Source organism: Neofelis nebulosa, chromosome 10 (assembly GCF_028018385.1).
Source record: "Neofelis nebulosa isolate mNeoNeb1 chromosome 10, mNeoNeb1.pri, whole genome shotgun sequence".
Classification (NCBI taxonomy): domain Eukaryota; kingdom Metazoa; phylum Chordata; class Mammalia; order Carnivora; family Felidae; genus Neofelis; species Neofelis nebulosa.
This window is the reverse complement of record NC_080791.1, coordinates 68,521,462-68,773,609: the sequence shown is the minus strand read 5'-3', so window position 1 is coordinate 68,773,609 and position 252,148 is coordinate 68,521,462. Positions and strand designations below refer to the sequence as shown.

Here is a 252,148-nt window from a genome sequence, read left to right as displayed (position 1 = left end):
AAGAAGTCTAATGTGGCCTAATGAAAACCCATGGGGAGCAGTTACCTGGACCTTGAATCTCTTCCCAGTGCCCACTGTAGCTCCCCAGAGGGCCAGCCCATGCTGCCTCCCTAGGACATGTTCCTAAAGCTTTAAATAACATATCCGCCTTCACATGAGCTAATCAGCAAACTGATAAGCAATCATTCCTGGGAACAGAAATTTAGCAAACAAGATGGCCAACAGATTCTCAGCAGAGTATGTGTTCATTTTATCTCTGTGTAAAAGCCAAAAATTTTACCTCTTGGAAAACTATACTTTTGCTGATGCCTCGTACCTAACAAAATGCAGAGAAGTCATGATGACTGCTAAAATTTTCACCTGGGAACAAGGAAAGATTACATACAACACCCTTCCAATGCCAACCACCACCCTGATAAATCTTAAGATGTGGAGGAGACAAAAGTAGATTCAGTTTCACATCATTACTAATTCTTTTTTTTTTTTTAATTAAAAAAAATTTTTTTTTTTTTCCCCAACGTTTTTTATGTATTTTTGGGACAGAGAGAGACAGAGCATGAACGGGGGAGGGGCAGAGAGAGAGGGAGACACAGAGTCGGAACAGGCTCCGGGCTCCGAGCCATCAGCCCAGAGCCCGACGCGGGGCTGGAACTCACGGACTGCGAGATGGTGACCTGGCTGAAGTCGGACGCTTAACCGACTGCACCACCCAGGCGCCCCGACATCATTACTAATTCTTGTTCGGGATATTGGGTGGATAAAAACATCTCCAATCTGATCTCCAGCCCTGGGAACTCTTGTCAGGGAATCATGAGACACACAGCTCAATAGCTATGTGATTGTGGGCAACTTTACTCCCTTATCTGAGTCTCCATTTCTTCATCTACAAAAAGAAATGGTAGAACAGAATTGTGGTTCCCAAAGCTGATTGTGCAACACGATCCTTTGGGGAGTTTGTAATAAACACTGACTAGCCCCATCTCTAGAATTTCTGATTCAGTACATCTGAGGGGAAACCAAGGAATAGGTCTTTTTTTAGAGTTTATTTATTTATTTTGAGAGAAAGAGAGAGTGCAGAAGCATGAGCAGGGGAGGGGCAGAGAGAGAGAGAGAGAGAGAGAGAGAGAGAATCCCACGTAGGCTCCATGCTGCAGCACATCCATAAACTGTGGGGTCATGACCTGAGCAGAAACCAAGAGTCGGATGCTTGACCAACAGAGCCACCCAGGCACCCTAAGGAATAGGTATTTTAAGTAGGGATTACATCAGGTGACTTGATGGGGCTGATCTGTGCACTGATATTTGGGCACCTAGAACCCCTTCCAGCCCCCACATCCTGCGGTTCTCTTTTCTCACCAAGTGCTGGGCTCAGGTCCTACGGCATGATCAAAATTATACATGGAAACCTCTTAAATTTTGCTCATGCATGCTTTTGAATACACAAGTCTTTCTGGCCTTTTTTTGCATATCAACTTTGAAAGTAGCTTGAGCAAGACTAAAAAGAAGAACAAAGTCTTGATTGTTGAAAGCTGGCTCCCAGAAAATACCAGCAAAATAAACTGTATAGAAGACAAAGATTGAATTTATTGTACACCACAGTAAGGAGAGGCCTGCCGTGGCAGAGTCTTGTAGCATCTTGGACTGGGGAGGACAAAGTGGGGGATATTTATAAGGTTTGGGAATCTGGTTTAAGACAAGTCTTTCAATGAGATGGTGCTTGTTTAATTTTGGCTAAGGATCATACTAGTTTCAGAGTGGTGGATAAAAGGCAAGTCTTCTAAAGAGTCTTGGAGTGGGGCACCTGGGTGGCTCAGTCAGTTAAGCGACCTACTCTTGATTTTGGCTCAGGTCAGTATCTTGTAGTTTGTGAAGTCTAGCCCTTCATCAAGCCCCCCACGTTGGGGGTCCAGGCTGACAGTGCAGAGCCTGCTTGGGATTCTCTCTCTCCCTCTCTCTCTCTGCCCCTCCTTTTCTCTCTCTCTCTCTCTCAAATAATAAATACACTTTAAAAAAAAAGAGTCTTGGAGAGTTAATAGTCTTTTCAATGCTATTGAAAAGCTTAAGGGTTTTACATTCAGTTCAGTAAAGTTTTGGGAAAAGTTCTTAAAAAGCACAATAAAGTTATTTGTAACTAGTATCTTTCTATGAAATATATTTTTGGAATAGTTATGTTGATAAAGACAGTGAAATGGTGAAGTCCCATTAATATAAACAGTAACCTGTATGGGTGTGAATGGTTTCCAGGGTCTCAATATTTTGCCGATGTTGTTTTCAAACCTATCTGCCTCTAAGAAAATTATCAATCTCTCTTTTAAGAGCGATTCCCATTGGGAAATTAAGAGTGAATCATCAATCAGTGCCCCTCCTTGTTGGGATGAGCGCTGGGTGTTGTATGTAAGCAATGAACCATGGGAATCCACTCCCAAAACCAAAATCCACTCCCAAAGGTAATACTGTACACACTGCATGTTAGCCAATTTGCCAATAAATTATATTAAAAAATAATCATAAAAAATAAAAAAAGTCAAGACTTTAAAAAATAACTAACTAGCTAAATAAACAAACAAACAAATAAATAAATCAGTGCCCTTCAAAGTGTATTCTGAAAACCAGTACTAATCCACAAACTGCTACTGAGTCCCAAAGACATAAATACAGAAATTGAAAGCGTTTAGACATTTTTATAGAATTTTAGCAATGCAATTTTATATCAGTTTAATATAATAATAAAAACTGGAAGCTTGTATTTGAACTACCTTTTCATTGTACTTTTCTGGTATTTCTTTTCATTGCATTTGCCAAACAAACTGGTCTAGGGTGGATTGGTCCTTCACTACAGATCCTTTGGGAAGCACTGTTCTAAACGGCTCCATTTTTAGAGTTCATATGCTCTCTTTTAATATTTTGCCTCTGTGGTCCTTATGGATATGAATTGATCTAGTTTTCACTCGGAAGATTAAATGATTTAATGCACAGAAAAGCATCACACACAAGGTCTGGCACTGAAGTAGACTGAATTTAAATCCTGCTTAATCAAGGACACGCATCTCATGCTGTTCTTTGACAGGACACATAGAAGAACCTGTACCAGCTCCCTCCGAAGCAAATCGGTATCTATAATCATGGCCCCACTGAGGAGCTTTCCCTCTCATGCTTCATCACTGGTCTCATCTTACCTGAGGGTTGATGATAAGGACAGCTCATAAATGAAATGTGTGTTGCTGTGAGACTCTGCTGATTCTCTAGGTCAGTCTCTCCTTGAAATCTGGACCTAGACATACTGCCCTAGGAGAGAACAGACCCGTATTCCCGCCCTGGCTCAGTAGCTGGGTGACCCTGGACCAATTGCCACCCTTTCTGTCCTTCCATTTCCAGCGTCAGGAGAGTGAAGGCAGTACCTACTAAAGCCGAACATCCCACATACCTGATGATGATCAGCAATTCTAATCTATTCTATATTCTATATTCTAATTCTAATTTAGATTATACCCAAGAGGAATGAGTACATTTGTGCACTCTGATACATCTTCTAGAAAGTTCATGGCAGTACCCTTCAAATGTCTATTGAGAGTTGAATCCATAACTGAATTGTGAGAGTCACACAGTGGAATATTACACAACAAGGAGAATGAACAATTTACAAGGAGCAACAGAAATGTAGCTCACAATATTGAGGGGGAAAAAATTAGACGCAAGTAGAGAATATACTCTACCAGTCTATTCATAGAAAGTTCAAAAATAGGCAAAACTAATCTCTGATGTTAGAAGTCAGGATAATGATGAGCCTTGAGAGGGGTTGTGACTAGAACCGGGCAGGGTGGGTGGGAAGGCGTGACGGAGGCTACTGGACTGGTAATGTTCTTTTTCATGATCTGGGTACTGTTTACGTGAGTGTGCTCACTTTGAAAACTCCCGGAGTATACACTTAATAATTTCAACAATTTTCTGTATGTATGTGGTACTTCAACATAAAATGAAGCCATAGGACTGCATCCCCTTTAGGGTCCCTTTTAGCTCCATGGTCTCCTTCTCCAATTCCCTGGGTAACCCACATCACTCACAAATCCATAGGACTCAAACTAGGTCACTTCTGTCTCCAGACCTTTCCTTAGGAGATCATTTTTGTAGCTAAGCATGTTCTACCCTCAGCCCCCCAGGATTGTTCTTGTCCTGGCCCTTACATCTTCCCTCAGCAATTCCAACAGGCAGGGCCTTGTAATTTACAAGGCAGGAGCAGGTAGTGGGGAAGGCTTGGGGTTCCGATTGCCATTCTGCAGGCAAGTATCCGTGTCATCTTGTGCAAGTGATTTAACTTCTCTGTGTCTCAGGTTTATTATCTCATTGTAAATTCATAAATGGTATCATTATCTCTATTTTACAGGTGAATAACTTGAAACTCAGAGAGTTTAAATAACTTCCTTCAGATCATATAGCCAATAACTGAGAGACAGATACTATAGCCCTTAGAATCTGTTCTCCCAAATATCTACACACAATTTTCAGCTAAGATATGTTCCCTCAGAATAAAGATTATATATTTAGCTAGGTGCATTCACATGACTAAACTTTACCCAATGGGATGTAACCAAACATGTTGTGTAACACCTTCCAGGAATCCTCCTAACAAAGAGATGGAACAAGAGTATTCAGTTTCTCATATCATCAGACTACATAACAGGCCACACCTCCCGCTGAGGACAACTGGAAAAGTTAAACGAAGTGAAAAATAAATCTTGAGAGTGTTGGAAAGCTAACAAAACTCACAGGCCACAATCTCAGAAAAAAAGGAACCCCAAGAGGTGAGCCCATCACTTGGGACTGCTTTCCCCCAGGGCACCTGCCAATTTCAGAAGAAGCAGCTGAGAAGCTAGGAGGTTGAGCAGGGCAGGTGCCAAACCTCACGAGGATAAGCAGACAGATGTTCAGGGGCCCCCAAGCCAGGGGCCCCCAGGAACCTCCCCATCCCACCTTGCTAAAAGACTGCCTTCTAGTAAACAAAGAGAAAACAAAGACATTTAAACTAAAAAGCACAACTGGGAAAAATGGTTAACCGCAGATCCAAACAGAACTAACGTGCATGACAGAAAGACAATCATTCTAGTTGGAAACTTGGTGACACAGGGAGGCAGAAAAAACAAAAGGGTAAACACATGGGTAAATTCAAAAGGATATTAACTAAATAAAATAACAATCATGTTGTCTTATAGGGTTTAAGAACATAGAAATCATATGAAAATACACAAAAGCCAAAGGATTTCAATTGGGTAGTGAGTAAATGGAGTTATTGTTCTAAGGTCCAGGCACCCTCTGGGAAGAAGTAAAGGTAACAATTTACATTGGACTTTGATAAATCAAGGAATCATGTTGTAACCTCTAGGGTAACCATTAAAGAATAGTAAAAGAGTAACTATAACTAGTAAGATAATGGAGAGAAAATTGCAGTCTGTGTGTGCCATTCAGAAAGATCTCATAAATTGTGTTTATAATTTATATGTCATATTTAAGCAACTTGTCTTTTTTTTTTTGAGAGAGAGAGAGAGAGAGCAGGGGAGGGACAGAGACAGGGAGACACAGAATCCAAAGCAGGCTCCAGGCTCTGAGCTGTCAGCACAGAGCCCTACACAGGGCTCAAACCCACAAACCGTGAGATCATGACCTGAGCTGAAGTCGGATGCTCAACTGACTGAGCCACCCAGGCACCCCAAAGCAACTCGTCTTTCGCATTCTGTTTTCTTTTTATTTTGTTGTGTTACTTTTTTTTGTTGTATAGGTTAAAAGCCCAGGACGTAGGGGAAAACCAAGCGTCTCAAATTAAGGTAAAAGTCAAACTGGAGGAAGTTTTCACTGGGGAAACTTTTACATTTCCCAAACGTGAATACCATCTGTTATGGGTTGAACAGTGTCCCCTAAATATATATTGAAATCCTATCCCCAGAACCTCAAAATGTGACCTTACTTGGCAATAGAGTCATTGCAGATGGACTTAGTTACGTTAAAATAGGATGTCAGGCAAATTGGACTGGGATAGGCTCCCAATCAAGTAAGACCATTGTCCTTAAAAGAGGAAGGTTTGAGCACCGACGTGCACAGAGGAAAGATGGCTTGAAGACACACAGGAGAGAGACAGCGGCTGGAATTATGCTGCCGTAAGCCACGGAGTGCTTGGGGAGGCTTAGGAGGAAGCATTGCAGGGGCACGCCTTCATTTGGGACTTGTACCCTCCACAACTGTGAGAGAACACATTTCTGTTGTTTTCAGCCATCCAGCTCGTGGTCCGTTGTGGATGGCCTACAAAATTAGTATACCATCCGAGGGACAAAATGGGAGGCCCCTGCAGATCATGAAGAGGGTTCTACAAAGGGTCTGGATCTTAATCAATCATCAGAGGTTGTTTGACCACATCAAAGCATTGTGGGCTGGGTGGGGAGAGGGTGGGGGTTGCTCTGGGTAAAGAGAAGCCAGCCAGAGCTTCCTGGGGACTTCTTTGATCACTGAAAGTAAAGTGTGCTCTTGGGATGAAAAGAATGTGTGAGATAGAATGGCTCTGGAGTGGGACTGTTAAGTGAGACCTCTTAAGTGAGAGTCCCTCTTGGGAACCCTGGGGTATTAGCAGTGGCCTTTGAAGGCCAGGCTGCCTCGAGCGGGCACGTCCTTCAAGAGTCCTGCCTGCCTGGAGCAAGGCAGCAGATGGTAGGGTGGGGGTGGGGCATGAGGAAAAGCGTCAGGGCAGGGAAAGCTGGAAGACCTCAGCCTTGGTTTGCGGCATGGGGGACTGAGGGTGGGGTGTTGTCGAGGATCACACAGGACGATGCCGTTCAGATGGCCTCCGACCCAGCCGTGGTGGAATGCGTCCCAAGATCTTTGAGGCAGGCAGCCCACTTACCTACCCTTTAAGAGTCTAATAACGAACTGTAGACATTTAAGGGGGAATCCCTCGCCTGAGCATGACAGCTCAGTGCCAACTACATGTACAGAGGGAGCTCGAAAATTCGTGGCTCTTATCTGAGTGGTCTAACAAAGGAACGGAGAACACTCCAGAAGAAGAAGAGCAGGGGCAAAGCCTTTAAGGATAGCGAGAAGCAGTCATCAGACACTTCAGACCCAGTCAGGCAAGAATACCTGGCATCCCAGTGATTCTATTTGTATAATAGAATCTGTGCCTGTGTCACAGGCCACGATATTACTCCCATGGTCTCCCCTACCCTTCCCCAGGCCAGTGTCATTGGAGGAGCAAGGTCTTCTTTGTCACGGTTATAATCCACCTGCCTCCCACACCTGCCTCCTGATTCTGTGGCCTGGAGGAACGAGAGTCTGCACGTCCATCTTTACTAGGGAAGCTATTAAGGCTATTCATATTTTAATGTTTCCTTTTAGGGAGGAAGGTAAGCAATATTACATCTAACCACGAGCTGGAACCCAGTCACCATGGCCAGATGGTGTCTTCAGGGCGTACTTTGAGAACCTTGGCCAAATTCGTCAGCAGAGGCCAGCTCAGAGACAGAGCATCCCAAAAGGGAGGTGGCAGTGCTCTGAGAAGTGCCGTCCCTGGCCTGGTTCAGAGCTTCTATCTCCTCTCCTGGGAACTGCCCATTCTTACCTGTTCTGCTGAGATTTGAGGTATCATTTTCTGTTTCTGCTGTTGGGATTAGAACGGTTCAAGATTCACCATGGCCATTCCAATTACAAAGTCATAGTCTGGCCATTCCCGTTTTAAAATTGGTACCTAGGTAGAGCAGACTGACTCTTGCAAGGAACCTGGGAGGGAGGGAAGAAGGGAAGGAGGGTCAGCTCCATTTCACAGATGAAGACACCGAGGCACAATCAAATTGTCCAGCGAGCAGTGGTGGAACTAGAAATTGGGCCCTGAATTAGTGACTTTTAACTCAGATTACCGTGTTTAGAATGATCATACTTGTTTTTCCTGAGCTAGATCAATTTCCTGAACAGATCAATGATCTGTTTTCAAATCCCACACTTACGGTGTTGAGACTGCTACACACAAACACACATGCATTTCTCCCACATTCTTTTGTTTTTGGTGGTTGTTTTGTTTTGTTTTGTTTTGTTTTTTTGGCATACCCTGTTTTGTTCCAAGTTGATATTTAGGTTCCAGTTAGTTAACATATATGGCAACATTGGTTTCAGGTGTAGAATTTAGTGGCTCATCACATATGCAACACCCAATGCTCATGACAACAAGTGCCCTCCTTAATTAATACCCATCAACTATTTAGCCCATCCCTCACCCACCTCCCTCCATCACCCCTCAGTTTGTTCTCTATCACTAAGGGTCTCTTATGGTTTGCTTCCCTCTCTCTCTCTTTTTTCCCCCTTCTCCTATGTTCATCTGTTTTGTTTCTCAAATTCCACAGAGAACGAATTCATATGCTATTTGTCTTTCTCTGACTTATTTCACTTAGCATAATATATACTCTAGCTCCATTCACATTGTTGCAGAAGATTTCATAGTTTTTGATGGCTGAGTAATATTTCATTGTATGTATGTAGATAACATCTTTATCCATTCATCAGTTGATGGACGTTTAGGCTCTTTCCATAATTTGGCTACTGTTGATAGCGCTGCTATAAACATTGGGGTGCATGTACCCCTTTGAGTCAGCATTTTTGTACCTTTGGATAAGTACCTAGTAGTGCAACTGCTGGGTCACAGGGTAGTTCTATTTTTAACTTTTTGAGAAACCTCCATACCGTTTTCCAGAGCGGCTGCACCAATTTGCATTCCCACCAACAGTGCAAGAGGGTTCCCGTTTCTCCACATCCTCTAGTCTCCTGATTTATTCATTTTGGCCGCTCTGCCTGGCGTGAGGTGGTATCTCAGTGTGGTTCTGGTTTGCATTTCCTTGATGATGAGTGATATTCAGCATCTTTTCATGTGTCTATTAGCCCTTTGGATGTCTTCTTTGGAAAAATGTCTATTTGTGTCTTCTGGTCATTTTTTTTTTTTTACTGGATTACTTGTCAGGTGTTGAGTTTGAGAAGTTCTTTACAGATTTTGGATATTAACCCTTTAGCGAACGTATCATTTGCAAATATCTTCTCCCATTCCACATGACGCCTTTTAGTTTTGTTGATTGTTTCTTTTGCTGTGTAGCAGTTGTTTTGTTTTGTTTTGTTTTGTTTTAATCTCAATGAGGTCTCAATAGTTCATTCTTGCTTTTGTTGCCCTTTCCTCCAGAGATGTGTCTAGTAAGAAGTTGCTGTGGCCAAGGTCAAAGAGATTGCTGCCGGTATTTGCCTCTAGGATTTTGATGGCTTCCTGTCTCACATTTAGATCTTTTAAATTTATAAATTTATTTTTGTGTGTGGTGTAAGAAAGTGATCTAGTTTCATTCTTCTGCATGTTGCTGTCCAGTGTTCCCAGCACTATCTGTTGAAGAGACTGTCCTTTTTCCATTGGATATTCTTTCCTGCTTTGTCGAAGATTATTTGGCCATACATTTGTGGGTCCATTTCTGGGTTCTTATTCTGTTCCATTGATCTATGTGTCTGTTTTTGTGCCAGTACCATACTGTCTTGATGACCACAGGTTTGTTATACCTTGAAGTCCAGAATTATGATGCCTCCAGCTTTGCTTTTCTTTTTCAAGATTGCTTTGGCTATTTGGGGCTTTTGCGGTTCCATAACACGTTTAGAATTGTTTGTTCTAGCTCTGTGAAAAACTGCTGGTAGTATTTTGACAGGGATTGCACTGAATGTGTACATTGCTTTGGGTAGTATAGACATTTAACAATATTTGCTCTTCTAATCCATGAGCACGAAATGTTTTTGCATTTGTGTATGTGTCTTCTTCAATTTCTTTCATAAGTGTTCTATAGTTTTCAAAGTACAGATATTTTACCTCTTTGGTTAGTTTTATTCCTGGGTATCTTAGGGTTTTTGGTGCAATTGTAAATGGGATCGATTCCTCAATTTCTCTTCCTGCTGCTTCATTATTGGTACATAGACATAAGACAGATTTTTCTGTACATTGATTTTATACCCTGAAACTTTTCTCAATTCATGTATCAGTCCTAGTAATTTTCTGGTGGAGTCTTTTTGGGTTTTCTACATAGAGTATCATGCCGTCTGCAAACAGCGAAAGTTTGACCTCTTTCCTGCTGATTTGGATGCTTTTGTTTCTCTTTATTTGATCACTGAAGCTAGGACTTCCACTGCTAGGTGAAATAACAATGGTGAAAGTGAACATCCTTGTCTTGTTCTGATCATAGAGGAAAAGCTCTCAGTTTTTCCCCATTGAGGATGATATTGGCTGTGGGTTTTTCATAGATGGCCTTTATGATGTTGAGGTATGCTCCATCTATCCTCTCTTGAGGGTTTTTATTAAGAATGGATGCTGTATTTTGTCAATTGCTTTTTCTGCATCTATCAAGAGGATCATATGGTTCTTATCCTGTCTTCTATTAATGTGGTGTATCACATTGATTTGTGAATATCGAACCTCTCAAGCCCAAGAGTAAATCTCACTTGATGGCAGTGAATAATTCTAATGTACTGTTGGATTCAATTTGCTAGTATCTTGTTGAGGATTTTTGCATCCATGTTCACCAGGGATATTGGACTGTAATCCTCCTTTTCAGTGGAGTCTTTTTCTGGTTTTGGAATCAAGGTAATGTTGGCCTCGTAGAACAAGTTTGGAAACTTCCCTTCCATTTCTATTTTTTGGAATAGTTTGGGAAGAATGGGTATCAACTCTTCTTTAAATGTCTGGTAGGATTCCCCTGGGAAGCCGTGTGGCCCTGGACTTTTCTTTGCTGGGAGATTTTTGATTACTGATTCAATTTCTTTGCTGGTTATGGGCCTGTTCAAATTTTCTATTTCTTGAGGCCCCTGGGTGGTTCAGTCAATTAAGCGTCTGACTTCGGCTTAGGTCATGATCTCACAGTTCCTGAGCTTGAGCCCTATGTCAGGCTGTCTCCTATCAGCACAGAGCCTGCTTTGGATCCTCTGCCCCTCTCTGACTCTGCCCATCCCCCACTTGCACTCTTTTTCTGTCTCTCTCAAAATAAATAAACTTAAAAATCCCTGAGTTAAAAAAATTTTTTTTCTATTTCTTCCTGTTTCAGTTTTGGTAGTTGTACGTTTCTAGGAATGCGTCCATTTCCTCCAGATTGCCCAGTTTCTTGGCATATAATTTTTCATAATATTCTAATTGTATTTCTGCGGTATTGGTTGTGATCTCTCCTCCTACATTTGTGATTCTATTTATTTGGGTCCTTTCTCTTTCCGTTTTGATAAGTCTGGCTAGGGGGTTATCAATTCTGTTAATTCTTTCAGAGAACCAGCTTCTGGTTTCATTGATCTGTCCTCCTGTTTTATTTCCTTCTATGTCATTTATTCCTGCTCTCATCTTTATTACTTCCCTTCTTCTGGCTCCAGGCTTCAGTTGCCGTTCCTTTTCTATCTCTTTTAGGTATAAAGTGAGGCTGTGTATTTGAGACTTTTCTTGCTCCCCACCGCCTCTGCATGGTCTCTCCAAGGGTCTGCAAAAACCAGCTTACTCCCAGTTGGTCTCCAAGACACTCCCTCCATGCACACCTTCTCCCATCCCTCCACCCCTGTGCTCTTGCTTCCCTACCCTTGGGAACTGAGATTTCATTAGGTAGTGCCATGCTTCTCAATTTGGGGCACAAAAGTGCCCTGTAGGTCCATGGCAGTGTGTCCCAGGTACTTGATCTCCCAGTGTAAACAAGATGCATCTTCCTAGAGTGTCATGTTTACTCAAAGATTTTTGTGAGGGGTGGTGGAGGTTAGATAACCATTCTAGATCATTGTTTTCATGTTAGAGTATATATATAGATGCAGTATAGAAGGAAACACAAGGCACTTTAAAGGGAAAGCTTTGGCTTCCATTCCCTTATTTTCCCTGATCAGGGCAGGGCAGTGAGGTGCTGGGGGACTATGGCAATGGGAACTGATTTAGGAAAGCAAGGGAAGGAACAGGTAAACAGAAGATACAGGTCTGGGTGGGGACACAGGGTAAGGCTGTATAGCCTGGCGGTCAAGGGCCCAGGTTCCGGACGCTGACATCTGGATCTAGCCCCAGTTCCACTACTTTGTACCTGGAACAGCAGGTAAGCTGAGCCTCTGTGTCTCAGTCTTATCTTAAAAATGGAGTATAAGGATTTTGCTTTCAGGATCAAATGAAACAATACATTTATAGAGCTTATTACGGCACCTGGCAGGTGACACGAGCTGAATTCACAGTATCCAGTACCCTGATCAGAGTCGGAGGGGCTCCTCAGGGGATTCCTGACAACATTGGTTGTGCTTGTCGTTTTTGCAGAAACAAGCTGCGAGAGGGAGTGAGTGTGAAACTACCACACATGCCCCGAAGGCTGAGTGATGGTGAGCTGCAGCTAATAGGCCAGCTAATGGCTGAGAGTCCGTGACTCTGAGAGCCAGAGGAGGGCAGATGAGCCCCAGCATGGGCACAAAGAAAACTTGCAAAGTGCCATCAAAAATGGCTGGCCTTCCTTGGGGCTTTCCCTGCTGCCACAATGCTTGCAAAACAGGGGCTCTTATCTGCAGTTATGTTTACTTTTTGTTGATTTTAGATGGGAACAAATGGATCGTTGCAAATATTCCAACAGCAGACAAAAGCTTTCAAACAAAGGGGGAACTCCGTGTGAAATGCTGGGGACTGACCACTTGGTTAACCTGATGTGGCAATTCTGAGGCATTATGCCCTCACATATCAGGAACGCTTGCATGCACTGGGATTAAGAACAGAAACAAACAAGCCCGGTCCTCAAAGTGTGCATTGATGAAAGAGGCCAGTTCAGGGCAGATGGGAGCATTTCTGCAGAGGAACTGAAATATAAAACCAGGCCATGCCAGGTAAGAAGGTGAGAGGAATGAGGAGGTAAACCAGGACTGGCTCCACCTTTCTGCCTCCCCATCCCTGAGGGTAACTTTCTTTGTTGAAAGAATACACCCAAGGCAAAACTTCTTCACTCCTCTTCCCAATCAAGTCCAATGTGCTAGTCAGGTAAGTCCTTCCAGGTGCCCCTGTGGGAATAAAGCATCCAACTGTTAATTCACAGACTCCCACACGAAATCAAAGCTTTGCCCCGCTCCTTTCACTAGAAAGGAAGAAATGAAATGGACACTGCCCTTGGAGGTGCCAGACCAAGCCCACACGAAAATGTTTTGATTCCTTCAACAGGAAACCATTTATTTTTGGTTCATTTCAGTATTTATAGCAGTGCCCATGTAACGCATTTCAGCCCACATGAATAGTTCCCAATTGTCGGAGCAAATTAATCTTTTACAAGCTACTCAGCAGTGAGGTTAGAAGATAAACAGTAGGCGAAACAGTACACGCTCCCCTGTACGTGAACCTTCCTATTACAATAAATTACATTTGAGCTCACCACATCCAATGACTGCGACTCTCTCTGTTCGTGTGGCAGCCCCGGCTGCCCCCTGCCACCTCTGCCCTGCTGAGGTAGTTCTCTGATCAGCCACCTGGCTGGGACATGCTGCCATTTTCAGTTTGGAAGGAAAAGCCTGTAAGTCTGCTTCCTGGGAAGACAGACACTGCTGAATTGCCATTTGCCTCCAGAATGCAGAAAACATCAATTTCATTGCAGCTCATCAGAGTTGGAAACACCTGCCACTTCCTTTCTCAGTCGCAATTAACATGCTGCATCTCAGCATTGATTGAGTCCAAGCAGCCTCACACTGCCAAAGTCAAGGTCTAAATGAAACAGTACAACCTGATAGTATTTTTCACAGTTTTAGAAACGAACTTATTTTCATTGCCAAAGAAGCACTACAAGAGTTGGGGATAAATGTCTTTAGACTTGAGATAAACGTGACTAGAATAGACTGATGCTTATAATGAAAAATAGTTCTTTACCTTTGTATTTATTTGTGAGTGGTACTTGTTTATTTTTGCAGTTATTTGGGGGTAGAGTGGAGGACTGATATTCTCCCCTAATGGAAGCTGCACAACCCCACAGGCATTCAGAGAATGTTTGTTACACAAATAGATCAACAAATGAATGCTTTGCGAGAGCAAGCTTCAGACATGTCCTCTTGGTTCAACTTATGTAAAATCCTAAACTAGCAACTAACATGAGCCCTTTAGTTTAACTTAGAAGCTGTGTGAGACTGGCTATAAAATACGACCCGGAGCTGGGGCTTTATGTCTCGTTCAGAGCCCTAACTTGTTCAGTTTTGATCACAAGTATACTTTTATGGGACAGAAGAAGCTGTTTTCGCCATAATCCTACCCGTACTGCATAAAGAAACTGTCTTTAAAATGTACAATATTTTACACTTTGACGGTCTTAGAACATTCTTTATTGTGAATAGGAATGGAATTGTTCAAAATAATTCAACAGCTACAATATTTGTGTCATTTTGGAAATGTCCATTGAAATGGTTTTACATACTGATAAAACTAAAAGCTGGCGTAAGTAAAAGGCTGTTAGGTATGAGCATGTGTTTCAACCTGGCCACGTAAGACTCAGCCTTCCACTCCAGAACATAGTCTTTGAAAGAGAAAATGAACAAATTGCCTTTCTCATCTATTAACAGAAAGAAGGTGTTTCTTGGCCCCCCTCAGGAGGATCTTTCTTTTAGATGAAAATAGAACAAATCAAAATAAATGGCAATAAATTCTTTTGTATCAAAACAATCCAGACACCACACAGGTAAGCATCACGTTAAACATATGCAAGTCGCAAGCAGCATGCTTTCATAGAACTGACAGAAAACACTGGGTTTGAATACTTCTAAATATTCTAGAATAAAAACAGAAGTTCTAGATCTTTTTCTTTAAATGAATTAAAATTCCTGAGTATCCAGAGTCTTATTTTAAATGCCTGAAGGCCGAAAATATTATTTTAACTATCTCCATAAATCTTTAATACTATACAACTAGCTCACTGCCCCAAACATCTGGGTTACTTATATGTTAAATAGCTTATATACCGATACACCCTAGTGCCAATAGACCTTCTCCAAGTTATAATACAGGAAAATCAGAATTGTGAGGAAACTGTATTAGCAATTTCCACCAAATATATAAATAAATAAGAAGAGGTAAATAGCCATAAATGGCATAGTTTTGACAGCTAGATAGATGCCTGCACATATTCCCCAATAGAATTCAGGCACTAGAAGATTTGACTCTTTTTTTAAAAAAGGGGAAAGGAAGAAGAAGGAAGGAAAAAAGAATTACAACCTTCGGAATTTGGTCTGCCATGGAAAGGTTGCATTTTAATACCACCCAAAACATTGGCGCACTTGAGAAATCCAGTTACATTTCTGATTTCTGGCTTATCAGCTGGCCAGACTGGTGCACATAGACAGCATCTCACACAGCAGTAGTTCATGGTCAACATGAACTGAGGAGAGTTAGGTCTCAAGAGCCAACTGTTGCAAAGCACCTTTTGTTCAATGACACATTTACACACTTGCAGAAATGAGAGAGGCCAAACATATAACAAAGAGTTCCTCAGTCTGTCTCTTGTCAGCAACAGGCTGACTCTTCAAAGAATCCCATTGACTGTAAACAATCAAATACTTTATGACAACAGATCACTATTTAAAATCTTTTCTTTGGTTCCCATATGAACCATCAAAACGACCCAGGAATCTCCTGTCAGTGCACAAATTCCATCTCCTGGCTTTCTTTTCACATTGAAAATGTCACTTAAAAAAAAAAAAAAATCCATGACCCAGTTTGGGATTTGATCACTGCCTTTGGTAAATGGGGTCGCTGCACTCAGCTCTAGGGTGAAGTCAGAAGTGGTTTTGTCCTTGTCCTGCGGAGTTCCCAGGGAGTCCCTGGAGAGAGCGCTGGAGACACTTCTCTTTGGACCTGAGAAGGCTGTCACCGGGAAGCCTTCTTCACCTTGGATCACGAGTGTGTGTGTTTTCAGTGCCATTACCAACGGTTATAAAAATGCACTGGAAAATGATTCATTTTCGAGAAACACTTTTCACTGTGTTCCAGGGCCAGTAAGGAGAGGACTCTGAGAACAAAAGCTTTTCTAAGCCTGCAGTATTTGGTGAACACTGATAGTCTTGCCAGTATGAAGTTAAAGTTTGATTTCCTTCTCTCTCTCTTTTTTTTAAATGAAATTAAGGCTCAAATGTTGTATTAAACTCTCATTTCTTATGTATATTATATTAAGGCTTATAAATACAACTGGTAAATTAAATTCACCCTGGATTGAATTAACACCTGCTATATGAGTTATTTGCTTTATGTAATCAGTAATCTCAAGGTTTCTCCTCTTTCTCTGGAAACACAATTTTTAAATATTAACCTAATCTTTAAACTGTGGCTGCTTCTTTCTGACATTTGGAAACTGGTCATCCATGAAAAAAAAAAAAAGGGCAAATATGGATATATTAATGAAAAGGCAGCTTTGTAAAAATCTTAAGATGTGTAACTCAATGAATTGGGGAGATAAATGATAAAAACAGCAGGAAAGTCGATCCCTGTGTCACTTTCCAGAGAAAACAATGCTGGTCATCTGCCAAGGTCACTTCCAATGTGAGACATGCCAAAGTGACTGCCAATTCCCTAACCATCTTTGTATATTCGTCATTATAATCTCTGGAAGGGTCTTGGGCAGCTGTACTCCATATGGGAGAATTTTAAGAAGAAATTGCAATAGGGCATCACTTAAGTTCCACGTATGGCAAATCCTGCCAAAGGAACCGTGAGTGAGTGAGTGAGTGAGGTGTGCCCGGCCTGATCCTCAGCCAGCATCCAGGGCCAGCGCCTTGGGCTGCTCACGTCCTACTCAGCTGACAGCCCCTGGAGAATATGAAGCTTTCAAAGTGCTGGTCTTCAGCCTTTTCTTTTATGCGCTGTTCCTCTAAGGAGTCCACGAGTCTGTCCCTTTGTTCAATTACTTGCATCATCTCGCTGAGTATTTCTTGCTCCTCGTTCAGATCGCTCTCATCTTTCTGGCTCTCTAAAAAACAAAAAAACGGCAAGCATTGGGCCTCAGGTAACATTCAGGCCGAGGAAGAGATCTTGGCACGGGCATTCTTGATTGTTTCGGACTTGTTCTGCCTTCTAATTTCCATGGAGAAAACAAGGAAATGAATTTAACACCAGGGAACTCTCTCGCAGCCACAGATTAGCAAGGAGGGTGCTTTGTGCTGCAGTCAGCTCAGTTTTCATCTTGAGAGTATATACAAAGCAAACAGGGGGAAATCCCTTTGTAAGGAAAAGAATATCAGCCAGGCCCCACAGAGTTCTCCAGCCTCCCCTCCCCTGCAAGAAAAAAAAGAAACCAACGGAACAACAAGAAGGCTGTTTTCCCTAAACATGTCTGAACTACAACAAAGGAATCTATGAGAAAAGTTTCTAAACAAACCATTTGCATCAGGGGCTAGGACTTCAAAGATGAGGATCCTTTTTTTCTTTCTTTCTTTTTTTTTTTTTTTGTAGTTAATGACAAATTGCAGCCCTTTGAGGAGAGACCAGGCAGAAGCAAAATAAGGCTCTGATTGGCCAATGGGATGGTGTCTCCAGACTGTGAACATGTTTTCTCTTTTGTCTTAAGAGTACAAGAACTTCTTCCTAATTGGCCTGACACATCCCATTGCCCCGGGGGACATAAGATTGCTATAAAAGGAAGGGAAGGGATAAGAAACAGGTAGTAATGATTTTCTGACAATCAAAATAGATTTTAAGGCAGATTTAAGTCTTGTCAACCAGATTGTTGCCTTGGGAGACGACTTGATAAATACCTGAGCCCGTTCCCTTTAACATGCCAGGGACTAGGTGGTGAGCCTGATCCTGGAGCAAAGAAGGGCCACTGTTTCTCACATGAGTCTTAGTTCAGAGGATGGGGTCAGGAAGAAGGCATATATGACAAAAGGGAAATAGAGAAACACCATTCCCTCGGTACTTCGTGTTTTATGGGCAAGAGACGATTAGAAGCAGAGGGTTAGCTCTAGCCTCTCTGTTCTGGGCCAGGAAACGTCATACCATTTGATGGGAACACCAGGGGCTCAAGGATTCTTACCCAGCCCCTTGTTTGGAATTCTGGGAAGAAGCCAGCTGGAAGGGTGCCTTCTGCATAAACATAGGGCAGTATATGGTGGCTGGGCAGAGAAGGGTCTGAGTGTGGCTCCCCAGATCTCAATCTGCTGTGTGTGGCAGCCGTGGGGCTTAAGAGTGCCCACCAGCCCTAGAGCTACCAAAGGTAGCTGGCCAGTGAGCCTCCCAGAGGGCTCCCCCGCGATGAGGAGTGACGTGGTCCCACGGTGGAGTCTGTCTGGACAAGCTGAATGGAGGATGTGCCGAGGTGTGCCTGAGAAAGCCAGAGACTGCCACCAGGCTCCAGGCATGCTGAGGAGTGGCCAGGCTATGGACGATGCCAGCCATACACCTCAGCTTGCAAATGCCAGCAGAGAGAGTGGCAGCCGGATGATGGGACACAGCTGGGTGGGGACTCAGTGAATCAGAGCAACCAACCCAGATACCTACTGCTGCGAAGTCACAAAACCTGCCTCTCCCTACTACCCGTCCTTAGGGAGGAAAGCAGAAGGAAAAGCTGGCCATCTCCAAGGCTGAACATTTTCATCCCAAAGAGACTAAGCATTTCTACAGGGATTGTTAAACTCATTGCATCAGACCGAGTCTACTAGAGAGGGATAAATAAAGTTCTTTTTTCTTTTTTTTTCCTCTCTTGCTAACTAGTGGGCTAGAGCTTTTATGGAAGATCGGCTAAGGGGAATGAAGAAATGTATGATCCTCACTCCTTAGTAAAACTTAAAAAAAAAAAAAGGTTCAAAGGTGGCTAATGGGGACTGTTGGTGGTTTTTATTTTACCATCCAGAAACAGAGCAAACTGAAATTTTTATTTGATGTATAAATCAGATATTATGCTCTATGGTTTTTTCTTTTTAATTAATTAATTTTTTAATGAACTTATTTAAATCCAGGTTAGTGTAGTATTGGTTTCAGAAGTAGAATATAGTGGTTCGTCACTTACATATAATACCCAGTGCTCATCCCAACAGGTGCCCTCCTTAATGCCCATCACCCATTTAGCCCATCCCCCCGACCTCCCCTCCAGCAACTCTCAGTTTGTTCTCTGTATTTAAGAGTCTCTTATGGTTTTTATCTGTTTTTATCTTATTTTGCCTTCCCTTCCCCTATGTTCATCTGTTGCATTTCTTAAATTCCACCTATTAGTGAAATCATATGATTTCTGTCTTTCTCTGACTGACCTATTTTGCTTAGCATAAATAATACACTCCAGTTCCATCCACGTTGTTGGGCTAGATGGGTGATGGGCATTAAGGAGGGCACTTGCTGGGATGAGCACTGGGTATTATATGTAAGTGACGAATCACCACATTCTACTCCTGAACTATTTTTACACTATATGTTAACTAACTTGGATTTAAATAAAATTTAAAAAAAAAAACCAAAACCCTGCTATACTTAGTACTTCTTGTTCCCCAGTCCCTGGTCCAGAGCGGTTTTCCTCCTGTGCAAACCTGATGCCGCACTCTCTCAACCCCTCTCTCTTTCTTTCCCTTTGTCTCTCCATGGAAAGGGTTCCCTCTCTTCTGTGGCACTGCTGTTTCTCTCTCCCCAAGTTCGTGTCCATGCACCTTGTACCTGGCACGCTGTCTCCCTCCAGTCATGGAGATCCTTCTGACACTCCATAGATCAATTTCCTGGTTGTTCCAAATCATCTGACCTCAACATAGCTGTGTTTGAGGGAGGAAGAAAACCCAGAGCATCCTGACTTCTCACCCATCTTACTCCTACTCCTTCTATGATCTGTTAATCTGGGTATATTCCAGTGTCGTTGCTCCTTATTTGATAATCAACACAGAAAAATAAAACATTCCTCCCTCAATGTTGGCTTGTCATCAACGGACTCATGCGAGCCCTCTGACAAATAAAAATGACTTTTATCTGTTCTATACAGTGCAGCCCTAGAAAGATTTTGCTAGAAATAGAATTTTTTGTTGCTATAAAGAAAGTCCACAAATCATTACTACGTGGGAAGGAATAGGAGACCCTCTTTGGTAGTCTGTGCCTGAATCTTATTCCTCTCACTACTTCCCTCGAACATACTTTTTAAGTTCCGAGACTCAGTTTTCTAAACTGTAAAATGGGGATAAAATGCCTAAGTAAAAACAATCATAAAGATGACGTCTAATATTTGTCAGGTGCTTGCCCTGTACCAGGCAACCCCATAGGTAAGTATGTTTGGTCCATGAGGTGTAAAGAAATTGTTGAACTTGTCCTTTTAGACCTAGGCCTAAGTGTAGGAAAGCCATGCGTGGATCTGGTCCCATGAACACACAGCCACAAAACGATGTCTTACTGGGCTGGAACCAATGAATGCATAAATCAGTATAGCATGTGAATTGAATTTATGTCAGCTTTCCCTCCTTTATGGTGGAAATTATTTTCTCATTTGTGTTGACCTGGTCCGGCCTGTGCTGGGAAGGGTGTTTCCTGTACATCTATGGTGCCTGGCAGAACTAGGCCCGCCTTCCTTGGTGTTCCCAAAGCATCTCTGTCCTGGCCTTCATCTCATTGTACTACAAACACCAGTTTGCATGTTGGCCTCCCCGGTGAGACCACAAGGCAGGGGTGCTCTTCTTCTATTGCCAGGGCCCCCCTAGACTCTCAGCAAATACTCCTTAACTGAATAAATGGGAAAGCGAATGAGTGATTTTGCTCTGTTAGCTCATGGGATGGAGTAAACTGCTGCCCTCATAGCCCAGGTGAACGAAGCCAGAAGCGACTTGCTGGGCGGGTGGTGAGTTTCTACCCGTCCAGCCTCCCGTTCTGCCTCCAGGCTGCTTGCACAAGACAGGAAGAGCGTCCCACTCTGGGATTTGCAGGGTGCTCTGTGCAAGTGCCTCTCGGGGGAAAAAATGTCTTTAACAAGGGCCCCCAAACATGTCATCGTACTCACCCTCCTTGAGCATTTTTTCTCTTAATGTCTGTTCCAGTCTGCTTTGATGATCTTCCAGTTCTAATTCTTGGGCCCTGGAGATGAGAAAATGTTCAGACCTTGTAAAAACTGACGATCTGCCTAGAAACAGAAGCTCACTGACTACAGCTACTGCCTTCTTTTTTTTTTTTTTTTCTCATTAAAACTGAGGTCTTGGAATATCTCTAAACGGAAAGTTCTGCTACTGCTGGGGTCGCTGAAGGAGCCCAGAAGGACTGCTGAGATATGCTGAACTGGAAAGACCATGGAGCCGCTGAAGGTTGTGATGTGATCTCAGTGGGTGTTTGGAAGGCCACTCAGGCCGCCCTTTGGGGATGCATCATCAAGAAACGACTAGTATAATCCAGGAGAGAAGCAATGACAATCTGAAAATCTTTTCTCTTTTAGGGGCAAAGGGACTTCAAGTATCACCTCTAACAACTCCCAAATCCCTGATTGTGATAAAGAGCAAAACAAGGAAGAGGAGGCAGGAGAGAGCCATTGTGTCCATGTGGAGGCAATAAAATTCAGACGCTGTCCATTTGGTTGTAGGAGATGTGGAAAGAGGGATCAGGGACGCTTGGGGTCTCTGTGTTTCCACCAATAGGAGCAGCAAAGTCAAGAAGAGAAGTTAGTTCTTGGTAAAGGTCAGTTTGGAACTTCTCAACCTTTCAACGCCTGGGGCTATTCCATGTGTATCCCTCGTGTATGCAAGGCGCCCACATGCTAGGCCATGTGTAATGTGGAGGTTCCCCAGAGCTTTGGGAACCCAACTCTGGAGTTCTCAGGAGAATGAGGACCACAAACAGAGGTCACAGGGATCAGAGAGGGTGGGTGAAGTCATGTGATCCCTCAGAGGAAGACTACAGAGAAAGAAAAATTTGAAGACAACGAGGTTGGAAATGCCCACATTTGGAAGTCAAACAAAACAGATGTCACCAGGGAGGAAGCAATCAAAACTTTGAGAAGCAATTAAAACAAGAAATTCAGCATCACAGAAACCAGGAGGAGAAAGTTTTGAGAGAGAAGAGAGAGGTCGAGGGGATTCATTGCTACAGAGACATTGAAGAGGGTGAGGGCTGAGAATAGGCCCCTGGGTTTGACATCATGGGGCCTTCACTTGTACCCTACCCACGGCGTGCATGGGTATCTGCTACACTTTGCTATGCCCTGTCGTTGCTGCCTTTATTTTTACTACTACTTGGGTCAAGGTCCCTGCCATGTTCAATATTCTGCCTTTTGTTATTGACCCTGAACTTCTCTTGGCCCGCTCTGATAGCCAATGGAAGTGTACCACTCAAGCCTTCCTTTAAGAGAGAACTTTCTGGGCAGAGTACAGCAAGCTGACTGCTGAGGCAGAATCCACTCAGTGTCATGTTGTGGCCACACTGTCCCCAGGCAGCTCCCAGCCAATGTCAGAGCACAGCGGTGGTACTGGAGTTGGACTCCTCTGATGGCATCTCAGCTCTGGTTCTCCCTGTGGCCTGGCTAAGATGTTCTCAGGGCTACAGGGCCATCTCAGGTTCCTCTGTTCAATTCCCTTTCCTCCCCTTCTCCTTTCACAGGTATCAGGACCAAAGAGGGTCTGTAGACTTGCCTCTTACTCCCCCTCCTATTTCCCTTTATCCCAGTACATTTCTTGGACTTCCAATCTTGTCTTGGTATCTGCTTTCCCAAAGCACCCAAGTCAGTTACCCAAGATGGTTCTCTCTGTTCAACCAGGTCTTTTCTCTAAACTAAAACCTATCCTTTAGCAGCTTAAACCATTCCTGCTTTTGTCTAGCTCACCTGCCTGAGCTTCCCTCTGGCCTCTTTTGGAGCCGAAGGTTCCCCCTGGCAGCAGACTAACTAGGGAAGCTGGTCACTAAGCAGTAACAGCAGCCGTCATTGACTTTCAGACTCTCACAGGTAGAGCCCATGCACCGAATGCTCCTTCTACAAACTTCCATGGAGCTTTTGCCATGTTTTCTTATTGCTAGCATGCTATGTGTTAGCACGTCTTTCTCCCCTAAAATCATGAGATCCTCGAAAATAGGGACTGTGGCGTCACTCATTTTTATTTCCATATTACCCAGCAGTTCCTGGCACACAGAATGTGTTGGATACATTTTTGTTGAATGAACTTTGTACTTCAGATCTGGTCTACAGGCAGACGGTATGATTGGGGAAAAAAGGCTTTGCAGTCAGGCGGGCATGGATAAGTGTTGCTCTGAGTCTCAGCATGTGTATCAACTTAAAAAATAGTGACAGAAAAAATAGTTACTAAGGAGGATGCTTTCTTCCCGGACTTTCCTTCCATGTCCCTGAAGCTCAATGAGTAGAACTTTTAGTCTCCTTCCCCAGTCACCACTCCTACTCACTCTCAACCTGGGAGAGGTAAATCTGGGAAGAGACTAGGTGAACTTAGCTCACACCCTTTTTCTCCTGGACTAGCCTGCCTGCAGCAGACCTGTGTTCTTGATTACTCTGAGCCTTGCCATAGGTCTATGGCAAGATTTCCCAATCTTGATGCTATGGGCATTTTACTTCAATAGTTGGTGGGGGGAGACAGGGCATCCTGTGCATTGTGGGATGTTAGGATTGGCCTCTACTCCTGGCCTCTACTCACTAGACACAGGTAGCACCTCCTAGGTATGACAACCAAAAAATGCCTCCAGACATTGTTGAATATCCTCGGGGGGGGGGGCAAAATTGCCCCCAGTTGAGATACATTGGTCTAGGGTAAAAGTCTTGCCCCCAAGAAGCAAGTGGGTCCATTACTTTCTGTAACTACATAGATGAGTATGTCTAATTCTGGGGTCTGGTTAGTGCAGTGGGTTGAATGGTTACCCCCAAAAGATATGTCTACACGCTGAGTGACCTTCAACTCTTTCAGAGTACGATGACATCCACCTCTACTTTCTGGTTCTCCCACCAGGCTGCTCTCTTATTCAGAGAGGACAGCCAGGGAGGTCTCAGTCCTTGTATGTTAAAGCCACAAGGAAGTGGCCAGGCAGATCTCCCCAGCCTCTTCCCAGACATAAGCTTCCCTATTGCAGGTGTGTGACTGCAGGTGGCCCCCCCTCCCCCACTGGTCTCGGGGAACAAGGATGGATTGAAAATACCTTATCCAAATGCCCTCTAGCTCCAGACCCATCACTTGAGGTCTGTTTTAGCCATAGGACTCCACAGAGGGAACAGACAACTGAAGATTCTCTGCACTAATGCCAGCATGATATGCAAGGCACCAAATATCAATTTGCCTCAATCACGATTCTGTATGCACAAGGAGAAAAATTCCTGGGACTTCAACCTGGGAGGGTGAGCCACCCCACTCCCACCCCCTTTGCTTTTAGGACTCGCTGTTATCTGTGTTGCCTTACTTACATGATCAGTAGCTCTGACTCATATCGCATTAATTTATTCTTCTCCAGAACCAGCTTAAACCATTCCTGCAAAAGCTGTGCTTCATCTTGTGTGCCTGAATCTGTTTAAGAAATCAGTGGCAAATGGGTTAGATTGGCATTTTTCTCCCCATGATCAACCTGCTTAGGAGCTACTTTGGTGGGCCATGTTTGTAGCAGAAAAAGTCTCAACAGGCAGCAGCCCCCCTGATGGCCTGTTGATGCCTCAGGTTGCAGGCGTGAAAAATAAAACCCACCTGTGCATGCTCTGGAGGCCGTCCTCTTGGACATTTAGGGCATGAATACTTCAGCTCCAAGGTTCATATAATCTCGATAATGTCCTGCCATAAATGAAACTTCTCCTGTCTACTGGTAAAACTTCTGTATGTTTTAACAAAAATTGTTTTAATATTTATTTCTTTTTGAGCAGGGGAGGGGCAAAGAGAGAGAGGACCCAGAATCTGAAGCAGGCTCCAGGCTCTGAGCTGTCAGCCCAGGGCCTGACGCAGGGCTCGAACTCACAGACCGTGAGATCATGACCTGAGCTGAAGTTGGACGCTTAACCTACTAAGCCACCCAGGTGCCCCAAACTTCTGTATGTTGATGCATCAAAATCTCCACCAAAGAAAACCCTAGTAACTCTGCTGGTTACTATCTCTTCCTCCTTCTCCTTCCCCAAATCCAATGATTACTGGGTGCTCAGGTGAGGTGTGGCTCCCTTCACCCTCACACCACATTTAATTATAGAGGAGTGGTGACTGGCATCTTAATTTTTTACACAAAGAAAAGCCAAATGATGGGGAAAAAAGTTACTAGTTTTGAGTCTCACTGGGAAAGTTCTATTCATATCTTCTTATAACTTAGGTTATGACCTTTATTTTATTTTTTTTAATGTCGATTTTAGAGAGAGAGAGAGAGGGAGGGAGAAAGAGAGGGGGGGAGGGAGGGAGAGAGAATGAGTAGGGGAGGGGCAGAGAGGAAGGAGAAACAGAATCTGAAGCAGGATCCAGGCTCTGAGCTGTCAGCACAGAGCCCGATGTGGGGCTCAAACCCACGAACCGCGAGATCATGACCTGAGCCAAAGTCGGTCGCTTAACCAACTGAGCCACCCAGGCACCCCTAGATTATGACCTTTATTAAACATAAGAATTACCATGAGAAAAACTGATGCTGCTTTTGGATGCACAATGTTAGATGTCAAATGTTTACATAATAAAATGCTAAAAATCTAAGCATATTTGAGAAGCAGGAACATGGAGATGGTTTTTTAGTATTTCACCCTGAAATGAGAACACAGGCTGTATTGTGGCTCATGGCCATTCTAGAAGGATTTATACTGGAGTATCCCATAGGCAGAGGGGAAAATAGTGCAGACAAAACATACGTGTGACCTTGAGCCTTTGCTTCTTAATTGGTTAAAATGAACAATAAGACACACAAGGAGGGGCGCCTGGGTGGCTCAATCGGTTCAGCGTCCAACTTTGGCTCAAGTCATGATCTCCCGATTTGTGGGCTCAAGCCCTGTGTCAGGCTCTGTGCTGACTGCTCAGAGCCTGGAGCCTGCTTCGGATTCTGTGTCTTTCTCTCTCTCTGCCCCTCTTCCACTGTCTCTCTCTCTCTCTCTCCCTCTCTCTCTCAAGAATAAACATTTAAAAAAATATTTTAAAAAGACACACAAATAATAGAGTAGTGAGAAGCTACTATTTATTATGCCATATTATGACTGATGATTACATGCCAGTCAGTGGGCTCTGTGCATTATATGGGACATCTCATTTATTTTTTTTATTTTTTTAATGTTTTTAAATTTATTTTTGAGAGAGAGACAGAAAGGAAGCAGAGGAGGGGCAGAGAGAGAGAGAGAGAGAGAGAGAGAGAGAGAGAGAGAGAAGACACAGAATCCAAAGCAGGCTCCAGGCTCTGAGCTGTCAGCACGGCGCCCAACGTGGGGCTCAAACCCACAAACTGCGAGATCACGACCTGAGCTGAAGCCAGATACCCAACTGACTGAGCCACCCAGGAACCTCAATATATGGGACATCTCATTTAAACCTCATAAGAAACTCACCAGTAGATTCTTTTATAATCACCGCTTGATAGCTGGAGAAAACAGAGGTCTAAAAGCTCAATTTTCCCAAGCTCACAGTTATTACGTGGCAGAACCAGGGCTTGAACCCTAGTGAGCTTTGTCCTGAGCTTTTCACTTCTTTGTATCACTCCCCACTTCCCCTCACTCCTTCCCTCCTTCTCATAGGCTTGTAGGGCAAGTAACACGCCTGACACGTTGCCCTGCTTGTAACAAGTCATTCATAAAAATGAGTTCCCTTTCCTCCCTGTCTTCTTAACCACCTTTTTGTTGATATGGACATTTGGGTCCAGAGAGATTCATGTGTAATGCACCAAATTACACAATTTAGGGGAAATTGGTACCACAAGGCAGATCTGGACTTCTGATGAATGCATCCATTTGTCCCTTCATGCATAAATTCATTTGCTCATCCAATAACACCTACTTATTGAATAGGTATTGGGTAGTGCTTTGGGTAATGGGGATACAGTGACAGACAATGCTACATGTGATGAGAAATTTGGAGATAGTAAAGCATAAGGCCTGCCATCTCTCTTTATTATTTTTTCTAGAGAATCTTCTGGAGCAGATGGATTTAAAGAGCCAGAATAAAATAGAACATTAGAAAACTCTTAACCACAACTAAGCAGCATAAAAGCACTCTGGGAATATAGAGAGGGGAGGGTTTTCCCGGTCAGGATGTGAGGTTGGCTTTCCAAGAAGTGTGGTGCTTGAACCAGGGTGTTGAAGAATGGATAACACTTGGAGAGGAACTAATGAGGATGGGAGAGGACATTTCCAAGAAGACACAATGTCAGCAAAGACAAGGGGATGGAACAGAAAGTGGTAGAGACAGAGATCAGGCAGGACTAAAGGGGCATGGTGGGGCGGAGGGTGAGGTCTGGGAGTGTATGAGGATCTTGTCCTAGAGGTCCCTGAACGTCATGCTAAGACTCTTGTACTTTATGCTGTAGAACACAAAAGGACACTAAAAGTGGTTGAGTAGGATGATCTAAGTGAAGTTTTAATCAGGAAGGATTAAAAGGGGGGGGGAGAGAAATAGCCAAACGTTATTCTTCCTTAGGTTTCTTGGATGACAGGCAACTGGAACCTTGCAGTTCAGTGGGGAAGGCCAACACCGCACAGCCAAATAGAAGATAATGTGCCCCTTGCTATGGTCACACAGACAGGAATGAAAGAATAAGGTATATAGACCAGAGATCATCTATAGCATAAAAGTTACTTTACACTTGGGATCAAACTTCCACTCTTGCACCTCCTACCATGTGGGCTAAGAACACATACTGTAGCCTCCCTGAGCCTCAGTCTCCTCATCTGTTATGAAGATACAGTGGGATTGACTGTGTACACAATAGACCTTAACCCAGCCCTGGTACGCAGTTTAAGTTCAATAAATGGTAATGGTCATTATTCAAATCATATGACATAAGTGATGAAAGAACCTTCACGGGTAATCTGTTCCGGGGATTCCCTCTACCTCCTTCCCTCTCCAGCCTCTGTGATAACTCTCCATGTGATGGTGGAAATCCCTGCGGGGCTCTGTACTCCAAGTATAGAAAACTTCTTTCCATTGGCCTTTGATGGGCTGGCCGTCAGCTGCCAAGTCCAGTTTTGCCTCCATGGGAAAACAGAGAACACTTAACACTCAGAAGGCATTCAGAGTGTTCTTTTGTCAGAGTCAACACCCCTAGGTCATTTGTCATTGTGTCACAAGAGGGCTGCCCACCTCCACTTGCCCTCTGGTGTTCCAGGATGCAACCTGAAGACAGTCCAGAATCAAACAAAATACCAACAGTTCAGAGGGGAGAGATCTTCTTGCACCTTTGTCTGAGCCCTGGGGTTGCTGAGGTCTTTTGGCAGCTGTGTCTTCACCGGGCTCTTCCTACCTTGCAAACGAGCGTGGCCTTTCCACACGAGTGTTGGTGAAGTCTGACGACTTCATGCTCTGTTTGTGCAACTCAGCCTTTCCTTAACCTAATGCAAGACTGTATATGTATCTTGTTAATGATCATCTTGTTTATTTTGTTCCATCATGGGGAAATCTTTCGAATATTTCCTCCAGCGACACAGTTCTAGCTTTGGGTTTCTGCAGTATTGATAAATGGGCATCCTGGACCTTTATGCAATATTGAAAACCAAAATGTCAGATGGGACTGGACCAAGAACAGAGCCATCTGGCCCATCATTAGGGACCCTGCTCAGGCTTTGGGTGAGGCTGTTCTACAGACTCTAAATGCACTCTATCACCCAGCACACATTTCTATATTTTGTCCATGAGGCTGTTACAGGAAGCCTCGGTAAAATAATTTCCTGAAATCAAGCTTCACAACGTCTGCCGTGTCCACTGGCACTACAAACCTCACAGCTCCACCCAGAAAAGAAAATGACATTTGTTGTTCACAGCTTCTCAGTAAACACCAGTGGTTTCTCATAATCACTAAATTTCTTTCTAAATATTCACAGTTTCTTTAATAATCCTTCCTAGAATCTTGACAAGGATCAGAATTCCTCTTTCTTTCCTGTGTGAAGTGAAACACAGAAAATAGACTGGCCTTTAGTCTTTGGTTCTGGAATTCGCCATGAGTTTTCAAAGACCGAGGTTATATCTAGCCATGTTGAAATAACTGGTTAATTTGGTTCATTCAACAAATTCTGGTTGAGGAACGCCACACCCAACAAGACTAGTATACGTGCCATCGTTCTCCGTGAAAGAAAGCTAAATTCATTGCTCTCTCATTTTTCTCACCTAGATTTCTCTTTCAGATTCAACTCCCTCTTCTAGATGTGTTTAACATTTCTAGATGGAGGACTATTTTCCTTGATAAAGAAAACATAAATGCTGAGAGTTGGAAAAGAGTTGTCTTTTTTCATCCTGTAACATTACACCATCTGCCTGGGTCTCTCCTTTCCTTGTTCTCAATCCAAAAGAAACAGCTTTAAAGGCACTATTTTGCTGTCTTTAGAGTATTCTTTTTTTTTTTTCAGAGTGAGCCTCTTTGCTGCATGATACCCACTTTAATCCTACATTACATGCCCCCTTTTTAATCTCTTTTATGTGCCCTTCTAAAATGTGGTCCATGAGAGAGTAACCTGTGCAGCCACACTGACTTCTATTGGCACAATACTCAATAAACATGAGTTGAATGGAATCATTCCATTCAATTTCCTTTCTTTTAATGGAATAATTTACAACAATTTTTTTTTTTAGAATCTGCCTTTCCTCAAGAGTCAAAATCACTTTGGGGGATCTTTGAACATACCGTAATTGACCCATTTTCCTGTTGATTGCTGTCTAAGTCCCTCTCCATGTTTTGCTCTGGAATACACACTGACGAATAAAATTCCTTAGTATGGTATGCAAATGGTCAGTTTCACAGAAAACAGAAAGCCAAAGCATTTTCCAAAGAGCTATGACTGTTTACACTCCCACTAACATTGAATAAAAAGTACCCCTTGTTTCTTAACCTTGCCACATACTTAGTATTATCAAGTTTTATAAATTTTGGTAATTTAATAGTTTGAAAGAGTTTCTCATTATATTTGCATTTTCCTGATTACTAATGAGCATGATATGTTTTTATTATTTGCCTATTTTTATAAAGGCAAACATTTGCTTGCCTATTTCTTATTGATTTTTAAGGGTTCTTCACATATTCTGGAATACTGATTCTTTTTTGGTTATATTTGTTGCAAATGTATTTTCTGAATTAGTGGCTTATCTTTTCCCTTATAGTGTCTACAGACTACCAGCTTGAGGTCAAAAAGATTCTTCTTAACTTTTCAAGTTTCATTTTTCATATTAAAATCTTTGGGGGCACCTGGGTGGCTCAGTCGGCTCAGGTCACTATCTCACAGTTTGTGGGTTCGAGCCCTGTGTCAGGCTCTGTGCTGACTACTCAGAGCCTGGAGCCTGCTTCAGATTCTGTGTCTCCCTCTCTCTCTGCCCCTCCCCCACTTTCTCTCTCTCTCTCTCTCTCTCTCTCTCTCTCTAAAATAAACACTAAAAAATTAACTAAAATTAATTTTAAAAACTTTAATCTTTATGAAATTGGTTTGTTTGGATGATGTAAGGCTCAATTTAATTTTTTTCCTCTGTTGAAAATCACTTGTCTGAGAATCACTTATTTCCTATATATCTGCATGCTACTGTAGGCTTAAATCAGGTTTTTGTATATGTGAAATTATGTTTGAGTCTCTTGGTCGTTTTCAGTGAAGGATTAAAATTGGCTCCATAAAGGTTGTATACATTTTTTGTTTGATTTACTCCTAGGTGCCATATGTTTTTATGCTAATGTAAGGGCATCTTTTTTCTTTCATTTTTTAATTGCTTTATGCTGAGATCTAGGAATGCAATTGCTTTTTCTATTTTAAGCTTATACCCAATCACTGTCATATAGGCTCTTCTTATTTTTAATAATTTATTTGTGCAATTTGGGGTGCTTTTCACATGGATGATTCTATCATCGAGAAACAACACAAATTTGTTTCTTCCTTTCCAAACCTTATGCCATTTTTTCCTTGTCTTACTGCACTGGCTAGGGTTCCCTGTACAATGTTGAATATAAGAGGTAATGGTAGGCCTTCTTCTGTTATTTCTGATTTTTAAAGAAATGCTACTAATATTTTACCATCCGACAGTGACATTTGCTGCAGCATCTTGGAAGATATTCTTCAAACTAAGAACATTCTATCCTGTTCTAATCCTTTTTTGTTGAAAGTTTTTGTCCCAAGTGTTGAATTTTGTCAAATGATATTTTCTTCTTATACTGAAAAGACCATATGGTTTCCCTCTTTCATTTCTTAATGTGGTGATTGTTAAATCACCCTTAGATTGCCAAATTTTAAAATTAATTGCATTGCATTAAATATTCATTATATTCTTTTATTTTTTGGGGAATCTGCTATATCTGTGGTTCTGTTTGCCCTTCTCATTCCTAATTTATTTATTTCTATCTTCTGTTTTATTTTATGTTTTCAAGAGCAAGCAAGGGGGGGGAGGGGCAGAGGGAGAGGGAGAAGCCCAAGCAGGCTCTGCGTTGTCAGCACGGAACCCAGTGTGGGGCTTGATGTCACCACCCTGGGATCATGACCTGAGCTGAAATCAAGAGTTGGATGCTCAACGGACCGAGCCTGCCAGGCACCCCTATTTTATTTTTAAAAATCAATTTAATATCATTGCTTCTAGTTTTTCATTAGTCTTTTCAAAGAACCAACATTTGGCTTGCTTGATCCTCTCCATGTTGTTATGACTCTCTATTTCATTTACTTCTGCTTATTATCTTCTTTATTAGGCTTCCTTTTCTTTTTTTAAATTAAGTTGGACACTTAACTCATTAATTTTCAGCCTTTCTTCTTTTCTAAAAGGAGTATTTAGGGCAGTACCTCTCCACACCACTTTCACTGCACCTCTGAGTTTTGATCTACTGGTTTTCCTTTTCATATTTAGTACATTTTAAATTTCCACATATTTTTAGAAATGTCCATTTGATTTTTTTCTTTGATCCATGAGAAATTTATCTTTTAACTTCCTAGATGCATGGTTTAAAAAAAAATATTTGTTGGCTATTGACTTATAAATTAAGTACATTGTACTTTAGAATGTGGTCTGTATAGGGGCATCTGGGTGGCTTAGTTGGTTGGGAGTTCGACTTCAGCTCAGGTCATGATCTCGGGGTTCATGAGTTAGAGCCCTGCGTCGGGCTCTGTACTGACAACTCAGAGCCTGAAGCCTGCCTGGGATTCTGTGTCTCCTTTCCATTTATCTCTTCCCCACTTGCAATCTCTCTCTCAAAAATAAACATTAAAAAAAAATTTTTTTTAAAGAAAGAGGTCTGTATAATTTAGGTTCTCTGAGATTTATCAACTAATAGAGTTAATTTTTATAAATCACATGTGAGCTTGAGAAGAATATACTATTCTCTAATATGGAGGTACAGGGTTTTATAAATGTCTTTTAAATTAAGGTTATTAGTTACATTGTTCACATTTGTACTAATATTTTGTCTGCTTGACAATCATTAAAAGATATACTAAAATCTCCTGCCACGGTAGCAGAAATTACTCCCTGTAGTTTATAATTTTTTGTTTTATATATTTTGAGTCTGCTAGAGTCAGCACATACACATTTAAAACTGTGATATCTTCGGGGCGCCTGGGTGGCTCAGTCGGTTAAGCGTCTGACTTCAGCTCAGGTCATGATCTCACAGTCTGTGGGTTCAAGCCCCACGTCGGGCTCTGTGCTGGCAGCTCAGAGCCTGGATCCTGTTTCGGATTCGGTGTCTCCCTCTCCCTGTGCCTCTCCCCTGCTCATGCTCTGTCTCTCTCTGTCTCAAAAATAAATAAAAACATTTAAAAAAAACAAAAAAAAAAACTGTGATATCTTCTTAGTAAGTTGATCATTTAAAAATTATGCTGTAACCCTTTTATTCCTAATCATCATTGTGGTATTAAAGGCTATTTTATCTGCTTTTAATATAATTACCTCCAGTTTTTTTCTCATTTCTTAAATATTTTTTTATGGAGGATTTTAAACACAATGCATTACCTCCAGCTTCATTTAATTAGCGTATATTTTGCCATCCTTTTACTTTAAAACTTTTTGTGTATTAATGTTTTATGCAGATTTGCTAAACAGCATGTCACTGTCTTGTTCATTAACTTTCATGATGATTACTGACATATTTGACTTGTGTCTATGTCTTACTTTGTGCTTTTTATCCTTTTAGAATACTCTTTTATTTTTATTTAGAATTGAGTTGGGATTTTTGTTTGGCTGATTATTATTTATTATAAATAATATTAATATACATTTATATATAATTATATTATATATAATTAATATAAATAATATTAATATTAATATTAATATTATTTGTTTCCTCCACAGATTTGGATGTTATACATTTTACTTCCATTGTTTTGGGTGACTACATTTAAAACATAAATAGGTGTTTTTAATACCTTAACAGCCTAAACTTAATATCTTAGCCTTCTTTTAAACAACATAAGGGCCCTGGAACTCTTGACTTCCAATCATTCAACTCCAAACTTAACCTCTATTTTAGTCCAGTGCTTCAGTTCTATGTTTTAAAAATCCATATTATGTGGGGGTGCCTGCGTGGCTCAGTCGGTTACGCATACCACTCAGTTTCCACTCAGGTCATGATCTTGCGGTTCATGAATTCGAGCCTTTGCTTCAGGCTTCATGCTGACAATACAGGGCCTGCTTGGGATTCTCTCTATTTGTCTCTCTTTCCCTCCCCTACTTGTGCTCTCTCTCTCAAAATAAATAAACTTTAAAAATAAATACATGAAAATAAAAATCCACATTATTTTATATTGACAATGATTTACTCTCATGTTTATATTATTTTTTTATTCACCATTTCTTCTTTCATATTATAGATTGTCCTTCTGTGTATCTTTTCCCCCCATAGGAATTTGTTTATACATAGTTAACTCTATTCGAGAAAAAATTAATACGTCTTTATTGTGCACTTATTCTTGAAATACCTTTTTTTCCTCTGTACACTATTCTAGCTTGAGAGTTATTTTTTTCAGCTGTTTGACACTATTACTTCCCTGTTTTGTAACATCCATTACTGCTTTTGAGAACAGGGCTGTTAGTAAAAATTTTGTTCCCTTTTAAGGTGACTCTGTCACCTCTGTCCTCAATGTTCTACATTTTCACTCATTGTGCCAAGTAAGGGTGGACATATTTCAAATTTATCCTGATTTCTGTATCCTGGAATCTCTTTAGATTCACATCTTTCACTCATTTGGGAAAAAAGAAAGCTAACACTTATAAACCACTCGTTGGGCCCCAGACCCTTTCTAAATGCTTTGCTATCATGTCTCATCCATTACCTCTCCAAATGATACACAACTTCAATTTTCTCTGTTCTCTCCTTCCAGGACTCCAATTGAACATATACCAGATCTTCTCATTTTATTTTCTATGGCTACAAACTGCGCCTTTATATTTTCCATCTCTTTCTCTCTCTGTGCTGCATTCTGGTTCATTTCCTCAGATATATTGTCCAATTCACTAATTCTCTCTACTGCTGTGTCCAAACTGCTATTTAGTACATTCATCGAGTTTTTAATTTCAATGAATGCATTTTTCATTTCCAGGCTCTTCATTTCATTATTAAAAAAAAAAAAAAAGCCTAGCCATTTTCCCCTCAACTTTTTATTTGACAAAAATTAAACCTAAAGGATTAAGCATATTTAGTTGTTATGTTCCTTTAGTCTCCTTTTATCTAGAACAGTTCCTAGATTCCACCCCTCCCCTTTTTTATGACATTGATATTTGCCAGTTATTTTGCAGATTGTCTCTTACTCTGCAATCGTCGGATTTTATTCTTATTATTAAATTCAAGTTGAGCATTTCTGCTGCATAAGTGATGATGCGTCTTTCTTGGTACATCACAGCAGGAAGCTTATGATGTTAAGTTTGACTGCGCTTACGGTTGGTCAGGCTGAAGGTGGTGTTGTCTGTTCACTTTGGTAGTGTTTTTTGGTTTTGCTTGCTCATTTTTATGTGTAGTCTATTTCTGTAAATGTTCGACATATAGACATAGTATATTCTGTATGTAATAATTAATATAGTGGAAGTTCTTGACCATTGAAACTTGTTTTTGCCATTCTTAGTGGCTTACTTCCTTGTGTTTTGGACGATTACTTATTTTTATCATTTAATGATTTGTTGAACTTAATTTGTCTGAAGCCTGAGAGCATCAACTGAAGCATGGTTTCTTTCATAGAGCATCTATACTTGTTTTCCAGGGAGTTAAAAGAACTGGCACAATGCAGGATACTTTGAGGTTAGCTTCCCTACTTTTCTTTAGTCCCAAGGCTTAGCCATTAAAACCACTGATATTTATCCTCAAGGCAACCCTGGATTTATTTTTGATGCTTCCTCCCTTCCTGGCACATGGAAGTTTCAGCATACTTTTCTTCTTCTCATCCTTGTCCTTCTTGGCCCTGAGAGGTTTACCTCACTTACTTGAGAGAGCCTAGCAATGTTTTCGAAAGTATACTTGTTGTAGTGAACGGGCTTTTGTAGTATCTAGTCCACAGTTCTGCTGCTCCGTGCTTCTTGGGAACTGCATTCTGCATCTGGCCGAGTCGGCCATTTGGTAATCTAGTTTCAAATGTTTTTCCAGGTAAAATCATTATGACCGTGATTTTTTTAAATCCGAGGGTTGCAAAATTAACTTTATGGGTCAGAATAAGCACTAAAAGTAAAATAGAATGGAAAGTACTAGTCTTTTATATATAGCAAAATTCAGTATTATTTCCTGATGAATTTTTCAGTTATATATTTATATGTACTAATTTGTGATATAAAATGCATTTCTTATTGCTCTCATGGTAATTTTTGTGTGTAAGGCAATGCTCGAGGGCACATAACACTGAGACCTCCATGCCCCTGGAATCCATGCAGTGGAGAGGGCCCAAGGCTTCTTCAGGAAGAGAATCTCAGTCTCACCCTCAGTGGGCCCATCTTTGTTGTAAGGCCACTCACTTTCTATAGAGTGGCCACGGAGGCCAGAAGCAGAGATAAACACCATAATAAGTGGATGATTTTTATTTGCTGAGTAAGGCAATATGCAGTCGACCCCGAGCATCCCGGCATGTCTTTGCTGGGAGTGCCATACTGCAAGGCCTAACCATCCTCCAGCCCTGAGACATTCCTGGAACCAGCCAAGTAGGCGATTCTGAGAAGTAGGTCAGGCTACCACAGCATGACTGCTATACAACTTCTTGCTTCCAGGGAAAGGGGCTGGAGTGCTCAGTGCTTTCTGTAAAGGCTGCCATGTACCTTGCCCTGAGCTCCTGAGCCGTGGCACAGTCCACTGGGTACACAGCTACCATCTAGGCCTAGCAGGTCACTCGGTGACACTTGGGTCCGGGGCAACTTGTACCATGCTGCCTTCCTGCCGTTTGCTGTGCTGTGAGAGCAAAACACTCCCGTGCTCTGATGGACTGGATTTCACTGTTCACTTGCGGCACATAGACTTGTGGCAAACCCATCCAAATTCCTTGCTTGCTTAGCCGTCGGCTTTGGATTCTTGTTAACTCTTGGCCATTTTCTATGAATGGCATCGGGCTTCAAACTCCCAAGTGTCTGATTCCAGTGTCTGTGTTCTTTTAAGGACACCTCATTGTTATATTTTCTTTTTTTATATTATTTTTTTTATTTTTATTTTTATTATTATTTTTTTTAATGTTTTTTATTTATTTTTGGGACAGAGAGAGACAGAGCATGAACGGGGGAGGGGCAGAGAGAGAGGGAGACACAGAATCGGAAACAGGCTCCAGGCTCCGAGCCATCAGCCCAGAGCCTGACGCGGGGCTCGAACTCACGGACCGCGAGATCGTGACCTGGCTGAAGTCGGACGCTTAACCGACTGCGCCACCCAGGCGCCCCCCTCATTGTTATATTTTCAAGGAAAGTATTATTCCTTCTGTTCCTCAGCAGCAGCCAAGATAAAAACCACAGAGTGCAAGCCAAACTACTTCCCTCTTCCTGGCTAGGTTTTCATTGCAATTTCTCTTGTCATAACATGTGCTCCTGCTGCCACCTACTGGCAGCCTCACACATCCGGCTATTTCTTTGTAAACTCCATCTTTGTGAAGGGAAGCCATCTGGCTCTTAAAAAAAAAAAAAAAAAAAAAAAGCAAGAAGCTCAATGAAGACAACCAGCTGGTAAACCTTCCCCAAAAGTTGGTAACACTGTGAGGGCAAAGTTAATTCCCATATACCTCCCTTAGGGACAAATCTTTTCTCCCTCCAAGCTGCTCTCAAGTTTTCATCAGATTTCACCTGCCTCCAGGCGTTGAAAGCACAGATTCTGATATCCACACCATCTTAATCTGAATGGTGGTCTCCTGCAAAATTGGGAAATTCCATTGCCTTAGCACTTAACATGGACCACCTCATTGATAACAAATCAGTAGGTAACAGTGCCTTGACCAAGAAGAACCTAAGGGGCTGGCAATGCTTGGCTTGTTTTCCTCATGGGGGTGGAGCCCAGGGCAATCAGGCCCCTGCATATCCTGGTCCTTTACTCTGGGACCTAGGACCACCAGGGGAATCCATGCCTCAAGGACATCCATCCATAACACTTCTCCCCACCTCCCAACACACACCCTACAGGACATCATGACTTGCCATCTAGGGTGGATTGTTGGATTTTCGTTTTTCTTTGTTTCCCCTTCCTTGAAAACAAAATGGGGAACAACCCTTCCCGCGGGTGGGGGAGCTTATTTCTGACTGTTGGGAAGAAAGAAAGAAGGAATTGTTGTCACGACAATTAGGAGCTCATCAAAGCTTCATTTTGCTCATCAGCCATCATTGCCCTCCGTCCTGCACCCCCGCATGTTCCTCTAATTCAATGCCCGCCTAATGAATAACTCCTAGGAACAAAAGAGCCTTTCAGGCTGGCGCACGTAATTATTAGAGGAGCCTTGCATTACTGTCACAGACTACTCATGTTTTCAGGCCTGTCTCTAAATTTGGTTATTCACAACCTTCATAGCTCAATATTATTGCCTAACTGTGATCATTTTCTAATTATCCTAATAATACCTATTAAATAATTCCCATTAAATCACTTGAACCAGAGCAGCACAGGCCAGCTCAAATACAACTTAACCTAATAAGCATTGGTCATTCATTAAGCACCAGGGCAATCTTTTAAAGGGGCTGAATAGAATATTAAACTGCAAAGGAATATTATTACTGCACAAATGTTATTACAAGTTAGAGTGTATTAATTTCGATGCCTGGTTTGCACATCTTCTGTTTGGTTTCCTTTGGGGCCACTCTCCTCAACTTAACTCTTCCAGCCTCCAGCCCCGTGTTGATCTGTATCTGTCACCCACACAAGGACAATCAAGGGGGAAAAGGCCCATAAACTGAACAGGGGAATTCAATTACTAAGGATGTAAAGGGAATGAAGGGAATCTATCTTCTGGCTGGGCTGACACACCTTTGAAAACACCACAAGTTGACTTTCTTCGGCTGATAGTTCAAAATAGCCTCTCTTTAAGCTTGAGGGAGAGGGAGATTTTCAGAAGCCATGAAAATTTGGTTTCTAGAATTTAAATCTCAAGCAGTAAGATGAGTCAATTCTTTTTTGTTGTTGTTTTAATAATTAAAAAAAAATTTTTTAATGTTTATTCATTTTTCAGAGACAGAGAGATAGAGTGTGAGTGGGGGAGGGGCAGGGACAGAGGGAGACACAGAATCTGAAGCAGGCTCCAGGCTCTGAGCTGTCAGCACAGAGCTTGACGTGGGGCCTGAACTCACAGACCACCGTGAGATTATGACCAGAGCTGAAGTCGGATGCTTAACCAGATTGAGACACTCAGGTATCCCGAGTGAGTCAATTCTTTAACAGTGTATGTGTGTAGATGGATACTTAAGAATACTTTGTAAAAATGACATCGGGTCGGGTCGCATCCGTTGAATGCCTGCAGTGTGGTAGAAACTCTCAGAGGCAATTTGCCCACCGATGCCCTGAATGACCTGGGAGTGTGAGGATTATTAGCTCCATTTTTGGCATAAGGAATCTGCAGCATGAAAGGTTAAGTGATTCTCCCAAGGCCACACAGCATAAATGCAACAGAGCAGAATTTGAACACGGGCTTTTTGATGCCTATAATTCTCTTTTCCCCACCATGCCACCCTGCCTCCCTAGCAAACTGAAACATGCTCTAGCTTTCTTGGTTTATCCTTTTCATTTCTAAGGCTCTTGCTGAAATCTGTGGATTCCCAAAGAGTGGTGCAGAGCCTTCTTGACGGGGAATGTGGCGGTATGTCAAACAAGGGCAATTCATTTTACTCCAAGTCCCCAAAACAGCTGTAGATGGGGCGCCTGGGTGGCTTGGTCGGTTAAGCGTCCGACTTTGGCTCAGGTCACGATCTCGCGGTCCGTGAGTTCGAGCCCCGCGTCGGGCTCTGTGCGGACAGCTCAGAGCCTGGAGCCTGTTTCAGATTCTGTGTCTCTCTCTCTCTGTGACCCTCCCCCATTCATGCTCTGTCTCTCTCTGTCTCAAAAATAAATAAACGTTAAAAAAAAAATTAAAAAAAAAAAAAAACAGCTGTAGAGACAGGCAGTGTCTCTCACTGCAAGCAAGAAACAGTTATTATTTGTGTCATGAAGTCTATTCCTCATGGGTGGATGTGTGCATTGCAAGGAAGTGCACAGTGTGTTTTAGAAAGAAAAGGAACAAATACTTACTGATCATCTGTCCTGTGCTAGGATTTCCTCATAAACTGTTTTAGCCCGTCCTTACCACAAATCCAAGAAACAGGTCTGATGATCACTCCCACTTCGTAAACCGGGCTCAGAGGGATAAAGTCAGACTCCAGCATTTCCCTGTGACTCAGAAACAAGCTGACCACGCACGCAAGTGCTAACGCTTGCACTGCAGGGACCCTCACTTGGCTGAGTCCTTGCAAAGCTGTAGGAGCAGCCCTCATAATTTTGCCTGCGTGACTGTGCACAAACTTCAGGCCTCACAAAATCTGGGTCTGCCCCTGCCGATACCATCGCTCTCAAACAGCTGAACTTTTAAGAGAACTGAAAGCCTAAACTTCCACCATGTTGTTTAACAAGTAAGATGTTTACACGACTGTACGCAGAGATATGTTTTCAGTGTCTGGCTATACCCGAAATGCAGAAGGCTAAAGACATCATACCCCCAAACGAAGGAGACAATATCACCCCCCACCCACTAACTCTAAGGGCCTCTCCAATTCACTAGCTGAAAACTAGTGCTGGGGTGGCTTCCAAAAAATGTAGGGGTCTTATGTCCTGCCTCACCTTGGACTCCTTCGCTGTCTCCTTATTCATTGAGGCACTTCACATCTCCTGGAGCAATGTCCCTCTTCTAGAACAATCTCCTCACCTCACTGGTTAACTCTTATTCCTCCTCTGGGTCTCATCGTAATGGATTGCCCCTTCCAGGTGATTGGCCTGAATGCCCTTCTCCCCAAGATCAGTTAGGAAGCCTGTGATCGTGTCCCCATGCCTCCCTCCCCGAACGCTTGTTCCTATCACAGGACTTGTCCTCCTGTATTGCTGTTTATTTATTTACATGTCTGCATCCTTCAATGGACCATGAACTTCTCAAAGGCAGAAACTGTGCTATACTCATCGTTATAGACCCACTGTCTTCATGTCTCCCCCAGGGTAGGACTTCACCAGATGAATTCTGTTTGAATCTAAGGGCCTGAAGCTATTGGTGGGAGAGTTACCATTTCTTGTATCAGGCAACATGTTAGTTTATCATCTTTATATATGTAATTTTTTAAACTTTTTTTTTTTTTGAGAGAGAGAGAGAGAGAGAGAAAATGCAAGCAGGGGATGGACAGAGAGAGAAGGGGGGGAGAGAGAATCCCAAGCAGGCTCTGTACGGTCAGCCTGGAGCCTGATGTGGGGCTCGATCTCACAAACTGTGAGATCATGTCCTGAACCGAAATTAAAGTACAACGCTTAACTGACTGAGCCACCCAGGTGCCCCTCTTCATATATATTTTTTATATATATAATTTCTTCTTTAATCCTTATATCAGTTCTAAAGGAAACCGCAAATATCCCTATTCTAGAGGAGAAAATGAAAGTTCATAAAAGTTTAGAACGTGACCAGCCCAAGGTACACAGCTAGAAAAGGGAGGGATGAGGACTTTGAGTCCAAGCCCGGCCTTTGAATCGCTCCCCGCTTTGCTTGAACACCCAAATAGCTCTCATGACTATCTCAGAACAGTTTCTCATAACCCCCGGGTTGCAAAGAACATTCACACTTGCATAAGGGAGGCCGGACGGGCCAGAAACCCAGGGACAAGGCCCATGGGCTGACCAGTGCCCTAGGAATTTCAAATTGGACCATGAGTTTGTTTTTGGAAATGTGGAGCAGCTGTGACCTCAGCGCCACCTGCCCACGTTAACAGTGCCGTTAACAGTGACGAGGTCTCAGTGTTTGGCCGGCTCGGTTAGACCGGCACCATTCTCGGCCCAGGCCCGCCTCTGCGATCGGCGGGGCCACCTACCTGCTTCCCCCCTCAGCGCCTTCTCCAGCCTCACGCCTTGGATCTCAGAAGCCCTCTGCCGCTCCTCCACCTCCTCCAGCTGCCTCTGGATGGCCTGCAATGTCAGGATTGCACGTCACATGGGGACTCTTGAGGTGCAGCGTCGCATGAGGGGGCTGACTCTACCGCTTAGTTTTCAAGCAGAAGAGGCCCTATCCCTTGCAATGTCCCTCCTTGGGTAACGACCTCTCAATTCCCAAATCGTAGATCTTGATGTTTCCCTCGCTTAGAGTGAACACATAAAGCAAGGAGGCCGGACGTAAGCTCAATCCGCCCCCGAGTAGACATTAGAACGGTCCTCTTCAGGCCAACCACACAAATGTGCTCTCAGGCAGAGGATGCTGGGGTAGGTGGGCGGTTCTCACTGTCCCGGACTCTCCAAGCCTTGAACTCTGACTATGGTCGTGGCATACACAGAGCGGCAGCTACTACTCAGAGTAGGACGAGGCTCTGGGAGCAAATGGAGGGCATGGTCGCTTTCCATGTTCTCAAGAACCAGCAGAAACCTCCCAAGAAGCCTGTCTGGAGCAGGAGACGCTGAGCTCGGTTTGTCCAACTCCTGTCCTTGGCTATCGATTGTACTCCTTCTTTCACCGCACCGCAGGGCTGACACCCGGGGGCCTCTTACCGTGGGAGCATATGGAGGCTTACTAGCAGCTGATTAAGACAAGACCCAAGATGTTTATCCCACTAGGGGACAACCTCACATCCTCCCTAGTTAATGTCTGGAGTCACGGCTGGGTTTGCTTTTACCCGTTTATTTTCCCTACCAGCTATTTCTCTCCTGTCTGTATTAGGAAGGAAAATCAAGGGACAGCCTCTGCCCATATACATTTTCCCCCCATCAATTTTCTCTGCTTTCCAGCAGCATGCTGCCGAGACGGCACAGCCCTTGGCAGAACCGACTTCACACCTGGCAGAACAGGTAAATGAAAGGAACTGGCAGCTGTCTGGGCGGGCAGAAGGTGTGTGTCCCTCTTCCTCCACCCCATTGCAGCTCTGTCTCACCCCCACTCCTCCTGAGCTCCACATTTTCTCAGTCTCCCCTGCATTCAGACTACAATTGCTGAAGGGCCTCTGAGCCTGTGAAGAGGTGTGAGCAGGGGTCAGGCCTGAGTACCCACCTGGTTCCTCTTGCCGGGGACTAAGAGTGTTTAAGTCCCGGGGTGTAACCTAAAATCTGAAATAGACGGGGACTCTCTGAAATACTCCTGTGATTTTGTGCCCTCTGCCGCTCTTTTAAAGACAATTATATTTTTATAAATCCGTCTCTCAATGGCGTGGCGTAGAATCGCTAACGGAAGGGCAGCATTTCAATGACTTTATGACTGACTCTAGTGCATTTCTGGCTTTGTGGTTGTTACGGTCTGAATTGTGTCCCCCCACATTCATGTCCTGAAGCCCAAACCCCAATGCGACTGTATTCCTTTAAAGAAGGAATTAAGGTTAAATGAGATCATAAGACCCCTAATGCCGTTGGCACTGGTGACCTTCTGTGAACAGGCAGTGACACCAGAGACATCTCCCTCTCTGCCTGGGCACAGAAGGAAGGCAGCTGTCTCCGGGCCAGGAAGAGAGGCTACGATAAAACAAAACAAAACAAAACAAACAAACAAACAAAAAACCAATCCTGAAGGCCCTCCATCTTGGGCTTCTGGCCTTCAGAACTATGAGTAATAAATTCCTGTTTTTCAGGCCACGTATTTTGTGTGATGTTATGGCCGCCTGAACAGACTATGGCAGCGGTTGTTGTTTGGAAACCAAGGGTGAAAATCTTGGAGACTAACAAGGGCTGCTGTGAGCTTTAACAGATGGGGACTCCAGAGGCATCATGGTTCTTATCACCACCTACCGTCTGGAGGGAGAACACGAGGAGGGGGTTGCTGGGTCGGCCAATCCATATCATAGAGACTTACCTTGTTTTCACAAGGGAAAGGTACAATGTTTCAAGGAAACCTGTTTCAGAAGTTGGGAGTGGACAGAGACTTTGTAGGGACTTTCCCTGTCCGCTAGGTGACAGGAGTGGCTCCCTTGTCAGTCACTCTGAAGGGTGAAGGAATGTGACTTCCTTCCTTGACAGAACTATATGGCCAGAGGGAATAACTGCAGAAAGGAATATAAGGGTACACTGCATGAATACGAATGGTCATTCTAAGTCCTTCTGTCCTAAAACCCCACTGTTCTTCAAGGCTAAGTCTGGGGTCCTCAGGGAGATGGAGAATGCTTGACTTCCTGCTTCCTTTGGCTGTCTGTGACAGAAGTGGGCAGACCAATTTGGGCAGGAATGTTTAGAACTAACAATCAAATGAGGAAATCTATATTGGAATGTTGGATGCTCATGTTTTTGACGAACCTTGGAGTAAAGACAGCTCCTAATAGTGGTCAGTTCAGCAGGGACACAGTCAGGAAGTCAGGGGAAGGTTGTATCCTCCCAGGGGACAAAACTAAGTCCCTGCAATGTGGTAGTCAGGGCTTGGGATGGTTCCCAAGGCCATGGGTCGCCTGTCATTCCAGGCTCACTTTGCAGGACACATGTTTGCAGATAGAAAGGCAGCTGGGAGGGGCCAGCTCAACTCCTGGGCTCTCCAGGCCTCAGAATCCAACCAAGCATTGAGTTAGGATTTTTAGAATGGCCACAAATCTGGTCATTTACAGAAGAGAGACTGACCTTTTTCCCAGCCCATCTCCCCCAATACAATACAGACTCCCAAAGGGCTTCCCAATCCAATTACCAGGTCCCAGTCCCCAGGCTCACTCACTCATGTTAAGTTTGTATTCTGACCTGAGCTTCATGAAGTCTTTTCAATTCTTCTTGCTTAACCATTTGTTTTATTGCGTTCTCCAGCTTCCTTCTTCTAAGTGTCTCCCTCTCCTGAAAAAACAAAATAGAGAAGAAAAAATATATTCAAGAAAAATGGGGTTGAAATTTTCAAAATAATGACACAGGCTTCTACTTTTTCCAACAGAACCCCTGCTTAGCTTCTAGAACAACAATGTTCTGATAGAATTTCCAGCAATGGTGGACTATCTATGTCTGTGCTGTCTAAAATATGGAAGCCACTAGCCACATGTGGCTATTGGATATCTGAAATGAGGCTAGCATGAATAAGAAGCTGAATTTTAAATTTCACTTCATTTTAATAATTTTAAAATTATTAAAGGCTAGGAGGTGCCAGATTGGAAAACTGGTGTGTGTGTGTGTGTGTGTGTGTGTGTGTGTGTGTGTGTGTTGGAGGGGGTGTATATGTACATATGTAGGTGGGAGTGGCTTTATAGAGAATTGACTTGGCTCCCTTGAGGAAAAGAATAACAGAAAAATTATACTCTATACAGGTGCTACCACAGGCCCAAGAAGGATGAGCCTGAGAGGGAAACACACACACACACACACACACACACACACACACACCATGAAAAGCATTTAATAATTTTAAACAGTCCTTAGGTTGGGTCTACATTGCCCAGTTGAGCCTGGGAATAGAGGAAGGTATCTAAATAATCCAAATGCGAGTGTTTCTTGGATTGAGGCAGGCATATGATTGCTTCCCTTCCCCACTTCACTTTGCTTGTGCAAATATGTCATTAACGTCACTGGGTTTTGTGTGTGCCTAGGCTTGTAAAATCAAGAGCACTCAAAATCCATGTATGGAAAATAGATGTCTGGATTTTGATGGTGTCACTCTTAGGTTTTAAACACCAGCGGAAGGAGAAGTAATGGTGTGGCCAGCTCCACATACTGGAAAGCAGAGGAGACACTTTCGGTTGGGAAAAAAGCAGAATGCTGGCTGAGCGCTGGGCCCAGGCACCCTACAAAGCTGGCATCAAATCCCAGCTGAGCTGTGTAAGTTTCAGCATGGCACACAACTTTCTGAACTTCAGTGCCCTCTTCAGAACGAAGGAAATGATTTAGTGCCCACCTGGTGGGGACGTTATAAGAATTAATGGAGGGAGGTGCCTGGCTGGCTCAGTCAGTTGAGTATCTGACTCTTGATTTTGGTTCAGGTCATGATCTCACAGTTCATGGGCTCGAGCCCTGTGTTAGGCTCCGTGATGATGGAATGGAGCCTGCTCTCTCCCTCTCTCTCTCTGCCCCTCCCCGACTCACGCCCTCTTCAAAAATAAATGAACAAACAAAAAAGAATTAATTGAGAGAATGTCTTTAAAAAGATATGGGATAAGTACTCAGTAAATACCATGATTTTTATTTTGTTTTATTTTATTTTATTAATTTATTTTATATGTAATTTATTGTCAAATTGGTTTCCATACAACACCCAGTGCTCATCCCAACCATGATTTTTATTATTCAGTGGCATGGCTATTAGATTATCATCTTATAAATTAGCATGATTATAATTTACTAAAATCAATGCATTTTTCATACATGTGTGCCTGTATATATAACACACACACATATATGTATATGGATATACATACATACATATCCTATACACACAAAGTAAATGTTTAAACTGGACTAGTTTCACTATGAGTTCGTCTTCTCTGAGCATACTCATCTACTTTCTACATATTAGGATAAAGGTTAGAGCATGCTAACGATTTCTTTTTAATGCTGGCAGAAACAAATATGGAATTAAAAATTTATTACAGCTAGCCTGGTGCCTGGGCATTCAGGTTGAACTGAATGTTTGCTCCTTAAAGGGATTATAAATCCACAAGGGAAGAATAGACCTAACAGGCCTAACCCAGAAACTGCCAGAGGAATCCAGTTCCACGACAGAGGTCAGGGATTATGCCTAAAATGTGTGTGTGCTTCCAGGGCCACGTGCATCCTGGTTATTCAGTCACCCATTCTATGGACATGGAACATCACACTCCTCAGGACCACCAGCTTTGAGGCTTCAGAGTGTCTACAGATCATCAGTGAAAACATTTATGATGAAATTTCCTTTTTCTAGAATTCTCCTTAGGATCTAGAGTCCTTTTCTAGAATCTCCTTAGGATCTTCCTCTTCATCCTTGGAAGGAAATTTTAGCTCTCAGAACTCAAACTTATTCCATATCAGATCATCTCTATTTCCATGAGATAGCTTCCAGATTTACTGTCCATCAGTCTGAACAGAGGGTCTGGGCCACTGGGCTGGGGGAACCTCACCATTAAGCAGCCAGGACCTTTCTGGAAAGGGTAGGGTGGAGGGGCAAGGTAGAGATCGCTGGTAGGTGTTATCCAGAGATTGTCTAACTCAACCTATACAAAGACTCACAAGTATCTCTGGAGCTTCCATTATATTAATTTACATAATAAATCCCAGCACGTCCTAAGTGCTATGTGGCAGGTATTATACTAACTACTTCACACATCTCTTATTCCTCAAATTACACTTACATTATGGATAAGGCAATCAAATCTTGGAGTTAAGTAACTTGCCCAAGATGGCACAATTAGTAATTGGTAGAGCCAGGAGTTAAGCCCAGGGAGCCTGAATCCAATATCCACATTTTCATCTGGTCTATACTGCTTTTCCTGTGCCCAGTAATGTGCAGGGACATCAAAGACCCCTGCCTTAGAGAAATGTCAAAGCTCCCCCCAATAAATTAAGATCATTTAATATAATTTCAGGGTGGGGGGGGGGGATGCCTTGACAGCTTCTTAACACTTTTCCAAGCAGCAGAGCCAAACCCTTACTGCTTTATCAAGAGTTAGCAAAACAGAGCCTGGAGAAGGAAAGAAAGCCATTACTGCCTTTTATTAAAAGATGTTGACATAGAAAAGAAGGATGATTTATTAACAAATGCTCATATAGCCATCTGATGTGCCAGGCACAGTCCTTATATCCTCAATAGTGGCAATGACAGCACAGAGAGAAAAGGAAAAAGAAGCTTGGGGCAGGGTGCTTGGGTGACTCAGTCGGTTGAGTGTCTGACTCTTGATTTCAGCTCAGGTCATGGTCTTGTGGGTTTGTGGGATCGAGCCTCGCATTGGGCTCTGTGCTGATGGTGTGGGGTCTGGTTGGGATTCTGTCTCTCGCTCCCCCTCTGTCTGCTCCTCCCCTGTTCTCTCTCTCAAAATAAATAAACTTTAAAAATATTTTTTAAAAAGGCGAGGAAGGAAAAGACAAAGGACAGAGAAAGGGAGAGGTCTGGCAGGACCAAGGTCCGGCTGCCTGCCCCACTCTCCCAGGTCCAGGCATGGGTCTGGGAGGACAGGGGGAGGGGAGGGCCGAAGGAAAGAGAAGGGGTGGAGTGTGCACATCCCGTGTCCAGTTTCCTGTGCAAAGTTTCATTTGAGCTGACGTGGGCTCTGTGCCAAGTGGCCAGGGACACACCTGTATGGGAGAGAAGAGATAAAGAAACCAGAGCGGAGGGGGAAACCCTTGTTCCTTCAGAGTGAGCCCTTGGGAAGTAGTAAAGAACCTTTTGGCCGCCTTCCCTCCCTGTAAGAGTGGTCAGAACCCAGGTGAAGCAGGCAAGCTTTTCCACAGTGTGGGCTTAAGTGCTGACAGGCTCTGTTCTGGGCCAGCAGGAGGACAAGGAGCTACTTGCAAGGCTTGTCCGGGATCTCATGGTCTTGCTATTCGATGTGTTTGGACCATTCCATTCTTCTATTCTCCGTGAGTGCTGCAATGGCTGTTAGAACGGCTGATGAATGTCTATTTTCACTTGAATACAGACTTAACTCAGGGCTGCTTAAAGGGATGAGAGAGGGACAGTAAAGAAACCACAGGAATCAACATAACACCAAATTCATTTGTGTTGAGTACTGAACTAATCAGAGATGCCCCGAGTTAGAAAGGAGAAAGCCCTACATATTCTCTCTCCTTTGCATTCCCTCCCCCACTCCCTCTCACCTTCTTCCCCTCTGTCTCTCCCTCTCTTCCCCTCACCCCACTCATGCCCTGTCCTGGCTCCCCTCCTGACTTGCTCTAAGCTGGGCCATGGAGGGGCTGGAACCCCTGAGTGACTTCAGATGATGCCAAAGCTCCTAATGCCAGATATGGAAAAGTTGAGTCTAAGTAAATAAATGTGGTTCTCTCCCTTTCTCCTCAGATCCCCACTGCTCCAAAAAATAAACACTGTTAGTACAGTGAACTGCTTCTCTGTTCTCCTGGAAAGCATCTTAGGTCCAACCATTCATGCGCCAGCCCCAGGGAGAAGGCGCCAGCCCCAGTGGATAAAGCAAAGAACAGTGAGATTTGGTTGTGGGATGTGTCTTCACGTATGTGACATACAGACACATTTAAGGACCTATAGCCACGCTTGTACTTCTAAATCTATGAGTATGGGAATTGTTTAAAGTGTTTGCCAGAAATCTGTTCATTAAGCAAAGAGAAGGACGGCCATGTCCCCAGCCGGCACGCAGCTAGCCCCTTCCACAGCAGGGACCCTTGGAGATCCATGTCTACATGCAACTGCATGGTCCATTTCATATTTCTGATTAGAATCAACATAACATTTTCCATGCAATCTGCCTCTAGTGCTTCTTAAATGAAGCTGTGTTTCCCCCAGGGAAATATGCATCTGCTTGTTGTAATTTTTTCGATGGTTTGCTTGTTGGGCCACATATTAAACCCACTTTAAGAGCTGCAGTCACCAAATGATTTTAAGTAAATATGTCTGGTTTTTTTTTTTCTTTCTGCCAGCTGGAGTCTCTAAGAAAGGCAAGCTCCTAAAAGTTAAAATTAAAAAAAGAAAAGATAATTCTTGGGGTGTTCCAGGTAAAAAGCGGTTGCTGTCAGATGCAAGGAAACGCGATCCTCTAACGAAACCACTGCAGCTGGAGACCACATTGGGTCTGGAATCGAGATGGTGAGTGGCCCCCATAAGCCAAAAGCCCTTCTTAGTTTGCCAAGTCTTGTTACCTTTGACTGCCACGAAGGCTGGGGATGAAACTCTTCATCTCCAGAGGAGGAGCCGGTGGAAGAGGTAGAAGAGGCGGCCCCTGTCACCTGCACTCGGATAGGGATGTGTTTGGGACCTGAAATGGGAACAGAAGAACTCACTGAACTCTCAGCTTCTTTGCTGCTTCCCAACCCAAAGCTGCTTCTCCCTCCTCCCTTCTTCCCCTCACCCCTTTCCTCCCTGCCCTTCCCTCACTGCACCTGCCGTGAGCAGGAGGAGGCAGTACCTAAGGGCAACTGGAAATTTGGCCCTCCACGTTAATTACATTTCTGGGTCCCTGCCAAGAGCTTTGCAGCTCTTTCATATTAAAAAAAAAAAGGTATTATGCAGAAATCAATTAATTCCTTAAACACCATTTATATGGTGTGTTGCTTAGAATGCATTCAGAGATGAAATCTATTATTAAAATCCTTGTCTGAAGTTAGCTGAGTTACCTAAATGCTCGTGTAAGGTTCGTTCTGCAGAGTAATTGAATGCAAAAAAGTCGGAGCCAGCTCTTAAACAAATCGCCCTTCTGTGGCTCACAGCATCTGGCACCCATTTTTACTACATGACATCTGCTCAGTGTAAAAGAGCTGGCGTCAGAATGTCTGGTCATAGAAAAAAAAAAATCCCAAATGTAATCAGAAGCAAAAGGACTCTAAGCCTAAGGTTTTATCACATAGTCTCATGCAACATAAATATTTCATTAATTATGGCTAAACAAATGCCACTTTTATTTTCCCAACTTGCAGATATTATCACATCATCGAAGTGATGATTCAAATGCCAGGAAAGGCACTGTAAGATAGGGAGGGCTCAACAATGCAGGGCCCACGGGAGAGCTGAAGGCGAGGAGATATGCGAATCTCTGAACAAGAGGTGGATGGTGAGAGGCGCCAAAGGGCCCGTGTTCACTAATCTCTTTGTGATCTGGCTGGGGACCGTGTGTGGTGAAGTCTTCCAGGTGCCACAGGAGGCTTTTATTCTTCTCAGTGAGAACATCTGCCCTTGCACACCATCCTGATGCAGAGTTGATAGTAATGTCTGTCTGCATGCACCCACTCTGGACACTGACTCTCAGAACCAGCGAGGACTCCGTGCTGGGAAATGTAGGAATCTTTACTCTGCCGTGGCAGCTTCTATCTGAATAGAAGTATGTGTTGGGTGAGGAGGGGGAAGGAGAAGCAATTCCATGTGACTAGCATTCTCTCCAGCCTGTCTTTTCCTCCCCATAATTTTCAACTATTTACCCCAGTGGAAGAGGCCACATTTAAAAACAAACAAACAAACAAAAAAAACACAAAAAAACAAGGGTAATTTTAACCACCAGGAGCACATTTACATATGCTGTTATTCAAAGCAAAATAATGCAAACCATCTATATAACAGCACAGACTCTCTGGGGAAGGAGTTCACTGTTTTCCATTTCAGTTTGCCAGATGCGAGAGCTCAGGTAAAGAGAGCTTCAGAGGACATCATAGTAACGGAAGGAGGCACCCTTAGTGGTGAGCTCAGATTGTCCTCCAGTTCCAGCCACTCAATTACCACTGAGTAAAGTAGTCACGGAGTATTCACTTCTGAGTGTGTGAGCCTGAGGACCTAACTTCACCTCCCTGAGCTTCTGGAACTCACAACTTCTAACCTGCAGCACTGTGGTGGATGAGTAAAGGTAATCAATGAAAAGAGCCTGACCCAGTGCCTGGTTCATTAGTGGTGCCTAAATAAATCTTGTCGTCATCGTCAGCAGTGGCAGCAACTCTGCCTCATCATGATCGTCGATCCAAATCAACAATACTGCAATATTAACAAACTGCCTGATTAGCCTGCATTTTATAGAACTCTTGTAGCCTAAAGTAGAAACTTTCAAAACTAAATGTTATAGGGCCATTGGATTTTCTCTTGAAATTGAGAGGAAAATATTTCTCAATGTAACGCATTTCTTAAACTTCTGGCAAATGTTATGTAAAGTTCTATGGTCACCTCTGCTACCTCCAAACTTTGCACAACCCTCCACACAGGGCTAGGTTCCTCCTTGTGTGCCGTCAGAGTCCTCTGGACATATGCCTATCAAAGCATTCATCATCCTGTACTACAAATGCCTGTCTGCTTCACTGACTCCACTCGGCTGAGCTCCCAAAGCCAGGAACTGGGACTCAATCTTCTGGACGACTCTATTCCTACCATAGGATCTGGGTCATAATAGGTGCCCAATGTATGTTTATTACGTGAGGAGGAGTGAGCCACATGTTATCCATGACATTCAACTCGACAGCTGAGCTTGACAAAACCAACAAGCATGGTACTATGCAGGAACAGCGCTAAACTACACTGCTGGAAATACCAAGACTAAAGACATGGGCTTCTTCCTCTCCAGGGATTTACATGCTCATAATGACTGTCAAGAATGTGGGTCTCACTCACTCTCTCTCTCTCAAAATAAACAAACATTTAAAAAAAATGTTATATAGTTGCCTCTAAATCTCTTCCCCTTTCCCCGCTTCTACCACAGAACCATTGACTCCAGGAGTTAACTTTTCCAGGGCAAAGTTAACAAAACCTGGCAGCATTGCTCACTCTGTAATGGAGGGGCTGATTCTGGGATTGATCTCCAACTGCAAAGCACTGAAAGTCGGGTCAAGATATATGAGGCAGCTATTTCCAGACATTGGACAACAGACAGCGCAGGACTGTGATAAAGGTAAGAACAGAAGCAAATGAAGCCGTACAATCACAGTACCTCCCTGCCTAGAGGCACTTTCCAGACCACAGTGCAGGTAGGAAGAGCCTAAACAGCGCATAGCAGGTTCACTGAGTTGAAAAGACAGAGACCAGAGTTTGAGTGAGTCGAGGCAGCTGGAATGTGTGGGGGAGACAACCGTAGAGAGCTATGCAGAAAAGGCACTTCAGGAACAAGCACAGAAGTCTCCTTGAGTCTATTGCTTAATAATAAACTTTAGATCCATAGAGAGAAACTGCATGAGGCTGGGCCAATAACTGCTGGGAATTATAGGCTAAATAATCTCTAAAGCTTTTTACAGGATTGGGAAATACTCAAGTTCCACCCAGCAAGGGTAGAAAAAACTTTAGTGGCATTAGAGTAGAGGCCACAGAAGAGTCATACTTTAGTAACAGGGATAAATTAGCCCTAGAGTAAAGGTTATTATAAACTCACCCAAACAAGCTTACAAAAAACAACCTTGAAAGAAACAACTTGATCTTCAAGTTACACTACCGCCTACCAAATATTTTTACTGCCTATTTAACATTCTTTAAGTGAAGAAACAAAGTCTAGACACTCTACAATGTAATAGTCACAATATCTAGCAGCCAGGAAGTATATGTAAAAGAGCAGGACAATAAGCTGATCATCAAGAGAAAAATTAGTTAACAAAAGCAGACTCAGAAATAAATGGAATTAGCAGACAAGGATTTAAAAACAGCTATTATAAATGCGCTCAAGAATTTAAAAAGACAGCATGAGGGGTGCCTGGGTGGCGCAGTCGGTTAAGCGTCCGACTTCAGCCAGGTCACGATCTCGCGGTCCGTGAGTTCGAGCCCCGCGTCAGGCTCTGGGCTGATGGCTCGGAGCCTGGAGCCTGTTTCCGATTCTGTGTCTCCCTCTCTCTCTGCCCCTCCCCCGTTCATGCTCTGTCTCTCTCTGTCCCAAAAATAAATAAAAAAAAAAAAATAAAAAATAAAAAATAAAAAAAAAATAAAAAAATAAAAAAATAAAAAGACAGCATGAGTAGAATGAGGAAGTAAAAAATATAGAAAAACGAACCAAATGGAACCTACAACGATGAAAAATACAGGGGTGCCCGGGTGGCTCAGTTGGTTAAGCGTCTGATCTTGGCTGAGGTCACAATCTCATGGTTTGTGAGTTTGAGCCCCACATTGGGCTCTCTGCTGTCAGCACAGAGCCTGGTTCAGATCCTCCGTCCCCCTCTCTTTCTGCCCCTCCCCAACTTGTGTTCTCTCTCAAAATAAATAAACTGTTTTTAAAAAGATGAAAAATATAAAATCTAAAATGAAACTTTCACTGGATTAGCTTAATAGTAGGTTAAATATTGCAGAGGAAAATGGTGAAATTAAATTACAGCAGTAGAAACCATCCAAAATGAAACACAGAGGAAAAGACAGACTGAAAAACTTAACCTCAGTGATCTGTGAGATAATATTAAGGGGTCTAAAATACACATGGATGGAGTGCCAGAAGGAGATAGCGGGAGATAGAAATGGAAAAAGTCATTGACGTAATATTGTTGAAAACCACACAAATTTAATGCAAGTTATAAATCCACAGTTCCAAGAAGCTCAATAAACCATAAGCAAGGTCAACATAAAGAAAATCATAGCAAGGCTCATGCTAATAAAATTGCTGAAAACCAGAGATACAGATAAAGTCTTAAAAGCAGACAAAGAAAACTGATAGATTACCCACAGAGAAACTAAGTTAAGAATGTCCATGGGCATCTCATTGGAATCTAAATAGACTAAGAGACAATGAAACATCATCAAAATGTTGAAAGAAAAGTCTGTCAATTTGTAATTTTATATCCAGTGAAATGATCCATTCAAAATGAAGAAAAAATAAAGGCTTTTTTTTTCCAGAAAAAGAAAAGCTAGGATAATTTGTTGTTAGAAGATATACAATTAAAAAATGTTAAAAGAAGTTCTGTAGCAGAAGGAATATAGCACATGGCATGAAGACCCATGAATGGCTTAGAATGGCTCTATGAAGAGCCATTTCTGGAATGGTAAATTTAATTTCTTTAAAAGATAATTGGCTATTTAATATAGGATAGTGTGAGCTAAGAAGAAATACATAATTTGGTCTCTGTCCCCCATTCCCACCCATATCTGGTCTTTGACTCCAGTTCCTGACACAGAGCTCCCGAAACTGTTGTCATTCCTGAGTAGTTTCTAAGTCCCTTGAAACTTCTGGTGATAGGAGCACCTTTTGTTCTAATGAGGTGACTCTTGGTGAGCTCCTGGAGGATGGCTGGTCATTAGAGAGACCAAGCTGTGACCAGAGCCTGGAACTTACAGTTCTACCCCTGATCCTCCAGAGACAGGGAAGGGACTGGAAAATAAATTAATAATCAATCATGCCTATGTGAAAAAGCCTCCATAAAAATCTCTAAAGTACAGGATCCAGGAGCTCCTGGGTTGGTGAACATAGAAAGTATCAACAAATTTCAAAGGACTAAGGTCATCAAAGTATGTCTTCCGACATAGTGAGATTAAGCTAAAAATCAATAATATAAAATATAACTATAAAATCTCAACATGATTAGAACTTTTCTGAGAACCTCCAGACCAAAGAAGAAATAAACATAAATTTAAGCTGATGGGATAAGAATATGGCATAACAACATAAACTAGGATGTAGCTAAAGTAGTGATTTAAGGGAAATTTAGAGCTTTAAATGCACACACTGTGCAAAAGAAAAGTTGAGAGTTAATGCCCTATGATCTATTTCAAGAAGTTAGAAAAAGAACCACTGACTGAACCTAAAGAAACTAAAAGGAAGAAAATAATCAAGATAAGAATAGATTACGAGAGACAATAAAAATAAAGCAGAAATAAAATAGAAAATTAATGAAGCAAAAATTTGGTTGTTTTAAAAGACATAACATTGATGATTTCTAAGAAGAATGATTAACAGAAAAGAGACAGAAAACACAAATAACCAATATTGAGGATGAAAAGCCCTACAGAGTATTCAAGGAAGCTATTATACAAATGATCTTATGACAATAAGTTTGAAAATTTAGATAAAATGGAAAAATCATTGAAAAACATGACTCACCCAGCAATAGCACTGCTAGGAATTTACCCAAGGGATACAGGAGTGCTGATGCATAGGGGCACTTGTACCCCAATGTTTATAGCAGCACTCTCAACAATAGCCAAATTGTGGAAAGAGCCTAAATGTCCATCAACTGATGAATGGATAAAGAGATTGTGGTTTATATACACAATGGAGTACTACATGGCAATGAGAAAGAATGAAATATGGCCCTTTGTAGCAACGTGGATGGAACTGGAGAGTGTTATGCTAAGTGAAATAAGCCACACACAGAAAGACAGATACCATATGTTTTCACTCTTATGTGGATCCTGAGAAACTTAACAGAAACCCATGGGGGAGAGGAAGGAAAAAAAAAAAAAGAGGTTAGAGTGGGAGAGAGCCAAAGCATACGAGACTCTTAAAAACTGAGAACAAACTGAGGGTTGATGGGGGGGTGGGAGGGAGGGGAGGGCACCTTTTGGGATGAGCACTGGGTGTTGTATGGAAACCAATTTGACAATAAATTTCATATATTGATAAATAAATAAATAAATAAAAATAAAAATAAAAATAAAGAAAAACATGACTTACCAGAACTGACATAAGAAGAAATAGAAAATCTGAATACTTACATATCTATTAAAGAAACTAACTCCACAGTTAAAAACCACCCTACAGAGAAAGTGCTAGGCTAGATGACTTCATTTGTGCTCAAATGTTTAAAGAGCAAATAACACCAGTGTTGAAAAAAAAATACAAACCCTCTTCCAGAGAACAGAAAAAGATGGAACACTTCCCAACTTGTGTTACAAGGCTAGGATAAAATCCAAAACCTGACAAGGATATTGCAAGAAAGGGAAACTTCAGACCAATAACTCTCAGGAGCATGGCTGCAAAACTTCTAAAAATAGTTAGCAAATCCAATACAGTGATACATAAAAATACACAATACATTATGACCACGTTGAGTTTACTCCAAGAACACAATAATGGTGTGACATTTTCAAATCTCTATAACAAAGTCAATCAATGGGACACCTGGGTAGTTTAGTCAGTTAAGTGTTCGACTTTTGATTTTAGTTCAGGTCATGATCTCACAGGTTCATGAGATCTAGCACTGAGCCAGGCTCTGTGCTGACAGTGCAGAACCTTCTTGGGATTCTCTCCCTCTCTCCATGCCCCCACCCCTCAAAATAAAGAAACATTAAAAAAAATCAGTCAATGTAATTCAGCACATTATTCATTAAAGTAAAAAAAAAAATTTATCTCCATAGATGTAAAAAAGCATTTGATTACATTTATCCATTATTCATGATAAAAAGTCATAGTAAGCTAAGGAAAGATGGAATTTTCTTTAATATAAAGTACCTGCCTTAAAAATCTACAGCAAACAATATATTCAGCAGTGAAATATAATCCTTCCGTTATGGGGGGGTGGGGGGAGACAATGATGTACATTCTTAACAATTGCATAGGCAGTCCCAGGCAGAAAAATAAGGCAAGAAATTTAAATAAAAGGTATAAAAACTGGAAAGGAAGATGTCAAACTGTATTTATAGACAACATGATTATCTGTATAGAAAATCCTATTAAAAAGCTCCTCGAATAATAAGTGAGTTTAGCAAGGACAATATAAAAAGTCCATTGTGTTTCTATATATCAACGATGACCAACAGAAAATAAAAATTAAGAAAGCCATTCCATTTATAATAGCAACAACAAAAAAATGAAACACTGAAGGGACACATTCAATAAAAAATATGCAGAACTACACACTGCACACTAACAGCCTTTTCTAGGAAAAATTAAGGAAAACCTAGATAAACTGAGAGAGATCCCATTTTCACAGACAGAAACTCAGTTGTCAATTCTTCCCAAACTGATTTATAAACGAAAAACAATATCAATCAAAATTCTAACGGGCTTATTTGGTAGAAACTGACAAGCTCATTCTAAAGTTTATATGGAAACACAAAAGACCTAGAGTGGCCAAAATAATATTTAAGAACAAAACTGCAGGACTCCCACTACCTGTTTTCAGGTGAAGCCACAGTTACCAAGAGCACATGTTATTAGTGTAAGGCTAAACATGTAGATCAACGGACAGATTAAAGAGGACAGAGTGATACCTACACATGTATAGTCAACAGATTATCTGTAGAGGTGCCAGAATAACTCGATGAGGGAAAGAATAGACTTTTTAACAAGTGGTGCTGACAATTGGATATCTACAGGCCAAAAAACTTGACTTCAATTCACTATAAAAAATTAATTAGAATTGGATTGTAGATCCAAGCCTGAAAGCTAAAAACTGTAAAGCTTCTGGGAGAAAACCCAGGAGAAATTCTCAGTGACTTTAGGTGTAGCAGAGATTTCTTAATTACGCAAATTATAAAAGAATTGATAAAGGTGACTTCATCAAACTAAAAACTTCCATTCTTTGGAAGATGCTGTGATGATAATAAAAAGATAATCCATCAACTAGGAGAAAATATTTGCAAACACATGTCTGATGAAGGATTTATATCTAGAATTTTAGGAACTCTGGCTAAATAGAGGACTATTGTATATTCTTAGATCAGAAGACTCAATATTCTAAAGTTACCAAATATCTGTAAATTAATCGATTAAAGACTGTATCATTTATAACTGCACCAAAAAATCGAATACTAGGGAATATATCTAATGAAAATTGTGCAAGATCTCTACAATCACAAAACACGGGAAGAAATTGAAGAACACCTCAGGGATATGTCATGTCCGTGGCTTTGAAGACTCAACATGCAAAGATGTTAATTGTCTCCAAATTGATCTATAGATTCAATGTGATCCCAATCGAATGTTCAGAAAATATTTTTGTGGAAAATGATTGATTGATTCAGTAAGTCACATGGAAATACAAAACGCCAAGAAGAACAAAGTGGAGGGTCTATTCCAGGCTATGAAGACTTATTATAAAACCACTTCCTGACTGAGGTGCAAGGACAAATCAACCAGTGGAACAGGATAGAAGGCCAAAAACAGACCTGCCTAATTTATGACAGAAGTCACAGCAATGAAATGGAGGAGAAGGATGGCCTTTTAAAAATAAATGCTGCTGAATCAAGAAAAACAAGAAGAAAAAAACCAACCAATAAACCTTCACTCTACCTCACAGAATACACAAATATCTATCCTACTTTTGTACTAGACTAAATTGCAAAAGGTAGAAGAATAAAACTTTTATAACTGTTGTCCAAAAGAAATATGAGCCATACATGTATCTCAAAATTTTCCATTAGCCACATTAAAAAATGTGAAAAGGAACAGATGCAATTAGTCTTAATCATGTATTTTATGTAGCCCCAAATGTCAAAAATATTATCATTTCAACATGTGGTCAATATAGAAATTACTGAGATATTTTACATTATTGCATTCATACTAAGTCTTCAGAATCTGGCACATGTTTTATACTTACAGAACACTCCTGGCTAGGGGTGCCTGTGTGGCTCAGTCGGTTAAGGGCCCGACTTTGGCTCAGGTCATGATCTCATGGTTTGTGAGTTCAAGCCCCACATTGGGCTCTGTGCTGACAGCTCAGAGCCTGGAGCCTGCTTTAGATTTTCTGTCTCCCTCTCTCTCTGTGCCTCCCCTGCTTGCACTCTGTCTCTCTCTCTCTCAAAAATAAATAAACATTAAAAAAAATTTCTGTAAAAAAAGAATATTCCTGTTTAGGTGATAAAATTTTAATGGTTAAAGTAAAATGTAATTCAAAAAGCAAAACGTTGTGTTTACTAGAAGAATATTTTGCATTGCTTCAGTTTTTAAATTTAAATTTATTATAACATGAAATAAAATTAAAAATGCAGTCCTCACTCATAATAACCATATCTGAAGTGTGCAGTAGTGGCTGCCATATTGGACGGCACAGTTCTAGAAAGTAAAATAGAACATCTTTATGACTTCAGAATAGGGAAAGATTTCATCAACAGGATGCAGAAACCAACAACAATAAAGGAAACTATTGATAAATTTGGCTTCATTAGAATAAATACTTCTGTTTATTAATAGACACCTTTAAGGGTGAAAAAGTGAGGGGTGCCTGGGTGGCTCAGTCGGTTGAGCGTCCAATTTCGGCTCAGGTCATGATCTCATGGTCCGTGAGTTCGAGCCCCGCGTCTGGCTCTGTGCTGACAGCTCAGAGCCTGGAGCCTGTTTCAGATTCTGTGTCTCCCTCTCTCTCTCTGACCCTCCCCCATTTTTTTTTTAAAGAGTGAAAAAGTGAGCCTAAGAGGGAGAGAAGATACTCATAACACATGTATCTGACAGAGGACTTGTATCCAGAATCTACACAGATTACAACTTAATAAGGAAAGGACCATCTATGCAAGAGGTCTGGGCAAAAAGGTCTGAATAGAGATTTCATACAAGAGAATATCTGAATAGAGGATGCCTGGGTGGCTCAGTTGGTTAAGCACCTGACTCTTGATTTCTGCTCAGGTCATGATCCCACAGTTTGTGAGATCGAGCCCCATGTCGGGTTCAGCGCGGAGCCTGTTTGGGATTCTCTCTCCCTCTCTCTCTGCTCCTCCCCTGCTCATGTGCTCTTTCTTGCTCTCTCTCAAAATAAATAAATGAACTTTAAAAAAGAGGGAGAGAAAATGTCAAAAGTAGTGCAACATCATTATCAGGTAAATGCAAATTCAAACAATGAGATACCTTTCATAAACATGGTGAGAGCAAAACATAAAACAAAACTGAGACTGTCAAGTGTTGGCAAGGATGTAGGTCAAGGGTAGCTCTCATTTCCTACTGGAATGTATAAACACTCGTACAACCACTTTGGAAAACTGTCTGACGGTATCTTCTAACGCAAACCACGTACATGCCTACCCTACCACGCATCAGATCCACTCCCAGGCGTTCCCTGATAAAGCTTCTCTCTTTGAACAAACTCTGGGCAAGCTTCTTCTTGGCTAGGCCTCAACTTTTTATAGTCTATAAAAACTATAGACTCTCAACATAAATTATTTAGCCCACCCACTTCTTCCTATGCGAAAAGACTTGAACACTAACAGTTTCTAACAACTCAAGGTCACATCCCTAAGATAACCCTAGCCCTCCTTAAAGTACCTACCTGAGAAAACTCAAGGCTGACAACAAAGCAATTTAGTGTTTGTTCTAGTCAACACCTGCTGATAGGGCTCTGACTGCCCTTTCTTACAGTCCTTGGTCCCCTTGAGATGTATATGAATCTCCTACCACTCAAGAATGTCTTTCTCAAGAACCTGAAAGCCAGTCCTTTGAAAGGTAATCATCAGGAAGGATAGGACCTCTGTCTCCCAGTCTCTATGGGAAGATAGAATCCTAACTTCAATAATTGTCAGCTAACACACACAACTAGCCTATTCAGCATTTATGCCGACCAAACCTTTATAATTCTTCACTTCCTTGACTCTACTGAGCCTTTGCTCAGCCCCTCCCTATTCCCTCAATCACCCTGTAGAACACCCAGCCACCTCTGTAAAGTTCAAAGGTGAGTTCACTTCATGTTGGACTCTCTCTTCTGCTGCAATAGTGTATTATCAGTTAAAATCTGTCCTTAACACCTTTCATGGCATCTGGCTTTATCTTTGACAATAGCCAACACAAGTGATAGGTATAAGAATGCTCAAAGCAGCATTATTCACAATAAAAGCAACTGAGAACACCTAAATGCCCAGCTTCAGAATGCACGATCGTGGCATATTCACAAAAGGGAATAGAAGGTAACAATGTAAAGAATGAACCACTGCTGCCTACAACAATATTGAACCCTGCCCACATCCCCCCCCGCCCCGCCCCCGCCAATAATGTTTAACAGAAGAAGCCAGGCACAATACATACTTGTATTTTCTGTTGTTGTGGAAGCAATGAACTCAGATTCGGCACCTATGATGATACCCATTTATTATGTCACAGTCGTATAGGTCAAAAGTGGAGGCAGGCACGGCTCAACCAGATGCTCTTGTTGGGTGTCTCACAAAGCCAAGATTGATGTGTCTGCCACGCTGGGGTCTCATCTGCAGCTCAGAGTTCTCTCCCGGCTCATTCAGGTTGTTGGCAGCATCCAGTTCCTGGTGGTCATAGGAGATGGGGCCCATTTTCTCGCTGGCTGTCTGCTGGAGGCCCATCTTCACTCTCAGAGGCCCGCTGTCCGTAGGGCCTCCCATAGTATGACAGTTGACTTTTTCCAGGCCAGCAGGATCCTATCTTTCTCACCCAGTGAGTTTCAGGAAGGGCCCCCTCCTTATTAAGGGCTCCTCCAATTAGGTTAGGGCTACCCAGGATAATCTCCCTTTTGATTAACCCAAAGTCAATTGGTTTAGAACTTAATTACATTCACAAACTCTGGTAACCTAATCACAGGAGTGAGATCCATCATGTTCACGTTCCCACCATACTCAGGAAGATGAGATCTGCAGGGCAGAAAGCATGGGGCCCTCTGAGAATCCTGCCTACCACAATACTGAATGATTCAACGTTTATAAAGTCAAAAAACTGCAGAAGCAATCCGAGATGATGGAAGTCAGATGGTAAGCACTTTTGTTGGGTGTCACATGTATGTGGGAAGAAGCATGACTGAGGCTTCTGAGTGCTGGTGATTTTCTAGATCTTAATCTCAGGCGTATTTAAGCAAATGTGCACTTTGCAAAAATTCATTAGTTGTGTACTTCAATGTGTATATTTTATATTACAATAAAGATTTAATGCAAAAAGAAAAAGGAGGTTCTCGGGGTGCTTTAATTATATACGAGAATGATACCTCGCATTCAAAATTGTTTGTATAAAATCAGCACTGGGAAGTGCTTGAAATCAGTTTATGCCCCTAAGTAATTCAAGGACCCTGAGAAGTTTATGTATACTATCAATGAACCCAGGAAGTTTTGTGGAAAAGAGAAAAATTAAATTTCAGCCGATTTATTCAAGTGACCGTAAGTTTGAGGTATGTCCATTTGAATACGTTTTGAAAGTTTCTCATTTTCAGTTATGATATGGTTCTTTTTCTCCATTGCATGGGAGCGTACCCACAGGTTAACTGTGGAGAGAGCAATGTCAGTGTGTATGTGTGTGATTGGTGGGCTGGACAGGGAAATGAAAGGAATAATAAATTCCTTTATTAAGAAATAAATAAATTTAAAAAGTAGTAAAAGGAAACTAATCTGAGCCTAATCTCATAGGGTAGGGAAAATCTTTGCATTCTTAGGATATTGACCTGAGAACACCTGAGAGAAAGACAAACTCTTCCATGAGATGGGCCCAGGCACTATTTCTAAGGCTGGTCAGCCTTAACCTAATTCCATTCTCTACCTTCTCATTCTGTTCCAAGCCAAGGAAGTCATACCATTTCTCAGTGAATGTAAATGAAAGAGCTCTCCGTGATAAATAAATCAGGAAAACACACTGGCCCCCACTTATTGTAATCAGCATATACAAAAGTCATCTAAATGTGAAATAAATGAAGACCAATCTTCTGAATGAATTTAATGCAAAAATCTTAAATAAAATACTAACAAACAGAACAGTTATATTAAAATAATAAGATGTCATGACCAAGTGGTATTCATTTTAGCAATATAAGGATGGTTCAATATCAGTGAATCTATTACATAATTCATAGTATTAATCAAACTATGGAGAAAATAAAATCATACAATTATCTTGAAGGGTGCCGAGTATCATTTGATAAAATTCAACAACCATTCACGATTTAAAATACTTTCAGTAAAGTAGGGTTAGATGGCAATTTCCTTGAAGTGTTTAAATATATCCCAGTCAACCCAGAAGCAAGCATCATGCTTAGATGGGAAAACATTCTCCTTAATGAGGTGCGTTCTCATTAAGGTTAGGAATGTCATAAGGAAACCATCATCACCACTTTTAGTTAATACTGTTCTGGAGATTCTAGAAACCAAAGAAACTAAGGAAACAAAATAAATTAGAGGTATACGTCTTGTAAACAAGAGGTAAGATTATCATTATTTACAGATGTTGGGATTGCATATTCAGGGAGGACCCAGGAGAAGCCACTGGAAAGCTTTCACAAGCAAGTAGAAGGCAGCACAATGGATGGGCAAAAAGTATTTATACAGAAGTCAATACATTTCAGATATACAAACAATAGTAGAAAGATATATCAAAAGATCTTATTTACACTAGCAATAATAAAAATGAATACATTATAATAAACTTAATAAATATGCAAGACCTGTATGATGTAAGGTTTAAAATATTCTGGGGGCGGTGTCATAAAACAGAGAGCAAATGGAAAGGCAATTTATATCATAAGGTTGTGAATTCTTGCCAACTTAGTTTGTAAACTTAATGCCATGAAAATACTCATAGGATCTTTTTTTTGTACATAAACAAGCTGAGGCTAAGTTCAGATAGAATATCAAACAAGGAAGAAGAGCCAGGAAATTTTGAAAGAGAGGATCAATCATGGAATACTGTTCCTATCTGACAGTACATACATAAATTTAAAAGGGTATAAATATATAAAGCAAAATAATTAAAACAGTGTGGTACTGACACATAGGGAAATCCATCCAAGTACAGGAATTTGATACATGACAAATATGTCATTTCACATAAGAGAAAAGATGGATTAGTCACTAAATTATTTTAGAATAACCAGGGAGACAGCTTAAGACAAAACAAAACCAAAACAGGGCTGGATCCACACCTCACATTTTATATTAGGACTGTTTCTTGATATAAATATTTAAATGTAAAAAATTAAAAACAAACAAGAAAACCTAAAAGATACTGTAAGAAAATTCTTTTCTAAAACTTGGAAGAAGTACTTTCTGAACTATTATATAAAGGCTAGGAGCCATAAAATGAAAAACTGCTTATAACAACGATATAAAAATAAAACTTTTATGTGACAAAATCCACCATAAACAAACAAGAGGCTGGAAAAAATATTTGTAATTCCTGTCACAACTAAAGGGCTACATTTCCTTTTAATAGAGTCCCTTCACATCATTAAGAAAAATACCAACAGTACAACAGAAAACTGGATAGAAGAGATAATAGGTCATAGAAAAGGAAATACAAATGACTTTTTAAATTGAAAAGGTACTCAGTCACCTGTCACAATGGTAAAGATAAAAAAAAAATTGGATAGCCCATTGGTTAGTGCAAGTGTTGAAACACCACGTTCATATTTTGCTGAACCGGCACCATTTTGATGGCGGATTTGGCAATCTCGATTAAAATCCCTGATTCACATATCCTTCGTTCCAGTATTTCTACCTCTACTACTCCACATATGCCAAATGGCCTAAGTTCTCAGTTAATTACAACAGCACTGTTTGCAGTAGCAAAAGATCTGCAATTGACTTTCCATCCTGGGGGCCTGGCTACCTAAATCCACATCTACACCTGTGCAGAGATCCTGTGCAGCTAGAAAACAAAGGAGAAAGGTCTTTATGTGCCCACAAGCAATGATCTCTAAAATAAAATTAAAAGCATAATACAAAGTGTGTACGATATGCTAGCATACTACCTTAATGTAAAAAAAGAAACAAATATTGTTATTTATAAAATTACTCTTATATGCATGAATTCTGTCTGCAAGAATGCCTAAGAGGTTGATGATAACATCTGTCATCAAGGATAGGACCTGGATGGCACAGGGACAGGGAAGGGAGATAGGACTATTTATTTTGTTCATTTTACACCCTTTTATTTTAAACTACACGAATGGGTTGATGGGGGGTGGGAGGGAGGGCAGGGTCGGTGATGGGTATTGAGGAGGGCACCTTTTGGGATGAGCACTGGGTGTTGTATGGAAACCAATTTGACAGTAAATTTCATATATTAAAAAATAAAAAAATAATAAACTACACGAATGTACTATCTATCAAAAAATGCACAACACATTAAAGTTTACGATGTGATATAAAGGGTATAATTAAACTCCAGCCTGTTTGTGCCTATCCTCAGCTTGGCTGAAAATAAAGTCTCTTGTTAATCTGTACAGCTTTCTGATTAAGGCACCAAAGAAGGAAATTAATTTTTTGCTTGAAAACTTAAGTTCCAAAATAAAAGTTAAAAAAAGAAAAAAGTTAAAAATAAATAAATAAAAACAAAGTTGCTCAAGAATAGGGACAGGAGAGTCACAGTTTATTTAAAGCCATCAACCAAATATCAACAATTAAAAAAAAATAAATCATGTGTTTAAACTGTCTCTAAAGATACATACCAAAACTTTGGCAAGGAGGAGTGGGACAGAGAATATATGTTACTTTCTAAAAAATATATTTTCACATTGTCAGATTCTTCCAATTTATTAATTCAATCATTTAAAAATTATAATCAGATTTAAATATAAAAAGCCTAGGTTTCCATTGTTAACCACATACATAACTGTTTTTAAATAGTAATAAAAAACCTAAGTTTAAAAGAGGCACCATTTTTTGACTAGTAAAACAGCAATATTTTTAAAATATGAGACAATACAGATGACGGTATGGCGGAAAAGGTACTTCATACATTAGTGGTGGAATATAAACTGTTACCTTTCTCTCGGTTTAATTGAAACTGACAACATGCAGTTATAAGAAATAACACAGAGAGGCCCCATGTATCCTTTATCCATACCGTTAAGAAACAATGTTAGTGTAAGAAAAAAAAAATTTGCATCTTTAATCCAGTAATCTCATTTCTTGGAACCTATCCTAAAAAAATAATTCAAAGGAAAGAAAAACCTATATGCATAAAAAATGTTCGTTCAATACCACATATATAAAATATAAATATATTCATAGGCATAATTTAAACAATAAACGGTTTGGGGACACCTGTAGGGCTCAGTTGGTTAAGGGTCTGACTTCGGCTCAGGTCACGATCGCATGGTTCATGAGTTCGAGCCCCGCGTCGGGCTCTGTGCTGACAGCTCAGAGCCCAGAGCCTGCTTCAGATTCTGTGTTTCCCTCTCTCTGCCCTTCCCCTGCTCACACTCTGTCTCTCTCTCCCTCTCAAAAATAAATAAACATCTAAAAATTGAAAAAATTTAAAAAATAGTTTTATTATTTTCTAGATAAAAATAATTTATTTAATGAAGTAACATATCCACTAGTGTTAATAACATTCTACTGCCATTAAATCGCATTTATGTAGACTACGTGTGACTGTCATAATAGTTATGCTATATTGTTGATTAAAAAAATACAATTTGGGGGCACCTGGGTGGCACCTGGGCATCTGACTCTTGATTTAGGCTCGGGTCATGATCTCACAGTTCATGGGATTGGGCCCCACATTGGGCTGTGCTGAGCATGGAGCCTGCTTAAGATTCTCTCCCTCTGCCCCTCTCCCCTGCTCATGCGTACATTCTCTCTCTCTCTCAATCTCTCTCTCTCTCCCTCTCTCTCTCTCTCTCTCTCAAAATGAATAAATAAACTTTAAAAAATGAAAAATACAATTTTGGGGGTAAAACTTAGTAAAAGTTGCCATACATGGATAATGAGTGAGAAAGTGGTGAGATTATGGTCGATTCTTTGTCTCTTTCAAAACTTTCTGTAATGTAATTTCAAATTCAATTTTTTCCCCCAATTTTTCACGTTTTTCAAATTCAAGTTTTCCTACTTTTGTCAGAATTTAATTTGGGAAGCAAAAGAAAGGGAAAGATGCCCGTTGTTAGTCCAGTAAGAATGGTTAACTGCCCAGCACGAACTGCAGACTTTCGTTAGGAAAGAGCCACTTACTTGTATCTTTGTCTGGAGAAGGATGGACCCTCTGCTCCAGGCAGGTGCTAGTGAAAGGCTGTGCCAGCTTCTCCAGGGGCTGGGCACTGTCCACGGGCTCCCCTTTGCCCCTGTGGATGCTAAAGAGGTCCTGGAGGTCCTTTCTTTGTTTGGATTCTTGGAAGAAACTCTCAAAAGATTTGTCTTTGAGTCTGAGTGAGGAGAAGAGAGAGATCTTCCTCTTTGGAACCCTGGAAGCATCTGGGAAGGTCTCCTGCAAACTCACTTTCTCAAGGAGTGTGGGGACATCTTCCATCTTGTGGCAGGATGGGGACACTAATGCAGGAAACACCTTGGACGGTCGGTTGGGCAAACTGTGGGTACGGAAGGCAGGGTCAGGAAGGCGAGGGTGCGGAGGCTGGGCAGCCCTGGCAGGTGGGGAGCCCCAGGAGAAGAAGGCTGAGGTCCTGCGTGCCATGTCTCTCCCTGGGGACTGCTGGCTGCAGTCTTTACTGGAGTTGGTTTTTCGAAGGCTGAACGAGCGAGTGCAGGAGTGTGGCTGGGTGGTGGGCAAGGGCTTTGATTCTGGCTTGGTGGAGTTGGGGAGGAGGGGCTCCAGGGACCTTCGGATGGCATTTGCTATGAGCCGAAGTGGGGACTTGGGTGGAGGGATGCTTGGCTCCCCTGGAGCCCGTTCCACTGGGGTCCCCGTCTTCTCCTGAGCCTTTCCCTGGGCTGGCGGGGTCTCTCGCACTCTCCAGGGGAGCAGCAAGGAGCTGACTGGTTTCAGCACATGGCCTCGTCGACCACTGTCAGCACTTTTCTGGGCAGGTTGTGCCCCAGCTTCCAGGCTCACACTCTCAGGGAGGGAGTCATTCCAGTCCAGCAGCTTTGTCTTCTGCTCCGGGGTGAGGACTAACTTCTTCAAGCCCAGCCTCTTCCCCTCTGTCAGCTGTGACCCACCCTCCTCTCTCCTTCCGGATTCTGTTTTCCTTTCTCCTGGGTCCTCTCCAGCCCCGGGGGATAGCTCTTGGTCTGGCAAGCACCTGTCCTTCCCTCTAGCGGGGTGTGGGCCTCCGTGGATGCTTCTGGCATCCCCAAGAAGGGACTCTGTTTCCTGACACCCATCAGAAGCCGTCTCTGCAGGGCTGGGTGTCTGGGGCCTCACCATGCAGTACTCTGCCCGCTCCAGCACTTGGTCATGAGGCAGATACAGGTGCATGTCCTTGGGTGCTGCCTGGGCTCTGGCGCGCCTCAGAAAGATTGGGGTAGAAGGGCTGAAGTGACCTCTTGAGACCTGTGAGGGCAGGTTGTAATCTATCACCTAGAGGAGATGGGCAAAATTAATGGGTATTTAGGGATTCCCAGCATTTATTTATATGGGGAGGCATTTCTCAGCCCATGTCCCCCTCCCTGCCTCGCTTCAGATCTCCAAACCCCAAAGTAAAAAAGAATTCTGCCTAGGATGATTTCAAAGGGCCACTCTTCATTCTAAGTGGCTGCCTTGGGACCTGCTGGGATCTGCCTAGAACCCTGTATCAGCAGTGATCAAAGGCTTTGCTGGGTGCTGGATTAGGTGGGTTGGAAGCCAGAATGGAAGGTGACTGCACTGACCAGCTCCTGGGCCAGCCAGCCAGCCAGGTAGAGCTGGCCTGGCCTCTATGTGTGGCCAGACCAGATGCCCCAAGGCGAACTTAGCCACAGTTCCTACTAAGGGAACATTCCACCCGTAGATAGGTGTGTTCCTCCAACAACCGAGAGGCCAAGGCTTCTTCCTTGGAGACTATTAAGCGAAGGAGAGACAGTTACCCTTCTGGGCTGGAGCTGTGGTGGCAGAAAGATGGCCGTCGGGACTTTCCACTGACCCTTCTAGAACTGACTCATGCCTTGCTCCACTGAGAAAGTAGCCATTTGTAGCGAGCAGGGACTTGGCCCCTTGGCAAAGGAAGAACATAGGGACATTCTAGAAGTGGCTGTGCCCTGCTAAAAGCTCTGGTGCCTAAGGGCAGGTCATAGGACAGGGGCTTGACAAGAGCACGTACCTTGATTTGTCTCGTGCACCCTATTTCCCAGAGCCCAGACCAGGGTCTGGCAGGTAACAGAGGCTTGATAAACTCATACTGGAGGATACAGTTCAAACCTGAGTATCTCAGGGATGTCATTTTCTGTTCAAGAGGGATGGACCTCCAAGAGTCTCAGCTGCTGTCAAAGGCAGCCTCAGTTCCGTGTCTGCCATCCGTCAGCTGTGAGCTCCTCAACGTTCTCTGCCAGGCCCTCAAGGGCAGAGCAGATGTCCTAGCATCTCCGCATGCCACAGTCCTGCCCAGAGTCCATGCCCCACAGAGTCTGCTGAGTGAGTGGCTGTGCCCTGGGGCTGGCTGAGAAGGAGCAGGATGGATGAGCTTTCATGAAGGGCACAAGTGAAAAAGGCCTGGGTGGGCATTTCTTGGCCCTGGCTTTGCACTTGGGGGACCTCAGACTGCTAAGAATCCAGAGTTAAGGGCGGGGGTAGGAGGGGCACAGGCAGCTCACCTTCCTAACACGGGGGCAGGGCCCCAAGGGGCATTTACCTGAGGTGGGGAGAAGCCATCCAGGACATTCCCTGGGACACCGCCTGAAGACAAAGATGGAGGAGAAGATGAAGGAGAAAACAATGAGGAAGAAGAAAGAGGGGCAGCTTCCTCTGAAGGTGACATGGTTCTTCTGTTGTTCACTGGTGTCGAACCTGCCAAGGAAAGAACATACTCTCCATTACAGAGCTGTTTTTTTACGTTATTTTATCATGAAAAGGTGGAGGTTTGAAGAGAAGCTCCAACTCGATAAACACAGCCAGAGGGTGGAAGGTGCTGGAGACTGATTCTGAGACTGCAGTGCCCAGAGTTTGACCTTGGAGGAATGGATGCAGGAATGACAGCCTGTGGGGGAGAAGAGGTCCTAGGATGAAAAGTCTAAGAACCATTGCACTTCTCACTCCCATGAGAACGTTCCTGAGATATCTCCAGGGCGTTTCTTGGAAATGGACGGCTACCTCTGAAGTTTCCCCCAAAGCCATTGTGGTTGGCATCTGGACTGCGTTAACTCACTTGGTCAATAAACCATCTGAGGCCTCTTCCCACAAGATGCCTGGCCATTAGCTGTGGGCACGGACAGTGTAGGTAGTCACTGCTAATGAATCAGGCTCTTCCTTCTCACATGGGCACCAAGGGGCTTTCAGGATGGTTAGCTTGAGATTTTGAGAGAACACTAGGGAGGGAGGTTATAATGAGTACCAAATCATTTGAAGCATATGGAATGGGGTTCATGCCAAGTTCCTGTTGGTCAGGGAACAAATGAGATGCAGTGTATGTGCTCAGACCAACATGAGAAAGGAGTGTGGCCAGGACCCTGGGGATCAATGAGTCAATGAGTCTGGTAACAGCAGAATTGTGACAGTTGTAGCCTATAAGATCCATGTCTCCCTCTCCCGAGTGCACACACGTGTGTACGTGTGCACAAATATGCCCTCTGGTAACCTTAAATCTAAAATCTCTAGGGCTTTGCTTCCACGTGGGACCATTCCAATAATATGTCCTGAGAGGGATTCAGAAAATGCCATGCTCCTTTTCATATTTGTCCACTCTGTGTCTGACCCTTCAGCCCAGCCAGCTCTCCTGTGAACCCTTCCAGCACGTAGAGTCTATCCCCCAGAGACCTCCCAGGACCAACGTCTCTCAACCACTCCTGTCAGATTCCCTGCTTCTGGCTGCTCAGCTGACCCGTTCCTATTTCCCTCCGAGGTGTCCAGCCTTCAGATGTTAGCTCACTTCCTAACTCAATACAACCCCCTGGCCTCAGTTTCCCCATAGCATTGGGTGAGACACTCCTGCTCTGGAGCCCACACAGGCCAGGCCAAACCCAAGCCCCACCCCCAGAAGAGTTCTTTCCAGACCCATCCGCATGGGGGAACCACACGGGGGCGGGGGGTTCTTCAGGATTCTGTCCTGCTTTCCTTGTACACAAATGTGTGTCAGAGTGCGTATCCCAGTCCTGGGCTCTGACAAGACAGTCACTACACACACAAGTTCAGCAGGCTTCCAAAGCGAAGCCCTCCGGAATGATTCTGAGGGAGAGGAGAACTCAGGGGAATAGATCCGAGGGCGGCAGGAAGGAGCTGCTGGGAGAAGGCCCCAGGCTGCCAGGAGCCCATGCGGGGGAGGCGGCTGGACAGCTTGTCACCCAAACCCTCAGCCCCCGTTGCGGCCCACAATGAGATGTTTCGAGCCTAAAAAGGCAAACGCTGTGAGTCAGTTGTTGCCTTGCTTCCTGTCCTCGGCTTGCCAAATTCCTGCCAAATTCCTTCTCCTCCTCTCCCTTGCCCCCTCATTCTCTTCCCTCAGCTACCTCCCAAATCAAACTCCTGAGCTTGTCTCAAAGTCCCCTCAGCTCAACAGACTGACTCTTTGTTCCCCTGAGGAGCTCTCTGGAACCTTCTGACACAGTGCCAGGGACACCTAGGGAACCAAACTTGACAGGAAAGCCTTGGGGTTCACAAGGTCGTGACCCGGAGGCTGCTCCCTCTCTCCTTTCTTTAACCCCTGCCCCCACCCCTGCCAGTGAGGCCTCTTTGCACTCATGTTCCTCACACACCCACTTCAGGACAACTTGGGCAGGGCTTGAAGGGATGCCTGCCCGTCAAGCTGCCACCTGGGAGGGGAAGACCAGAGGTAAGCTGAGAGGTGACAGGAAATCTCACCTGCCTGAGGTGGCTGAGGTTTTGGGGTTCCCTCAGAGGATGGCAAAGGGGGAGCCTGGAAGCCCGCCTCCTTCACACCCACACCAGCTGCCTGACACTGAGCAAGTTACTTAGACTCTCACTTTCCTCATGTGAAAGACGGGAAGTCTAGCGTTGCTTCATGGGGAGGCTGAGGGGATAAAATGGGGTAAAAAGTGGTGCCCGGTGTAGGATGCCAAGTAAATGCTGCACGCGAGCTAAATATTAACTCTAATCCTTCTCTTCTGCCCATGCACATGAGTTGTGCCCAATAAAGACACTGCTGAACTGCTGACCTGTTCCAGAGGGGGCTATGGACCCCAACTATGGCCAAGAGTTCTCTAACTTGTAAGCCCAGGGACTCCCCACTCACCACCTCAGATCCTTCTCTGCGGGTTCTTTCTTGTTTTCCTTGAAGGCTTGGCATGGTCCAGCCAGGCTGCTGTGCCCTCTGCCAGGGCCTCAGTCCTGGGTGCTGCTGGCCCTTCTGGTCCCATCATGCAAAGGGGTTGATAAGCAGACCAGGGCCCATATTACAGCCCCCCAAGCCTCCTCTGGCTCAACTGTCTCTTCGCTGGGCCCTCCGGCAGTGACCTTTCCCTTCGATTCTAGAGGCCATTCTGGTGACTATGGTCAGCTGGGGGAGGGTGACAGCTCCCTCTGTCCTCCCACCTGGGGTTGGGGCCAGAACCAGCTTTGACAGGGCAGTGAGTGGACCAAGGAGATGGTGCCCCAGGTTCTGCTCACTACTACAGGACCAGTGTTGCCCACTGGGGTTTCGTCTTGGGCAAAATGAAGAGGACGAAAAAGATGGCCGTGAGGATTTTTACAAAGACTGGGATTCCAGGGTGCAGCTTCCCAGAATTTGGTGTTTAGGCAATACTCAAATTTCCTGAGGTCTCAGAGTGCCCTCTAGGGGCAGGAGGCTTGTTCCTTGGTTCATATGTTTGTTCACTCATTTTCTCTTTCATTCAGCAAGCTAGAACTGAGTGCCTCCTCTGGGCCAGGCCCACAGATACGATCCCAACTCAAGGCCGGCCCTCAGAGGCCCGAGAACTAACACCTAGGAAAACTAAAGACACATTGAGGTCGTCAGGTCCATCCCAGAAACCATGCTTCTGGTTAGCAGTCCTCTCTCTCCCGCGCCTTCTCCAGCACCCTCTAACCTGCTGGGGGAGGGGCCCCCAGACTCGCTGCTCACAGCCCAGACCGAGAACTTCTTAAAAGCAGGGCAGAGCCCCTTGTGCTCGTGGCACTCCTTAAAGTCAGCTGGAAGCACTGGATGGCACCTACCCAAATGGACCCACCGGTGGAAGCAGAATTCTTGTGATTTGGGGAGGGGCTAGGAGGCTGAGGAAATGAAGTGACTCAGGCCTTCAGTAAACATTCCCTATTCTCGTGGCCCTCACTGCCTGGGACTGCAAGATGATTCAAGAGCCATTTCAGGGTGCCCCCAGGTGAAATGGCCTGCAGGTGTGCAGCTGTGGTACAGCTCCAGAGGCACCCATTATCCCAGCCTGACCCAAGGAAGGTGGGGGGTGGGGGGGGCTCGAGTCTGAGGGCTGCTGGGAGAATGACTCATGGGCCAGGAGTCAGGACTGACTCACAAGGAAGGAGCCAACTAACTAGTGCTCTGTTCCAACTTCAACAATGGTTCTTTTTAGAAACCCCTGTCTAACCCAAGGCTTTCCTGGGTCCACCTCTTCCAGAGCAAGGCCCAGGAGGGAGTGTGGGAGCAGGGGGAGGCCAAAGGTGGACTTGGAAATGGACTGAGAGTCCCTGTCCCTCTCTCATGACCGGGGAGGGAATGCATGCCTGCTCCTTAAGGGCTGCAGAGCAGCACAGAATGTGGCCAGCCCCAGGATGCTGTGCAACCGTGCGTGTGGTTAGTGCGCCCCCTAGTGGGAGTCTAATGCATCCGCGGCAGCCCTTGGCCCTCACCCAGCCCTGCTCTTCTCTGGGACGCTGGGGTCAAAGCCTGCTCAGATAAAGCAGCAGGTGTGTGTGCCTGGGCGGGCGGGTATGTGAGTGGGTGTGGGTGTGGCTTCCTTCACTGCTTTGCCCATGACTGCATGAGATCATTCGGCTGATGCCCCCAGTCGAACTCCAGTGCCTGGAATGAAAACACATAGAGGCTCTGGGCCTCAGTTTCCCCACCTGTGTTTCAAAAATCTTGGAGCCAGTGATTGCTAAGACCTCTTCCAGGTGCAACCGTAGAGCTGTAAGGCTCCATGATTCCAGACTGAGGAGCTGAAGAGGCAGGGAAGGTCCCAAATCCTTGGAAAATGCTTCCCCGAGTCAGTAGTGGAAACAAAGCCAAACTACTATTTCTTTCCTTGCTGCTCGCATCCAGGAGCCCAGGTCAGAGAGGACACGCATGGAATGAGAACAGCTGCCCCTGAGAATGAACCAGAGGACACTGCCCCTGTCTCTCCCCACCCACTCCCAGAGAGCTCATGACTCACTGGACTGGAATTTTCTTCTGCAGCTCTGGTATTTGTTGGGAGTTACAGACTGGAAGCTATTGGCCCGGAGCAGAGCTGTGGTGGAAAAAAGAAAGGGGCAGGGGAGATGGAGAGGGAGGGAGAGTCTGTTAAACTCGCAGAATAACCACAGGGTTTTTCTCTTGTGGCACATTTTGTAGACCAATAATTATAACCTACCTTTCTCAGACCACATCTCCCTGTCCCTACGACGCACACCTCCAGCTTTTCATTCAGTCATTCATCGAATATGTATTGAGACCCTGCTATGCGACAGGTACTGCCATCATTCAGAAAATGCCTCAGATTATGAGCCATCATTCTAAGTCACCCATAATTAACATACGTGTGTACCTGTTTGTGTGCACACATGCATACCCGTGTACATACATGCATGTGTGCACATGCTTGCTTGTTAACAGAGCAGTTCTTCAAAGCTGGAGTCTCACATCAATGTCCCATTTATGTAGTAGAGAAACCGGAGTTGCGCTCATTGAAGCCTGCCTGGAAGCTGCGGAGTGTTCTACCTCCTCTCCTCCTTCCCTTCCAGAGCCTTCCAGACCCTTTGGGAACCAGGATTCTGTGGACTGTGTACTCAAGACCCTCCACCCAGCTGGGTCTTGAGAATTAGCTGAGCAATACGAACATCCCAAGACATCCCATGGTCTTGGCCATTTAGGGTGTGAGAAATGCAGATGTACCTCCTTCCTACACTGGGCCCTCAGATTTGGCCTCAGGCTCCGGGTCCCTGTGGTGGACCTTCATACTGGAGATGTAGAACGGGGTGCCACATGTACACCCGAATGCACACCCTGGTGGGACTGGGTGGTACGGAAGGAAAGGACGCTCTGAGAGTGATGTAGGTGTGGGAGAATGGCGTAGGGAAGGTTTGGAGCCAAAGCCCAGCTCTCTCTCTCCCTCTGCCCTGCCCCCATCTCGGGGGGAAGGCCCAAGTCCCACGTCCTGCCAGGGCTCAGAGCTGGGCGTCGGTGCTCGTCAGCCGGGCTGCAAGGTGCGGGCGGCAGCCACTTCCGGGGCTTCTTTTCCTGGGGACGAGATCCTCCAGCTCCTTAGACCCCTGGCTCCCCTCTTTCCCTGACTCCACCTGGAGACAATTTGAGCCCGTTCTCTCCTGTGGCTTCCCTGTCCCACAGGCCTGCTGTCATATCAAGCCCTGCCATGTGGACAGGTACAGCGTGCGGCCTCCGCATCTCACATCCTACGGATCTGGCCCGCTCCTCCCGCAGGCGCAGGTCGGGGTTGGCCAGGCTGGACAGTGTACGTCAGGGGCGAGCAGGGCTCCAGGGCAGCCGCGTCCCGCTGACCTGCGCTGTCCTTTCAATCACCGAGTGGCGAAATTTCTCAAGAAACACAGAAGACTGCTTAAAGCTCTTGTTGCTTCTCCTCGGCTTTTCTCTTTGTGGAATGAAACTTACTAGAAGTAGCTACAATTCACAAGCGATTTTTCCATCCCTGGTGTTTACAGGACACGCGTGCACACACTCCCAAAGGGTTTGGGAGGCTCTGGGAGGGAAGGGGGAGAAGAGGTAGAACTTTCTGCAGCTTCCAGGCTTCGGTGAGAGCAGCTCTGGTTTCTCTACCACATGCACACCTATTTTACCACAGCAGGAACAGCAGGGTGGGTGGCAATGATTTGATCCAGTCGTTTTGAGCAGCACAAAGCAAGCCTGGTTCCCTTATTTTCAGCTTATATTTTATTTTTTATTATTTTTTTAATGTTTCATTTTAGTTTTGAGAGGGAGGGAGGGAGGGAGAGAGAGAGAGGCAGAGAGAGAGGGAGACAGGATCGGAAGCAGGCTCTTTGCTGACAGCAGAGAGGCTGATTCGGGGCTCGAACTCACAAACGTTGAGATCATGACCAGAGGGGGGCGCCTGGGTGGCGCAGTCGGTTAAGCGTCCGACTTCAGCCAGGTGACGATCTCGTGGTCCGTGAGTTCGAGCCCCGCGTCAGGCTCTGGGCCGATGGCTCAGAGCCTGGAGCCTGTTTCCGATTCTGTGTCTCCCTCTCTCTCTTCCCCTCCCCCGTTCATGCTCTGTCTCTCTCTGTCCCAAAAATAAATTTAAAAAAACGTTGAAAAAAAAAAAAAGAGATCATGACCAGAGGCAGAGTCAGACGCTTAACCGACTGAGCCACCCAGGCGCCCCCAGTTTATATTTTATTTATATTTATTTTAAGGGAGCACTTTTGGAGATCTTAGTGCCTGAGTTGCTACAAAAGGAATAAGGGTAAGTATTTTGTCATATGGTGTGAATGGTATCATTTTATTGTTACAAACGAGTAGTATCTTCCATAGGTCACTGGGCCATCCTGTCGTCAAATTATTGTCAGAAAAAAATGGATAAATACCAACTTTTCTAAGCCAGAGTAATTTGGGGCAGTCTGCCGCCCCCCCCCCCACCCCATTTCCAATTAGCTCGTGCCCAAAACCTAATACATTTGATTGATTCATTTAATTGTCTAGGTGTGCATTTTACAACACACTTATGCAGACAGGCTCTCTCGAGCTGCTCCTCTGTGATTCCCCAACGTGTAGGTCGTGGCCTTCCTGCATGGAAGCAGCTGGGGCACTTACATAAAATGCAGACACTTGGCTCTACTCCACTGAATCTGAATCTCTTGATTCACTGAGATCCACTGAATCTGAATCTCTTGAAGGTGGTGACCTAGGTATCTGCCTTTCAAACAAGATTTTTAAGAACCACTGAACTAGGTGTCTTAGGGGAGCGTTACTGCACATTTTCCACTGAACCTCGATAACACAGGGCTTAAATTTTTTTTTAATGTTTTATTATTTATTTTTGAGAGAGAGGCAGAGCATGAACAGGGAGGGGCAGAGAGAGAGACACACACACAGAATCTGAAGCAGGCTCCAGGCTCTGAGCTGTCAGCGCAGAGCCCGACATGGGGCTCGAACTCACAAACCGCAAGATCATGACCTGAGCTGAAGTCAGATGCTTAACCGACTGAGCCACCCAGGCACCCCCACAGGGCTTAAATTCTATATCAGGTCATCATCTTGGTCAGGCTCTATGCTGAAGAACTTTGAAGATACAATAGGTTCCTTGATGAGCCAAGGTAGTCCCAGAAGTCTTTCTCTAAATTGTGGTAGAATATATGTAACATAAAGTTACCACTTTAACCATTTTAAAGTCTACAGCTCAGGGGCCTTAGGGACATTCACAGTGTGTAACCATCGCCACCATCCATTTCCAGAAGTTTTTCTACATCCCAAACTGACACTCATTAAGCCGTCACTCCCCACACTCCTATCCGCCCCACCCCCTCCAGTCATCACCATTCTGCTTTCTCTCTCTATGAATCTGGCTATTCTAGGGACCTCGTAGAAGTGGAATCATACAATGCTTGTCCTTTTGTGTCTGGCTTAGGTTCATCCATGTGGCAGTGTGTCAGAATTTCATTCCTTTTTAACACTGAATAACATTCCATTATATGAATATCGCACACTTTGTTTATCTGGTCACCTGTTGTTGAACTTGGGGGCATTTCCCCCTTTGCCAATTGTAAATAACGCCGGATTGGCATAGGTGTGCAAACCAGAAGTCTTCTTAAAGCAGTATCTCGGCTTTGTTTGGCATTCCCTCAGCTCAGCTCTGAGCCATTTATCCAAGGGAACATTGTGATTCATGAAGCTCCATTAACATGCACAACATAACAACCCTATATTATCTCGCAAAATAACAGACTCACCATAACTAGCAACACAAAACACCACACTTCGATGGTACCAGAGATCTTAACCTTACAATGTGGTCCGCCTAGCAACGATCAAAAACATGATGCATGGAGGCGAAATCAGTAAAAGATTGCCTGGACGTCATGCCGTCTATCCACTTCTCTGTCTACTCTGTATTTCATTCTGGAATCAAACTAGACTGTCAGGAACAAAATGCGTTGGCCACACTGCCTTGTTGACTTGACGCAGCCCTGTCCCCTTGGAAGAAGTGTTCCTGCTGAGCCATGTTTTGTCACCATGCCCTCACCTGCCAGCCAGGGCTGTTGCACGAGACAGCCTCGCTCAAGACAGGGACTCCTGAATCCCTCAATGCCATCTATTTAACATGAGCTGGACAATTTCTACAGAGTGAAGCACTAGGAAAAGTGGTACCAGATCTGAAACTTGCTACAAGCCAATACATTGTTTTGAATTATGAATATTATTATGAATAATAATTGTGTTTCCTTTCAAACTCTGGCTGCCAGAAAACTCAGAATGAAATTCATGATCCCACTAGAGCAACCATTTAGGACTACAGCCTGCCTCGCTGGAGTCTAACTCCTAAACTGGTTTTGTTAACCTTGACCTTGGGGATTTATCTTTTATAGAGAGTGACATGTAATTTTGTATTATGTCTTTTTTATAACTTGCCTAAAATCCCCTGGCAACTGAGGAGAGAGGAGAAAATGGAGGGAGGGGATGAAAGGCAGGCAGGCTTCATATCTATAAAGGAGGAGGCCGGAGCCCAGGGAGAGGAGACAGAGGCCACACATAACCAGACAGAGGCAGTCTGCACTCAGCTGGGCACAGCACAGCTAGCGCTCTGTCCCCTGCATATGCTTAGCCTTTTGGACGGCACCACAGTGGTTTTTAACAAGTACGTCCTGATGACAATTTGTCTTATTGTATTTAAAAATAACTTTTAAGTTTTTTTTAAATGTTTATTTTGGGGGGAGAGAGGGAGGGAGGGAGGGAGGGAGAGAGAGAGAGAGAGAGAGAGAAACAGAGCATAAGTGGGGGAGGGGCAGAGAGAGAGAAGGAGACACAGAATCTGAAGCAGGCTCCAGGTTCTGAGCTGTCAGCCCGGAGTCAGACGCAGGGCTTGAACTCACAAACTGCGAGATCACGACCTGAGCTGAAGTTGGACACTTAACCCACTGAGCCACCCAGGCGCCCCAATGTGCCCTTTTTTAAAAAGGCTCACAGGGGAGGGTAAATCCAGAACTTCCAGGAGGCCGGCCCCGCTAGGGTTTTCCTGTGAAACCAAGCCTTGGGAGATTGTTTCTCTGTTCAGGCGGAAGTTCTGCTCTCGGCCACCAGAGGGGTGTGCAGGACAAGCTGAGTACCCGCTCTCCCAGGGCAGTGAAGCTGTTGGTGCCTCAGGTGGGAAGTTTCTGTGAGCCTGCTTCTTCCCAGCCCCGAGGTCACAAGTTACTGTTGACTGAATCAAAACATTCAATTCAAGGCCACCTTTATTAACACAAGCTGGGCTGCTAAAGGCAACGACTTTTTAGGGTGCGGAGGGCCCCAGCACGGAGCCACACCGATTACCAGCCGTGAGACCTAGGGAAAACAGTGTGTTTGCTCACTGGTAAAATGGTGAGCTTACCGACCCCAGCGGGGTTGTCCTGAGGATGCCATGGGCCCATGTTTGGGAAAACCAAACAGGTACTTAGTGAGAGTGTATTTATTCCTGCGCAGGTCAAGTTTTAGTGCATGACACGTGTCCCAAGCATGGCTGATGGCCCTGTGCTGTCCCCAGGGGGCCCCAGGGAAGCTGTGCCACCCAGATGGCTGTGGTCCATGCACTGAGCCATATCTTTCTCTAGTGGGGCTATGGAATGCCCTAAAGAGATATCAAAGAGGAGACTGCTCCAGGCGAGAGGGTGCCGGGGCCCCCCTTATCTCTGCCAGCCCGGGACACACCACAGCCAGTCAGTCAGGCCCCTCTGCCATACACCCCACTTGACATTCCAAAGCTTCTTATGGAGCAAGAGGCTGGGCCTGGGTCCAGTCCCCTCACCCCCATATACACCCTGGCCTCACTGCCTCTGAGCCTGGGGGCTGGGCCTACTGGCCCCTCATTCTCCGTGAGGAAACAGTGGCCGGGGGGGGGGGGGCAGTCTCCGCTCCCTCCCTGTGCCCCAGGATCAAGCAAGCCTGGCTCCCACCCAGGCGGGCTGTCTGCTCACCTTGCACAGCTTGGGGCTCCTCAGGGCAGTGTGGAGAGACTTCTCTGGTCGGGGCCTCCCTCAGGGAGCTGTGCCTAGTGAGGGGCTGCGGGAGGGGTGGGGGCTCTGGCCGCCGGGGTCTTTCCTCACGGGGCTCTGCACTGGAGGCCTCGCTGCCGCTGCAGTCTGGCTCTGCCTCAGAGCTGGAGGAACAAGGGGAGACAGTGGGTAAGCGGAGGGCCCAGTAGTTCACCCCCCAGGCCCACAGCGTGTCCTGCCCATCAGTGCGGCCAGCAGACCACGGGGCTCTGGGGGAAGACAGTGGTGTAGTTACCTCAGGCGTTGTTATCGCCCCCCCTCCCACCTTCATATGAAGTCCCAACCCCTCATGCCTCAGAATGTGACTGCATGTAGATATAGGGTCTATAAAGAGGCAATTAAGTTCAAATGAGGTCATTAGGGTGGACCCTCACCCACTATGACTGATGTCGCTCAAGAAGAGGAGATTTGGACACAGACAGGCATAGATGGGAAACACCAAGTGCACGTGAAGCCAGCCATCCTCAAACTGAGGAGAGGGCCCTGGAACAGACCATTCCCCCTCACGGCTCTCGGAAGGAACCAACAAGCCTGCCAACGCGTTGATCTTGGACCTCCAGCATCCAGAACTACAAGAGAGTACATCTCTGTTGTTTAAGCTGCCCTGGCTCTGATACTTTCTGGGGCCCTAGCCAACAAATATAAGCACGGACCCAAGCAGGACGAAGCCCAGCAAATATATGCCGATGTGCTTGCACGAAGGTGGGTCCTCCTACGTTCAGGTCCTTGAGCAGGATTCCTTGGCTCTCCGGGGTAAGATGAGCTTATCATTTAGGACCTGGGCCTAAACCTTCAGGCATTTCAATGCTGCTTGTGTCCTGTGGGAATTGATGGGGGAAAGAGAGGACTAGTGGGTTGGAGGGAGAGTATTTTTCTGGGTCTTGGATGACTGGCAGGAATTCAAGTGGCAGAAAAGTAGAAGCAGTGTATCCTTAGGCAGCAGGGATAGCAAAAACACAGTCCCTTCCCCCCACCCCCGCCCCCCGCCCGGGGCTTGGGGGAGGCGCAAACCTGTAGGGCTGTGAATTTAATGACCACTTGTATTTATTCTCTATGTATATAAGTCCAGCCTGTGTGTGTCCATTGGGGCACTGCTCCTTCTCCATCTGTGTACCCTGGTGGACTCTCCATCCATGCTGGTGCCCAAGCATGCCGGTCATGGCAGCTCAGCGCTCTTCACTGATTAGTCCCACAGGTGCAATGCAAAGTGAACTGTACCCATTGGAGGTCTACCTTGAGATCTTGGTACATGGGCACGGACTGACGGATGTGGGCTGAGGCCCTTAGCAGCTGAGAGTTCCACATGTGGATACAGCCTCTCTGGGGATGGTTGTAAATCTGCTGTAAGAGGGGCCGCAGTGGAGAGTGGTTGTTTGAGTTTCTGGTTCCAACCTTGCCTGGAGAGAGAACTACCTTTGGACTTCCCAGTGAAAGGAACCGAAGTATTTGCTTTGTTAATTAGGCTGGGTTGAGTTGGGTTTCTGCCTCTTACGATGGACATGGTCCAGTCTAATTGAGGCCCAGAAGGCTGTGAGAACTGGGGCAGGACCTTCCTTCTCACCTCAGTGATCACCAAGGGCACTCCAAGGCAGTGGCTCTCATGCAGACATGTGTCACAATCACCTGTGGGACTTACTAAAATGTATCTTCCTAGGCCCCCTTTCAAGAGTCAGAAGACACCAGACCTCATGAATAGTTATCTACACTGCAGTATCCATTTTCTCTCCTCACATCCCTCCCACATCTACTCCAATCAGGTTTCTGATCCTCTTGTTGGAAAATCCAGAGGCCAATTCTCCATTCTCATCCGAAACAGTGAGCCACCCCCTCCTTCTCGAAACTTCTCCTTTCTCCTCTCAGCTTCCACAACGCAGCCTCCGTTAGTTTCTCTCCTTCCTGTGGGTTTTGCCAGCCCCTTCTCTGCTTGCCCAGTGATTGTTCAAATGTCCTGGCTCAGCTCTTCTTTATCTGTGAGAAGATATTCTTACTCCACAGGTAACTCATCGGCATCCTTGATTTCATAGGCTCCATATGCCACTGGCCCCGAAATCATGGTCTTCAGCCCTGCCTCCCAGACACTTCTCTGTTCTCCTGCTTGCTTGACATCTGCATGAAGACTTCTGATATACATCTCAACCCCCCCACTCCCCAACCAGGTCCAAAACAGAACTCTTTTCTCCACAAACCTGCATCTTCCCTGATATCTTCTCCTCCTCAAGGCTACTCTAGAAACAATGGCACCTTTCATCCAGTCCCTCAGATCAAAGTCTGGGAGCCACCCTTCAACTCTCTCTTACCTTCACATTCAGTCCATCAGCATATCTTCTCCTCTGCTCCTGACTGTGGCCCAAGTTTCTCATCTCTTACTGGAGCCACAGCCTCCCACCTGGCCTCCCTACATCTGCTCCTACCTATCTCTGCTCCATGCATTTTCCATACCAAGGCCTGCTGGTCTTTGGATATTGGAAATGAGATGTCTCTTTCTGACTTAAGAGTTACCTAATGGCTTTCAATTAGACCTAGAACAAAATTTGAACTCCGTGCCCTGTCTTACTAAACCTTACTCCTGCCTTACTTTCGGGTATCGTACTCTCCTTCCCCTCATTGTATGCCAGCCACATCAGAAGACACTGGGCCACACTCACCCAGGGGCCTATGTACTAGCATCCCACTGCTTGGATGACACTTCTCTCAGTCTTCACATGGTGGTCCCTTCTTGTCAACAATTCTCAGCTTGAAAGTCACCTCCTCATGGAGGCTGTGGTAGATTGTTGGCAAAAAACAGTTGCAATCATCCCCCTCCTGGATCCACACCCGTTTTCAATGGACCTTTGTAGCTCCTCCCATAATGGTGGAGCCAATTTCCCTACCCCTTGAATCCTGGCTGGCCTTGTGACTTGCTGTGGCCATTCTAATGTGATAGGGGTAGCCAAGACCTCAAGAGACTTTGCACATTCTGCTTTCTCATGGGACAATGTGAATAAGCTTGGGCTGCCTGTTGGAGGAGGAAAGACCCATGGCCAACAGCCCCCTGGAACCCCAGCTGACAGTTAGCCATGCTCCAGAAGCAAGTGGGACCCTGCTGGCCCAAATTCACAAGGGAGCTCACTGAGACCAGAAGAATTGCAGGGCTGAGCCTGCTAGCCCACAAAATCCTAAGTGTAATAAACAGTGGTTGTTTGACACCCCAACCTTTGGAGTGTTTCGTTACTCAGCATGATTGTGAGAATAGATAACTGATACAAGAGACCTTTTCTGGCCACCTATTCTAAAGTAGCTGACAAGTCACTTTCTATCATACATTCTTATTTTATCCTTCTAGCAGGAACATATGAGATATTTTTCCTGTTAACTATTTGCTTGTTTGCTGGCTGTCTACCCAGTTTGAAAGAAAGCCCTGTGAGAGCAAGGTCTTTGTCTTATGTTGGTGACTGCCATGCCCTCAGAGTCTAGAACATAATGAACAATCAGTACATATTGCTGGTTGACCTCCTGAATGAATTCAGCATCCCGGGGAGGCCTGGAGTCTGCACTCCTAACAACCACTCTGCGTGGTTCTGGTATTGGTGGGAAGGATGGCATTCTGAGAAATACTCCTCTACGGCAGCAGAGATTCACTTCTCATGCCTCTTCCAGTCCCCAGCCTAGCCTCCCCATCACCATGCATTGCCATCTTACATTTTACTGTGATAGTGATACCCACTCGGCACCCCGTGATGCAGCCATCATGACAATTGCCTTTTGGAGAGAAGACAGTGGGGCCAGAGCCTGTCCCTTCTCTGAGAAAATAGCAACTGCTAACACTTAACAGTGTTTATGATGTGCCAGGCATTGTTCCATACACTTTCCATATATTAATTGTTAGATTCTTACAACTGTCCATGAGACAGGTGTTACGATTGTCCCCATTTTAGGGATGAGCACATAGAGGTATAGAGAGGCCACACTGCCAGTGAATGGAGAGAAGGCCAGCCTCTAAATGCTGTCCTCCTTGTCCAGTCCCTCTTCTGTCCCCAGCCTGCAGCAGCCTGAGCATACCTGCTGTCATCACTGTTGACCAGCACACACACAGCCATCATGTCTTGTCCAACTACGTCCTCCCCAGGGCTGATCCTCACTGAGGTCCACTCAGAAGGCAGGAGAGAGATGGCTCCACCTTCCACATCACTGGGCTCTGGCTCCAGAACACTCTTGGGCTTCTTGGGGGAGGTTGGCTCATCTGCTGGGAGGAGAAGAGGGTCTAGAGAGATGGTGTGAATAAACAGGCCCTGCAGGGTACCTGCTCCCCTGTCCAGAAGCTTGGGAAGCCTGCTGGGGGCAGGGGGTAGGCAGGGCAGCAGGACTTACATCTACTTGGACACTCCAAGACTGACTTTCTCGTCCTCTGTACCATCGTGCGATTCCCACCACTTAGCCCAGCAGGTGCCCCGGCATTTAGAGCACACCTTTGTGTATAGAGCATGAATGCACATATCTATCTTGCTTAATCCCACAGGAGGGTCCTGAAATGTTTTGAAGGGCCTACCTCAGGCCCACCAGCCTCTGCACTGCTATTGTCAAAATCACAGTGTCCAACATGCTGTTGATCCCAGTAGCAACTTCTTAATTCTTGTCTTGACATATTGGCAGCATTTGACCCAGCAAATCATTCCCTCCTTCTAGAAGCAGCTCTCCTTTCAGCTTCCAGGATAGCACAGCCTCGTTCCCTTCCCCTCACTGGCTGTCTCCTTCTCTCCTTATTTCTGTGCTAGTTCCACCTTTTCCCCCTGACCTGGGGGATACTGGAAGTCTCCAGGGCTGTTTTTGAATCTCTTCTTTTACCTAGACTCATGCCAGTGATAATCTCATCTGGTCTCCTGGGTTCAAATAACCCCAGATAACAATGACTCACACCTCCATTTATATTTCCAGCCTAGTCATTTCTCCTGAATCTAGACTTATATATCCCACTGCTTACTTGGCACCTCCATGTAGATGTCTAGCAGACACATCAAGCTCATGTCCAAGTGGAGCTCTTCATCCCCACTGCTCCCCAGTCCTGCTTTCCCCCACAGCCCTCCCCATCTCGGTAGATGGCAACCTTGGCCTTCCAGCTGCTCAAGTCAAATGTTTTCGTGGCATCCTTGATGTCTCTTGTTCTTTCATTCTTCACTCAAGCTATCAGTGAATCCGGTTGGCTCTACCTTCAAAATATGTCAGGAATCCAGTCACCCATCACCACCTCCTCTGCTACCACCCTGGCCCTAGCCACCATTATCTCTTACCTGGATTATAGAAACAGCCTCTGCAGGTCTCCCCACTTTCCCTCTCACCATGCACCCCCCTTCAGTTTTCTTAATACAGCCACCCAACTCACTGTTAAATATAAGATCATGTTCCCCTGTTCAATACCCTCCAGTGGACCCTGTGACCTCACCTCCCACTACTGCCCCACTGTCTCTGCTCTGACCATGTCCCCCCATCTTGGCCCCTTGCACCGATCTTGCCTCTTCCCAGGAGATGCTGTCCCTGGACAGCTTCCTGCAAGGCTCGCTCACTCACTGCCTCAAGTCTTTGGTCAGATGGCACCTTCTCCATGAGGCCTACCCTGTCATCCTATTTTAACTGCAAACATGCCCTGAGCGTTCTCCATTCCTCTTTATTTTTATTTGCAACACGTCTCACCTTCTAATGATCTCTACAACGTTCTCATTCATTTTGCTTTATTATCTCTCTCTCATGACTAGAATATAAGCAGTGATCTTTGTCTGTTTGGTTTCTTGCTAGAATTGTACCTGGTAAGGAGTAGATGCTCTATGAATACCTGTTGAATGATCAGTGAACCAATGACCAAAACAGGCAGCCTGAGGCCCAGCTCCATCTTGGCCATGAACTAGCTGGGCAACCCCTTCTCTGGTCTCAGTGGGGCAGATGTGCTTTCTCCCTTCTAAGGCTGACACCGCACTTGCACTTGGCTTCCTCCCCGCCCACCCCCTCCAGCGGTCATTACCTTCTGTTCCCTGTGTCCCAGACTTCTGTCTCAATTGGACCTTTTCCATCAGTATTTGCATGTGCTGGAGGCTCTCCCATTTTAAGAAAACTATTTTTAACCCAATTCCCATGCCTGCCCCCCCTTGCCAACTCTTCTTCCTCTTCTCCCTTTCTAGCCAATCTTGGGAGAATTGGCTACACTCGCTTCTCTACTTGTTCACCTACTATCACCCAGCTTCTCAATCCCTGTAATCCTGCCCATGCCTCTGCCACTTCCCAAACTGCTTCAAAGTCCCCCATGCCCTCCCTAGTGCTAAGTCCAATTCACAAGGCTTTGGGGTCCTCCTGCAGCCGCTGCCGCCCTCACCCCTCCCTGCTCTGGGGACACGTTCTCTCACTGCCTCCCAGGCTGCATCCAACCCTTAAGTGCTGGGTTCTTCATGCCTCCACCTGGGAGAGGTTAGCCACTCCATAACTGTGTTTACCATCTATGAGGATAACTCAACACATTTTTTATTTTTATGTTTTGAAATACTATATAGGCCAAACAAAAACACGTGTGAAAACACGTGTGCAGGCAGATGCGGTCAATGGGTTGTCAGTTGGCCACTCCTGCCATATGGGCACGCTTGCCTGTGCACACACATGGGCACACCTCTGCACAGGTGTGGCCGTGGATGGGAGGCACAGGGGGAGTAGGAGTGAAATTGGATGCTTGGCTGTATCGTAGTAGCAGCAGTAATAATAGAGGCAGCTTACTTTTACTGAGACTTTTATGGAGAACTATTTAAGTGTTTAACATGTATCAAGTCTATTAAACTTCACAGAGCCCTCTAAGACAAGTATTATTATCCCCATTTTGCTGCTGAAAAAAAAAGCAGGTGCACAGAGAGGTTAAGACACCACCACATGGTCATGTATTTCATCAGAGGACAGGGACTAGTCTGCATGGCTGTGAGCAGAACAGAACCATGGACGCCAATGTGCGTGACCTTTATTCTGGGAGTTTGGGCTGGAGTATGTTCCCAGTTTTTTTCCCCTTCCTCGCAACAGAGCCATGCTTTGTCCTGTGATTTTGCAGCCCTTCCTACTAGGGCAGGTAGGTGTGCTTCCCTGCCCAACTGACATGAGGCTTGGCTGGGACACTTGCTTTGGCCAGTGCAAATGAGCAGATGTGACGTGAGCAGTGGCTTCAAATGGCCTTGCTGTTTGGCTAGCCCACTCACATTCTTGCTAGTTTGCCATGAGAAGAGTTTGTCCCAGATGGCCACTGTCCCTTCGGCTTAGGTCCCTGGCTGTGGGCACATGGAACGAGTCTGGAGCCTGGCCCGACCGATCCCATGGGAGCTCAGGCCACCCTTAAACCTGCAGCCTGAAGCAGAGCCACTCAGCCAACCCACAGACCTGTGAGCAGGAAAAATGGATGCTACAAGCCCTTAAGATTTGGAAGTCTTGTTACACAGAATGACCGTAGCAGAGACCTGACTGTCTACCTGGTTTCTATCTGAGTATAGGTGCGTGTGCCAGAGCCAGAACCACAACCACAAATATTGTGGTTGGCTATACATAGTCAACAGGTGCTACTTGGCCACCTCTGATCCAGGCCTGTGCTCGGGGTTTGGAAACCAATCAGCCATGCTCTCTCTGCCTTCATGGTTCTCTTCCTGTCCCACAGGGGAGATAAGGCATATTCATACATAGTTGCATTACCAGGTAGACGGTCTGAGAGCAAGGCGGGACAAGGTGGAAGGGGAGGGAGATCGGACTTCCGTACAATAAACACTGGGTTTAAGGCACCATTTTGCTGGGTTAAGGACAAGTCGGTTCTGATCAGAGAAGAGAGAGGTGGTGCTCCATGGGATGGACGTCTGTGAACAAAAGCCATGTGGGAAAGCATTGCCATCTGCGTGGGAACAGAAAATAACCCTGTTTGGCTGGAGGGCAGGAGAGTATATAAAAGAAGCCAGTGGGAATGACTGCATGGACACTGAACCAGAAAGGGCCCTGAATGGCAAAGTGAAGAGTAGATGTCACTCCAAGAGCAACCATTGAAGGGTCGGAAGCTGAGGGCTAGTATCACCAGACTGGCCTCAGAGAAAGATCGCTCTAATTACTGAGTGGAAGGCGGACTGGAGGACCCAACAGGAGGGGAGAGGGAGACTAGGAAAGGGGCTATGATAACCTGGGGGAGAACGAAAGGCTGAGCATGCGCAGCCAGAAAAGAGGGGAGTGAGGTTGCTGAGAGCAGCCTGGGGGGGATCAGGTATCTGCAGGCAGTGGAGGCAAGCTGTGCCAGGCTGTGGTAGCATCGCCTTGGGGACCAGCCCAGACCTACAAGGAACGCTCTGGGGGTCTGCTTTTCTCCTTCCTCCTTCTAGAGAGTTTTGGCCTGGCCAGCAGGGCTTAGGGGTGGAACGGCGTAAGGCCTTAGGCTAGGTCCCTGAGCTTCTAGAGGGCTGGGGACATGGCTGACTGACGAGCCCTCAGGACAGCAGGGCTAGCATCTTTCACCACGGAGTCCAGATAACAGTGGAGGGGCTGGGAGCACTGGGAGGTGAGGATTTTGAAAAAAGGAAGCTGGAGCTTCCTCTGATTACCACCTTATCCAGGTAAAAAGCCCCAAAGGTGGACATACTCTTCCCCTCCTTCTGCCCTCCAAGGCCTGGGCCAAAGGCTCCAGCTGGGTCTCTGGGGTTCAGTGCTATGCCCAGGAGGAAACTGCTTCACTCAAGCTTCTACTTCTAGACCCCTCTCTCATTCCCTGACAACACCCATCTGCATGCACATACCAGTAGTCCTAGCTCGAGCCGTCCTGGTACCAGCAATGGAAGTCATCAGCAATGGAAGGCAACAACGAAAGTAACACCAACTTATTATTGAGTGCCATTATCAACATCCATCATCTCTAACATCCTGACGACTTGCAAGGATGGTGCTGTCACCTTCACTGCATGAGTGCAAGAACGTGGCACCCAGAAAAGAACTCAGCCAGGGCCCCCCAGTGAGTCAGCTGGATCAGTCGCCACGGGGACACGCAACGGCTGTGTCAGTGGCCAGCCCCAGGTGAGGGTCCAGCTGTGCTCACCTGCTGCCTCCCCCAGGCCTGTCTGCAACTTGTCGTACGTTTTGCCTGAAGTTATGTATTTCCATAGGGAGAATCCAGGACTCCGGTGGGGCTGGGGGCTGCCAAGGAAGGAGGTGCACAGGGTGGGGGGTGAGAATGATCCAGCAGCTCCCAGAGCAACTGTACCTGGCCTCTTGGAGGAAAGCAGCTCTGCTCAGAGCCGAGCACTTCAGTCTCCTCCCAGCACTCCAGCCAGACACCTGCTGCCTGGTGATAGAGGACACTCCAGCAGCGGAGCCAAGCTGTGTCTGTCCTCACACACCACCCCCAGCAGCCAAGTCCCAAGGCCTTTATCTGGCCAGACCCCAGCTACAGTGTCAGGGTGAGGACCCTTGGTTCTGCTGCTGAAATTGTTCCTGTTTTCTCCCCAAGACTAGAGACCCTTCCACGCTCCCCCAGAACCCAGGGAGACAGCAAAGCAACACGTTCTCCTGTGTATTGTTATTAAGTCCATTTTACAGATTAGGAAACTGAGGCTCACAGGCGTTATCTTCTTTGTCCAAAGTCACACAGCTCCTAACTGCCAGAGCTACTTCTGGCTCGGGGCTTGGCAAGACTCCCTCTGCTGTCTTGCGCACTGTTCTCTCTGAAGAACCAAGTTTAAAAAGAGCAACGAAACTAAGTTTATCAGGATCCAGTCAGGAAAATACAACTCAAGCCAGAAAGTTCAACAGAGGAAAGTTACTACAGGAAACTAATGACGATGGTGTTGGATGAGCCGAAAAGCCAAGTGCAGATCAGGAGACAACCCAGAGACGAGCAATAGCAGGAAGCCACCTGCTGACGGGGCGGTGGGAGGAGACGGTGAGTCCAAAGGCCAGGGCTGCCAGGCAGGAGTAAGTACCACGGGGAAGACACAGTCACTGCCCGGGATGCAGAGAATTGGAGAAATACCCTGGCCTCTCCCTTCATCCCGCCCTCCACCTTCCCACTAGTGCACCCAATGGTCAGGCCTAACAGGAAGCCAGTTGCCAGGGAGCCTGGGAAATGTAGTTTGCAGGGATTCCACCTGTTCACTACAGAGCAGAGCAGGGGAAGGGCGGGGAGGATGTCTCAGAGCGAACAGGCAAATGTCCAGGACACTAAGCATAGAGCGGTCTCCCCACCATCTCGTAAGGTGGACAGCGACGACTGAGGGGACACTGACAAGCCCCCAGCAGGATGGGGGAGGGGCTTGGGAAGGGGCTTGTGTCAGGCATTCCCTCCACTCACTGCCAGGGGATGGCACAGTTGTCTATGCCAGTACCAGGGTCCCTCACAGTGCATGTACCCTTAAAGGATAAAGGCACAGGTGCCTAAAGACGGTACAGCTGCCATCCAGGCTTCTGAGAGTGACACCTCAGGTAGACTCCCAGGAATGCCAGTTCCCAAGGGTCTTCAGGGAATGGCAAAACTGATGGTGAGCCCTGGGCCTTGGGCGTGGCTGTCCCGCCCTCCAGTACTCTGGCCAGGCATCCCCAGGCCAAGTGTCTAAGCCTGTTTGTACGCAGACGTGTGTACTCACAGGCCCACGCTCTGCTGCCCTCAACCAGGGTGGGGAGCACTACTCAAAGGGCCCCGCCTGGCCTTGGGAGCAGCCTCTGTGCAGAGACCAGCCCGAGTAAACTAAAAGCCAGCTAGGGGGAGGGCTCAGGACTCCCCAGCTGTGGGTTCCATCCTCACGGTTCAGCAGAGCCGAACTGCTCCTGCGGTGGGGCCCTCTGCCTGCACACGAGGTCAGACAGCAGGGGAGTGCCGCCTACGGACAGACCCGGAACCTGGTGTGAGCAGCGGGGTCTCCTCCATCAGGACCAGGAGGGGAGGGGGCCCATGGTAACTTCCCAGCAGATCAGTGGGCCCCCACACAGCCAGCTTTTTCTCCTTTTCTTTTGCTAATAGCAGCAGATTTAGGGCCTTAGTCCTCAGACCCCCATTCTCTTCTTCCTCCTCCTCAAGCCACAATGGGTGCCGTGTCAGGCCAGCTCTGCGCCTCCAACTTTGGGCACAGCCAGTACCCTATATGCAAGTTTTTCTGAATGACGTTGGGGGTGGAGAACTCTAAGTTTCTGGGTAGGAATCCTAACAGCAGCCCAGGGAAGCAGGAAGGGAAACAGCCTTGGGGCCCACAGGCCTTCCGTCCTGCACACGCCCCTTGGCCGGGTGGCAGGCCATCCCAGTGTGCCACAGCTCACCTCAGGGCAGATGGGAATGGCAGGCATGGCTGCCAGGCCCGGATGAAGTCCTCACAGCCCCAGGGACGTGCCAGGCCTGGCTGGGCCTCATGCGGGTGGGAATGGGAGGAGAGAGAACTGATCTTCTGGCACTGCTAGGTCCCCCAAGATTGAGAAGTTGGCTTCTTTGTCTGGGTGAGGTGTGTGTGAGGGGGGGTTACCCCTCTTCCTTGGTCCCCCTGCTGCCTGCCCTCTTGTGGTCTCAATGAGAGACACTTGCAGGATGACTCGACTCAGGAGGTCAAAGGCACGTTGAGCAAACCACATGCCAGGCACGGGGGCAGAGCCTTCCCCACCCCACCTCTTGTCTCAGACCTGCCACCTGGATTCCTGTATCAGAATGCCAGGAGAGGGAGACGATGTGTGTGGCTCCGTGGCCTGGGCCTTGACACCCAAGGGGATCTCGCTGGAGCCGCTTTCTGCTGCCAAACTCACACTGGCTCCCACCGGTCACCCAGTTCTGCAAGAGATGCTGTGTGAAGATCACCACCCCGCCTCCGAAAGGCAAGAATGCAAGTCGAACCTCCCCTCTCCCAATCAAAAGGCTCTGTGGACACAGCAGGACACACAATGTCACATGTCATTCTGAGCCATGAATCGATGCCAGCAAGACCTTCTCAAGCCCAAGACAGCAGCAGACTCTGCGGTCTGAGGTCCAGCCCAGAAGGTAGGGCTTTTATCTGTTCTGCAAAAACTTATCAAGGGTCCAGTATGTGTCAAGCACTGTTCTACCAGTGGGAATTATAGGATTGTCCGAAAGGGACAGAGATCTCTGCCCTCCAGGAGCTTATGTTCTGGCAAGGAGGGATATATAAGCAATAACCAGAATCAGTAAGTGAATTACATGACATGGTCAGGGGTGATCATTTCTATGAACACCTGACTAGTAAGTGGGGTAGGGGGGATCAGGACAGCTGGGGGTATGGATTGCAGTATTAACGGGAGACCTCCCTGGGAGGGAGACAAGGGAACAGAGAGCTAAATGAAGGGTGGGGTCAGCTGTACAGATACTAAAGAAGGGTGTTCCGGGCAGAGGGAACAGCCAGTGCAAATGCTCTAAGACAGAACGTGCCTGGTGTTCAAGGAGGCCAGTGTGGCTGGGACACAGTATATGAGAGAGAGCAGGAGTAGAGTAGGTCAGAAAACAGGGGCCAGACCATCCAGAGCCATCTGAGTCCATTACATGTACTGGTTTTTGCTCCGAGTGAGCTGGGAAGCCGCTGGAAAGTTCTGAGCAGAGGACAGATCTAAGCTCTGGAAGGATTACTCTAGGATTGTGTTGAAAATAGGTTGAGCAGAGCGAGGTAGAACCCAGGAGGCTGTGTTGGAGGCCACTGCAGTAACTCCAGAAGAGAGAACAGTGGCTGAGGCTGGGGAGGTAGCATGGGGATGTCGACAAGGGAACAGATTCTGGCTGGATGTGAGGCCAAGTGAAAGAGCCATCAAGAATGATTCCAAGCCTTTGAGCTAAGCAAGGGGAAAGATGGAATTGCTGTGCCCAGAGACTGAAGGCCAAGGGTCAAGTCTGTTCAGGGGAATATTATGAGCGGGAGGTGGATATTTAGGTTGGAGACTCTTGGTAGAATCTAAGTAGAGATGTCAAGTAGGCAGCCAGAGGCAGGGCTAGAGCCCAGCTCCCTTTGTGCGGAGACTCAGGAATTCACTAAGCCAAACCACAGTCTTGCTGCCAGGTGGCAGGGGAAAGAAGGGGGCTCCAGAGCAGAGGCTGGGTTGTCTGAGGGAGGTGACCAGTTGCCTTCAAGAAGGCTGGGAGATCAGAACACTGGAGAAAACCAGAGGGTGCTGCCCAGTGTGAATGGAGACCTCTGTTGAATCTCCAACCTGAAGATGCCCTGTCCGGCACACTCTGAGCTCCAGCTGACACAGAATGCTCAAGAAAGTCTCTTGACTTCCTTGGGAAGTCTCGGGCCTTCCCTGCTGCACAAAACCAGGAAGGTGCTTATCTAGAGCTCAGCCAGAGAGTTCTTGCTGCCCTGAGAGCCCTGTTGGGCATGTTCACCGATTCTACCGCCACAAAACCCTAAGCCAGGGGCATCAGTTCACAGGAGGGGCTTGCCCAATACCACTAGTCCATACAAAGCGCTAGAGTCAAGGCTGGGTCTTTGACCAGCTCCAGGACCTCCCCAAGGGCCAAGGCTCCCCTGAGAGCAGCATCTAATTCCTGGCCGGGGCCTGGTGACTCTCTGTTCCTTCACAGTTGAAGATGTTGCTCTAGCTCACCTGCCTAGCATCAGAGAGCTCCTTTAATGTCAAGGTTACCTTCAAGGTGGCCACAAGGAGGTGAAGAGCTAATGAGGGACTGCCCATGAGCTGCTTGGCCCCAAGCCCAGCAGGGAGGAAACGCTCAATCAATAACAGCTGGCCCTGGAGCAGTAAAAGCAGCAGTCACTTCTACTTATTTAAGGGATTAAAGAAAAAGCTGTAAAAGTGAATGAGTTCACAGAAATAAAGGAGAACAGCCCACCCACTCTGCCTGACCCACTTGCTCTACTTAATATTCAGGTTACGGGGAGATTGGTTTCTTTGGCTGGATCATTTCTTTAGGATAAATTCCCTGGGGTAGGATTACTGCGCCAAAAGGTCAGAGTTCTTTTATGGATCATAATAATTGTTGCCATATTGCTTTCTAGAAAAGACGGTCCTCGTTTACTTTTTACCCAAGACTATTTTTTTTGCTTACAATCTACACCACTTTCTTCTTTAGTAATTCAGTGGGAACGAGATAATTTACATTCCTTTGAATGTAATTTTTATAAATGCTTGCTCTTTCTTTTTTAGCATTTACCTTTTAAGTTTCCTGGAGTGAGAATTGTCTATTCATGGCCTTTGCACATTTATCATCGGTCTTTTATCAACAAATATTAACTGATCACCTACACTGTGCAAGGTACTTGGGAACACCTCCTTTGCATGAACTTTTTAAATGCCACAGCAATGAACTCCTTCATGATAGCACCTAATTCACATTTTCCCTCAGTCTGACTGCCTATTAAATATTTCCATTTTTACTGTTAAGTTTTTTAAATGTTTATGGTCAAATTTGTGTCGTGTTTCTCAAGGTTCTAAAGCTTAGAAAGTCACCATTAAAAAATTAAAAAGAAAAAAAACTAAAATTTAAGGGGTACCTGGGTGGCTCAGTCAGTTGGGCGTCTGACTTTGGCTCAGGTCATGATCTCGCGGTTTTGAGTTCGAGCCCCATGTCAGGATCTGTGCTGACAGCTCAGAGCCTGGAGCCTGCTTCGGGTTCTGTGTCTCCCTCTCTCTGTTCCTCCCCCGCTCACAATCTGTCTCTCTCTCTCTCATAGATAAATATTAAAAATTTAAAAAAAAACAAAATAAAGCTTAGAAAGTTATCACTCCACGATCTAATCAATTCTTGATTCTAACATTTAATTCTATTATTTTACCTTTTTTAAATTTTAAGTCTTTAATCCAGTGTTTCTGGATTAAGAATATTCTACCCAACGTGTATGTAGAATGTATCATGCAAAACAAAAAACCTATCCCAGACAAACAAAAACTCATTTCAAATAGGTATGGGAAAGCCCACTTCAACAAAGTTAATTAAGCTTCTTTACTGGAGGACCCCTCAGACACTTTACCATGTTAGTAAGTCTCATGGATCTCCAAGGTTTGGGAGGACCAGCATGACTGCTATAAACCATTTCTCAAACTGTGTGACTATGGAGCTCCTGATTCACAAAGCCCCTCTTGGAACTAGTGTTCCCTTGACACACTTTGGAAAATGTTGCTTTAACCCCACTTTAAGTTAAAAAAAAAAAAAAGTCAAAACTGTAAAGTTCCATGAGAATGAGGACTTTTGTCTACCTCACCCCTTGTGATATTTCCAGCACACCGTAGATACTCAGTAAATGTTAGTTAAGTAAACAAGTGAGTGTATGTACAAATAAAACAAATCAAATCTAGTGCACGAGACCGAGATACATATAATCCACGATACAGGGAGGGGCAGGGACTTTGTGTGGCTCACTGTCGCCTCCCTAGGACCTAGAATATGTCTAGGGTATGATGCGCGTTCAACAAATACTTGCATGGATGAATACATAAAGGAATGAGTCACTTGCCCACCCTAGCTCCTGACCTGAGTCCCTGACACCCTTTCTTCCATGGAAGAGAAAGAATATCTCACCTGGGTAAGAGTACATAACCCTGGGCAGCGCAGAAGGCAGTTCCAGGAGCCAGCAGCTGAGCTCAGAGGCCCAGAGCCCCAGAAATGCCCCTTCGGCGGAGGCTCATACCAGCGTCAGAAGCCCAGCTACATCCAGCCTGGTGACGGCTGGCATCCCAACCTCGGGAGGTTGAGGACCAGACTTCCTTGGCACGGTCCAGACTAGCCAAGTGAGACTCTGAATCCTTCCCGTACGGGGAGGCCAGCCTGGAATTGGGTCAGAGCCTGCCACGGGTTCTGTCCTCGGAATGGATCTGCGGGCAGAGCTTTGCAGCCTAAGACACTGAGGGACCTGAGCCTCTGGGGACAGGGGAGGTCTCTTGGGATCACAAAACGGCTCTCCATCTGGATAAGCATACTTGCCATGTTCGCTGCTGTTCTGAAACCAGTGTCTGCTCCTTCCTCCTTACCTCTCACCTCTCACTCAGCTGGGCCAGCATAAGACTTGCAAGGGTGACCTTTGTCACATAGGAGCCTCACTTAGAGAAAGTTTCCTAAGGAAAGCTCTCCTACTGGTCCATGGTTTGGATGGGGGGACAGGGGCGCGAAGAGCTGTTAAGACAGTCTGTTTCCAACGGCTGATGTGACACCGACCCTCACCCAGCTGTGCCCAGCATCTGCACAGAAAAGTACCATGAGCTTTCAAGAAAGAGACCCCAAAGCCTGGCCCAGGAGCATTGGTGACATTTTCCAAATATTACCCCTGGGTAATATTTCCTTTGAGAGTGCCCAGCGCAGCCCCAGAGAGTCCCGTGTCACCACAGATGCAGGTCCCGCCAGCGGTTTAGGGAAGACGGATCCCCCTAAACCAGCCCCGTGTTTGAGGTTGGAGCAGCTTCCACGGCAAAGAAGAGAGGAAACAATGAGCTTTATAAAGAACCATATTTATTTTTCATTTACAGCATCAAATACCATAAATAAAGCTAAACAATGTTTGCCGTGTGCAAAATACAGGGTTCCGTGTGGCACTGTAAATGACTACCAAAGGTCACAAACATGCGCTGCGATGAGATGGGGGGGTGGGGGTGGGGGTGGCTAGCTAAAGAGAAGGCCGAGAGGGAAGAAGGGCCCCCTCTGGTTGACATTTTATAAAGGGAGGGAGACTCTGCAAGAGAAGACAAGACAAGAGCAATGACTTCGTACTGGCTGGAATCTGCACCGATGCGGTGAGCAGCGCAGCATGCGGGGCTGTGCAGACAGGCCGAGAGGTCAGCGTGGCTCGGGGCCGCATGCAGGACAGACACCACCTGCAGCCTGAGCCCCTGAGGCCTGGCCCACAACAGCTCCACCGTACTTGGCACGGTGTTTCTCTATAAAAGCACTTCGAATGTCCTGCTGCTGCAGGCAGTGAGGCGGCAGGGGTGGGGGAGGGGTGGGAAATGTGTTTTGAGCAGAGCCCCGGGGGCGTGGACACGGGCTGCTTCAGGCTTGGGCTGAACGGAGTCATTCCTCAAAGCCACCCCTGGCCTGTGACAATGATTGCTCTAAGTGAAGCTTCTGCATCATCTGGGGCTTTCTGAGCCAAGGACAATAAGAGGAGCCACAGCAAAGCCCTTGTGTCTGAAGCACAGGCTGTAGCAGGGAAGGGATTTGCTAGGAAAATTGTGATTGTGTGTTCGAAACACAGAGCATGGGTCAGGCTTGCGATGAAGCCTGGGAGCGTTTTTTTTTGTTTGTTTGTTTTTTCTCTCCTTCTTTTTCTTTTCTTTTCTTTTCTTTTTTTTTTTTTACATCCTTCCAGAAAGGGTCACCCATGGTTTTGATCAATAATCTTTATACTAGAATCAATTTAAGACACTTGTACGCATGTACTTTTTCAGAGGCTGCTAGATAAAAGAGTTCTTTTCAAAGGTGAAGAGCCCTCTCTGCTGTGTGGTGTCACAGTTGGGGTCACTGTCCCAGGGAGGTAAGTGGCTTCGCAATGGGAAAGGCACGCATGCAGGCCGTACAGGGAGCCGGAGGGAGGCGGGGTATGTCCCAGGTGTAGACCGGGCAGCCGGCTCAGAGGTGAAAAGAATGAAGAATGGCTTCCGAGCGGAGCACCACCCCACGCTGTTAACCCACCATGCCACGGAATGAGTCCATTAGTATGCGAGACATTCACAGTTAGCACAACCAGTAAGTACCACGGCGGGGAGGACGGGGCGCAGAAAGCGGGTTAGGCATTAGTACCACTCTCTGAAAATCGGCAAGAAAACCAGTCACCTCAGAGCAGAAGTGTGTCAGCCAAGAAGTGGGTGTAGCACTGGAAGGCTGAAACGAACTGATGGCCACAGTGTAAGGTTGGAAAGAGAGAGACAGAAAGGAGAATTTAGTCTGGGGGACAAAGGAAAAAGGCTGATAACACGAAAGGCACAGAAATTGAAGATGAGGCAACCATTAATAAAAGGGGGACGTGCCCGAACAAATCGTTGCTTGCTTTGGTCAGGTGAACCTTTCTGGTAGTGACCACCTCTTTCTCTGCAAGAGAGGATCCGTGCCCCTCTGTTCTCCACTCAGGGCTACGCGCATCCTCGGGAACCCCCTCCCCCCCATATCTCTTGGCCCCAATTTTACTCCAGTGTCTCATACTCATTCTCGAATATGCTGGGGAGGCCGAGAGGCATGTGCCTCCTGGGATCCACCATGGGTCTCGGTGCTGCCCACCAGGAAGGTTCAAAGCCTCAGAACGTACAAACATCTCAGGTTTCTGACAGGCACACCCTGTATCACCAGAGTAATTCAAACCAGTCTCTTCATGGCCGTAAAGGACACTCTGAGAGATGCTCACTCGGGCTTCGTGGAGCATTCCGCAAAGCGTCTCGGCCCAGCCTGAGCCGAAGACAATAGCAATGACACGGCTGCGCATGTGTTCACATCACAACCTCAAGAATTTCCTTTCGGAAACAAAGAATGAAGCAAAAGTTCCTCCCACCACGCGGAATAGTAAAACCCCAGCAAAAATTTGGAAAAACACAACACGAGTCATCAGACTGAGAACAGTTCCAACAAGGACAGAGGTGCCAGTGCCTGTGGACTTGGTCACAGCCATATCCCTGTGTTATCCAAGAACTTCAGGGAAGTGTTTGTAGAAATGCCTCGCCCTCTCTTCCTGCCGTATAGAAACCTATCATCGCAAAGCACTCAAGAGCCCTGGCTCCTAACCCACGACAGGTTCCGTACTTACTTCATCGAGAGGAGACCTCTAGTGTAACAAGGGCACAGAGCCAGCTCCAGCCTGGCAAATGTACACATCCTGAGCACGCTGGTGGGCCTCTCCCGGCAGCCTCTCCATTGTTCCACTAGACCTAGCAGTGGTCATGTCTAGGCAGAGTGGAGGCGGGGGGAGCAGAGGCCTCCTCCGGAAGCCCAGAGTGAAGACCACAGGTAGGCCCCATGCCTGTGTTTGCCCTTAATAGGGCATATTTCCTTTGTATCAGTCAACAAACAGCTTCCACCCCCAGCCTCCCCTGCTAGTCAAGACACAGGAGGTCAGACACATTCCTTTGCTAGGACAGTGTGAAAACAAATGGTGTCGGGCTGTTGTGACCAAATATGCACGGCAGCCGAGCGGCTAAGCAGCCAGGATGTCTGTAAGTAGTGCTCATGGGGCAGATCTCGTGTCCCAGAAATAATACCCTGAGGTGCTAACAAACGCCCTCAGTCCCAAAGGACATGATAGGAGAGGGCGGATTCCTTCCTCAGCCTGACCATTATAGACCCTGAGTGGCCTTGGCTCAGTCTGCAGCCTGGGCTGAGGACCTGACAGGGAGTCCCAGGGGTCATGACCCCAGGCGTCAATGCCACCAACTGACATAGCTCCTCTTCGACATTGCATCAGCTTGATGGAGCTCCGCATGGTCAGGGGCCAAGGGGCTTCCCGTGCAGTGCTCGTTAGTGGGAAGGGATGATGGAGGTTTGTCGCAATCTGCTTGAAACCCCATGGCTCTAAGGCATTTGGCTGTGATTTGGTAGGAGGGGAAAAACCCTTCAGCTCTTATCGTACATCAAAATAAGGCAGCAAAAACACTTTCCGTCCCTCCGGGAGGACAGATAACAGCCAATGACACACTGCCACGTGCTTTTGCAGGCCGTAGGCTCAATTCCACTCTGATCTACTCCTTGCTTCTAAACTGATCATGCTTTCGTGTTGCAAGACACTGTCCCCTGTTGACAAGTGGCATTAGGGGACGTACATCTAAAAGCACTGGTCAGGAGGCAGCATACTCACTTCTGCTTCTATAAAAGCCCAAATCGTTAATGTTGCAGGCAGTGACTATGGCAGCTGACTGCAAGGTAGAAAGGGTTTGTAATATCAGTTAAAAACTTCAAACCGTGTTTAGAAAAATTGACACTCATAGCAAAAAAAAAAAAAAAAAAAGCTTTTTCTTGGCTTATTAAAAGTTAAAAATTGAAATGTAAACCTAGAAATGTGGCTCGCTTTGGTATAAAAGGAGGACAAAGCTATAAAAAACATCCTTCATGTCGTGCTGGCCCCAGCACCAGGAGCAGATGCTCGCCCTGACAAAGTCAGGCGCAGGTGGCCAGCGGGAAACTCTTTGGCTTTGAGTGAACTGGTTATAAAGAATGCTAGGCTTCCTGGCCAGGGCCTTGCTAACTGCAAACACACTGCCGTCTAAGGTGGAAATGTTAGGGCCCTTCGGGGGTGGCTGGCATTTCAGTGGAGCTTGACCGGGAAGCATCTGAGCACCCAGTTGCGGATGGTCTCGAGGGACTCCTCAGACTCCCGGTACATGGAAGCCAGGACCTCGGAGAACACCCAGAGGAGCGGGAGCCCGACGCTCAGGAGCTCGTAAGTGTAGCAGTAGTTGTAAGCATTGTCCCTGAAATGAAGGCCGGCTGCACGCAGGAGTCCCCGAATCCAGTTAAGCAGGCTCTGGGGAATGTGAAGCAGGCCCCATGGCAGCCTGAGAGGCCAGCTTAGCGCCTTCCTAAAGAAGGAATTGGTGATACCTGGAGGGCTGCCTTCAGGCGTGCCAATGGCGGCGGCCGCGCAAGAACTTTCCACAGGAGTGTCCCGCCGAGGGGCCTCTTGCTCTCTCCACGTTCCCTCCTCCTGAGAGGGAGCAAAGGGAGGGCATTTAGGCCATGATTCTCACCGAGGCCCCCTCCCATGAAGCAGACGAAGAGAGCCAACACAAACTGACGATGGCAGACCCTGCATTTTGCAACCAGCCCCCTCTCCCCCGCCAATAACCTCAGCCCCCATGCATGGCTGAAGGGGGGCTAAATATGGGCATCACTTTCCTGGGGCCAAGGTGACCAAGAGGTTCACAGTCCTTCAAAACACACATGTTCTTTACTTTTTAAAAAAAGTTTATTTATTTGAGAGAGAGCGAGGGAGCAAGCAGAGGAGGGGCAGAAAGAGAGGGAGAGAGAGAATCCCAAGCAGGCTCCGCACTGTCAGCGCAGAGCCCGACTTGGGGCTTGATCTCACGAACCATGAAATCATGACCTGACCTGAGCTGAAATCAAGAGTCAGTTGCTTAACTGACTGAGCCACCTGGGTGCCTTAAAACACACGTGTCCTTTGAAAACAACAACAACAACAACTGTTGGGCGCCTGGGTGGCTCCAGTCAGTTAAGCGTCCGGCTTCAGCTCAGGTCATGATTTCACAGTTCGTGAGTTCAAGTCCCACATCGGGCTCCGTGCTGACAGCTCGGAGCCTGGAGCCTGCTTTGGATTCTGTGTCTGCCTCTCTCTCTCTGTCCCTCTCCACTCGTACTCTGTCTCTCTCTCAAAAATAAACATTAAAAAAAAAACAAAAAACAATGTACACATGTCCTTTGACTCAGAAATCCTATTTGTCACGATCTATTCTAAGTAAATAATTTGAAATAGGGACAAAGACATGCATACAAAGATGCCTGTTATAAAAATATTTATAAGGTAAAAATATGACACAGGATAAACCTCATTAAATAAATTATCAACCATCTTTTACAGGCATCCAGAATGAGGCTTCAGAAGAATTTTTAATGTTTGGGGAATGGCTCTCAATATACTGCGAATATATAAAAAGAAGGATATAAAAGCGTAGTGATAGGATTCCAGCTAGGTTAAAATACATTCACAGAGGGAAAAGTCTGGGAGGAAATGTCACAAAATGTTAGTTATGGGTTTCTCAGGACAGGGTGGTGATGAATGATTTAATTTTCCTTGTCTGCATACGTTCATTTATTTCCCCATTTTTCTACACTGAGCCTACAGTACTTGTGTAATCAGAACAGGGCTGTTAAGTTGTGGGTCCTTGCTGGAGGTGGGTGGCCAATCAGGCGGTAGAGAAGGTATTTGCTAAGAGCTGCCAAAGGGGGCGCTATCACAAACTGTCCAAATATGTAGCAGGCTGTCACTTCGCGGACTTCTGAGAGCCTGGGGGGAAAACTTAGGGAAAGGTAGTCTCCACAGAAGGCATCCCTGCATAGAACACTCTGAGGTCCCGAGGGACCCAGGCCAGGGGTGGGGGCAGGGGGACCCTGTAGTCTTCGCATGGCTGGGCATATAGTCTCAGCCCAGTACCTGGGAAGGCTCTTCCAAGCTCCTCGGGGGAAGCTGGCACCACCGCTCACCTGGGAGCTGGCCTCTAGAATGGGGTAAGCCCAGAGGCCTGCTGAACAGGCTAAGGAAGAGGGACCCTCCACACTGCACAGCACAGACTCTCGTGTTTACCTGTGGGTCTCAGTTCCTCCAAAGCCAGAAACGTTGGCCTAACTTGGAAGAGCCCTCGCAAATGAGTTCCTGTCCAGGGGCCTGCCCTGTTTCACCAGCGCTTTCAAGACAAAACATACCTCTCTTTGTTGCTTCAACTCTGCCCGTCTCTTCCTCTGCTGACTGTTGGCTTTACAGTGAATGAAATGAGATTTGCAGAAAAACTTGCCTGTAAAAGAAACACACACAGGCACACACAGGTTTTCTCCTGTAAATGAGAGCTGCAGCAGACACAAGCCAAGGTCAGAAAATACCAATAATGGGAGCAAGCCTAGGAAACCTTAAACTTGGGAAGCAGTTTCTATCACTTGTCTTAAAGCAGCAGCACTGAGATGAGAACCCTTTGCTGCCTCAGAGGCAGGCTGTAGCAAGGCGGGGGGAGGGGTGCAGGGATGCTGGGGACGGGGCCGAAACCCTCAAACACTCCCCAAACCAAACTGAGGCCAAGTCCCTTCCCAAGGGTGGTTGCAAGACTGCAAAACGGACAGCTTTGAATATCAGTACTGTTTCCAGTTCCTGGTCCTTCCTGGGGCCCCCTGGAAGTGGGAAAGGCTTGGAGCAGATAGCGGCAGTGATGGGGAGGAAAAGACCCAGGTGAGACACACACTGGGTCCCTGGCCACAGCCCAGGACCATTGGGCACCTGCCAGAAAAGCCTGCTTTGTTCACCATTCATTACAAGAGTAATAATAGGGACAGTTAATGATGGTAACAACAAGGAAAACTTCTCCAGGACTCACAATATACCAGACACTATTCTGAATGCTTCCCATGAACGAACTCGTGTGAACCATCTTGCAACAAACTTTTGAGCTAAGAACTATGATTACCTTCATTTTACAGATGAAACGACTGAGGGACCCAGAGGTAACCGGATTCCTAAATCCAGGGTATATGGCTAGTAAATGGTACATTCTGGCAGGCCGCTTCTCAGAGGGGAGGTTGCTATTATGATTACTTCCATAATACACACTTTATAAATCACAGCATTGATATGCCATCATTTGTTGGACCCTTGCCACAAGCCAGGTGCGGTGCCGAGCACGTGACTAGGTTTCCAGGTTTGATTCCCCAACCACACGGGGTGGGGGGCGGGGGGATGGAAGGTGGTGAGACTGGCTGAGAACGCATATGTAAAGCACTCGGCACCCAGCAGGTGCCGCCTGGTGCAGGACCGCTCCCGCTCCCGCTCCCGGGTGTCCCTGGCCTGCCCACAGAAGACCTGTCTCTCTAGCAGGATCCCCCGGCTCTCTGACCAGCTCTCCTGAGGACGCTGCATTCCTTGGCAAGTGTTGGGCGTCCCGGAGCCTCCAGAGCACAGAAGCCCAGGCCGCAGAGCAGTGCCGTCCCGGGCCCCCGGGGGGTTACCTTCGTCGCTGTCGAAGGCGTAGGCGGCCAGGCGCAAGGTAGAGGCACAGACACTGCAGCGGAAACACTCGCGGTGGAAGAAGTGGCCCTCTGCGCTCAGCCTCTCCATCACATACACACGCTTCTTACAGAAGTGGCAGGTGTCGCTGCCGCCCAGGTTCAGGGGAAACACCTTCCGCATAGACTCCTAGGGGCACAGGGCAGCGGGAGAGAAGCACTGTGCGTTAGGACGGACACCGTGTCTTGCAATGTGAGGCTGACGCTCTTGGAATTGCCGACCTCAATCGCGGGGATCTCGTGGGCTCCCGTCTGCTGCTCATGTCTCTGCAGCAAAGGGTGAGGTGGGGGAGGAAATGCTCCCAACATAGACCCCAACCCTCCAGGGACTGTGGTCCATTTTGCTACCAGGCTGGCCAGCCGGCAGCAAGGGAGGCCCGGGAGGGGCTCTTCCCAAGGCCGGCTGCTCTGGTTTGGGGGCAGGAGCAGGCAGCCCTCACAAACATGCCTGCCAGGAGATGCGGTCTCCAGGAATCTGTCCTGGGGGTTAAGGGCTGCCCAGGTCTAGAGAGAGGTCCCTGAAAGAATGTTTTCCACATTTGTCCTCCTGCAGTGACTTAGGTCAGGTGAGGAAAGCCTGTGGCATCAGAACTGTTCCAGAGAACTGCAGGGAAGGGAGAGGCTGTGTCCTCTAGCCCCCAGACTGCCAGTCAAATCCCTAAATGCAAGGGGGCAGGAGGAGGAGGAGGGCCAGGCAGCGGTGCACCTGGGGGGTTCTGGATTCCAGGCGGGACGCGCTCAAAGGAAACCAGAACTGTACGGTCCGATGGCTGCCATTGGCAGCAGGCAGCCTTGTTTGGAGAAGGGAGAATTCGAAGGGAGGAGGGTTTCTCCATTACTGGATTCTCAGTCCAGTGCAAAAGGGCTACTCGGACTGGATGCCCAACACTGATGGTAAGGGGTGCCTGGCTACACGGTTGGCCTGCCTGGCCTTTTCACAGAGCTCTCCAGAGCCCTGGACAGCAGGAGAGAGACCCTGCCTTGTGAAATGACTCCTTGGGGAGCCGAGTGAGGTTCGTCTGTCAGAAAATGCAGCCCCCTCAAACCCCGGCTCTGGTCCAGCCCCTTCTCAGGCCTCCCGTCTACGAGAAGAGGGCCTTGGGTGGGCCAGGCCATCCTCTCTGGGAGGTCAGAGCTGGTGTCTGCGGGTGAAGGCTGAGGGGTGCGCATCCTTACCAGGTCTGGAGAGGTGGCCTGGGTCTTAGGTCTGTGATCATTCATGTACAGATTGATCAGGACTTCAGCCGCAGCCCCTATTCCGCTGGACACTTTCCCTACCGTCAGCTACCCAAGAGCAGAGGCAGAGGAGACAGAGACAAAGGTAGAGGCCAGTTAGCACCGAGCAGGAAAGCACGAACAGGCTGGATGTGGGAGAGGGCTCCACACCCACATGCAAATAGCACCCAACATCCCAAGATAGGCAAAACCAGCCTGGAGCGGGCAGCGGGCACTCTGGAGATGGAGAGAAGCACAGAAATGGAACCCCGTGGCCCGGGTGAGCCAGGTGACCTGGAAAACTACCACCATGGGGAGGTGCAAGGCCTCCAGGATTCATTAAGTTCCTTGGTTCACAGATGGGGTAAATGAATCCCGGAGACAGGGAGGGATCTATCCAAGGCCACGGAGCACATACATGCAAGATTTGGAACACTTTCCAGGTCTCCTGACCGCCAGCCCGGTGCCCTCACGCACTAAGGAACCACGACCTCACAGACAGACAGCTGGATGGCAGCCGCCCTTCCCCAGAGACCGCCCCTCTTTGGAGGGCTGTGAGCTGTTGCTTCATGAGCAGTGGGCTTTCCCTGCCCCAGACCACACTTGGGGGGAAGGGTTAAGTCCCCAACTCCACCATGAACCAGTTCTGAGACTGAGCACAAAACTCTCAACTTCTGAGCTCAGTTTCTTTTGTTCAGTAAAACGGGGAAAATGGTGTCTGTCTCACGGATGTGGGGTAAGAACTGAGGGAGAGAATGTATATCCAAGCGCCTGGTGCTTTGAGGGCGGAGCCAGGATGAGCTAGATGAGCTAGACTCCTCCCTCCCTGCTTCCTGAGTTCAGCAGGTCCCAGCCTGCCTTGCAGCCTCCACACACCTAGGGAGCAAGGGTGGTGTCTGACCTGAGTCTCCCTGGGCCTACAGAGCGGTGACTGAAACAGGAGTGAGGAGGCAACAAGAGCGTACTCTTGTTGCCTGCGGGCGCAGGACAACAAGCCTTTGTTCGTCTGTTGTTGCACCCCCTACTGGGAACCCCCAACATGGGTCCCTCAGACAAAGGCTGTAGAATACCAACTACTTCTTGGGGTTATATCAAGACAAAGAGGGGAGGGAAGACAGTGGAGGTGAGATTTACCTGCCTGCCCACACTGCCCTTGTGGGGCTGCCTCCAATGGCCCAGCGTGTGAACTGGCTCTGAGGCACTCTCCCAGAAAGACTCCACGGCGATGCCATGATACCCACGCGCAATTATTGCCTCCCTTGAGTTAGCAGAGACTGAGACTGTACTTTCCAAGGCTTTAAATACAAGCCCCTAATGGGACCTTATTAACCACTTAGCTAATAGGCACTTTGTGCTGCTGAGCTTTTGTGCAATCCTGACTTAAGGAGCAATTACAGAAGCCTGCCGAGGGCTGTAAGGTTGCTGGTGGGTGTCGCCAAACACATCTGTGTCGTCATGGGCCTGCGTGGTTCTTCTACCAGGACAGGGCACCATCCAGGGTCACCTGGCCAGGTAATCCGGGATAAAGACAAAACTGGTCTTTCAGTATGGGCCATAAAGGCTCCTTTCTCCCAGTTGCAATCACAGACCCCACCCCATTTCAGAGGCTTTGCCAAGAATAAGGAAAGCACCCTTAAGAAAGCGGCATTGGGTCTGCATGTGCCCCTCCTAACCTGATAGAAACCATCCCAGGGTCACCACTGGCCAATACCAAGAAGTGGACTGGACTTTCTGGAGAGGTCACAAGGAGACTAGGAGATGGAGAACTAATCTCAAGAGGTGAGGGGGGGGGTCCCCAGAAGCCTACCCTCGATGACCAGTGTGGAGGCAAACATTGCCCTGGGGATTATGGGTTCTCTTCTCTATGTTTCTTGTTAACAGGATACCTTATTGGCTCTAGAAGATTGAGGACATGATCGACAGACATGTGCTAGCTCACTGCTCCTCAAACAATCAGTGGTAAATAACCAGGTTTTACTTTAAAAAAAAAAATCTCTAATCTATTGTGACCTGGTATTTCTGGACACAACACAAGGGAATTGCTAGAGATATGATTGTGCACTTGGTTGTATGGCAATGCCACACTGCTCTACAGGTGTCTAATGCTCACTTTCACTTGCCGTGCTCACTGGGTCACAGACCAGTGCCTGCCCAGGGACCACACTTGGAGTAGCACTGCCCCAGCCAACCAAGGAATTACTAGGCTCTTGGGATGCTGAGAAATAGAGAGATCAATTTGTAGAGAAACTTCCAGAAAACTCATCCTGATATTGACCTCAGAGCGAGATCCAGGGGTTCTCAACAAGGAGATACACCCACTGAAAGACCTGCAGAGGACTAGTCATGAGGACAGCTGACAATTCAGGAGAGTTTGGCCAAATAAAAAGATTTAGCCAAAAATGATCACATCCCAGTCACTAGTTTTTAAAGAACTGGTCATTTCAGAGGGCTGTGGGGCTGCTTTTGCAAACCTTTATGTATCTTTCAATATTCTTGTAATTTTGAAGAATCGGAGTATTTCTTACTACCCTCTTTCCTCTTTTGAATTCTCATTATTTTTTGGTTAATTGACTAGAACAAGCTGGAATGGCTGGACACTTCCAGCAGGCCAACATCTCACATTCCATTAGAATAATCTCACATACACCATTTCCCTTCTGTGAGCCTCAGCTGCCCCATCTATAAAATGGAGAGACCACCTCCATCCTTGCAAGACTGCAAAAAAGGGTCCCCATAGAACCTGGGCCACACCTCACATGGCACTGGGCTCCCAAGAAGCACTTGGCAGATAGTTCAAAGCACTGCCGTTGGGGTGGCTTTACACTTCCATGTTCTGGAACTTCTCTCCTTTCTTATATGGCCTTCACTCTGAAAACCTCTAGGTTGCTTGGGTTCCCTCCTCTGTATGAGTAAGACCAATACAGCCCAGCAGGGTGAGTGCACCGGCTTCTCTTCGATGAGTCAAACATGGTGACAGGACTCTTGTCACCAGCACGATCCCAGAGGCTGCAGCAGATGGCTGGACACCCCCCCCCCCCCCCCCCCCGCCACAAAAGGAGGCAACCCTGGCAGCCTGAGCTCAGAACAGGACAAGCCTTTCTCACCCTGCTCTCCACTCCCTTCTGGTTTGCACTCGCTAATGTCATCACTGTGTTTTACTCATGTCTACACTCCGGGCACAGGGCATGTGCTCTGAAGGAAGGAGGAAACAGGTTCCTGGGCCCATCTGTGGCCAAACAATGCTAACGTCCCCTTCCGCCTCCCCCCCCACCCCCCACCACCTCGGGCCTGGAACTCAGCCAAGAATACCAGGTGTCTGGGCCGGGCTTCTCCACAGAGCTGGGTCCCCATGACCACCTGGCCTGCTGTGAACATCATGAGGCCCACACGGCTCAGGCAGGGTGAGGAGGTGTTTCCAGGGCCTCCAAGCTGAGGGCTCACCGGAAGAGGAAGTTTTGACAGGCAGGGCCAGAGAAGGTCTCCTGGGCATATTTGGGCTGACACTCCTCTCTGAGGAGTCCCTGCGTGAGGAACATCATAGGACAGGCGGTGGGCCTGCATGCCCAGGGATACGCTCAGGGCATGGGGGAGAGAGGACAAGGATCGAAACCACCTTGTTTTGAGGAGGTCCAGAAATTATACCCTTGGAATTGAGACTCAGGCAGGCCTTTGTGGCTGTGACCTCCCAGTGGGCACCCACATCTGCACCTGTGTCCACTGGTGCCAGGCACCGTGCTGTGCCCATCCGTGTGCAATGCTCATGGCCTTGCGAGGTGGGTCTCATAATCCCCCTTCGCAGATGGGAGAGCTGAGATTCAGGGAGGCTCTAACTCACCTGAGGCCGCACTGTTCTTAAGTGGCTGGGATGGAAATGGAAACCTGAAGGTGACTTCTTTGCCTTTAGAAAGAGAGGAATCAACATGCATTTCAGGTAAATGAGCTTTCTTCTGGAATTCTCCTCCACTGGGGAAAGAGTATGTTTACTGGATCCTTCAGGCATGTTACATTGGTCAGTTTATGGCAATATTCCTGTCACCCTCAGGGCTAGCTGCCGTCACCTCCATTCTATAGGTTGGGAAACTGAGGCGCTGAGAGGCCCACCAACTCATTCAAGGTCACACAGTGAGTACTTGGTGTTCTGAACCCAAGTGCGACCCTAAGCTCATATTCTTCTCCCTGCAGCGCCCTGCCTCCCTGAGACACAACAGCACTCTGCTAACTAAAATTCCCCATGTTGGGATACACATAGTACACTTCCAAAGGCACTCTTATCCCAGGAAAAAAGAGAAAGACGATGAGGTTGAGGGAGGCCTTGAGATCTAGGCTTGTCTCAAATGAAACAAAGACATAGCAACCAGCCAAGACTCACCTAGCTTTGCTCCAATGTACAAATCTCTGCAACAAACCCTGCAAATCGAGTTTTGGAACAAATAGCCCCATGTAGAGAAAGCTCCTTTTGCGATGCGCATTGCTCTTCTGACCCAGGAAGACTGACCCACAGTCCCCTCTTGCCCCGCTGCACAAACACTCAGCCGCCATCTTGTTCTCACAAGAGCTCACCAGCCTTGGCAAAGGACTGGCAGTCATGCCCCCCTGCTTGAAAAGAGAGGTTAACTAATGGTTGATTGGGGGCCAGTACCACCACAGGAGGGCCGGTCTGATGGGATGGATGAGTCGAATGGTGCTGGGAACATACGAGTGGACATGATCCCTAGTCCAATCCTTGGAAGACAAAACTCTGGTAAGGATCTAGATCCTAAATGAGAGGACCTAAGGAAGCCATGTGACACCATTCAGGCCAAACTCCCAGTGGCATCACTGAATCTTAGAGCAAAATATCCACCTGAGAAGGCAGGCAAGTGGAATCTGAAGGCAGAGCCCTGGCCACATATCTAGGGACTGGTGATCCAAGTTTGTGTCCCTGTGAGGAACACGTGGTCCTCATACGAGTTTGGCTAGGTCTGCTCCCAGGTGGAGGTGGCTATCCCTGGATCCTCAGAATTGGAGTGTAGGGCTCTAGGGCAGGAATAGAGACACGGTGCCTGCCTGAAGTTTGCCAGGGACCAAACATCAGTCTCTAAGTGCATTTTCCTTCCTCTGGCTTCCCTGAATGGAGGCCAGCTTGCAGCCCTGGGCAGTGAGAACAGCCCATAATCTGCTGGAAAGAAGCACTGAGGCCTCAGGCTCTCTCCAGGGGAGAGGCTCCCGGAGCTCCTTCAGGACTGAATGAAGTAGTTTGTCACCAGGCTGTCACTTACTTTAAGGGGCAGCCAACCCTCTCTTCAGAGGAGGCCATCACCCTGCCAGATTCTGTACATGCACAAAGTCCAGTGTTGAATCAGTGGTAGGGTGGGGCCCAGGAGAGGGAGGGATATTGGTGGTGTGTGTGGGGGGGAGTGCAGGGCCACTGGCCATATCCTCTCCAAGAATGCTTGAAACTTGGAATTCACCACTCATTCCTAACTGTCTACAAGGGCTTCACAGTGAGATCTGAAGGGTATTGTGAATGCTGAGTCCAAACTGGGTCCTTTTTACAAATGGAGAAACCAAGGCACAAAGAAGGTGAGTGGCTTGCCCAATGTCCCAGGGTGGCCCTTTCTAAGAGCTCTCCACTCACTGCCAGCCACCCTATGACAGGCACATCAGCCTGTAATTAATAAGCTCAATTATACTATCGCCTGATGGTCAAGGCTGGCTAGAGAAATGGAATAAGAATAAGAAATAGGGGTGACTCTTCTACCACAACCTGGTAGAAACAAGGAACAGAGCTGTAGGGGGGAGCAGAGGGCCTGAGATTGGCCATCTCAAAGCCCACTCTACTTGCGGTTCTCCATGCTCCATGTGGAGCTCTATGCGGTCACAGCCTCTGGGCTGGTGCCTCTGACAAGGACTCCATTCACACTGGGCTGGGGTCAGGAGCGCTGGGTACCAGTCGCCTCTCTGCACCTTTGTTTTCCTATCTGTGGCTCTACTCTCGCTCAGTTCTCTTTCCCAGGAAGAGCCCTCCTACCACTCCATTTTAAATTCCTACCCGTCCCCAGCCTGCCAGGTCCCTGCTACCTGCTATAATTTTTCCATAGGATGTACTGTCTTGTCTTCTGATGTACTGTACAGTTTATTCACATATTATATTATCATTGACCATTTATTTCAACCTACAAGGATATAAGCCTCACTGGGGAAGGAATGTAACTCCATTGAGGCCTATCCCAAGAGCGTGAAGTGCCTAACACTGAGCTGTCTGTTGTTTAATAGATGTTTGTTGAATGGCTGAATGTTCACTAACTGCCTTGCTTGATGGGTGACATTGGTTTAAAGCTCCTTGAAGAGCCCAATGGAGAAGCAGCCGAGGGCTCCAGTGGAGCATGATGAAGATGTGACGGGGAACGTGCCTATTGACGTTGACAGACGTGACAGAAGTGCCTCTGTCAGACCCTGGTGGCCTCGCCAGCACTTAGAGATCAAACACCTACTAGAAATCAAGTCGGGGAACTTGGGAAGGGTGGTAGCTTTTCTTGTCCCAGCTCTGCCCTCAGGCCAGGCCACCATGAGCATGAAAGAAAAGCAGAGACAAGAAGGGACCTTGACCAGGGCTAACTGAAGAGCGGCTGAGCGGGAGAGAAGCACGGTGTGGGCCTGGCTGCCCAGCCAGGAGCACCAGCCACTGCCTGCTTGTGCCCAGGCAACCTCGCCCCTTCTCGTCCTGTCATGGCTGCCACAGCAGCAAGTACCATCCCCACCAGGGGAGGCTCCTCTCCCAAGCTGGGCAAAATGGCTGCTCCGCAGCCTTGGTGATGGTGATGACAAAACTGCCAGTCTCCACCCAGAGAGCTCACTATCACATGAGCCAGGAACCACTCTCTTGTTGATGACAAAATACAGAAGCCCAGATAGGTCAGGAGACTTAAGGTCAAACAGCCGACCAGTGGCTGACCTGGAACAAGACGCTAGGTGTCTTGGCTATGGCTATCTTCCATGGAGCTGGAGGTGTTTGTGTTTCTCCATGTCACCTCTCGCTGCCCTTCCAGGGGGTCATTCACACCCACGACTGGGACTGTGGAGGAGTGGGGGGCTGATAATATTCCTTGCTCCTTTCTTAGTGATGTTCCCTGTACTCTTCTCCCCACAGCAGTGGGAAGTCACTGGGGGTGGGACTCCCAACTACAAACCGAGAGACAGCTCCTCTTGTACACTCAGGTAACATCAGGTGTTTGAGCTTTAGCTTAAAGCACGGGAGCAAAAGAGCAGTAACTGTGATGGGGGACATTCAGCCTTGCACGCCCAGACGAGCCTGGGGAGCTAGATGGACCAGATGTGTTCAGAGGAGCACAGTTTGCAAGGAAGGGACCAAGCTTCCTCATGAGCAACAGCTAGACAAAGTGGGCTTCACATCCATTTTCAGGCTCATCTACTCTAGGGGCCAAGCTTCCCAGAGACCACCCCTCTCCCACCCCCACCTAGAAGTGTTCTCAGCACACTCAGTGACAGGAGGACAAGGGGGAAACCAGAAATTCCTCCACAACCACAATCTAAAAATTGTTCAAGGGCGCATTTCATTATCTACCTAAAGTTCGCTCCCTTACCCCCGCTCCAAGCCGACCTCTGCACTGCTACCTGAGTCAGCCTTCTAGAACACAGAGCAGTGGCTTCTGTGGCTATAAGAGGACAGAATGAAACCCCTTAATACCAAGAGTGGACTGACTCTCACCCTCATCCTCCACACTCCCATAAATACTTTTATTCCCAAAGCAAGTTACACCAGAATTCTCTTTCCGTTCACGCAAGCCCTGCCTGCCTTCCTCTGCACATGCTAGACCTTTCTGAAATGCCCTTCCCTTTCTGTGTAACCTTCGACACTTGTTTCCCATATTGCCTACTCTGTGAATCCTTTCCAGACTTCTCCCCCTCCCTGGGTTCGTATAAACTTGCCCTTTCTGTGCCTGGGAATTAATGGATAGTGTTGACAAGTAGTAGGTTCGCCGTGTGAAGCTGCCATTTTGCTAGGTCAAAAACAACCAAATACTGGCCATCTCCTATGTAAAATGTTACTCATTTCTATGCTGCTGTGCTGTTCGTCATCAAAACTGGAGTAAAAGGACCGTGCTGCCCTCCCCCTGTCTCGCCATCCGGCACGCGGTGGCATATGGTGGGTGCCAAGATGCACAGCACTGTCCGGCAAGTTTTTGTGCGCTGCCTGTTCTGCTTTGGGGCTTGCTCCAACACAAAAACAAACGAATCCGGGACTGCTGTAAAGCATCTTACAAACCCTCATCGCCTCCAAAGCAAGCTCCTGGCATTTGTCTGCACAGGGTGGGCAGAGGAGAAGATCTCAGAACATGCAGAGGGTGGGGGAAGCTAATGGCACGGGACGACTACCTTTCTGGCAGGAGAAACAGAGTCAACAGTCGATGGAGAGGAAGTAGCAGCAGGATCAGGAGATGGAAGGCAGGAGGGAGAAGCCGGAGGGTGCTCGGGAGACAGATCTTTAGAAAGTAGTTTATTCTGCACAGAACAGAAACAGAGGAAGCTGTGATTATCCCTGGGGCGTGCACCGTGATGCTCGCCTCCACAGTGCAGCCCCATGCCTATGCATTCAAGGACGGGAAAAGAAATCCAGGCCTGGGTCTCAGGACAAAAAAGAAGCCTCGATCTTTGGAGCCCAGCAGGACCGCCTGGCTCCCGGGTATACGGCATTCTGCTACAACTATTCCGGTTCCCTCGTCACACCAAAAGAGCTGCAGCCGCTCCGTCCTAGTCCTGCGTCCGTCTGCTCCAGATACCATCGCTAACACCTGACGCTCTCACTCTGGAGTTTGGGGTCACGTAGCAGCTGCAAACTTAGGAAAGGAGAACCCTGGGCTACTGTGGAGGCTGGCCCCTGGGCCCCAGAAGTGAACTAGATGCAAAGCATCCCTCCACTGTCAGTGACTCTGACAAGAAGCAGAGGACACAGGTCTGGAGGAGATGGAGTGAAAACAGCAGAGGGGTTATGTCCTAGGGACCAGGCTGCCTGCGAGCGGTGGGGGCGGGGGGGCGCCTTATGCACACATCCACTGTGGGGACCTCACTATCAGCTCTTCCCGCTCCTCGCCAGCCCTCGCTCTTCTCTTCAGTGAGTTTCGAAAGGAGTACCTGGCCTGCAGGGGGCTGCGCTTCCCATTCTCAGGCAAAGCCATTCTTCTTGGCTGATGCCGCCGTTTGGGAAAGCAGAGCACAGGTTACAGCCTGTGGTTGGCCCCATCACTCAGAATCTCCCCGGTTGGGGCCACGGGGAGATTCCCCCATCATGCCTCCCAACGTCATGAGCAACTTGTCCTTCACGGTCAAGTCACTGTGATGTGATTCCTGACAGGCCAGCTCTCCTTCTCCGTGTTGACTCTCAGGACGCTCAGAGCCTACTTGGACCCCTCTAGGATCTAAAAGCATTTGGTTCTGTTTCCTTTGACCTGAGCCCACTTTACTACCTCGCTTTTCCCTTTGTCATGATTTATCTACATATTTTTGCATCTTCTCATGTGGGCCTTTTTTAGATGCCGGTCCAAGTTCTTGCAAAGTCAATAGCTCCTCATGCCATGGAAGGAGGAGGGGGAGGGTCTGAAGCTGCACAGACTGAGTCGTGGTCACTTTGCTGGATGTCCAACATGTGGTCACTTTGCTAGATGTCCAACATGTGGATCCCTGGGTGGGGGAGGGGGCTCTGAAAGCCCCTTGTTTACCTGTGGGAAATCCCCATGTCCAAACATGGAGGCGAGGTGAGCCGCCTTCTCCTTAATGTTCTTTTTGTGAAATTCCCTGTTGGCCAAGTTCTGAGCCCTCTTCTGCAGGCCAGGTGAGAAAGAGGAAAGAAAAAGAGACAGCAACAGAGACCGTGAGGGTCAGGAGAGAGGTTGGGGGTTTGGGGGGTAGGGGCAGGCTTGTCTCGGCGGGACAGAGGGGACAGGGAGTGAAGAGGAAGAGGAGGAACCCACTGTGGGCAGAGGGAGGAAGGGAGGGAAGGAAGGCACCCCCAAACACAGGCAGAGGAGGGGCACGGAGCAAAGCTTTCACCTGGAGAATCCTGTCCTCCACTTGCTGCAGCCGCCGCAGCACCCCGGAAAGGGCCATTGCTCCCTGGCAGGCAGAGGGCAGAGCAGGAGAGCTTCCTGGCCCACCCAGCTGCAGGTCAGACTTGGCTCTGGCTCTCCAGGGTCTGCTCGGGCACTCGCAATCAGCAGACACTTGCTTTAGCTCTCGGAGCACGTGCCCCGTCACAACCACCGAGGGGAACTGGGAGAGAAGGAAAATCAAGCTTCCTTCCCGACTGTGGCCCATTCACACCCACCCCACCATAAGCCATCCCCAAGCTGACCAGGGACAGAGGGCACGGCAGGTGCCACCATCAGTCAGATTCCCTGTTAACCCGGGGTCCCGACTCTCCACCGTCCGACATCCTCAGTAACGATACACAGTCTCAGGCCTCCCCCCCCCAACTCACCGGAACAAGACCTGTACGAGGCTGGTCTCAGTCCCAGCTGCACCGAGGTCACCTCAGACACTTAGAAAAAGTAACCCAAGTTTGGCCCCACCCCCTGGGGGTCTGGTTTAATTGGTCTGAGGTGGGTTCCAGATATTTCTGAAAAACTCTCTAGGGGCGCCTGGGTGGCTCAGTCGGTTGAGCGTCCAACTTCGGCTCAGGTCATGATCTCACGGTCCTTAGGTTCGAGCCCCGCGTCGGGCTCTGTGCCGACAGCTCGGAGCCTGGAGCCTGCTTTGGATTCTGTGTCTCCCTCTCTGTCTGATCCTCCCCTGCTCGTTCTCTCTCTAAAATTGGTAAACACTAAATTACGAAAAAGAAAGCTCTAGGTGATCGTGATGCTCACAGACAGAAAGCCGCTGGAATACACCCACACGGGCCTCGCTCGGCCTCCACCACCTGGAGCGACACAAAACTCCTGGTGCTGATGAGCCGCTTCTGAGTACTGTGGTCACAACAGTGTTTCTGTTCCAATTCCAAACCCAGAGATGCTAGCTGGAAAAAGCCTCAGCCCGCGGCTGCCAGTCGCCGCCCCGGCCGGTCCTGGTCTGCTCGGGCACCGAGGGAGGCCTTCGCCACATCCCAGCCTCACCCCTCCAATGGTGCGCAGCCAACCGGTCACCTGAGCTCGGCCCAACACCACTGCCGCTTATCCATCCGTTTTGAAATCTGCCTATTCAAGTGGTCTGCAAATAAAGCTACGTATTCCGGAGCTTCACACAAAATCCCCCACGCGGTACAGCCGGTTCTCGCCCGAGCAGATGCAGCATTGAGGGTGTAGTCGTTGGGCAGATGTTACTCCTGACTGGCAGGTATTTCCAGATGCTGCATGCCTGGTTAGTCTTACCTATAAGGGCGGTCACCCCAAGTTGTGTCTGCCTTCCCAGAGATTCTACAGTCAGCCCTACATGGGCTGCACAGCCAGCCACTGACCCCGCCCCTCGGGGTAAAAGTCCCCTCTGACTTCAGCACAACAGCGTCCACTGGAAGGAGCCCTACCTGCCTTTTCAGAGGAGGTGATGGGCCGGGTGTGGGCTCCTCTGGCCGGGGGCAGCGAGAGTTAACAGGTGGGTCAGAGGAAGAGCGCAGGACAGGCTTACCTATCCCTGAGATGCGGCATTCCTGGGAGGAGGAAGGGAAGTCCAAAAAAGCAGCCACGGGAAACATGAAGGAAAAGGTGAGTCAGACTGAGAACGTGGAGGGAGGAGAAGAGAGGTGGGCAGAGACAGCACCCCTGCAAGCTGGGCCTTGCTGGGAAACCTGAACCCTGGCTCTCCGTCCATGTGAACAAGTCCTGGAGTCCCCTTCTCTTGGACAACGTGTAAATCCCAGGGAGGCCTTGCTCTTGGCTTAGACCCGGGGCACTGGGCCTGTGCCGCCAGGCCATGCCAAGCCAGGGTGGCCAGCCCTCGAGTCCTCCTGGAACTGGCAAAGCTCCCGGAACACTAGATGCTACATTCCTTCTGATGGAAGAGAACCCTCAATGACACTTGGGGACTTCTAGGGGCAAAGCCTCTAGGGGCAATTGAGAGAAAAAAAAAAATTCAGAGAATTGTAAGTCTCGGGAAAACGGCCCCCTTATAGCAACAAAACTTGGCTCCCTGGGGAAGGTCGGTTTGTCCCGGAGGGGGCGTGGTCCACCATCAAGGCCAGACAGACATTTATGATTGCCTGTAAACCCAATCAACCAGGTGTTCTCTAAAAGGGAACCAATCCCCTCATCCCAAGCTCTTGTAATTTGACGGCGGCATCCCAAAGGAATTCAGGGGAGCAAAATGAACCTCATGCAGCTCAGACCCTGGAGTCAGAGTCTGGAGAGCAGTCAGCGCAGTGTGCAGCCTGGCCCACGGCATTCTGCCTCTTTCGGCCTCACAGCCACCCCTGCTCAGACACAATGGCCCTGCTAGCCTGACCTCAGTGAACATGGGAGAGGGGATGCCAGAGAACCCTTGGGGAGGGCTGGTCCCCCGGAGCTTAGACCCGTGACTCAGTTTCCCTTGGTTTGCACATGTCTTCTCACTCTGGCCTTAGGCTCCTCGGCAGCCGGCATCTCAAAGATGGCTGCAGACCAAGTCATGGTTACAAGGTGGAACCAAATTCTGGATTTCTCCTCCAGTGCAGAAGAGGCATCAGCAAACTATGGGCCCCGGGCCAAATCTGGCCTGCTGCCCGTTTTTGTAAATTCAGGTTTGTTTGCACACAGCCACGCACATTCGTTTAGGTATTGCCCCTGGCTGCTGTCATACTACTGGGACAGAAATGAACCGTTGTGAGAAAGATAGCATGGTTCCCGAAGCCTAAAATATTTGCTAGAGCCTAAACTTGCTATCTGGTTCTTCTTGGAAAAGTGTGCCGACTTCTGATCTAGAAGGAGCGCCAGTCTCACCCGAGCCAGGCCTGGCTGGCCTACCTGAAAATCCACCACTAGCCTCAACTGGCTTCTGCTTCTGGTTTCTGCTGGCTTCTCAGCAGGTTCTGGTCACCAGGAAGGCAGGTCCAGCGAGCATCTGACAGGACTCACCTGCTTCATGAGCGAGGGGTTCCGAGAGTTCTCCTCAAACTTGGCCAGCAGCTGACTTGCCATGGACTTGACTTTGTTCTGATTTCCACCTTCTTTATTGCTGCCGCACTCTTGACTGGAGCGCAGGCTCCGGGTGGAAAAGGTTGAAGGCTGCAAAGGCCAAATTGAGTACATTGGTTGTTGGATCCTGGCACCCAGATATCAGGAAGGGGCCTGGGGACTCAAGACGGGGGACTAGTTTCCTGAAGAAGGAAACCATGGTCCGAGGAAGTGAAGCAGAAGCAGGAGGTGATGCCCATTGAGACAATGCTCATATCTTCCCAAAGGACAGGCGCACCCACCTGGGAGCCAGACAGGGTTTGAAAATGGACTCACTTCCTAGCCCCGTGACCTTGGCAATTTACTTAACTTCTCTGAAGTGTCCTCATCTGTCAAATGGGAGCATAACCCACTTCCTCTGGTTGTTGGAGAACTCCAATACAATAATGAAGTGACAAGCAGAACAGTTTTCTAAATACACCATGTGGCATCAGAGGTGAAGGGTCGGGGGGGATGGGGGTGAGGAAGCAAGAGGCAGTATCAGTCAGGCAAGGCACGGGCCTTGGACTTCTTTCTCCTCTCTCCTCTGCACCCCAATCCCAACTTCAACCAGCCCTTCTCTGTTGTTGCTATCTTTAAAAAAATACCTTTTAATCTGGAAGTAATTTTATTTTTTTTAAGTTTATTTACTTATTTTGAGAGAGAGAGAGCAGGGGAGGGGTGGAGAGAAGGAAGAAAATCCCAAGCAGGCTCTGCACTGACCTCACGGAACCCGATGAGGGCCTCGATCCCATGAACCCTGAGATCGTGACCTGAGAGCCAAAACCGAGGGTCAGACACATAACTGACTGAGCCACCTAGGCACCCCTAGAATAATTTTAGATTTACAGAAAAGCTACAAAGATAGCACAGGTAGTTCCTATATACCCTCACCCAGATGCTTCTAATGTTAGCATCTGGAATAACCATACTACCAATCCCAAAACTCAGAAATTAACCTGGCACAATTCTATTAGGTAAGCTAGAGACTTGATTCAGACTACTCTAGTTTGCCACCAATGTCCGTGAGGTTCTAGGGTACCGGTCAAGGTCCCACATGGCATGTGGTTTATCACGTCTCTTCAATCACCCTCATCTGTAAGAGTTTCCCCATCTTTCTTTGTCTTTCATGACCTTGACAGTCTTGAAGGAGACTGATCAGCTATTTTGTACAGGGTCCCTCAAGCTGGGTTGGTCTGCATGTCTCCTCATGATCAGAGTAAGGTTGTGGGTTTTGGAGAAGATGCCACAAAGTTCAGAAGTGTCCTCCTTGCTTTATATCAGGGTAGGTGCTATCAGTGTGACCATTACTTGGTTATGCTGTTTTATCAAAAGGTATTCCATGTAAGACTTCTTCGGCTCATCCTCTAAATACTAGAACCTGGAAAATAACTGGTGTTCATGGAAAGTCTTCTCTCCTTACCACAGAATCTGCTCCCATAGGCCTCAGAAGTAAATACCATCATATCTGGTGGGCAGTCTGCTTTCCCAAGGGGGCAATGAACCTCCTTCAAAGGAACAGATGTTCTCAAGACGACTAAGAAATGTTCATTTAGCAGAAAGTCATGGGAAGAAGCAAGCTAAGGTCTAATGATTTTTTTTTTTCTTCTGAAGAGTCCCTAAGAGCCCCAGGGGAAACCTTGTAGGCATATAGCCACTCTGAAGTGTTAGACAAACACAGAGTCACTCCGACTTCAAAGTACGGAATGTAACTGTGCATATCAATACAGGCTTGAGAAGAAGAGGGTAGGTTTACTGGAGTGGTCACTGTTTGCACAAGGCCAAAGTGGGCCAAGACACTGGGTCACAGACTGGCGCTTCTCAGAGGTTAATGGGCATACGAATCACCAGCGGCTCTCTTTCAAATGCAGATTCAGATTCTGGGGGCGTCTGGGGGAAGGGACACTGCATTCCTAACCAGCTGCTAGGTGATCCTGCTGCTGTTGGCTCCTGGCTTACATTTTGAGCAGCGAGTATTTGGAAAGAATTATTCCTTAGTTAAATCTGACTTTAACAAAATGGCTGGCTCCAATCACAGTCCAGCAACATCTCAGATGGGGCAGGAGTAACCAGATTTCTTCCCACACTCTGACTCCTGTGTTGCCATCTACAGAAAGAGCACAAACACTCCCTCAAATGAGCCACGGATGAAAGGCAGGAGCAGACTTCCACGTGAGACATGCATCACAGGCAAGCCTCTAGGGAGGAGGGAGGGGCAGATCACAGGCACTGTAAGTGAGAGCCAACACCCCATACTGGGGAAAGTGGGAGGTCTCTCCTACCCAGCCTCTGCTTCCTCTGCTCAACCACCTCCCTATTCACTGGCTTCTTGCGCACGCAAGAGCCAAGAGACAGAGAAACAAACTCTCTTGAAGGGATCAAAGAAGTTCTAGAAACGGTTTGGAAAAGGGTGATGTGAACTCATTGGATAAAATGTATTTGTACACATTTTAAGACATGAGCTGAACTCCAGGCTTCCTTGAACAGAGCTCATCTTTGCCCCTTCCAGAAAATGCAATGAACAATAGGCAATTCCCCCACCCCCCCAGGTTGGGCCTCGTAGCTTTCTTTGTTATAAAGGTCACTATGTTGAGAACCAGTGTCTGGATCCCGGTCAAGGCTTCCACATGAAGTAAGTCACAGACATGAACAACAGTGTCCTAAAAATATACAGCAATAATGCACCTTCATCCACATAAGGTAAAGTCTTTTCTAAGTCCTGTAACTCAGGTATAAATGTATTATACAAACTGTCCCGCATGCCTTTGGGGCCTAATTATGACATCTGCCGATACGCTAGCTAAAGCCGGCATCCTACAGTTCGCTGACAACATCTATGCTTGTTTTTGTGGGGTTAGGACAGCTTTTTCAGATGGTATGAGTACCTCCGGTCTCTTTAAAGAGCTTCCTGGGGAAGCAGGAACGGATACTCTCTTTTTGGCCAGATCGATTTTTCAGCAGGAGGCAGACTGGTGCTTGGTTTGGACAAAGTAGCTTGTAATTTTCCACTTTGACCAGAAGGTGGCACTTGTGGGCCCTGGGACATCTGCCTTAAGGACTAGAAATGCGTAAAACAAAAGGTAGAAACAATGACTGGGAGACAAGAGGGGCTGCTGGTGCCCTGTTCCTACTTGCTGTTAATAGCGATGATATATTGATTAACACAGGTGCCAGATATCATGCTCGGCATATTATATACACTCTCTTATTTAATCTTTAAAAATCCTGCAAAAGTTCCATACATTTCAAATCTATCGCCTGCATTTCACAGACGTGAACCACAGCCGGAGAGGCTCTGTTTCCCCAGGTTACACACCTCGTAAGTAGTGGAGGGAGGACCAGAACCCGATGGTTTATCCATCAAGCCAAGCTTAGAACCAAGTGGTTCACGAGAGAGGAAAGAAGGAAGGGCCAGCACTGTGGCCACTGGCCGTCAGGCAACCAGCCTTTGCTTAAACTGACACACGAACCTCATCCAGGTTGTTGAAGCCTCTCCGCCTCCGTTTGTTCATGTCGCTCTCTTCAGTTTGGACGTCCACCTGCAGCGGCCAAGAAAGCATGGTGAGTTCAGGGCCATCGAAGTCTGCGGTTCCACTAACAGCCCGACGCCACGGAGCTGGCCCTGAGCTGTTGCCCGCAAACAGTCGCCAGCCCAGGAGACAAACGGACATAAATTACCCTGCGCTGTAACACACACTATCACAGAGTTCCCTTCAGACGCACGGGAGGGAGCCTTCCTGAACCTAGAGGGGGCTCTGTCGGCAGGGGTGGGAATCACATGGCAAAAGATCATCCTGAAACCTCCCAAAGCACAAAGAATCTCTGTTCTGGGGGCAAGGCGGGGACTGTCTCTGTTGTCAGAGTGACCCTGGGCTCAGAGCAGTCCCAGCCAGGTCTGCTAATGCCTGTCCACATGTTCCAACATGGAGACCACCTCCCACAAGCAGTGGTACTGCCCACCTCACAGGTGGGGATTCCCAGGGTTCCGATCAGCCGTCCAGGGATTTGATGGCAAATTAATCCGCCGTTCATTCGCCATTGCAAATACCAATAAATGGTATTCTATCAACTTCAAAGTAGCATCAGGTATGGTCTGAAAACTGTGGTGACCATACAGCCCTATTTGCCCAGGACAGTTTCGATGTATCGTTTTCCCCAGCCGAATTATGCAGTGTTCCCTTTCCCTCTCAAAAGTACCCTGGTTAGACAGTAAATCACATGGCTGCCCTACCAATAAGCCCTGACGGCCTCCTTTCTGCTGCCTGAACCTGAACATTTAAATCTGGGAACCCCCCTCTATACACGCCCATTGCAGTAACCCTGCAAGGGCCACCAAAGGCCACACTCACGGTCAGCCTCCTGACCTCGAGGGAATGGGCGGGACTGCACCGATGGAGCTGAGTCTGGGGGTTGGGCTGGATTGGGTGCCTTCACTGCACCCTGCCAGCTAAGTCTATCCTGACCCTGGGGTTACACCACTCTCCCTCCCCATGCCCAGCACGTTAGCCATAAGCATCTTTGCAGCAGACATCCTTGCTTCAAGCACTTTTGCCACGAGCATTTTTACCATGCAACTAATTGGATATAAAGCAATGTTGCTGTAACAGATTTACAAAAATAACCGGGGGACAGTTTGGTTTCACCAACTGATTGACAGCTTGGTTTCATTTCTCCATTGGCACAGTGCTCCCATTTTCACATTCTACAAATCTTAGCCCTGGCAATGGTCTCTGCAGCCGTGCAGAGTTTTGAACCCACATTTCCCACAGAGCTTTGGGATGTCTATCAATGGACATGTGACAATATGCCAAGAGTAAATAGGGTGCTTGCAAAGCAACATAAAGCGAGTAGGTTTCCTAGGATTTGGAAATGGATACCTCTCTCACTAAAGGAAGAACGTTTAGCGAAAAAAGAAAACATGCCATGTCCAACAAGGAGACCAATCAGTAAGCAACAAATATGTAACAGGATGAACCAAAGACCGAAGACCAGTGTTTAAGTCCAGTCCACAAAATGAAACCAGTTATTTGCACAAGGTCACGATGAATCTATGCCATGCTAGCTACATACTCTGAACGTATCCAAACGTTTTGTATTTCACAATAAAGTCTTTTGAATTTGGTTATTTGTTTTTCATGTTTCATTATGTCCTTTTCAATGAATGCCCATCTTTTATTTTTTGTGCTTTTCTCTTTTAGAGTAAAATTGCCTCTTGACGCTTATGGTGAGACTACCCAGAATCCTGCCATCAGTCTCTAGCTGGGGTCTTCTCCAAATGGCCGGGCCCCCGAGGGCCATGGATGTTCCCTTCCCTGGGAAGCCTCCACCCACAGACAGGCTTTCAATAGCATGCCAGCTGAAATCCCAGGCTTTCTTCCACTTGCAGTGGAAGGATGCAGTGGGAGGGCTGCTGGCCACTCTCTCCCCTCAAACCCAGGAGTACAGCCCCTTCACCCCATGCTTGTGCTGCACCAGGAACTCCTGGAGCCCCCAGTACACACACTGCTGTGTACCCACTTGCTCCCAGCAGAAGCACCTGCTTCCCCTGCTTTTATACTCCCGTCTCCTCTGCTCCCTTTCCACATTCACCAGCACCTTTAATATTTTGAAAGATAAGATCAACCACTGTTTAGTCATTGATATTTGTTCAGAAATCTGACCCTTCCCTTGTTCAGGCACCACAAAAGAGCAGATCTGAGGGCCCTGCCTTCCCTTCAACATTTCCTTCAGCTTTTAATAAATCATTATTCTGTGAATGGAAATGATTTCAACCCAAACGCTTGGGCAAACACCAAGAGAAACAGATGACCTTATTCGCAACAATGTTGGGTCTTAGAGGTGCAGGCTGTCTGGGCCCCCGGCTCTAGCGCCTATGAATGGTTTGCTGGGGGAGACCGGAGCGCAAGAAAGTACAGGATGTCCTATCCAACAAGAACTCTCCATGCATAATCTTAGGGTTTTCTGTTGCGTTTTTTTGTTTTGTGTTGTGTTGTTTCCACCTTAAATGAAGACTTGGCTTTTCTCTCAAAGAGCAACACATCTTACTCTCGTTTGACAGCTTAGGGCTTGACTGTTCCAACATCAGAGCCTGTAGAGATCCAAACCCAGTATGTTAGCCACAGGCTCACAAAAAGCGCTTCTAGGACAGAATGTGCCCAGTAGCACCACCTAAGACGACCGCAAATCCTTTGGGGGAAATAAAGGAAGTGGATGGGGTAACCTCCACTCCTCTGATTCAGCCTGAGTATGGGACAATAACATTCGGTCTATATGGAAAGGTTACCTACATACATACCCGAACAGTCTCTACTCTTACTTATGAATTGATCTTGGAAGCACTGATTCTCAACTAAAGAGCTAGGTTAAGACAGAAAGGCAGAAAAAAACTCAAACTTAGGGATTTACCTAATTTTTTCTTATCTCTTTATCTCTATCTGGAAGCCAACGCTGCATTACTACCCCATCTCCTTGGACTCTATTTTGCTCTACGAAGAATGGAGTACAGGGGCGCCTGGGTGGCTCAGTCGGTTGAGCGCCGACTTCGGCTCAGGTCACGATCTCGCGGTGCGTGAGTTCGAGCCCCGCATCGGGCCCCTGTGCTGACAGCTCAGAGCCCGGAGCCTGTTTCAATTCTGTGTCTCCCTCTCTCTGACCCTCCCCCGTTCATGCTCTGTCTCTCTCTGTCTCAAAAATAAATAAACGTTAAAAAAAAAAAAAAATTAAAAAAAAAAAAAAAAAAAAAAAAAAGAATGGAGTACAAGAAGGGAAAAAAAGTATTTATTGTGCCCAGTGAGAGACAGCGTGAGAATATACGAATAGCTCACTTTCTTTCGCTTTTTTTTTGCCTTTCTCCCAAGAACACATTTCTTTTTAAAAAATTTTTTTTTAGCGTTTATTTATTTTTGGGACAGAGAGAGACAGAGCATGAACAGGGGAGGGGCAGAGAGAGAGGGAGACACAGAATCGGAAGCAGGCTCCAGGCTCTGAGCCATCAGCCCAGAGCCTGACGCGGGGCTCGAACTCACGGACCGCGAGATCGTGACCTGAGCTGAAGTCGGACGCTTAACTGACTGAGCCATCCGGGCGCCCCAAGAACACATTTCTTATGATGATTTCCCAAAGATTTGAAAAAGTCCATATACTACGGGGCATTTGTTAAACTAATTGGTGTCTCCATTTAAACAAATAATCAAAGACATATACCTGCTAAACTGATTATTTATTTGATCAGTGCAAGATAATCATGTTCCCATAAAGCCCAACTTCACGTGATGTTAGTTCAAAGGAAACCGCCTTTATATTTAGCTAGCTAATGTAGGCTAACCCTGGAGAGATTTAGATCTGGGGCACGAGAGACTAGCCATTGCAGGCAATGCCCGGATGTGTAGAGGCAGCCATGATATTTAGAAAGATGGCCAGTGACACTGGCAAGGGAGCTCTTCTCTTCTTCAGTAACAGAGTCATGACTTACTTCCCAGCTGTGTGACCTTAGGAAAATCACCTAACGTCTCTGACATCAGCTTCTTCATCTCTTATTTCCTCACCTAGATGTACTATCTAGCTCATAAGTTGTTGTAAGGATTAATGAAGTCACGTACACACAACACTTATCAGGTTGGCTGTGGAAGTGTGGCACACTGTTAATTAGGATCGTGCTAGTTAAGAGACTTAGAAAATCTGAATTCTAGTTCTGACCTTGACTTTCACCACCACTATGGGACATCGCAGTTTAATCCCCCCATGTGCAAGATTGTCCTTCTCTAAAGCTGGGAGGAGATGCCCCACCTTCCTCAAAAGGTAACACAAGGAGCAAACGAGATACACATGAAACTGCTTCGTACGCTGTAAGGTGCAGCATCGATCACGGCTGCGATGCAGAACCAAGCGTTCAGTCCAACTAGTTTGCCTCATCTCGGAAAACAGGCGTCTCCGTTTACTCACAACTCCTCAGGGACAGGAGCTACCATTTGTGGAGCCCTTCTCACACGGCAGGCAGAGCGGGGGCTCGCACCTGCATTGGTTCGTACTGTCTTTGCACTGGAGCAGTGCCGTGTTGAGGTTGGTGCCATCGTTTTGCAGACAAGCAAAGGGAGGTTCAAATGTGTGCCAAATCCCCAGCAGGCCTAAATATGGTTTTGTCTACCTGGCTTCAAACGTATTCCCATTCTGTAGGTTAGCTCAGAATCCCCTGCTGCGTTGCACAGAGAACAGGAGAGAGATCAGCCTTCAAACCGCAGGTGCCACAGCGGCAGCTCGAAGGCCTGGTGCTTGCTCGGCCGGGCAGCATCTGCACCCGGTGCTCTCGACCCTCCTGGGCTTTCTTCACATCTCTGGATTGAGAAGTACTAGAAAGCTGGTGGGGAGCCCTGGCTGCTGGGTGGAGGTTCTGTGAGAGCAGCTGGGGAAGGGGAGAGGAATTCAGATGGTGCCCCTGGAAAGTCAGCATCCTCGGGCAGCCTCCTTGCCTGTCTTGTTCTCTGCTCTACCCTCAGCGCCGACAGGAGAACCCCACATAATATAGACGCTCAGTAAATATGGATGGAAGAAAGACTTCCTTACCTAATGCCCCTGGCTCTTTGGAAAGTGTTTGTATGGGAGGAGTGAGGAGAGGAGAGCTGGGCGGGCACCCTCACTGATGAGACCAGACACCCACGCGAGCCATGCTCTGTGAACTCCACTCTCCCGGGATCAGCGCTGATGGAGAACGCCCGCCGCCTGGGTCACAGTCAGCCAGCTGAGCAGGATGAACACCCTGGGGCTGCCAACGTGGCTTCTGGGATGGGCTTGTCATGAATAAGGGACACCTCTGTGTTGTGTTGTCCTCCAAGGAGTGGGCTCAGAATGGGGAAACAAAGATCAGGCGCCCCGAGTGTGTTGTAACATACTGTATGCAGTGACTGGAGTGGCCATAAATGCAGGCATTACCCACAAGCAGTAGGTCTAGGAGCACATACCCAGGAGGACAGGGACCATGTATGTGTGTTCAGGCGTGACTTGTGGTGCATGGTGACAGGAGCTCTGGAGTCCCCGGGAATTTTCCTATGCCACAGGACCAGAGGCAGATCTTCAGAAGCAGACTGAGAGCTTTTAAAGAGGAAAATATAATCCCCAAGCTCTTCTTCTTTCCCCAGGCATGGCCATTCAGTCTCCGGAAGTGATCAGTCAACCTCAGTCGTTTACCACTCACCAGAGGGACGATCCTCCTGGCGGACTGAGGGGAAAGTTATATTCTCTAAAAGCAAACAAGGTCCTTGGAGGTAAAAAGTCTTTTATTTTGCCTGGAGTTGATCAGCCTGGTTGGGATTTGGATGCTGTCAGGCTTAGGGATGAGACAACAATTTAACACCAGCAGTGAAAACCAGGAGAGAGGGAGAGAAATTTTTAAGACTGGCTCCACAGAGAAAAACGGACCCTCTCCAGATTAAGATGCCGCATTGTGAACAAATATGGGCTCCTCGATCCCCATATCAAGATGCTCCTCTGGAAGTTAGTGAGGGCATCGACAGGGCCAGGGAGGGATGGGGAAAGGGGGTGAGGTTGAATACAGATGCCCCTATGTGTACAGATCCTGGCTGTGTGCTGTGGCGTAGTCATGTGGGCAAGGTCTAGCCTGCACGGCTGGTCCACAGGGGCGCCTGAGCTGGGGCGCTGAGGACTGTGTGTCTAACTGCACCGACACCTTCTGGGTGTGACCATGGTGGAGCCTCTGGGTGTGTGCAGTCTTCAGAGTCTCCTGTGCAGACGTCCTCCGTGCCCATCCTGCGGGAAGCTGGAGCGTATTGAGTACGCTGCTTGTGGGAAATGCCAAGGCCAAGGAGGATTGCAGGTAGGTTCCCCAAACCAAATAGTGTGCGGGTACAAGAAGACACATGGTCAGATGGGGAGGGGGTACCTTGTGTGTGGTCTGATCACTGCACTGGCACTGAGCGGTGGACCGTCTCTTAGTCAGTGATGACTAAGGCAGAATGTGATCCAGGGGCCTAACTCACCAGCCCACCCAGAGGAAGCATTCGATCAATCTGAGGTGCAACAGGACACATAATGCCCATGCCAAGCACTTACTTCAATGACCTACTCTTTCTACCTATCCAAACAGCGTGGCAATCCTAGGCATAAATGGGGCAGGGGGAGGGACCGGACCCCTCGCAGGATGGGCAGTCCATTTAGCACACTTTGGGGGTGACTGGACATGGTTCAAACTTAGCCGGGGCGGGGCCAGGCAGAGCCCACCCACTCCCCCTGCATTTTGTAGCAAAGCCAGCAAGAAGTGGGGTGAGGACCTAGCAGCCCTTGGAGGGCCTGGCTGGCCTTGCTGACCATTCCTACCACGTGACCCAGAGCTGGCCAGGCTGGTTCAATTCCGTCACTCTGTAAACAGAGGCGGGGTGAGTGATAGGTGTAAACACTCCTTTCCAGTTCCCCCTGCTGTTCCCAGTTGTGGGCTGAGTGGTGGGAGAAAGCTGGTGAATGGAGAAAGGGGTTAAATATTTGCCTCTGTTTCCAGAAAGGCTGCATTGGCTTGCTTGGAATGGGGAAGCCCAAAGTGGGGATCCTTGGAGGAAAGCTAGCTGGGCTGGGGTGAAATAAGCCTATGACTGGGCTCCAGAAGGTAGCTTGCACTCAGTAGGACGTGCGGTAGGCCACGGTGCCTTCGCACAGAGCCTGTGTATGGGCGAGGCGTGGCCCCTTAGCTGTGGTGTGCCGACCCACACACCTTCCTGCCTCAGCCCTCGCCTTGCTGGCCCGTTCCGTCCCGTAGACAGGGTGTGGCAGAACATTACGTGCCCACTCCTGGAGTTAGCTCAAAGGCTACGACGTTCCTGGGAGCCTAGACCTCAGTGGAAAAACTGACCACTGCTCACACAACTGAGGGAAAGAAAGGAGGCTACGTGGCCCCAGCCCCACCCTGGGTGGAGGGCTGACAGGACCGGGCACGACTGACCACGAGTAGGAGACTGTCGGCAACCTAGAGAGACTGAGACACACGCAAAGGCCCTCTCGGCTGTCCCGCCGCTCTGTGGAGGGAGGCGAGCTTTGTGTGAGTACTTGCCACCTGATATCTCTGGGCCTCTAATTTTTTGATCTGTAAAATAAGCACGTTGAGCAAGATAACTTGTATCCTGTCTAGCATGGCGATGCCATCATTCAAATAAAATGACAATTTCTCATTAGGCTCCTAATTCCCAAACTGTCTACCAGGGCAGCCCGTGGCCCCATAGTGTACTTGCAGAAGAGTCATAGGATACTTTAAATTTTCTAGGGAAACACGGTGAGGTCTGTTATACACCTTGCAAAATACCCCTACCAAGTTACTTGGACTTATACCTACTTAGCAAACAGAACTTTTAGGGGTTTCTTTTGAGCCAGGGGCACTGTGATAAAAATTACTGAGGGACCGATGGTGCTGTAAGTCAGGCAAGTTTGGGAAGCTTTTTAGGCTCTGAGCTCCTCAAAGGCATACCTTACCTTCTTCACCTCTGTATACTTGCTACTTGTCAAAAAGAATTCAGCACTAACGTTGGCAAACAGTAGGGCCCAATAAACATTTGCGGAAGGGAGGGAGGGAGGGAGGAAAGAAGGAAGTGAAATTAACCGAACAGACTGTGTCAGTGTAGTATTCCCACACACCTCTGCCACGAACGGCCATTGTGATCCTGATCTAAACTGTTTTACAAGGGAGAAATCGTCTCCTCCTTCCCCTCCCCCCTTAGCAGCCAGGGCTAATCTGATTTACTTTATTATTTTTTTTCAAATTTTTATTTACATTCTAGTTAGTTAACATATAGCGTAATATTGATTTACTTTAAAAAACGCTCCAGCCGCGTGAACTCTCAGCTCTCTGCCACGCCCTTCCTAGAACCACTTTCAGGTCACTGAAGCCAGCTACACGGTGCCGGGGCGACTTCCAAAAGCGGTCAGTCACTAAACTGAGCTTTGCTCTTGTCTTCCGTGAGCACCTTATCTGTGTAATTCATCAGCATTAACAGACGGAGAGCAGGACATTGCCCTCCCCCTTGCCCCATCCATGAGCAAAGAGACACCAAACAGAAGCAGGTCGACACTTACTCGCGGGGTCCTCTTCCTCGGAAACGTGAGGTTGAGATAGTTGTGAGAAATGAAGGATTTGGCCAAGCTGAGGTCAGCATTTTCTCCATAGTTTTTGCCCCAAGAATCTATTCATAAATAAAAATATGACAGAGGTTAGACCCCACCACCGCGACTCCAGGACTCGGGGCGGTGGGGGAGGGGGTCATTGCTACAGGTCCCTCCAAATAACTCCCTTACCCGTAACGAAAGATACAAGTGAGCTGGGTAGGGGCTGTGTATCTCCATCCATGACCTCCCAGCCACAGGGGTAGACCTTCAACCTTTCGTGGCACCTGCCACACACACCCACTTACACACACAGGTCTGGGTGGGTGGGGTCCACTCCCATTTGGCCTCAAAGTGAGAGGAAAGGAAGGGGCCAGCCCCAGAACAGATGACACCAGAGAGCAGAGCAGCCAGACATGGGCATGGGGCAGAGATGGCCCAAGGGTGCAGCAAAGTCTCGCCCCAAAGCAGGGCCTTACCCACAGGCCTCAGCGGGGTGCCCCGGAAGAGCTCGTAGAACTTGGAGAGGTACATGACCATGCTGAGCTTGTCGGGCTCCTGGGCTGACGCCATCTCCTTGCCTGTGGTCACCGGGGGGATACCAAACTCACGCTCAGCCACGTCAAATGCCAGCTGGTTGTTCTCCACGGCATCGTCTTCATTCAGAGAGTCAAAGTTGCTGGAGAATCAAAACAAAGTGAAGTTCAAGGACAGGAGACATGGGTGTGAAGAGCTGAACAAACTTACCCACAAGGAGCATTATGAGTGACACTCTGCCGGGTCTCAGTGGCAGGGGTGTGGTGAGGGAGGTGTGGCCCCAGCCCCTGCCCCCATCATCCCCTTCCTGCTTCCTGCTGCCCTCACCAGCACCACCCCCCCCCCACTGCCCCTTCCCCCCCCCCCCCCCCCCACACACACACACCCGCTGCTTCTCCAGGGAAGCTCCTTCTCACTCAGGGTGGGACCAAATCAGATTTAGGCATCACTACCTGGGCTGGAACAATGGGAAGATAATTTACACCCGTTTGCTACTTTATTTTTAAGTAGTTCCTTTATGTTCTTGTGCTTTTAATTCTAAAAGTAACATGAATATCTCATAAGAAAAAGAATCAAGGTGTATATGACATATAAAGTGACAAGTGAGCGTGAGCGTCCCATCCCCTTTTTGAAGCAACCTCACTTCCTAAAGGTATTGACTGCTAACCCTTTGGTGGGTTTCCTTTCCTCCTTTTGGATGAATGTACTCGTGGGCCTGCAGTTACTCTGCAGTTGATTTGAATCCAGCATCAATAGATGTATTATTGGGCCTTCAACATCACAAAGTGTGTCCAGCATTCCTAATGATGCTGCCATTATTGCCAATATGTGGACGAAGAAACAAACTCAGAGAAGGCAAGTGACCTGCCTCGTGCCACACAGCTGATTGGTCTACATCTCGGTTCGAATTCTTTTGGCTGTAAAACTCAAACTGGTTCCCAGAATGAGGTCTTGCCCGGAATTCTTCTCTTGTGGGTAGAGTGCCCAGGGGCAGAGGCTCCATTTCCCCAGTGACAGAGGAGACGTGGGGACAAGAACGCCCAAGAGCAGAGGCTCGATTTCCCCAGTGACAGAGAGGACATGCGGGGACAGGCACACGCATGCGGCCTGAGCTGCTCTTCCTCCTCACAGATTAGGAACTCAGGTCACGCAAGCTGCTTACAGAGTAATCAGTGCAAATGGAAAAGAACTTAAGAAAACCTCCAATAGAAGATACGTTTCGAGCCAAGATTCTGCATCTCGCAGAACAGCTCTCATCCCCCTTGTCCCTGGGTCCCTTTGGGCCATGAAGGGCTTGGCAGGTTCAACCAGAGCCCCCGACTCACATCAGCTCAGGCCGGAAGCGGTGGATGATGGCACACAGGGCCAGGCCACTGCGCCAGGATGTGGTCAGGTCGGTGACATTGACGTGCTGGTAGCCCTCGGTTTGCTGCTGACACCAGGTTAAGAGCTTGCTGGGCCGGATGTCGGACTCTGCAGCCAGGGGAGACACACAGTGGTGACGGGCTCTGGGGAAGTCTCAGCAGCCTCCCTGGGGACCAGGAAGAACAGCACCAAGGCAAGGGCCAAGGGCATGGGTGCAGCCCCGAGGCACCCTGCCAACAGCGTGGTGGGAGGGAGGGCAGGATACTGGGACAGGACACATGTTCTCCTGCAGCAGAATCCCTGAGACCCCCTGTGGCCAGGCGCCAGTCAGAGGCTACATACGAACACAGCGGGGAGCACTGTGTGGACAGACCCTGCCAATATCTCATCTGGTGGGGCAGGCAGACATGGCAGCAGGTGACGATGACACCATGCTGTGATGGCAGAGATGTGGGTACAGGGGGCACGCGAGCAGGTCTGCTCCTCGTCTGCCAGGGCAGCGGAACTCGCCAAAGTGAGAGTCATGGAGCAGGTGTACTTGCTGCTTGAGGAGTGTCTAGGGATTCATCAGACAAAAGAAGGCATTCTGGGAAGACAGAAGAGGGTTGTGCCATGGCAAGAATCTACAAAGGCCGGCCAGGCTACGTGCAACAGCTTGTTACAGGGGTGGCAGCAGTGGGGCGTGGGGTATGAAGGGAAGGAGGGGTGGCCAGTAAGGCTGTGTGCACCCAGAGACTGGGAGGATGTGGGGTCCAGGCAAGCAACAGAAGCCAGAGAGCTCTTTCAGCAGGACGGGGACCTGAGCGAGGCCAATGGATCGTGTAACTATCCCTTTCCTCCATCAGGAAAAGAGGGTAGCATGTGGAGCTTCTTATCTAGCTGGGGAGACAAGATCCCCACACTAGAAACAACAGGGAAAGAAAAGCAAGGCCCCAATAAAGTAGTTCCCCAGTTCACTTTCATGTCCTAAGTTCTTCATGCATATTAATTCCTCTCCAACCCATCTACAGTTGGCGTTGTTGCTGTCCTGGTTTTAGAGAAGAGGACGCTGCAGGACAGAGGAGAAGTCCCTGGCCAAGGTCACACAGCTCATAGCAGAATAGCCTAGTGGACTGCAGGGTCTGTGCCCCCACGGCCACCCCACCCCCACGCCAGCAGCTTGGCCGAGGACCCGGGTCGGCTGCTTACCCCTCCTGGAGAGGCCCACGGATCTCCTCACTGAGCCCAGCCTCTCGAGAGGCCACTGGTCCAGCTCCTTAGTGATGTATAAATGCTTCACCTGCAAGCAAGCACTTTGGTTAGTGCTGACTTTAAAGAGACCACATAGCTGCCCACCAGTATTTCCCCCAAAGCCAGTCTCAGGGTTGACCCAGCCTCTACCCAGTGTCCACCATCTATCTTTTCCTCTCTCCCTGGAGGGCATGGCCTTCAGCAAGAGAACCAGGGAACCTGAGACACAGAGCAACGGGTCCCACCCAGTTGTCCACCCAAATGTGGGGGACTCAGGCGTGAGAAAATGTAATTGGCTAACTTTAAGAACATCACACCATTCTTCGTACCATTGCCTGAAGAAGTTGGCAGTTGTGTGTTTCTGAGTCAACGGGAGCAAAAGGGACTGTTGGACTGCGAACTGAAAGGACTTGATGGCTGGCTGAGGAGACTATTTGAGGGAGGCATGCTCAGCCACGCATATGCGCGGTGACAATAAACACATAAGCACATGTGCAGATGTGGACACCACAAATGTTCTAGTTCTTTCTGTGGGCTAGACACACACTGACTCTAGTTTTCTCCTGCAGCTCTCCTGGAGACAGGAAGTGGTCCCACACCCAAGCCAAGAGGCATTGGTGGCCTCAGTCCCAGGGATGTGGCAAAGTTTCTTGTTTTTTTTTTCTTTTTAAATTAATTATTTATTTTTAAATTTATATCCAAGTTAGTTAGCATACAGTGTCACAACGATCTCAGGAGTAGATTCCAGTGATTCATCTGGAATGTGGCAAGGTTTTACATGACCCCCACCCACTGCTCAGTGACGGGTGGCCCCGATAGGGCCCAGGGAAGGACTTACCTGATGGGGCCTGACACAGTTAGAGTTGAGATTTGGGTACCGTGTCCCTGGGTCCAACGTGTACTGCTCAAAGTTCTTGTTGATGTTCTCTGGGGTAGTCTGAGGTAACAGCCGATAGAGACTTTCTCTAGGATGAGGCAAAGCCCAGGGGTCAGGGGTTGCTAGGGCAGCCTCAGGCCCTTGTCTGCGCGCCCCCCCCCCCACCCCTTGCTCTGCTCTTAAAGGCTCCTTGGATATGTCTGTATACTCCTCCCCTCAAAGCCTGGCCCTCATGGTTCCTCATGGATCCACAAAGTGGGGGAGATTCGAAGGGCTGGAGAGGAGGTGGGAGGGGGGTCCACAGGCAGTGGCGCTGGCCTTCTTCCCCCAAGAAGAGGGCAGGGACACACAGCTGGCAGCAGAGGGACCTGTGGTTTTGCTATAACCACCACTCAGCTAAGCTGCGTCCTATGGCCTGCCCCCCATGACCACTGGCCTCCACACCCAAGACCAGCAGAGGCCTGTCCCATTCACCAGCCCTGGTTTCCCCCAGTCCACCAGCTGTTACAGCCACGTGGCCAGCAGCAGGAGTCTGGGCAGAAGCCCCAGAGGATCTCAGCAGCAGAAGACGCCTGGGAGGTCAGAAATCCAGCCCCCACAGGAGGACACTCAGTGCTGCAGTGAAGGCTTCCCCCTAAACCTCTTCTGGCTCTGCAGTGACCGGGCAGTGCTGGGAACCCCAGCTTCAGGGCCACTCCAGGTCAAGATTTCCCTGTTGCATTCAGGTCGTAAGGTCCTGGCCCCAAGAAAGAAGTCACTGAAGAGGGCAGAGCATGACAGAGAAAGTTTTCCTGGGGATGCTGGGGATCAAATCAGGGCCCGTGTGGGAAGGCAAATGAAAGAGTCATCCCAGGTTCATCCGGGAGTCGCCTAAGGGCCAGCCTTGCTCTCTTTCCTGTCTGATTTTGGAACTAGCCCTGCCCCCAGCCCGAAACCCTGCCACCGATACTCACCTTTCGGCCAGCAGCTCCAGGGGAGGGGTGCCCTGGTCCCAGCTTTTCACCATCCATGCCGTGTCAAAGGCTGCCAGGAAGCCTCGTGCACAGCCTGTGCCCATGGGCCAAAACGGCTGGAGAAGAAAGTGTGGAACATTCCCGTTAATTCTAAAGGCCCCCACTTTGCCTTCCCATTCTATCCAGCACTTGGGGCTTGCCAGGCCCTTGCGAGGCACTGGAGCAGGTGAGGGGTGACAGGACAGACCCTAGGATTCACCACAAACACAATTAGCTATAGCACAAAGTCCCGTGTAAAGGGTGCTGTATCACAGGAACAGCAAAACTGCTTTGGGGCTTACAAAAGGCACAGGCAAATCCCCACCCTGGGGAAGGCGATGGAAATCAGGGAATACTTCGCAAAAGAGTTGCATTTGTGAGGATTTTAAAGAATGGGTAGGATTCTCCTCTTGATCCGTTCAGGAATAGCATGGGCAAAGTCATGGTGGCTGGAAAATGACGGTGCCCGGTAGAGGAGCAGAGGAGGGTGGCAAGAGAGAATGCTGAGAAGGGAGACGGGGGGGGGGGGCAGGTCACAGCCCACACACCACGGGGAGCAAGGGCTGGTTCACCAAATAAAGTTCTTTTTAATTTTTTTAACGTTTATTTTTAAGAGAGAGAGAGAGAGAGACAGGGCGCAAGTGGGGGAAGGACAGAGAGAGAGGGAGACACAGAATCCAAAGCAGGCTCCAGGCTCTGAGCTGTCAGCACAGAGCCTAACGCTGGGCTCGAACCCATGAACCCTAAGATCATGACCTGAGCCAAAGTCGGACGCTTAACTGACTGAGCCACCCAGGTGCCCCTGACCGAGCTAAGTTCTAACTGAACTGTCCCATGGGCACCCAAAGCATAGTCTGGAATTTGACTCTTACTTGGAATAAACACACATTTTTTTTTTGGTTAGTGCTGACTTTAAAGATAAAAATGTAACCCTTCTGAAAACATTCTATCTAAGGATCCTTGCATTTGCTGATTCTCTGGGAAGCACTTTGAGCAGGGAGGCCATGGACAGAAACTGGACTTGGGGCCCCATATGCCTTCTTATACCCTCTACAATCTCCATGTTGCAAGGCCCCAGAGAGAGCTCCCCAAGCGAGGAAGAAGTTATGGTCCAGCTGAGGGCGTGCATGTTCTCAGGAGGCCAGCCTGTGAAGTCCAGAGCGGGGCTGACCGATTTTGTACTTTGACAAAGAGGTCGGCCCGAAGAGCCCAGAGGTAGGAGAGGAAGATAGAATGAGCTTCTCTGTATTTGGTCAAAGGACAGGTGCAAGCTGGAGACCAGCACGGGCTTGGCAGAGTCCAGCACACTGGCAGGGCACCCGTCCGTCCCCTGGCTGAACGACAGCACAGGCTGCTGGCCACACCATAAATGCAGGGATCGGTCTTTTACCGGGAATGGGGGGCACTACCTCAAGCAGGCTGTCGCCCACCAGGGCCACGAGTAGCTGGTGTGACTGGCGCTCGCGCACCAAGGCCGCGTTCTCGGAGGCGTACATGGAGGTGAAGTCGAACATGGCCACATCGGGCTGCCCATAATGGTTCATAGCATAGTCTAACGATGGCAGCTGGTAATTGGTGGCGAAATCTGCAGCCTCACGGGCATAGGAAAGCAGGTTGTCCTGGTTCACATTCTCCGCACACAGCAGCATCTCTGTGTCGATGTAGTCCTGGGGGGGAGAACAGGAGCAAAATGTTGCAATCTGCCCCTGGAAAGGGCAAGTGTTCATACCCATATCTTTGCAAAAGGACTTGGAATGGGTTTGGACAGCGAGGCTGATCAAAACAGAAAATCAGGGCCAAAGGAATCAAGAGGAACCAAATCAGCCCTCTGTATGGGCCAACAGAGCTGTGATTAAGCATCGCACTTGACTTTGAGCTTCCTGGCATCCGAAGCAAAAGGGAAATGTGATGTATGGCAAGGCTTTCCTTATCAGAAAGAAGGAAGCATAGAAATTCCTAGGGGAGGCAATTTTTTCCTGGCACTAAATTCTAAAAGAACTGTCTCACGTAGGAATTTTGACAGAGAACACAGTGTTGCAATGAACAGTTTACTCAGTAATGGTCTTGTGGTAAACACGGAAGTAAATTTCATATGGCCGGTTCTTGTGATAACTTTCAGCAAAAATGAAAAGACAAAAGAGCAAGTAAGTAACAGTGATTTTATAGCGGACTAAGCTGAGCTAATAATATGGTCCAGACATACTGTGTTTAGTGGGCAAACAGGACCAGAAAAGAAATGGGTAACTGGCATAACTCTTGAAATGTCTCTGCAGAATCAGTTATCTCTTCTCTGGCCAGGCTGAGGGTTGCTCAGGGCCCTGTTCTGCTCTCACAGTGTTAACTGCTACAGCCCTGGAGGGCACTGGCTCCCAGCACCAGGATACCCATCCTGGAGGGACTCCGGCAGTGCCCCATAGCATGTCCCCCCGAGTCTAATCTGCTCCTCGTGTGGTTAAGGAACCAGAAGACTATCTTTCCCGAAAGGTGGCAGAGAAGTGCAGATCCTGAGGAGGGTGGAGTGCGGGCGGGAACTGGTGGGACCATCCAGAGCATCAGGTCACAGTCCACCCCTGCTACGCAGTGAGTAAATTTGGGCAAGTTATCAAAGTTTTCTGAGTTTCCGTTTTCTTGTTTGTAAAACAGGAATGACAAAATCCACCTCATACCGTGAGGACCGAGGGAAGTCGCAGACATAAAAATCCCCAGCCTGACGCCTGGCATGTGAGAAGAGCAAAGTGAGTGGGAATTTCCATTCCCTATAATTCACGATGGCACAAACATAGCATGTGGGGAAGCGCGTCCCTGGACCTCTGCTCCCCACCCCGAGGCACCAACAGGAGTATTTATAAAGGTCTTGGAAGGCACAGCCACATCTACAAACAGAGCGACCTACTGTGTCCATTTTCCTCATAGCCGTGATTTCAAATACCTCATCGCAGAAATTCTCATATGTTCACACCATAGTGCATCACCCAGTTTGCACCCAGCAGTGGCCCAAGGGTGCTTTGCCGGGTCACGGCGTTCAGGCTGGAGCTCCTGTCATTCACCTTTCCTTTCTCCTACCTGCTCCTCCAGTCACATGACCAATTTCCTCCCTTACAAGCGTGGGGATGAGATGGGGAAGGGTGAATGGAGAGGTCTTGAAAATACTCCCTCTTCAAAGCAGGCCCACAAACGCCTATGAGGTGGGCTGGGTGATGGGGGAGTGTGGTCACACCTGGTGCTGGTGTCCCGAACAGGGGTGTGGGGACCTGCAGGGCTGGGCTGGGGTAACAGCCCACCCGGCCCAGGGCTGCTGGAAGGAGCCACGGGACCTCGTATGGCAGGAGGTCCCAGGTGAGGGGACGGTACAGAAGCAGGACAGGGAGCAGCGGGGAGGGGGTGAAAACAAAGACAATGGAGAGAAAGGTGGGAAGGGACCCTAAGCGAAATGGGCAGGCCTGGAGAAGTAGTTTTAAATTAAGACAGATGCAGGAGGATGAAGGTGGGCCCCGTTTGCCACACGCATAGGTACTGAAGACAGGCTGCGTCCTCAGCAGAGAGGAGGGACAGTAGAGAGAGACGCGGCAAGAATAGTACAGGGCAGGGAACCTGATGGGAAGAGCAGTCACCCCTACCTCCCCACCCCTGTGCTGAGCTCAAAGGAAGGCTGGAGATCAGAAGAGAAGGTCAGGCAATGGCTTCGAATGAGGTTGGGCTCAGCACTGGGAGACCAGCTATGATGTACGTTCGCCTCACCCACCTGGAAACAAGGCTCCCTCCCCCCATGGCGAGACCAAGCCTGCTATATCCAGGAGCCTTCGCCTATATGAATGTGGGCCAACCCAGAGAGGGCGCCAGGATGACAGGCCACCCTCCTTGTGAGGGAGAGCAAGATGGGCAGAGTTGGGAGCCCAAAGCCATCGTTTCCTGAGGAGGAACTTCACTCTCCCTTCAGTAGCCATGGAAGACCAGAGGTCAGTAGGAATAGGTGGGGAAGCAGGTCAGTCAGTCATTCAACACACATTCACTCAGCACCTCTGTGTGCCTCCAGAAAGATGCTGACCCATGCAGGGAGAGGAAATGAGAGAGGACTTGCCATTCCTCTGGGAGCATGACAAGAATGTTAATTTGAGTGGCTCGGGGTAGATGGACCAGCTCCCAGCTATGCAAATGCTACAGAGCTTGGCCAGGCACATGGAGACTCCTGGCCAGAGCTCCTGAACCAAAGAACTTTCCAGCCCTCTCACATCCAGCCTGTGGGCTAGAACTTCTAGAGGAGAGTTCCTGTCTTATCTTAAAAGCCCCTCAGCACCAGCTCAGAAGATGCCCCTGGACTCTCTGAGGGGAAAAAAAGCCCCAGTGAGGACACCCACGAGCCTGGGATCTGCTCCCAGATCTTCCACGGTCATTATGGGGTTAGAGTGAGTCACGCTTGCCCACCTGTGTGATGACAGGGACGTGGGGGTATGGAGGGGCTTTGACAACTGCCAAAGAGTTGAATCACCATGAGCAACATGCCGTGGCCTGGACAAATGCCCTGGGATGCCCTGAGGGAACCTTAGTGTCCCACAGGCTGGAGTACTCAGCCAGTGAAATAAGAAACCCATGTCAAATTCTGCCTGACTTCCCATGGTGAGAGGTGGGTGCTGACAAAAGCCTCCTCAGCCCCTCCTTTGCAAAGGTTTCCACTGTTCCTCAAGCCCCAGACCCCAAATAGTCCTTCACTACCTGCCATTGGCCTCTCGATGGAGGAGGCAACTTTGGGAGGGATGCCCGTGGAATAAAGGAAAGAAGGGGACACCACCCCACCTCCCCCAGACCGGGTCAGCCGTGGGGCACCAGATGCCAAAACCCACTGCTCACACATCTGCTGGCTGTGTTCAGTCGGTTCCTTTCAACTCCCATCCACCCCATTCACAGCCTCCTGTCTGCAACTCAGGCTCTCAGCAAGCCCTGAGCCACGCAGAGGAGGCCCAGGGGAGGGCTGGGTTACTAATGCCACCCGGCCGGCTGCCAGCACAAAGTGGTCAGAGGACAGGCACATTCTTCTTCGACAAGCGACACTGAATAGTCACCATGCCGCCTGAGCTGCAGGCCACCACCCGGAGAGCAGGCTGACCTCGGACTGCATGATCGTGATCTTGAGGCTACAGCAGGGGCAGCAGGAACAGAGGCTCTGGACCTGCCCAAAGCAGCTTCCAGCCCAGGGCCCACCACTCTGTGTGCTCCTTTCTTCTAGCCTCGTACTCGGTTTAAACATGAAGATGCACAGGCAGGAAGCAGAGGCCAGGAAGCCAGCAGGACCAAAAAGCAGGTGTCCAAACCAGACAGAAATGATAGAGGGAATCTACAAACCCCCTATATGCTCTAGGCATGGGGCCCGTTGCTCTGTATACCTTTTAAAATTTACTCCTGCAAACAACCCTTTCGGACAGAAACCATTATTCCTGTTCTACAGATAAGACCGAAGTTCAGGAAAAGTTAAGCAGCGTTTAGTCACAGTCCTGAGTTAATCCGTGGCAGAGCCAAGATTCAAGTTGAGCCTTTGTGCCTGTGAGAAGAGAGAGTTCCACCGGACATTACGACAAGAGGGCCACATGTGAAATTCACCAGTGAATGTTGTCTCCATGTTCCACTCGGACAAGGAGCCCACAGCTGCCTCCGAATGACATGAGACCTCCCAGGAAAGGGAGCAGGGTTGAATGAGACATGGAGAAGGAGAAGACTCAGCCCATCTCCCGGTGGCAAAGGCTCACACCAACAAGCGGGGGAGGGTCTCAGCCCCCACCGCCACCCCCCAGCGTTCTGCAGAAACACCTCTGCCTGTATCGGCTCCTTCACTCAACACTCACACGACACCACGCAGAAGGAAAATGCTGGTCCTTTTCTTGCCTCCCGCTTTGCTCGGTTTCTGGCAGGACGGCATCTTGCTCCCACACTTGCTGGGTCACAAAGGGAAAGACAGGACACCCCAGCCAAGAGATACGTACGTTAATGATGACACCTTTGTCGAGCAGGCTCTGCTTCTTGGCAGTCATGACGAAATAGTGGGTGCAGTCCTTGTAGTAAACAATGTTCTCCAGATCAATCCCTGCAGAGAGAAGTATGTGTGGACTCAGTTTGATTCCCTCAGTGATCGCTGTATGCCAAGAGCTCTACTTTGCTGCATTACAGGTGCCGTTGTTTCCCTGCATATACTCATGTTGGGCAAGTTTTTAAAACACACAAGGCTGGGAAAGAGAAAACGGAGTGCTAGAATTTACCTAACTCCACACAGCTAGCTTTTACAGCCCCACTAAGACCCTATGTGCTTTTTCAATTGAGATATAACGGACATGTAACATGTTATAAGTTTAAGGTGTACGATACATTGATTTGGTATATTTATATATTGCGATATGATTAAAGCGCTTTAAAAAAAAAAAAAAAAACCTCAAAGTCCTTAGGGGCTGTGGACCAGCACTTCCAAGTTAGAGCTAAGCGCTGCAGAAAGGCCAAGAGTTGTCCACAGCATAGCAGCAAAGCAACAGTAGTCCCGGGATTTGAACCCCAGACGGTCTGATTCCCAATTGCCACCGTGCCCTCCATGTGACCACAGAGTCAGAGAGTGGTGTCAATTCTCCCAAGGCTGTGCTAAGCCATGTTTCTCCCGTTCTCCTGTGTGTGGGAAAACCCAGGTGTCCTGGCAGGAACAAGTCAGGTTGGAGGGCTGGGTTGTATCTTTTTGTACTTTCCAGCAAATGCAAAAACACTCGAGAGACTAGGTTTCTGCTTTTAAAACAAAGCCGTAGTGCCTGGCCGAAGCATCACCTGAGAACTTGGAAGTGTGCATGATCAGAACCCCACATAGGACCTACTAAATCAGAAACTCTGTTGGTAGGGCCAGCAATCTGCACTTTGACAAGCCCGAGAAGGGATTCTGATGCACGTGCAAATTTGAGAACTGGCTTAGCTTCTTTGGAGAGAAAGGAACAGACACGTAACAACTTTAACAGCAGCTGACATAGAGGTGTGCTGGGTAACCAGAGGAACCCCTTTATTACCGTTAAATAGGAAACAGCCATCAATGCAGAGGGCTCCCCTGAGAATCAGAGGAAATTCATCCGTGTCACTGTGAAAGGGGCACTGTGAAACAATGGCCAAAGGTGACCGTCCCAGCGAAATGTAAAGGAAACTCACTGAGACATTTGGAAAAACACACTCAATGTCCTGTCATAATTCATATTTGGTGGTTTATTGAAGTATTTATCTTCTTGGTTTTTGAGAGGAAGGGAGGGTTGGACAATTCTTAAATCATTCAGAAGAACATAATACGCTGAATGAAAACATTCTACAGAGAACTGTGGGCTGATGGGGGCTGGGGCGGGGAGGGGAAAATGGGTGATGGGCATTGAGGAAGGCACTTGTTGGGATGAGCACTGGGTGTTGTATGTAAGTGATGAATCATGGAAATCTATTCCCGAAGCCAGGAGTATACTATATACACTATATGTTAGCTAACTTGACAATAAATTATATTTAGGAAAAAAAAAAAAAACAAGAAATAAAACATAAAATCCTAAAAAAAAAAAGAAAAAGAAAAGAAATGAAAAGAAAAAAAAGAAAAAGAAAAGAAAAGAAAAGAAAAGAAAAGAAAAGAAAAGAAAAGAAAAGAAAAGAAAAGAAAAGAAAAGAACAGGAAGAGAAAAGAAAGAAAAGAAACCAAAAAACCCCGCTCTAATAAAATCATGCCACTGTGGTGAAACTCAGAGGATCACCCAACGGGCACACATCATAATGGCCAGTGAGTGGCACAGTCTGGCTCAATAAGGAATACCATTCCTAGAAACTAACTTGAAATATTCCCGGGGAGCAGTTTGACCTGTAACAGTGCACAACTGGAAGGTCTATACCAGAGGCCAGCAGACTTTTTTCTGTAACAGGCAGATAGTAAGTAGTTGGGGCTTTGTGGGCCATCAGGGTCCACAACCACTCACGGCTACAGGTAGCAACGTCAACAAGTGGGTGTGACTGTGTCCCAAGAAACTTTCATTTATGGGCACTGAAACTGGAATTTCATGTAACTTTCGATTTGTTGCAAAATAGTCTTCTTTTGCTTTTTTTTCAGCCATTCAAAAACGTTAAAACCATTCTTAGCTCGAAGGCAACACAAACATGTGGCCGCCCATAGTTTGCCGGCTTCCAATTTAAATGCTTAGGCGGTGACAGTGCATCTACTTAATGAGCTATTCTATGGCTGCAAAACTGACCATCAGGAGGACCTGGCTGCAGTGTGGACAATATTTCAAATGTGATGCTGGAGGAGAAAATCAGATTCACAAAGAGTATTGACACCCCGAGAAGAGCCAGAGCCCTGTGAAAAGTGGGGCTACGGGCAGACGATTATTGAAAAGAAGTATGTGAACATGAGAACTCTTTCTGTGCTAGGTGATACTCGGTGTGGATGACTGACTTCTGGTATGAAAATTTTGTCCAACATTGTTGTTACACTGCCTTTCGAGGAGAAATACCTATCTTAAAATCAGGTGAAAAGAAAAATCTGGGATTTCCGTAATTGGCAGGAGCGTTTCCCCCCTCTTTCCCCTCCCTGGGCTGGATTTCTCTGCACCATCTTTCTGACTGCCTGACGTACTAGTTGTCTGTTTATTAATGGTCTCCCCCAGCAGAATATATAAGCTCCAAGAGAGGGGTCTCGTTTTGCCCACCGCTCTTTCTCAGGCCCTTGAACAACAGCTGGCACACAGTAGGCAGTCAATAAATATTTGTTGAGTAACGGAATGAGGATCTTCTTTCCTCAAGGCCCACAGCTGGGGGACACTGATGCGCTGGGGTGAGTACACGTTCCCTGGGCATCCCTGGATGTCCCTGGTGGGGAAGGGCGGCTGGCACACTGCACAGAAGTACCTACACTTCTTCAGGGGCTAACCTCAGGTTACTGGCTCCCTCCTCAGAGGGCTCTCTGAAGCTCACGGTGACGTGGGCATAGACCAACCTCCCTGCATTAGGATGGTTGTCCCTCACTGGACAAGGATCCACTTGGGGAAGGGACCATGTCAACCTCAACTCTGTATCCCATTATACTGATACTGGCACGTAATGAGCACTGAGTAAACGTTGACTGAGTAAATCCATCTTTAGCCATTTTCATGTACAACAGCCAGAACTTTTTCTCAAGAATTGCCCTTGTCCTTGAAGGAATCCTACCCATTTCTCTCCTAAGGAGAAGTCTGGGCTTCCGCTTTATCAGAGTGAGGCTCCCAATCCCCAAAACTGGGACAGCCCAGCATGGACATGGCCTGGTTTGGAGAAAGGTGAGGGTCCCACCTGTTTCTTCTTTAAGGTCCTGAAAAAACTTCTGGTTGAAGATGAAAGCCACCCCGCTAATCTCTTCCACCTTGGCCTCAGCTGTGCTGTTTCTGTTTATGAAGTTGGCAGTGATCGCAATAGCCAGCTTCCCACGGAATTCTTTTCTTCGGAACCCTGCATGAGGCGAAGAGAAAAAGGGAGTCTTTCTTCTGGATTTGGTGGGAAAAATGAAAAAGATTACTGAGGAAGCTATTCTCAGATGCCTCACGGGCCCCTGAAACCAGAATTCTGCATCTGTAGAGAATAAGGGCAGGTGGAAATGTCAAGGTTTGTACCTGAGGAAGAAACACATCACCAGAGGCCTAAGTCAGTGGGACTTTTTCTTTTCCTGAAATCTATAGGACCAATTATTCTGGTTAGGCTTCTACAAACAAAAGGCCAAAGTGATCTTCCTAAAGGCAATCCGAGAGCTCATCCTTTTAAAGATTTGTTAGGGGGTTGCCTGGGTGGCTCAGTTGGTTAAGTGCCTGACTTCGGATCAGGTCATGATCTCACGGTTCGTGGGTTCGAGCCCTGCATCAGGCTCTGTGCTGACTCTCAGAGCCTGGAGCCTGCTTTGGATTCTGTGTCTCCCTCTCCCTCTGCCCCTCCCCTGCTCATTCTCTGTCTCTGTCTCTCAAAAATAAATAAATGTTAAAAAAATTTTTTTTAATGAAAAAGATAAAGATTTGTTAGGCGCTGTTGCTAGGTACATTCATGACACATGCACTTTGAACTTGACGATTAAGACTATATTGTTAGCATTCTTCATGTTTTCCCCCCTTTGAAAAGGATTATGAGACTCAATTCCTGTGGGATGGGGATTTTAAACTTAAAAAAATTTTTTTAAATGTTTATTTATTTTTGAGAGAGCGCGAGTGAGCGGTGGAGGGGAAGAGAGAGAGGAAGACGCAGAATCTGAAGCAGGCTCCAGGCTCCAAGCTGTCAGTACAGAGCCCAATGTGGGGCCCGAACCCACACACTGTGAGATCATGACCTGAGCCGAAGTCGGACGCTTAACTGACTGAGACACCCAGGCGCTCCCGTGGGATGGGGATTTTAACAAATTTTCTATTTCTAGTCTCCAGTGACGGGCACACGGTCCATGCTCAATAAATATAGAATGAGTAGACAAAATTTTAACTTGCAATTGATTTGGTACGATGATTCCTTGGGGTGCTTGTGTCAGTGGTTTAGCTTTTTAATGGCGGTGACAGAGAGGACCCCAAGCAGCTGGTCAGACTTCATTCTTCTGCCAACCCCCTTTCTTTCTAGCAGCTGGCTAGCCCACAGTCCCCAGTTTTCCCTCTGCCCCAGATGCCGTGCACTTTGCTTAACTCAAGGCGCTCATCACATGAGCAGGCTTGGCGGACATGCCTCTATCTTCAGCCTCCCCTGATAACTCCCCCCACATTTGCTCGCAGTATACGCAAACCTCATGCGCATTCCCAAACTTCGGTCAAAAATCCCTTGGACTGGAAACCTTGGGTTTTTATCTCAGTTCCTCCTCTTTTAAGTCATCCTTCATTAGACTTTTATCGACATGATCAGAAATGGCCATGATGGTCTAGTCTGGTATTTCTTAACCGGGAGTGACCTTGGCCCCCAGTTAGGCAAAGTGTGGAGACATTTCCAGTGGCTACAACTTGGGGGTGCTACTGGTGTCTAGCAGGGAGAGGCCAGGGATGCTAAGCATCCTACTGTGCACGGGACAAAAAATGATGTGGCTCCAAATGCCAACGGTGTCAATATGGAAAAACCCGGCTGCAGGTCTACTTATTTGGTGCTAGGCTGCCTAAGTGGCTCTTCTCCTTCTTACCTTTCTTTTCCTGTCCACGAAATGCCAAACTATACTCAGACAGGGTGTGGATTTTGGATTTGCAAATATTCAGACTTAACAGTTTTACCAAACCACCAAAATATCCCCATAAATGCTAATGGCACAATATCCAGGTTAGCAGCTTAAAAGGTCTTTGTCAGGTATTGGTTATTGATTGCAGGGATGGGGCACGTGTAGGGATGGAGGAGAAGAGAGAGGCAGGGGAGTGGGGAAGGGCTCTCATGGTCCAGCAAGTGGTAGGGCCCAGCTAGGCAGACCACACCTCTGGAAGGCTCCAACATCGACCGTCTTTCAGGGAGTGAGTTCTGCCCTCAGAGGAGATGCCCTCCCGGTCAGACCTCTGCAGCCTGCAGCCTTTAAGCAGGGCAAGCTTGAAGAGCAGATGTAGCCACAGTCTAAGAGATGCCATGTGAGGCCATTTTGTCCACCATCTGTGGTCTCACGCGGATACAGTTAGTGCAAATCCATACAACCTACGCACCAATTAATCTCGGCAGGGGGCGGGTGGAGGGGGAGGTGACTGAAGGCATTTCTGGCAGTGGTGCTCCTCTCCCAACCTGATTAGCCCTTACTCCAAGAAAACGTGTTATGCTTCCAACTTCAGAACTCAGGGAAGCATGGTTTTGCACTTTGACAGTCTGGGGAAAACAGATCTTACTGCCCAGCAGTGAGTGTGCTGAAAAGTTACAAAAAGAGATGGGCTCCTTCTTCTGGAGCATTACACGTGACGGTGAAAGAACACACTCATAGTAGAAGAACGGCTGTCTTAGAGGAGGTATGAAAGTTCTTAGTGCCATGGATTGCACATTGACACGTGCTCAGTAATTGTATGCTGACTTTGAACTTCCCTGGCACTTTATCTTTATAAAACACTTTTACATGTGAGTCCTTTCTTAGCCCTCAAAACGATGCTCTGAGAAGATTCTGTTATCTACATCTTCCAGGTGGGAAAAGTGAGGTTCAGAGACAATGAAATGCTCAGCCTCAGGCACAGCAGGACAATCTGCCCTTCTGTGAAGGCCCCACCCAGCTTTAGCACGTGCCATCTCGCTTTTCTGCACTGCCCCCTCCCTCACTCCCATACCCCCTTCCTCAGCTCCAGGAACAGTCTTCACCTTCCAGCGTGTTCCTGCGGCCATCAGCGCCAATGATGACGTCAAACTCAAAGTCCGACAGAGCGTGGTCCGCAGGGAGAAATTCTGCCCGCCAGCCGATTTCTGCCAGAACAGAAAAATGATTTGAGTTGGCAGAGAAAGGTGGGAGGCCTCTTGGTGTCGGCCAGGAAAAATGGATAATACCCCTAGGTGTAGGCACCCCAGACAGAGCTGCCAGAGGAAAGACCCAGAGTCATCCCAACTCATACTCTCATCTGGACTCCTTCTGGCTTTAATATCAATTCAATCCGGGACAAAGTAAACCAGCAGCGTCAACCCTATGCTTGATGTAACTGGTTTCTGTGCAGGTTGGGAGACTATCCTCAGTGATTCTTAAACTAGTCTTACTTGAACCTTATTTTTCCCAGTGTTTTCTACCTTGCTCTCTTCATCTTCCCCTATATTCCTCCTTGCCCTCCCATTACTGACCAGACCCAGACTGATGTGCAGGGTGTAGAAACCAGTTTGAATTGCCACTTCATTATGGTCAGAATGTTCTGTACACAGTACAGAAGGCAGTACACAGCCTTCTATGATAACATTTTCAGGTAAAATCTTGCTGGTCACCCATAACTGGGAGTTAACATCCACCAGAGGTTTGAGAGAGGCTACCAAAGCCACCTAAAGCCTCTTCTAAATTTTCAAATATCCTGGGCTGAGGACAGGAGAAGTCAGAACTGAATAAGCACATGGAGCTCTGAGGTCTCTGACATTAAGTTGCCCAAACTGAAGGTCCTGCCTCAGCAGAAGATTTTGATAATAAGATGCAGAGGCATCAGGAACAAAGTCTCTGTCCGTGGTGTGTGAGAGATCAGCATTTACATAAACATATTAAAGGAGAAAGGGAAGCATTACTAAATAATAAGACACCCACAATGGGCGAAGTCTGTGGTTTGTAAATTATACTTTAGTAAGGCTTAAAAATATTATATGCCAAATTATATCATGAGCACTTATTTCATATTTTCTCTAGAAGCTTCACATTTCTCACTGGATTTTAAAATATTATATGGGCGGGGCGCCTGGGTGGCGCAGTCGGTTAAGCGTCCGACTTCAGCCAGGTCGCGGTCTCGCGGTCCGTGGGTTCGAGCCCCGCGTCAGGCTCTGGGCTGACGGCTCTGGGCTGACGGCTCTGGGCTGATGGCTCGGAGCCTGGAGCCTGTTTCCGATTCTGTGTCTCCCTCTCTCTCTGCCCCTCCCCCGTTCATGCTCTGTCTCTCTCTGTCTCAAAAATAAATAAACGTTAAAAAAATAAAAATAAAAATAAAAAAAATAAAAAATAAAAAAATAAAATATTATATGGGTACAAAATATCCAAGTAACTGTGTGTTTTCCCACATAGCTGGAAGAGCATAGGAATGAACTTTTTCAAACAACCAAATGTAGGTCTTCTATCCTAATTACTTATTACTTCATTTGTCAAATTACTTCCCCCTAGTGACAGGGTAGCAAAATTACAGGTTTAATGGCATAACCAATCCCCCGGGGGGAAGAAGAGAAAAACTAAAGTGGTAGGTAGCCCTGGTCCAAAAAGGTAAAATATCCTTGACGGAATTATACCAAACAGTCCCCAACAAGAATAACTCTTACAGAAACATCCTCTGAGAACTACAAATGTGATTTCCATTTTGTGATATCTGATTTCTAGATATGAAAGGAAAAGTATACTGTACTTTGATTTTCTTGATCTTCAGGAGGTTCTAGAACCTTCACAAACTCCACATTCACATGGATTTCAACGCCCAGCATCAGGGCCACCTTGAATAGGATGAGCTGCAACTGACGAATACCTATTAGAAAGGAAAGGGGAAAGAGAAGACGTGTCAGCAGTAGTGCTTGAGTGCCTCCTGCATACAGGGTACTATATAATCACTCCTTGATGATCTCTGCGCATAGTCATGTACCAACCATGATCACTACCGAGAACTAATTATGTGACAGCCACTTGGTGTTTTCTCACTTAACCCTTATTGTGACCCTTTGGGATAATTATTCCCATTTAATGGATAAGAAATTGAGGCTCAGTGAGGTGAAGTGATTTGCTCAAGGTGACACAGCAGCAAAACTACAATGTGGACCCAGATCTGTCTGATTCCTACACTGTGCTCTAGCTTTTAGATAATGCCATAATAATGGAGGCTCTCTCTTTCCTGCCTCCTTCCTGAGATAGGCTGTAAGTTTGACAAGGTAGAGATGGAAAGGGGAGTAGACAAAGAGAGTAAATGGTCACAAGTAAAGTCAGTGATAAAATGGTTCATCTCATGGCAGACTGAGCCTAAGCTCTTAGCCACCCACGGTCAGGGGCGGCTGGGGAATTCTCCCTATGGAACTGGGCTCGTGATAATTCACCTCCCACCCACTCTTCTAAACTTTCCCAGTAAGTGTCACCTCCTATCTCTCCCTTGGCCCTGCCATTCAGCACACGTGGGGATGTCTCCAAATATTTTTCTATAGAGCAAGAAACTTTCTGTGGGTCCCTCTGTATTTATTGGGCTTTGTTCATTTAACATTTACTGAGCATCTGCAATGGGCCAGGTGCCATGGGAGGCACAAGAGATATGGAACTCACTCTAGTGGAGGAAACACATGTAAACAGACTGGGTCAGAGCATGGTGATTGGGGGCAGGGGAGCGGCAGAACAGCGTCTGAGCTGCAGTCCCGGAAACCAGGAGAATACCAGATCCCCAAAGACAGATTAAGGATTACAAAGAGGCGCTTGGGAGTTAGGAGGCTTCCTGGGGGTGGAAATCTCTGTGGAAATCTCTTTGGCAGGGTGGTGGGGGAGAAGTCAGATTACAAAGGAAGGAGGCATGAACAGGAGAGGCACAGACAAAGTCTATATCCTCCCTTTCTAGAATAAATGTTTTGAAATAGAAAACGGTAAAGGAAATAACAGAGGGCTTGGGGGAGCAGGAAGCCAGGAGGGAGAGAGGGGACCTGAGCGGCCAGCTCTGCCTCCTACATGGGGCAAGAGGAAGGAATGGGTACTGGGGTGGAAGCGAGTGCAGGAGGAAGGAGGGGGCTGGGACTGAGGAGTACCCGCCAGTGGCTTCTCTCCCCCAGAGCACAGGAGGAAGGCCATCTGCTCAGAAGGAGGCGGCTGTGGTGGAGGTTCAGAGCAGCCGCCTGGGGACTGGAGGAGGATGCTGACACAGGACCATGGAGAATTGCTGAGCAGTGCTGAGGGCTGGGGCGCCACTGGGACCGGAGGCCACGGTTGGTCTGGAAAGAAGCCAATCAGCTGGGGCTCAAAGAATCCAATCCCCCTTCCTGCCTGGAAACAGGCCAGGTCTCTCCTCATCATTTCAAGGTTGCTAATCTATCCTGTTCCAGCACACATTAGGTGTTCAAAAAATTCTCCCTGCCTCCCTTCTCACAGGCACTGGAATTGCTCTTGGCAATGAGCGCCCTGAATGCCAGAAGCTGGGATCCAGAGTCCTGCCAGTGTTTCTGCATACTGGGACTTTTCCAAGAACTAGGGGTTAAATTGGAGCCCCACCAATGGGGCACAGAGGGGCTCCTGGCCCACAGGGAAGGCAGCCCAACAGACTGGGGCCCTCACAAGGACCCAGCTCTGCCTCTCAGGAAGCCTTGATGAGAGAGTGGCACTCAATGTTGTCATCCTGGGTTGGTAACCAACAAAAATTCTTCTGTGGGTGGTAGGGAATACCCTGAAAGCTGACAATGCAGCCTTATGAGCAAATCCAAATTTCTTTCCAATGGACTCCTGGAATTTTCTCATCCCAGAGTGGGAATAAAGTGTGGGGCCACTGCTGATAGGTTCTCTTTACTTGTGACTAAATTACACCCTATGTGGTTGACCATTGTCTCCAGTCATTCCTCTGAGCCCCACGCCCTTTCCCGTCGGCTCCTGTCCTCATGAGAACGTGGCTCTCAGGGTTCTCCTCCCGCCCACTGGTTGAGAGACTGAACCCTCAAGTTGGGGACCCCGGCCGCTTCTTGCTCACTGCACACCAGCGGATGCAAAGCACTTCCCAAGTACCTACTACTTGCCAGGCACAGTGAGAAGCACATCACAAACTTGACCTCACTTAATCCTGGTCCTGGTAGGCAGGCATTAATCACATGTGCGGGAGACAAAACTTGGGGCTTGAGGAAGGTTAAGGAATTTGACCCAAGTTACACAGCAAATGGGCAAGACCAATTTGGGGCCCAGATCTGTTCAAACCCTTGAACTCTCCCCATAGTGTTAATCTCCCTGACTTTTATGGGTCACAGTCTTATATACAAGGTGGCTAAAGACCTCCTCCCTGTTAAGCATTAGGGGAAGTCTGTCCTATAGCTGGTCTGCACAGATCTTGCCTGGAGAGACCCAGGCCTGAGGAATGCAGAGCCAAAGGGCCTCAGTGCTCACCTTGCCCTACCCGAGCATGCTAAGCTTACAGGGCTGGCCCAGGGCCTGGAATAACTCAAGGAAACTTGGTACGGGATCTGCCGATTGTGTCATTCCTCTCTTCTAAAACCTGCCGTGGCTTCCCCCAGCACCACAACATAACATCTAAGAGGCCCACTTAATGGTTTTGTGTGCCTCCCTCTTCTGAACTCCTCCAGCAAGTCTGGCTACTCTATTAAAGTGCAGTTTATTGTTGACAAGATCGGTGAGCTCTCTGAGAGTGCAGACCATGTCACTTGCCTCTGTTTCGGTTTCCCACACTTCATTCACTCAACAGAAGTTTACCAGACATCTACTATGTGCCAAGAACTCTTTTACACCCTGGAGATACTCTGGTGAACAAGACGTGCTTACTGCTCTGTGGGGCATACCCAGCATAGATCCAGCACGAGGCACAAAGCAAGCCCTTCGTGAAATGTTGCCAGTTGAATGCATGGATCCCCCAGGGACTTGTAAGCTGGAACATCCTGGAGACTCCTTAGTGTGGAGAGATGTGCCCCACCCAGGGTCAGACCCCTCCCTGAATGGGGTGCCACCATTGGCTCTACTCACTGATGTGGTCAATGGAGCCAGCGCAGAACTTCCCGTAGAATTTCTTGGCTCCCAGTCCCCGTAGGTCATGGATGGTGAAAGGCCAGAGGTGCAGCACATTGTTCCTGGAGAAGGTGTCCCTCTTCTCCACCACAACCACTTTGGCCCCTAGGTAGGCAAGTTCAATGGCAGTGCGCAAACCACATGGTCCTCCCCCAACAATGAGACACTGCAGAGGTAAGAGAGAAACACTCAGTGATCTCTAGCATTGTGGACACAAACTCCTAGTCAACACCTAACTGGTCCACGCAAATCAACCAGCAAGTACAAACCAAGCACCTTTTTGGGACCTGCCATTCATCCACCCGAGGTACATTATCTGTGGGCCTAACCAGGCACTGTGCCACACCCTACAAAGGACACAGAAGTAAAAGGACTTGGGAGCACAGATACACTTGAGGTTCCGAGTCAGACTGAACTGGGCTTAAATCCCAGCTCTGGCATTTGATACCTTAGCTTCCTCATCTGTGAATGGGTCTACTGCTCTTTCCTTGGGGAATTATTGAAAAGAAGATTCCATTAAAAAAGCTTATGGTGCATCTCTGTGACCTTGGATTAGGCAATGATTTCTTTGATGTGACACCAAAAGCACAAGCAACAAATGAAGAGATAAATTGGACTTTATTCCTAAAAGATTTTGTGTTTCAAAGGCCATAATAAAAAAAAAAGTGAAAAGACAACCCCCAGATGGGAGAAAATATCTGTAGATCGTCTATCTTGTAAGGGACTGGTATCCAAAATATATAAAGAATTTTATAACTCGCCAATAAAAAAAAAAAAAAAGACAAACAACCCAATTAAGGAACAGGGGATAATCTGAATAGACGCTTTCTCAAAGAAGATATACAAATGGCCAACAAGCACGTGAAAAGATCCTCAATATCCTTATCCATCAAGGAAATGCAAATCAAAGCCACACGAGATACCACCTCATACCTGCTAGGATGACTATAATCAAAAAGTTCAGACAAAAACAAGTGTTGGTGAAGAAGTGGAGAAATTGAAACCCACATACGTTACTGGCAGGCAGATGCTTTGCAAGATGGTACAGATGCTTTGGAACAGTCTGGCAGCTCCTCAAAAAGTTAAACATAGAGCTGCCATATGAGCCAGCAATTCTATTCCCATGTTTATACCCAAGAGAAGTAAAAACATATGTTCACACAAAAACGTGCCCATGAATGTTCACGGCAGCATGACTCATTAGAGCCAAAAAATAGAAACCGAAATGTCTATCAGTTGATGAATAAACAAAATGTGGTCTATTGATACAATGGCTTATTCAACTATGAAAAGGAACAAAGTACTGATATATGGATGAACCTTGAAAACGTCATGCCAAACAAACGACATCAGACCCAAGGGGATACATATCGTATGATTCCATTTATGTAAAATGTCCAGAGTAGGCAAATCCAGGGAGGCAGACAGTAGATTAGGGGTTGCCTGGGAACGGGGGTGGGGTGGGGAATGACCCATAATGGGCATGCGGTTTCTTTTTATGGTGGTAAGACATTCAAGAATTCGATAGTTGTGGTGCTTGCACAGCTTTGTGACTACATTAAAACCATTGAATTACATACTTTAAAAAGGGTGACTGATATGGTGTGCGAGTCATATCTTAAGAAAATGCTTGCATGAGAAGAAAAAGCATATGGTATGGAATTTGGTACACACTAGTGTAGACTCTGTTATTCGCTGAGCCCCAGTCCCTGTCTTCAAGGGAGCCTGAGCCTAGTGGCAAACTCAGACTTCTGGAGTAAGTAACCAGAGCCCTCTGTGGTTAGTGATTCCTCCTCACCACAGACACGAGAGGAAGAAACTATTGTCATCCTCATTTCACAGATGGGAAAACTGAGGCACAACGCAGCGAGGGAACTGGCTCCTGGCTTCCCAGATCCGAAGGGATAGAATCAGGATGCAAACCCAGGTGGTCTCACTCCAGAGCCCATCAGGCTGAGCTCCTATTGCTGTACGACTTCTACCAGGAATAAAAAGAAGAAAGAACGTTGCAGCAGAGGGGAGCATCCATTCAAAAAGAAAGAAGTTCTTTAAGGTGGGTAGAGAAGGGTACTTTGAGGGAAGGGAAAGGAAGGAGGGAGAAGAGATGAGAGTCAGTCTGGAGCCAGATGCTAAGGGTCTGAAACAGTAAGTGAAGGAGTATGGCCTTGGTCCTGCAGGCCGTGGTGAGCGGAGGTGACAGGACGGGATTCTATACGAGTCCCACACTAGGTTTCAATGGACGCTGCAGTGTTGAACAGGACAAGGGCCCTTCCCCAAGGAAGCTACAGCCTGTTACGAGAGAAGGGACAACATGTAATGACCTCATTGGTTACACTGGGCAAAAGCCCTTCCATTTAAACAAAATCACGAGGGAGTGCCAGAACCATCCAGACAGGAAAACGACAGTGTTTTGGCTGAAAGAGTCAGAGACCCCGGGGCAGCACCCCGCCCTGCCCTTGGGCGGTCCCTGAAGCACCTTCAAGAGGCAAGAGTGCACCTGGGGCGGATACCCCAGCAAGGCAACAGGGAAAGAGATCTGTACCCACCCACACCTCACTGCTCAACATGTCAGAGGCATCTGGAAGCTTCCCTTCTGCTCAGGATCAAACCTTATCTTTGAAAAATGCACGTCCCTTCCCCTAGCAAATATTCCATCATCCAGTTATCACTCATCTGGGGCCTCTGGGGTCTCAAAGAGCAAGTGCAAACAAGCATATCACAAACTCCCACACCACAATCAGCGTGGCTTACCAGCTGGAACCTTCCAGAGAGTTTGCAGAAACCCCATTAGGGGAAATGAAGTCACCACTGAGATACGACTCACTCCAGAGATGTCGGGGAACAGGCGTGCAAATCCATTTGCTTCCTTTCTGGTTAGAGCACACTGGGGAGAGCCACCACCCCCACTCCTTATCTCACATCCCAAACAGCTCCTCTGGCTTGCCTTGGCCAGACCATGACGGGCATTTCAAAGTAAGATTCCGAACCCTGACACTCTGAGGTTGGCTTTGGGGTTAAGCCTGGATTCACTGCATTTCTTTACCATTAGTGCATCTTCTTCTGTTTGCTGAGTGCTGTCACTCCAAAGCCAGGGATGGTGTGGGGGTGGGAGGATGTGGGGGAAGATGGGGAGGAGGAGGAGGAGGAGGAGGAGGAGCCCACCTGCACCCTTCTATCCACCAGGCCTGACCCAGCACCACTCCCAGAGCAAGGCAGGAGATCCCTTTCCCACCAGTGGGGTGAGGCGGGGGGTGGGGCAGGGGCTGCTGTGCATTTTTCATGCAACCAGTAGCCAGGGTATTGTTTCTTACCCTCCCAGCTAAACCTGAAATCCCACCGGCAAAAGGTCAGTTTTCCCACCACTCTGGGCCCCAGCACATACTTTGGGCCTGAAATTTCAGAGACACCAGGCATACTGTAATCTAAAGTCAAAGCAAATGCCAACGGGCCCAATTATATAAAGGGAGCAAATTTGGTGCAGATGTTATCAAGACAGGAGAGAAGGCTTGCCGGCAGGGGCCGGGCCGGTTCCTCTCGGAACACACTTGTTATGATTAACATGGGAACTTGGGAGTTCTGACTAGAGGCCACAAAGTGCAACTGCCCCGGGCCTGGGCAGAGGACAGGAGAGAAGGAGGCTTCCCCAGCGTGCCCACAGGTGATGCTCCGGATGTTGGGTGTAGTGCAAACAGACCCCAGACGCAAAGGCTCATGATAACTCAATGTGAAAAACTCTCCACATTTCCCAGATCCGTCTGGGCTCTCGCTGCTGAGGACCGGGTGCCAAGGAAAGAAAACTTTTCATTAGGACTCAGCCCCGAGGCCTTCCTCGAGTCCCAAGTGACACGGTACATTCTGTCCACAGGGTCCATGCTAAATGTTACCCCAGAGCTAGGCTCTGACGTTATAATGATCTGCATGTTTCCCAGGCCAGCGTGGGTGCTCCTCAAACTCTCTCCCTGTGTCCCCTGCATTTCTGTTATGCTCAGAGCCCAGTACATGGCCTGGCACACAGGCGGCCTCGATAAACAGTTGGTAGATGCACACGAACTTCTCACACCCACCCCGCCCACCCAGTTCTGGCTCTCTATCAGTAACTGGGATCTGCGGTTCATGTCAGCCAGGGTTTATGTCTGCCTTTCCCACCCAGGCGGGGGTTAGCTGGGGTCTGCCAAGGCCACCAGCATTACGGACGTCAGCAGATCTGCGTGCTCAGGCGACATCGATTTATTACCCAGTGGGGAGTGGGGCAGACCCAACACCAGCAGGAAATCCATTGTATAGATAAGCTTGGCAGTGCATTCGTGGAGAGACAAACACCACATGGAAAAATCAGCTCTTACTTATCAAGGGGTGGGAACGGGGGACGAGCAGACTAGCCCACAGTCGAGGCACCGATCATGCTTCGGGCACAGGGCTGGGGCAGCCTCAGCCACACAAGACTCTCTCACGATCCAAGAGGAGCCGAGCAGGCAGTACCCACTTCTTGATGGCATGATGCATGCTCCGATCCACAAGCGGGTGGGTGTATTGGGACCATGCCAAGAATGCTAAAGGTATTCAGTCCCCCAAGGGAAGTGCCGAGGGGACCAGGGGCTAAGCCAGGGGTTAGCAGTCTGGAGGTTTGATTTCCGCTTCTGAACTCTGCCTCCAGTTTCCCTGGGGGCTCTGTGTGCAGACGTTCCAGTGAGGAGGGGCACGGAAAGCCAGCACCCGGAGGCGGCAGGAAGGCCGGGGCCTGCGTTTCCCCAGCGCTCTGCACCTTGTTGAAAAGGAGGAGTACGGCATCTAAACTCTATGGGCCCAGGACTTTCTACTTGCCAGGCACTGTCCTGATCACTTTATGTATTTTGTCGTTCCCACGGCCCTGTGTGGTCAGTGTCCTCATCATCTCAGCTCGGTGAGTGAGCAAACTGGGGAACAGAAAAAGTGAAGTCGCTTGGTCCAGGTGCCCTTAGTATCACCATTTTTGAGCTAAGAAATGGGAGCAAAAGACAGGAAGAAAGTCCCTCGGGTCGGTCACGGGATGAGTAAGTGGTCAAGTTTGGATACAAACGGAGGCAACGGGGGTCCAAGACCTGTGCTCAGAACCACGTATCTGACATGACAGTAAAGCAGACCTCAGGGGTGCGGTAAGGGGTGTGGTCAGGACGAAGGAAGGTGGCTTTTCACCGTTTCCCTGTGTGGGGCACACCTCGGCCTGCTGAACGGAGCTGGGGTTCAGGCTGGGTGCCCAGAAGGCCTACAGGCCTGGGTCTGGGCTGAGCCTCCTATGCTTCCCTGGGGTGGGAGTTTACGGGCCGGATGGACCTTGAGCTCGTGCAAGTCCAGGAAGCCAACTTGGCAGGTGCCTTGGCAGTGAGGGGTTTGGCCACGGACAATGCAAGCCTTCTCCAGTGCACCTGGGGGGCTGGCAACCCTGGCAGAGAGCCGAGCGATGGGAGGTGAGGCATGGTGCCATCTTCCTGGGGGGAGCCGGTTCTCTGGGGCAGCGCTCTGGTTCCAGGGACATACCGCCCCACTTCCTCATGTGGCTTCCCAGCTTCACTGGCCCTTAGGAAAAGCGCTTATCTGAACCCAGGCAGGAAGGCCCTGTTACTGGGTTACCATGGGTGAAAACAGCTCATCTCAGAATCACAGGACAGAGACTTTGCCATCCCAAGTGCCACCCACACGCTAATATGGGGGGGCTTGCGGCAGGGGCCTGGCCTCACACCCCCATTCCGCAGGGCAGCACTAAGTGGAGAGACGTAGCCACTTCAGTTTCTAGCCATGGAGGAGTCTCCGTGGGTTGGGTGGTCAGACAGGGGCTCTTGCCGGGGATTTCAAGGGGCACTCTGGGCAGGGAGCTAAATCTCATCTGACTTGACAGGCCCCGCCCCGGTCTGGCTCTCCTGTATCTGGGTCACACCCAGTTATTCCTGAGTAACAATGAACACCACTCACTAACCTCAGAAATTCACAGAAAGGAAAAGGAAAAAGATATCCTGCTCTCCCTGCCTGCTCTGAAAAAAATAAAAATAAAAATAAAAATAATAATACAAATGCCTCTGAGAAACATTCCATTCCTCCCGGTCCTTCCTTTCTAGCTCGAGCCAGCGCTGTGAGGTGCACCTGCGACCAACCACCACAGGGTCTACAAACATTTGCAAACATTCTGCCCCTTGGCCTTGTGAGTCCGCTTGTATCGGGGCTTTGGTCTCAAGGTGGTGCCGCCTGCCTCTGGGTGCTGGTCATACGTCACAGTCTTTCCCCGCTTGGGCACAAGCACCCTGAAGTCAGGGCATGCGTGCCAGGCCCCATCCAGCCCCCGCTGGCAGGACAGCACAGGACCCTTCCTCTGCAGATGTTGAAGTGCCTAATCAACAGTGCCAACTCTGTCCCACCTTTGTTGGTGCCTGTACCTCCCATGTTGGGAAAAGCAACAGTAATCACAGGCTTCCCAACAGCAACAATAAAAACTAGAGCCCGCACTTGCTGCCTGCTTACAACGTGCAGGAACAGTGCTAAGCCCTTTGTAAGAAATGTGTCTCATTTCATTCCTACCGAAACCCTGAGTTAGGCATATTCATTACTATCTGGCACTGGGAAACTGGAGTTTGGGAAGCTTATAGGACGTGACCAGGGTCCCAGAACTAGAGCAGGAGCTGACCTGGGACTCCAGAGTCCATGCTTGAAGTCATAAGCTTATATATTACCTCTTCCAGGTTTCCGGGAGGTGCTCAGTGGTCTATTGTTAACATGTCCCCTCCTCCACTAAAACATGTGAGGATCGCTGAGCACCCTGTGGGATTGCAGAGGATACGAGAGAAACCTCAGAGACCAGCTGGCTGGGACCAGAGAAAAAATAAAACGGAGATCATGAATGCTGCATTGTTTGGGGATTACCTGTGAAGACTGCAGAACCTTGCTGGAGGGACAGACGGGTGACTTTCATAAAAGAAGTCCCTCTAGGAGAGGGTCCATGAGTGTCCACCCGAGGATGTGGACACTGGAGAAATGGCACACCGAGGTTTGGGCCAGAAAATGGGAGGGTTTGGAGGGAGTGGGCAGCCCAGCTTCCACCCTTGTTCCCTTACAGTCCCTCCCCCGAAGGAGTGGAAAGGGCCTTCTGAAGTCAGATCATTCACTCCCAGCTCACAACCTCGAGGTCTTCCCGTGGCACAAAGAGCTCAAAATCAGACCTTATCATGGCCTTGAGGCCCTGTAAGACCTTGCCCTCTAATTTCTCCTGTCTTCTGCTCCTACCACACTTCCTTCCTTCTCTGCACTCCAGCCATAATGGCCTCACTATGTACACACAGGGCCTTTTTCATTTGCTTTGCCCCCTGTCTGGAACATTCTTCCCTTAAAAAAAAAAATTATATATAAAACATATAAGATACATAAACATATAAAGTAGAAAATATATTTTTTTCTAATATAAAAAAGGGCATCTATTGCAAAACAATATGTAGGCCTAGTTTTATTTTTCTTCATATTAACATCCAACTTTCCAAACAGCATTTAAAAATTTTTTTAACATTTATTTTTGAGAGAGAGACAGTGTGAACAGGGAAGGGCACAGAGAGGAGACAGAGAATTCAAAATAGGCTCCGGGCTCTGAATTGTCAGCACAGAGCCTGACGCAGAGCTCAAATGCACAAACTGTGAGATCATGACCTGAGCTGAAGTCGGACGCTTAACCAACTGAGCCACCCAGGCACTGAGTCAAACAGCATTTTAAATGTTGGTAAATATTTCCAGATGTACATGTATATTGTTCTATTGTAGGCTCTTTTTTTTTTCCTGTTTGTAATCTTATAGCTTTATAGTATTTTCTTTACAACATTTTCCCAAAGGTTTTCAAATACACAGAAAAGCTGAAGGAATTTTAGTGAACAAACAAGTACCAACCACCTAGATTCTATAATTACATTTTGCTCTCCTTGCTTTATCACACATTTATTCATCCGTCCGTCCCTCTACCCATTCATCAACTTATTTTTTTGGTGCATTCCAACTAAATTGCAGAATCAGTACATTTCCTTCCAAATACTTGAGGATGTCACTGATTGGAGTTTGAGATGTGTTCAATGCTCCCCCCCACTTTCTTTTTTTAATGTTTATTTTTGGGAGAGAGGGGCAGAGAGAGAGAGATAAACAGAATCAGAAGCAGGCTCCAGGCTCTGAGCTATCAGCACAGAGCCCGATGTGGGGCTCAAACCCATGAACTGTGAGATCATGACCTGAGCCGAAGTCAGATGCTCATCCAACTGAGCCACCCAGGTGCCCCCAAACCCTTTTTGTTTTTTAAGATACAATTCACAGACAAAGAAATGCACATATCTTAAATATATTTGATGTGACAAATTACACGATTTTTGTTCCTTGTAGCCTATCAGTCTGCTCTCCCTCACTGGTCTTTCTTCTAGTTGACCCGTGCATTTTCGTCCCCTGGGCTCTGGTGCCAGCATCTTGGTGTGTGCAGTGAGCAGCCAGGAGTTTCTAGTCAAGGTGCGGGTCTGGGGCCGAGCAGGCGGCTGTCTTGGCTCCCTCTTCTCCCTAAGAACAGAAGTCCCAGGCCCTTCCATGACCCCCCCCCCCAAAAAGGGTGTGGAGGAATCTCACATTCCTTGAGGAAGAACAGGGGAAGGAGCCTTCTCCAATGGGCTGAGGCCAGATATACTCAAAGCTAAGAAATCTCAGGCGGGTTATAATCCACGTGTGGGGGAAAAGTAGGGCTAAGATACACAAACCATCCGGGATCCAGAAATAGACATGCTAGGTCACTGTTACCACTTTCTCTTTTTGCTAAGGCTTTTAGAACCTGTAAGTCCAGTCAGGTAGGGGTCCCCACATTACACAACAATAGTCAGCACTCACCGTCCTTCATTCAGGGACACCTGTACCTGTCTTGGCAATGTCACAGCTGTAGCTAGTAAGAGGCAGAGCCGGGACTTGAAGCCAGGCACTCGGCTCCGGAGACCATGCGTTTGGTCACTGGGCCACAGAGACCACCGCAGGTGACAGGGGCATGGAGAGAGCAGACTGGGAATCCACAACAGCCCTCCCTTGCTCCGGTTCTCAGTGAATTTTAATTTGTGATCTCCTCAAAGGCAGGGTCATACCTGGCTTGCCTCTGCGTCCCATGCCACTAGCCTGGCACAGGGCTAGTGCTCGGTGAGGATTAGAAAAAAGAGAGGTGAGCATACATAGCAGGCCCTGGGTGGACCAGTACCCTTTGGGGGCCTAACTGGTGAGGTGGCTGGGAGAAGAGCAGGCACTGGCAGGATCCAGCGGGAAAACTACAGCAATGGCAGGACACCCCTTCCAGCCAGGATTTGGGGACTTCTGGAAGGGGCCAACATCATGGTAACTCAATCCAACGAGAAAGGCAGAACACAGTCTGAGCATCCACCAACCTATACTTTCCCAGCCCAGAGAACCCAGCCCGGGCCGTGCCCAGCAGTCATCAGTCTTCCTGGTGACACACATTTCCGCTCAACAGGTGCCATGACTGGGGCCACCTGAGGTCAGGAGAAGAACGTACTTTGTATCTCCCACATGCCGACCTACAGCCGGCGTGTTAGGTGCAGGCATTCATTTCCATTGTGAAAGCCGCATTGCTTTGCCCAGCGTACAGCTGAGGAACTGAGCCTCAGGTGACATGAATGAATGGAGCTGGCATTTACTGAACTCTAATTCTGTGTCAAGCACTGATCCAAGGGCATCTCACACGTTAACTCATGCAAACCTCACAACCACCCCAAATTTGGAAATGACGGCACAGAATGGCTAAGTGGAGTGCCCAAGGTTGTACACCGTTAGGAAGGAAGAACTGACATTCGGACCCAGGCTTCCAGTTCCAAAGCACAAACTCACGTCCATCGTGTCACGCCTGCCTAAGATGACGGAGCTAACAAAGCACAGAGCCAGGAGTCTCTACTAGGTCCCCGTGACTCTACCATCGAGCTCTTCTTCTTTTTTTAAATTTTTTAAAATGTTTAGTTTTGAGGAGGGGGGGGGCACACTAGCGGGACAGGGGTAGAGAGAGAAGGAGACACAGAATCCGAAGCAGGCTCTAGGCTCTGAGCTGTCAGCACAGAGCCCCACGCGGGGCTCGAACCCATGAACTGCAAGATCATGACCTGAGCCAAAGGTGGGCACTTAATCAACGGAGCCACCTGGGTGCCTTGGCTCTTTCTTCTCATATCGCCCTCCCTGACACCTCTCTCCCACATGTTTGGGTTCACTATCCCTTTCTGGCCCATTTTTTTTCTCCATCCTGGGTACTCTGACTCCTTCACTGGGGCCGCCTCATCCTGTGACCACGCACGGCGCTAAGCAAGGCTGACCCAATCAGTGGGCAGCAGCCTTGTCCTGGGCTGCCCTCTACAGAAAGGCCACTATGGACATGGTAATGCATGTGCATGAGAAAAGGCCACGTGTTCCTTCCGTGTTCACAGACTCCTATTGCTCTGAGGTTAGCAAAGGAGAGATTACTTACCTGAGCCCAGCGGCTGTTTCTGCAGCCAGCCCAGAGCCGGGCCGAGGGCCCAAGGAGAACAAGGCCACCCCTGCCTCTCCACAGGCATATGTGGACCAGCAAACACTCGGCCAAGAGCCCTAGAGTGTTTCCCAAGGAGGACACAGCAGGTCAGAATATGCCAGAAGAACACGCTGTTAAGAACACACTGGTTTCCTTCATCTTCCTCTTTTATAGGGTCTACAGCCACACAGGCAGGTGGCTGGGTGCATGTGGCTTAGGGTCTAAGCAGGACGTAATTCACACATGCAAACAGGTGAACCCCCCCCTCCCCCCACAGCCCTCCAAGGAACTCCACAGGGAAACAATGCACATGGCCTGGAGGGAGGGGCCCGGGCTGGGAGGCAGGAAGGCCATTTCCCAGCTGTGTGACTTCCAGCACAGCAGCACATTAGGCTCCAGTGGGTTGACCTCTGTTTCCTCCACCATAAACAAGGAATTAGGGTTGTTGCGGGGATGGAGTCAATAGACCGCAGAACTCAGCCGAGCACGCGGTAAGCGTTCGCTACGTGACAGCAATGACCGACAGCTCGCCTCCCTGCTCCCCTCCTCCTGAGCAGAAGTTCTCTCAGTGAAAGCAGCAGGGCTCCGCCTCCAAGACCTCTCGGGCCAGCTCACCCAGGGACATGGATGCGGTGATCCTGCCAGATTGAAGGCTGGGGGTGTTTCACATTCCTTGGGGGCAGATGTATTGGCCTTTATCAGGGTGCTTTAGCAGGGTAGATGTGCCATGCCTGGAGTCTGGGCACCCAGAAGGCTGCCGGGCCGTGGACCCCCACACCCGCGAGCTGCCCTGTGTCCAAGGCCATAGGTGTGCGTACTGTCCGGTCTGTCAGGGGTCAGCACACTCTTTCTGCAGAGAACCAGGCAGTAAATATTTTAGACTTTTTGCCAACTGCTGGGTTGGATCATCCTGTCTGGTGCTTCCTTCCTCGGCGTCCCCTTTATCTTAGGGGGTCCAAGGAGGTACTCACGAAAGCCCAGATGCCATTGTCAGTATCTCCTGAATTCTGATGAACTTCTCTTGCTGCTCCTGCTGCCCAGAAGCCCTGTTGCACATCGTATAGAGGCTTCTCTCGCCATTCAGGTCTTGCCCCAAACATCGCATTCCTCAGACGTATCTTCCCCACCCCACCCCATTTACTCTCACGTTTCCTTGTTTTCCCAGGGTGCTGACCACAACCCAGAATGTCTTTTTTATTTGTTCACTAGTCCACTGTGCCTCCCTCCACCTGCAGTGCAGTGTAACCTCCAACAAAGCAGGTAACTAACGTGTCTCCCTTAGTCACGCTGTATCCCCAGAGGCCAGAAGAGCCACTGACCCAGAAGACCTGCATCGCCCAATAAATCAATGAATCAAGTCCAATCGTACGTTTCCCCCAAACCAGGATGTTTGCAGCACTAACCAAAATATCATAGTCAATATATTCTTTTAATTTTTTTAACGTTTTTATTCATTTTTGAGTGAAAGATAGAGTAGGGGGAGGGGCAGAGAGTGAGAGCAAGACAGAGAGACAGAATCCGAAGCAGGCTCTAGGTTCTCAGCTGCCAGCACGGAGCCTGATGCGGGGCTCAAACCCGTGAACTGTGAGATCATGACCTGAGCCAAGATCGGACGCTCAACTGACTGAGCCACCGAGGCGAGGCGCCCCGTGTCATAGTCGATATTCACTGAGACACTATCTTGGGGGCTGTGCACATACTATCTTATCAAATGAGATGGAAAGTAACTCATGGGATACACTGACATTAAGGTCCCACTACTGAAAAATTTATCTGGGAAGAGGCAGAGCTAAGTTTCAAACCCAGGTCCGTCCAACTTGGCCCCAAGTGACTAACCACCCTCTTGCTTAATTTTGCAGGGTTTTTTTTTTTGTGTTGTTGTTGTTGTTGTTGTTGTTGTTGTTGTTTTATCAATTTCATGGGAACACAGATTATCTGTGGCTGATTAGAAATGCTGGTAAGCAATGATGTGCCTTGGGACTTTTCAAACAATGGAGGGAAGACATTATCTAAAATGTGTGGCCTATTAAACAACTTGTTTCAAAGCACAGGTTTGGGGGAGAAGGAAAGAAATGAAGTCGCCAAGAAGTATGGGGTTTTTCATCTTTCACCAGAGAAACGGTTAGGGTCAGGTAGGGGAAACAACTTCAGGTATCACAAAGCCAGTTAGGAATGACAGCAAATCCTGACACATCCCAAGGGAACATCCATATGGTCCCCGTACCTTGACCCACCTCCCAGGATTGGGCTATATATCCCATACCCAACCCACCGAAGGTTAAATGGGGAAATCCCAAATCCAGATGTGCACAAGACACAGCCCAGTCTATTTCCAGAGAGACTCCTTCCCCAGTGAAGAGGCCTCACAGCTTGCAGATAACAGCAGATACCAGCATCTGACACATGCCTTCTGGGCCATTCTCACCCAATGCAGTTCTGACTCCACATGCAGCTGACACAAAAGAAATGAGCAAGCTCGCCCAGAAGCTCCCCGTAACTTCCAGGTGGGTTAACCTGACACTATAAAGTGGCTTGTAATTAAAATGTTTTCAAAACTGGGAGTAGATCACAGTGTCTAGACATTGGGAGACTCCAACCCTACACCATCCTGCCCACCCAGGATTACAACCTGCCAAAGAACATGTTGTGTTTTCTTTATCAGAGGATCTCGAAGGGCACATCCCTGGAAAGCCTCTCCTCACCGCCTGCTGGGGGCTGCTGGGGAATTCTCTCTGCCACCAAGAAGGAGGCATGCCTGGGCATCTTGGACTCCCACTCTCTGGAAGTGGCCATGCCTGGGCCACTGGCATGGCTGGGGGCATCCCCTCTTAGGCTGGCTGACGAAGTCCACATACACAAGGCAGGACTTCTGGGATCCAGGCGTATTGCACCATAGCTGCGAGCCTGCACGGGAAGAATTACCGTAACCCTTCAGATAGAACAAACAAACTGCTGGCCCCAACGCAAACACAGGTGCGGGTGGAAGGGGGAGTGCTGAGGTAGGCAAGGACAAGGTTTAAGCTGTCCCACCCAGGAGCCAAGAAGAAAGGATATTTATCATTCATTTGCCCATGCATTCATTCAAATAACGCTCAACACAGTTTTTTTCTAGGCATCATGTTGAGGGCTGGGGAGACAGATGGACAGGCCACATTTTCTGCCCACAGCTACTCCCACTTGAGCACAGGAAAGAAAAAAAAAAGACACTAAAGTTTCTGGAATTGGGTGGACTTCACCAAGCACATCATGCATAGAGGGATTGGGAAAGAGCAGAGGCAGAAACCTGGAAGGAAGCCACTCTCAGGCTGGGTGAAGAGGTCCTGAAGCTGGGAATAGAAAGGGTTATACGAGACACCCTTAGCCCATAAAGGTTAAGAGATTTAGTTTCCAAGTTGTTGTGTGAGTGTCAGGTACTCAGAAAAATCTGGAAGGCAGGTAGAAATCCCTGTAGTTGATCCACAGAGCCAACAGAGTAAAAGATTCTGATTTTTAACAGTAACAGTAACTTCTATTTAGCGGAAGTCTGCTACGTATTACGCGTGATGTATGCCGATTTCATTTACTATTAGAAACACGCCATTTTGCAGATGAGGAAATGGAGGCTGTGAAATGTTACATAACCTGCCTGCCCATAGTTGCAGGTTATCCGGTGATGGCCATTATGCGATTTCTATGATGCCCTAGGACCTCTGATCTTGAAGTCATTGCCCATAAGACCACGTGACCCAAAGTGAGAGTGTCCAATAGAACACAGTTTCTCAGCTTTGGCACGATGGACATTGGGGGCTGGATCATTTGTTGTTGTCAGGGGGCTAACCTATGAACTGTAGGATGTTTAATAGCATCCTTGGCCTCTACCAGCTAGATGCTAATAGCAACCCCCTTCTGCCCTGAGCATGACAATAGAAAATATCTCCATTGCCAAATGTCCCTGGGGGGGCAAAATCACCACCAGTTAACAGCCACTGCAACAGAAATATAATGTGAGCCACACATGTAATTTTTAATTTTCTAGCAGCCACATTTTTTTTGGAAAAACTGGAAAAAAAGAGAGAAAATTAATTTTAATACATTTATTTAACACATCAAAAATATCCTTTCAACATGCAGTCAATATAAGAAGTACCAAAGGGGTATCATACAATCTTTTTTTCATACTAACTCCTTGCAATCTGGTATGTATCTTACACTTACAGCACATCTCAATTTGGACTCACCACACTTCAAGTGCCCTAACCATGTGGCTAGCGGCTCCCATAACGAACAACACAGATCTAGAAGAAAAAAGGAGTTTACCCATTTTTAAGAATGGGTGGAGGCAGAAGAGCCCAAGACGCTGCTGAAATCAATGGTCAGAGAGTATAACAGGCAACTTCTGGGAATGTTCACAGTTCAAGTTTTTCCTTTCCCCTCTGAGAAGTATCTCTCCCTACCAGCAACCTACTTACCCCGTGGGCTGGGGTGGGACAAGTGAGGAGTGAAAAAAAAGGTATCTGGTAAGGAGGGGTGGAGGGAAACCCAAGAGAGAGCGAGAGAGAAAGAAAGAGAGAGAGAGCATCCATGGGAGGGGGCCTTGGGAAGCCCACCCACGCAGAAAACAGGGAGTTACTGGAGGCTTTCAGGGAGGCAGCAAGCAGACCAGGCGAGGCAGAGTCCAGGAGTAAGACAGATACAGACAACTCATCCACACTTGGGAAACGCCCAGAGTCACCTCCACCAGCAGCGCTGACTCAGGGCTGATCCCAGTCCAAGTAACCGCTGAAACAAAGCCCCTAAAACCACAGTCTTAGTCAATCTAGAGCCAGATCCAGAGAAATCGAGGCCCTTGCCTGGGACCACTCAGCAACGATCAACACATCTTTGCAATGACAGATGGTAGGGCTGGGGCTTGCCACTGTCTGGACTTCATTTATTCACCCATTTGGCCACTGCTACCCTGGCAGGAGTCTCACTCGCCCCACTGTGCAGATGGGGACAGAGGACCACACTGCTGGAAAGGGCCATGACGCTTCACTAATTATTTAAGGGAAAAAACCTTAACTGAAGCACACAATTCAAGTTAAAACATAGCAATGTCCTCCCTTGCATATGAAATCCATTAACTAATTGATGTTTTATAGAAGGAACAATAAACAGAAAACCTTTTGCAGTTAAAAAGAAAGCAGCTCTGGGGTACCTGGGAGGCTCAGTTGATGAAGCGTCCGACTTCGGCTCAGTCATGATCTCACAGTTTGTGAGTGTGAGCCCCACAACAGGCTCTGTGCTGACAGCTCAGAGCCTGGAGCCTGCTTCGGATTCTGTGTCTCCCTCTCTGTCTGCCCCTCCCCTGCTTGCACTCTGTCTCTCTCTCTCTCTCAAAAATAAATAAGAAACATTAAAAAAATATTTTTTAAAGGAAAAAAAAAATAAAACAGCTCTGTGTACTGAAGAAGGAAGAAGGCACGGGAAAGGCCAGCGGGCAGAGGGAGGACAGAGAAGACAAACAGAAAGGGACAAGGGGAGAGGCAGATTCCTGCAGGGGAAGAGAGCAGAGAGGGGATGGCCAGAGCTCATAGAGAAGGGAGGACCAGCACCGGGCCTCCGGCGGGGAGCAGGATGATGCTGTCTACCCCAGCTCTGCCGAGACTGGGTCACTGCTCTCTCGTACTCTCTGGGGAGAAACACACCTTCCCACTCAGAGGCCCCACTTGACAAGAAGTATGGTGATGGCCAGAGGCCTGGTCACATATCCCTGAGAACTAGGTTTGGAGGGTAGCCTGCAGTTTGGCTGTCCGTGGGTCCTCGGGGCCTGCAAATCTCCTGCCTGCCTCCAAGAAGAGGCCCATCCCACCCTCTGAGCAGGTAGTTCCAGAAGAGCACCTCCCCTTAGCTGATGTCTGGGTTCCACCAGCTGTGCTGGGCACCCCTGAACTGCTCACCACTCTCAGAGTTAACTCCACTCCTGCTCCCCACGCTCCCACCAGGCCCCTGAACCAGGGAGAGGCACATTCTCTCGCACCATGTCCCCTAATAGAACCTGTCATCCCCATTGTGCAGATGGGGAAAGCTGAGGCCCAGAGACTGAAAACCAACCTGTGCTGTTTCCACTATAGAGTATGTGTATTATTAATATAATAGCCTTAAAGGGGAAGGTTACATAGGGTATTTACACACACACACACACACACACACACACACACACACACACACACAATACATGTGAAAAGGGCTCTGTAAGTTATAAAGTTTTATAAACAGTTACTAAGTTGACTCTTAATACAGAGAGTATAACATCCTGTCGACAAACATATGGCCCTCTTTCCAAGGGACTGGGGCCGGCTTACAGAGTTCCTTCTAGTATGTTATTCAACTAAGCCAAAAAAAAAAAAAAAAAAAAAAAAAGGCTGTATCTAACCTCTGCTTCGTCCCTGCGTGGGCAAGGTCTTGTTTGTTTTTCAAAACCCACTTTTTAAGCACTTGGAGAGCTCTCTGTTGCTTCCCACAGTTTCCAGCAAAAGTGCCGGCTCCAATTAAGCCCATGAGGGATCGCCTCCCCCTGCAGCTGGCTCCAGAGCTTCCAACCCCCAAGTAAGGAAGAAAACCCCAGCCAGCGCCAGGAACCAACCCCCCCCCCCCCCCCCCCCCCGTCAAAGCAACTCAGCCCACCTTCTAGTTCTGGGACTCCTTTGCGAAGCACCTACTATGTGCTGGGAGGCATATGCTCCAGGCTGAAGAAGATATAGGATTTCAAGGTCTCTGGCCACAGTTTGGAAACATGATTGCAGGTGGGGGTGGGGCTCGCTGTGAAGCACTTTAGGGGAAGCATGCCAGGGTACAGGGTGTCACCCTGGTATCCTCCAGGCCTCTAGAGGGTCCAGAACTTCTCCTTTTCCACATCTGGACATCCTTGCAGCCTACCTCCCTGGAGACAGCCGAGCAGTGCGGTGTAGTCAAAGAACACTAACCTGACCTGAACCAAGAACTGAAGTCCTCCTCCATTTTGGGATCCCGGCTCCCCTAGCCTCAGTCTGCTCATCCATGAAATGGTACCAGAAATATCTACCCACATCACAGAACTGCCAAGAGGCTCACATTCCAGCCCCAGCCAACACAGCAGGGGACGGCTCAGAGATGGCCAGATTCTGTCATTTGGACTGGAAGTATGAGAGGCTTAGAACAAGAAAGGATGCAGACAAGGAAGGTCTTCTGTATGGGAAAGTGCTCTAGAACTGATAAAATGTGGAATATTTCTGGAATATTCCCTCCAGCACCAAATAATGGTTTTATTCCAGCAGCAACCATTTACTAAGAGCTCACTGCTTTCTCTCCAGCATCTAGAACACTGGCATCATGACCCTAAGTATACGTGTGTGTGTGTGTGTGTGTGTGTGTGTGTGTGTGTGTGTGTGTTGAGTAAAGCTAATTATTGCTCTAGGTCCTTTATAAACACCTCATGAAACAGGAGGAATCTTGGGGGAGACAGGTGAGGAATCCCTCCTTTGGCCAATGACCTTATTTATAACTTTCCAGGCCACATGAAACCTTGCTTCCTCCCCTCCTGCTTTGTAAACATGTAAGGCAGAGAGATTCAAAAGACCTAGTTGATTGGACAGATTCTGGGCACCTAGAGGCTGAGCACTTAAGGTAGCTTTACCAGCCCCCCGGGCTTGACAAAAATTAAAAACCATAGGACCTACTGTGCACTGGTTACCATTGCTGCTATTAACCCCCTAAATTAAGCTCTGCCCAACCCGCTTCTCCTAACAGCCTGAAGGGAGGGATCCCTAAAGCCATTCCCTGAAGCTCATTCTTGCATCAGTAAAAATGCGGAAAGGCCTAGGGGTGGGTTTGGCTTCCTATAATGTCCGGAACCTCTCTCGGAGAGCCTAGACGATTTCATCACGAAACGCGAGTGTCATTTTCTGGGACAGACAGAACGGGACATTCAGGAGCTCAGTGCCCCACGGAGAGACTGTAGACTGGCCCTTTCTCCAGTTTACCTCTCCTGGGCTGGGACTGCAGAGCGGCGGCTGAGCTCCAACGCACAGCCTCCACGGGCAGGTGCGTGGGTATGGCCCTCCCCTGGGACACGGACACCACTAGGAGGAAGGTGGACAGGGAAGTGGCTCACAGGCCACAGGGCCAGCCGAGGTCTCAAGAGCCCCGCTGTTCAGATTTCTTTTGCTCTGGCAGCTGGTCATCATGACCAAGGCAGTGACCTTACTCTGTGCAGGCACTATTCTAAGTGCTTTACTGTATGAATTTCTTCAGGTCTCCTACTCACCCGATTCTCTGGATAACCACTGCCTTCTCTATTTTACAGTTGAGAAAACTGAGGCTAAGCACCATGCTTAAGGTCACACAGCCCTGACAGTCCCAGCCTGCATCCCACCGGTGATATCGAAGACAGAGGACACAACACCAACCCCTTTTGGCTCAGCTCAGTTTCAGAAAGTTGCTTCCTCACACTCCGCTCTCTTGTAGGCCTGGACGGAGCAGAGGTGGTGAGATTCTGGGCTCTGAGCTGGAGTAGGGAGGAGGATATGCAGGGTATGGACAGTGATTCTCCCCTGCTGATGCCATCAGGCCGAGGCTCCAGCAATCATTTTAACAAAGAGTGTCACGTTCAAGCTGGCACACCGGACATTTTCACCTACTCTGAAGACTGGGCTGAAACAGAGTATGGTTCCAAGGCCCAGGATAGTGAAACGACAGAAAACAAAACTATAACACATGTCATCTGAACTCAGTGACCACAAAGCCTTTTTTGATTCAGTGCTTAACGAAGGCAAACAAAAAAGGAGCAGGATGTGGAGTCATGATGGCATCTGGCTACGTTCCCCCCCCCCCCATACTCCTACTTCCTGTATAATGAAGCATTCTGTCACTTTAGCATCTTCTCACCAAGATAACAATAGGCTACGTTTTTCCACCTCAGGACAGTTGGCTTGAGGCTGCAGATGGAGAAGCCGGGAGAGGGGAGCCACCGAGGACACTGATTAATGGGTTTCCCAGGTCTGCTATCAGCTGTTCCAGACACGAAGTGTCGGCACTGATCTCAGAACATGCTACGCCAAAGGCCCTATCGCAGGCACTCCGGGCAGATCGGCCCACGCATTCCCAACCCATGAGGCAGCCTGGAGGGGAGCCAGAGAACACCAAGGTGGACAGAGGAAGGGCCAGAAAAGGTCTGAGAGCCCGCGGTTCTCACTGCTGCTCTGGGAAAGGAGGCTGGCAATCCCATGGGGCATGAGGACACCAGCTCTGACTGGAACAACAATGGACCGCCTGGTCTGGCCTTAATTAAAAGAAAGACGCAGGATCATACCACATTTAGAAGAGGCCTTGAAGAGGCCATCTGCTAGAACCTTGCATGTCACAGAAGAGGACACAGAAGAGAACAGGGAGGAAGGGAAAGAGGAATTGTACTTTTGAGGACTTCCTTCGTGCTAGCAAGGGTGCTTGATGTGCATGCCGAAGCGAATAAGGTATGTTTTAATTTTAACATCGCTGTTTTACAGAAGAGGAAATTGCGACTCACGCCACTGATGTGATTGGCCCCGGGTCACAAACTAGTAAGTGAAAGAGCTGAGATTTGACCTGAGTCACTCCCAGGCTCTTCCTAGCATGCCCCGCTGCCACCGTGCACAGGCAAGCCCCACACAGCTCCTGATCCCCAGTTCCTAAGGGTCATCAGACCAGGGGTCCTTAACCTTGTATGAGCCAGGGGTCACTGTGGCAACCCGGTGAAACCTAATGACCCCTTCTTAGAATAGTATCTTTAAATGCACAAAGCAAAATGTTAACACACGTAACATATCTAATAATATATTAAATAATAAGATCTAGCCCCAAGTCTAACACCTTACATGATTTCCAAACAGCCTTAAGTGTAAACCAGAGACTAAGGAACCTGCGACAGTTATGAGGACAATTGGAAACATCTGTGATTTATTTTGGTGATAAAGGCACAGGCACCCTTAATACAGGTGTGCTGCCTACATTCATGACTGGGGACGATGCTACAGTTCAGTTTAGAGGTGGGTGAAAATAAAAACTGGAGAAAGGGCCAGTCTACAGTCTCTCCATGGGACGCTAAGCTCCTGAATGTCCCGTTCTGTCTGTCCCAGAAAATGACACCCCAGTTCAGAGACTCCTGAGAATAAAACAAACAAACAAAACAAAACCTCATAACAGAACAGGTGGCAAATAAGCATATGAAAAGATGCTCCCCACCACTTGTCATCAGGAAATGCAAATTAAAAACAATAATGAGATACCACAAAGTGGCTATCAGAGTGGCCAAAACCGATCACCGCCAACACCGAGCGCTGGCAAGGATGTGGAGGAACAGGAAGTCTCATCCGTTGCTGGTGGGGATGCAAACTGGTACAGCCACTTTGGAGGACAGTTTGTCAGATTCTTACAAAACTAAACCTATTCTTACCATATGACCCAGCAATCGGCCCCTTGGTATTTGCCCAATGAAGTTGAAAACTTATGTCCATACAAAGACCTGCCCAGCAATGTTTATAGTGACCTCATTCATAATTGCCAAAACTTGGAAGCAACCAAAATGTCCATTCGCTAGGTGAATGGATAAAATTGTGCTATCTTCAGACAATGGATTATTGTTCAGCCCTAAAAAGAAACAAGCTGCCAAGCCATGAAAAGACATGGAGGAAATGTAAATACATATTGCTGAGTGAAAGAAACCAGTCTGAAAATGCTACCTACTATGTGATGGCAACTATGTGATGTTTTGGAAAAGAAGGTCAAACAACTGTGGAGACTGTAAGAAGACCGTGGTCGCTAGTGGCCGGGAAGGTTCAGGAAGAGGGATAAACAGGTAGAGCACAGAGGATTTTTAGGACATGAAAACACTCTGTCTGATACCATAATGACAGACACAGGACACTATACATTTTTTTAAACCCCTAGAATGAACACCACCAAGAGTGAACCCTAAGGTAAATGTGGACTTTGGGTGACGATGTGTGCCAGTGTGGGTTCATCAATCGTAATAAATATACCACTCTGGGGCAGGATGTTGATAATGGGAGAGGCTGTGCATGCGTATGGGTAGGGAGTATATGGGAAATCTCTGTACCTTCCCCTCAATTTTGCCGTGAACCTAAAACTGCTCTGAAAAAAAAAAAGAAAGAAAAAACAACCCCCCAACCCAAAAAACCACAGACCAGAGCAGCACTGCCATGAATCCCCAGCACAGGGGGCACTTGTAAACCTTTTCCCCAAAGCTGTGGGGCAAAATACGAAGTTACCATTTACTGAATGCTTACAACATTGTGGGCTCTCATCTAAGTGGATGCATTTTCTACTTACAACAGCTCCTTGAAAGGGGGTAATATTACCTTCATTTTGCAGATCAGAAACTTTGGGTTTCAAAGTTGAATCCTAAAACAAGTTAGATAGATCTACCTAACGGACTATTTGAAATAATGAATTATTGCATCAGAAAGATTGCAACGCGAGCTGTTAAAAACTCTTACTTGAAACTCCTCCTTTTTACATTTGTGTAAATAAAATTAAATAAATTATTTGATGAAGCTGATATAAGGCTGAAAATGCCATCTTTAACCCCAAATCTCAAACTGCCACATCCATCTAAAGGGCTTCATGTACCAGGACATTAGCTGAGAACATCTAATAAGCCAACAGTCAAATGTGAAATTCTAAAATCATGAATTCATAAATACAAAGTAATGCTGTTGTCCACCTTAAATATTTCAGACAGGATTTCTTTTGAAAATAAAGTAAGAATGACATCTGAGTCCCCCCTCCCCGCCCTATCTTTGACACTCAGTACTAAGTGCTGAAGAAACAGTGTGGTTGGAGGTACGATGGACATCGTATTTCTGACAGTCACTGCCTACAGTGAGGTCCTCACACAAAGGTCAATTAACTGGGCACCGCAGTCTGGGACCCCTGGTTTTGAACATTCTTGCATTCTTCCATTTATCCCCATGAAATTCCAGGCAAGTCCCTTAATCTGGCTGAGCCTCAGTTTCCCCATCTAGAAAGTAGGGATGGTAACCCCAGCCCTTTTTACCTCACCGAGTTGGTACGAGAATCAAGTGAGATGCTAGAGGCAAAATTGTTTCACAAGCAGAAAAGCTTTATGCCATTGTGATGCATCAGTAAGTTCTAATAAAGGAGAAGTCATTCAGTACAGTCTGGAGCCCTGGAGTAAATCTGAGAGGGGAGAATACAAAAGGCTCCGGCAGCACTCGCAGGGCTCGTAAATCCACACCACCCACACCTGTCACTGAGTTCAGCAGCAGCAGCACAAAGGCCAGTGATGTGCTTTTCATGGCAACCCCTCCTGCCAAGAAAGCATGGAAACACTGGAAGAATTTAAACCTGGTGATAATCAGGTTTACAGTTCCTTGCAAGGGAGCATCACCTACATTCTCCCCTCCCCCAAGGGCCAGGGCTCATGGACCTCACCCAGGCACCTCTCTCCGGGGAAAAGACTTTCAAGGAGATGGTGACTCCGCCACGTCCAACGTCCGCAAGGTGCCGAGTAGGCAAGGATACACCAGGCGTCATGGTCTGCAGGGCCCCCAGTGACCCTGAAAAAAATCGTCTCTACTGGTGTGATAGGAAGGAAGCTAGAACAAGAGGGAGGTGAAGCCATGGAGGAAAGGGTACAGAGGTCATCTTCCCTGAGAATTCGGTTGAGAAGAGAAGAAACAGATCTGATGCCATCAGTTTCATGAGAAGCGACGGCTGCTTAAAGGAAGGGGGCAGAGGGATGGATAGGGAGCCAGAGGAAGGGAGCGGGTTAGAAAACTGGCTGGGCTTTCTTACAAGGCTGCACCAGGACGCTTAGCACAGGGTGGTCCTGAGACCACCCGTCCACTCTGCTACCTTCTCCACCAGGGTGAGTTCAGGGCAGACCTCCCAAGGCAGGGTCAGCCTGCAGTCAGGGCACTGAGAAGCTGCCCAACACAACCGCGGGGAATGAGCACGGTCTCCAGAGCAGGCAGGGAAATGAAGGCAAGGGGAGGCAAGGGAGGAGCTGGCAGAGGACAGGGGCCTGGGCCAGCACCAGGTCCGGTGAGGGCAGCCTGGCCACAACAGTGGCAGCTCTGAGACATGACTGGAGAGGAGCATTTCAGAGGAGTTTAGGTGGAGCAGTGCTGGGTGCTGGGAAGGGGTGGCTGGGGCAGAGGTGGCAGGTGGCAGCTGCTGGAACCACTCAGGCGGAGGGCCTCCGAGGAGAGGGTTTGGGGGGGAGGGGCCATGGGCCACTGGCCAGAGCAGGAGAGGGAGAAGGCGGGGAGCAAGGGGCGCGGTGTGGCTAGGATGGGACAGGCCGGAAGGCTGTTCTGGAACACCAGGCTGGTGAGGCAGGAGCCAGATGATCAGCCAGGGCACCAGGCCAAGCTGGGGGCGGGAGGGTATGACAGACACTGGGGAGCCACAGATTTGAGCAAACCGAAGTCAGATCCTTATTTCTTAAGGAAGGCTCCACAGGGCTGGGTGACAGGGCTGGGTGACAGGGCTGGGTGGCAGGGCTGGGTGGCAGGGCTGGGTGGCAGGCCTGGAGAGGGAGAAAGGCAAAGGGGAGTTCAGAGACTGGTGACCGGATCACCTGGGTAGGAGGTCACTGCCGCCATTCCCAAGTGGGAATGGAGAGAAGGGACAGGCGTGATTGGAATTGTAAAGGAAGGCACAGCACAACTCAGGAAATGATGAGAGCAAGTGAAGAAACGGGAAGAGAAGCAGGTGTCAGAAAGAAGTTGGTGAATGTGGCTTAAAAGTGCCCAAGGGGCATCCTAAAGACATCCAGAAGTGCCTACGTGGGGCCATGGTGCTCAAGAAGGTAGGGACTATAGACAGTCATCTTTGTGGGGAGTGACAGCTGAGTGTAGCAAAAGCTTCTCCTGAGAGAGCACCCCCAGCAGAAGCAAAGGAGTCAGGCACAAGCCCTTGGGGTACGCACTATGGAAAAGAAGAACACGAAGACACCTGCAAAAGATGGATCAGGAAAGTCGTGTCACAAATGCAACAGGAGCCTTTCAAGGAGAAGGAGGTAATTAACCGCTACCAGGTACTTTAAGTGCTTTAGGTATATTTCCCACATAACCTTCACCTCAGCCCTGTAAGATAATAACTATTATTATTCCCACTTCACAGAAGAAGAAACAGAGGCAGCATCATAATACTTAGTAAGCAGTCAAAGAGAGTTCTCATAATAAAGGCAAACACTGGTAAAGGGAAGGCCCTTCAATGATCTGCCTCCTAGTCACCACCCCAATCTCCCCTGTATCACTATCCCCTTGGCTCACCCCAGTCCTGTCTTGGCTGTCTGGCTGCTTCTTCCAAATGACCAAGAGCTTTCCCATCTCAGGCCTTTGCACTTGCTGTCCTCTCTGAACAACCAATTCTTTGCCTGACTCCTTCTCACCTAGAGACTTCAGCTTAAATGCCACCTCCCTGTCACCGTATCTAGAATCAACTCCCTTCCCCAGGTCTATCACAACACTCACAGCACAGTGTCCTTCTTGGGATGACAGGATAAAGTTATCTTTGTGTGCTTCTGTTCCCTGCTAACTGGACAGAAAGCCCTGCAAGTGTAGGGGCCTTCTGTGTCTTCATCTTTCTCTCTGGGGCCCAACATAGTCAGCCCTTAGCAGCCACTTGATGAGGGAGTAAAGGAGTAAATTAATGAGAATACTTCTTCTTGGGTAGGGTTCAGTTCTGTGGACAGTCCGGAGGATTCTTTCTTTCCAAGACTTTAAATCAGAATGACCAGGTCTGGGGCCCCTGGGTGGCTCAGTCGGTTAAGCATCCGACTTCGGCTCAGGTCATGATCTCGCGGTCTGTGAGTTCGAGCCCCGCATCAGGCTCTGTGCTGACAGCTCAGAGCCTGTTGCAGATTCTGTGTCTCCCTCTCTCTCTGACCCTCCCCCGTTCATGCTGTCTCTCCCTGTCTCAAAAATAAATAAACGTTAAAAAAAAATTAAAAAAAAAAAAAAAAAGAATGACCAGGTCTGCCCAAACCTGGGCAGCAAGGCTGGTTTTAGCCTTTTCCTAATCTGTTGCGTCTTTCCCTCTAAGGCAAACAAGCACAGGATGCAATAAATTCCTTATGGCTGAGACAGCTGTTACACACAGTTGGAAGACTGGTCTACCTTCACTTCCAGCATCACTCAGATCCCACAGTCCCTTTCATGATAGAGTTTTGTGGGTCTCTACTCTAAAGCCTTCCATGGTTTTGCATCTCAGTCAGAATAAAAGGCAAAGCCCTCCCAGAGGCCTCATGGCCCACACAGCCTGGGCTCACTTCCTGGACCCCACCTGGGGCCATCTAACCTCATCAGTCTTCTCGCTGTTTCCAGAAATACCCAGCACCTTCACTTGTTGGTACCTCTGCGCCTACTGCTGTTCCCGTTGTCTAGAACTCTCTTCCCTCTAGGAGCCATATGCTCATGTTCTCGCTTTCTTTAGTTCTTGGCTCAAATGTTACTGTCACACAGAAGCCTTCCCAGCACGTCCTTATATAAAACAGCAACCCACCTCTGCTTCGGACACCCACATCCCCCTCACCTTGCTTTCTCTTCTCTTTATTTTCATCCTAGCACTGACCACGCGCACAGGCACACATGCTCTGCCTCTTACTGAGAAGAACACAAAGTACAAGAGGGCAGAGAATTTTTTCTGTTCTCTTTCCTGAGGTATCCCTGGTATCTGGCATATATGTAGGAGACACTTGAAATGATTTCTTTAATGAAATAATAATTGTGGGAAATTTAACTCAGGGATGGCAATTTAAAATAAACACAAGCAGGTGGAAACAGTTGGGTTGTTACTCAGAAGTTGAACCCAGAATTACTACATGGCTCAACAATTCTGCTCCTCAGTAGATGTCCCAGATGTTCCGCAAACAGGAACCTGAATGGATACCCATACGCCAGGGTTCCCAACAGCATCATTCACAAGAGCCAAAAGGTAGAAACAAAGTAAGTGTCCATCGATGGACAAATGGACAAACAAAACGTGGTATATATACTTACGATGTGGAATTATTCAGCCTTCAGGAGGAAGGAAGTTGACATGTTACAATGTAGATAAAACTTTAGGACATTATGCAAAGCAAAATAAGCCAGTCACAGAAGGACAGATACTGTATGATTCCACTTATTAAGGCACCTAGAGTAGTCAGATTCATAAAGGCAGAAAGCAGAATGGTGATTGCTAGGGGACGGGGGAGGAGAGAGTGGGGAATTATTGTTTACGGACTACAGTCTGGGATGTTTCAGGTTGGATGAATAAAAAAAAAAGGGTTGAGAGACGGGTGGTGTGATGGTTGAATAACAATGTAAATGCACGAATGCCACTGAACTGTTCACTTAAAAATACTTACAAGGGTAAATGTTATGTATATTTCACCATAATAAAAATTTTAAAAACTCTCATACTGGATTCGATCACTGGAAATCTTTTAAATATGGTTGGGATAACTTGGATATGTGAGTCTCCTTTCTCTACTTAAAATTTCTGGAATCTAAATACAGACTAGGTATTTGTGATTAAAATTAAGCCTCCAAATTGAGATGTGCTATAAGAGTAAAATGTATTTTGAAAACTTAGTTTAAAAAGTGTAAAATATTTTACTCATGGTTTTTACAGTAACTACATGTTGAAATGGTAATATTTTTGATACATTGAGTTAAATAAAATATATTATTAAGGTTGGAGAAAAAGAGGAATGGATTCTACCACGTGGGTGAACCTTGAAACATTATGCTAAGTGAGATAAGGGCCAGACACATAAAAACAAATATTATATGATTCCACTTATCTGATATACCTAGAACAGGACATTTTATAGAGACAGAAAGTAGGTCAGAGGTTACCAGGGCCAGGGGGAGAGGGGACAAAAGAGTTATCACTTAATGGGTACAGAGTTTCTGTTTGGGGTGAAGAAAAATTTTGGAAATGGAAAATGGTGATGGTTCTATAATACTGTGAATGTAATTAATGTCACTGAATTATACACTTAAAATGGTTAAAATAGCAAATTTCATGTATATCCACAATTTAAAAAAAAGCCATGAGGAATGGGGTGGGGGAAAAGTAAATGAAGAGATCACTTTCTTAAAGCTATAGAAATCAATAAACAGTTGTGAACACTGACACGCTAGCTCCTTGGGTGAAGGGGTAAAGGAAACTTCCCCAGCTTATTCTGTGGATTTGGACATAAAGGAATTTTCCCATGTATGCTCCTCAGATTTAGACAGCTCTCTCCTAGAGAAAGGATGCAAGAATAAAAAAATCTTCCCACTGCTGAACTCCCATGGACAAATGTTTGGTGACAGCTTGCAAAGCTGTATTTATATCTCTTAAGACTGTGATGCATAAGAGGAGGTGGGGAGCACGTCAGGTGGCAAGTAAAATATGTTACATACAGCTGAAGGCTCTGAGCAGGCTCTGAAGTTGGAACATATCTGGGTTTTCTTCCCAAAGAGCTGCATTGAAGTTTAAGGTGAAGAGTTTTTATGTAATATGTGATATACAAAAGAATACACGTATATGTTATTATATTTACAACTTACCGTCCTTAACTCTGCACTCTTGTAACTATATGTTATATAGTATACTGTTTGTATTCATATAGGTTCAACATGCTATAGAGAGAACTGGAAGCTCATAACTGACCACTCTGTAACCCTGAGGTCTGTGTGGCCTCCTACCTTGTCTTTTGAAGAATTCACCTGCTGAAATGCCAAGTAGGAAATAACCCAACTGCTTGAACCTGCAGACATTTGGTTCTCTTTGTACAGTCTTCTTCTGTCCAATGGTACTTCCTCTTCCATTGCTTTCACAACTGTTGATTGCTAATGAACACCTTATACTCCAAACATCTTCTAAGCATCTGGTTTTGAAGATCTAACCTGTGACAAATACCTACCATTTGCCAGGTGCTGGAGAATCAGCAAAGTGTAGACAACAACTCCTGCCCCCATGGATCTCATAGTCTAATGAGGTTTCTGGAAACACGTGATAAGGCAATGTTTGTAGCTAGGGCAGCACCTCCTACCTTCCTCCTGTCTTGGAAGCAGATGTGGTGGCTGGAACTGCAGCAGCCACGTTGCTTCTACAAGGTGACAAGTATGATGGAACATTGAGTGCTGTATACAATTTAACAGCCACTAGTCACATGTGACTATTGAACATTTGAAATGTGGCTAGTCTGAACTGAGATGAGCTGTAAAATACATATGGGATTTCAGAGATTTAATTAAAAAAAACAAATGTAAAATATCTCAGTAGTATTTTTTTATATTGACTACAGGTTGAAATAATATTGTAGATACATTAAATAAAACATATTACAATCAATTTCACCACTTTGGGTGCTTTTTAAATGTCACTACTAGAAAATTTTAAATTACATGTGGCTTGCATCATATTTCTATTAGACAACAGCCGCCTAGAGAACCAGAGAATATAGCCACCATCACTCTACTGATACCTGGTTTAAAAACCAACTGGGTGCTTGAGACCTGGGGATGAGCCAGGCATGTCTCTGTCCCCAAGGAGCCCACAGTGAGAAAGAGACACAAAAAACAACCAAGGTGGGGAGACACCAATCAGCAAGATCTGGTAGGACCAGAGTCTGGGAGTCCCCAGTGGGCACAAAACCCAGACTGAAGATGGAATAAGAGAAGGGGAAGTAGAGAAGAACTCAGGGAGGGCTCCCTGAAGAAGGTGATGCTTGCTTAAACTGGATCACACAGAGAACAAGTTAGCTAGGCCAGGAAGGGGCCCATGTTCAGCACAAGCCATGCAGATCTTCTGTGGGCCATGGCTCTACAAGTTCCCATTTGATGAAATTCGAAGAGAAAAATACACACTTGTAGTTGTTCCCCTTTTAAAGAGCATTCACCTTCACTGATAAAGCAAACCTGTTAAAGAAACCATGTATACACAACTATATTTGCAACTGTAAAGCACTATGCAGACGTTGGGCGAGAACAATAGCAATTCAGTTGTTTTGGCTGTGACTGAGATGGCTTCAGAGGTGGCAGCCATCCCTGCCTTATTGCTACTGGACTGCTCTGTTCGAGGCCACCCTGCCCAGACTCCAGGACTCAAGGGGTGTCCATCCCAATGCCCACTCAGCAAGGCCAAAGAGATCCAAGTAGGCAATATCCTGCTGTGGCAGCCCCCTTTCAGAGATGGGCTCTTCTTGGCCCCACTGGTGGGGAGCATCCCCCAAAAGAAGGTCCAGGGAGAACACAACAATGCCTATAATATTTCCAATGCGATGCACACACCCTTGGGCTCAGAAATCCTCACAACTATCCCAGACATGCTCTCATGTATATATAAAGTCTGTGCGGAAATGTACTGCACCACCATTTAGGATGGCAATAGACTCTGAACGAGCGAAGCAGTAAAATAAATTGTGAAACGGGAAGCCATAAAAAACCCTGAAAATAATAAAAGGATGAGAGCCCCACATACTGATATAAAACAATCTCCAAGATAGATGTGAGTGAAAAAAGAAAGATGCACAATATGTAAAAAACAACAAGGGGAGCCTGGGTGGCGCAGTCGGTTAAGCGTCCGACTTCAGCCAGGTCACGATCTCGCGGTCCGTGAGTTCGAGCCCCGCGTCGGGCTCTGGGCTGATGGCTCAGAGCCTGGAGCCTGTTTCCGATTCTGTGTCTCCCTCTCTCTCTGTCCCTCCCCTGTTCATGCTCTGTCTTTCTCTGTCCCAAAAAAAATAAATAAAAACGTGGAAAAAAAAAATAAATAAAATAAAATAAAAAACAACAACAACCCCCCCCCCAAAAAAAACCAAACCAAAACAAAAAACCAAAACGTTTTTCCATAAAAAGTCAGGAGTGGGGGGATGTGCACATCCATAATGCATGCACGCAGCCATGCATACCCATGTAGACCGTCAGCAAGAGCACGTGGAAATGGTGGTGGCCTCTATGGTTGGGACCTGGGGGCGTGGGGAAAAGATACATTTCATACACCTAGTACATGTTCTTGTCCTGCTTGAATTTTTTTTTAAATCATAAGCACACACTTCTTTTTTTTAAAGAAAACTAATTCATTCTTTTTCCCTTAAAAAGACAAAGAAGTCTTTATAAGTGTACTTATAAAAATGAACCACAGTGAACCCAAATTAACCACTTCCCACGAAGACAGCCAAAAAAGAGAGCTTTTTATCTTGGTTTAATATTTGGAGGATTGGAGTCACTGAAGCTCATACAGAATGTCCAGCGCATGCTCTCATGCTGAGCCTGCAACCTCCGTGTGGAGCAGAGGTGACAAGCGCAGGAACTAACCCAAGCCCATTGTAACCCAGGCTTAAAAACGTGTCTAACCAGTGCCAGGAGGCCATTCCAGGTAAGAGGACAAATCCGGAGGTCACCGACAGAGTCTCACTGCGCAGAGACCATCCCCTGCTCTGTCGGCTGGCTATGCCTGCAGCTGTCCATATTAGGCAAACTGGAACCTGACGTGCCCCAGCCAGTGCAGCAGAGCCCAGCTTCGAGGGCCGTGGTGGGTGATTTCAGAGGTCCGGAATGTCAGATAGCCTTATCTCGGCCAGGAGATAGCAGCCTTCCCTCCTAGCTTCACCCTTCCTGCCCTACCTCCCTGCCTCCTGCCGTGCTCTGCTTATGAAGCTTGGGAACCAGTTGCATCACCCAGGCCCGGGCCACCCACCGGGGAGCCACTGCAGAGGCAGAGATGGGCAAGGGTCACAGTGAGGGACAAAAGGTATGGGGTGACCCTGCTGGATGTTCCCCAAATACAGACATTTCCTTCTCACCAGATAACCCAACAGTGTTCATTTTATAGGCTGGCCCCATTCCTGCTGGTGACAAGAGCCCATGAGTCATTTCCTGCAAGCATGTTTTGACGGCGGTGATGTACAAATGCCTTCTGGTCTGCCTTGGTTATCTGTGATTACTGAGCAACCCCAGGGAGGGTGGTAGGAGGAACCCTGGATTGGGAATCTGGAGCCCATCCTCAATGGTCCCCCAGGTCCTCTGACTGCGAGACCCTCTCCTCACGTCCTGGCCCCAGGAGGCCGTTCTTTCTGGCCTGCCCCTGCATCCATCAATTCTGCTTTCTCTGGCCCTCACCCCTCCCCTCTCCCCATTCCTCATCCACTCCTTCGTTCCTGTTACACAGCAACATAGTCTTCTGGGAATACAGCTCTCTGCCTTGTGTTCCCTCAGCTCAGCAAGGCAAACTTCTACTCCGATGTCAAGCTCCAAATCACACCTTCTCTTCCAGGAAGCATTCCCAGACTGCTCCAGTCATACTTACTCATTGCTTTTCTGTGTTCTTGCAGAACAGCATTCACACCTGTCTCATACACTTAGGAAAGCACTGAAAATAATGGCTCAACACTTGCCGATCACTTATGATGTACTACGCAGCACTCTGAATACTTCACAAAGACTGTCTTATTTAATCCTCACTGCAACTCCATGAGAGAGGGACCATTCTTATCCTCATTTTACAGAGAATACCACTGACGATCGGGGATTTAGGTAACCTTCCCGAGGCCACAGAGCTATTTAGTGGCTGACTGGTACCTAGATGAGTGCCTGGCACACAGTAGCTACTCAATCATTATTCACCTTGTGAATGACTAAGTAAGTTAAGAAACATAGACATAATTATGTTTCTATCTCCTGAACCACTCAGAGCCACCTCTTATTTACCTTTCAAGCCATCTCTCCTGTCAGGTGCCTAGTAAGACACAGGGCACTCGAAATACCTGCTGAATGAATGAACAAAAGAAGAATCGCTTCTCAGCCTTTTGGCCAAGATCAAGTGAATGAACCAAAGAATATTTGAGCAAAACCAATCAACAGCACCCAAATCCTGTCAATGCCACCTGCTAGCTTCACATAAATAACTTCAGGATCCTGAGTCCCCGTGTATGTCACCTGTCAAATGTAGAGATTGTACACAACATTCTCTCAAGTCCCTTCTGGTATCGGGTACATATAAAATAAAAGACCAGACTCAACAATTTTGCAATGATGGCAATTCCCATACTAAACTTTGTATTTTTTTTTCCCTCCCGGGCTATTTTCCCCAGGAACATTCCATAGGTGGATGTGACATTTGATCTGGGTCCTGCCATAATGCAGAGCCAATAATAGTCCAAAAAGAGTTAATTCGGCTCAATCCTTGGTTCACTCTATCCTTATCCAAACAAGTCACACCCAGAGAAAGAATGATTAAGTGCCTGACAAAACCCTCATAACTAATCATCAATAATAAACAATGATCCCAAGTGAGATTGTGCAAGTTAGATTAAAGCCACTGCTCTAACAACTCTGTCTGATTTTCTCCCGGTCTCCTGGCAACTCCACCAGAGACTTTCTTCTCCAAACAGATCCTGGTCCATCTCCCCCAACCACCACTGCCAACACGCGCGCGCACACACACACACACACACACACACACACCCCACTCACTGCTGGAATAGAGACAGCAGCACAATGCTGAGCACGTGGTAGCTGCTGATAAAAGCTTGTGAAATGCTGAAGCCCAGATCCACTCCAGATGGTGCTCAGATGTGTCCACATCCGTGGAAAGGTGGGGCTTCTGGCTAAATTTCATGAATTTCTACTCTAATTGTGGCCTGACCAGGAGCTTGGCTGTATGCCTGGTACCTGACACAGCTGTGTTCTATGGCTCGGCATTAATGATCACCCATGTGCATGCTAATACCCAGCATTTCTTGTCCGGCTGATGCTCAGCATAAACCACTACACCCAAGGATACCTAAGTGGGGTGTGTGAGCGAGACAGTGTCTGTTCATGTCAGGAGAGGGAGGAGCCACGTTCTGTGTTTTGTTTGACTCACAACAAGGAGGATATAAACTCTATGCTCTTAGAGCAGGGCATTACCCATCCACATGAACCCAGTACGGAGAGAGACTATACCATGACCGGAATGCAAATAAATAGTCACCACAGAAGACACCTGTTATTTATCTGTCTCACACCTCTATGACCTTGGGAATCTGCTCCTCCCTCATATCAATCATGTGATGCTTGAAAGGGCCACCAAAGACAGCAGCCGTTTCCCTCAGTTTGGGCACAATAATTGGTCCAGAGATGGGCCAATCAGAATCCTTCCCTGAGATTGTAATCAGCATTAGGCAGGAGGACAGAGAATCTAGTCTTTGGGTCACACACCTATAAAGATATGAAGTACAGGCCACCAACATGGAGAAAATGTGTTTGCAGGAGGGAAGAATGGAACCAACATAGAGCAAAACATCCAAGGGATACATGGAAGGACAGAGGATGGGAAAGACTTTGAGTGTCTGGACCTCCCTGTTTATACAAGTTAATGATTTCCCTTTTTGTTTAGATTTGAGTTGGGTTTCTGAAGTGTGCAGCTCAAGTGACCTCACACAGTCACAGCCATACTTAGAGCACATTTTCTTTCTTTCTTTTTTTTTTTATAATTCAAAAAAAAAATTTTTAATGTTTATTTTTGAGAGAGAGAGAGAGAGAGAGAGAGAGAGAGAACGAGTGGGGGAGGGCCAGAGAGACAGGGAGACACAGAATCCGAAGCGGGCTCCAGGCTCTGAGCTGTCAGCACAGAGCCCAATGCAGGGCTCGAACCCACAAACCGTGAGATCATGACCTGAGCCAATGTCGGACAGTCAACTCACTGAGCTGCCCAGGTGCCCCTAGAGCACATTTTCAAATGTGTCTTCCACACTTAAGGATCTAGGTCATCTGGCTACCACACATCTGAAATGTCTGTGTTCCTCCTCCCACAAGGTATAAAATTCTGAGCAAGATACACTCTCACCCAGCATCACTGACTACAGATGGTAGTGCTTTCCCTTTGTACCTCAGGCCCCAGGGGTGACCTGCCAACCACAAGAGTCCACAAGGACTCTTCTCGTTCCACCCATCAAACCTTGTAAAATAGGGGCCGGCCAGACAGGCTAGGCAACCGACCGGTGATTTCTGAAAAATGCCCAACATCCTGGCGGTCAAGTCTCCATCCCATCCCCCTGCTGGCTCACTCCGTCTGAAGGTCTGTCTTCAGATCTCCAAGAGAGTCCCCTCAACAGCTAGAAACTCGTGAGTGCATGAGGCCACCACATTTCCTAATAAAATAAGGCCTCTAAAAATCTCCCTGAGAAAACATCTTGCAGCTCGGTCACCTGGCCTCTCTGGGACCTTTCTAAAAGAACGCCGCCAAATGTACCTACTGAAAAGGGTGATGCTTTGAAAACAAACAGTTCCCCCCTCTCTGTGTCTGAAGAGCCTCCCAGAGCCATGAAGTTACAGCAGCTAGGCCCGGGTGCTGCCTCGGATACCAGTTACACCCCTTGCTCTCGTTTTTCTTTAAAACTTTCATCTCCTCTGCACAGGGCTGAAGCTTGGCGGGTTATGGGCAGACACCACCTGGATGGCGAGAGCTCTGGGCTGGAGTGCTGGCCTGGTGCAATGCTCTTCTTATGCCCCATAAAGTCAGTGCGCCCCAGACCTGGAGGAGCTCTGGCAGCCATGTCCCCAGGGACAGGAGAAAGCAGCCATCTCCCACGGTACACTCAACAGCTCCTCATCACCAAAACAAAAACACAACAGTCCTGATCGCCATGGAGAGTTCAATCCTCTTGTCTGGGATTGGCACCGACTAAAATTCCAAGGGCTCTGGCTGAACCACCTCCTGTGAGGTCTAAATTCAGCACGCTCACTTTTAACCTAAACATACGGCCTGGACCACTGCCCGGGGCTGACAGCCCCCAGGGGCCAGCCGGGAAGTCATGACTTCCGGCTGCCCATTCGGCAATGGGCACTGCGGTGCTAGAAGAGAGGTGATGCGCTTCCTAGGCCATGTTCACCGAGGTTGCCTATGGCCAAACAATGGGGGAAGTAACCAGCTGTGGAGGGTTAACTGCACGTGAGATCCTGAGCACAGAAATGCATCCTGGGGAAGAGGGCAGGGAGGCAGTAGAGAAAGAGAGAGGGAGGAAAAGGCAGTAAGGACCAAAGACCTATTTCTTAGCCAATTAAAGTCAAGGGATCTTTCTACAATGTTGGCTCCCAGGGGAGTGGAATTTAGGACACAATCTCTAGAATCAGACAGACCAAGGTTGCCTTCTTGTTGTGTGATCTTGGGGAAGATAATGGACTCTTGGTTTCCATAGCTCTAAAATGACCCAAAGGACCATGTAGTGTTCATTGAGACCACGTTTATAAAGTGCCCGGCACAAAAGAGTTGCTCAATAAATAGTAACTACTAAAAGTAGTAGTGGAAATGGTAATAGTAGAAGGAGGATAATGCCAGGCATGCCTTTATTCCGTCTGCTTTGGAGAGGGCACAAGAAGAGTAGCTGAGGCCACCATGGTAAGACACGAGCTCCCACCCAGGATAAGCTGTGCAGGTACAAAAGAAACCTTGAACCGAGCAAACTGAGAATACACACCCATGCCTCTTAGGAACCTCAGGATGGCAAGACAGCAACAGGTTCCTGACCTCCCAACGAGCCAACCCACACACCCCACTCGGGTAAGAGATGTCCGCCCAGGGTGTTTCCTTACCTTGGTGTTCATACAAGACTTCCCTCGCTTATACTCTTTGTGGGATCCACGCTTGTCCAATTTGTACCACAGGGCTTTGGCCTTCCAGGTGGTCACCTTGGACTTGAGCTTGGAATAAAAGTTTCTGTGGTCCAGAGGGTCTAGGTCCAGGTGTCGCGTGAGGATGTTGAAGGCCTGGAGGGTGCCTTTGCACGTGGAAGCCTGGACAAAGTTCTCGAAAACCTGCCCAGCCTGGGTCTGCTTCTCGTCCTCGTTTTCCCCCATGTTTTAGGAGCCGTGTAGAGCAGTGGTGAGGAGAGGATGCAGGAGAACACCATCAAGTACCTGGAGAAGCGTCACACCTGCAAAGGTAGGTGGGGGCAGAGGTGAGCTCTGTGGCAATGAGGACAGGGGAGGGGGGATGGGTGCCGAGAGCAAAAAATAAAATTCCTTTAAGATGTTAAACACCCTAAGCGTAATAATGAGTGCTAAACATAAATCATCTATAGAAGACATACAATCATATCTTCTGACCTGGCAATCCTGTCTTGCTGGCAATCTCTGCCTCCCCACCAACACCCCACTCCCCTCACTGGCTAAAAAGAAATACATACTGACTGTTCAAAGATACACCCTGGCTGATGTCAGCATTACCTGGTCGATCTTGCTATGAGCCAGATACTGTAGTTCTAGAAATAATAACTGGTAAAAGGGGGGGGGGGCAGAAAAGCACAACAGATTTAGCTAGCACCACCAAAAACATCTAGTTCGTGGTGCTGCAAATTAGATGACTAATATTACTGTAATCTAGCCACATGACATTAGTGCACAGACCAAAAAATTCAAAGCACACGCCTCCCTAGATTTCATGACCTTCCCACCTGTCCTTAGACACCAAACTTTAAAGTCTTCCTTCGTTTAGTCACCAGAGGTCTTTCCCCTACATAGGTGACAGACAGCAACTTCTCAAAATTTCTCTCTACTGCCAGTACCTGCTGGAAGCATGGGATCTACCTGGGTCAGACATACAGAAAGTCACAGATACATGTGGGTCTCCTCCCGATGGACAAAAGGAGTCTGTGCTTTGTGAGCCCAAGCTGTGAGCTGTTTGGAACAAGTGCATAGGCTGATGGAAGGAAAAACGCGATGGGTATTCATTCACATCACGAAAATAGCTCGCCGGGGTTTTGGCCATCAGCCTTTCCCTGTGCACCACTCTAACCTCAGGCATTTCTTTGGAAAGTCATTTAAGTTTCAAAGGAACAAAAATAAGTTAGGGCTGATTTTCCAAAGCAATAGCTGTTTTTCCAGAATCCAAAGCTAGTGCAAGACGACAAGCGTCGAGGAACTAGGGCCGGCCCAGCTGTCACGAGGGCTCGAGAGGGTCTGTAAACAAGAGAATACAGCATACCAAGGTCCCCCAGACAGAGGCCTGGCAGGAGGAGGTCGGCAAACACACAGACAAGGACCTTGGGCTGGGCGGCTTCCCACTCTAGACAGAAATGCCATTGTGGGTGCATGTGGATTGTGGGCTGACCTTATAATATTAAAAGCAGAGAATGGTGTTTGTCTTCTTCCTTAATCCTTTACTCATTCGTTCAGCAACAATTATTGGTGCCTAAGCAGAAGCCATGGGTTGCCCTAGGTGCTAGGGATGCAGAGATGGGGCCTAGTGAGGAAGACAGGTGCATAAAGAGTTGGTTATAAGACAATAGGCAAGTGGTCTTAGAATACGAACTCAGTGCATGGAAGCCAGATCAGGAGGTGTCCAACGGAGCCTAGAGGTAGCCAGAGGAGCCACGGGGGCAAAATGTCCAAGATGCTACAAGTTTAGGAACAAAGTGAATTTCATTAGAAGACCAGGGAGTAGATGCTCTCAGGCAAAGGAAATACCATACAGGCTTGAATTTGGAAAGAGCCAGTACAGCTGCAGAATGACAGCAAGGTCAAGGTGTCCGGAGTTCAGAACTCGTGACAAGGGGTAGGGGCATCCAGGGCAGATCATGGAGGGGGCCTGCTCCTCCCACGGGCTGTGAGGTGCAGAGACAGAGCAGCGGGCTGAGAGGAGTCTCTGGGAAGAGGAGATGGTGGGGAGGCACAGGAGAGGGAGGCGAGGACCAAAGCAGCTGGGAGAGCACAGGGAGACAGAAGCACACGCGAGAAGGCTGTACAGCAGCCTGGCGGGCACCACCTGTAGGGGGCAGCCTGCCGGGGGCAGACACCCAGACACTGCCAGCCAAGAGGGCACTGACAACAGCATGGGACCCCACCCCCACCCCCACTCTGCCCCCAGAAGCCTCCAACGTGCTTGGCACCGTGCTCAGCTGAAGGCACATTCCACTCCAGGCCTCGCCAAGTTCCATTTCTCGCCAGGCCCCTCTCCTCTGCGAGCACTGACCTGGCCGCTCTGTTCTCCGCAGCCCAACCAAGTCTGCAGACGTGGAGAGCTGGCCCTGTGCTTTGCCAGATGCTGCTAAGTCACGGATTCCCTCCCAGATGCACTCTCGGCTCCTGTGACATCCGCAGTGCTTAATTTTGGCACCGCTCACATAAACACGGCCTCCTCCTGCTTCAGCTCTGCCCCAGGTACAAGACTCGCCACCAAGACAGCTAAACAGACAGCAAGACTCCTTTGCTTTTCAGAGCGAATGAACACTTTGTTTCTCTCTATCCTTGGATCCACTTCTCTGCCCAGCGCCGAATGAAGGATGTGGCAGCGGACGGACAAATACGAAACCCCTTGAATTCAGCCAGTATCTTGCAGTCCTTTCTGGGGCTGGGCAGGCAGTGCAGAGAAAACTACAGGCTTTAAGGCCATCAGAGCCCAAGTCCAAAGCTCAGCTTGGCCCCTGGCTGCCCTCGTGGCCTCACACAAGCCACGTAAGCTCTGAGCCTCAGTTTCTTCTTTTGTAAGAGACGTGACAGTCTCCACCTTGCAGGGTTGCTGCAGAGGGTGAGATACGTGTGTGAAGGCAGAGCTGGCCCCGGGCAGCTCTCGGCCGATGTGGAGACATATGCCACATCCCTCACGGCGGGCAGATTTGTGTCTGGGGAATGTACCGGTTTGAAAAATACTTTTGCAAGATGGAGTCTCCAAGTTTCCAACTCCTTGCCTAGAATGATGCTGAACCTGACTCCCAGAGAATAATTTACAAACTGGAAGAACCTGTCTCCTTCCAACACCAGCTGCCTCCCTTCCTTCCCCCCACCCCCCAAAAGAGAAATAAACATTTTAGGGCTCCAGTGGAGAGCTGAAGGTGGTACAGAGGGCACAGGGTGGGTGTAGGGGCTTCAGGGATGCACTGCTATCTAGAGAGAGGTTCAGAGAGGTGGAGAGAGCTGGCAGGACGGCAGACAGAGCTGCCTTGGACTGTACCTTAGCAGCTCGCACAAGGCTTAGACCTGCATCCCTGGGTCTGAAGGGTCTGGTCTCAGGCTATAAAATCAGCTTTCCCACTGAAGTCAAAGACCTTAAAAATGACTCTAACACCCACGTGGGGTAGGTTTCCTCAGGAAGAGCCTCAGAGGGGTTAGAGTCTGGCAGATGGGGGCGTGCACCTGGTCTCGCGCACCTGCTAGGCGCACCTGATCTAGCGTATCTCTCAGCCTGTTTTCTCATCTGTAAGAGGAGATCGTCACACCCACTCCATAGGCTTGCAAGGAAGAAATTCAGTCATGTATGTGATGTATTTAGCACCCAGCAGCTACACGATAACCAGCATTCATTACTATTCTTCAAATGGTGCAAAGGTCATCAAACCAGAAGGAAGGGACTAGCTTCCCGGGTCAAGGAATTATATACGTTATAAAACTAGAAGCCATGGGCTTTCAATTCAGAATATATGGTTCAAATCTACTTTGTAGTTATGGAGGCTTGGACAACTCACTTTAACTTCTGAGATTTAAGTTTCCCCAAATATAAATTGGGGAACAAGGAAGTTTCAGTAATGAACTGAAAGCATCCTTGGTATGAGGTAGTTCTGTTAATGAACTAGAAAGGCTGACTTAGGAGAACTCTTTAAGTCCGCGTTCCAAGCCCTTTCTTCCAGAGAGTGGTGTGTAATTCTTTTGGTGGATACCCTTTCTCCTTCCCCAAAAGAAAATCAAGGATTAGTTAAATCAGAGGATCCTGGATAAAAGCTCTTGTTAAAATTTTCCTTGTCAACCACTCCCCAGCTGTTGCTTTTTAGAGTTTGATATGAAATATAAATAAAACCAACTACCCAGAAATATGAAAGGTTTCTGCATTTTCTGGGAAGAAACAGGACGTGATGCTTTAGTTTCTAAGAATAGCCTTGAAGCAATTTGGTTTTTGCCAACTGGAGTCCCTTATTTGTGGTTCTGCCTGTGTGACTTCATAAGTCACAAAACAACCCCCTTTCCCTGTCTCTGGCTGCTACAAATTAAAACTCAGGGGCTCCAGGGGCACATGGGTGGCTCAGTCTGTTAAGAGTCTGACTGCTGATCTCAGCTCAGGTCATGATCTCATGGTTCATGAGTTTGAGCCCTGAGATAGGCTCTGCACTGACACCAGGAAGCCTGCTTGGGAACCTTTCTCTCCCTCTCTCTGCCCCTCATGCACATGTGCGTGCACTCTCTAAATAAATAAATAAATAAATAATATTTCTCTCCCTCTCTCTGCCCCTCATGCACATGTGCGTGCACTCTCTAAATAAATAAATAAATAAATAAATAAATAAATAAATAAATAAATAAATACAAATTAAAAACAAAAACCAAAAAACTCAGGGCTTCCGATTGCCAGTGATAGCATGAGTAATGGGCTCAGTCCAGGGCATCTAAAGGACAAGTTCAAGGTTTACACAGAGTCCCTAAGTACCTCTCAAATGAAAGAAGAAACCTTCTGGCCAAAGAGTTTCTCTAGTACACTCATATTTAAGACCTCCAGCCTTCTGTCTTCCCTGGGCCTCATCATCTGCCAAATGGCATCACAAAGGATGACCAGGTGTTGGATAAATGACAGGGTTCTATAAAAACTTGAGGGCTGGAGGGACACCAGACAGAACCTTCTAACAAAGCAGCTGTTTGGCCCAGGAGAAAAGCTCAGCCCTGAACCACACCCTCAAGGCTCACAGACAAGATATGCTTCAAGGTAAATACCAACCCTTGGGGTGGGGTGGGGGTGGATAAACAGGTGAAGGGGATTAAGAGGTACACACTTCCAGTTATGAAGTCAGTCACAGGGATAAAAAAAAAAAAAAAAGACAGCACAGGGAATATAGTCAGTAATACCGTAATAAGTTTGTACAGCAACAGATGGTAACTACACTTACTGTGATGCACCTTGCATAATATATAGAGCTGTCAAATCCCTATGCTGTACACCTGAAACTAATGCATTATATATCAACTTATGTTTCAATTAAATAAATAGAAAAAATAAATCAAAACTAAAAACCAAACCCTCTTACCATTGACATTGCCAAGCTCCTCATTCAAACTTACCATCTCCTAGGTACCTGGCCAACAGACCCCCACGCAGGACCAGTTTCCATTCCAGAGGCAATGAAAGGAAGCCGTTCACCCCCACGCACTCACAGGTGGTCAGAAGATAAGGAGCCCCAGCTCCGAGTGTCACCACAGAAGACCCTCAGTCACAGCCGCCTGGATCCAACACCTGAGCTGAGGTGAGAGGAAGCCAGGGGAATGTCTCCCACATACACTGCATCTCTGCAGAGCCCAGGTTCACAGGTGATCACATCTTCTCACCTGGCCCAAGGAGGCCTGGCTTTCCATCTTACAAGGACTTACAACAACCATCTAGAACCAAAAGGGGCATCCCCCAGAGTTGGGAAGAGACTGAAAGGGCCCCCTTGTCCTTGCCATGTCCTTCCAACCAGGGGTCCCAGCCTTGCCCTGCTCACCTTCCCAGATGGACATCACACTGCCTCCTGGGACGGCCTCTTGCACCCTTGCCTCCTCTGACCAGGAGAGCCTCAGTGGGATCAAGTCTTCTCAGTCATTCCCCAGGGAGATGGATCCTGTCTCTCCACAGGTTTCTTTCTGTTCCTTATTTTAACCCCAGAGATCACCCACAGGAAGTCAAAGCCCTTTCTTACATGCAGGCTAGACGCACACATGCAACTTTTCTTACACAGGCCATCTGAAGCCCTAATAGGAAAGGCCAATGGCAATGCATTCAAGAGACATACTGTGAAAGCCCAAACAAGTTCCCAGCCTGCCGCAAGGGTCTAGATAGTGCCCTCTGTCTACACTGCTCTGGGAGGGGAGCTCAGACTCTACCTTCTATGCTGCCCCCTCACTGAGAGCCCAAGGCCATGTGGCTCTTGCCCTTCCAGCCCCAGCCCTCTCCTCACTCTTTTCCAACAGTGAGTTTTCTCCATTGGTCTGGCTTCAAGTGACCTCACACACTCCCATGTCTTAACCTCCATCCACTTCCTCCTGCAATCTCAGAAGCAGATCCCAGGATGACCTCCCTCCCTGCTCCAGTGGGCCAGAGACCAGTATGCTGTGTGCTGACCAGTCAGAATGCCAGGAAGAGACCTATGAGACCAGAGGCCCACGGCAGGCCAGGCTTTTTCACCAGTTTTATCCTAAGGAGTCCTCACAACAAGTCTGTGGGGTGGGGTGGTCCTTATCTTTCTTTCCTGTTTCTGCTCTGTAACAAGAGCCCTGGGGGCCAGGGGCCATTCCAGAACTCATCCATCTTAATTTTTTTATTTTTTAGTGTTTATTTATTTTTGAGAGACAGAGAGAGACAAGAGTGCAAGTGGGGGAGGGGCAGAGAGACAGAGAGAGAGGGAGACAGAGAATCCGAAGCAGGCTCCAGGCTCTGAGCGGTCAGCACAGAGCCCAACGTGAGGCTCAAACCACGAAACCATCATGACCTGAGCTGAATGAAGTCAGACACTCAACCGACTGAGCCACCCAGGTGCCCCCATCTTGATTTTCTATAAAGCAAGTGTAAGTCTGCCATATGTGCTTCCTATTGTGTGTGTACGTGTGTGTATATACATGCATGTGTGCATGAGTGTATATATACGCAAGTGTATATATATATATATGTATGTGCATTGTGTATTCATGTATGCTTATATATGCATGTGTGTATATACCCACGTGTACATGTGCGTGTATAAGACACATGTATATATGTATATGCAGGTGTGTGTGTATATATATGTGCATTGTGTATGCATATACATGCATGCACGTATATGCCCGTGTGTATATGTTCATGTATAATACGCATGTGTGTATATCTACATGTGTACACACATACCTATTTTAAACATTTTTCAATAAGGATTTCCAGCCAGTGCTCCACATCTCTGCTTGAACCACGAAGCCTCTCTTCAAGGACCTTTCCAGAGAAGCAAAGCCTTTGAGTGGACAGAACTCTGGCCTGGGCATGAGGAGTCTGGGCCAGCCCCTGACACCAGCCTCATGAGGACACCAACAGCAGCGTGGCTCAGCTGCTGACAGTGCACCAGACCCTGTCCCAGATGCCTCCATCTGTGATCTCATTTGACCATCCTTGTTGGACAGAAGACAAGACAGACTACAGGGTAACCTCCCCAGTATCCCACAGGCAGTGACTAGGGATGCCGTGAAAGGAGCCCCACTCCATCTCACTTCAAAATCCACACTCTTAGTCACCCACTGGATAGGGGCCACATAGACAGAGCTAACACGACCAGCTTTTGCTGCAGCCACCGTATACAGGAAATGATCCAGTTCTAGAGCTTCTGAGGATCTCACAGGTGTCAACAACGGGATGTGGTTTCATCAGTTACGGTGCAACCAAATAATAAAGTATTCAGCAGTTCTTTAAAAATAGTATTCATGAAGACATTTAATCCATGGGGAAATGCTTGTGCCTTACTGCAGAGTGAGGAGAGCCGGATACAGTTTCAGGTACGCTATAGGATTCCGACCCCATAAGGCAATATCTATAGAAGAAGAAAAACAAGCTAAACATGAACATCATTGTGTGTGTGTGTGTGGGGGGGGGTGCATGCATGGGGTGGGGGGAGATGGTCTTTCAGATTATTTTTATTTTTAGCTTCATACTTTTCTGCATTTCCCAAATTTTCTACCAAGAGCATGTACAACTTGTATAAACCCCTCCTATACACACATTCCAAGTCCAGGAGCCTCTTTCCCTGATCAGACCATTGGTCTCAGCCATAGGAGGTGGGCTTCTGGACTGTATCTTCCTTGGGCGAGCAAGTACCTGCAGGCCTCCACCACACCAGCAGTGTACTTTTCTTCCGAAAACAAAGGGCCATCCTGCAAGAAGCTAACTTCTTGCTAACTTGGTGAATGTGCTTACATTCCAGCCAGCAAGGGACAGGGGTGGGACAAGGCCCCAAGGCTGTATTCCCCCCCATGGCTCTGCCCTCTGGATCTCAGGTCCTTGGGTCCAGCGTGGCAGGCCCCTTCCCAAGAAGCCATGCCTTTGAGCCCATCTCAGCCTGGCCTGCAGGATGCCTTGCCCGTGAACCCACAAGAAGGAAACCTGCATACCTGCTTATGGGCCAAGAGGTGACAAAATTACGTGGATCTCAACACACACACTGGGCTCATCTTAACAACAAAAACTGAACAGTCCATTCTACGTGTGCCCCAAATCATCTTGGTGACATACTGGGTGCCCAGGAAAACTGTCAACTCTCAATTTTGAGTTCCAGGAGGCCATCCTATTTCAGAACTGATAGTGGGGGTACTGAGAATAAGCAGATTCAGGGACAGAAAACAGAACAGTGGATGAGAGGGCAGGGGGAAGAGAGGAATACGGAGTTAGTGTTTAAGGGGTGCTGACTTTGAATTTGGCAAGATGAAAAAGTTCTGGAGGTGGATGGTGCGGATGTCTGCACAACCGTGTTAATATATTCAGTGCTACTGAGCTCTACATTTAAAAATGGTTAAAATGGTAAGTTTTATGTCACATATATTTTCCCACAAAAGTAAAAATAAAAATAAAATGCACAAAACAAAACCACCATCACCACCTAACAGTAAGAGCTGTCCAAGGCCAGAGTATGGAATTTGTGACCTAATTAACGCTGAAGTCAATTTTCTAAAATACTTCTGAATTAAAATGTAATACACAAAAGAAATCATTGGGCTAATGAAAGAATCTTGCTGTTTTTATTTGGCTCAGTGAAATCATTTTCACCTTTTTTTTTTTTTTTTTTTTGGTAGGTCATCTAGACTCTCATTCTTCCTTCCAAATCTTATTGGACTCTAGAAAGCCTATGGAAGCTCAGTCCTGACAAGTTGTAATTTTATCTCTTGTTCTGCTTCCCCCAGGCAACCACCAATACCCCCACCCCGGTACGCTCAGCACCAGTGACATCTCCTTCAACACCCGGCTCCCTGGTCTTGCTCCCTGAGCCCACCACGCATTGCCCAGGGAGAATGCTCCTGCATTCTGACCGTCCCCAAGCCGTGAGGCCAGCAGACTGCAGTTCTGTGAAAGCAGGGACCATTCTTCCCAGCAATGTACAGATTCCCTAAAAGCTCTCTGGCGACAGGTCCAGATCAGCTCAGATCAGGTGGAGATGCCATTGGGCTCGAATGAGTGGAAATAACGGCTGTGTCATGAGATGACACTCCTGTCCCTCAAAGTCAGGGCTGGGCATATTTTTCATTGGCTAACATCAACTTCAAGGACACTCGGTAAGAAGCCTTTTGAAGAATCCTGTTGTAAGACAAAGAAGCTTCCCCATTTCAAAAAACATTAGGTCCGATATATCATATAGCATCCTTGGTGTTCTTAAGCATGTGGATGTAAGCAAATCCTCGCCCTACCAACTCCTACTCTTCCCTTCAAGGCCCCTTCCCTCCAGACGTTCTAGCTCCCTAGCCCCAAATGGGTTGGATCCCTCCCACTGCATCCTTACTTGCCTCAATTACAGCAAGTTCTTCTGTCAATTTTTAATTTTTATGCCCAGTTCCTAGCACAAGACCCTCTGCACGTAGTATGTGCTAAATGAATGAATGAATATACAATCCTTGGGACCGTAAGAACTGTTGACATTAAATGAGCATCTATGAAGTCTTGGGCAAGGTGTTAAAAGCTTCCTATGTATTAAAGTTAATCACTGTAACAAACCCAGGCATTGTTAGACACTCCATTATCTCCATTTTGTAAAGAATTAGGAAAGTTAGCAAGTTGCCCGAGGTCACATGGCCACAAGTCATGAATGTGTAACATGAAGCCCCATAGTCAGAGCTCAGAGCCCACATCCTTAACCACTATACCCATACTGCTCCCACACAAAGTGGACGCAGCCAAAGGTATACAAGTGCTGCCCTGCACACCACAGCAGACAGGGTCTCTGGTCTAGGCCGGGGACTCCTTTTCTTCTATCAAACTCCAAAATGCTAAGATCTGGGTAATGAGATCTTGGTGCACTATCAGATGAGGACAGAGGCTAAGCTGCCAATAAAAACTCAGCTGGAAGGTAATTTTTAGGCTTTGGTGGGTATGGCCGAGACAGGCTAGCTGATTGCCACACGCATTGCTCCTTCCTCCTGAGCCCTTCCTTGTAGCTGTGAACCCACGCAACCAGCTCTAGGTAATCGGACTATGAGCAGAAGTGATATATACAACTTCCGGGCATGCCCCATAAGAACCTCCCATGGTGACCGTCCACGTTCTTTTCACTTCTGCCAGAGCACAGCAGCTTTGGAAACCACAGGTGGGAGATGGCAAAGCCAGGAGAAGGAAAGAGCCAGATTCCCTGGGTGCCCTGGGAGGAAAGCCCTCTGTGACAAGGAACATTTGGCCTTCACATACATGAGAAATAAACTGCAAGTATATGAAGTCACTGAGAACTGAGGGTTTATCTGTTAGGTGGGAAACGTCCCCTTAAGTAATACAGGAGGTAAACCACAGTGTGGTAGGTACGTCAGATTTGGCCTGTGTCAGAAAGCTTTCTCTCCCAGTAAGAATGCTGGTCACGTGGGGCGCCTGGGTGGCTCTGTCAGCTAAGCGTCTGACTTTGGCTCAGGTCACGATCTCATGGTTCGTGGGTCCAAGCCCCGTGTCGGGCCCTGTGCTGACAGCTCAGAGCCTGGAGCCTGCTTCAGATTCTGTGTCCCTCTCTCTGTCTGCCCCACTCCTGCTAATGTTCTGTCTCTGTCTTTCAAAACTGAATAAACATTAAAAAAAAAAAAAAAAAGAATGTTGGTCACATGAATGAGCATCTCTCTCACTACCACCATCGTTGTGGTCAACTTCCAAAACAACCAGATCCGCCATTTTATATCTTACCTTCCACTAGGTCCTCAATATCCTAAAAAGGTTGCTTGACCCTCAGAATATGCCTGCCCACCTCTCTATTTAAGCACTCCCGTCCCATATATATATCCTGGGTTGAAAATCCACATCCTTTCTCTACGTGAGAATAATAGAGGAGAACAGGACAGATAAGCTAGTCATTTCCTTGGTTTCAGTGCCTGCCCCCGTGTCCCCCGCCCTGAGTCCCTGGAAGCGATGTGCTATGGTGGAAACCAAATGGACTCTAGCTCACTGAGCACTCTACCGAACAAGTCATAAACAGAGCGTCTCTGTGAAACGTAAATGAGGTGCCTCATAGTGCGCTCTCACGGATGTGCTAAGTGTCATTTCCAGCACCTGCAGGGGAATGACTCCCACTACCTCAAAGCTCAAGGCAGCCCAAGCCAAACTAAGGTAGAAATTGGTGCATTTTCACACAAATGGAAAGGGTAGCTCATTCCCGTTCATCTAACTTAGGCTGGGATGGGAGAGCTAAACGTGTGTTTTCCACTGAGCTGGTTTCTAGCACGCCCTTAAGGTCACTCCCCGTGGTGAACCTTCGTATCTGGATCGCATTACATCTCCTGACTTGCTGAAATTAGGTCTCAGGGACTTGGACTCCAGTAATTGGTCCGGAGGACAGAGGGGGATGCCGAGGAGGAGACGGAAGCCATAGCAAAGCGAACATGAAAAGGATTTCTCAACAACACCTGTTCGCTCCACACACAGCTCCCCAGCCAGGAGCCTGGGACGACCACAGAGCAGTCCCCGCCCTGAGAAGCTCACAGCCCAGCAGTGTCTCACGGAGCCTGTCTTCCAAAGGCCCCAGACCTTAAAGAGTTGTGCCAAGTTAATGCATTTGTCAACCGCCTCCCTCCCCCCACCCCCCCGCCAAAAATTTGTTCTTCATTGCCTGACAAAAGTTGCGGGGTTTTTTGTTCTCGTGTGAATTTGTCAACATGAAGTCAGTCTCAAAAATGTGCGCAAACTCCATCATAGTTAGGTCTATACTGCCTTCGCCTAAGAAAACAAAATGGCACTCTCCGTCCTTCCCACCCAGCCTGGCTTCCCCGGCCATGTCCACTCCCTCACCTCCACCTCCCCTTCCATCCACTGCAGTCTGCTTCCCACCCATGCACACAGTCCGGGCCTGGCCTCACACCCAAGGTTGCCACACCAACTCCACCATCCCATCTGGGACCCTACCTTGTTCACTGCCTCTCCCATTTTCAGTCTTTGCAGGCTCCTCTCTCTCTCAATGCCCCTGAGATTTTGCTGTGTCCCAAGATTTTAATCTTCACTCTCCTCCCGCCCTCAAGGACCTCAGACACTCCTATAGTTCAACCAATATCTATGTCCTTATGACCCAACAAGCTATCCCTCCATGGGATCTCCAGGTCCGTAAGCCAACTGCCAGATACCCACTTCCTCAATGACTCCCATACAGAGACCTCACATGTGGTCAGTTGACCTCCCGTCACTCCCCTGCACCCCCAACCTCAGCGAACAGCACCATCTGCATCCAGACCCCCGAGTCACACTGTCAGAGTCCCCTCCTTGCCCCAGTCCCTCACCTCCTGAGCGGCCCATCACCCAGTCCTGCCTCAGCAGCCCCATCCACTACCACCGTCCTTCCTCTCTGCTCTCACCTGAGCCCTCAAAACCTCCTCAAGCTGTTCCTGCTTCCTGATCACCCCCCTCCAACCCATCGGCCTATTTCTCAAGCTGCTACCAAAGACACCTTTACATCAAAAACGCACATTTGCTCAGGATCTGTTCCTCTTTCATCCTTCAGCAGCAGCCCCCCACCCCCCCCCCCAACAATCTTCAGGGCCAAATCTGAACATCCTAGCAGAGCAAAACAGAAACCACCTTTGTGACTCACCTCTTGACTGCCCTTGGCCTGCCCCCCAATGCTTCCCCTTCCCTGTACTCTTGGCTTAGTGAGCCACCCGCAGTCCCTAGTAAGCCAGGCTCTTCCACAACTCCCTGCCTGTGCCTTAGCTTGTGCTGTGTCTCTAACATGCCCATGCACATTCTTTTTTATCTGCTGAAAACCTGGGGGGCTCTAGAGCTGAAATACCAAAGCTAGCACAGTATCAGGGGTCCCAGTTTGGACTCTGGAGTCAGGTAGACTTATTAGAAACACGACACACCATTTACTAGCTGTGTGTGCCTGGACGAGTTACCAAACCTCTTTGAACCTCAGTTTCCCCATCCATAAAATGGGGATAATAATAGTCTTGACCCCACTGGGCTACGTGAGAATGAAACACAATGATGCTTGGCTAGGCAGTGTTCTAGGCTGCACTGTTCTCCTTTAAAGTCTTGCTCGGGCCTCCACTCACCCCCTTCCCCACACTGTACCCTGTGGAGGTTCCGATGATCGTTTCACACATCCTATTGTGTGGATCCACTTACAGGTCTGCCTGCCTCATTGGACTGTGAGCTCTCGAGCCTGGGATTTGTGCCTCTAGCAATGGTAGGTGCCCAGTGACCACTGCTTGTGGGTAAAACCCAAGCAAGAGTGGCTACAAAACCCAGGCTATGTGGTGGCTCGAAGTGTGACTGCTCTATCTTACCGCCACCAGGATTACCGCAGGGGCCTCCCACCCAGTCTCTACTTCTCAGCCAGAACCGCCCCCACCCTGTTCCCAAAGCCCTCAGGGCTCCCTATACCCCGCTGTGTAAACCCCCTTGATGGGCTCACCAGGTCTCCGGTGCAGCCCCTATTTCCTTGTTAGGCTCGATTCCCAAAGGTATTAGCGCTGCCCTGTGGCTGCGTCAGACAGGTGGGCCCCTGAAGTGCTCCACATCCAGCCTCCACCCTCCTCCTCCCAGCCCTGCTCCAATCTTACCCATCCTCTAGAGTGGGGGCATGCCCCACGATGCTAACTGAAGACTTACTGTGCCCTGTCTCCCAAAGGAACTGCACAGTCCACTCAGGGGATCACATTTCAATAATAATTATGGGTAATGGCTGCTGTGACACTGAGCGGTGTGGACACACAGGATGGAGTGACGGGCGGCCTGAAGAAAACCTCAGAGAAATGGCACCAGAGGCACAGAAGATTCCCGGCCCCTTACTGACCTTTCTTTCCTATGCATTCTTTTCCTCCTGGAGTCCACGCCAGAGGCCACCCAACCTGGCTCTACCATCGATTCACCAGGAAGGGTCTCCAAATACAGCTTCCTGGTCCCACTCCCAAACAGAATCTATGTAGCCTGATGGCCAAGGTGGGGAGGAGGGGAATGCTTTTGACTCCCCAGGGAGTTCTGTGGCCCAGCCAGGTCTGGGAATCACTACCCACATAGAGTTCTGCTCGTTCCATTCACTGAGAACCTGCTTTAGCTGGGGCATCGCCAGGCGCTGTGGAGAGCAGGTGGACAAGTTCTGCGCCCCCAGCTTCTGAGAAACTGCCATCCGGGCAGGGGTGGGGGCAGGGGGAGACAAGCAGTCATAACACAGGGATCGTACACAGGGCAGAGACCAGACTATCTGGCACTTCATTTAGCCTTGAACCCCAACACATTTTTTGTGCATTAATCTTGTCTGGGTGACTCATGTATAAACTTCTTAAGGAAAAGGCCACTGTCCTTTGTCTGGTTCCCTGCATTTCCCAGAGTACCCAGCTCAGTTCTGGGTACACAACTGGCATTCAATCGGTGTCAAAGATTCAAACAATTCGACTTTTTATATTATGCCCCTATTTGACGAATTCAGCCATTAACGAGCCGTCTACTCATTTTTACCTTTGTCATTTCGGTGCCGGTGAGGTGCCCACTCCTGGTAGGTAGGCACTACACATTTGTTGAATAAATGAACCTCTAGCAGTCAATGATCTGTTTCAGGAGCGACAGAACAGCTTATGCTATAACGCCTTTAGAGTTAGCTTTTGAAAGCCTCCCAAATTTTTTTCATTTGAATTATAGACCTTGAATTTCAGAATCAATTTCCTGATACGTAATTATACTGCTTTGTTGTTAATACTGTCATGAATGTTATTAGCAATGTAAATAACACCTCCCTGGACCTTGGCAGTCAGCCGGCCTCTGTGTGGCTATGCCCAGGGCAGGGGCACAGGACATGATTGCCCACTCCTCTCATTAAGCCTTCCACCCAGCTAGCAGACCAGCCGGCCACACCCCTGACCCCAGTCTCCACACAGGGACCTGTAAACTGCATTCAGCCTTTATAAGCAGGTGTGTGCACCTGCAGGGCTGGGTAAGCCCTGCCTGAGTCAGAAAAGCCCAATGGGCTGTTCAAAGCCTACGGACATGTCAACGCACTTGAGAAGCCAGGATCTGTGATTTCAGTGTGAAATCCCCTGTGCTGTAGACAAGACACACGACCAAACAGGGACACTCAGCAGGAGGTTCTTGGGAGGCCCCAGCACGGGACATTCCACCAAGCAGGAGTGGGCTGGGCAAGCTGGGGTGACCAGAAGAGTGGACAGACTCTGCTTTCCTTGGGGCCAGCATTTCCAGTGGTAATGCTGTTGTCATTGTGGTTTGTTTGTTTATTTGTTCTACGCCCTAAAAACAAGACTTGGTCTTGAGTGGGGACACTTCTGGATGCAGCTTAAAGATCATCTGGCCCTCCCTCTAGGTTCAGTCTAGGGATGGAAGATCTGTGATGTCCTTTGCACCAAGGACCAAAGGGGTTTTCCCTGGAGGGCATGCTCCTTCGTGGAAAGCACTCTGGCAGCCCAGTCTGAGAGCTGTTCCCTTCCTTTTCGCTTCTGCTCGAAAGCAGGAGGATTTATTTGCTGCCTACTTATTTGTCCATACCTTCCCCACAGACACTGATGACCATGTGCCAGGAAAATGAACACAGCTGCAAAGTTCTCAGATGTGACCTTGGAGGAGTGAATGGGCCAGAGGCAGAGCAAGAAAGCTCTGAGAAAGTTTCTCTCTACTCCAGCAGGACCCACCCAAGGGGGTTCTCTGTCCAAGTCAAATACACTGTTATCAGAGAGCAGTTTAGATGTCTGAGCAGAAAAGAGAGAGAGAGAGAGAGAGAGAGAGAGAGAGAGAGAGAGAGAGAGTTTGGTCCATTTCCTCATTTGTGCAGAGGAACTGAGGCCTCCTGGGAACTATTTTCCCAAAAGTTCTATAAAGCCAATGAAGTTTCCAGAAAGGTCTGATAAGACAGGGCAGAACGAGTCCCTAAAAGACACTAAACTGCTGAACTGACCTCTGAGATTTTTTTTTAATGTTTATTTATTTATTTTGAGAGAGAGGGAGGGAGGGAGGGAGAGAGAGAGAGAGAGAGAGAGAGAGAGAGAAAATGCACACATGCCAGCTGGGGAGGGGCAGAGAGAGGAGACCGAGAATCCCAAGCAGGCTCCACACTGTCAGCACAGAGCGTGATGCAGGGTTTGAACCCCCCAACCAGGAGATCATGACCTGAGCCAAAATCAAGAGTCAGATGCTTAAGTGACTGAGCCACTCAGGTGCACCTGAGATTATTGGCTTGACAGGTTATTCCACACCACTGGCACATGACCACGAGGCTGGCAGAGAGAGCAATGTGGACCTGTGTGGAAGGGCACCATGGCTCTGAGGACACGGACGCCCAGCTCTCCCAGTGAACACACAAAGGCCATGGTCTGTGAGTTCAGAGATGCTGGGATTAGCGCTCCAGGACCAGAGACTACCCTGACCCCTGCCCCTCACTGCCCCACAGCCCAACAGACATCAGTGCAGGGAGAAGATCACGGGTGGGACCATGCTGCTGATTTTTCTGTGGAGGTTAGGGAGACAGTGTCCTACCATCCCAACATAAGAAAGCTGGGTTGGCTCAACAAAGATATTGGACTCCTCTCTTGGTGTCTGGGCTCATGTTCTGACAAACACATTCACTAAAATAAGCAGCAGCTGTCTCAGAAAGGAATTTCTCTTTCTTCACACACAAAAAAACACAAAACCCAGGAGCTACAGAAGAGACCGATGCAGGCGTGAAGGCTTCGACTCCACATTGCTCTCCGGTTTTTCACATGAAGGACAAGTGAGGCTCAAAGCTCTGTTTCCAAAATGGATTTCCGGGGACAGACCTCCACAAGGATTCATCCATGGAGAGAGAGACCAGGGCTCCCACAGGACTCACTCACTCTCTCACTCACTCTCTCTCTCTCTCCGTGACTCCTCCCACTCTAAAGAGCTGATATTTTTAAAGATTCTTGCTCTCTCATGGCAAATCATCTGCTTCCTGGATCCTTTTGCCTTGTAAATATCATCTTTAAAAACAGAGATATATTTTCATTGGTCTTTATTTTTAAGTAGCCTTCTCACTCCAGCCCAGCTCCTGCAGAAAGATTGTGTGGCCCTGTCTGGAATGCAAACCAGTCCCTGGAGAGACAGTCTGCGCATGAACTCACAAGGGTGTTTGTTATCAGCTTATTTGGCAAGAGGAATCTGAGACATTTTACACATGAACTGTCAGTGTGGCCGGTCCCACTCTGATGCCTTCGCCCTATCAATAAACACCTCCACTGGTGCGTGACACACAAGAGGTAAAAAATGGACACAGACAGTCTGAAAACAAGCCTCGTGCACGTGTCTACAGGGAAAGGTACTTCAGGTGCCTGGAGAATTCATATCTGGAGAATCTTCGCTGGTCCCTACTGAGGTTTCTTTCAACGACTCTTACAGAGTTAGCAAGTGTTTCACAAAAGCCCTTAACCTTCTGGTGCCAACCACGCCCCCTCCTCCCCCAGCTTATCTCTCAGTTAAATGTCCCACCCCTTCCACCCTCAGCGAAGAAGAAAACTCTTCTTTACTTGTGAGTCCTGCATCAAGCCCTTTCATACCACCACACATTTTCTTGGAAGCCTGCTTTCTTATCTACCTAGTAATCTCCTATTCATCCTTCAATTCCCAAGTCCCCCAGCTTGTGCTCAGTGCAGGTATTCTGTGTGAGGCTCTCTTCTCAGTGCTTCCAGAACACTTGATGTGTCTATGACAACAGTTAGAATGGCGGCTGTAACTTCGTATGCACCTGTCCTGCTGTCAGGCCAAGGCACAAGCTCCTGGGAATAAAGGGACTAGGGCTTACTCACCCCTGCATCCCCACAACCCAGCCCAGGACCCGGCATTCAGAAACCTCATAATAAATGTTGGTCGCCCCAATCAACACCCGGCCCATTTAGCCCCAGCCCTCCCCTCTCGGTGCTAACAGAGAGGCCACTTGACATGTGGAACGAGAACAGGCGGCGGGGTCAGCCTCTGAGCGCTGGCCCCTGTGAGTTCAGTAGCCTGTGTCTGCCTCAGTTTCCTTCTCAGTACAACAAGTATGGCCACTTCTCAGAGGGCTGCCGAGGGGAACAGACAAGGTAACACACACAACTTTGTGCCCACTCGTGTCATGGAGCTCAGGAGGAAACGTGAAAACAAGTGGGGTCCTACTTTAAAAAAGTGAATGGCTTCCGCGCCGGTTCATGGGCCATTAACATGATGATAAGGTGGCCAGCCTGCCACCCAAAGTGGCCTCTCTCAGAGTAAGAGACAGGGCAGGCTGCACACTCAATCCACACCCTTAGCTTCAGATTCTCAGGACGAGGCCTGCTTAGCAACAAAGGTGATTTGCGTCTGAGTGGCAAACCCACAAGAGGCCACTCCTGCCGAGGCTGGCAGATCCGAGCCTTCGTTTCCGGTCTTAAATTAACCTTTCACCCCAAGACACGCCATAAAACAGAATAATGCTGGCTCAACAGTGGTAAGTCACTAAGTACAAGCCAAACAGCCCGCACATGAGAAGAAGCCTCCACCTCCCCGAGCGGTTGCACCCAGGTTTTATTAGGCCCCCAATAAACAATGAGGTGGCAGCAGTGGGGCCCTGCTCACACCTTAGACAATCAAGCACAGGGTCAAAGAGAGAAGTGGAAAGTGTGGTGGCTGGAACCATGTCAGGAGGCAGCAGGGCGCTGGGGGGAAAGCCACTTCATATGATGTTGTTTTTTTAAATGTTTATTTATTTTGGAGAGAGAGAAACAGGGAGCAAGCAGGGGAGGGGCAGAGAGGGAGACACAGAATCCGAAGCAGGCTCCAGGCTCTCAGCTGTTAGCACAGAGCCCGACACGGGGCTCGAACCCACCAACCGTGAGATCGTGACCTGAGCCAGTCTGACGCTTAACCGACTGAGCCACCCAGGTGCCCCTCATATGATGTTTTTGATTCCCAAAGTTGGGAATCGGGAGACCTGGCCTTCATCTCCATTCTCCCACTAGCTTGCTTTCTGGGTCTTGGTAAGTTCTCTCTCTGGGCCTCAATTTCTTTACCCATACAACAGAAGAATTCGATTCCATGTTCTATAGGTTCTTCCCAGCTTTAACACACTAAGATCATAAATCCTAGAGGCAACTCCACCTTTCTCAGCCCTTCCCCTTTCTGTGATAGTTATCCATCTGAGACATCTCTTAGCTCCCACTGAGCAGGCTTCTACCAACACTAGAACTTCACTGCTCCAGAGTGTCTGGTCAGTCCTGAGCACAGAGCCTGGCTGGCCAAGAAGAGGAGACGCTTGAGGCCGTATTCTTAAGGACTCATCTGCTCTCTCTGGTCAAACAACTCAACTCCAGGTAACTTGTGGCATTCGGAGCTTGGCTATTCCAACAACCCCTGGTCATCTGGGCTGGCTTCTTTCCACTCAAAGATTTTTCTCACTCCCTTCTAATACCACCTGCACCTCCTGGGTTCCCAACTCTCTATCAAAACATTAGACTTTCCCCAAGGTGCTTGGCAAGAGACTAGGGCAGCAATTGGCAGTTCTTATCTGTACTCTGGTATGTCCCAGGGTGGGGTAGGGGAGAGGCTACGAAGGCCAGGAGAAAAGTGTCTACAGAAGCAATCTCCAGCCACATTAGGAGGAGGTGACCTGGAGAAGGTGACAGAGCTAATCACAAGGACAGAGAGAGCACTGAAAAGTCACAGAATTCCAGGAAGCTCCTTAAGATGCTACCCAACCCTCGATGCCTCCCTTATCTCCTTAATAACTCTGGGGACAGGTGAAGTTCTGAGTGGCCCAACGCCATGCAGCTAAGCTGTGGACAATCAATACTAGAACGTGGGTCTTGGCCTCAGCCCACTCTTTTTTCCACTCTACTCCGTTGACCTCAAGACCTAGTTAGGGTACTCTAATGAGGCCAGTTGGATCCCCTACAGACTCTAAGAAACATGACCCAAGTGCCACTTAGGGGAAGAGCAGGCCCAGAAGATATTTTGATAACTGTCTCCCTGACCCCCCATGCATTCCTTCCCAAGCTGACACAGTTTAATTGTTCTTTCTCCAGCCCTTGCCACAAACTCTTGAGGAGCTTAGAGGTCAGTGAGAAGGGAGGGGTGAGCCCTCCTGTCTTACAGAAACCTGAATATCTAGGATGATCACAAGGTTCCCTCTTCCTCGGTCTAAAGGAGGTCAGTGGGGAAAAGTGGCAGATGGAATTAACCCACTGGAAACCTGGCCTGATTAGGTCAAGAACAGTCATTGTGAGCAATTAGATGGATCATCTGAATGTTTATTACAACGCTAGGATCTGCCTCTGCCAAGGACCTTTCAAAGACCCATGTTGGACAGCTCACCTCAAAGTCAGGAGGAGGAAGCTCAGAGTAAAAGATTCAAGGAATTAATTATTCAGTGTGCATGACCCAGTTCCTGGAGGTGAGGCTGAGTGAGAAGAGAACTCACCAGCTCCTTATCTTGGCAAGAAATGCAAATACTTCACCGGGTAGTGTTCCCTTTGCTGCCCAAGAGGATCCGTTTATGGTGGAGAGTGCCTCCCGCCTGCCTCCCCAAAAGAGCCAAAGTTCATTCATTCAACAAATAGTTACTGGGCTCCTCTGAAGTCCTATGCCCTCCAAGGATTTACATATGGCTGGAGCTTAGCAGCTTCGAAAGATCATGGAATTTATAAACAGGAGGCCCGGGCAGTGTCCCAGCTCAGACCTTAGGTGGCTATACTACCCTGGGCAGGGTAGAAAATTAAGTTAACTTTCTCATCTGCAAAATGGGAATGAATCCTCCTGCCTTATTATGAACGTGAAATTGATCTTTTTAAAATGGAAAGTCCAAGTAAACCTGAGGTGTAAACAATAATGAGAGAAGCCGCATGCTTTTCCTGCCCTAGAGAAGCTTCTGACCTGGCCATGTTTGGAAAATAACCCGAGGTACCTCTGTGGCAAAGCTCACATTTCCTGTAATTTGGGCAAAGGTTATGTTTCAATCTGCCAAGCAGAGATGGAGCCTGTGGTCAGTCCCAGTCTCCGGTCGGTATGCCCCAGAAGGTGCAAGAAGGGGCAGAGTATAAACAGAGGACCCAGGACCTGCCTGGCCCTGTATCTGGCCTGGGTAAATGAAAGACCCAGGAAAGCCCTATGACTGAGAGCGGGGGAAAGGCCACCTGGAAGTGTGGTCAGTCAGAAACAAAACTTCATCTGGGCACAACAGGAATGAGTTGGCATACACATCCCTCCCCATATACATTTCAGACAACGATGGAACTCACTGCCCATTGCCCGACCCTTCTCTGGGGACACACTCTATATTCTGTTTCTCTAGGAAAGAGGCAGAATTCTCAGGCCACAGCAGATGGTCTTATCAGGACCTCTTTGCCAGGACACTAAGAATCAGAACTCCTGCAGTAGCTTTTCCCAGGTCCAGCCAACCCCTTCCTGGTCTGTTGTTTAGGATGTCACCTCCCATAGCTCCTCGGTGCCCCCCAGGCCAGCCTCTAAATGCCCAGACCTGGCTGCCTGCTGCCCCTCCCCCACCCTGCTCCAGCCTTGGGTTGGGCAATGATGCTCTCTGATCCCCTCCTCCCCCTCCCCTCCACCAGGACCCACCCCAGTCTCACACCTCCAGGGAAGCCCCTAGAGGCAGGGCCAGTTCTATTCTTCCCTATGTTCCCTCTAACTCAGGGCATTCTAGAAGTCCTTCACCATCCTGGTACTGCGGAATGATAGTCCCAAAATGTTCTCTGGTGTCTACATAAGGAAGGGAGGCCGAGGAGGAAGGGGGAGGAGAGGAAAGATGCCAGACTGGAAGTCCAGGGCCCACGTTCCAATTCTCCATTTGGCACCAGTTAGGTAGGTAACTTTGAGAAAGTATCTTCAGGCCAGGCTTCAGTGTCCCTATCTGGTAATGAGGTGTTTGTGCTAAATAAGCTCTTGGGTTCTCTCTAATTATAAAATTCAGTATTACAGAAACCAGACTAGCCTGGCCATAGGAGACAAGCGTCCTGGTTCTTATGTGCTGCAGCCAGGGCGGGAGCAAGTTAGCTGACTGCCCAGACCTCTGTCTCCAGGTCTATAAAATACGTGAGGCTGATTGGACCACTCCTCCCAGGGAGTGAGGTTCCCACCAGACACTGCGGTAGAGCTTCATGAGCCCCAAAGCCCTGAAGAAATCTTGGGGTTTGAATTCCTTGAATCAACAAACAGCTGCCGACGCCCTGCCACGTGCCCAATACTGGGCCTCCAGGATGGCACTGCCTGGCTCAGACAGGAAGGTTGGAGGATGGGTCGTTGCTCTCAAGGCTCCCACAGCTAGGGAGTGAGACAAACAAGTGAGCAAACCTTAACTCGGCCGGTCATGCACCTGCAGTCTGAACAAAGCACTATGGGAGTGGAGAGGAGGAGGAGGCGCCAACTTTGCCTGGAGAAGGGAGGGAAGCTTCTAGAAGGAATGGCATGTCCCAGATGTGGACGCCTATTCCAGGAGTTGTGGGACTGAAGTCAGGGCAAAGGAGAGAGGCAGAAAATGAGGCTGAGGTCTAGCAAGAGGGGGCCTTGAAGGCCACTGGGACAGTGATGTTCAGATTGTCTTCTGGGAGGTTCTGGCAGCGCACAGAGACAGAGCAGGGGAACAGAGCAGAGCTGGGGAGAGCAGTGGGGGCTCCCAAGACAGTTCCTGAGGGTGACTATGCCAATCAGTCATTTTGATTCCTGCCCACACCAAGCCTCCCAGGCCCCCAAGCCTGCCTCCGTAGACTTGCCAAATCTACAGAAAGAGGTGAACAGGTCTGTTCTCCTAAGAAGGGAAGCCAAGCAGAGGAAGATGCCGCAATCACATTTTCAAATCTTGGACAAGTGGTGGAGTGCTGTGCAGTCACTCCCTGCAGGAGCTGCCCAGCCAGATTCTTGCCTTGGCACACATCTGGGCCAGCAGGAGACGGAAACGCCATCAGAACTGGGACTGGAGTCGGGACATCTGAGCTGCTGCTCTGACTAAGGGGAGAAGGGGCAGAGTGTCCCCCTGCCCAAAGACCACTGACTTAGGTCCCAGCCACATCTCAGTCTCAAGCCCCGCCTCCCTCCCTCCTCTGACAGCATGGAGGGCTGTGCAATGGTGGGGTGGCTGTCGGTTGTGGGGCAAAGACAGAGACAGGGTGGGAGGGGGGGCGGGGTGTGGGAACGGAGGCCTTCACCAGCCACTGCTTCTCCAAACCGGATCACAATTCACTTGGGTTTAAAGAAAGAGTGCAGGTGCCCTTACACCTTTCTGAAGCCTGACGCCAGCTCCCCAAGGTCAACCCAATGGTAGAAAAGAGACTTACTTGATCTTTAGGCATCGCAGTGACTAAAGTCATCTTGCAGGAAGAGCCACGCACAGGTTGCCATGTTCCTTTAAAAACAAGAGCCCGGCAATGAATGTCAGTTACATTATCTTACATTACAGCCTCATATCTTCTCCCTGCTAAGAGGTCCCCCAGGTTGTGTACTTTGCCCTGTAGTAACACTACCCAACTAGAGGAAATGCACAGAGGATTTCTCTCTGTGCTCCAAGTTTTGCATATGAATAAAGGAATTGCAAGGTGGTTAAACAAATTCCATTGTGTCCACTGTCTGGGCACCCTAAGGGTTTAATCACATCTCTACCAGAAGACTTGCAGAGAAAGTAAGATGGTAAAGATTACTTAAGTAGAAACAGAAAGTGCCAGAATTTCTAAGCTGAAGACACGCTGAAAGTAAGTCAAGCTGGTGTAAAAACTTGGTAATAAGTCACCAGCGTGAAATCTGTCACATTTCCCAAGGTGGAAAGGATCCAAAACACTACATAAACTAGGAAGTTATAAAAGTGGGCCATCTGATCATGGCTGAGTTTCCTAAACAATTATCTTGGCTTCCGATGAACACCCAAATGGTTTGGTCACATCCTACCACTTCTGCAGAAAATACCTCTACACCTATTTGGAAATGGAGCCCAGGGTTAGAAAACATTTCTAAGGACTTACTTTGACTACTCCAAATTCCTGAGAGGTAGCCTCAAAAGTTAAGATGAGAAGTTTGAGATGTGCCAGAGGCAACACACATACTCCAGAGACAGAGGCACACTTCGCTCAACAGGGGTGTGGACCTCCTTGCCCCCATAATCACACGTGTTCTCTCTATGCACAATGAGCTGTGTTAAGCACCTGGGACTTGAGCTCACTTTCGGGAATTCTCAGACTATGAACAGGAAAGTAGCTACTATGTACTGAGCACTGGCCATGCATTGAACGCACACTGTTCGACTAGACGTGGTCCGTCTCCGTAGCTCCTCACATACAGGAAGACAGGTCTGGAGAGCAGAAAGCCCCTGCCACGGCTCTGTGGCATTTAAGACCAGGGCAGGCTGACCCTCTGCTCGTGGTCTTTCCCACCACACCGAGGTGGGAGGGGTCCTAGGACAGCCGTGGTGAGCTCCCAGCGCAGCCACTTGGGCAGAGGCTACAACCATGCCCATCGTGATCATCGTTATCAAGCCACACCTCTCGGGCCGTCTGGAACGTGGCGGCTGGCAAACAGGCCAGCCTGCCTCACCCACATTCTATCAGCCTGAGCTGTAGGCTCAGAGAGGCCGGAGGGCTCCCCTTATCTGCCACCTGCTTCTCAAGGGAAGCACACTGGACTGTCCACACAGTGGGATGCAGGTGGGCATTTCTGGACCAGTCTGTGAGGGTCAGATTCCCACACAGGCCTGGGCACATTGCGATCCAGCCAACCCAAGGACGAACTCAAACCCTCTGTCTGACCAACAGTTAAACACACTTCGAACTCCCCTTAAATCCACTAAACCAGAAGGTCCTAGGGCCAAGCACCTCCCTTCCCCTCAAGGGGCCTCAGTTTCCTCATCTGTAGAATGAGAAACTGGACCTAATTGGTGACTCCTCACCAAAGACCCTTTAGCTGCCCCCCTCTATGGGACCTGACTGTTAGAGCCACCTACAAAGCTAGTCGGTTATTAAAAGACGAATCTAAAGGAATAATCCGCGCCCGGGCATTGTGATGGGTAGTTAGCACGTGCTATCTCAGACAATCCTCCCAGCCACCGTGTGGGGCAGGAAGTACAGTCACATCACAGAGGGCAAAACTGAGGCATGGCACAGGCAAGAGCCTTACCTGGGGACGTGATCAGCACTGGCCACAGCAGCCTGGGACTCCCAGGGGAGCTGGCCTGATGCCATGCCCATGTGTGCTCCCTGACACAAGCGTCTCTTTGTAACAGAACGAGGGAACGATGTCTCCTCTGACACCTGCCACCTCACCAGTCCCAAGCAGAGGCACGAAGTCTCCAGGCCCTTGCGGACCTGACTTGGGTGATGCAGCAAAGATGTCCTGCTGTATTCGAGTAGCCTCATGATCTCGAGGGACATGAGCGTACCTCAGGGGACCTTTCCCTCTGCTCTAGCTCCATCGCGTCAGGGTCTTCACTGGGGGACCCCAAGCACTTGGGACCACCAGACACTCCATCAATACTTGTCGAATGAAGGAATGAAGAAATCCAGAGGTCAGAGGCATGTAAGGCTTGTCTAAGAACCCCTTGGGGTAAGTTAGTGTGAGATGCACCAAGACTGGCTGGCCCAGAACCACCAAGGTGGCCCCTCAGCGGTGTGCCAAGGTCTCCATACCCCAGCCCCACCCCCACCCCCTGGACAAAGGATGAAGGCTCAGATGTTGACCCAGGTCCGCTCTCCATCACAGTCACCGGAGCAAGAGAAGCACCTGAATGCCAAGGCTGCCCAGGGAAGTGGTCCAGGAGCTCAGATCCTGGAACCAGGCAAGCCTGGGCTCCTACCCCAGCTCTGCCACTTTCAAGGAGTCTGATGGTCGTGGACAAGTCACATAATTTCTGTGAGCCTCAGTTTCCTATCTAAAAATGGGACTCCTGTTGGTACCTACTCCGCAGAGTGGTTGTGAAGAACAAGTGAGGTATTGCTGTTAACAATGCGGCCCAGGTGTGTAGTTCAAAGTGCTTGGAGGTGACGTCTATGCATTGTATCATCTGGGTTAGAGCGGGTGGTTAGGAGCACATCTGGAGTCCTCTGCTCGGGTGCAATGCCAGCTCTCCCTACTAGCTCATCATGGGACCTTGGGCAGATTGTTTAACCTCTTTGTGCCTTAGCTCCCTAGCATAGAAAGTGGGATTGATTGCAACGATTAAATGAGTTTACGTAGGTAAAGACCTTAGAAGAATGTCTGGCACAAAGTAAGCACTCAAGAAAAGTTAGCATTGGGGCGCCTGGGTGGCGCAGTCAGTTAAGCGTCTGACTTCAGCTCAGGTCACGATCTCACGGATCTCGTGGTCCGTGAGTTCGAGCCCCGCGTCAGGCTCTGGGCTGATGGCTCAGAGCCTGGAGCCTGCTTCCGATTCTGTGTCTCCTTCTCTCTTTGCCCCTCCCCCCTTCATGCTCTGTCTCTCTCTGTCTCAAAAATAAATAAAAACGTTAAAAAAAATAAAAAAAAAGTTAGCATTATTCTTAATTACTAATATTACAAGCATCCTTCTCCCTTTGTTCCAATACAGATTCCACCCCACCTCCCACTCCCCAGCCACAGAGATTGGCATGGGACTCAAGACAGGTTCATCAGAGAACCTTTACTCCTTGGCCACAATCTTGAGTACAAAGGGTGTGTACCTGCTCCAAGTTGGGCCAGGTTCTAATCTGAAAAACCTGGGAAAGGCCCGGTCCTCAGAATGCGTGGAAGTGTGTGCAGGGTCAGCTGGGAGCTGCCTGCAGCCATGGACTGCTGAGCAGGGATGCTGGAGGTCACCTGCTCTCTCCCTAGAGCTAGATTCTGCAGCATTTCCTTTGGGTCTTTAAATCTCCACTAGAACCTTCCAAGGCATCCCATTTTTGCTTAAGCTCATTCAAGTTGGGCTCCTGTCACTTGAAACCAAGAGTCTCAACTAACAATAGCACTCAGCAACTGGCCGCTTTATCATCGCTAAACCCCACCCAGGAAGTAAAGCCAGCTGCACACTCTCAGGGAGCCCCAGGCAGCCAAGGAAAAGCAAACATGTGCAGCAAGGTGTCTCTGCAAACTGAGGTCAAAGGAGGCCTCTGCAAGCCCCTGGACCGATGCCTTTCCTGGCAGAGGAAGATGCCAGAACCAAACATGTGAACAGCCCAGTCCTGGCATTCGTGGATGGGAACCCAGGCTCAGACGTGGGTCCTCCTCGCCATGAGCATTTTCATGGGCTTCACTGTGGTTCAGGGGAAAATACAACTCCAGGCAGTTGCTTGAAACAACTCTTCGGAGGAGGAAGGAAGGGGAGTAAGAGAAGGGAAACCACACTGAGTCCTTCAACATGTGGCTCTTTCCCTGGTGCAATCGCCTTGAACTTTCAGCACAGTCCTAGGAGCTGGATGCTCATCTGACCCACTTTCCAGTTGGGGAAACGGAGACGCAGAAAGCTGGATGTCTAACTCAGCAAGGTCACAGTGTCCGTGCCCGATGCCTGGTCCGCCCGCCATGCCGCCACCTCAGCACGCTCTGGTCCTGACCCTGAGACCTCCCCACACAGGCCCCTCTGCTGCCTCTCACCCCTGTGCTAAGACCACCCAAGCAAGATGGTCCTGGGCCACTGCCCCCTCACCTACCACCCGCCCTCCACCCCTGCCCAGAGACAGCTTCCCAGAGGAAGGGGCTGCCATAAGGTACTGACAGGACAGGTAGCATCATGGATATCTGGAGTGAGTCCCTGGGCACGTTTCCTTCTCTGCACATGAGTTATTTTCATCTCCAAGAGCTGCAGTGCGATGCTATGGAGACAGCATGTCTCCGGGGGTTTTAGCCAGGCCACACCTGTTAAATCCCGGGGAGAGTTCTGTGGGTTCTGGGGTTTTGTTTTTGTTTTTTTCTCAGTCACCGTTCCCAAGAGATGCTGGCTTACCAGGTGCAGCTACAGGTGCAGTCCTGTGCTAAACCCCGTCCCGTTGTCTCACCGCCTTCTGGGCCATCACCAAAGACAGTCTCCTGTACCCCAGGCCTCCTAACAGCAGCCTCTTGATTCCCTCCAGGAAAGGAAGCTCTATCTCCACATGCGGTTTCAAGAGTTTTAGAGAAACAGAAAACAACAACAAAAACCAAAACCCCGGCCTGGGAGCAAAAACAAAGAACAAAAACACACTGATCGCCTCCCCGTCTCCTGCAGCCGTTAGCCGTGGGGTGAACACGCACACCAGCACGTGAGGTCCCCGGAGCCCGACACCGAAGTCGGCACAGGCAATAAAAGGAAACAACCAGCGGAGTGAGGACTATGGAGACACAAACGCCAGCTGGTACAGACGGAGACTCAGCAGGAGAAGGTAGCTTCCAACATGTCACCCTGACTACAGTAAGGTGGAGCAGAGTGGCCTTGGCCAGGTGAGGGCTGCACCTGTGGGCGTGGGGGAGCTTGGCTAAGCCATTCCCAAGAGGCCTCTCCCACTGACCCTCACAGGCACACATTTCACAACGCCACATGCTGCCCGGAGCCCATCTGCCAGCTAATGGCCATTCTTTTTGTTTTCTAGCAGCCCCAAGTCACAGGGGATTATCCAGGCAGGTATTTCCCTTACTTCTCTTTTTCTTTTCAAAGCTTTGCCGTATAAATAGCTCTGCTATTTAAAAATAAATAAATCAGAAGGAACCGGCTGATTTTCCCTCAGGGCATGATTTGGTTTCACGCACTGGGCTAGGTGCAGGCTACACAGCTCTGCTTGGTGTTAGAGGGGCAGGCAGTACACTGGAGGGTTCTGCTGGGTCAGCTACAAATCTGAAAGGGGCTGGAATGCTCGAGAGGGTCCCATTTCCCCCCTCCCCCCACTCCCACCCCAACCTGGTTCTCTTTAAACCAGCCAGGAAAACAACCATTCAATCAACATTTGCTGAGTGCCCTGGCAGAGGCTGTGAAGAATACCCAAAAGTGAGGGAAACGGGGCTGGACGTGGGAAGCAGAGACAGTAGAAAGAACACTGTGGCCCCCCCCAATGCCAGCCTCAGTGCCCATGTGTCCTGAGACGCTGGACGACTCATGTCAGCACGTAGGTTCATTTGTCCCCCTTTCTGGGTTGAGATCTACCTTTTAAAGTCAGGGTATGGATTAAACAAAACAATACATGGCAAAGACTGTTAAAGGCTGCCACGTGAGAGCCATTTACTGCGAGCCAAGAGCTGCATGCTAAGTACTTTGCACGGATTATTTCAGCAGAACCTTACAACTTCCCTGTGAGGTGGGGACCACATCCTCAAGCTCAGAAGAGGAAACTGAGACTCCAAAATCAGAGCACCTGCCCCAAGTCACCCAGCTAGAACATACACCCAGGCCGGTCAGACTCCGAAGTCCTGGCCTCGCTGTGCTGCCTGCTGTCTAGTAGGTGCTCAGAACACATTACATGACATGTAAATGCGGAGCTCAGCTCGGGGCTGCTGGCTCTCCACCCGGGAGGCGCATGGAGAAAGGAAGGGGAGTTTTGGCTGAGAGAGTTTAGAAAGCCTTTCTGGAATAGGCAGGGCTGATCCAGGCCTTAGGAGATGGAGACGCAGACCAGAAAAACCGAAGCAAGGAGCCGGAGGCGCAGATGACCAGGCAGGTGGGCCGCGCGTAGCAGCAGAGACTGACCGGGCTGGAGGAAGAAAGGAAGGGGGACTGGCCTGAGGGAGGGATGGGCCACCAGAGCCATGGTCTTAGAGGTCATTCCACCTACAATCTTTCTCACCCACACCCCAGAGACACTCCTGTGTCTGCTTTGGTCATATGACAATCCTGGAGGGAACCAGGGATCCCAACTGTAAAGGCCCAATAACCCCTCTGTCCCCACAGCAGACCTGGCACCCAATTCGACGAGCAGGTGATCTGCCAGCTCCCTGCCCGCGCTGCCCTGCCAACCGGCCAGGCCCAAACTCTAGCCTCAGCTCTGGGACGCCAGGAATCTGAATGCAGCCTCGTGCATGGAAGTATCCCCACTGCCACCCAACATTCAAGGCTCCCAGGAGGGAGAAGAGGTGAAAAGGGAGCTGTAGGACTTGAGCTCCTCACAGGGCTGGGTCCCTGGTTCACTGACTCTGTATTCCCCACATCGGCTGGGACATTATAGGTACTTCTCAATAACTGCTTATTAGGCTAAACTGAACAGAAGATTCTTCCACTTAAGCAATAGCTCTGGAGTTTCGTAGGTCTGGATTACAGTCTGTCCCGGAGCCCTGGGCTTCGTCCCACCTTGCTGGAAGGATCATCTGCCTGTCTGCCTCCCAGAAAGGAAGTGCCGCTGCCACTGCCCCCAGCATCTCTCCTGTGACACCCCCGGGAGGCTCCCCTGCACCCTGAACATGGTTCTGGGCCCTGCAGCTAGCCCCACTCCTCCTCCTGGGAGAAGCACAGGTGCCAGCCTCCTCCGCCTCCAGCTGCAGGTTCCTCCAAGGACTGTCTGTGCTCTAGGCATGGCTCCAAACGCTACAAGCTACAACGCCCCCCCCACTGTCTCTGTTCCCCGCAAGCCCAGAGCCCCAGCTGAGCCTCAGACCCACGGGGAAGGGAAATGGGAGTGGGGGGGATTTAAGCAACTCCGATCGCTGGCTCAGCTCAGGCCCACTGTTGCGTGCTTTTCTGGAAGTAACAGGACCTGGAGGAGGAGGAGGAGGAGGAGGAGGAGGAGGAGGAGGAGGAGGAGGAAACTGTGTAAAGTTCTCCTCCCAGCTCTCCTCAGGAGAAGGGCACAGGGGAATTCATGGAGAGGCTTGGTCAATCTGAGCCTCCAGACCAAGGCTTCCTGGGATGGGCAGGGAGACACCTGTTACCTTCTGCCTGAGAATCTGTGGACAGATTACCCAATCCTGCAGAGGCTCGGTCTCCTTACCCATTAAATGGGGATAAGAGTCAATGGTCACAGGGAAAAACGCTGAAGACAGGATAAAGTATGAATGTGAATGTGCTTGGCCAACCGTAAAGCACCCTTCGAAATATCAGACATTGTCCATAATCCTGGGAAGTGGGGTCTGCAGGTCAGAGTAAGCGGCTGCGAGGGAAGTGGAAAACTAGGAACCCTTTCCATTTGGCAAACTTCCTTCAACATCATCTAGGACAAGGGACAAGTCTCCAGGGATTTAAAAACAAACAAACAAACAAACAAACAAACAAACAACAACAAAAACCACGAAGACCTATTCCCTGGTCTCAAGCACTCCCAGTCTGGCAAAGAGCTACACTCACATTTACATAACAAGGCAAAACAAAATGTGACTGGAGGGATCATCCAGAGGGGATGGGACATTTTATTCTGGCCTCAGAGGTCACAGGAGACTTTTATAACATTATAAGATAATAATTCACATAATGCTAACTCTTAGAGCTTGCTGGGGCCAGGGAGTTCTGAGTCTTTGCATGGCCAACCTAATTTAACTCTCACAAAATCCCTACAAGGGTTTGCAGAGAACATAACTGAGACACAGAGAAATTCCCTCCTATCTCTGTCTCACATGGCTGAGGGGTGGTGGAGCTGGGATTTAAACCCATCAGACTCTGCTCCTCCAGCACACCAGGGGCTGAGTCAACCAAGACAGGTCTCAGACAGACTCTCCAGGTGGCTGAAAAGCTCTGATAAGGCCTGTGAGGATGAGTCACTGGGGGAAGGTGCTAACTTTTACTCACCCATGTGCAACTCTGACTTCCGGCCCAGGGTCTCACCTCTGACGCAGCCCCTGGCGGACCTGGGGAGTTGGCCACGCCTCTATGTTCCCCAAGGCTCCATGTCAGCACCACATACCAAGGGAGACTGATGTAGCCTATATGTCAGTATACATTTACATAACAGACCACTCCTGGGATAACAGTTCTTATAAAAGGTACTTTAATGTCAGACGGTGGGGGCGGGGGGAGGGAAACCTCTCAAATCCTGGCTCTGCTACTTATTCGCTGTGTGACCTTGGGCAGATCTTAGTGTCTCTGAGCCTCAGCTTGCTCATCTACAAGATGTGGTTGACAATGCTTATCTCGGGCAGTTGTTGCAAAGATGAAATAAGATAGCATGGCTAGTGCAGCACCTGGCACACCGTAGACACAGAAGCAGTGGTTGAATGAATGACTTTACAAAGGATTTCCACCGGAAAATCACCTTCTGCATGGTACTTCCTGTACCCCAGGTAATGTTCCAAGCATTCTACGTTCAGTAGCCGATTTCATCCTGTCAAAAATGCACCTATAGGATAAATACTTCTTTATCTTCATTTTACAGGTGTGGGGCTTGAAGCACAGAGAGGTTAAGTAACTCTTCCAAGGTCACTTGGGCAGGAGTAAAACCCAGAGCCCACACTCTTAAGCGCTGTATTATTCTAAAATAAAGAAAAGTCACAGCAAAAATGTTGAACTGACCCCATGCCCTAAATTCTGAGAACACTTCAGTGCATTTCTCATCATTCCCCCTCCAACCTAAACTCTGCCATCACCCCCCTTCTGCCAGTACCTGCTATCCCCCTCACCCCTGCCCCACGGCTCTTACTTCCTAGCCCTGCCCCACTGTACTAAAGTCAGAGGTGTGAAACTAGTGGGCTTTTTTAGGCCCTGGTCATCTGGAATCTCAGCCTCCCGCCCAGCCTCTCTGCTGGAGCCCCCTATATCCCATCCTCTACAAAGTCATCAGGGATATCTTACCATACATGGCACTCCTCTGCTCAAGCACACTCAAAGGCTCCCTGCTGCCTAGAGCCGAAGCCACCAGTGGGTGGAAGAGGATCAACTGGGACTCAAGATCCTGCAGGATCTGGCTTGGTCTCCTTCCCTTTGGCCCCACACCTCTCTTTTGCTGCCTTTTAAGTCCCAGGGGCAGGGCAAGTCAGTGACCACCCCATTTAAAATTCCAGCCCTCCCCTCAACTGCTTCCCTCCACCTGCCCCCAGCACATCCTATCTTTTTACCTGCTTAGGGCTCTACCTCCACCTTATCACCTGGCCCCATACATAATCTGATTGTTTATGGTCCCTCCCCCTCTCCCAGAACAGAAGGTCTATGTGGCAAGGGATTTTACCTTTCTCTTGCCCTTCTGTAACCATAGCACCTAGAACAGCTTCTGGCCCAGAATAAGAACTCATAAATACCTGCTGAATGGCCAGACATTTAACATGCCTAAGAAGAAAAATGTTCAAATAGAACAATGGTGGGGGAATGGCTAGCATTCCTCTGACTTCCATTTCTGGAGCACAGGCTGTAGACCTCTGCTTAAGATTAAGATGTACGGCCGTCAACCAATTCTTCGTCATTCCCCCTAGGATTTACAAGAGTTCCCTAAGAGACCCTGGGCCCGTATCCTCCTATCCCTGAACTTGGACTGGAGCACATGCGTACACACACACACACACACACACACACACACACTCCATCCCTGAATATTGAAGGCCTGAAGGCCACATGCCTCTGCCCAGCCTCATCTCCTTCTGCTCACCTTCAAACCAAGCCATTTCTCATCTTCCCAAGCTGCTACATTCACCAGAAATGCTCTCTTCTTCCTGCCATGTACCCATCAGTGCTGGACCCCTCTAGATCCAGATCCAATGCAGCCTCCTCCTCTCCCCGACCTCCCTCCTTCCTTTCCAAGCTTTCTAGACCTTCTCCAGCCCCTAGAGAGCACTCCCCACACCCACTACTATCTCTACCAGTCATATGGAATTAGTCACGAACTACCTTGTGATTTCCCTTCTATGATCTGAACCATTACCAAAATCTCCTACTTAATTTTTTTGAATATGTAGGACTTATTTTCCCAAGTGTGTGGCGAATGCTTTGTGAGGTGAGGCTGGGCCCTACCCACATTGCCATCCCCATAGCACGGGGTCTGGGGTACACAGTAGGTGCTCAAAGCATGCTTTGCCATTAACTGCCCAAGGTAAACAAATCACCTTCCAATCAGGTCATTTCCTCAGTTACAGGTGCCTGGACTGGCTACTCCCAGTGCCCTACATTTTGTCTTCAGGGTCTGCTCTGACTTTGGTTATCTGCAAATCCAGTCGTGGGCTTGTGTTTTCACAGGGTGTTAGACCCATTCTAATTATACCCCCCTGAGCTGGGCAGAGGAATATGATGGGAAAGGAAATGGTCTGTAAAGTCCTGCAGGTCTGGAAAAGGAACGTGCATAGTTCTTGGAGACAAACCCAGACATTCAGAGTGTTTCAATTTCCTCAAATACTGGAATTCAACAGAAGGGGAAAAAACACCATGGTGCGAGTTTTTACGTGAGTCACAGCAGAAAACCAACACTTGGGGCGCCTGGGTGGCGCAGTCGGTTAAGCGTCCGACTTCAGCCAGGTCACGATCTCGCGGTCCGTGAGTTCGAGCCCCGCGTCAGGCTCTGGGCTGATGGCTCGGAGCCTGGAGCCTGTTTCCGATTCTGTGTCTCCCTCTCTCTCTGCCCCTCCCCCGTTCATGCTCTGTCTCTCTCTGTCCCAAAAATGAATAAAAAACGTTGAAAAAAAAAAAATTTAAAAAAAAAAAAAGAAAACCAACACTTGAGGGGCGCCTGGGTGGCTCAGTGGGTTGAGCGTCTGATTTCGGCTCAGGTCATGGTCTCACGGTTTGTGAGCTCAAGCCCTATGTCGGGCTCTCTGCCGTCATCATGGAGCCCACATCAGATCCTCTGTCCCCCTCTCTCTCTGCCCTTCCGCCCTCTCTTAAAAATAAATTAAAATTTTAAACAAAAAAGAAAAAGGAAACCAACACTTGAGCCCCAGGTGCACCTGTTGAGCACCAGCTCTTAGTAAACTGTGATTATGAGAGGCGGCAAAGTCTCAAGTTACTTCCGACCTTTGAAGAGAGTCAGGGAGGAGGCTGTTTACTGCAGGCCCTCCATGTGCCAGGCTCTAAAAGAGGGTCCCCTTCAATCCCCCTGTAAGGTGAACAGGCTGTCACTAGCCCGGTGCGCACCTGAGGAACGGAGGCCAGTGTGGTAGCAGGAGGCAGAGCACTGACTCAACCAGGTGAGTCACACGCTTTCCAAAGTTCGCAGAGCAGGGGTCCCAGATTATCTGTGGGCTTTCTTGTTTTATTTTGGTTTTTTTTTTGTTTTTTGGTTTTTAATTTTGGATGGTAAATACATTGTAAAAAATCGAAACATGGGGTGCCTGGGTAGCTCAGTCGGTTGAGCATCCAACTTCGGCTCAGGACATGATGTCACAAGTCTGTGGGTTTGAGCCCCACATCGGGCTTTGTGCTGACAGCATGGAACCTGCTTTGGATCCTCTGTCCCCGCCCCCTCTCTCTGCCCCTCCCCCCCTTTCAAAAATAAACATTAAAAAATTTTTTTTAAAATCTAAACACACAGGGGCGCCTGAGTGGCTCAGTCGGTTAAGCATCCAACTTCAGCTCAGGTCACGATCTCGCGGTCCGCGAGTTCGAGCCCTGCGTCGGGCTCTGGGCTGATGGCTCAGAGCCTGGAGCCTGCTTCCGATTCTGTGTCTCCCTCTCTCTCTGCCCCTCCCCCGTTCATGCTCTGTCTCTGTCTCAAAAATAAATAAACATTAAAAAAAATTAAAAAAAAAAACAAAAAAATCCAAACACACAAAAGTATACAGGAAATGTGTCCCTTCTACTGCATCTACCCCTGTCCCCACTCTGAACCAGGGAACCACCATTATTGGTTGCCTGTGTCTCATCCCTGACAACGTTTACGTGTATACACACAAATATAAATATTTATTCTTTTCTTTACGTAACTGATGGCAAAGGACACACACTTCTCAGTGCCCAGCTTTTATCTCTTAAAGGAACAGATTTGGGATGGGGAGATAGAGAATCTCTATGTAACAAAAAAAGATGCATGAAACAAAGAGGAAAATATTCTGCAGGATACAGGTGTGCTCAGAGAAGAACTGGGGCATAACGGGAAGGTCCCCACAGGCAACTAAAGGTCAGTTGCTGATAGGATCTCAGGTCAGCCAGAGATGAGCTCTGGTGGTTTGTGGGGGGGAGAGGGGAACCACCACAGGGAAGTGTGGAAGCCCCACTGGCTGAAGTCTCTGACTGGCCTCACCTTCCAGAAGAGAAAGGAAGTATCCATAGAGACAGGACTAACCTAATCCCCACAACAATAGCAGAATGGGTTAGTGACCAGGAGGACACAGGAACTGTGGAGGAAAAGCAATCATTTCCTCTGGAATTGGAGAGAGACCAAGAAGGGGAAGTTGGTGCCTGAGACTGTAAGAAAACAGACTTCACGTGGCTGGGAGAATGCAAGGGCTCTAGGACCTGAGATCGAGGAAGTCAATGATTCAGACTCTGAATTACAGTTCTAGTTCTGCAGTGGAGTGGAGAGGGAGAGGGGTGCTGTCTGGAGCAGGGAAGGGGAGGAAGCAGGAGGAGGAGGAGAGGAGGAGGGCCTTTTAGGAAGGGGAAGCGGGAAGCTCACCGTAGAGAATGGGAGCTAGACTCTGGGAACAAACTGGCTAGATTCTAACTCCCCCCTTTTCCCTTGTGAAATCTTGAGCAAGTCAATTAACCCTTCTGTGCCTTAATTTCCTCACTGGTAAGTGGGGGGTGGGGAGGATGACAATATTCACCTCATGGGGTTGGCACAAGAATTAAATGAGTTTATATTTACAAAGCCCTTATACCAGAGCTTGGCACATAGGTAACCGCTATAGGAAGTGTTGCAGAATAGAAGCCATGTGGTTGCAGAGGGAAGCCTGGACAAGGCAGCTTGTCAAAAGGCCCACATCCCATCACTGGATGAAGGATGCATAACCAAGAAGATCTTAAGAGACAGTGATGCGAGGCCTGGCCCCGTGTCAGCCGGAGGAGGCAAGACTGGGATGAGCTGTGGCCACACGGCAGAGGGCAGAGGGCAAGAAGGCATGTGGGTCATCTTGAACCAAGAGGTCCAGAGATATAAAGGGGCCCCGGGAAGTCTGACCTTGGCTTCCACTCCAAATGCATAGAGGCCCCTTCCAAAAAGAGGGGTCTTTAGACTGACAAGTACAGATCAACACGGAGATGACAAAGGGAGCTCAGATCAGGGATGAGCTTGGTTTTTAAAATACACACATTTAGATACTGTCAGTGACTGCTGGAAACTCTTGCAGATGAGATGGATGCACTTCCTACTGCATCACTGTGGGGCAGCCTGGGGACACAGGAAAGCAGTCTGGGGGCCCTCTGGGAACTGAGACTATGTGATGTCAACCAGAGTTCACTTCCTTCTGTGATAGGATACTTGGTGGGAGATGGAAAATTGCCAATGGACGTGGCATATCCAGATTCAAGAAGACATCTGGCCAGAGGTCAGAAAAGCAGTAAAGAGACTTAGGAAAGGGGCAGCCCGCACTGCCATTCCCCAAGCAAGCTGATCAAAGATTTAATGTCTGAGGGGAGAGGTTATTAGTAGTGTGCCAGAGGGCTCTCTCCTGATAAGCAATTTATCAGGATGTGGGTGATGCTATAGAAGGCATACTTTTTATCATTCTTTTTTTAATGTTTATTCATTTTTGAGAAAGAGAAAGTGTGAGCAAGGGAGGGGCACAGAGGGAGAGAGAGAGACACAGAATCTGAAGCAGGCTCCAGGCTCCGAGCTGTCAGCACAGAGCCGGACGCGGGGCTCAAACACAAAAACCGTGAGATCATGACCTGAGCCGAAATCGGATGCTCAACCAACTGAGCCACCCAGGCTCCCTGCCTTTTTTAATTTTTTTTTTTTTTTGGTAATGTGCTATAGAAGGTATACTCAAATAGGATCCTGAAAAAGCCCAAAGAAACATGGTTGCCCTGAAATTAACAAGTTGAAATTTAACAGAAATGGCTGTTCTGAATCAGATGGGAACAAAATAGGAGGCTCTGTATTTAAATTCTAAAGCCACACACGTTTAGGACAGAGGTGATGCTGCTTACCAACACCACACGTTAAAAAGATCTAGTCTGCGGTAATGTCAGTGAATCAATGGTGTGATGTAGCTTCTAGAAAAGTTCATGCAATCTTGGGCTGCATTAATAGAAATAGAATGGCCTGAACTAAGAAGGTGATGGCTCCCTTCCTCTGCTGTGGTCATACCACACCATGAATACCATATACGGCGTGGGCACTACCTTCAGTGTATTAGAAGAATATGAACAAATGGGAGTTTGCTCAGAGGAGAACCACAGGGAAGGTAAAAAGAACTGAACCCACACCACAGATTGTTAATATGGAAGAAGATTCCAGAGAAAGTAAGAGGGCTGCCTTTAAATATCATGTTTTACTAATTAGAAGATGTGCATTCAGATGCACATTCTTCAATTATAAAATGTCTGAGCGCAGAATGTATCTTACAGCCCCTTAACATCTAATTAAGATTAAGAAATGGATCATCACTTTACCAAAATATAATAACATATCAAAAGAGCCACAAAGATGGGGGAGTCAAAAAGTGAAATGCAAGAGTCAGAGTCCAAAACTGAAAATATTTTAGAAATGCCTTAACTAATTTGTTTTCCTTTAAAAATATTTTAATGCTTATTTATTTTTGAGAGAGAGTGAGTCCAAGCAGGGGAGGGGCAGAGAGAGAGGGAGACACAGAATCCGAAGCAGGCTCCAGGCTCTGAGCTGTGAGCACAGAGCCGGACGCAGGGCTCGAACTCATGAACTGCGAAATCATGACCTGAGCTGAAACTGGGCACTTAACCAATTGAGCCACCCACGTGCCCCATGTTTCCTTTTTATGTACATGCAAGTGTTATGGAATATAAAATTATGTCTAAGGCCTAAAAGGATTCTTTCAGTAAATATAAAAGTTTCCGACAGTCACAAAGCAGTGTTCCACAATTTAATTGGAAGCACTTTTTCTTTCTTGAAGGTACACAGAATAGTGGTACATCTTCCAAATGGTGGTATCACAGATTGGATTTAAAAACCATATCTGCAGAGCTGACATGTGGAGACAAAGAGGAGACTCATTCTCTGTGGCTTCAAGAAGGAAGCCTGAGACCAAATGCTGGAAGCTGCAGGGAGCCATCAAGGACGTGCCCGGGGGAGCCATCCAAAGATGGCCAAGGTCAGCTCTCACGTGCAGGCCCAGGCTGGACCACCACGGTGGAGAAATCAGGCACCGAAGGAACAGCCCTGCAGTTCCAAGGTCTAAGATGTCACCAGAAAGAGAAAGAAAGGCACCCCCATCTCTCTTTGCTGCACACACAGGTGCTTTGAGCCGTTCTCTTAAAAAGTTACTACTTAAAGGTAGAAGCCACTCAGGGATCAGTGCCGAATGGGAAGCCAGAAGCCAAGAGGAGCCCCACCCACATCTGTGCTCTCGGACTCCTGTGGGCCAATTCAGAAATAGGCTCGAGGAAGGGAGAGCCACCAAAGGTGCCCACCATGTGCCGGGCACCATGAAGTGTGCCATGCACATCGCCCCATATAATCCTCACAGCCTGACAGGTGGATATTATCACTCCCCTCTTACGGAAGAGAAACTTGAGGCTCAGAGAAAGTAAGGGGCTTGCCAAAGGTTCTACACCTCTGAAGACCACCACCAGTGTGGGAACATGCTTCACGTGAAGGAAACTCCAGAAGTCTTGGTCGCAGAATGAATAAATGGAACAATTAATTGATCAGTCACGTCAATGAACCAATGTGGTCTCATATCGGTAGCACTGATACTAGAGAAAAGAAACATGAAAGCTGGTTCAATGCTCCCTTCCCCCACCCCCCAGCCACCCCCATCAACAGCTCCCACAGGCACTAAACTCATGCCATTTGCTGCTCACAGGACCAATTCATCCCATCACATACAGCCAGGGTGCTTCTGAGACATCTATGGCAGAGAACGGTGCCGGCAGCCCTGCTCGAATGCCAAAGCCTTAAGTGCACCAGATTGCCATGTCTCCCACCTGCCAGGTTAACACCGGAGTTGGAAGAAGCTCAGCCTCTGTCCCCTTCCCCATGGCCAGCTGGCCAGAGGCTGGGGGGTCAGCCAAGCTCCCACTGTTCCAGCTGCCTGGAAACATCAAGCCAGCCACACCTGCATGCCCGAGCTTCCTCCTTTACCGGGAAAGTGACCTCAAAGTGTGCGCCAGAAACCCAGGGCGGCACCCACCTGAAGGGGATACTCAGGTGCTTGTGAGGCTACAAGCAAAGGAGACGCGGTCACTTCAGAGGCTGGCCCACAATGCTCCACGAGCATTGGACACCTGCACAAACCCCCCTACCCCACCCCCAGCACTGAGGCCTGGCCTGACTCCAGCCTTCCACGGCCCCCCAAGGCAGCTCCCGTGTTGCCACCACACGGCACCCCTAACGTGGCCTCACTCTTCCACCTTTCTGTGTGCTATACCACTGGCTACCTCTGCCTGTGGAAATCCTCTTTCCTAAGGCCCATCTCAACCACCAAGTGCCACCTCCCCTGGTTCCCCCACACTGTGAGGCTCTCCAAAGCACATTCCACACTCTACCTTGGCGGTTGGGCATCAGTCGCTTGTCTAGACCACCTGTGTGCATTAGATGAGGGCTCCGCACCTGTCATTCAGCACGACATCCCCAGCACGGCAGCCACACACGGTGCTCCAGAGCCCTGGCCAGGGTGCTCCACACCTGCCCTAGCAGCGTCCTATTTACAGTCCTGATTGCCCCCTCCCACCTCTTCCCAGCTGACTCATCTCCTTAGGTTCAGCCTTCAGCTGACAGCTAATCAGAGATCGACTAATCTGTCAACTATCCTTCCCGGTTAAATTATGTATTTTTTTTTTTTTTAAACAAAAGTCCTCTGGAGACAAGGGCTGAAAACAAAGGTGGGAATTCTAGGCTCCAAGGCTCTGGGGGAGGTATTTTTGATAAGGAAAGATCTTGCACCCAGCAACTGAGCAAGCCAGCGCTGCAAGAGTATGCATCCTAAATTCGAAGCATGCCAGAACTGAGAAAGGGGGTGGGGCCCCGTCCTCAAAAGGGAAGGCCAACTGCAATTAAAGCTGCCCAAGACAAACCACAGGAGGGATCACAGCCTGGCAGAAATGGTGGAGGGAGAACAGACTTGGCTCCCACCTGGCTGGGTGACTTTGAGCAAAGAACTGCCCCTCCCTGGCCTCTGCTCAGTACCAACAAGCCTCTGAGCCTCAGTTTCCCCATAAGTAAAAACCATGGTGGCAGGAGTGAGTGAGAACTGGATGACCTCAGAGAGCCCTTCCAGTCTGACATCCCAAGGTCCTGTGACTCACGGCCTCCCTCCTTCTCTCCCTCCCTCCTGGGAGGTATCACTTGAAACTACCCTAGTTCCACTCCCTCCTCACTTTGAGCCCCACCTGAGTCCAAAGGGAAACATAACGATAAGATCTCCTTGCCAATAGGCAGGCAGCATGTGGGGACAGGGGGTTTCGCCACCACAGGTGGAGGGAAGGGGCAGAGCTGGGGGCAGATGTTGGTTTCTATGGACATAGAAATGCTACTTTCATTCACGTCCCAGCCTGGAAAAAGACAGCTGGTCGCCTTTGCTTCCCTGACCTACCTTTTTAAGAGATTACAACCGCTTGCCAAATTTAAGTGCTGCTCTAAAATCAGGACATATAAGGTCTCTGCGCCTGGATCGGAAGGTTTCAAAATGGGGAAAGAGCTTGGAGGCAATCTAGGCCGCTTTGTGCAGCCATGCCAATTAAACATCTTTAAAAATAGCCTCTCTCTTCTCTTGCGCTGAAGATAAAGATGAAGTTTCAGCAATAACCAGACATATGCTAGGAGCTTCTGAAGAGATCACAACATAAACACCCTGGAGAGCAACCATAAACAGCCCAGAGCCCTCTCCAGGCAGCCAGCAACATCCTGCTCACTGGTGGGGGTGGGGAGGGGCCCAGAAGGAGGTGGTGCAGAGAGGCTGGGCTCCCCAGGGCTTGAGGAGGTGGTGGGGAGGACCTCAACTGGATAGAAAATAGAGAGCCAGTCCTCTTCTGCAGGGAAAGAAAAGCTCAGGAAGCCCACGGAGAGGATTTCCAGGAAGCCATCCAGAGGATTCCATGCAGGTGTCATTCATTCTGAAAATGGGCCGCTCCTTCAAAGTGGAAGTAAAGACCCCTTTGAGTGCTTACCTATGTATGCAGGGTGCTTCACAAATATTCCAATTTCATCTCTACATCTACCCCTTGAGATGGGTATAATGTCCTCCTTCACATAGACTCAAATACACTAGTGTTCGTGGACTTGCCCAAGGCCACATGGCTATGATTCGAACCCAGATCTGTCTTAGCAGGACGGTTTGTTTGTGCCTGTATCACCTGTATCCAGAACAGGCCCCCAAGGTGTATTCTCAATGTCCAGGCTCTCTACACCCACGAATCACATGCAAGGAGATTCCACAAGGGGAGAGGGGACACAGGAAGGGGGAAGGACAACAGTTAAGCTTCGGCTAATACAAATAACCGCTGGGGCTCAGCGGCCCCGTGGGCCCTGCCTCTTCACACCCTGGTTGCTTCCCAGCAGGTCCAAAGAGGAGCAAAGGGGAGAACAGGCACAAACGGATGCCTAGATTCTGTCTGTGGGGGTCCACAGGAGGCTAGCGACAGCCGATGCCATCGAGGAAGAGGACTGAGGGCTGGAGGGCAGGAGGGAGAGAGACTTTTCATTGAATTACCTTTGTCCTGAGTGAGTATGGGACCATCATGTACTCATGTGTGTGGGAGCGAGTGCTGAGCATCTGTGTGTGTCTGTGTGTGGGCGGGTGAGTCATTTTTTTTTAAGAGAGTCTGTGATGTCAGGTACAAGATAACAGACACACCCAAGATGGAGATGGAAACCCGGAGTGAGCAGGAGTCCTGGGCCTCCAACTGCCACAAACCTGGAATCCAGAGGAAGCTGGAGATCTCATCCAGAGTCTCCTCTTCCTTCACAACAGTCATGTCCTGCGGCTCCGGCAGAAGGCCGAGGAGCTCTCCCCCCACAGCCCCAACCAGTTGCACAAGCCCCACAGGACACTCCCTGAGGAAAGCGATACACCGAGTCCTCTCTCTGAAGTCTGGAAAGAGGCCTCCCCAATACCCCTGTCTATTCCTCTCTTCTGTATCTCTGTCATCTGCTCTCAGACCCCTACCTCCTTCAAGAAGGGGCCTCCTGACCTTTGTATCAAGCTGTGCGAAAGCCCAGCTGTCCTGACACATGGAGCCATCAGCGCTCTGACTTTACAGCGGCCACGAACTCCACACACAACACGTCAATACCCCCTTCTGCTCGTCCAGGATGAACAGTTGTCCAACAGGGTAGGTCAGCAGCTCTGCCAGCCCCCCACAGGCCCTGGGCCCACTCTGCTCCAGGCAATAGCTCTCCTGGTGACCAAAAGGTCCAAGTGGCTTTTTCCTAGAACCTTTTCATGCCCCCCCCAGACACCTCATTCTCCTGGCCCCTGGTACAAGTTAAACCCCGAGATCCTGCAAATCTTTACCAGTCACCGTCTGCACTGAGATAAGAAGCCAAGGCCAGCCTTTCAGAGTCATGAAAGCAAAGAAGTAGTTTCCGTATCTGTTATAACACATCGATGCTTCAGCAGCAAGGCCAGAACAGGATGTTCCTAAACTCCCACTCCTGCCTCTGGCGTGGCTAGGCTTCTGGACTGGGTGTGTCAGAAGCTCATGCCCGAAAACGTCCCGTAAACCTTCTCTTGTGGCAGGTTGGAGAGCAAGAGCCACTGTCCAACTCTTTGCCACCCTCCTCTTGTGCCAGCAGGAAGGACATCTGCACTGCACATCCCTCATGGCCCGGAAAGGAGAAAACAACCTGAGCCCCAAACCAGCAGGAAATAAGTCCCGATTCTGAGACTTGCCTTTACGTGTGTATTCCCCAAAGAGAAATCTGACCAAGCCTTGGAAGGAATGCAGATACAGCCAGGCCAGGTTTTCCCAGAATGAGCTACAGTAATATCTAGGTGTGTAAAGAGCACAGAGCAATTGCATTTAAGAAACGATGGCCACACCTGGCCATCAAAAAGGCTCTTCGTAGGGGACACAGAGGTGAACACTTCCTCAACAGCTGACAAAGAAGGGAAGGGTCTCAAACATCAGACTCCATGGTGATCCAGCCTTGCAGGGAAAATTTGTTTGTGATCAGAGGGCCCATGTCCCCTATCATCCCTGCCAGCTCTGAGTTTGTGAGACCAGATGATCAGCGCTTTAGGAAGGAGACTTATCAGGGCACACCAGCCATGTTTTCTACCTCCGGCGAAAATGCAGGGAGGAAAACAGAAATGGTGGAGGGAGTGGTCAGCTTCCCCCCCCCCACCACTCCCACCCACCACCCCTCCCAAAGTGAGGGGAGCAGGGTGTTCGACTGTCAGGCGCTCTCCCCAGAGGACAAGACAGGCCACTGGGGCCAGAAGCTTTGCCCTGCCTACCTTAACAACCATGTTATTTTGTGTTCCTCTGATATCTCAACCTCCCTGAATAGAAATGTCGAAATCAGAGCCTAACATTAGAACAATTTCATTTTAGGGAAACCAGAATGAAATTCTCAGGAAGGAAAGGGGGGCAGGTAGAATGGGAGAGGGTGAGGCTGCGTGGGTTCTATGGCTGCCTGTCTCCTAAGCCCCAGCTTTATTCCCTAAATGAGGCAGCCCAGGTATGTTAAGATAATGTCGTAAAACAAAATAAGCAAATATCAAAATGCCAATGGCTCTGTGACCTTTTCCACACACATAGCTGTACAAAATGCATGTATAACTTTGTCCACCCATCCACGTTGAAGAAAATTTTTTAACTTTTTTTAATGTTTATTTATTCTTGAGAGAGAGAGAGAGAGCGCATGCAGGGGCAGGGGCAGAGAAGGGGAGACACAGAATCTGAAACGGGCTCCAGGCTCTGACCTGTCAGCACAGAGCCTGACATGGGGCTTGAACCCACGAGCCAGGAGATCATGACCTGAGCTGAAGTCAGACTCCCAACCAGCTGAACCACCCAGGTGCCCCGAAAATTCTCTTTTTTAAGAAGAAAAAACCCCCAAATATTTGGATTTTCCATTAGAAAAATAAAATATTTTTAGTGTTAAAAATTTGAAGAAAATGCTAAAAAGACTACTAAAGATAAAGGGAAACAAATCGACTCTTGCACGGTTATCAAAAGAAAAGGACTTAAAAATTTTTAATTTTGTTATATTTCCACCTAGCAGAAAAGACTGTCTACGTGGGGAAAAAGAAAAGAAAAACGAACAAAACAACAAAAACACGAAGAAGAAAAACCTCCTCATTCTGAGGGCTGTTTGCAGAGGGGGCCCCTGCTGGGTGCATCAGACCATCTGGAGATTCGACAAGGAATCCACGAGTGACGCACACCTTTCCTTCCCTCCGGAGCCTCCAGTGTCCTTCATTAGGATTCCCACAAAGGTGCCAGAGGTGGTACAAATTCAGACAAGACACTGAAAGGTCCCAAGCGTCCGTCTTTGGTGGTCCCAACCAGCCAGCTGCAGACGAAGAGTGACTTGAGAAGGCTCCACAGCTGGCCAGGTGTGGGGCAGGTGAGGTGGCTGGCGAAGGCACAGAGAGGAAGCGCTATGCAGACAGAGGTGGGCAGAGGTCTCTGTGCAGCCCGAACACCAAGTGCCCGGGTGAGAACGCAGTGGTGCCTGCGGCTGACTAAGTAGGGATTCCAAGCCCTGGCAGAAATGACCTCAGAGCCTGTCAGCCCCACACATGATCCGGGAAGCCCAACTGCTGACCAGGGCACAAAGGCGGCCGTCTGGGCTCCCCACCACAAACCAGAGCGGCGCGGTGAGCCCAGAAAATAGTTCTCCTATTATTTCACGAGGTTTACAGACTGACGCTTGCTGGGGAAACCTCCACACGCGAGCAAGTCCTTTTATTTTTTTTAAACCTCTTATCTAAACACAGTCACAGGCAGCCACACGAGCCCAGGACGGGGTTCATTCACTCAAAATGCATTTCCTGAGTGGCTACACCACTGGACGGATGCTCAGCAAGGCTCCGCCCCATCCCGGATGCCACAAGGGCATCCAGCACGGCACAGATGTGGATCCCAGTCTCAGAGGGTTTGGTGGCCGGGGGGAGGAGGTGGGCATATAAAACGGAGGGTAACGGCTGGGTAAAAGGCGGAGGGGAGACTGCTCCAGACTAAAATAAGCATAGAAGGACTAGCAACCAAATGCAGCATACAGAGTTTGGATGCTGATTCGAACAGACCAACTGTGAAGGTCCTTTCTGAGACAAGGAAATCTGAATACAGACAGATAAGACCAAAGTACTGTTAATTTTATTACATGCAGTAGCAACAGTGTGGTTATGAAAGAAAACATTCTTTTAAAAATAGATCTAGGGGCGCCTGGGTGGCGCAGTCGGTTGAGCGTCCGACTTCAGCCAGGTTACGATCTCACGGTCTGTGAGTTCGAGCCCCGCGTCAGGCTCTGGGCTGATGGCTCAGAGCCTGGAGCCTGTTTCCGATTCTGTGTCTCCCTCTCTCTCTGTCCCTCCCCCGTTCATGCTCTGTCTCTCTCTGTCCCAAAAAATAAAATAAACGTTGAAAAAAAAAAATTAAAAAAAATAAAAATAAAAATAAAAAAAATAAAAAAAAAAATAAAAATAGATCTATACTGGATTATATAGGGGCAAAATGACAGGATACCAGAGATTGGCTTTCAAATACTTCAGGAAGAAGGGAACCTGGGTGGCTCAGTTGGTTAAGCGTCCGACTCCTGATTTCAGCTCAGGTCACGATGTCTCTTGCTGACAGTGCGGAGCCTGCTTGGGATCCTCTCTCTCTCTACCCCTTCCCTGCTTGCACATGTGCAAGCTCTTTCTCTCTCTCCCTCTTTCTCTCTCAAAATAAATAAATACACTTTAAAATATAAATTAAAAAATTTAATTCAGGACAGAAGGGGAGAAAAGAGAGCGATGAAGCCAGCCTGGCATAATCTTGCTGACGATTGAAGCTAGATAATGAGTAGATGGGGCTCATTATACTATTTTCTCTCCTTTTGTGTCTGGAAATGTTCATGGATATTTTAAAATAGAGGACTGCAGTACATTGTGGTGGATAGGTTAATGAAGACCGGTACAAAAGGCTCCGGTACAGAAGGCTCAGTACAAAATACTGAGCAAAGGAGAACCAGGAAATAAGTGGGTTAAGTTTTGTAAGAGTTTTCAATGCCATGTCCTAGTGGCGTGGGAAGACTCGCTCACAAATAATTACAACAGAAGTTGGGGAATAAGAAGTACAGCAAAGAGAGATGCACATACCAGCCCTCCGAGTACAGAGCACAGCCACCAGGCTTTCCTGCTTTCTTCAGTATTTAATTCACCATATAAACCTCATTCATATAGACGGAGACCAGAATCCTAGCTTGGTTACTCACTAGCCAAGCAATGGGGGGGGGGGGGGGGGGGGCGCGGGGGAGGAGCTCTCATTTGCCCCAGTCTCAGTTTCCTCATCTGTAAAATGGGGACGATCCCAGTATTCCCTTCCCTGGCACTTTAAACAACAGATACTTTTAGCCCTGGCAGGGCTTCTAGGATTAGCAAACCTTCTTGCATTCCTACCCTACCCTTCTGGCCAGAATCAAGGCTCTCCACCAACAAGGCAAGACCTCTACCCTTCAGTAGCAGGCAGTGAAAGGGGCAGGTCAGTGGTTGAGAGACACCCAGATGAGGGTAGGGACCTGGGTGGAGAGAAGACATGCCCCAATTATAGGCAGAGGGAGGGTTACCCAGCTGTTCCTCTGCTCCTTCCAGCTCCTGGGAATGGGCCTCCGACGACCACAGCTAAAACCAACCTTAGTCCATAAGATGCTTTTTACTAAAGTACAACTGGTTGGTATCTGGCTAATCATGATTTGCTTTTAAGGAGAGGGATGAGCAGAAAGCCTGGGATGAGCTCTGGGACTGAAGGAAGGAAGGAGTCAGGGACCAGAGTGATGTCATTTTTTTTTTTTATAAAGGTATGCTCAAGCTGAGGATCTCAATCATCTTACAACCATAACCTCAACAACTGCCCCCCAGCCCCGCCCCGGCAAATAAAACAAACAAAACTAGAATCAGATCTGGGGTAGAGGTTATTCCAGGTAATAGCCCTCCTAGACAGTCCCGAGAGCCAACTCTCAGGGGTGAGACCAAGTCAGTGGCAGAGGCAGGCTCTCCGCCTTCACCCTCCCAGATAACACCCAAACACCAGCCGCTAATCCCTCCCCATCTCAGCCTGACCAACACCAGCCACTCATCCCTGACTGGAGGACAGACTGAGCAAGCTGTCTGCAGGTTGAACAACCTGGGTTAACCAGGGTCAGTTCAAGTGCGTTGCCAAAGCAGGAGCCCCCGAATCTTTGGACAGAATCTTTTCAGAGGCCACGAGGCTCCAATCGGCACACAGTGGAGGCGTGATTCTGTAGCACCTCACTTTCCACAGCCACAGGGCAGCAGGAAGAGCACTGGGTTTAGTTCTGGCAGAGCCTGGTTCAAATCCTACCTCAACCACTTTCGGTGGGACCTTGGGCACTTACCCTACCTGAGTCTAAAATGAGGACAGAAAAACAGAGTTTTTGGAGAGCAACCACACAATCTGCTGCAAAAGTGCCACAGGACAGGACCTGTCAGTAGGTACTTCGTAAATCTGCCTTCTGCCTGAAGGCAACTTCCTACTGCAAAAAGAGTCTTCAGAATATCGGGGGCTTCCCTGGAGACTTGAGGCCCCCTTGCTGGGTTTGCCTCCCCTGCCAAGAAGACAAGAACAGAACTGACCCAGGTGCCAGAGCCCCCAGGCACATAAACATCAGAGGGCCAGCCAGCTACTGGCTTTCTTCCTGAGGGACCTGCCCAGAAGGGGGCCAGTTAGTGACTTCACCCTTCACTGAAACCACAGAAGACTATCGTGAGAAAGCAGGACTGACAGCAAAAGGGTCCACACACTGCCACCCCAAGCCCCCTAAGGCCTAAGAGACTTCCAAAGAAAAGCTCTCTTGGCCCAGGTTACAGAATTAACAATGTGGAAGGAGACACACGTTTACTCTGGTTTCAACACGCCTCTTCCCCATCCAGCAAAGGCAATTCCTTGCTCTGCCGGGAGGGAGGCCGGCCTAGGATAAAGTTAACCCTACCCGCTCCAGTCTGGAAGCCAGGTAAATGGTGGCAGGGACTTCGGGCAAGACCCCACTTCCCCTCAGAGCCAGTCTGGCAACAGCAAGGCAGGCGCGGCAGATGCCCGGTGGGGTGCTCCCGGACCTGGGTGCGCTTGGGCTGCGCCTGGGCTGCAGGGGGCGGGGGGGGGGGGGGGGGGGGGCGGGTATGCGGCAGAGAGAGGACTGCGCCACGGCCCCCTGGCCACCTCCACCACCCGCCCCGGACTCAGTCCCAAACCCAGCCCGCAGGAGGCCAGGCAGGCCACTGACATTTGGCCCAACCTAACTTCCTGTTGTTAAGGAGGGAGGAGAACTGGGGCTGGGTAGGGGAGTGCCCAGTGAAGAGCCGGGAAAGAGCGTGAACAGAGCGGAGCCCAAATTATGGGAAAGCAAAGTTTGGGAATGATCTGCCCCGGTGGCATGCGGTACTACGGGCGCGTGGCGCCCACTCTGTGTTGACGTTTGGGGATTTTCTAGGCTTAGAATTACAAGGTTTGGTTGTTGGGGAGGAGTAAGAGGTAGTTCGGGCTAGAGTGGCAAGTTTTAATTGCGTTCTAATCGATTCCGAGACCTATCGGGCAGCCCCGGCCTCCCTGGGGCAGGGCCACCTGCTTGCCGGGCTCCCCGCGGGGTGGGTTTGAGGCAAGAGATGCTGCGGCCGCACCTGACTCTCCCCGGCGCGGGCCAGGGCGCAGAGTCCAGGCTCGGCTGCCCACGGTCCCCACCCGCCCACCCTCCCTGGAGCCCGGTTCCCCACCCCACCCCCTTACCGAGATCTGCGCCGGCCGCCGAGCCTCGGGTTAGCTTCTGCGTTCGCCTCCAGCCGCGGACGCGGCGCTCAGGTCCCGCAGGCGGCCTGCGGAGCTGGGAGCCACCGAGGCAGCCCCGCGCAGGCTTAGCCGGGCTAGCGCCTGCAGTTCTGCTCGGCGCGGCCAACCCGGCTGGTAGCCGCCCCCATCGACGGCGCGGCCAATGACAGAGCAGCCGGGGGCGCGGCCCGCCCCCGATCGGAGGCCCGCGGCCAATGGCAGTGCGGCGCGGAGCCCACCCCCGCTCCACGCCCGCTCCGCCCCCATGGGGCCAGCTGTCACCGCGTATGCAGCGGGCGCACGTGGGCTGTAGCCTGCCCCCAGCGCGGGGAGCCCCGGGCGCTCCCACCCAGACCAGCGGAGGGCCAATGAAGGCAGGGCGTGATGGTGCTGCTAGATGAAAACCTGGGCGCTAGAACCTTAGTGTGAAGGAAGAGGCTGGGGCTGGGCCTCTACTCCTTGGCTTGGGCAGCTGGAAAGCAAGCCTCAGCTTCCCCTTTTGAAAGTGCGGGAGCAGCATGGCACTTCCTGTAACGGTCGTGGACCTCCCTTCGTGCTTTGCTCCTTGACTACCCTGGGCTTCCGCAAACGCCCTGCTAGCTAATAGGCTCTTCCTTTCACCTGGACGGGCCTTGCTTCGAATACAGCTGGTGGGAAGAGGGAGGGTAGTACAGATCACGATCTGTGTTACCTTCGTCAAAATCACCGAAGCACCCTGTTCTCTTGGCTGTCAGATGACTACCTTAATCTCTGCTCTGCCCACGCTCCTGGGTTGCCCAGACCCCCTCAGCTCCAGAGGGCACCATCCACAGAAAATACAGTGTGAACAGCGTGGGGCCTAGCGAGGGGTGCAAAGCGACTCCGTAAGCGGCAAATACTACACATAGCTTGTGCAGGACTTCTCCAGTATAGCAGGGATCACGAAACAGGGATCCCAGGGGCAAGAGCCCTATCTTCGTCACCTCTGAGACCCAGGGCCTATCACTGGCTTGGCCCCAGGTAGGCATCAATAAAGGTTCTTGGAACTGAGCTGACCCGGGAGAGAACAGGCAAGCTTGGGCATTGAGAAAACAGTGTTGTGGCTCCAGGCTGCTGTAGTTTCCACAGCACGGGACCACCCTCTAGAGACACCACGTTCCCTTGCCAGGCAAGTACCAACAGAACAGTTGGCCCCCATCAAACCCGGGGTTTATTTTGTTCTCTCTCCTCCTTACCAGGTGATCCTACTCCAGGCCTTTTGAGTTTTCCCAGGGATTGTCCTACCCGGTAGTTCTCTTGGCATCTTTCGAGTTCAATCAACTTCCTGCAAATAAGCCTCAGCAAAAGCCGCCCCTGCTCCGTGTGTAAAACAGCAGTGGCTCCCAGAGGGGCAGCTCTCCACTCAGAAAGAACGCCCCCTGTGAGGCCAGTTGATGGAGTGTTTTCTGGGCACGTTTTCTCATTGAATCCTGAGTATGGCTCTGTAAGGTACGTATCTTTATTATCCTTCCCTTTAACAGATGTGGAAACTGAGACTCAGGGAGGCAAAGTAACTTGTCAAGGTCACATGGTTAATAGGTAACAGAGTTGGAATTTGAGCCCAGAGCTATCTGATTCCAGAAGGTGCATGCCTAACCACAGTGCGCTGGGGCCGCTACAGTCCTGCCTGTGCCTCTGGAGCACTGGACAGGCCACGTCTATCTCTAAAGGAACTGCTCTGGGGCCTGACCTGCCCAAACATTCCATTGAGCTCAGGCCTGGGCACTGTCAGGGCGAGAGATGAGAGCAGCCTGGCCCTGCTTTATTCACACACTGATATAGGAAACCCTAGACAGAGAGGAGCTTCAGGAGACACCCTCACCACAAAGCCTCAGTGGACACAGGGCCTCTTCCTTCTGGCCTGTGTCTGAGACACCCATGTTGGGGATCTAGCTGGAGATAGTCATTCATTCAATTCACAAATGCTATTGCCAGCTGAAGCTGAATGTGTTTCCTGCATTCATGTAACTCATGCTTCATAAGCATAAGTACAAGGTGTTATGGGAACTGTATTCTATATTACTTTTATGTTGTTGTTTTTTTTTTATAATTCCAATCACCTTATCTCTAGCACAATGTTCTCCAAGTTAAATTTTAAAAAATTTTTTTTTTCAACATTTTTTATTTTTGGGACAGAGAGAGACAGAGCATGAACGGGGGAGGGGCAGAGAGAGAGGGAGACACAGAATCGGAAACAGGCTCCAGGCTCCGAGCCATCAGCCCAGAGCCTGACGCGGGGCTGGAACTCACGGACCGCGAGATCGTGACCTGGCTGAAGTCGGACGCTTAACCGACTGCGCCACCCAGGCGCCCCTCTCCAAGTTAAATTTAACACTACTTCAGGAGCACTTTGGGCCAAGTTTTGCAAGATAGCACTGTTCAGTATAGAAGTTTGATTAGCTCAAAAACTGAAACTTACCAGTGCCTTTCTAGACTCTTCCTCTCTTCTCCCCCACCCTACTCCCACCCAATCTCTTTAACTCTGGGGCTCGGGTAAGAAAGACCCTTGCTAGGTGAGCTTTTAGGGCAAGCTGGGAGCTGATGGGGGCTAACTGCGTGGATGAGGATAAGCCTCGGGACTTCGCAAGCCAGTGGCCAGGACCCCTCACCGCCACACACAAGCCACCCTTCCTGGCCATCTCCCCAGAGGGTGGATAGAAAAAGAGACAGGAGACAATGCCACCCCCTCTGGACAGAGCAGTAACCATGGCATATCCTGCTGGACTGGTGTCTGGGAGTTTATACAACTGAGCTCTTCAAAGAGAAGGTCATGCAATGTTAGAGCCGACCATGGAGGAAATATCAGCTAAGCCCCTCACTTAACAGATTAAAGAAATAGAAAAATAAACGGAGCTGCAGGGAAGGGAAGGTGCTCGTGAGTGTCACGGAGCGTGGGAGTGGGTTCCAGGTCTCTAACGCCCCCGCCTCACTCCTAGCACGCAGGCAAGCTCACACTCCTTGTGCCGTGGCTCAGTATGCTATATTTAATAATAATCTCTTCCTCAGCCCACTCTGTCAGGACGGAGAATGTGTGCTGGTGAAGGTTGTCTGGGAGATACAGATGGCCACATTAGCATCAGAGGGAGGGAGAGAAGGAAGGCCCAGATTCATCCCTAAAAATATCTGCATCTCAGACTGGAAGCGATGGGTTTACCAGCACATACGTGCCTCCCTGGAAAAAACTTCAGCTGGTGATCTCCGTCATCATTGGTTATCTACCTGATGGGTTCTGAAAAGGCTCTGGGGGTGTTAGGGCTGGCTTCTTTTTATTTCCAGCCTAGCAATTTGCTTGAAGGTCAGAGTTGAACTAAGTGGATTCCTTTTTTTCCTTTTCAAAGTTTTATTTAAATTCTAGTTAGTTAACATACAGTGCGATATTGTTTTCCAGGGTAGAACTCAGTGATTCATCACTTACATACAATACCCAGTGCTCGTCACAAGTGCCCTCCTTAGTAACCATCACCCATCTAGCCCATCCCCCAGCCACCTCCCTCCATCAACCCTCAGTTTGTTCTCTGTCATTAAGAGTCTCTTGTGGTTTGTTTTCCTCTCTTCTCTTCACCCCCTTGCCATATGATCATCTGTTTTGTTTCTTAGATTCCCCATTACGTGGATTCCTGAAGCAGAGATTTTCTGTGGGGGAGCCAGGGTGCCTCTCTTGGCATTTGAATGGCAGGAAAAAGAGATATACCACCTGTGTCTCCCCGTCCAAATGAAAAAGGGTCCAGGACCTCAGACCTCTTCCTCCTGTACTGATGTTCCAGGAAAGCTGGTTCTCATCAGCTTCATCCCCACACTGCTACCAAAAGCCTTTGGGCTTTCAGAAGAAACAGGAAGACTGGTATCTATACAAAGTCCAATGACCTTCTTAAATGATGAGAAAAGGCAGACTGGTCCCAGGCCACCTTAGGAGCTATGTTTGGAGAAGGACTTCCTAAGCCAGGAAGTGGAAACATTTGTGCCTCCCTCAAACAGTGTATGAGAAGCAAGATCACTAGGTCCTTGTTCTAGCCCGTTATCTTCCTGATAGGGCTCTGAATGCTCCATTTTCCATAGAGAAGACGTATAAATGTTTTCAAGGTCCGTAGGAACTCATCAGGCCTACCACATTTTCGGTGGGTTTTCCAGAGACAGTTTGGGGGAGAAATGGCAGCTGTCAAAATCAGTAATGCCTGTAGCTCTTTGGGGACTGTGTGCATGTTGGCAGCAATGATGGGAAAGTCAGTGCTGGAGAGGTGAGAGCAGGAAGGAGATGAAATCCCAACCAGAGCAAATAGAGACAGAGAGTGGGTGTGCAGAGGGTGAGACATGGGATTATGAAAGTTGTCTATCCCCAGGCCCAGATACCCTGGGGAGTGTATATGCCTGTGTGTCTGTGTGCACACGTGCAAGCTCAAAGCCAACTATGAAATACAAGGACATAAGTCTGGTCCTTAGAGACACAAGAGGTGAAACAATGCTATAAAACCCATTGCATCCTCCAGGCAGGCTGGGCCACACCTGCAGCTCAGGCAGACTCGCGTTCATGCAAACCTGCCACCCATTCTAGAGCACACTGCTGAAATTGCACGGAGCTAGGGAAGCCGCTTCCAAATCCTCCATAGTGCAGCTGGCAAGGAGCAAGGACAGGGATACTTTTCTCTGTTCCAGCTCATGGAGGGGACTCACTCAAGTTTATCTGTCCATCCACCCCCCCACCCACCCATCCATTCATCATATATCCACCCCATAAATATGTACAGTGCGGTTATTCTAAGAGACGTTCTAGCTAAGTAATTAGTAACATAGTCTCTGAAGTCAAGATGCCTGAGTTTGAATCTCAGCTCTGCCATGTGTTAACTGTGTGACCCTGGGCAAGTGACTTAACCTCTCTGTACAGCAGGCTCCTCACCTATAATAGGGGAATAGTAATAGAGAGATGTGTGCATACTACAGTGACTGGTACATAGTATTTATGTATAAATGTTTTTAAATAAAGTAAATGAGGGGTGATATTAATAAGGATGTAGGGAACTACAGTCTCTAAGAGGCATCGTTATAAGCAACTCCAGATCAGGGACACAGCCGCTCCCATCTCTAAACTTGTGTGTTTGAAGAGAGTACGATTATCATCCACACCTTAGAGATGAAAAAATGGAATCTTGCAGAAGTGAAGTCACTCCCTCAAGCTCTCGCAGGAACCAGCATATGGCAGGGTGAATCTGACTGGCTGACGTGTGAGCCTGTGCTCTGTACATATTCCCGGCTACCAGACTGGGCACAGCTCCCAGGCCTGGCCAACACCAGAGCCCCAGTGGTGACTGGTCCAACAGATGTGCCCATGGTCCAAGCGGATTTCGCCTTCAGGACCAGTGTGTAGATAGAGCTATCTCTTTCCAAAGAAGTCAAGGCTAGCTGTCAGCGTGTTCCCCATGCAGAAGAGACCCAACCACAATAGGAGAGAAAGAGATTCCTATGATTGCAGAGACCAGAAGTGAGATCCCCAACAACCTTTCTTTGCAATTCTCTTGGTTCTGCCTTCCTCTGAGTTGGCTTTGTCTTCAGTCTGGTTTTCCTCATTGTAGCTACTGCCAATAGCTCTTGTTGCCACCAGCAACCTTATCCAAAAGAGAACATTTCCGGCCCAGCATTCCAAGCAGGAGTCCTGAGACCCACTCTGCCTGGATTGCATCACATGCCCACCTGAACTCTTAGGGTAAGCAGAGGACTGGAATGTGCTGATTGGCTGTGCAGGGAGGGGCCCCTGCCTAGCTCTGGGGGGACTCAGCCTCCCCTGAGACACCAGGCTGCGCGGGAGGGAGGCCGTCGCTTGATCGAAAGCAGAGTACAGTTAGGAAGGGAAGGAGGGACACACAGCCATGTGCTGGGTTGGTACAGATCAGGGCACATATGAACTCGCAGAAGGAATTCGTGCTTTTTGTCTCTCAGAGAGTCATGTCATTCTGACCTCCCCCCGTCCACACTGTACCCCCACCTGCCCCACATACCAACCCCCGTTAAGCTTCTCTCTAAGTGCAGTGCATCCTGTAGTAAATACATTTTAATTAAAATCGAATTCCTGCCCAACTGCTTTTCTGTTCAAATCTTTCCCCTCAATGCAGTTCAGATGGCATTAGACTGCGCAGTGCAACCTGACCCCTGATGGGTTCAGAATGGCTCGTTCTCCCCTCGTCAGAGGAGTGCAGTATGCAGGGGCACTCGGTATCACCGTGATGGAGCTGGAGCCCCGGGACAGAAAAGCCTGAGCAAGCCACACAGGTCAAATCCTGGTGGAAAGTGTTCAGGCTCCAGCAACCTGTCTGCAACCTCTGCTGTCCATAATGGTGTGACTTCCAGCAAGCCAGTTAATGAAGAGAATAGCCCTTACTCATAAGGGGAGAGTAGGGAGCAAATCAGATGACAAACGTGAAGGCTTATTGGTGACCTCATTAAATGTCAGTTGCTTTCTCCCCTATTTGTGAGTGTGGAGATTTTATTTCATGGCAACTTGCTTGGGGTTGCCATGAACCCCCTTGGGGTTCCCAGAACACCCTTTCCTGGAGGGTTCCAAGCAAGCACCAGCCCCTAGGAGACTAGGAAGGTGAAAGGGACAGCAGGCTGCGGGCGCGCCGGGAAGGTCCGTGCCGGGCTTCAGGCGCCACTGCTGCGCATGCGTGTTGTTGATGGCGTAGGGGGCAGTAGCTGGGCTCCTGGCGGTAGCTTCCTCCAGCATCCCTGAATCCGGGGCCCCTGCGCATGCACCAATTTGGCAAAATGCACAAGCTGCTTCTAAGGGTCACTGCATCGTTAAGGTTGTGAGTGGTGAGAAATAAATACAAATCCCAGCTTCTCCTCAAGGGTTCCGGGTTGCCCGGGTTCGAGTTTCCTCTTAATTTCTCCCACTCCCATCCAAATTTTCTTCCCACTTACCAGCTCTGCCAAAGGATACAACTTTGGGCCCACCAGCCGACACGAGGCGCCTGCTTTCCATAGACCATTGTGTTGTGAACTCCAGTCCCTATGATCATCCCTTATTCCAGATCCCATGAATGATCCTGCTTCCCTGATCAATGCCTGGTATGATGGTAAATAAAACTGCCACTTCTTGTAAGCCGACCACGGGCACATGCATTATTATTCTTCACAAAATCCACATAGGACTGTGAGAATTCCTGAGAATTACTGACTGAGACTATTGACGCTATTTTACACTTTTTATATTAGGGTTCCAGATAAGTGAAACCAATAGGAGATGTACAGAGACAGATAGACAAATGGATTCATTATGAGAAATTTGCTCATGTGATTATGGAGACTAAGTAGTCCCACAATCTACCCTTTGCAGGCTGGAGACCCAGGAAAGCCAGTGGTGTAATTCCAATCTGAATCCGAAGGCCTGAGAACCAGCCAGCCGAAGGCAAGAGTCATAGAGCCGTGCCTCCTCCAAGGGCAGGAGAAGACCAATGCTCCAGTTCAGCAGTCAGGCTAAGAAGCGAATTCCCCCTTCTACTGCCCTTTTGTTCTACAGGCTCTCAAGGCATTGGATGAGGTCTGCTGACATTGGGGAGGGCAACAGGCATTCTACCCATTCTTATCCAGAAACACCCCCAAAGACACTCCCTGAAATGATGTTTAATCAAATATCTGGGCCAGCCAAATTGACACATAAAATTAACCACCACACTTGGCTAAACCCAAACCAAAGAGGTTAAATACTGTGTCCTAGTAACTGGCAATACTAGAATCCAAACCCTGGTGTATCTCACTCTTGTGCCTGAACTCCTGTCACTCACTGGCTCTGAAACCCGTCAGGAGCATTATCCCATTAATTATAAAAGGCTGCAAATGTGATGTATACTCATTAGGAATAGGAAAGACTCTTAGACTTATCAGTTTAAAATGCTCAAGATGCCAAAGAGGTGACAAAAAAAAGATAATGGAACGTACCCCAAAAGGTGTACAAGCACTGCCAAGAGGAAATGCATTGTAGGTCTGCTGGTCATCATACGAGTTGCACCTTAAGCACACGGGTTTAGGCTGTGTCTCAGCTGAAGGGGTCTGATCGCTCTCTGTACAGCCATGTCTGAAAAGATATCTGACTTCTGGCAGAAAGAAATGCAGTAGTTGGTTCTCTGCACAGTTCACCACTCAACACCCTCCCACTGGCCAACAATCCCTGACAGTCCAACTGGGAGAAAATCAAAGAAGCAATTGAGTGAGGGCTGCTCTGGGTCTGTGCCTGAGAGTCACAGGATCCCAGCACAAAGCAGGGAGGCATGGCCAAAGCGGCCTTCTAAGAATGCCTGAGAGGCCAGCCCTCAAGGTTTTCCATTTCCCTGAGGACCGAGGGAAGCATCTTATGATGAGGCCATGGCTGTCCCGTGGACCGAATGGAGCAAAGCAAATTTATGTGGCATGCATGGCTCATTAAGGGCAGAATAGGAGGAGAGTGACATGGGAGAGGGGCAGAGGGAAGACTAGGAAAGAGGTGACATAAAACATCACCCCACTGGCTCCAGCCTGTATCTCCCCACTCCTCCCCCAGCCCTTCTGGCCTCAGAGTTTCATACCACTATTCCCTCCAAAGGGCCCTTCCTCTTGCTTTCCCACCAAGGACCATCACTCCCTTTCAGACTTGTCTAGATCACCACCCTGTGACATCTCCTCATCGCCTTAGTTCATGTTCATTCCACATCCTGTGAACACTGTGTCCCTGTGACACACCAGTTCTTTCTTACACACGTGTCACATCTTCAGAGAAGGGCCGTATCTCCTACATCCTTTCCTTCTTTATATTAAAAGTAGGCTTTTTCCTTTTAAAAGAAATGTTCATTTATTTTTGAGAGACAGAAGGCAAGCAGGGGAGGTGCGAGAGAGAGGGGGACAGAGGATCCGAAGCGGGCTCTGGGCTTGAACTCACTAGCTGTGAGATCATGCCCTGAGCGGAACTTGGATGCTTCACTGACTAAGCCACCCAGGTGCCCCAGGCTTTTCCTTTTTTTAATCAAAGCTGTGCTCAATCAAAAAGAGGAATATAAAAAGTAATGTCATCACCCAGAGATTTGGAGAATCAATACCTTGCTGGATATGGACCTATTTCTAGTATCAATATATGCACCTATGAAATTGTGTGGCTATATAGGCAAGATCAGAAAGGGGTTACAAATTTGAGTTTTGTAGTTGAATCACCTTAAATTGACATCTGTGTGACCTTAGATAATTAATCCCTCTCTGAATCTTAGTTGTCTGGTGTATAAAATAGGGACAGTAAAGTTGTTACAAAGTTGTCATGCGGTTGTTGTAAGGATGAAATGAAATGATCCACAGAAAGTCCACCAAGCATGATATATAAAATCACCATTTGTGGTGTGCATTTATGTACGTGTTAAAATACCCATAATAAGAAATTCACCATTTTGACCATTTCAAAGTGTGAAACTCGGTGGCATTTAGTAAATTCACAATGTGGAGTAACTATCAGCACTGTCTCTTTCCAGAACATTTCTAGCACCCCAAAAGGAAATCCTACACCCCTTAGGCTGGCTCTCCCCACTCCTCTCTGCCCCAGCCCCTGGCAACCACTAATCTGCTTTCAATCTCTAAGGAAAATCACTTTCTCTTCAACCGTTGTCTCTCCCTCAGATTTTCCTGACAGCTTTCCATTCAAACCTCTCTCCAAACAAACTAAAGCAAACTTAAAGAAAGGGAAACAAACACAAAACTACAAAGCAAACGCAGAGGAACGATTTGGCTCCTCTCCTTGAGGCCCTAGAAGTCCCATCAGGAACTTTCTGTCCCTGCTGGTTTTGTCTGTCTCCAGGCTCCCTCACCCCAAATGCTGTCGCCTGGCTCTCTCCTGAGGGTGGGGGGGCCTCCTGGTTGTCAAATTCATGTTCTATTTCCAGCCGTCATCCTCGTCATCCGTCATGTTTTTGCACCGCATGACGTCTTGCTCCCTCCCCTTTCTCAAAACCCTCTTTCCTTTGATTCCCAGACACCTCTTGTCCTATGCCTCTGGCCTCCCAGCCTCAGTCTCTGTGCCTTCTTCTCTTCACCGTCCACAGCTCCCCTCGGGTCATCACATCCGCTGCCCCAGTGCCCACTATCACACGGACAGCGGCCACTTCCAACTTCTCCTCCATTCCAGATCCCTGCGTTCATCTGCCCCCAGGACCTCCCAGAAGTCCTCGAGACATCTCACACTCAACAGATGCGCACGAATTGTCCAAAACGCACTAAATATTCCTAATCTCACTAACGGTGGACCCCACTTCCCAAACTAGAATTTTCAGAGTCCTCTGTGTTTCCTCTTTTTTCTAAATCTTTTTCTTTTCCAAGTGGGTAACAAAGCATGTCGGTATAGTTCAGAACCCTCTCTTGGGTCGCCTCCCTCCTATCCCGCCTTGTTGCCACAGTCTTAGTTTGGGTCCCAACATCTCTCAACAACTACAACAACCTCTTGAAAATCCACATGTGTCCTTTCCATAACTGTCAGGATTCCATGTTCCAAAGACAAAAGCAATCAGGTTGTTCTCCTTTTTAAGTATCTCCGTCTTCTAGAGTATACAGTTAAACTCCTCACCCTCAGCCCCCAGAATATGCTAGAAGCTATCACAAATCCTCCGCTCTCTAGCATGGGTGGGCTTTCAGGTGAAGCTGCTCCCGATTCCTGGCCCCAGGGGTGGGACACGTGACCCAGGCTGGGCCAACTGGCAGTCTCCACCTCTCCGGCCCCAGTAATTGGCTCAGGCCCAAGTCAGAGCCAATGAAACAAAATTCTGGGATTTTATTTGAGCTATGGGGAAATCAGACCTCTTCTTTACACTGGACATAAAGGAAGAAGGTACAGAGACTAGAATGGCTGCATCTTGTGACCCAGGAGAGCCTCAGATTGGGGCCATCACTGGGCAGAGGAAAACCTCACCCCAGTGACATCTTTTGGGCCCTGGATCAAACCCTACCCATAACCATATACCCTTGGTCTCTTTTGTAAATGTAAGCCAACACATTTCCGCACTCTTTTTTTTCTTAAAATAGTCTGAATTAGGTTTTTTTATTACTTGCAAATTGAAGTCCCAACTCATACCTTTCAAGTCAGTATTTTCCAGATTTTGCTGAACATTAGAATCACCTGGGGGAGCTTTTAAAACTCCCAGGGCTAATTCAATCCTAACATCTCGGGTGGGAGCCAAGCATCAGTCATTTTTAAAGATCTCAGGCAATTTCACTGCATGGTGAGGTCTGGGAATCACTGCTTTAAGCCACGCAGGCTGCTTCCTCTGGGCTCCCCCAGCTCCCCGCCTACCAAGTAACCAGAGTTCTTTTCACCCCATATTATTGTCCTCTCTCTTTGGACTTTGAGAATCTTAATGGCAGATTCGTGTCTTTATCCCTCTGCTTTGCATATGGTAGACTTCAATAAGAGTTAAATAATGAACAGATGACTGACTGAATGAATGAATGGGACAAGTCCATGCCATTTTCTGGTGTATTTTTTTTTTTTTTGTATTTTTAACTTCAAGGCACCTTGAACTAGGTACAAAGTAAGAATGTTCAGGCTCTGGAGCCAGAGAGCCTTTGCCCAAATTCTGGCTTGATATGACTCAGGGCAAATACCCAGCTGCCAATGCCTCCTTTCTTCATCTATAAAATGTAAATACAAATAGCTCTTACATCACAGTGATGTCAGGATTTCATAAGTTATTACATGAAAAATTCTTAGAACATTGTTTGGTACATAGTTATAATAAATGTCAGCTCCTCCCTCCCTTTCTTTCCTTCCTTCTTCTCATCCTTCCTTCCCATTTTCCTTCCCTTCCTCCTTCCTTCCTTCTCTCCCTTCCTCCTTCCATCCCAGATAAATTTTTTTAAATTTTTTTATGTTTTATTTTATATTTGAGAGAGAGACAGAGACAGAGAGTGAGCAGGGGAGGTTCCGAGAGATGGAGACAGAATCTGAAGCAGGCTCCAGGCTCTGAGTTGTTAGCACAGAGCCCGACGTGGCTCTTGAACTCATGAGCAGTGAGATCATGACCTGAGCCAAAGTTGGACGCTTAACTGAGTCACCCAAGTGCGCCCCCCCCCACCAGATAAATATTAAGTACAGACTCCCTGGGTTGGCTAAGAAGTGAATGGGTGGTGAGGTGGGGTAGACAGTACATATGGAGGACTCCTTGCAAAATCCCCTGACTAGAAAGGGACACACAGACTAGGAAGAGGCAGAACAGAGAGTGGTTTCTGGGGTTTTCATTTCTCCGCTGAAAGCCTTAGCATGTTTAGATGCAGAAAGAAAGATGTTGAAGGGTCAAGAGGGGCAGATTCGACACCTGCCGTGGGCAGATCCACGGGAGATGGGAGGAGGGACAGCCTTGGACCAGAGGAGGATGGGTCTCTCTCAGATGCAAGAGGAATCACAGCGAGGAGGTAAGGAGGCCAGAGAGGCTGCAAAGGCTTCACACCTGTGTGCGATTTGGAGGTTGTTTTCCTTTGCAGTCTGTTAATGTCGGTGAATTGTGTTCAGGTGACTGGAAGTTTACTATGTGGGGGTGGAGAGCCAATTACTGGTTGGTGGCAGAACAAAAGACTTGTAAAATTCCCAGTGCTGCTGGGCTTGCCCGGCCCACAATGCCAAAAGCACCACAATCAGGTATTTTCAGAGGCACCTGAATAGAGCCTGTTATTTGCAGGAGGCCAGGTGAAGGGCTATTGTTTTGTATTATTCATCTCAGAGAATTTCATCTGTCTTAAAGGAACTCTTTCTCTGCCTGGGAGGAAGAGAAAGCACTTCTGCAGAAGAGCACAGCTTTATAACAGGATTCGTTGTATCAGAACTTTTCACCTGCAAGGTCTCTGTCGTTACGAACCTACGTGTTTCTACGTTGTTAGCAGGGTGGTTGCAGGGCTCTTTGCTGTGTTAGAGGCAGTGGTAAGCATCCAGATAAGGACATCCTTGAAAACATCACTACCCTCCGCAGCTCTCCGTTTTCTTATCTGTGAAAGGAGGGAGTAGGACTATGGGCCTGGCCGCTCCCTTCCTCCCTCCCTTCCATCAACATTCATTCACTGAGCTCCCATCAGACGTTGGGTGCAACTGTAGACCCTGTGGGGTGCAGAGATCAACAAAACCCGATTAAGCCATTGTGCCTGCCCTTGGTTAGTTTGCAATTTC

At 48.1% G+C, this 252,148-nt stretch overlaps 1 protein-coding gene and 1 long non-coding RNA gene across 18 annotated transcripts; one reads left to right on the top strand and one right to left on the bottom strand.

Moving 5' to 3' along the window:
* Nucleotides 1–14,305: 14,305 nt before the first annotated feature.
* On the bottom strand, nt 14,306–239,393 carry MICAL2 (microtubule associated monooxygenase, calponin and LIM domain containing 2). Of its 16 annotated transcripts, none has more exons than XM_058688259.1 (37): nt 238,945–239,077; nt 212,456–212,523; nt 188,654–188,994; nt 152,510–152,717; nt 149,217–149,333; nt 147,505–147,606; nt 144,529–144,684; nt 141,195–141,295; nt 136,632–136,889; nt 135,184–135,299; nt 134,192–134,318; nt 133,312–133,402; nt 132,084–132,231; nt 130,701–130,900; nt 130,195–130,301; nt 121,599–121,667; nt 118,051–118,200; nt 116,529–116,651; nt 115,064–115,282; nt 114,733–114,834; nt 113,393–113,518; nt 108,852–108,914; nt 104,978–105,085; nt 103,745–103,931; nt 102,458–102,546; nt 100,622–100,724; nt 84,193–84,376; nt 80,077–80,258; nt 74,109–74,183; nt 69,464–69,618; nt 66,915–68,217; nt 49,361–49,476; nt 44,324–44,413; nt 41,503–41,596; nt 24,333–24,432; nt 20,949–21,022; nt 14,306–16,961 (listed from the first exon to the last, which is right to left on the bottom strand). In XM_058688259.1, exons 3-37 carry the CDS (start codon nt 188,915–188,917, stop codon nt 16,777–16,779), a joined length of 5,892 nt encoding a protein of 1,963 aa, XP_058544242.1. In that variant the 5' UTR covers nt 188,918–188,994; nt 212,456–212,523; nt 238,945–239,077; the 3' UTR covers nt 14,306–16,776. The 16 variants fall into 16 exon arrangements, with proteins under 16 accessions (XP_058544242.1, XP_058544244.1, XP_058544249.1 ...); XM_058688261.1 differs by having other exon boundaries at nt 84,193–84,373; XM_058688266.1 differs by lacking the exon at nt 188,654–188,994 and having other exon boundaries at nt 238,945–239,393.
* Nucleotides 239,393–246,083, top strand: LOC131487486 (uncharacterized). Of its 2 annotated transcripts, none has more exons than XR_009249769.1 (3): nt 239,393–240,450; nt 244,566–244,696; nt 245,914–246,083. It is a non-coding gene; the product is annotated as an uncharacterized LOC131487486 (long non-coding RNA). The 2 variants fall into 2 exon arrangements; XR_009249770.1 differs by lacking the exon at nt 245,914–246,083 and adding an exon at nt 245,103–245,419.
* Nucleotides 246,084–252,148: the final 6,065 nt, after the last annotated feature.

What these genes read in the sequence shown, in the direction of transcription:
- MICAL2 (XM_058688260.1), bottom strand. Translation starts at nt 188,917, where the DNA reads ATGGGGGAAAACGAGGACGAGAAGCAGACCCAGGCTGGGCAGGTTTTC. An exon ending in TGGGCGACAGCCTGCTTGAG is followed by an intron (nt 135,300 to 136,631) that starts GTAGTGCCCCCC and finishes TTTCTTCTCCAG; the next exon opens with CCGTTTTGGCCCATGGGCAC. An exon ending in AGGCCACCTCTCCAGACCTG is followed by an intron (nt 103,932 to 104,977) that starts GTAAGGATGCGC and finishes CTGTGCCCCTAG; the next exon opens with GAGTCTATGCGGAAGGTGTT.